Source organism: Danio rerio, chromosome 9, assembly GCF_049306965.1.
Source record: "Danio rerio strain Tuebingen ecotype United States chromosome 9, GRCz12tu, whole genome shotgun sequence".
Taxonomy (NCBI): Eukaryota; Metazoa; Chordata; class Actinopteri; order Cypriniformes; family Danionidae; genus Danio; species Danio rerio.
Genome location: NC_133184.1, coordinates 10,687,975 through 10,975,000, shown reverse-complemented (window position 1 = coordinate 10,975,000; position 287,026 = coordinate 10,687,975). Strand labels below are relative to the sequence as shown.

General features: G+C 34.8%; 5 protein-coding genes and 1 long non-coding RNA gene across 25 annotated transcripts; 2 read left to right on the top strand and 4 right to left on the bottom strand.

The window, feature by feature from the left end:
- Positions 1 to 44,262: 44,262 nt before the first annotated feature.
- On the top strand, positions 44,263 to 68,297 carry si:ch1073-416j23.1. 7 transcript variants are annotated; one of them, XR_012385176.1, is made up of 16 exons: positions 44,263 to 44,369; positions 46,346 to 46,548; positions 49,741 to 49,877; positions 49,967 to 50,039; positions 50,179 to 50,235; positions 52,341 to 52,439; positions 56,775 to 56,916; positions 56,992 to 57,137; positions 59,527 to 59,688; positions 59,769 to 59,864; positions 60,079 to 60,277; positions 62,985 to 63,090; positions 63,173 to 63,305; positions 67,180 to 67,275; positions 67,464 to 67,575; positions 67,979 to 68,297. XR_012385176.1 is itself a non-coding variant. In XM_690285.10 (16 exons), exons 1-16 carry the CDS (start codon positions 44,288 to 44,290, stop codon positions 68,031 to 68,033), a joined length of 1,929 nt encoding a protein of 642 aa, XP_695377.9. In that variant the 5' UTR covers positions 44,263 to 44,287; the 3' UTR covers positions 68,034 to 68,297. The 7 variants fall into 7 exon arrangements, 1 of the variants encoding a protein (XP_695377.9); XR_012385180.1 differs by having other exon boundaries at positions 59,769 to 59,981; XR_012385178.1 differs by having other exon boundaries at positions 59,769 to 59,981; positions 67,149 to 67,275.
- LOC141376075 (uncharacterized) lies at positions 66,414 to 68,582 on the bottom strand. The gene is made up of 2 exons (XR_012385184.1): positions 67,915 to 68,582; positions 66,414 to 67,600 (listed from the first exon to the last, which is right to left on the bottom strand). It is a non-coding gene; the product is annotated as an uncharacterized lncRNA (long non-coding RNA).
- A 1,727-nt stretch (positions 68,583 to 70,309) lies between these two features.
- On the bottom strand, positions 70,310 to 81,011 carry gmppaa (GDP-mannose pyrophosphorylase Aa). 12 transcript variants are annotated; one of them, XM_073911800.1, is made up of 14 exons: positions 80,782 to 80,901; positions 78,718 to 78,914; positions 78,070 to 78,167; positions 77,575 to 77,678; positions 76,262 to 76,454; positions 75,982 to 76,041; positions 75,420 to 75,550; positions 75,259 to 75,273; positions 74,192 to 74,326; positions 73,996 to 74,093; positions 73,848 to 73,894; positions 71,236 to 71,328; positions 70,951 to 71,119; positions 70,310 to 70,875 (listed from the first exon to the last, which is right to left on the bottom strand). In XM_073911800.1, the coding sequence occupies exons 2-14, from the start codon at positions 78,755 to 78,757 to the stop codon at positions 70,775 to 70,777; spliced, it is 1,284 nt and encodes a 427-aa protein (XP_073767901.1). In that variant the 5' UTR covers positions 78,758 to 78,914; positions 80,782 to 80,901; the 3' UTR covers positions 70,310 to 70,774.
- LOC566927 (protein lifeguard 3) lies at positions 80,959 to 90,916 on the top strand. Of its 3 annotated transcripts, none has more exons than XR_012385183.1 (12): positions 80,959 to 81,014; positions 81,886 to 82,142; positions 83,539 to 83,609; positions 83,721 to 83,785; positions 83,893 to 83,946; positions 84,652 to 84,702; positions 84,790 to 84,829; positions 84,908 to 84,945; positions 85,028 to 85,115; positions 86,606 to 86,830; positions 88,141 to 89,224; positions 90,467 to 90,916. XR_012385183.1 is itself a non-coding variant. In XM_073912508.1 (12 exons), the coding sequence occupies exons 2-12, from the start codon at positions 81,896 to 81,898 to the stop codon at positions 90,611 to 90,613; spliced, it is 951 nt and encodes a 316-aa protein (XP_073768609.1). In that variant the 5' UTR covers positions 80,959 to 81,014; positions 81,886 to 81,895; the 3' UTR covers positions 90,614 to 90,916. The 3 variants fall into 3 exon arrangements, 2 of the variants coding, with proteins under 2 accessions (XP_073768609.1, XP_073768610.1); XM_073912508.1 differs by having other exon boundaries at positions 86,606 to 86,701; positions 89,171 to 89,224; XM_073912509.1 differs by having other exon boundaries at positions 80,959 to 81,094; positions 86,606 to 86,701; positions 89,171 to 89,224.
- A 104-nt stretch (positions 90,917 to 91,020) lies between these two features.
- dars1 (aspartyl-tRNA synthetase 1) lies at positions 91,021 to 149,161 on the bottom strand. Its single transcript, NM_001077611.1, is given in 18 exon segments — positions 91,021 to 91,703; positions 94,710 to 94,781; positions 94,940 to 95,051; positions 95,144 to 95,224; positions 96,178 to 96,220; positions 96,303 to 96,449; positions 98,175 to 98,322; positions 101,304 to 101,438; positions 109,355 to 109,466; positions 116,767 to 116,826; positions 119,276 to 119,356; positions 120,540 to 120,642; positions 129,265 to 129,367; positions 137,631 to 137,723; positions 138,385 to 138,442; positions 139,910 to 139,939; positions 143,133 to 143,235; positions 149,103 to 149,161. Coding segments are annotated over 18 exon segments (1,596 nt in total). The 5' UTR covers positions 149,126 to 149,161; the 3' UTR covers positions 91,021 to 91,611.
- Positions 149,162 to 153,563: 4,402 nt separating this feature from the next.
- cxcr4b (chemokine (C-X-C motif), receptor 4b) lies at positions 153,564 to 155,536 on the bottom strand. The gene is given in 2 exon segments (NM_131834.1): positions 153,564 to 155,128; positions 155,483 to 155,536. Coding segments are annotated over 2 exon segments (1,062 nt in total). The 5' UTR covers positions 155,498 to 155,536; the 3' UTR covers positions 153,564 to 154,081.
- Between the last annotated feature and the right edge of the window lie 131,490 nt (positions 155,537 to 287,026).

Below are 287,026 nucleotides of genomic sequence, written 5' to 3'. Positions count from 1 at the left end.
AATCATGTTCAATCAACAATTTTTTTTTGAGTGTACAACACATTTTTCCTGAGCTGCGTCCAAAATTGCATACTTGTGCACTATTCTACGCCATTTTGTAGTATAAATAGTGTCAGTAGTGCATTTACACTAAAAACTAAAATGTTAATGATGAACACTTCATGCGCTCAAAAACTGCAGGTTTGCTCATGTAGCGGAAAGGGTGGAGCTTTTGGGCGCACATGTTGGAGAATTTTATTTATTTTGCATGGTGAAAGCAAAATTCTTACTATTGATTATGATTATATGATTATAGCGCCTCCTGATGGTTACACTCATGGCAGATATTATTTGATAGTTTGGTAATTTAATTTACTGATTTGGCAATCGTCAACAGTCATCAGGGAAACGGTTTGAATTTCCGCTTAGTGAAAAACAGTGCTCCATTTGGGACTACACTACATGCATATACCATGCTGTTTAGTGTGTAAGTGCATAAGTACATAGTGCATGAGTGCATAGTGTATAGTGTGCCATTTGAGATGGTGCTCTGGTTTGTTTTCCCAAGTTTTTGATCCTTGCCTTGTAAGTTTGTTCATCCTTGTCTGCTGCCTGTCTTTCGATCATCTGCCTGTGTTTCTTACTAAGACTCTGGATTGCTTGTATTTGCCCGTGTTGACCATTGCTTTACTGACCTTCCTATTAAAACCTGCATTTGGATCCGCAAGTCTGTTCTCAGCGTCTCCGTCAAAGAAAGTGAGTCAGCATGTTGCATGGATTAACATGTTTCTATTATATATTTACTATAGGTCTCGTTTCAGCATTGATATTGCAATGTGATCATTTGCATTCGTCACATCACAGGGTATACACAATGTTGAGTTTGTATAGTAATTTGTCATTTGCATGTGTTTTTGATGTCTATGATTGCATAATGATTTTAAAAGCATTCAGGTATAAGAAATTGTACCATTTGTGTCCTTAACTACGATTAAGTTTATTGAATTACTTTTATTTTTATCATCCAGTTACTGTACTTGATTACCGTTCGACTCTGGAAATGCAAAACAATTTATTTCAATTGCATCATTTTCTTGATTGTATTTATTGTTATGCATAAAAATACTCGCAACCATGCAAATACAGAAATGCACTGCACATAACACAGACCACAACGAAATGTGTTGGGACCCCAAAAAGTTTATAGATTGTTAGATTTTATGGAGATGCATTCCTACTGAAAAATCATTTAATTTAATCTAACATTGTAAATTCTAACACCTAACATAATTAAACATTAGATCAAACATTATAAATCCATTCCAAATAGAGATATTAAGTATTCAGGTGTATTCATATCACAATATACAGTATATCGGCAAAAAAAAAAAAAAAAAAAAAAATATATATATATATATATATATATATATATATATATATATATATATATATGTATATATATATATATATATATATCGCAATGTTATTTTTTTTCCAATATCTTGCAGCCCCAGTGTTTACAGTGGTTAGTAAATTAGCATTATTTTAACATGGTTAACATTATTACCATTAATTAGAGCCTTGACATGAATTAGCATGCTATGTATCAAACACTGTTAACGTATAAGCTTAAGCATGTTTTAACATTTTCTACAAATTAGCATGTTGTAGATTTGTTACTGGCATGATGAAATAGCATATTGTTAGGATGAAATGGCACTTTATGTGATTATGAATTAATTCATATTATAGTGATATTGATAATTCAGTGTTGTCAAAAAAAGGAATATAATACATTTTAAAATACACAAAAGAGAATAGTTTTTTTTTTATAAATTGTACCGTTTGAGTACATAATCTTTTAAATCTTAAAGTGCACATGAAGTTAAAACTGATCATATTTACTTTGTTAGTGGACAGTTAGTGCTAGTGTTTTACGGTGAACAATTCCTCTGTGCAAGTCCATTCTTTTTTGCTCCTGTAATCTTTAAATCTAAATCTGAAAATGGATCTCCCCCCTGAAATGATGGTCTTTCATTGATGAGACCAATTTGACGGCTTGGGCTTGGGCATAACACTCTTAACCATGCCCTTACAACATTCAGCTTGACATGAATGCAATGCCTGCTGTGCTACATTAAATCAGTTCACCGCAGAAAACAAAACAAACCACACCCTCCGTTTTTCTCCTTCACTATTCAGTTGCCCTCGGAAATACACCACAATATGGAAAGTAAATTGTTTGCAACATCCAGTTCGCACATACTTTAAAACACTGTTTCTTACAAATTCATAATTTTGCCAGCTTGTTGCTTTGATCATATTCCCACACAAACATATGCCCAACAGGCAAAAGTTGGACTGAGATTTACAAATGCATGAGCACAACTACTGTTTCTGTTACAATACTGAAGCATTGACACAATCAGATGTTTGTATTCATTGAAATAATCCTTTAAAAATCCTTCCTTTAAACATCAGCATGTAACCAGAAGTTAAAGTGCACGATTTAAAATGAAACAAAAATGACAGATGCTTTGCTCTTCTCAAATTCCAGCCCTTGTTCTTTGGTTTTTCAACTCTCTATTTTACCAGCCTACAAGACAGGTGGTCCAAAACCTTTAGTGCACCTGAAAAAGAAAGCAACTTCAAACAGAATCGGTTTCATGCTTTGAAGTCTAGTTAGTTCTTTTTGGTTAAAAAAGAGAGAGTGAAAAAAGACAAGAAGTCCTTGTAGTGGTTATATTCTAATTTCACAGTACTTGTGCAAAGAGCATAGAAGATGTCAGATGAACTACCTGCTAAAAAAAAACCTCTCATCCTAATCTATTCTTGTCATAACCCATTTTTCTAAGTTTTGATTCTTCAGTAGAGGGCGGTTTATATGCATATAAGGAGGTTCCTAGACACCTCTTGCAGACAACACTGGCCCGCGGCTACAGGGAGCTGAATGGATTAAAGTTCAAAGGCAAGAGCCAGGGATTACTCACAGATTCAAAGTCTTCAAGGGTGCAGTGTAGCCCCTGAAAACGACAAGATTTCACCATGTCCCAAAGGCGGTGAGCGGCTCGATCATACAAATCCTGCCAGTCAAATCTGCACTTTTTTCGATTCGGCTTTGTGATGTTGAGTTGCGGCATGCTCACGTCAATTTTTGGTTTGATATTCTTTGTGAGGACGGTGTCCAAAGGAAGGCCCCAAATCTTTCCAATGTGCTGAATGTCACGAGTCGTGAGAGCAGACCACCGAAGTGGGTTCACGTTGCACAGTGTAACAGCAGGAAAGTCCAGTTTGCTTCTGGTCTCCTCTTCTATTTGGGTGATGTAGCCATATTGGAAATAAAATGTAACAGAGCTGAAGAAATAGAATAGGAGGAAGCCCACTGATCCTGCGAGGGCCAGCAGCCAGAGAGAGTATCTGATAGAGCCCATGTTTGGCCGGAGGAGGCTCTGGACTCCATGAAGAGATGTTTGTCTTGCTAAAACTCTCAGATTTGAAGTTCGGTAAATTCTGCCAGTTTTTGTAGAGTATGATTGTTGGAGAGTTTCATTAAACGACCTGTATGATACAGCTGCCATTGTAAGAATGTGTCTGTTGGAACAATGGTGGAAACTGGAGGAGCATTGGTTTGTTAGGCTTTTATATATATCAGAAGGGGAGATTACAGTTTAATCTGCCAGTAAATCTAGTTTGAAAACTTGTAAGTGATGCCATCGACAAAAAAATGCATTACATGTACTGATTTCATCAACAATTTCCTCATCAAGACTTATCAGAAGCCAGCAAAAGGGGGAAATGAGTCCAATCTCTTAAAAGTTTACTATGAATTGATGTATCTTGAAAGATTTGTGACTAAAACATATCTAAAGTGAGATATTACCAAATATTTTTTCCAATAAAAAAAAAACACAAAGTACTGCTCAGATATCTTGGCTCACATCCTAATGCTCTTTGTTAAAATACAACATTTCTGATAAGCATTGTTCAATAAATATTCTCTGTTGGCATTGGTGTTTTTTGTTTGCTTGTTTTTACTTTTAATCAAGGAGAAAACTCTTTTTCTAAACATCTTAGTGATTTTTTTTTTTGTAAAAATACCTTTTTTTCACAATTTGAAAAACACTTTACTAATATAAATCTTTTGTATAATTAAAAAGGTTCATGGACGACATAGTGAATGATTCAATTATGCTTTTTAATGCACCCATCATGGAATACACATTTTTAAAAGTCCCAAAAATAACCTAAAAACATCCTCAAAACAGACTATGTGCCTTGAGTGGTTTAATCGAAATATTATCAAGCTATGAGACTAGTTATGTTTGCACAAAAAAAATATAATAATAATATTGACTATTAAACAGTTTCCTTTACATTCAGGAAAATGAAGTGTTCTTTATGCTTGTCTCACTTAGTTGTGCTGTCTGTCTTTACATACATTGTGTATACATCAGAGCACAGTGCTCGTAATCATATGTCCCATACTGACAATAAAGAGATCAAACTGTTAAATATAGTCCTTATTTTTACTTTATGTGTACACAAAAGTATTCTTATATAGCTTCATAATATTCTGATTAAAATACTGACTTAAGATGGGCTGTTTTGAAAGTTTTGCTCTTGGATTTCGTCCAAACTATCTTAATTTGTGTTTGAAAGGTAAACAAAGGTCTCATGGTTTTGGACAGTACTATATGATGGTTAGTAATTATTGACAATTGTTTTTTATATATTTTGGGTAAACTCTCCCTTTAATCAGCTCATAAACAGGATGGCAATGCTAGAGGCCATTCACCCACTTTCAGTAGCATTGTTTCTGGATACTCAATGGCTTTAATGAGGGAAAGAACTAAAATACCATGAAGCACTGCAAATGACAAGCATTTAGAGAAAAAAAATACATTATTTTACATTATTTGTGTTTAATCTATGAAATGGATGAAATTAAAGATCTCTAATCAGTGGAATTTTTAATGCAGCATCATTGGTAATGCATAATTTTACCACTGATTCTGTTATCACATATAAATGTTGTAAGCATTCAATAGAAACACAACAGATGAGCTCAACAAAAGCATATACAATCAATTAATAAACTCAGCACTCACAACTGATCTGTTTTAAAAAATGTATTAAATATTTTTTGAATCGAGAAAAAAAGCTAATTATTTTATTGCCAGAATATCTGGCAAATTGAACTGTAGTTCATCCAGTTTTAAATTCAATGTAACATTTCTTTTTTACAGTAATTACAAAGCTTCAGATGCTTGAATGTAATTAGCTTAGTAACATTTAGCAAAGCACTTTTTCCCCAACAAAGTTTAGCTTCACTGTATCTTAACCAAATTATAAATAACTTGTAGCTTAGCAAGCTTTCCCCTGAAACTGCAAAGTGCCTCTTCACTTGCACAGATATAGATATCTGATACAGAGGCTTACCGATCGATACGGTGACTGACAGGCTTCTTAGAAACACGCTGAGCTCATTTAAGGAGTGAACTACATTGTTTGCATGCAGGATTTTGTGGAACAGTAGCAGTGCCAAGATGTAGAATGCGTAGGCAAGATGATGAGAGCGGGCATCTGATTCAGTTTAGATTCATACTTTTATACATGCACCAATATACATGTTCAGAGCTTTCAGCCCTACGGCAACATCAAACTCGGATGACAATGATTCTTCTTGAAGTCTGAAACTGGGTGCCCTCCAGCCGCCTCCCACACAGGAAGACGGCGAGTGTGATGTCACTCCCACTGGCACAGATTTAAGGACAGCCAGAGAACTACAAGTCTCTCTCTACCTGACACGTGCACACACAAACACACACAAACACAAAACTCTTGTATAGCTATATTTGTGGGGACTTAGACGTAAGTCGTATCATAGACGTAACTGTCTTAATATGGCATAAACATTGTGTTCTTGTTCCTACCCTACCCATAAACATAAACACAATGTCTGCATTTTACATTTTAAAAATACTTAATTCTGTATGATTTATAGGCTGTTTTATCAAAATGTATCTAGAATAAAAAATAAAAAAAAGTACAGGTATTACCGTACTTGTGGGAACATTTCATTTCTGTTTTGCAGGCAATACCAGGTACACACACATACACACTGGGCAAAAAATGCTCTCTATTTGTATTGTTTTATTTTTAATTAAAAAGAAAAATCCTTATAATTAATTCATTACTACTGTCTTTATAGTATACACTCAAAACTGCCCTGATTTTGCCTGAAAAGTTCTTCATTCATCATTGAATCCTTGTTTATACAATTGTATAGCTTAAACCGTCCAGGGCAGTCATTTCGAGCATTGTGAAATTAGTAATTTAATAACTTTAAAATAAAACAGATATTATAGTGCCCTGACTCCCCCAAGATCAGAATTTTCATTAAATATCAAAAATTGCTTGTTTAAAGAACGCCTATGATGAAAATCTATATTGTAAGCTGTTTGGACAGAACTGTCTGTAGGCATAGTGTGTCCGCTATCATATTGTAGTGACATAAACCCAACAAGTTTATTTTTTTAAATTTCCTGACATTAAAATAGGAGCCAAATCCCTGCAATTCTGAGGCCCACCGCAAAGTGACATTGGAGTGTTTTTACCCACCCACTGAATTGATTGACATGCACCAAGTTTCTATAATAACATCTATACACTTCAACAGAACATTTTTTTTTTTTTTGCAAATAAACTGGGATTAAAATATTTGTTATGACTCTTTGTGAGTTTTATAAGTTTAAAAAGTTTTTAAAACAGAGCATATTTATAATAAATACAGTAAAATTGTTATGTAATTGGTGTTAGTAAATGCGTATATGTGTTTGTGTGCTTGTACTGCAAATAGCTTTTGTGTGTGACTCATCATTTCAGAAAAGCTTGAATAAACTACACCACAGATACAGCAAATAAATGTACTTGGTATTTTTGACTAATAAGCTGTATTTCAGCTTCATCCGAGTCTGTCTCTGTCACTGTGCTGTTTATCAGACATAATGCATGATGAGAAGCAGACACGCACATGGAAAGGTGGGTGGGGAGAAGCAGCTCATTTTCATTTAAAGCCACATGTTACAAAAACAGCTACCCTGTACTCAGACAGCAAACTGGACAAATTCTGGAGGCTATAATAAATATTCTGATGGGTATTTAGAGGTGAAACTTTACATACACATTCTGGAGACACCAAAGGCTTATGTTACATCTTGTAAAAAGGTTCAAATAGGTCCTTTAATGTTAATCACCCCATGCACTCGAACAATTGTATTTGTAGAATTTTAGAGGGGAGAGTCGGGAGAGGGAAAGAGGGAAGGGTTTGCATAAAAATTAGAGTTTCATTTCGAGCATGAAATGATTTTCACAGTCAGGGAAGAAAAACAGTGACTGTTTACATGTAATCAGTAATCAAATTATTCGCCAAATTCTTAATTTGTCAACTTTAACTGTAGTTTGGCACTTTCACTTTTATTCAGGAACATGAATGAGATGTTGGATGCGAGGAACTGCTGAAGAGTGTAGTTTTAATGCAATTTTTGATACAGCACAGCGAATAGGAGAGAAAAAAAACTCCACATTTCTTGGTAACATAGGGCTCTATTTTGACGGTCCATGCGCAAAACGTGTCACGACGCGTTTTTGCTAATTTAAGGACGGGAAATCTACCTTGCGCGCAGCGCATGTTCTAAAAGGGTTGAGTTTATTTTCTTAATGAGTTATAGGTGTGTTTTGAGAATAAACCAATTAGAGATCATCTCCCATTACCTTTAAGACCCAGCTGCGTCGCGCCAAGAGCGCATTCGCCATTTACAGGTCGCAAGGTAAGTCTAAGTGGAAAAAAATGAGCATTTCACAAGCAAAGAGTTAACAGTTTTTTAACAAAAAACTGTTAAACAGAGCATCTACTGCGTGAGAATGAGAGATAATGGATCACTTTCACTTTCGCTCTTGGATATGGAAACCTTTACGCGCAGACATCAATTAGTCTATAAATAAATACTTTTGTTTGTTAAGCGCAAATATTCGTTTCAAAACTATTTCTAAATTTAGTTCTAATTTCCTGCGAACGAATAAATGAATAATAATAGCAAAATGTGCTCTAAAACCTGAGTTATATCTTACATGCTGTGCCCCATATGGTCTAAAACCTGACAGGTGGGCAAATCTAAGCTTTTTTTTAATAAAACAAATATAAATATGAATATATTAAATAATACTGCTAATAATAATAACATTATACAAAAGCAAATTGTTATGAATGAACTGAAAAAGCCTCCCGAGATGAAGAAGACATAAAAGCAGTGATTTTTCATATTTATGTAGGCTAGAAAATAATGTTTTGTAATATTTTAATCCTTTATATTTATATTCTATATTTATTTTTATTATATACTATATATATCCTTAATATTTACATTTTTTCATATGTAAAGATATTTACCTATTGCTCTCTTGTGCGTATTAAGCAGTGCGTAAGCGAGGCGCAACTTTGCGCCGGAGTTTAGACCGGGTTAGTTTTGGTCTAATGAAAAATCTATTATAGATTCTCAAAATAGCAACGCGCCAGTGGTCCGCCTCAGAACGCCTTCCTTTTTAGACCAGAACGCCTATGGGCGCACAAATGAGCGCTAATGCATTTGCTATTTATAGAGCGTAGCGCAACGCCTCAAAACGACTCTTGCGCCAAGCTGAAACTACCAAAAGACTACTGCGCCACGCCTTGCGCCACACTGCGCCGGATGTATGATAGGGCCCTTAGATTCACTTGCTATAGGTAGGGTCTGAAAGAGTACTGCTGACGATACTACCTAACTTTGCCTCTAAAAAAAACATGAACAAAAAACACTGATCACACACTTACCAAATCTATAGAGACAGCACAATCAACAACAACTGGAATTGTGTCTTTTTTTTAAAAAAATAAAGACGAGTGGCAAATCTGGACTTCACCATTTCCAGAGGCAAAAAACTTTCGATTAAAAAATGTTTTTTACAGACATATTTTTGTCCTGTGTTAGCAGAGCAATGTAATCCACACACGTGAGTCCAGCTGTGCTTTCATATCGGAGAATTGAAAATAAAACCTTTGTTGCAGCACATTTATAACTGCAAAACTGATGACCCATGTCTCCAAACAATTCTACTTCTTCCATTTGTTTTTATTACGGTTGGCAACACAACTTGAGTGTCTCTCTGCTGTCTGAACACTAACAGGTAAGTCTTCAAAGCTATAATATGCATGATATTAATGAAGTTAACATGCATGATATGCACCTCATACACAATAGAGCACGCTGATTGGTTCGAACCAAGTCTTTCTCTTGAATTAATGCTGAAAGTTCAATGACGTCACGTTGTACCCGCCGGTACAAACATCCAGTCTACACGCTGGAATTCACACAAGAATCTAATCGCCATGATGTAGCTTCAAAAATTATTTTCAAACTAGAAGAATGAGTTTGCTCAAAATAATGCAAAAACAACCATATATTTTTGTGAAAAATATGTGTCCTAATAGTGCTTTTAGCAGTGTGGAACACATATATGACTGTCAACATCTCAAAAAAAGGTGTTTTTTTAATTTTTTATAACCCTTTAAATGTAAAATCCCAGATTTTCACAGAAGCTTTAAATCTCACAGTACAATACATAAATGCTCCAGTTTTTTTTTTTTTTTTTTTGTTTTTTTTTAATGAATGTGAATCATTCTGCACCAATTAGAACAGTGAGTCACAGACGTTTTCTTAGACGGCCTTTTACTTTCATCGGTCATTAGCCTTGGAGTGAGAAAAGGTTTTAAATCTGGCTTTGGAGAGATTTACATTTACATGCTCTTGAAACACAAACAAGTGCATAGCATTTATGTGTCAAATATACCAAAGCATTTGCTTAAAGATAACACAAGTGCCATTGCCAGACAAACAGCAAAAAATCTGTAACAACAATTTAGAGATGAGTGGTGCTGACATGTCTAATGCTCCTTGAAAATACATAAACGTGGATCAAGTAGATAATAAAAGGGGCAAAGTGTGAAATCTGAATGATGGTTTCTATATGCATTACAAGGAATGGAAAAAGTCACTTCAAAGCAGAAAGGTTATTTCAATCAATGATTATGTTGGAGTTTAAAGTAGTATGCATACTACATTTACTTTGCTATATTTGACTATATTAAACCACAATTTGCTAAATTGAACTCTAGAGTGTATTTAATATTGAAGTTTGACATGTATTAAATAGTAACTTTGTCATTACAAACATGTAATTACACATAAAAACATTTGGTGGTTAAAACATATTGTAAAAATAGGCAAAACCAACTGCTTAATCCAGCATTAATTTAGAGACTACACTTATATTTAAATACATACCAAACACTTTCACTATAACTTGTATCAATGTAAACTTAAGTTCACAATAAATCTCTGTACGTTCAATGATTCAGTCATAAAAATACAAATGAACCAATCACAAATCACCTTCAACACTAATTACAACACCTAAACACCACCGGAACATCAATTCAATGACAAGTTTCCAAAGCAGCATGTTGATTGCACTGCACTTACTAAATAAGCATGTTGCTTATTGCTTGTATGCATATGTTAATTAGTATGATTCTAACACAATTAGCATGTAGCTCTGTGCACCTATTGTAATGCTGCTTTGCAACAATACCCTAGTAGCAAAGAATTCTGGCCCAGATTTGGCATAAATCTGGCACAGCAGGCATTCATCCGGCACTGGCATACAGCATGTGGGCCAAACATGGCCCGGGTTTGGCAGAGGTGGCACCGTCTTTAAGGCGGCACACAAGATTTGGGCCATGAAAAACGTAGTATTTGGCCCAGATTTAAAAATGTGATAAGTGGGCCATTTGAGTTTGGCCAGTTTTGACCCACATTTAAAATACACTAAAATCATTTTTGAGTAAAGAAAAAAAATTCTACCAATCAGGTCACTGTGAGAAAAAGCGTGCCCATAGTGTGCCTAAAGCGCATCACTCCATGGGTTTATCAATTTCATTGCAATCGTGACTGTGTTGGAACATATTTGATGAAAGCAGAATTAATGTTTAATCTTTAATTGGCACGATAATTATTGTGTATTGCAAGGGTAATTCTTTTAAGTAGTGATTTGGTTTCATTTTGTAAATGGTTAGTGTTCCATCTAGTGGTGACCTTGAGTTATAGCAAGGTAGATCCTGCTGTTCACTTAAAATCAGGAAGTAAAGTGCTGCAAGCACACGGCAATGACTACGATGATCAACAATCGTCATGTTTTTCTGTAATCTTAACCCTTGCAACAGCATCGCTTTTTCACTCCATACCCAAGACCATTAAACCTGTTGGCAAATGAGTTTCTTGTCTTCAGAGTCGTGTGAGGGAAGGGAGTTTATCTAACTGTCAAAACAATCACTAAGGGACAGTATGTTGAGGACAGTACAGTGAAAAAGCGGCTGCAAGAAGAGAGTACAGCAGCAGTTATGAAGATTCAAGTAAATTGATAAGAGTATCAAGTGCACAATGGAGTCTACACACTCATATAAAACCAGATCGTATGCATCTTGTTCAAGATCGAGCAGCTCTTCTACAAGTGCTGCAGCTGCTATGGCTAGAGCAAAGGCGGAAGCAGCTAAAGCACGTTTGAAGTTTGCAGATGAAGAAGAAAAAATAAAGGTGGAAAAAGCCAAGTTGGAGGCAAAAATTGATAAAATGGCTTTAGAGAGAGAAACTGCTGCAGCTGTAGCTGAAGCAGAAGTTTTAGAAGCAGCAGCTAACACCAGTGTTCATAGTAAACATGAGCCTCAACTGGAAACCACTCCAGCCGATGTTATGCAGCGAACAAGTGAATACATTGAACAGATGAATCTACATGCATCTACAGAATTGGCATCACAACCAGAACCACTCCCTTCCGCAGAGACAGTAAAGCCTCACACAGAATTACTAGTTACAAATTCTGTTCCGGATACACGTCTCAAGACAGAGAGTTGTTCAGACGATGCTGAATTCTATCACATGCAATCAAGGAGAGATTCTGTACAAGCATCACAGTTTACACCAAGAAGGTACCATCTTCATGACCCAACAGATAGCGAAGTACACAGACGGAGGGCACATTTCACACAAAGCCACATACCCCCTGTCTCAACGACAAGTCAAATGCCTCAGAGTGTAAAAGACAAAACAGATATTTCAGACTTCGTCAGATATTTTGCTCGCCGTGAACTTGTTAATACTGGATTAATACAGTTCAATGACCAGCCAGAAAGCTTCAGAGCTTGGCAACGGTTTTTCCAAAATGCAGTAAGTGGCCTGGATTTGACAGCTAGTGAGGAAATGGACTTGTTAGTCAAATGGTTAGGAAAGGAATCAGCTGAACACGCTAAACGCATGAGATCAGTGCACATTAATCAACCACTGAAAGGCCTTGACATGATATGGACTAGACTGGAGGAATGTTATGGTGCACCAGAAGTAATCGAAAGAGCTCTTTTCAGGCGCAAAGTTTTCCAAGAATTTCAAGCAGAGATTACTCAAAGCTTCATGAATTAAGTGATCTTCTCATGGAAATAGAGGCAGCTAAAGCTGATGGATACCTTGCAGGCTTAACATATCTGGACACAGCAAAAGGCATCAATCCCATAATACAAAAGTTGCCATTCAATCTTCAAGAAAAGTGGCTGTCATATGGAGCTGGTTACAAAGAGAGATATGGTGTCTCTTTCCCCCCCTTTGAGGTCTTGGTTGACTTCATAAGTCAGCAAGCAAGAATCATGAATGACCCAGGTTTCAACTTCTTTACTCAAACAGATTCAGTTTACAAAACAGAGAAATCTAGCTGGAAGTCAAACAAATCAAGAGAAGTCTCAGTTAATAAGATGAATGTGTCTACCCCTGTACATTTAGACACAGATAAAGATGAAAGAAAATCTGTGGATGCAGAGAAACTCTGTCCCATTCACAACAAACCTCACTTACTTAGGAACTGTCGTTCCTTCCGTGAGAAACCTTTAGAGGAACGTTATGCATTCCTAAAAGAAAAATGCATCTGTTTCAAATGTTGCATAGCTACTACACACATTGCTAAGAACTGCAAATTTGTTACGAAATGTTCTGAGTGTGGAAGTGAGAAGCATATTTCTGCACTACACCCTGGTCCTGTTCAAAAAGCTCAAGAAACTGTATCCTTACCGCTGCATGGCGGGGAGCAAGTTTCTACCTCACTAGAAGAAGTGGAGGCTCATTGCACTGAGGTTTGCAGAGATGACCATAGCAGTAAGTCATGCTCAAAAATCAGTTTGGCAAAAGTGTATCCCAAAGGTCAACCTGAAAAAGCAATGAAAGTCTATGTGATCCTCGATGAGCAAAGCAACAGGTCATTAGCTCGCTCTGAATTCTTTGATGCTTTCAAAGAAAATACCCCAGCTACTCCCTACACCCTGAGAACTTGTTCTGGAGTGACGGAAATCATTAGTCGAAAAGCATCAGGATATCAAATGCAGTCTTTGGATGGGAAAGTAGTCTTTTCTCTACCAAGTTTGCTTGAATGTAACAACATTCCTGACAATAGGGCAGAAATTCCCACACCAAGTGCTGCTCTCCATCACCCTCATCTGAAGCCTATAGCTTCATTCATACCAGAATCGGAGCCAGACGTTCCCATCATGATGCTTCTGGGCCGTGACATCATCAGAGTTCATAAAGTGCGCAGTCAAGTTAATGGTCCCAATGATGCTCCCTATGCACAGAAACTTGACTTGGGATGGGTGATAGTTGGCAATGTTTGTCTAAATGGCATTCATAAGTCTACAGCTGTGAGTACCTTCTTCACTTACACAAAGGAACAACGTCCTTCTATCTTTGATCCCTGTCCTAATGTTTTCTGTGTAAAAGGGAGGAAAAGTAATGAGCAGAAAAATGATAATGGAATTTGTTCTATGGAACAACTTTTCTGCAATCACGAACAAGATCAATTGGGCAAGGACGTATTCAAGGTTACTTGTGACGACAATAAAGTGGCCCCATCTATCAATGACTTGACATTTCTCCATATTATGGAACAAGGATTGGAGAGAGATGAAAACAATAGCTGGATAGCTCCACTGCCTTTCAAAGTTCCAAGGTGCAGACTCCCCAACAACAGATGTCAAGCCTTGAAAAGGTTGTTAATCTTGAGACGTAATCTAGAGAGAAACCCACAAATGAAACAACACTTTTTCACATTCATGGACAAAATCTTCGATAAAAAATATGCAGAAGAAGCCCCCCTGCTGTTAGAACGAGAAGAATCCTGGTATTTACCACTCTTCGGGGTGTACCACCCTAAAAAACCAGGAAACATAAGAGTGGTTTTTGATTCCAGTGCTCGGTATGAGGATGTTTCATTGAATGATGTTCTATTGTCTGGGCCAGATATGAACAACACGCTTGTCGGTGTGCTCATGCGATTTCGCAAGGAAGCCGTAGCTATAACAGCTGACATTGAACAAATGTTCTACGGTTTCTTAGTGAGAGAAGACGACCGTAACTTCCTAAGGTTTCTGTGGTTTCGTAATAATGACCCATCAGAGGACATTGTAGAGTACAGAATGCGCGTCCATGTATTTGGGAACAGCCCTTCACCTGCTGTTGCCATCTACTGTCTCAGACAGTCTGTTAAGGATGGTGACCCTGATGTAAGAAGCTTTGTGAATCGTGACTTTTATGTAGATGACGGATTGAAGTCACTTCCGACAGAAAAAGCAGCAATAGATCTGCTTAAAAACACGCAGAGAATTCTTGCTGGTTCCAATTTACGGCTTCATAAGATAGCCTCGAACAGCACAGAAGTTCTAAAGGCCTTCCCATCTCAAGATCATGCTAGTGAAATCAAAGACTTGGATCTTGGTTCTGACATGCTTCCGACACAGCGCAGTCTGGGATTGAACTGGAACCTGCGAACGGACACATTTACATTCAAAATCGACACACAAGCAAAACCCTTTACTCGCAGAGGTGTATTATCTACTGTCAATAGCATCTTCGATCCTCTTGGGTTTGTTTCCCCAGTAACAATTCAAGGTAAACTGATCATGAGAGAACTTAATAATCAGAATGATGACTGGGATGCGCCCCTTCCCAAAGAAATGGAGGAAAAGTGGGAAACATGGCGACAATCACTGATTGATTTGAAAAATCTAAACATTCCAAGATGCTACACAAATATATCACCTTCTACAGCCACTCAAAGGGAGTTGTTCATCTTCTCTGATGCTTCAACAAAAGCAATAGCTGCAGTTGCTTACCTTAGATTGACAGATTCGTTTGGAATCAGTCAGCTCGGCTTCGTCATGGGTAAGGCAAAACTCAGCCCAGAACAAACAATTCCTCGTCTTGAGTTGTGTGCTGCAGTTTTGGCAGTGGAACTGGCAGAATTCATTACTTCAGAAATTGACATGCATTTGGATGACATTACTTACTTTACCGATAGTAAGGTGGTGTTAGGATATATACACAACGAATCACAACGTTTCTATGTATATGTCAGCAATAGAGTCCTTCGAATTCGCAAGTCTACTCATCCAAGTCAATGGAAGTATGTGTGCACAACAGAAAATCCAGCAGACATTGCAACAAGGTATGTTACTGCTGCTCATCTTCAAAACACTGATTGGCTTTGTGGACCAAACTTTCTGTTAAACAACCCTTGCACACAAGAAAAGAACGAATTTGAGCTTGTAAATCCTTCTTCTGATGCAGAGCTACGTCCTGAAGTCTCCACACTGAGTACTGCATTGAGGAATAAGAGTCTTGGAGCACAACGATTTTCCAGGTTCTCTACCTGGAAATCTAGCATTCATGGCACAGCACGCCTTCTTCATATATCACAGCAATTCTGTAAAGGTTCTACAACTCAGACATAAGGCTGCAAGGGCTGGCATTACTGTCTTAATGCACCTACAGTAGAGGAACTCTTATGTGCTGAAAAAATTATTATTAAAACAGTGCAACAAGAGACATATGCTCAAGATTATGAGAGTTTGAAAACGGGAAATAAGCTCTCTAAGCAAAGCTCCCTCAAAGCTTTAGACCCTTTCATAGATGTAGATGGTCTGCTAAGAGTGGGAGGTCGATTAACAGAAGCACAGATTGAGGGTGATGTAAAAAATCCCCTTATCATCCCTGGCAAACATCACATTGCGACACTTTTGATTAAACATCATCACGAGAAAGTGCGACACCAGGGGCGACACTATACGGAGGGTGCTGTGCGAGCTGCTGGCTACTGGATAGTGGGTGGAAAGAGGAAGGTTTGCAGTGTCATTCACGAATGCGTTACTTGCCGAAAACTCAGAGCAACACCACAGACTCAAAAAATGTCTGATCTACCAGCAGATCGTGTATCCATGGATCCTCCATTTACAAATGTGGGACTAGACGTCTTCGGCCCATGGGATGTGGTGGCGCGGCGAACAAGAGGTGGCCATGCACAAAGCAAAAGGTGGGCCGTGATATTTACCTGTCAAAGCGTGAGAGCTGTACACATTGAACTTATAGAATCTTTAGATACATCTAGTTTCATTAATGCCTTGCGGCGTTTTCTTGCTATCCGAGGGCCTGTGAAACTCATTCGCTCAGACAGAGGAACAAATTTTGTTGGAGCTTGCAGAGAGCTCAACATCTTGTCTAACATTGACAAAACCTCTGTAGAAAAGTTCCTTTTGGATCAGAGCTGTGTGTGGCAATTTAACCCGGCACATGCTTCTCATATGGGTGGGTCCTGGGAGAGGATGATAGGCCTTGCTAGAAGGATACTAGATGCAATGCTTCAACAGCTTGGACCTTCAGCATTAACACATGAGATGCTCTCCACTCTTATGGCAGAAGTCACTGCAATAATAAATGCAAGGCCGCTCGTTCCAGTGTCGTCTGACCCAAATGATCCATTCATACTAACACCCAGTGCACTCTTAACCCAAAAGGTCACAATTGCTCCAGCCCCAACTTTTGATGTGGATAAAAATCTTCATATCAGACAGTGGCAAAAGGTACAGCACTTGGCACAAACCTTTTGGGATAAATGGAAAAAGCAGTACCTAACTCTTCTACAACCAAGAAGAAAGTGGCCATCCAGTAAACCTGATCTTGAACTAGGAAGCATTGTGCTTTTGAAGGATGAACAACAAAAAAGAAATGAATGGCCAATGGGACTTGTCACTCAAGTTTTTCCAAGCAAAGACAACAAGGTTCGCACGGTAGAAGTCAAGGTCTTTAAAAAGGACGGACCAAAGATGTTCATAAGTCCCATCACAAAAACTATCCTTCTTCTTACACCAGAGAAACTTGACTAAATTTAAGGATCTGTAAATAGTGGCATGTTACCACGCCAGACGGGGAGTGTGTTGGAACATATTTGATCAAAGCAGAATTAATGTTTAATCTTTAATTGGCACGATAATTATTGTGTATTGCAAGGGTAATTCTTTTAAGTAGTGATTTGGTTTCATTTTGTAAATGGTTAGTGTTCCATCTAGTGGTGACCTTGAGTTATAGCAAGGTAGATCCTGCTGTTCACTTAAAATCAGGAAGTAAAGTGCTGCAAGCACACGGCAATGACTACGATGATCAGCAATCGTCATGTTTTTCTGTAATCTTAACCCTTGCAACAGCATCGCTTTTTCACTCCATACCCAAGACCATTAAACCTGTTGGCAAATGAGTTTCTTGTCTTCAGAGTCGTGTGAGGGAAGGGAGTTTATCTAACTGTCAAAACAATCACTAAGGGACAGTATGTTGAGGACAGTACAGTGACACACCAACCTATCTGGCCCAGTTCAGGCCCAGTTATGAGTTATTAACTTGGCTGAGACTTGGCCCAGATATGGTCCATGTTTGGCCCTTGTCTGGAAGCCAGATTTGGTCCAGTCATGTACCGTAATTCACTGCGGCATGTGGGCCAAGCAAAACCTGATTGTGTGGGCCAGAGCTGGGCCAGAGAAATTTTGCTATGTGGGTAATTGTTGTGAAAGTGCTATAAAAGTCATTTGTAATTGTAATTGAACATATGTTTCTGGTATATATATGACATCTGTTTTTTTATCTTTATTTTTTTATTTTTTGCTATATATGTGATGCGTATGTTTCTGGCATATATGGGAAATTTATGTATTTGGCATATATGTGACATATGTTTTTGGACTATTTGTGACATGTATGTTTCTGGCCTACAGTATATATGACATATATGTTTCTGGTATATATGTTTTTGGTATATATGATGTATGTTTCTGGCCTTTATATGACATATTTGTTTCTGGACTATATTTGACATACATGTTTTTGGCATATCTGTGGCATGTATGTTTTTGGTATATAAATGACATGTATGTTTTGGCATATATGTGACATATGTTTCTGGCCTATATGTGACATATATGTTTTTTGCATATTTGTTACATAAGATATTTACATATATGAATGTATGTTTCTGGCATACATGTGACATGTATCTTTCTGGCATATATGTGACAAATGTGTTTCTGGCATGCATGTGACATATGTGTATTTTGGCATATGTTTGACATGTATGTTTCTGGCCTATATGTGACATATATGTTTCTGGCATATATGTGACGTGTGTATTTGACCTATATGTGACATATATCTTTCTGGCATTAATGTGACATGCATGTTTCTGGCATATATGTGACATGCATGTTTTTGGCATATTTGTGACATGCATGTTTCTGCCATATATGTGACATAATTGTTTTTGGCATATATGTGGCACGTATGTTTCTGCCTTATATGTGACATGCGTGTTTTTGGCATATATGGGATATTTATGTTTTTGTCATAAATGTGACGTATGTTTTTGACATATTTGTGGCATATGTGTTTCTGTACTATATGTGACATATATGTTTCTGGCCTATATGTGATATGTATATTTCTGGCATATATGTGACTAATGTGTTTCTGTCATGTATGTGACATATGTGTATTTTGGCATATATTTGACAAATGTGTTTCTGGCATGCATTTGATATATGTGTATTTTGGCATATATTTGACATGTATGTTTCTGGCCTATATGTGACATATATGTTTCTGGCATATATGTGATGTGTGTATTTGACATATATGTTTCTGGCATTAATGTGACATGTTTCTGGCATATATGTGACAGGCATGTTTTTGGCATATTTGTGACATGCATGTTTTTGGCATATATATGGCATGTATGTTTCTGCCATATATGTGACATAATTGTTTTTGGCATATATGTGGCACGTATGTTTCTGCTTTATAAGTGACATGCATGTTTTTGGCATATATGGGATATTTATGTTTTTGTCATAAATGTGACGTATGTTTTTGACATATTTGTGGCATATGTGTTTCTGGCCTATATGTGACATATATGTTTCTGGCCTATATGTGATATGTATATTTCTGGCATATATGTGACTAATGTGTTTCTGTCATGTATGTGACATATGTGTATTTTGGCATATATTTGACATGTATGTTTCTGGCCTATATGTGACATATATGTTTCTGGCATATATGTGACGTGTGTATTTGACATATAAGTTTCTTGCATAAATGTGACATGTTTCTGGCATATTTGTGACATGCGTGTTTTTGGCATATATATATACAGTATGGCATGTATGTTTCTGCCATGACATAATTGTTTTGGCATATATGTGGCACGTATGCTTCTGTCATACATGTGACATGTATGTTTTTGTCATAAATGTGATGTATGTTTTTGACATATATGTGGCATATGTGTTTCTGGCCTATATGTGACATATATGTTTCTGGCATATATGTGACGTGTGTTTTTGACATATATGTTTCTGGCATTAATGTGACATGTCTCTGGCATATATGTGACATGCATGTTTTTGGCATATTTGTGACATGCATGTTTTTGGCATATATGTGGCACGTATGTTTCTGCCATATATGTGACATGTATGTTTTTGTCATAAATGTGACATGTTTTTGACATATATGTGGCATATTTGTTTCTGGCCTATATGTTACATATATGTTTCTGGCCTATATGTGATATGTATATTTCTGGCATATATGTGACAAGTATGTTTCTGGCATATACAGTTGATGTCAGAATTTTTTTTTTTAATTCTAGCCTAAATAAATCAAATGAGACTTTCTCCAGGAGAGAAATTTTTTTAAGATATACTGTGAGAATTGTGTTGCTTTGTTAAACATCATTTAGAAAACATTTAAAAAAGAAAAATAAAATTAAGGAGGGCTAATAATTCTGACTTCAACTGTATGCGACATATGTTTCTTTCCTATATCTGACATGCATGTTTTTTAGCATATGTGTGACATGTATGTTTCTGGCATATATGTGACATAAGATATTTACTATTTTCATGTTTCCAGCATATACAATATGCAATCAGAATTATTCAACCCCCTGAATTATTAGCCCCCTGTTTATTTTCTCCCCAATTTCTCATGTGACATAAATGATACTTACTTGTTTGTGGCATATATGTCTCTGGTATAGATCTGGCATAAGATATTTACATTTATAAACATATGTTTTTGGCATATATGTGACATGTATGTTTTTACTATTGATCTGACATGTACGTTTCTCGCAGTTATGTAAAATGTTTTATACATATATGAACATTTGTTTCTGGCCCACATGTGACATGTATGTTTCTGGCATATATGTGACATGTATGTTTTTGGCATATATGTAACGTGAGTTTTGGCATATAAGAAATATGTATGTTTTTTGGCATAGAGGCCAGAATGATGTTATATATGAGATCAGTATTTTAATACATTTTGAGAAAATTATTACATAAGGAACATTTCATTACAATAATCTTAAAATTATTACATCATTTTGAGTTCTTACATTACATGCAGTTATTACATAGCAATTTGCTACAGTGTGTAAAACACAGTAGTCCGTATATTACTGTTCAATATTTGATGAAATGTGCTTGTTTGTCACAAAGAATATTAGGCGAATTAACAAAATCTGTTTTTAATTCCCTGAACACAACCCGTGAGTTAGATGTTAGAGATCGATTTGATATTAGAAACTTACAAGATAGTTTGGATTGTTTGAAAATTGTAGTAGTTGTACAACATGTGTTTGTTTAAACAAGCATTTTAAACATTTCAATGCGTCAATATAAAGGAGCTATTGCTTCACAATGTCACCTGTTGAGGGTTCATCTTTCAAAATCTTCACAAAGGGAAGTTTTCGTTTACCTTCGGCCATGACGAATCAATCAGACCACAGCAGGCCCAATCTGCTTCCATTTTCACTGCTGTGATTGTTTCTGAATGCTGCAGCTTTCTTACTCTCGGGTGCTAAATCCTCTGACGGTTGTGGGCGCACTTCTCTCCTCTATGATTTGAGGTGAAGTAAACATCTAATGGGAGCCGTGCTGAAGTCAGAATAGCACACATAGTGGAATTGATCCCAATCTTCTCTGTAAGATTGACAACACTGCCAGACTCAGTGGACAAGTCGAGGCAGCAGTTTTTTTGTTTGTTTTTTTTATTGTTGTTGATTTTTAAGCTTGTATGTCTTTTTAAAGTGTTTGGAAGTGTCAAACATGACAACTGCAGTTCAAGTTTGATCTGAGGTTAAAGGGTTACTGACCTTAACAGTAAAAATTAGTTTTAAAAAAACTTGCACGAGCAATTGAACTTTGTATAATATGACATGAAACAACACAGGCTATCATATTATTATATTGTGTTACAATTATCATGGCTCAAGTAGATGATGATAAATATAGATGATATTTATAGATGATATATATATATATATATATATATATATATAGACATATTGTAGAACAAAATAAATATTTCAAATTGTATTCTCACTTATTTTTATGAATCATATGTTTGCATATATTTACATGCTAAAAACGGTTAGCTTAGCACAATATCAAAGTACAATAAACCCACACTACAACATCGAACTAACTAACAATACCAGTAAGAATCAAAAACTAATACAAAACATAAAAGTGTATGTTTACCCTAAGTCCGCTTCACATTTGCTTGCATTACAGTAACTGCTTCAGTGACATGAGTAGCGGGTCACAGACCTTAGAGAGGGCTTTGAGATATGATTGTGTAAAAGTGCCAGCTTTCATCATGCGGCCTGAAAGAAAAAATCAAAGCTGATTCTAATTGCCGCTCCACCAAACCACTTTCATTCTTAGGCAAACTCCAGCTTCGTTGCAGCGGATTCTGCACTGTGGCCAATCCATCGAGATGAATTTCGCTTTCTACTTCCCATACAATCAAATCCAAAAATATACATATAATGGAAAGAAAGGAATGAGGCCAGCGTGGTACTAATATTTGAAAGATCAGAGCATGAGCCCTGCGTAACAGCTCGCAGAAAGAGGAGAACGAATAATGTGAGCCGCATGTTTGAATCAGTGCAGGAATTCAAGGACATTTAATTAGAGCTTTTACACCGTGTGCTAAAGAGCCGTGGATACGGAGTCATTTATACCTGTGTCAAATTCGCAAGAAGCCCTTGTCACGCTGTTGACAGCCCATGACATTATGCCAGTTTCGAATAAAAGCTGTCATGAAAGAATGAATCTTAATTGCTAGCTATAATCTGCTGTCTCGGTTTATGCCAAATTGCTACATTGTTTTCATAATAAACCAGGAGGCCAGGCGGCATGTTCGTTGGAGAACGATAATGATTTTTTAATCTGAGACAATTTGCCAATGTTCCCTTTACACTATACTGTAGTAATTACAATTACCCATAGCAGGGATAAGCACAACTATCATCATATTTAACTCCTTATCTCTCCAGATAAGCTCACAAATCGTGCTCCTGGGGTAATTAGCTGGCGGGATTAATGAAACTCCACTAATTAATAGGCCTTTGTCACTCTTCAGTGACAAATGATGTTTTACCTTTGACAGCACTACGCAGCTGCAGTCCCCAATGTTTGACATGCCAAAACACAGAGGATGGAGAAAAATTGCATATTCAGGGTTTAAGTACAGCATTGCTTCACTTCCAGACTAATAACCACAATGCAGAAATACAACAGAGCTCCAAATCCATCCGGTTATCAAACAAGTATTCAGATATCTTTGTTTTGAAGTGACATGAAACAAAAAATAAAAAATAAAAGAGAAACAAGAGAAAACCAAGATGGACAGAAGACTGATCAATAAAAATGTGTTGTTATTTCAATTAATTTTAACAGTTAAACTTGAAGCTCAAGTTTTGTTTGACTGACTGGGGACAGGTGGGGCTGGGATCCTTTCTCAACCTCCTAGATGCAAGAATGGCCGAAAAGGTTTGGGAAACACTGAATTAGCAGCCTGATCTCACGAGGAAAGGTAACTTTTGTCGGTTTAGTGGCTAATTCAGTTGAAAATGTTACATTTTTAAATTAGGTGTGGCAAAAAAATCCACCCCTAAACCCAACCCTCATTGAGGGATGAGAAAATTGTATAAACTTGTATGAATAAGAACATCCAAATTAGTCACTAAATCAAACAGTTATGAATTGCCATGACATAGCATTGGAATAAGTGGAAGTAACTATACCGAACACAAGCATTTTGTTATATAAAATGTATAACACGTATAATATAAAGCATTTCCCAATGGAATAACTGCAATAACTGAAATAATCAGCATTATGTATATTCAATCCTTAGAGGTGCAGTGTGTAGGTTTGAAACCCAGTGGTTGAACTAGGTATTGCATTCAACGATCAAAACAAACGCAAGTGCAGGTTGCCAGATTGACGACCAACAGGAGTGAATCTGACTCTGGTCTGACAAACGAGTCTAAAGGCTGATTTAAGTCATGTTTTAAATAAAAGCAACACCTTGCGATAGAAGGAATATTTTCTATAGCAAAAGGAGTTTTTGTTCTAACCAACACCTAGAGTTGATTTATTAGAAGTGGCTTCTATTTCTTGCTGAACAACAGAAAACTGACATTGATCACCTCAGATACACCTCATGGGGTTTATTCAGTGTTAAATGCTAATAATTGTAATGGCAATAAATGCAAGACATTTATTGCCATATACTGAAAGCAGCAGCAGATGGTTCACCTAAGATCTTGAAAATAAAATAAACAGTTCGAAATTGAACTTTATTGTGACTAAGTGTAAACCAACTCTTTTCAGCGTACATTTAATAATGTTAACGAGGGTTAAAATGTATTAAATTAATTATAATTCTGTGCTTCTGAATGGCTGTTTTTAAATTTCTGTCGTGTTTCATCGGGTGCAATCAGCGAAACTGCGTATCACTGCATATCTCGTCACATGTTTTTAAGACACACGTGTACAATGTGACCTGCTCACCTAATATTTACATTCTAATATCAATACTATTTTCTAATTAATAATCTCATCTGGAACTCTGAATTTGCATCTCATTTCGGCGTCTGCTACAATCCACCGGAGGTCGCATTTCGGTCACGGACACATGCTTTGAGAGCCTATCTGAATGAATTAATGAAATACAGTTTTCCACCAAGGCAACCCGGCTGCTGAAATATAATTGGATAAACTGGCAGTGGCCAGGTTAATAGAACCAAAACAAAGACAGCATTCCGGCATGGAAAACACATTTTCAAAGCATAATATCTGACTTTAGCATTGTTTTTTTTCAGATAAACAAGAATTTTCACTGAGCATGTTTCTTAAATATCTGCAAAAATATTATGGCATTTTTATGCTTTAGAGCAGCGGTTCTCAAACTGTGGTACGTGTACCCTTAGTGGTATGCGGGCTTACCTTCAGTGGTACACAGAGGAATCACTGAGTAAAAAAAAAAAAGTTACAATTTTAATCATATGATGCGTACGATAACTCCAATATGATCAGCATTGGCTGTTCTCTAAAGTCTACGATAAAAGTGCTGTGCTTAGAATGTTTACTTTAGTGCATTGTGTCCTTAGCTGCTAAAAACCAATCTAATTGAGGCAGAACTAAAGAGGTGTGTGGTGTTTGCAGAGCAGATATGCACTTGAGCAGTGGTCCCCAACCCTCGGGCCACAGACCAGCACTGGTCTATAGATCAATTGGTACTGGGCCGCACAAAATATTATTAATTATTTCAGTTTTATTTATCATCTGAGTCTGAACAATCATTTATTTTGAAAAATATTTTATTTGGAAAAATAACCGTATTCTCTTGTTACATCATGGTCACTTGAGTGCCAAATTTAACCCACAGGCTAGCAAAATGAGTTAGAACTGCAGCATGGTGCGCTTGCATATTCCAGGCGTGCCTAGTTACAAACATCTTAACTTTTCAGAATGCAGCACTACGAGTCACGTGACAAAAACCGACTTCATCAATTCTCTATAAAAAAACCTTCCATAAGAGTGCAGCAATGTTTTGTCAACTTGTCATCATCTGAGAAAAATGGGTTCCCTACCAATTTACATACAAGTTAATGTTTAGATTTTAAAAAGTTTAACAAATATGTAATATGTACATGCAAAATATATTTCAAAATGTATCAAATATTGTATAAATATGAATATGATTCTCGTTTTTGAACTGTGCCGTGCTGTAGTTGCTTAATTTGGCCAACTACGCTGCTTTTTGTCCAATACTGGTCATTATGGTGGTACATGGAGAGGCTATTTTTTTCTAAGGTGGTACTTGGTGAATAAGTTTGAGAACCACGGCTTTAGAAGAACTTACATACAGCACCTAAGCATAACCAACATGTAAAGACTTTTAATTGGCCATGTGGTAATAACTCTTTCTTTTCTGAACTTATATTAAAGCAACAATCAACCTTTTTAAGACTGACTTTGAAATAGCTATGTCCAGTCTTGAAGATAAAAACAAAAAAAAAGTTGACTGTATTTTTAAGAATAATCTAAAGCAGTTTATGCAGCTGGCCCCTGGTTAGTGGTAAACAGCTGTCACTAGTACTCGAGAAAGCTTGCAATGGTGACTCACACCACAAACATCAAAAAAAATAAAAAAAAATAAAAAAATAAAAAAACCTGCAAGGCAAGAAAAGAGAGATGGGATCAAAACCAGCATCAGACCAGAAAACAGCTTTACTGCCACAATTACAGTGCATCCTTGTTTCAGAACATGTGAATCTTTATGTGAATTACACAATTCCATTTACTAAGGATTGTGGTAGTCAGTTTAGTAGTTTGTCATCCAAAAAAAAAAAGCATTTTAACTTTAGCACCTGTGCTGTTCGCATAACAAAAATGTATGTGCATAAGGGAGTAGAATAAACTATTAATTTGACAAGAAATAATTTATACTGAAAACACTTTTACTGAACACATTCCAGTATGTTTATTAAAAAAGGTGATTTTGTTTTAAGAGACCATGTGATGATAAAAATGTGTGTAAATGGACAAACCAGCAGGCTGAGAAGTCTGAAATGTTGTTTTGGCCATTCTAAAACACCTCAACCATTTCAGTTTTGTGGCTAATATATTAATAATGACCTCCAGAACTGTCAAGAGCATCTGCACTCTGAGTCTCATGGCTTCAACCACGACCAGACATTCATAGCGTGTCGGCATTGTCGTCTGAGGTGAAAGTCATTTATTAAATGAAGAAACGATTCACAAAGCTTCTCCTACCGAAGTAAATTCCGTTTTTACTGTTGATATGTGGCACCAGTTAATCAGGAAGTGACGATTTTGTTCGCTTTGACTCGTTGTAGTTTGTGTGTTCTAGAGGCATGGCTTTAGATAGGGGTTTGGAGGTAGAGTGGGATGTGGGCTTTAATGCTACCAGGCTAAAGTTAGCATTTTTAAGATCTCCTATAGTGTCATTAATTCATTCATTGTCAGTAGATCACTTGCTGATGTTAAAGAATTTTACATTAAATATACCAAAATACTCATCTTTGTTTGAAATCTTTGCAGTCAATTCTTGGCAGAATGATGAGTCAAGACTCAAAACTGTTGTGAAAATGATTTTCTCTGTATAACTGTAAAACTAAAGCAACTGTATTGCGCATAGGAAACTGGCATCATATTCCATCAAACAATGCAGCATTGAGAGACCTGTCCTCCATTCAGTGAAGATTTACATTCATCTGAAGCAGTTTCTCTCCCTGTTCGCACTGTATTCTGACTTGCCTCAGTTTTTACATGGTTTGTTTCAAGCTATCAAGACAATTCCTCTCTGGAGAACCATTGCAAAGGAACAACAGGATGGGGTAAGCTTGAATAAAAAAAAATAAAAAAAATAGTCTAATAAAATCTCCAGTGAGATGTACCCGATTCATTTCATGCTTGAAAGTCATTTGACAGTCTAAGTGAACAGTAGCAAAGGGCTGGCTCTGTTTAGGTCGCAAAACACAGGGAACCGTACCATTGTCAAATAACTCAAAACATACAGGGCTTTGCCAAGAATGCCATTATACAGTCTGAGAACAGAACTAGAATTAAAACTTTACCTTTAGGAAACATTAGAGTGATTGTCCGTAATGGAATAGCTTTGCTTTAAAATCATTCACGTCAGTCTAGTCTCTTTTCATCCGCAGTAAAGCTCACTGCTGCATATGCAATTAGATAAGCTAAACTTCAAATGTTGGTCTTTCAATTATTCATCTTTAAGAAATGGGAAAAAAGACAAGTGATGCAGTCTTTTGTGAGACACTTGACAAAAACAATCACCACTGTACACACGAACACTTGCACACAGACAGACCGGCAGATAGATTAAAAATTGAGTCCAGAACTGAGTGAATAGTTACAATAAAAAAAGAATAAACTTTCATGACAAGGCAGATGATGGATAAACTTCACATTTACTCTACGGCTTAAAATGATTGTTTTTAACAGTAATGTTACAGTTTTTCTCAGTCGCTTTGGTGCATTTCTCACAACACTATTTACATTTGCACAACAGTTAATGCATTTCTCAAAACAATTAGTCATTTTTACACATCCTAGCAGCAGTTTCTCATTCCTTTCAGCAAATTGCAAATGCTTTTGGACATGCATCAATTGCTTTCATACAGCTCTCTGCTATTTATAACATTATCATTTGCTTATGACATCTCAGTCAAAATTAACTAAACTTGTAAATGCTGAATAGTCATTCCATATAAAACTAATAGCCCTCATTTCATTACTTGAGTCATTACATACAAAAATGTTGAACTAGTTGTCAAAATCTGTCAAGCTAATTTTATAAAAAAAATGTTTAAATCTTTACTTTACTGAAAATGTCTTCAGTTTCATAAATGATTCACAGACCTGTGTATGTATGTTGGTTCAGTTCCAATATGTTCTGCAATATGTTTATGTTTGTTGTAAATAAGGGTGTATTTATTCTTCTGCACAATGCTGTGAAAAATTTAAATTGTAAAGAGCAAATGCAGAAAAAATGTGAAACACATATTCAGTGTCTTGTACTCAGATACCTCACTAAATGCAGTGATGTCTAACTTTACTGTAGTTTTCAATTGGGTGTAGTAATAGTATATAGTACTATCTTTAGATTTTTTTTAGGAAGTTTCACCAAAATCTGACTTTTTTGCATTGAAAAAATGTACAAAGTAAACTGTCATGATGAAAACATGACAAAGCCATTTGACTATCTTGTTCATAAACAATGGTGTCAGGGCTTTTCATTTTGATGATACTGACACTTTGATTGACATCAATACTTGCTTTTGAGGAATGAACTATCCATTTTTAGCATCTGATGCGCTTTTGCAGGTTATCAACTAGGTTTTGCAGTTTGTACTAATTGTTTTGAGAAATGCATTAACTGTTGTGCAGAAATGCACTGGTGATGTGAGAAACGCACCAAAGCGACTGAGAAAAACTGTAATAGCAAAATATTGATGATATTTATAGAGCTTTGACTTGCATTATGATATGTTGTGTGATCTGTTGTACTAAAATGCTTCTGAGGGCCAGATGAGGTAATTGGGTAAAGTAGTACGAAGTAACAATAATTGTTGGGAACAAAATTAAAGAGCACTGAAAGTAAATACAAAGAATAAGTGGTAAATAATGCTTACATCATTGTGTATTGTTGGTGGTATATTGTTATATATACACACTACCTGACAAAAGTCTTGTCATCGATCCCAGTTGTAAGAGCAACACATAATAACTTGACTTCTAGTTGATCATTTAGAAAAGTGGCAGGAGGTAGATTTTTCTTATGAATCATCTGTTGAACTGCAGTGCATTCCAATCATCACAAATATTGCAGAAGACCTATTGGAACCCGCATGGACCCAAAATTCTCATAGAAATCAGTCAAGTTTGGTGAAGGAAAAATCATGGTTTGGGGTTATATTCAGAATGAGAGCGTATGGGAGATCTGTAGAGTGGATGGCCACATCAACAGCCTGAGGTATCAAGACATGTGTGCAGCCTATTACTTACAAACCAGGACTGGCCAGCCCAGTCGCCAGACATGAACATTATTAAGCATGTCTGGGGTAAGATGAAGGAGGAGGCATTGAAGATGATACCAAAGAATCTTGATGAACTCTTGGAGTCCTGCAAAAACGCTTTCTTTGCCATTCCAGATGATTTTATTAATAAGTTATTTGAGTCATTGCAGAGATAGATGCAGTCATCCAATATTAATTCTTTTTCCACTGCACCATGACTTTATATTCTGTGCTGTACATTATTTCTGTTAAGTGACTAGCAAAGTCAGACCTTACTGTCCTAATTTAATAATTAAAGCATAATCTAGAGGCATTTGCCTTCCATATAAGCCACTTCTGATACCAAATGATTGACTAGAAGTCAAACTATTACTTGTTGTTCGTAAAATTTGGTAGGCAACAAGATGGACGGACGGACGGACGGACGGACGGACGGACGGACGGACGGACGGACAGACGGACAGACAGACAGACAGACAGACAGACAGACAGACAGACAGACAGACAGACAGACAGACAGACAGACAGACAGACAGATAGATAGATAGATAGATAGATAGATAGATAGATACAGACAGATTGCACATTGACTGTCAAATGGACAGAAGGTTGTGTCAGAAGCACACAAAAAAAAATTCATAAAGTTCACATAAAGTTATGTTTTTATATGAATCACTATATTGGATCTGTGAATCAGCATCTTCTAAACATGGCAACTGTATATACTAACACAACTCAACCTCGACCTCTTGGATGGGAATCATTTAAATTCAGGTAATTGTGACGAGTACAGAAAATCAAAACTACAATCTTTGGAGTTTAAAACAGTGTACGTTCAGTTTACATCATTTAAGTTTTTCTTTTCATTCTTGCCTGCTATGAGTTCAAAAAAATTTTCAACAAAGACTCAATTTCCCAAACAAAGCATTGCTATTCTTCTTGGTTTCACCTTTTGTTAATCATCCCTTTAAAAAGGGCTGCATTAAAGCATGATTACAGCAACATTTATAAACCCTCCTTTAGGCCAAATAGCATCCACCGCTTCTACTTTTCCTCATCAAACAAATTCAATGGGAACCTGAAAATACCACCTGAGACTCTGAGGAAACATTTGAGTATTTCTACACTTCTTATATTCTGTCTAGACTAGTCTCGTGTGTACACAAGTCCGTTTACGGAGACTTCACAGCAATCTGCCTCTTCAAAGTAAAGCTCCAGCAGCATTTCTGCCTCATCGAATGCAACTAGTTGCTTTGATATTATCAGAAACTGGAATGTCACTCGAAAGGTCATCCGCTGACATTTGTAATTTCTTAAACAACCGACACAATAAAATGAATCTAAATGTGCAAGAAATAGAACGCAGTCTGAACTCAACTATACTGTTAAATGCTGACATTTCTCGTCGGTGCACTTTCACAAAGAAAAAAAAACAAAAATTTTAACCTCTCTAAGCCCTGCTAAGCCTAATGAGTCAGAGAGACATTAGTCATGGCATCTAGTGATAAGTGATCACAAATGGTCAAGTGCACTTGGAAATTCAATATTTACTTAGTTTTGCTTATGTGCATCCAACGACACCCGGATTTCCAATCAGAAGATAAGGAGATAAAGCATGATCGAATAAAGCACTCAATGAAACAAACCCGATCAGGGAGAAATGGACGGCTCTCTGACCTTTTCAACAGTGTGGGTTGGATCCAATGGCGTGTTTCTGCCTTATCAAAGCACTGAGCAAACATACATAGACGGCGAGGGCTTTCCACTGCAAACAGGGGTTTAATCTAATTCCTCCGTCGAGTTATCAGCTTCTCCTCGGTTTCACTTGTAAACCGAGTTTGGCTTTTAAACTTGCACTTGTAAAATCACACATTCTCTTCCCCCTAGAGAGAAGCGAGTGTGTTTGTTGCGCATTTAAAACCCATCTGATTAATTATTCAAGGGTATTATTTTCAGCATTCTATCTATTTCCTGCATCAGCGGTGCTGATAATGGCTCCCGGTGGAGTTGGGGAAATCAAGCATGCATATTCCTTGTTTACTTCATGCTCACCTCATAAGAACTTCACATATGTCCTGTACCTGCCACAGAAATCAGTGCTCGCATGGGTATTAGAATACATCCAGGGAGCAATTCCACAAACAGGTGATTTGCAAGAATTCGGTGAGGTGTTGTGTATATTACTTTGAGGCTTTTTGTTTTTTTTCTTTTTTTCTTTTGACAGTTTCGCTAAGAGCTTGAGACACAGTTATTTATTTATTTATTTAAATATATCTGAGTCCCCAGAGGTTGTTATTTTTCTTTCCCAAGGTGCATAATTTCAGGCTTTGTCACCGGCTAAGTGCACACTGACACCGTGGAAGTACATTCTGTCTTTTTAAAGTTAACTACTTGCCAGAAAATAGGTGACTCTACTAACACAACTTGCAATTTCAAGAAAAAAAGTTGGTACGTAACAAACAATTAGTGAAAAGTATATATATATGAAAAGTATATATATATTTTTCTCTATTTTTCTAAGTATTGCTATTTTTTCTTTTTCATTCATGAATTTTCCTTTGGCTTAGTCCGTTATTTATCAGGGGTCACCACAGCAGAATGAACCACCAACTATTCCAGCATATGTTTTACACAGTGGAAGCCCTTCCAGCCACATCCCATTACTATAGGAAACACCCATACACTCGTTCACTATGTCCAATTTAGTTTATTCAGTTCACCTATAGCGCATGTCTTTGGACTGTGGGGGAAACCGAAGCACCAGGAGTAAGCCCACACGAATACGGTCTGGGAGAACATGCAAACTCCACACAGAAATGCAAACCTTCTTGCTGTGAGGAAACAGTGCTAACCACTAAGCCAACATGCTGCCTATTTTTTTCTTTTGGAATAGAACTAATGTTGTATTCAAATGTATTTAACAAAGTCTGATATATTATGTCTCATTATAGTTTGCTAACTAAACTAATATGTAATTTAATAAACAACTGCAGCTGCAAATTTTAGTGATATTTCTAAAAATTTAAAATAAAAACAACATTAAACAAAGCATAAATTTTGAATTGGCATATCTGGAATTGTTAGAACATTGTTAAACTAAGACATTTCTGATGGCCTTGAAAAGATTGTTTAAAAAATTTAACAATATTGCAAACAATAAACAAATCAGTTATGCTGCATGTCACCATTTTCAGCAGACACATCATGTTTCTAACTGCCATGAAGTAGCATAATAGTCATTAAGTTTCAATTATTACTGCAAATTATAATAAATGAATAAAATAATGCATTATTTTATCAATATATTTATCAATTATATGTAGTGGTGTAACAGGTCATTTGGTTATAACAAACAGAACTAAGAACCTACAGTTTTATTAAAAATAAAATGAAGAAATAATCGGCTAAATAAAAATAAATTGTAAAATATTCAGTGCTGTGAAAAATTAACTGTTACTACTGTTGCTGATAATAGGTAGAAATCTAACATTTTAATGTTTTATATATAATATAAAAATATATTCATTTTTAGTCTCATTCAATAAATGATTCAGTTATTTACTCATAAAACGTCATGTTTCATTGCTAGATGTGTCATTTTTGAAGAAGTATTCAGTGGCGTATTTTTGATGACTGGTTTTCGCCACCTGATGGATAAGTAATGTAATTGCTGCCTACAACTTTCATTTTTGAGCATATGTCGCATATATTTTAATCTTTACCACAAACATCAGTGGTTTTATCTCAATTATAAACTGTTATTCCAGTACTTTTCCCAGAGATGGGTTGCAGCTGGAAGGGCATCTGCTGCGTAAAACATATGCTGGATGAGATGGCGGTTCATTCCACTGTGGTGACCCCAGATTAGTAAAGGGACTAAGTCGAAAAGAAAATGAATGAATTAATGTAACTAAATCTGTTTTATTTGACTGTTTGTAACTTCATAAATAACTCTAAAGACCAACGATTCAATCACTTTTTTTTCAAGCACAGATATGAATGAAGCAATTCGAAGGATTAATAAACATATGCAAATCACCCTCACTTATAATTTATGTTGCGTGGGTGTTGAGATCCCGATCTTTTAAGGATTAATTGTGCAGATTGCACTGAATACATTAATGCAGGCTAAACAAGTAGTGACAGAAAACAACTTTAAACCCACCACATCCCAAATAACCTACCACGATTTCTTCTGTCATACAGGATGCCTAAATGTTTGCATGCATGTGATTTGAATGATGCAAAATGCGATCTCTCAGTTATGCAATCTTTTAGGATCAACCGTGATCCATTACAACCCTAATTATATGACAAGTCTAATATTAGTATTTTTTGCTTAGCATGACATAATCTTTGTTAACATTAACAACTATTACATTAACAACTTATGAACTATAAGTTGCAGTTACTAAAAAAAATACAAACTAGGAAAATTATGTTGTAGTAACTAGAAAAAAATAAGATATAAGAACTAGAAAAATTAAGCTAAACAAGAAAAGCTATAAGTACAAAAATTATACAAAAAATAAGTTGTAGTAACAAGAAAATTTAAGTTATGAGAACTAAAAAATTAAGCTACAACTGGTAACACTTTACAATTGGCTATATTAGTTAACATTAGTTAATTCATTACTTAACAATGAACAGTAGATCTGTTAAGCACTGCTTAATCTTTGTTAATGTTAACTAGGCATATACTAATTTAAACTTCATTCGGCATTACAAAATTTGTTACCTTAATTAAGTAGTACTTAATACTTAATTACGTAGTAACTAATTAAGTACTTAAGTACTTATTTAAGTAAGTACTTAATTAATTAAGAACATCCACACTTAATTAAGTAGTACTTAATTAAGTACTGGGTAGCATGGTTGCTTAGCAGTTAGCACTGTCACCTCACTGCAAGATGGTCGCTGGTTCGAGTTCTGGCTGGGCAAGTTGGCATTTCTGTGTGGAGTTTGCATGTTTTCACCGTGTTCGCATGGGTTTCCTCCGGGTGATCTGGTTTCCCCCACAGTCCAATGACATGCGGTATAGGTGAATTAAAAAAGCTAAATTGGCCTTAATTTATGTGTGTAAATGTGAGAGTGTATTGTTGTTTCCAAGTAATGGGTTCAGCACGAAGGGCATCCGCTACGTAAAATATAAACTGGATAAGTTGGCAGTTCATTCTGCTGTGGCAACCCCTGATAAATAAAGGGACTAAGCCGAAATTAATTTAATTAAACAAATGTTAGTATTACAGTAGATAATGTTGGAGTAGTGAACACTTTATAATAAGGTTCATAATTCCATTAATAAATGCTTTGTTAGTAACAAATTATGTTAGTAAAGATTTCACAAGTATAACATGCAAGCTGAAGACATGGAGCTGATCCATCATTGTTCATTATTTGATTGTTTTACTAAATTAGCAAACACGTTACTCTATTTGTAATGTTATATTAACAAAGATTTAGTTTTGCTGAATATATGTGGTGTTTATTGCTAAGTCATGTTATCTACTGCTAACAAACATGTAATTTTTAAAAAATTCATACGTTGCATTCTTGCTCTTGGCTGCTAAGACATTCTCAGCCCTGCATTCATATTTTCTCAAGCATGCTTTCGACTTGAAGTCACACTAGTTTCAATGAATCATGAGTGCATTGAGGGAGAGAGATGAGATAGTCAGGTGTACCAGACTGAAAGTTTGGATTTACTGAACTGAAAAACAGTCGAGGGGGATGAAAGCTCATTAATGAAATCACCCCAGAACATGAATTTGCATTCTGGCATAAAGAGGTCAGGGCTCAAGTCAGGATCTGAATACACTTCATTTAATTTGTAAAGCTCTTGCTAAGGGTTGTTTTTTATGATGTACTATACAGGAAAGTTACAAAAGAATGACTTTGGTAAGGACATGAATCAGATGAGATTTGACCCTGCAACTTTTTGGGATGACTACAATGTCTAAACAGCTCTGAAAATTTTAATTAGGGCTGCACGATTCTGGCAAAAAAATGTGAATAACGATTTTTTTTTTTTTTTTTTTTTTTTGCTTAAAATCAAGATCACGATTTTCTCAGGATTCTGTAAATGTAAAATAAAGGTTAATATGATTAGCCTATTATTATTGTTCATTCTCAAACATATGGTAAAACAACAATAAATAATAATAGGCCTTGCTTAAAATGCTAAATTTTGTATAGTCATTATGGTGGACTAGAACAGACTTTCAATATGTCCTGTTTGTTAATTCATGACATCAGAAAAGTAAAATTATGACATCAGAAGGTAAAATTATGAAATCAGAAAATAACTATTCATAAATATAAAGTAGATTTATTATGTTTAACATGTGCCTGCATCTGTTATTGAAAACATTATTAGACCATTTGTTTTCCATGGTAAGATTAGACTTTTGTCATTATCAGATTCCTTCTTGCATTATATTCAACATTATAGGCTAGGCTTGTCATACCTACACAGTAAACATTTATTTTCATCCACAACACTTTGTGTTTGCTATGAAAGAAAAAAAAACATAACTAATGGTTCTTGTAATCATAACTCCAAAATGCGATATGATCATTTGAATGATGTGCGCACAGGTTTCACTTTCACTTTCAGAGTGTGGTTCATGGCTGCTGTCACTGTGAGAAAAAAACACATGCAAATCAAACCTCCAGCATGGCCCTTAAACTGTGCAACAAACTGAACGTTATTTACAAGTTCATTACCTGTTATTCACAGCCTATGCAGGTTGTGTTCACTAAAGTAGGCGTCATGCGTGCATGCGCGTGTTCTCGGTAGTAAACAAACAGCTGGCAGTCAGCTCACGTGTGATTTCGCTGCCATGAATACATTGTAGGAGCCATACATTGTATATTGGCGATTGGCCACAAGGTGTCAGTACGACACTATATAACTGTGGCTTCACTGCATGAAGTGAGACAGGCTGCGTCCGAAACCGCATACTTCCATACTATATAGCATGCTAAAATCAGTATGCGAGCCGAGTAGTATGTCCGAATTCATAGAATTCGAAAATCAGTATGCGAGAAGTACCCGGATGACTTACTACTTCCGGTGAGATTCCAGAGTGCGCATTCCATGCATGCTGCGCTATCCCATGATGCCCCGCGAGCGAATTTATGAATGGAAGTAAAGCGACGCAACTGATGCAGGTAGGTCACGTGACCATGACAAAATGGCGGATTTAGTACGTCCGAATTCCATTCATACTTTTCACATTCATACTGTATAGAACGTACTTTTCTAACGGCCGAGTGGTACGGTTATATTCAAATGCAGTACCTACTGAGTAGTAGGCGGTTTCGGACGCAGCCACAGTGTTGGTAGGAAGCACAAAGTTTTTGACCGTCTTGACTCGTAACTGAACGTAACTCAAGGTAACAGAGAATTGTGCATATAGATTAAGGAAAGTGATTAAGTAATTCTGTTGATTGGAAATTGATTGGAAAATAAAGACGTTTTTATTTGCATCTATTTGCCTACGGACTCTGACTTTACGCAAACAAAACTTGCTTGCTCTACCAACAATAGCGGCAATGGAACGCCGCTACATACATCATTACATGAAGACAGAAATGTAATTTTTGGGTGAATTATACCTTATAAAAACAGTATGTGACGCTTTTAATGCCATTTGAAGGTGTCAATGTTGCTGTGAAGACTTGTTCGACTGCCTTGCTTCTCTCCTGACTTTAAAAATATAATTGGCTGAATCATAGAAAAGCTGAATTAAGATCTTGTGTAGGGTCGACATTGTGATCTTTTTCCGATTAATTGTGCAGCCCTATCTTTAATGTGACGAAATTGGAAACTAATTTGAACAAAATGCAATGAGTTATTAGTGACAATCTGTGTGACGATAGAAATAAATATTTTACCTTATCATGTTTACATTCATGGACCGAACATCTCACAAAAACAGAATAATAATAATTAAATCAAACAAACTCAACCTCTTGCACTCAGATTGAATGCTCCTCTGGGTTTTGACTAAACACTTAGCGTGAGAAATAGCTCATTCGGTGAAATTATGTCGACTAAATAGGGACTAGTATCAAACACATTCATCTCTGCTCCTCAGATTAGCATCTCATCTGCTGAGCAGTGTATATACGGAGCCAAAGGCAATAAGTTTCCTAATGAGCCAATGCACTATAAAGCAAACATTAATATTAGCCAACAGACAATAAATGGCTTTTTTAATGTTTATGTACAGAACTCTAAAAAAAACATTTATTTGCTGTAGAGGCCCAGTCAAATTAAAACGCCTTACATCCCTTTTGAAAAAAGAAACAGGCAGGGAAAAAAAAGGTTTATGAATTAAACAAACTCTAATTCATGACTAATAATTAATTACAAATTAATCTTCACTAAAATATTCACACACACAAAAAAGTAAATACATCAACACGTCCGGGATATCTTATATTTTAAATAATGACTGCAGATAAATATATTAATCAGAGAACAACCACATGCCATGGGTATTTATGAAACAAATTAGTTTTGTTTATAAATGTATGTTTCCCCCAGATTAACGCAACACTCGTTTGCTTAAGCAAATGTGCATTTGCCATCAGGAACTGATTATTTTGAGGGTTTCTTAACAATGCAAACACCCCAGTGGCCTCAGAGAAAAAAATTATTTGGTATTCCACACAGCACACCCGATCACAATTACATTTTTATCAATGTCGCCGTAAGATGGGGCTTTAATTTAGGAGGGAAACTCTCCTAAAACCACAACATTTCTGTGCAGAAATTACTTCAGGATGACAGAAGAGAATAATACTTTTAATATTAATGCAACATATACATAATGCAACCTGAAAAACCTAATATATATGAAAGAAAATATCAATATACATGAATATATGCTTTGATACTGTATACATTTTCAAAAATACTGCATTTTGCAATGTTGTTTTGTTTTTTGTTAGTTGTATGTTTTTTATTTTTAACTTTGTGGTTTAAATTTTGTTGTTTTAAATAATAAACTATGGACAAAAAGTTTAGCCAGGCAGTTATGCTTGTTAAAGGGTTAAACTGCCAGTTTCTAGGTTGCAATCTTGTTAATGAGATAATAAACTGCAGCGAAAAGAGTAAAGCTGTATTATTTACATTTGCATTACCAGAATCAGCCCTCAGTAGTTACCGCCATTGCCCAAAAAAATTACACTAGTTCCCAAATACTGTATATCGCAATAAGACAAGAAAGAGAGCTTAATTCAGTTGTCGCTCGTAGTTTATTGTGTGCAGACAAAGAAAGCACATCTCTGAAAGCTTGTGTACGCTGAATTAAGTTTAGTGAAATCGTCGAAAGAATCGTTTTGGGTTTTTACAGACAAATACACACAGACACCCTTCTTCATTAGTATCCTTATTAAAGGTTCACAAAACCCTTGAGTACTTTTTTTGAGATTGTACCAGAATTGGGTATTTTGAGCATCAGTTAAGACAATGTTAGCACCTGTTAGCTTTAATTGTGGGGAAAACTATTATTATTCATAGCGGTGTTTTCTTATCCTATGAGAAGAGCTTGCTTCTTAATTATTCATGACTGCACGTGCTTTCAGAAGGCAAAGCAGACCTGGCTGCCAGTGCCAAGCTGTGAAATCATACGGTGATGATTGGGTGATGACTGCTCCGTGTTCGCTCCCCTCCTTCTCCCCTGCTCTGCTGGCCACGTCCACTCCCGCCCTTTGCTCGTGGAGCTCCAAGCCCACTGTATAGCATCTTTTGAAAAAGTGGACCTGAACCGAAAGTGGGGGGTGCCATGGCCCTTTAAGAGTACCATAGACAGCTTGGTAATGTAAGCAGTTGAAAAAGAAAGGCATATGTATCAGTATATTGGATCCGTGCATGAACGCAGCTTGCTATATAAGACAGCAAAGTTTATTCAAGCAAAAAAAGTCAAACTAAAATCATTTAATGAATAATAACTCAATTTAAGGATCTCAGTTCAGCTTTCAAATACTAATTAACTGTCACTTAAAATTAAGCATTATACTTTGCCAGTACCAATCAAATCCTAGGTTTTTACCCATTTGCCAACACAAAGGAGCAATTAACTATTAAAAATGCACCATACTTTTGATTGTCTATTTTTTTTTTTTTTTTTTTTTTTTTTTTTTTTTACACTGAACACTTTACTTTCTCACAAGCTGCCTCTTTGGGACAAAAGTTCTCTTATTTATACCTTAAGAAAACAATATAAAATAGTAATGTTAATATTATGACACAGCTATAGCTTTTATTTGAAATGTGCCATAGAATATATTAATATAATAGTTATCTGATATAGAAGGTGCAGTTGAATTACTGAAGTCAGAATAATTAGCCCCTTGCATTATTAGCCCCCCTGTTTATTTGTTTCACACATTTCGGTTTAACGCAGAGAAAAAATTTTCGATACATTTCTAAACATAATAGTTTTAATAACTCATTTCTAATAACTGATTTATTTTATCTTTGCCATGATGACAGTAAATATTATTTCACAAGATATTTTTCAAGACACTTCTATCCAGCTTAAAGTGACATTTAAAGGCTTAACTAGGTTAATAAGGGTTAACTAGGCAGGTCAGGGTAATTAGGCAAGTTATTATAAAACAATGTTTTTTTCTGCAGACAATCGAAAAATTATATAGCTTAAATGGGCTAATAATTTTGACCTTAATATGGATTTTGAAAAATTAAAGTGCTTTGATTCTAGCAGAAATAAAACAAATAAAACTTTCTCCAGAAGAGAAAATATTACCTGACATACTGTAAAAAAAAAAAAAAAAGAAAATGTGTTGCTCCGTTAAACATAATATGGGAAATATTAAAAATAAATAAATAAATAAATAAACAAAGGGGGGCTAAAAATTCTGACTTCAACTGTATGTGTATTAGGTAAGTGCAAACATTCTCTATAAATGACTTTAAATGTCAACGAATCTTAGGAATTGTTCCAAGAATGAAATAGTCTGTTTTTACCTCATTTGGAAGGGTGGTGAATATTAAAGAGCTCTTCACTGACGCTCCTGCTGCCCATGTCAGACACTGATGCTGACTCAGTGTGATGTACTCTGAAATTAATTATGATTCAGTCGTCAAAAAACTTTTTTTTTTACCAAATAGGGTAGATACCTTGTCAATCCTTCAGCTGAAGTGATGGATATAGTCACCTTTAGCTATAGAGTGAGTGAGCTGGTTCAAGCCCGAGCTATATTAGTTGACATTTCTGTGTGGAGTTTGAATGTTCGTGTGGGTTTCCTTGGTGTGCTCCGGTTTCCCCAACAGTCCAAAAACATGCGGTACAGGTAAATTGAATAAACTAAATTGGTTGTAGTGTATGTGTCTGAATGCAAAAGTGTATGGGTGTTTCCAAGTGTTGGGGTTCAGCTGGAAGGGCACCCGCTGCTTAAAACATATGCTGGATAAGTTGGTGGTGCATTCTGCTGTTGCGAGCCCTGATTAATAAAGGGACTAAGCCGAAAAGAAAATGAATGAATGAATATTATAGTGGTGAAAGCAAGATCCAGACAGTTACACAAAATGACAATCATGCAGTTTGGGAACTTATTTCACTCTTATTTTGAACTTTTATTTTTATGATGATTATTTGAAATAATTTTTTTATACTCTTTAAATTGGATTTAAATTTATTTCTGAAAATAAAAAAATATATAAATAATAAAAAGATTTGATTAACACATCAAAATGGAATGTTTCATCTTTGACTTGTGATTAAAACAACCAGACTTTAATCATACTTAGCCAAATTAAATATTAGATAAAATGAAGCAGATAAAGCCTAGCGAATCACTACTGAACCAAAATGTTTGCAAAACATGTTCAATTTATTTCTATGCAAAGGCTGATATGTGAAAGCCAGTCCTAAAGATAGCACTAAAACTCAAATGCAATATTCCACAAACAGTGACCAAGGCCTCAAAAGCCAGTTAAACTTTCAACAAAGAGAAAGACCTGGTGTTGCAAGTCTTTTATTTCCGACAAAATTGAATTCGGTCTCTCCAAACACTGCTGCTCTTGATCTCCTATGCTCAAAGCAGCCATGTTAAAAATGACTGTAATAAGATTTTTTGGGTGCTAAATTAAAGTGACTCCGGCAGCAGCAGAAGCCATTATTTGTGTAATGGAGCATTTGCAGCGGAGACTCGGAGCATGATATCACAGAGAAGCTTATTTTCTTGTGAACAGCGTTGAGTCAAGCAAACACAACAAAGCTCTGCTCAAACACCACCCTAATCACTGCCAAACTTACACACAGACATAAGAGAAAGGTGCAACTACCATGGATGCCCAATGTAAAATGACTTGACTGCCCTCTACTGGCCACAGCGGATCAGGAGCCAGAAAAAAAAAAAAAAAAAAAAAAACTTCAGTTAGCACCATGGTTAGCACAGGAGACTACGTCCCTTCCGGGGTTCCGTAGGAGACTGGTGCTAGGGTTTAGGGTGAGATAAGAGTACAAGGTTGCTATTATAGATTGATCTGTTTTTTTTTTTTTTGTTTTTTTTTTAAATACCTCCTTTAAAATTAAAATCCAGAATCATCATATTTATTGGCTAACATTCTGGTATGAGTGAGTCAATGTCAATGATAAGGGATTTCTTTTTGGTGCAGGGGTAGACTGGGACCCAATTTTGGGCTGGGAAATTCCACACCACCCAGACCATCCTTTGTTAAATAAACTATTGCTGGCTGAAAGTTCGTCAAATGGAGTGAGAATCTTCACAGTATATGTCAGCTATTTTCACTATATTCTGTCTTTAATAAAGAAATGGGAAGGGCTTGTTTTGGGCTTTGTTGTGGATGGTAGTGAAAAAAAAAATCAGATCCTTACTGGGGCAGTGCAAAATAGTTAAATACTTTCTCTTTAATGCTAACATCTCTTGCCTTTTCCATCTCCTCAGTTTCGCTAATATATCCCATCCACCAGGATCATCATCCTCATACACTGAAAGAAGAAAACTGGAAACTAGCTTTACGAATCTTAAACCATTATATTAATAGCAAAAATTGATCCAATCGTTCATCATTCAACATAGCAACAGTGTTACAAATAGGCTGTCTCCAAAGTGACTTACAAATTGTAATTAGATATTTTGTTGACCCAAGATTAAATTTACATACTCTTTACTTTTCCTCAATTGGTTTGAACATAAATTATATATTTCTAAAAACATGCAACCACTGACTTCCATAGTAGGGAAAAAAATACTATAAAGTTTCCAGTTTTCTTCAAAATATCTTTAAACAGGGCAACACAGTGGCTCAGTGGTTAGCATATGTTCTTGCTTTGTGGCCTCACAGCAAGGTCACTGACATTTGTGGAGTTTGCATGTTCACTCCGTGTTTGTGTGGGTTTCCTCCGGGTGCCCCTGTTTCCCCCACAGTCCAAAGACACGTGGAATAAACTAAATTGGCTGTAGTGTATGCGTGCAAATAAGTGTGTATGCTTCCAAGTAGGTGGCTGCAGCTGGAAGGGCATCTGCTGTGTAAAACATGTGCTAAATAAGTTGGCGATTCATTCCGCTGTGGTGACCCCTGATGAATAAAGGCACTAAGTCGAAGTGAATGAAATAAATAAATTAATGAATGAATCTTCAAACAGAAGGTCTAACAGGTTTGGAACAAGTATGGTATTCAGTTTTGGTTTTAAAAATAAAAAATGTTATGTAAAAACATATACATGTGTTCAACACATTCATTCATTCATTCATTCAAAAAAAAAAAAAAAAAAAAAAAACTACACTACAGATGAACAACTGACCTGCAACAGGGTATATGCCGAGATAGTTTTTCCCATACTATTTAACTTCCGGTGACCACCTGTTGTAAGTTTTTTTTTTTTTTTTTCATTTTATACGGTTCCCTTTTACAGCATTGATGTTTTAATGTAATTCAAATACAATTTAAATAGACTTTGGCATTCATTTAGTTGCTCCAGAGTAAAACGAGATAAAAAGCTGTTTACTTTACTCGCACTCACCTGTCAGAATCGGCAGGCTAGCGCAGAAGCTCCATTCAGTATACTGGAGTAAAATAAATGCTCATATTTTAAAGACATGGTGCGGAAAATGTAATGTAATATAATGTAGTGCTTCTTGTACAATCTGAGACCCACTTTATATCGGATATCATTTGGCCAGTTGAGATCGCTGATTAAAAAATAAATAAATAAATATATATATATATATATATATATATATATATATATATATATATATATATATATATATATATATATATGTATATATATATATATATATATATATATATATATATATATATATATATATATATATATATATATATATATATATATCAGACCTTAAACGCGCCAGTTTTGCACTGGCGTACAGTTTACCGGAAACGATTAACCCAGGTTACTGGCAAATTAAAAGTCCTATTAGCATGCTTCGGCATATACCCTACTAAAGCACTGGACAGACTTGAAATTTTTCCACTGCATCTTCGTGAAGCGCTTTCTTTTTACTTGACCTTTCTGCTCCACCCGGCCATTTCTCTTCACCCTCGTGTTTTTAACCATTTAAAAATGCCACACCAACGGGTGGCGCTAAAACAATAGGATCTCCAATGTGTCAAAATAAAATGCGTTAACACGCAATAAACGCGTTTACACGTATTTAACCAGGTCAAGACATAAGATGTAATAGCTTCAACGACCCTCCGCAGTGTTTGATGTATACGTTCCACTCGTCATATACACCGCAGGCTGTCCGAGCTCTACCGGGCCAGCCTCGCCACCTTGCAGTCACGTGACACAATTAAAGCGGCTGCTTTGAGTTTGTCAAGGAAGGATCTTCAGATGACTCGACCATGGGCGATCAGTTTGTGCGAGAAGTGCTTAGCTTATGCTTGCAAAGGCTTGCTATTGAAGAAGCTTCTAACTCTGAGCTCGGTAAGATACCATAGGTCAATGCTCTGCTTATTTACATTTTTGATTGCCACTTATAAACCCTTGACAGGTTGCACAGATGTACATCTGCTTGTACAAAACTGTTTGATGTCTTTCTATGTATGCATGTGTTTAGGCTATGCATGTATGTATAATTCATGGAGGCTGTTTATGCAGGGATATATTGTACTTCGATCCCTCAAGTGTGTTGAAGAGAAATAATCATCATGTAGGTAATCATGAATAAATAATGAATTAATCATCTACATCACTAATACACATTATTTTAACTATGTTTACTTTAACTTTTGATCAGTTTAATATGCCTTAATAATATTTGAACAGAAGGAAATCATAAAGTTGTTAATCGGTGCTGTAGCACATTACAAAATAATGCAAGTTATGTTATATTACTTTTTAGTACTATACTTTACTTTTAGTTTACTTTTAGTAATTTACTTTAATTTCAGTAACGAGTAAAGTAACACATTATTTCACAAAAATAAGTAATAATATTTGAGTTACCTTTTTGAAAATGTAACAAACTTTTTATTATAATTGACTTTTTAAAAAAATAAATTACTGAATTAAAATTAAACTAGTCAAAATTGGAGAGTGTTTATTACTTTGAACGCATTAACGAAAAGGAAAAGGGGATTGTCCTTATGACTCGTGATTTTACTTTAGACAAATAGCACAAAAGTAGTAAACAGATTAAACTTTCAATACTCTGTATATATGGCATGTATATCTCTGGGGTCAAGAAGTTCTCAGATAACATTATTCTAAAATATATTTTATTTGTATTTTTAAATGTAAATACAGGTGTTGGTTATACAGTGTGTTGTTAATTGCAGAACACCTCTATTAAAAAGAGAAAGAAAGAGATCAAGCCTCAGCCAGGTAATGGGCATAGGTTGATTACTGTTTTCAAAGTATACCGTGGTTTGGATAAGTCAAGGTTTTGAAACCACCAAACTTTTCTGTAGTACTGTTCCTAAGGTATGTGTACAATTTTTTTTATTTACATTTTTTAGGACAACAGCATCTCCATCCAAAGATGCCATTTTAAAATGTAAAGGAATCAGTGTTTTTGAAACTTATGAAGACACCAAAAGTCAATGATTCATTTTAATCATTTAGCCTGACATGTTTACTGCTCCAAAATAATTATATATATACACATATGTTACACTGTAGCATTGTTAATTGCAGAGCTCCTCTATTAAAAAAGAAAGAAAAAAAAAAGAAAAAAAAAGTCTCAAAGCCTCAGCCAGGCAATAAAAAGTTATGCATTACTTACCACAATAAATTAGGCAACTATATACGTTTTTCTTGGAGTAACTCAATAATGTAATGCACTACTATCAAAAGTAGCTTTTCCCAACAATGTAGTTGATGTACACGCTGTAAAATTTACTGTAAAAGTATTTGCCAAGATATGACTCAAACCATCAACATCAGCAAATCAGTCATTTCTCTGAACTGCATATCTGCTTTATTATAAATCCAATGCTGTGAACTTCAATAATATGTCTGCCTTTACCAATGTCTTAGGCTGAAGGGAAACAACCTGAATGAATGGCCAGTAAAATATATCATTTATGAAAATTACTACTATTTTTACTTGGATATCAAAAAGTGGGGAAGTCAAGTCAATTTCAGTGTAACATGAGGCGTAATTTAGACATCTTAAAAAAGTGGTGTTTTGTTTAAACAGTACTTTTGAAAACCAGGAATACGTTGTATTCAACCTCTGTGATTTTAAGAAGTAAAAGAGAAGGTGATTATTTTTAAAAGCATTTGTGTTATGACAAAATGTCCACATTTTAACATGAAACTTTCAGTGATGGCTTTATACCTTTGTGCCAGAATTCTAAGCAACTGCAGCTTTTAGAATATGCATGTTCTGCGTCGATAGCTGTTCTTTGATCTATATTGTCATATTGAATTCTCACCAGTTGTCTCTTATCTTCAAGAATTTATTGAGGTGGTGAGAAACTTTGAAGCCGCCAGGAAGAAATGGCTGCATGCAGAGCTGGAGCTGAAGAAACAGAAGGAGCTGCTTGTGAAGTCTGATGTAGCTCGAGCTGCTCTGGAGGTCAAACTCAAACATGCTCGAAACCAGCTGGATGTGGAGATCAAGAAACGCTACAAAGCTGAGGCAGACTATCAATGTCTGGTTCGTGAGAAAACATCTATTCATGTGTTCATTTCATGATCTTGATGATTGACACTGACAATAGTTCTCATCATTTGTGCAGTAGTGTAGAGAGGCCATATTTTTGTATAATGCAGGGCTGTAAATGTCCATAAGTGAAGTTTATTCCTTAACTAATTTCGAGAGGAGCACATGCTTATGATTGAACACGGCTGGCCCTGCATTACTAACGCATGATTCACCAATCAGACAATTCCTAACTTACTATAAAAAACCAGAGTTTCTTACATCAGTTATCTTCGCCTCGAAGAATCCCCCATTCCATTACTACTCCCCCACCTTTCCCTTTTATAGGGTGGCACCGTGGCCCAGTGGTTAGCACTGTTGCCTCACAGCAAGAATGGCACTGGTTCAAATCCTTTACAGGCCAGTTGTCATTTCTGTGCGGAGTTTACATGTTCTCCCCGTGCTCGTGTGGGTTTCCCCGGGTTCTCCCTCAGTCCAAAAACGTGTGTCATAAGTGAATTGATCAATTAAAATTAGCACTATAGTCGAGCTCTTAACCAGCAGTATATCTCTATATAGCAATTTATAATCTGTCATCAGCTCTAAATAAAGGGAGTTCCCAAGATCTACCTGAGCTCAAACTCCCCTATCGCCCTGCAAACAGGAGAGAGCCCCAAGGTTAAGGATCTTATGAGCTCAGGGCTCTCTTCTGGGACAGCATGCCAAACAAGCTTATAATCAATCATCAGCTAAGGCCCCGTTTACACTAGTGCGTTTTAGTTTTAAAACGGCGTTGTAGAATGAAAACGATCCGCGTCCACACTCGCGTTTTACCCAGCGTTTCTGAACAGCTCTCCGTCCCACACCAAAACGCTGAAAACGCACATCACGTGACCACACACACACTCTCGGCAAGCACTCCAGCATTTCTACCCAGATGAGAGCTCTGCTTGTCGGACTGCTTATCACGCATCTCCCGCTGGATCTAATCTCACTATATTTGCTAAACGTGATATTTCATTCATGTTGTTGTCTTTATCTAACGACATAGGCCAATTCCCTGACTTTGGTCATTGGAATCTATTAAGTTACTTGTTCACGGGTAACATGTTTTGGTTAAGCGCAAAGATAAGTTAATGATTAATCCAGGTACATTGACTGATCGCTTGCCTTTATTTCCTACAATGTATAAACTTATTGTATGTTATACTTTTATAATTATCGATTATTAAAACTGATATTCAGCAAAAGAGAGGCTGTTTCGTATTTTCACTGAAATTGAAAGGAGGCAGTTGTTATAGGCTCCGTTTTGTTATAAATATCCACACAGTGAAGATGACGCTCATATATGCAGCACGACGCCTCAACATTTCTGCTGTCTGTTAAGTTTTCTAATATTAAAAAAAGGGGCAGTTCCTTAAATCATGTTTACATTTTAATGTTGAGAAAGTGAAACAACGTAGCCAAGGTGATGTGAATGAAGTTATAAAGTACACTGTTCCCTTTGAAGATTTACGCGTGTCCTCGGTATGTTTTCCATATCAAACTGAGAAGGGGGAGACTGCAGCCTTGATCAAACTTGCGAAGTCTTAACTTACAAGAAGAGGATGCGAGACTGAACTGTGTGTGGGCTACTTAATATTGAGGAAAAGCCCCAATCAGATAGGCGAACGTTTGCAGCCCCGCCTCCGTTTTCAGATGTCTCCGTCTTTCCCCATCCACACTGAGACGGAGCAGCAGCGTTTTAGAATGAAAACGGCCTCTCCGTTTTCGGCGCTCGAGAACTCCGGCGTAGTGTGGACGGATGGCGTAACCGTAGCAAAACTTATGCGTTTTCAAACTAAAACGCACTAGTGTAAACGGGGCCTAAGTGTGAACTCTTAAAAGGGACAATAGTCAACCACACTATTGATTGTTACAATGAATAAATGTTTAATTAGTTTAGAAGGTTTTAAATGTTATAATGCTTTTCCTCAGCTATTTAACAGTCTTTAATGTCAAAGTGACACTGATAATCAATGAAAGATGTGGCTTTTCCCATTCACTTTAATGTTGAATTGGCATTGCCATTTATGACCTGAAGAGTGTGAGTTAAAGTGTAAGTAGCTAAATATGTAGTATTTGAAAAATGTTTTGCAATATAAATATAATGCAAACATTGTTTTTTAAATAAAACTATTTGGAATTGAAGATACTGCATGCATTTTTCCACATAATTAATATAATGCTAAATGTCACATTTATATGCCTTTTTATTCATTATGCACAATTGATTGGTGATTGTTTTTTTTTTTTTTTTTTATTATTTATTTATTTATTTATTTATTTGTTTATTTATTTATGTATTTATTTATTTATTCAATCTTGTCTTGTCTATTTTCCCTTGATTGTTTTTCTTTTTATATACGTTTTGTATTTGTTTTTAGATTGTATTTTTTATATATATATTTCTTTATTTCACAGTATTTTAGTGGCCTGTTTTGCATCATTATTTTTTTCTTTAATATTAATAAATTATGTAAATATGAAACATAATTATACATTTTATGCAAATGCTTTATATTGTATAACAAATTTTCTCCATCTAAAAATAACTGTTTTTATAACTGCACCTTTAAGATTGCAAAATATAATACATTTAATGCATATATTATATTATATTATATTATATTATATTATATTATATTATATTATATTATATTATATTATATTATATTATATTATATTATATTATTTTATATTATATTATATTATGTTATGTTATATAATATTATATTGTATTATTTTATATTATGTTATATTATATTATATTATTATATTTTAGCATAAAATTATTATAGTGATAGCATAAAATAATACTATAATTTAAATACTTTTTAAGAAATATTTTGAAATTTTCGCACAAGAATTGCTAGAACACCTTTATATATCTTATAAAATACAAAAAGTATAGTTCTTTCACATTTAGTAAATTAAGTGTGCTCCTTTTGCTTTTGTACTGTACCTTTAAGACCTTAACCATTTGGTCAACATCATTACATGGCCAGAGCATGAACCTGTTGGCGAAACACAATGCTAAGAGCTTTACTGACTTCATAAATGTGTGCGACCAGGTGTTAATGTGCACAGAGAGTTCATAAAACACAAGAGCTTGAGGATTTATTAATGATACTTAAAGTGTCTGTCTTTCATTAATTCCTCTGACAGGAGCGGCAGATGCAGCTGATATGTGATGTACTGGTGCATGACAGCAAGTCAAATGCCTGTCTGAATGATGAGCAGAGGTCAATGCTGACCAGCTTCAGTCATAAAGGAACCTGTGTCCCGCAACACAGAGGAAAACGGTACTGTGGCTATCATTTCTTCATTTAATCCTCACTTTGCTGGTGCTTTTCTCAGTTTTTAATGTAATTTTTCCTTGTCTTTCCATTAGGTTATCAGTGATAGATGAATCCTCCTTTCTGTCGCACTCTGACATTAGTTATGACAGAACGGATGATGATTTGGTGGAGTATCACTTTCGGTTTCGGATTTTATTCATGATGTAGAATTGTTAGACACACAGGGAAAGTGCATGTGTATGAAAATCACTGACAAGTTCAAATCAATTGGTTGTAGCAATTGTTTCACTGGTGTGATTTATAGGACTTGGACAGCACTGCGTTTGTCAAGCCTCTCAAGTCAAGAGCTCGTGAGAGAAGAGTAGGTGATTCCTGTTTTCTAGATAACAGCTTTCTCAAGGGATCTCAAGGGAGTGTTGGAGGGTCTGTGGAAACGTTTGGAGAATTTCGTTGAACTGATCAAATAAAAGTGAAAATATTTTATTAGGTAAAGGAAACAAATAATGAAGGAAATATTAAATTAAGTAAAATAATTCAATTATAAAATAATAATTAAAAAATATAGATGTAAAAAGAAGGATATGACAAGTGTTTTGTTACTATAACATCTTTAATAAGTTAATCAGGTTTCAAATAATTTGTGATTTCAAATAATTTGTGAATGTTATACAAAGTTTAATTTATTCTTTTAGTCTGTTTTATTGATGTAAGTTGAGATTACTAGAAAAGTTAATTTGATTCAGCAAAAAAAATCAGGGCAGCTTTTTTTATTAGATAAAAAAAAATTAGTTTACAGTTTAGGTACATATGTACAATAAAAAAATATACAAAACTGTAATATGGAAAAGAATATAATGGAATTAAATACAAACATTTGTCATGTATTATTTTAGACTAATTTATAATATTTTTCTTTTTTTCACAGTATATATCTGGTTGTAATGTAAGAAATTAAGATAGATTTTACTATGTGGGTCCATTCTACAAGATTGATCATATGCTGTTTATAAGTTATTGAACATTTAATAAAAATTAAAACCTTAGAATTATAAGGTTCTATCTGCATTGTAAATTATTTTGAGATATTGTGTATGTGTTCTCTTTCATAGATTAAAATGACAGAGACCCTAAATGTACTCTAAGTGTAAATTATTAAAGTTCTCTTAAATTTGCAAATTGGAGTAAAAAAAAAACATGGTAAATGCAGATAGAAGCTTCTAATTCTGAAAAGTCATTTTCCGCTTGAAATTGTTAGGTTCTGTTTGGCAGATCATTTATTGAAGCATTACTTCTCAACAAATACAATATGTATATATATATATATATATATATATATATATATATATATATATATATATATATATATATATATATACTATATTTTTTCATAATTTAAGATGAATATTGTTTTCTTATTTAAATTAAGCATACAGGGCTGTGCGAATTATTTTGTCCAGTGCAGTGTTCATTTTATCCAATTATATTTATATTGGATAAAATTATATATTATATTTATTGAATTATATGCCCCATGAATGAAATTAATTTTTTTTGTTCTTCAATGCTTGATATTAATTAAAGACTTTAAAAGAAAACAGACTATGAGCAAATCAGTTTAATAAATGTTTCACTGTCTATATATACGCAAATAAAAGTATTTCACATTTAATATATTACATTTTTTATTATTCGTTTCTTTTTAACAATGTAAATTTTAACATTTCATCTCAATGTCAAAAAAATGCTTCCAAATCATCACATTAACACACATCTCAATTTTGTGTGGTGCAGCATTATTTAGCCGACTCTGATTTTGTATTTCTGGTCTTTCCCGCTGTCAGTGGAGCAGTCCGGCGAAATGACAAAGAAAGCTGATCCTGATTGGTCCTCGTGCATGCATTTAAAATGCTGATTGGCTCACAGAAAGAACCTTATAGAGCCAGGCTAGAGTTCGACTTTGTAGATAAACTATATTTGTCTTTTAAATAAAAAGTCTTAAAATGTAAACAACTTCACAAAAAACATCCCATAATGTAAGTTGTCATTTAATAAGAAAACAGTATGTGAATGTCTTAATTTTGACAAATATGTTATATAGAACCTTATAATTCTAAGATGACGAATTGTTAATATGTATAAATGTCCTGCTGCTTCCCATATTTGTGTAAATGGAAACATTTCATAATTATTTGTGAACAGGAATGTTTTGTAAATTGATTGGTTTAATTCATCCCTGCTTAAATTCCTAAGGGGTTTGGATTTTTACATCACAGCATTAGCACTCTTTGAAATAAGAAAATGTATGTCTTTATAATACACTGAATTCATATACAAATAGATTTTCTCACCAAAGTTGATCTTTTCATTTCTTTTTTAGATTACTAAAATTATGTTATTCCATTGTGTCTGTTGTAATTATATACGCTTGTTTTTAGTGCATCTCATGATATCGTTGCTTGTTTTCAGCGTTCATCATTGGGCCCAGTTGTTAGTCTGCCAGTGCCAAAACGGGGAAGAATCAGCGGGCGTTCAGGAGATCTGCTGGTTTCTAGACCACTGGAGAAGGTGGGAAGATGTTTTCTATTACTGGTAAATCACTATTTCCCAGTACTGGCTACTGATTGCAGCCTTCATGGCAACTGTAACCACTAATGGGTAATAAAGAAAGCGGTGTAATGGGCTCTATTAATAAAAGATTACATATTTAAGTTTTAACATGATCTCCACGATACATATTAGATATCACTGTGCATCACTTGTAACTTCTGAATTAAGTGACTTGAGTTTTATTTTATTTTTATTTTTTATTTTTTTCTGATTAGATCCTATCCGGTTCTGAAAAGAGTAGAGAAATTCTTCCAAGACAGATGACAGATATAAATATGATTGCTCAAACAAATATACTTGAAAAAAACACTTTCCTTATATTTTTGTCTTTTTTTCTAGTCTAAACATCTAAAATAAAATACTAAATAGCAAAAGCAAAAAAAAAAAGACCTTGCTTTCAGGAATATTAAGTCAAAATTATTATTATTTTTTTTTTTTTTTTTTTTTTTTTTTTTTTTTTTAAACTTGCAAAATAATCTGGCATTTGAGTAAGCAACATAAACTTGTTTTCACTTAGACAATATGTCTATTTTGCTTACCCCTTTTGCAGATTATTTTACTTGGACACATTCCAGAAAAAAACTGGACAAGTGAAAAATGCATTTGGTTGTTGAAACCGCATATATACATTTTATACCACCAAAAAGAATAAAAAAAAAACTATGAGAGGCTGTATGACAGGATTTACAGTGCTAATGCAAACTCAACAGCAACACTACAGATGCCACTTGGGATGTTTAATTTGTTTTTATTTTATTTTATTTTTTTAGTTTCTATTTAATTTTAACTAGTCATTAATTCTTAAGCAATAAAATTAGACTGTAAAATAATATCTGATAGCAGCATTAACAACAGAGATGTGTCATGCACCAGCACTGCCTCTGAATGAAGAAGAATAATGGAAAAATATAGTGTTTCTTTAGTTTACAAAACCACTAAATGTATGTAATGTATAATTTTATATTTTTACATTCTGTATAACTAAAGTAGATGTTTCATTTAGCCTATATTGACATTAATAGTGGAGCCTTGTGCGCTTGTGATGATGTTTGAATTTTATTTGTTTGTTTTTTTAATTTTTTCCTAAATGATGTTTAACGAGGGATTTTTCACAGTATGTCTGATAATATTTGAAGAGTTCAGATACAAAACCCTTTAAATCCATCAGACCTCTTTTCTTGTAAATAAGCATTTTCTATCAGGCTTCTCTGATTGGGTTCAGCAGTGTCATTTTATAGGTAATCATAAGGTGATTGGCTAGTAAATAAAATAACTTTTTTCAAAAAATGTCACTTTAGACAATCATTTTATTCTTAAGAAGGTATAAAATTAATTTAATTAAAATTAATAGATTAATTTTCTTTTGTGTCAAAACCAGCTAAATCCACTTGTGCTTTTTTGTGCGTTTTATATAGCTGTATAATTTAAAAATTATATTTATATTTTAAAAATTAGCTTACATTCGCAAATAAAACACAAGGTAGGCCTACTGGACAAAGTAGGATGTCTCTCAGACACATTTTAGAAGCTGTCATTTGTTTCCTTCTCTCCATACTCATACTCAAGATCTCTTTTTCATTGTTCTGTCTTTTCTTTTAGCAGCAATAATGACGACTGGAAAACTTTGTTTAAAATGAAAATGAACTGTTAATTGACGTTGTTTGCTGTATACTGAAACGGGAGCGAACTCCGAACACACACACACTAACACTGAGTCAGTTGCCAATGGTTAAAGGCGCGCTTTCAGTAGCGCTAAGCATCTTAGGAAAACTGTTCCTAAAGCAAAACGGCATAAAGAAATGCCAAGGTAAATAAATTTACTTTATGACAATGAAACGATAAATAGAGCATTAATTAATCACTCTTGCTGTTATTCATATATATATATATATATATATATATATATATATATATATATATATATATATATATATATATATATATATATATATATATATATATATATATATATATATATATATATATATATATATACACACACACACACACAGTTGAAGTCAGAATTATTAGCCCCCTTCGTTTTTTTTTTTTTTTTTGGTAATATTTTCCAAAAGATATTTAACAGAGCAAAGACATTTTCACAGTATGTCTGATAATATTTTTTCTTCTGGAGAAAGTTTTATTTGTTTTATTTCGGCTAGAATAAAAGCAGTTTTAAAATTTTTATGTACCATTTTAGGGACAAAATTATAACTTGCCTAATTCCCCTAACCTGAGTTAACTTAATTAACCTAGTTAAGCCTTTAAATGTAACTTTAAGCTGTATAGAACTGTCTTTAAAATACTAGTAAAATATTATATACAGACATCATGGTAAAAATAAAATAAATCAGTTATTAGAAATGAGTTATTAAAATTATTATGTTAAGAAATGTGTTGAAAAAATCTTCTCTTCCTTAAACAGAAATTGGGGAAAAAATAAACAAGCTGTCTAATAATTTAGGGGGGCTATATATATATATATATATATATATATATATATATATATATATATATATATATATATATATATATATATATATATATATATATATATATATACATATACATACATACACACACACACACACGTATATATATTTATATACATGTATATTCTCACAGCATCCATTTACGATAAAAGAACAGCATCTTAACTTTGTCTTTCAGGAAACAGAGTTACACTTCCGACTGTACAGTGTTTTCTTTTTCTTATAATGCACAGTTTTGAGGTAAAGGACATTTTCATTTGCCATTCAGTGTCAGTCGGACAGGTTTATGCAACTCATCAAACTCCGTCTTTTAAAATCTAATTCTGAATCACAATAAAACAGGCGTATCAGCATGCTGCTTCATTAAAAACATGATTCGAAATGCGGCTTCTAGTTGGTTCTCTGGACAAAGCAGCTTTTGCTGTTAAATACAAGTGGCGTTTAGAGGTTTTTGCATACAAACTGTTATTTCTGAATGTGCTGACACTGCGTTTTAGGTGATTTGAAGCAAAAATACTTGTTTAACATGTGCTACATGCCTAAAGCATTTGCTCAATGTCATTAGCTCATTTTTGGCGTAAATGGCGTTTAGCAGCTTTTGCATATGAACTCCTGTTTTTTTTTTCTTTTAGAGAGACTTATTTGTTTTATTTCGCGTGGAAAAAAAGCAGTTTTAAATTGTGATTTTTAAATTGAAGGTCAAAACTGTTAGCCCCTTTAAGCTATTTTTTTTTTTCGATAAGACAGAACAAACCATCATTATACAATAACTTGCCTATTTACCCTAACCTGTCTACTTAACCTAATTAACCTAGTTAAGCCTTTAAATGTCACTTTGAGCTGTATAGAAGTGTCTTGAAAAATATCTAGTCAAATATTATTTAGTCATCATGGCAAAGATAAAATAAATCAGTTATCAGAAATGAGTTATTAAAACTTGTGTTTATAAATGTGTTGAAGAAATCTCTCCGTTAAACAGAAATTGGGGGAAAAATAAACAGGGGGGCTAATAATTCTGACTTCAACTGTATATAGAAATTAAATGAATCAGAGTAAGTGAAAATGAGTTATTGAATGAGTTATTTGATGCTTAAGTTGATGTACCCAAATAAATGTGCATTTAGCACAGAACAATTGCTGTTTTTCTGTTAAGCAGACTTATTTATGTGGCCAAATGTAAATGGAACCATTTTCACAAATCGGATAGCTTTGCATTTTGAGAAAATGCATGAAGTGACCAGTTGTGAACAGACCCTTAAAGTCACCATATTTAAAATCTTAATTGATTCTAAATTGGTCATTTACCTCAGAATCAAACGTCCTCTCTTGGCTTGGATATCACTGGGAATTGTAGCACAGTTAGCGAATCATGAGGTTTGTCTCCTGTAACGTACAACCTCCTTCATTATTTTTTTCTTACTTTCTATTAGTTAAGGGATCATATTCCCTCTGTAGGTTAGTCTAGTGTCACTTCTCATCCACTCGTTCCTTCATCAGTCCCCCGTGTTGTCCACACCCACTGAAATTCAGCTCAGATGAGAGCGGCAGTGGACCATGTCCTCTGTGTCTCCCTCCACGGGACTCCTATCATTCCTTCTCAGCTGCCACTGATCACTGAGAGAGAAGCAAAGCAATTTGGCACTTTGAGAAACTACATTTGTCCTTGTTGCCAGGAACGTGGACACAAGTTAGATAACCAATTGTTAATGTCCTCTAAGGGCATTGCATTCCTGCGGAAAGAATGATTGGCTTTAAATGAATTTTTTTTTGTGTGTGTGTGTGTCTGTGTGTTTGTGCTTAGGAAATCGAGACGACGGTTGTGAAGGCGTCTGTCAGTACTCCAGAGACTGGAAGTCAGATTCACATGGTAATAGACATAACCCAGGAGGCTCCAGAACATCCATCCAGAGCTCTCAGAAATGAACATTTTTCCTCTGTTGCTGGTAAATAAGCCTTAGAGGCCCCACTTTTGATGACACAATCTAACCTTCCCAAACTAAGCGGAGTCCTGCGTGCAGAACAAACATCTGTGTGGGCTCACAGTGAAGTCATCCAGGCTGAGACGATGGTTGAAATGGAGGTGAGCGCCGTGGAGCCGGCCGTCCTTCAGGACCTCACGCCCACTGTGGAGAAAACTGTGCAGCATGTGTTCCAGCAGAAAACAGTAGGAAGATCTTCTGCTCCTCTCAATGTGTTGTGAGGTTTTTATGTCTGGCATTAACATCTGTTTTATGAGTCATGAATCAAAACGTGTATTGGACTTTTTTTGAAATACAATGTAATGTAGCATAATATAATGTACCTTACCTAAACTGGTGGTGAATGGAAACTGCAGCAAATATAATTCTGTGCTTAGAAAAAAATATTAAGTAAATATAATAATAAGTAAAATATTAAGATAAAAATCCATGGAAAAAATAAGTGAGATGAAGGGTAAGGGGTTAAGTTGTCAAAATATGATAATATGATAAATTATGGGTTATGTTCAATTTTAAAAATAAAAACCGTAATCTGTTCCTAATTTACAATATAACTATAGAAATTCTCTATTGCATATTATATTTTGTTATATTATATTTTGTTATATTATATTATATTATATTATATTTTGTTATATTATATTATATTATATTTTGTTATATTATATTATATTATATTTTGTTATATTATATTATATTTTGTTATATTATATTATATTATATTATATTATATTATGTTATATTATGTTATATTATGTTATGTTATATTATGTTATGTTATATTATGTTATATTATGTTATGTTATATTATATTATATTATATTAAATTATATTATGTTATTATATTATATTATATTATATTATGTTATTATGTTATGTTATATTATGTTATGTTATATTATGTTATGTTATATTATATTATGTTATATTATATTATGTTATATTAAATTATATTATGTTATATTAAATTATATTATGTTATTATATTATATTATATTATATTATATTATATTATATTATATTATATTATATTATATTATATTATATTATATTATATTATATTATATTATATTATACTATACTTATCGGCCACTTTAGGTACACCTGTCCAACTACTCGTTAAAGCAAATTACTAATCAGCCAATCACATGGCAGCAACTACATGCATGTAGATATGGTCTAGAACAGGGGTCACCAATCTCGATCCTGGAGGGCCGGTGTCCCTGCAGGGTTTAGCTCTAACTTGCCTCAACACACCTGGCTGGATGTTTCAAGTATACCTAGTAGGACCTTGATTAACTTGTTCAGGTGTGTTTGATTAGGGTTGGAGCTAAAATCTGCAGGACACCGGCCCTCCAGGAACAAGTTTGGTGAACCACAGGTCTAGAAGATCTGCTGCAGTTCAAACCAAGCATCAGAATGGGGAATTGGGATTTAAGTGACTTTGAATATGGCATGTTTGTTTTTGCCAGACGGGCTGGTCTAAGTATTTCAGAAACTGCTGACACAGCAGAAGACTACACCAGGTGCCCCTCATGTCAGCTAAGAACAGGGAACTGAGGCTGCAATTCGCACAGTCTCACCAAAAATTGGACAATAGAAGATTGGAAAAATATTGCCTGGTCTTATAAGTCTCCATTTCTACTGCAACGTTCAGAGGGTAGGGTCAGATTTTGCTGTCAACAACATGAAAGCATGGATCCACCCTGCCTTGTATCAACGGTTCAGTCTGGTTGTGGTGGTGGTGTAATGGTGTAGGGGCTATTTTCTTGGCACACTTTGGGCCTATTAGTACCAATTGAGCATCGTGTCAATGCCACAGCCTACAGTGCCTGAGTATTGTTGTTGACCATGTCCATGCCTTCATGATCACAATGTACTCATCTTCTGATGGCTACTTCCAGCAGGAAAACGCACCATGTCATCAAGCGTAAATCATCTCAGACTGGTTTTTTGAACATGACAATGAGTTCACTGTACTCAAATGGCCTCCACAGTCAACAGAACTCAATCCAATAGAGCACCTTTGGGATGTGGTGGAATGGGAGATTTACATCATGGATGTGCAGCCGACAAATCTGCAGCAACAGTGTGATGCTATCATGTCAATATGGACCAAAATCTCTGAGGAATATTTCTAGTACCTTGTTGAATCCATGGAAGGATTAAGGCAGTTCTGAAAGCAAAAGGAGGTCCAACCAGATACTAGTAAGGTGTTTCTAATAAAGTGGCCACTGAGAGTAGATTATGTTATAGCTTACAAAAATCTTTTTTGCCCCTGTATGATATCGATCTCATATTTATATCAAATGATAGAAACCATATCACAAAATGAATTTCACAAGTGCTGCTTTTGTCCCAAAAACAAATATGGTAAGGAATGTATGCAACATTTTAGTAAATAATGTTAATAATAATAATAATTTTTATTTTAGACAAAGTTATTTTGTCAAAAAATACTCTGAATGTTACCATTTGAAAGAAAAGTTGTTAGTTAGAATAAAACAATGCTCTTTTCAAACAGCTATCATAAATGATTTCAATAACAGTTCATTGTTTTACATTTTGTTTCAGGTGATTCGCCCTGAAACATGCATGCCCTGTGGAAAACGCATTCGGTTTGGAAAGCTAGCTGTAAAATGCCGAGACTGTCGAGTGGTGAGCCATCCTGAGTGTAAACACCTGTGTCCAGAGAGGTGCTGTCCTAATGCTCATGGTTCATCACACCCCAATGAGGTAGTCAACCTCCATATGTACACATCCTTGTGTAAAAAAAAATGAAATGGTAAAAGCTTGTGTCTGTTTCTCCTTCACAGGAGACGTTAGAGAGCTTTGCCCCTTCCACACGTCCAAGGATTCCCTCTATCATTGTTCAGTGCGTTCATGAAATTGAGAGACGAGGACTTGAAGAGGTGTTTTTTACCAAATGATACACCAACACAAGGATAGTTTCTCAAACTGAAAGCATAATTACAGTGCTTTTGCAAGGCAGTGCTGTGTAATTGAGCTTAATTTGGAGTTAATAAGGAGTTAAGTCTTTTCTATCCTATTGCAGCACATTACAACATTCAGTGAAAGTGCATATGGGTGATGTGTCTGTTTGTGTGTGTGTGTGTGTGTGTGTAGAAAGGCATTTACAGAGTGCCAGGGGGAGAGCGGCAGGTGAAGGAACTGAGGGAGAAGTATCTTTACGGGAAAGGCCCACTGATGCTTCACAAAGTAGATGAGGTTCATGCTGTCTGCGGGCTCCTCAAAGACTTCCTGAGGAAACTCAGTGAGCCTCTCATCACATTTAAGCTTCACAGAACCTTCATGGAAGCTTCTGGTAAGTTTTTTGTGCTGTTGTGTCTGTTTAATCTATGTGCAAAATACTGTCAGAGGATATTTATTGATGCTCTATAATGAACATGTGAGTGATGAACACGAGTTTGGGGTGTGTGGTGGTAATTTTTGATTTAAGTTTGAATCCACTCTTTGCAGTACCGATTCTTTTCACATAACATACTCAAAAATAAAGGTACAAGCGTTGTTCAATAGGTATGCCTTTGTACTTTTTAGGTACTAATATGCAGTGGTGTAGCAGAAACTGTGTAGGCCCCTCCCAAAAATGAATTCAGGCACCTTACTGAACAATAAAAAAAAACAGCTTGTATTCGAGCACCATGTCATACAGCCTACTAAAGTTTATTTTGCATTAAAATAATTGACTGCTATATATATATATATATATATATATATATATATATATATATATATATATATATATATATATATATATATATATATATATATATAAATATATATATATATATTTTTTTTTTTTTTTTACATATGAGAATAAAATGAAATAATTTTTTTTTTTTTCACATTCAAACCATGAAAAAACTATTCCATAAGCATTTCACAGTGCTTCCCACACATAGACTTTACTTGGACAGGCCGCCCAGATACAGCTGAAGTCAGAAATATTAAAAAAAATATTTCTTTTTTTAAATATTTCCAAAATTATGTTTAACAAAGCAAGGAAATTGTCACAGTATGTCTGATAATATTTTTTTTCTTCTGGAGAAACTTTTTATTTTTTTTATTTCATATTTTATATTTTCATGGTTTTATATAAACTATGAAATATTTTCATATTCCATAGTTTATATTTGTTTTATTTCAGCTAAAATAAAACTTTTTTTTTAAACACCATTTTAAGGACAAAATGATTAGCCCCTTTAAGCTATATTTTTTTCAGTAGTCTACAGAACAAACCATCGTTATACAATAACTTGCCTAATTTCCCTATCCTGCCTAGTTAACCTAATTAACATTGTTAAGTCTTTAAATGTCACCTTAAGCTGTATAGAAATGTCTTGAAAATGATCTAGTCAAATATTATTTACTTTCATCATGACAAAGATAAATAAATCAGTAATTAGAAATGAGTTATTAAAATAACTCATGAACGGGGGGCTACACAAATAAACAGGAGGGCTAATAATTTTGACTTCAACTGTATGTTAACAGTCACCCAACTATATTTAGTTACACTTTTTTTTTTTTTTTTTTGTATCCACCCAATATAAACAAACATTCGTGATCAATTAAGTAATGGAAGAATATTCTTTCATACTTGTTCTCATAATTGTGCGCGGGAACTGTCAACACTCCCACAGTGTCACGTGCTCTGCAGACCCACAGAGACCTGCACCTTATACCCATCAAGCTGGGGTTTCCTTAATCTAATAATGTCTGGGATTTGGTTTTACTTTCGTTTTCTATGCTGTCGTTAATTTTATGTGCACAGCCGCAAGTAAAGTAGTATTAAATAGTGAAAAAGTGAAAATATAAAATGGCTAAACAGTCTTTAATGAGAAGATGTTCATTTTAGGGGTATATGTAAGAAGGGCTTCATTGTAATTTTCACTAAATGTGGTATTTATTTCTTTATATATCATTTTGTTTTATATTGTAGCCTACTACAATACTAAGGTGCACATTTCTACTGCTATTCTTACTTGCGTTGTGCACCTAATGACTCAATATACAGTATGCATTTTTACATGGATGGATGGATAAAAATATCTTTGCTAACTGAGCCAGATAGTAAAACTACCTACACAAATGTTGCACTGGGCAAGGTTCCAACATGACTTTGGTTTTATCCTGCACACAAATTCAGAAGAGCAGGACTTGACTACAATGCTGGATGCAAACTTTTCAGAACAAAAAGAAAAAAAACTGCCAATTATGGTACAGTTGATTTGAACACAGTCTGTCCTGAACATCTTATCCTTACCCCCCTAAAAACTTTTTTTCCCCTGAATCATCATCGAGTCCATCAGGAGACCAATCTTATCCTGACATTAATAGCCTCAATTTGACTTTCAAAATTTGGTATTCCTCGAGCAGCCTGACTAGATTATCCAAAATGGTTGCAATTTTGCAGAGGGTGGCTTCCTTAGCTGGCGTCTGGCATTTGTGTATGCCGGAGGCGTGAGGACGTTTGCTACCCTCATTCATTTAGGGCGGATGGTTATTTCCCATTACTTCTGATATAGTTGACAAGTCCCTGATGACTCGGAAACAATCAATGTCGAACGTTATCTCCCAAACCAGCGCTTGTCTATTCCAGCGTTTTAATTTCAGTCATCGCCTCTGAATGGAGGGTAAGTGGCAGATTTAGGAGCAGTCAGGGTGCTTCTGCTATTATTACGGAGTTTTTTTTTTCTTAGCCCTCATAGATTCAGGATGACTCCAGGGTAAAGTACCTCCCTTTTAAATTATAAATTGGATTGGATGTCATGGGGAGAGCCATATTGTTTAATTTCCTTGGCCAGGAATGCCTGTATAGCATGTAAATGAGAGCAAGTCCTTCATAACGCAGCGCTGCTACAGGTGTTTTTGTACCTGCCTTGTGAAAGTCAAAAAAGTTGCTAAACTGATTAATTCATCCATAATATCTGATTCATTGCCTTTGCGATGCAGCGTAATTGAATCTGATACAGTGGCTGGCTCAAACTAAGTCATTTTTTCACTCTCAGAGATGGCTGATGAAGACAAGAGCGTAGAAACGTTATTAAAGACTATCAGAGAGCTGCCGCAGCCTAACAGAGACACCCTGGCCTTCCTAATGCTGCATTTACAGAGGTAAAATAAACGTATGTTGACAGTTCTGCTCTTTTTATGCTTATTTTAAAGCATGCTGTCTTGTTTGCTTCTGTTTTTTTAGAGTGATGCAGAGTCCATTGTGTCAGATGGATCTGAATAACTTATCTAGAGTGTTTGGACCTACAATCATTGGCCACGCAATGTCAGAACCTTCTCCTATGACCATTATGAGAGACACGAACACACAACCCAGAGTGAGTAGCAAGAAAACTTGATGGTGATTCTTTACATGCGTGCCTGAAGGAAGGAAAGTCTTAATGTGTTTAAGTGCGTTGTCCCATGCTCCGCGTTTCAAGTGGCTCCGTGGTTAGCTCTATCTATTCACAGCAAGAAGATTGCTGGTTGGAGTCTTAGCTGGGTCAGTTGGCATTTCTGTGTGGAGTTTGCATGTTCTCCCTGTGTTCGCATAGGTTTCCACCGGGTGGTCCGATTTTCCCCCACGGTCCAAAGACATGCGGTACAGGTGAATTGAAGAAGCTAAATTAGGCACAGTGCATGTGTGTAAATGTGTTTCCCAGTTCTGGGTTGCAGCTGAAAGTGCATCCGCTGTGTAAAATCATATGCTAAATAAGTTGGTGGTTCATTCCGCTGTCACGGATGAATAAAAGGACTAAGCTGAAGGAGAATCGACATCGACATTGACATAAAACAATACCAAATATGAAGTACCAGATCCGGTAAAACATGAATGTGCCTTTCCTTTCAAATGCTAGCAAAGGGCAGGTGTGTGAGGGATTGATCATGACTGAAGATGAGTGAACATTAATGAGAGAAAGTTCTGGTGATTAATGCAATATTCTACCCTGCAATGGGGGATTCGTTGGTAAATGTGATTTAAAAAATGGTTGCCTTGATATCTTGCTGACAGGAGTTTTTTCTGTGTCCATAGGAACTCATATGTCAGACTCTGTTCCTCTGTCCTGTGGTGTGCCTTAAGGTTCTGTCCTAGGCCCTCTTCTTTTTAATTTATATATGCTCCCTCTCAGCAAGATTTTTAGTAGTTTTAAAGTTATATCTTACCACTGCTATGCAGATGATGTACAATTATATTTTAACCCTGACTGGCTAGACCAGGGGTCACCAAACTTGTTCCTGGAGGGCAGGTGTCCTGCAGATTTTTGCTCCAAACCTAATCAAACACACCTGAACAAGTTAATTAAGCTCTTACTTGGTATACTTGAAACATCCAGGCAGGTGTTGAGGCAAGTTGGAGCTAAACCCTTCAGGGACACCGGGCCTCCAGGACCAGGATTGGTGACCCCTGGGCTGGACAAACTGTCTCTCTTGCAGGATTATTTAGTCTCCATTAACAAATGGATGGCAGACAATTTTCTCCAACTGAACCCTGATAAAACAGAAATGTTAATTTTTGCTCCATATAGCATCACCCCGATGATCAGGCAGGTTTTTTTGGTGGTTTGTCATCTTCAAATTGCAATGATATTAGAAATGTTGTTGTCACCTTTGATCGAGCTCTGTATTTTAATAGTCATGTTAAGTCTGTTGTTCGTACAGGCTTTTTTTCCCCTGAGAAACATTGCAAAAATCAGAGATTTTGTGTCAAAGAAAAAGATGGAGATGCTTTTTCATGCCTTTATCTCTTCTCTATTGGATTATTGTAATGTTCTGTTCACTTGTCTGAACAAATCCTCTAAGGAGCAATTGGAAAGTTGTGCAGAATGCAGCAGCGAGGCTTTTAACCAACACCAGTAGGAGGTCAAACATTACTCCAATGCTTAAGGGACTTCACTGGCTTCCTATCAGTTTTAGAGTAAATTTTAAGAGCTCTGCATGGTCAAGCACCCCTGTATATTCAAGATCTATTAGGCAATTACTCATGTAGCCGGTCTCTGAGGTCTTCTGGCAAACCCTGTTAGCTATTCCCAGAATTTGTCTTAAGACTAAAGGTGACCGGGCCTTCTATGTGGTGGCCCTATGGCTCTGGAACTCTCTCCTGATAGCAATGAGAAATCTGGGATCAGTTGAACTTTTTAAAAAGCATTTAAAGGCACACCTTTTTGGTCTAGCTTTTATTAAACAGCATTAGTGTTTCTGTATTTGGATTTTTAATGAATTTTAATATGTTTTAATATGTTTTCTTTTATTGTCATGGGTTCTTTTAGTTGTTTTATCTTATTGTAAAGCACTTTGTGACTCAATGTCTGGGAAAGGCGCTTTATAAATAGGCAAGGCAAGGCAAGTTTATTTATATAGCACATTTCATACACAGTGGCAATTCAAAGTGCTTTACATAAACAAGTATAAAAGAAACAAGTAAAATAAAAATAAAAAAACATTAAAAATGAGTAAAAAAAACACAAAACAGGTAAAATGTGATATAAAAGAATAAAGAAGAAGAGAAAAACATAATAGTGCAATCTGTCGGACGTAGCACAGTGCTCATTCAGTTAAGGCACAGCTAAACAGATGTGTTTTCAGTCTTGATTTGAATGTGCCTAATGTTGGAGAACATCTGATCATTTCTGGAAGCTGACTCCAGCGGCGAGGGGCATAGTGGCTGAAAGCTGATTCACCCTGCTTTGACTGAACTCTTGGAACTTCTAGTTTATATGATCCTAAAGATCTGAGTGATCTGTTGAGTTTGTATTCAGTCAGCATATCTGTAATGTATTTAGAGATATGCTGACTGAATACAAACCCATAAGTAAATAAGTAAAAGTAAATGAAATAAACTAAACTAAAGTAAGTAAATAAACCTTTACTTACTTTACAGATGTCAATGTGTTTGTGAGCTGGTGATCCTCTGCCGTTTGTTATTGCTATGGCCACCATCAGCTGTTTCGACACGCGTGCAGCAGTCAAGTTTCAAAATAGTTCAGCTTTTGCCACTGTGTGAATTAATACTGAATGTGTGTTGTTGTTTCAAATTATGGTTAAGACTAGAGCAATATGCTAGTGTTAAACTGCATTGCTTTAATGCACTCCTGCATTGGGCTCACACATATACTCTGCACTCTGGCTACTTCAACAATAAGTTGTGGTGGGCGTTTCTCTCTGTTTCGTGCTGAATACAGTCAACCAATCATAACAGACTGGGTCAGCAGACCAATTAGCGCAGATTAGCATATTGGAAAGGAGGGGTTTGTGAACAAATGAATTACTAAATGAATCATATGGGAGTCGTTCGGATAATTAGGTAAAAATAAATGCATATTATTAGACAATGAATGTGTTTTTTTGACCTTGCATGCTTATCAGCCTGTTGTTGGAGACCCCCAAAACCAAAATATGACCTTTTAATGCATAATAAGGGCTTTAAAATGTAACCAATGTGCTGAAAATATGTTTACGAAAATGTTTATTTTACTGTGCATGCTTTTAATTTGAAAGGATATTCAGAAATATTATGGATGTAATGATCCTGACAGTAGTGCATAAGAACAAAACTTTAACTGAATGGAATGTAATGAGTTGATTTGCTGACTGGGGCAGTGATGAAAGTTGAACATTCAGCTGCATTCACATTGTCTTGTAATTACAGTAATTCCAACTAGTGATTCACATCCTCTTACAATTTGTAATTACAACTTCCAATGAGTGAATTTTCTTTGACATAAACCCGCACAAGCACTAAACTACCTGACCGCCCTGATTCATTTCATTTAAAGTTGATAGTGTTGCCAAAGAAATGCATAATTACGTCTGAATGATATTTACAGCTCACCGTAGAACTTCACATTTTGTCATCTCGAAATTATAAGGCAGATGTAAATGGAGCTATTCTTCAACTCTGTGACCAGAAGAAAACACAAGATGTCTCCTTATATCCACATAGCTACTATTAGTCTTCCATATCAGTCGAGCAACCAAATTAGTTGGTGTTTCAATGTATTAAATCCAAATTGATGGATTTAAATTGAAAGCCAGTTATATTTTATTAGAAACTAGCTGAAATAAAGCACTTTCTCTTCAGTTAACATGTATATTAATAACAATGACTTTAGTTTCAGTTAATTGTAATAACCAAGTTAAAGCATTATAACAACAAAGGTGATTTGACTGTCTTCTTTAAACAGGTAGTAGCTCGCTTACTGTCCTTCCCCTCAGATTTCTGGGAAGGTTTTCTTGCTGAGGAAAATGATCCAGTCAACCCTCCTGTGATCGAGACCAACATCGCTAGTGTCTGTCCAAGCACTAGCAGAGGTACATGCATCTATATCCAACATTTGATGAGTTAAACTGAATATATACTGTAAGGGTTAAATTCCTTGCTTGTTTACTGTATATTTAATGCCATTTTAAAGACTGTTATAATCAAACATAACCTCAGTCTTGTTTAATTGTATTTTACGATGTTGCTTTTTCCCCTCAAATCATTTGTGTACTTTTAGATAAGATATTCAAACCTCTGACCTCTCCTGAGCTGAGCAAATACTCTAAAACTACATCCGGCGGCTCAATCAAGGGTCGGATAAAGCACTTTGGTGGAACTTTCAATAACCCGTAAGCTATTATTCCTAATGCAGATCTGGTCACACTTTACAATAAGGTTCGTTAGTTAATGTTAATTAATCCATTTACTAACATGAACAAACAATGAACAATACATTAACTACAGTTTTTATTCATGTTAGTAAATGTTAGGTAATGAAAATACAGCTGTTCATTGTTAGTTCATGTTAACTCATGGTGCATTAACTAATGTTAACAAGCACAGACTTAAATGTTAATAATGCATTAGTAAATGTTCAATTATGATTAATAAATGCTGTACAAGTGTTGTTCATGATTAGTTCATGTAAGTAAATGCATTAACTAATGAACCTTATTGTAAAGTGTTACCGCAAATCTTAATATATCCTAAAGGTTTTCATAACCATTCTTTTATTTATTCTTTTATTTTCAGAAGCAAACCAAGAAATGAACCCGGAAAAAAGAAATTCTTCACATCCCCCAAATGATGCGTTTTTTTTTTTTTTTTTTTTTTTTTGTAACAAAATGTTACACTGGGACAATTTTCACTTCAGCACTTTATATCGTACCTCAGAAAATGTATGAATGCAAGTCTGTCCACAAAAAAGAAAAAAAAAATAATTAAACTTTTTTTCTGTAGAATGTTTCAGTGCATTTGTAAATATAATTATGTATGGGAATGTCCTGCAAACTATCTAAATGTGGCTTAAACACATGGTGAAGAAGTATATTTAATAAAGCAGATGAATTCATGTTCTGTGTAGTAATATATATGTTTATATATTTTTTTAAGAATCCATAAATGGGTGGACAGTGTCTGCAGCAGAGCCCTAAGAAGCGTTCATGTGTACCCCATATTGGTGCCATCAAATAAAATTTACAAAAAGGATTTTATATGCATAGAAAGCTGTTAAATATAAGTGAAAAATAATTATATTTGTGAAGGTTTGAGTGAAAATGTCATTTGAGTGAAATCATTCAGTGAAAAGCTGCGGTCACACTGGACTTGTCTCCTCATAGACTCCATTCATACAAACATGAATGCGTCAGACCGGAAACGCAAGGTCATGCTTTAAGTTTAGCAGGTTGCTCCGGTGCAAAGTTCAAGCTTGGTGAACTCTGACCTGCGAAATCGTGTCACTTGACTTGCGTGAGACCAATCGAGGATCAAACCTTGACCTCTCTGGACAGAAATTTAAAACATGGAGCAAATCGTTCCCTTTTTAAATGTCTAATTATCCCTTTTCGCAGCGCTGTCTGTCTATCTATCTATCTATCTATCTTTAATATTCTACATGGAAAAATGCATACACTCAATGGCCAATTTATAAGGTACACCTTACTAATATCCGTTTGGACCCCCTTTGCATTCAGAACTGCCTTAATCCTTCATGTCATGGATTCAACAAGGTACTGTTAATATTTTCCAGAGATTTTGATCCATATTGACATGATAGCATCTTGCAGTGGATGCAGATTTGTTGGCTGCACATCTATGATGCGAACCTCCCGTTACAAAACATTCCAAAAGTACTCTATTGGATTGAGTTCTGTTGACTGTGGAGGCCATTTGTGTACAGTGAACTCATTGTCAAGTTCAAGAAACCAGTCTGAGATGATTTGTGCTTTATGACATGGTGAATTTTTCTACTATAAGTAGCCATCAGTAGATGGGTATACTGTGATCATAAAGGGATGCACACGGTCAGCAACAATAATCAGGCACTGTAGGCTGTGGCGTTGACACAATGCTTAATTGGTACTAATAGGCCCAAAATGTGTCAAGAAAATATCACCCACACCATTACACCACCACTAGACTGAACCGCTGAAACAAGGCAGGAAGGATCCATGCTTTCATGTTGCTGACGCTAAATTCTGACCCTACCTTCCGAACGTTGCAGCAGAAACAGAGACTCATCAGACCAGCAAATGTTTTTCCAATCTTCTATTGGCAAATTTTGGTGAGCCTGTGTGAATTGTTTCTTGTTTGCTCTTGCTTACAGGAGTGGCACCTGGTGTAGCCAATCCACCTCAAGGTTGGACGTGTTGTGCATTCATAGATGCTCTTCTGCATACCTCAGGTTGTAACAAGTAGTTTTTTTTTTTTTTTTTTTTTGAGTTACGGTTGCCTTTCTATTAGTTTAAACCAGTCTGGCCATTCTCCTCTATCAACAAGGCATTTGCTTCCACTGAACTGCCGCACACTGGATATTTTCTCTTTTTCAGAAAATTCCCTGTAAACCCTAGAGATGGTTTGGGTGAAAATTCCAGTAGATCAGCAGTTTCTGAAATACTCAGAACGTCTTGCACCAACAACCATGCCACGTTCCAAGTCACTGAAATTATCTTTCATCTCCATTCTGATGCTCAGTTTGAACTGCTGCAGATCGTATTGACCATGTCCAAATGTCTACATAGAATTGCTGCCATGTGATTGGCTAATTAAAATTCTCCGATTACGAGCAGTTGGACAGGTGTACCTATAAAAGTGGCCGGTGAGTGTACACAGTTTTATGTAGTGTAAAACTATAAATTATGTAACAATGTAAATATACATAAGCATTCATGGTATACTGTATAAATGAAAAGCTGTGGGAAATTTTATCAGTTGTTAAACTCTTCTTAGAATATTTTTGTCACCTCTGAAAAAATGACGTGAAGTCTTTAGTTAATTTGTCTCAACCGTCAAGGTTAGGTAAAAAATAATTGATGCTCATGTAGCTCTTAAACCATAAATACAGACTGTGATTTCTACAAGGGCAGCAGTGAATCACTTTACTACCCTTTGTGACTTAATCAAAATATAATTTATTGCCGATGTCTAAATCTTGCACTCTGCTCAGCTTTCATACAGGGAGCAGTCACAGAAACATCAATTATTCAAAACAATTACCAACACGGCTGGTCTGCAATTACAAGATTTTACCATTTGTCTTCCCTTTTTTGTGCTACATATATTAATTGCAGAAAAAAATGGTAACAGAGTTCACAAATAGCATTTCATTTTGACATTTCATTGCCCCGAGCCAACAGCAAATAAAACATTTCAAGTCATTTCAAAAACACTTTTCTTATGTTTCTTTTTATCCAGCTTTGGCATCATAACACATCTGGTAAATCCATCTGCACTCTACACATCACCAAACATTTTAACATCTAAACCATAACATTTATTTATTTTTTTTTTGTTTATATCCAAATGCCCAAACTACTCACAATAGTGGAACTACAGTATGATCTGGTTCTTAAAGCTTCTGTTGAGATCTTTGTGCGGCAGGACGATAGAGTTGAGTATGATGACCTCAGACGGGATGTTTACATTACAGCCTGAGAGAGAAAATCACATTAGATGAATCGCTTTCGAATACATAATACATTCATGATGACGTCCCACACAATTACCTAGAATTGTAATGGAAGGAGTTAGCTTTCCATCTCTGAAGAGCGTCTCGCTGTCAATTTTGGCATATGGGTCATTAGGATTGGGGTCACTGGGAGTTCCCTCCACTCTGGCCCATTTGCCAATGGTGCTTTCCCAACCCACAATGCTGTTCAGCACGCAGCTGTGATCCTATAGCACACACCATCAGGTTATATATTGCATATTGCGATGCGAGTCATTGGGTTTAAATGGCAGACAAAAAGCAACATGGAGGAAAAAAAAGAGTGGATGGGGCTTGAACTCACTTGTAAGGTAGCACCATGAAGGATGATAGACTCCCTCACACGAACTCCTGCACCGATCGTTACGCCTGTTCCTATTGACACATTCGGACCTAACTGGGGGAAAAAGTAATAAAAAAAAAACAATCAAGCATTAATAAAATGGACTCAGTTTAGTTAATGTGCCACATAATCTCAACTAAAACATGAAGAGAGGACAGGGCATATAGTAGCTCCTCCCCTTTAAAGAATAGCCAATAGCGTTTTGTTTCATCACAGCTCTGCCAAAGAGAGTGGTGGAGCTCAAGCACATCCAATGAAAAGCAAATTATAAGCATCTTGAAGGGGGAGGGGCATGTCAGATACAAGAGAGCATTTGATTGGTCAAGATTTTATGAAACACTAAAATTTGAGATGATGTGGGGAAAAAACGTTGATCCATTTAGGCCAGGGGTGTCCTGCAAAGTTTAGTTCCAACCACAATCAGACACACCTAGGCTAGCTAATCAAGCTCTTACTAGGCTTTCTAGACTCATCCATGCAGGTTTGTTGAGGCAAGTTGGAGCTAAAATCTGCAGGACACCGGCCCTCCAGGACCAAGTTTGGACACCTCTGATTTAGGCAGAAGTGACGAACTGCAAGCTTTTGATGTTTATGTGAGGTTTATTTCTTCTGAAAACAAATTTTGTCAGTGTTTTGGAGCACACCTGCTTATAGACATCCTTAAAACTAACATATTAGTATGAACATGTCACCCTGATGAAGGCAGTTCTTTGCCGAAACACAGGTTTTTTTTTTAAGATTTAGCCATGTGAATAAAGGCTTTTTAAATTTTCCACATTTTTTGAGTGCCTTGGACTGATTTGTGTTAATATAAAAAACTTTATTTTAATTTCACAGGACCATTAGGTAGTGTATAATATAGCTGAATATTTTGAACTGCCTGAATAAAAAACACATTGTCAGTAATTCCAATCTTACTTTCAGACCCTACACAACCTACACAAGTTTGACACATAATGCCTTTTTTCTTTAATTCCTTAGTGAACGTTGTAAAACAGAGATGCCCAAACCAAGGCCTACCAGACAAAATTGGCAAAAGATAAGCTTTGAAGCTTAGAATGCCGTGCCAGATCACACAAAAAAGGGGACAAATTTGATATCCATTTTGTCATATTAATTAATTTCTCATTTATCTTTTGATGTAAAAAATGCAAAAAACATTATATGTAATTATATTATTTTTATTTAATATAAAGTATATTCAAACTATAAATATATAGTATAAAGTCCCATTCAAAGTATAAAGATTTTGAAAATATGATAAACACTTTACTGCTGAGCTTCTTTTAACATCATCACTCAAGCTGATGACTGTGAACAATGACTGATCTGAATTACATTTTTTTTATACTTCTTTACTTAAATTATTTTAAATTAAATTCATTGTGTATTAACAAATAAAAGCGTTGTATATAAATGTGCCATTATTAATGAAATTGTAAGTGTTCATCATAAAATCTGAATTGCTTCTTATTAATAGTAATTAAGGTGAGTTTTAGGAAATTAGGTAAAACTATATTTCAATTCAAATTAAATCTAATTTACATTTTATTTAATTGGGCGCATCTACAATATTGTCATGCAAAATAATCCATTACTGTTTTTTATAAGTGCAAACAGATAGTTTGCTAGTAATATGCTTTAGTATTGAAGCATATAGTAAGATGGCTAAAGACTTGATAAGCAGATTAATGCAGTGGTCAAATCCTGCTTTTTTCAGCTTCGACTTTTAAAAACGGTCAAACCTATTTTATCAAGAAACAATTTTGAAAAAACAATTCATGCTTTTATTACTTCAAGATTGGACTACTGTAATGCGCTATATTTTGGGATCAGTGAGACAACTCTATCCCGCCTACATCTAGTTTAAAATGCTGCTGCAAGGCTTTTAACCAGCACCAAAAAATATGACCACATCACACCAGTACTGCGCTCTCTGCACTGGTTGCCTGTGCACTATCGTGTAACTTTTAAAATTCTTCTCCTGGTTTTTAAATCTCTAAATGGCTTAGCTAATTCCTACCTGTCAAACCTGTTGACTGAACATCAGCCTGGTCGGTCTCTTCGGTCATCAAACCAGAGACTTTTATTCATTCCAAAGTCGAGGCTGAAATGCAGGGGTGACAGGGCTTTCACAATAGCTGGTCCTACTTTGTGGAATGCTCTGCCCCACTGTATAAGGTCTATATCATTGCTGTCTGTTTTTAAATCTAGGTTGAAAACTTACCTTTTTGATTTGGCATTTTATCAGTGAGAATTGTTTGTTTTTAGCTACAATAACTATTAGTGAGATTTGGTTGTTTTTACCTATATTAGGTATTTGTGAGAATTGTTTGTTTTAGCTATAATTTTATACTTGTTCTTTGTGATTTATTGTTCAGCACATTGGTCAACCTTTGATTGTGTTTAATAGTGCTATATAAATAAAATTGGCATTGACATTATTATTATTTAGCAAGATAATATTCTAGTATATGGTTAATAGTCAATAGTGAATGTGTGTTCTCTTGTCTCAAAATCTCTGAATCTTTTAGCAACAAATATCTGATTAATTATCAGACGGAAACACTCACCACAGCAGTAGGATCAATGTTGGCAGTGGGATGTATGTAAACATTTCCTACAATAAAAGTAAGTAAAAAAAATTAAAAGAGCTGCATGCTGAGCAATTAAAATAAATAACTAAATAAATCAAGTTTAATATTTACACTTAACATTTACCTCTGGTCTTTGCTCCTCCCTCTGTATTAGTAGCTAACCTCTCTGGATGTGTCTTGTGATATTGATTCAGATACAAACGGCTTGCATAAATCGCAGATCTGAAAGTAGAACATAACAATAACTAACATAATACAGCAACTACAAAATGCAGCAACATAATAAGAGCATAACTGAGAGAATTATGTCAAGAACAAACCCAGCAGATTTGATCTGGCTCCAGAATCGGTCTGTTTTGTACACGTAAAGCTTGCCCTGCCCTGCCAGAGCAGTGAAGATGTCCTGCTCCAGACGGATCACCTCTGCTCGATGCCAGCCGTTAGACTGCTCCTCTCTGCAGAACACAAAATAAAAGTCCTCGTTTCACTCTCTGGTCATGTTATTTTCTCCGACACAGAGAACAACATAAAATGAAACTATGATGGACAAACACATAATTAGAGAAATCTAAACAGGTAGAAATTAATTATAAGGATGGACGGTGTTAAAAACAAGATGAAATAGCATTTGCAAAATGTTCTACTTTCAAAATTCATTGCTAGTCATGGGAGTAACAATGTATTTTAAATGTGTTAGTCTTCTTAAATGAGTAGTTCATAATAATAAGTACATTTCTGTAAAACTTTTTATATCCTTCACTTGCTCCAAACCGATCTGAGTTTCTTTCTTTTGTTGAACACAGGAGATGATATTTTGAGGAATGTTGAAAACCAGTAGCAATTGACTTCCATTGTATTTTTTTTTTCTACTATGTATTTAACTAGTTGACAGTTTGCAACATGTTTCAAACAATCTTATTGTGTGTCCAACATAATACATAACACAAAAAAAACATGTTTAATAATGCCAGTATCTGGCAACCCCTGACTTGCATAGTATTATAGCCATCAATGGCAGCCAGTTTCCAACATTCTTCAAAATATCTTCTTTTGGGTTCAACAGAACAAAGAAAGTCATAAAGGTCTGGAACCACTTGGCAGAGAGTAAACGGTAAGCAAATTGAATATTTTTTTAACTTAATTGACCAAAATCTTTTTATTTTGGAAAATTTTTACTTCACTATGGTACATTAGAATGAAGTACTAGAAAAGCAGCATCTTTCCTGAAATGATATTCATGACTAGTTCAAAACTAAAAACCAACCTGTGTGACCACACCGCAACATGCCAATATGAATCTAGTTCAAAGACCACACAAGCAGGTTCAATCACTACAAAACCTACGTCACACTTGTTCCTCTTTCTACATCATCATGTTCAAACTTACCCCTCGTATGAATATCTGATGATGGAACAGGAAACAGAATGATGGCAGACAGGAAAAATTTAAAGGGGAAAAAGAAAAATGAAGAACCAAGGAGGGAAAATATATACAGTATGTATGCATGCACTTCCGCTGGAGAACCTGGCAGGTTTTGTGCCACTCACAACAACATTTCCTGCTGGTTCTTCTGGAAAACTGATCCAATGTGCTGGAAAATCTCCGGAGTAAACAGGTATATTCCACAGTTGATGATGTCGCTCACAAATGTGCCAGGCTTCTCTACATAATGCAAGACCTGGGAGATATGATGAGAGAGTTGTGATCGTATTTGCTTTTAAGGGATAGTTCACCCAAACATGAAATTCCCATAATCATTTATTCTTTCTCCACATGTTTTAAACATTTTTGAATGTTCTTTCTCTATTGTTTTCTCTCAGATGATACTCTGAACAATGCTGGACACCATTGACTCCAATAGAATGTTTTACCTACTATGGAATTCAATGGCTGTTTCCAACATTCTTCAAAATATCTTCTTTTGAGTTCAATCGAAAAAAAGAAACTCCTAAACGTTTCGAACCACATGAGGGACAGTAAATGATGATTAAGTTTTAATTTTGCCTAAACTAAGACTTTAAACTGTAAAAATTACTTTTAAAAAAGTATTATAGATGAAATCCTATGTTTTACTCAAATAAAATGTTAATGTGCAAATGAAAGACTTACCTCATCAGTTTGCTCATTCTCAACAATACAGCCGTAATTCAGGGACTGTTTTCTGTTGGCCTAAAGCATACAATTTAAGTGTGTCCATTAGATTTACAAGCACAACAACATAACAACAAAACATTAAGAATTGATTACAATATCCCAGGAATAAAACAAGCCATAACTAAAAAATCTGGTTTTATAATTGTCGGCCAGCGGAAATCCAGCAGCTGGCTGGTCTTGCGTCATAAAATGTCTATGTTTGGATTCATAAATACAAAATAAAATAACTCCTAACAGTGGTGCCGAGGATGACAAAGCTGTAGGTGTCTCCATGCTCCTTCTGGAAGTCCAGCATCTCTGGTAGAGGAAACTCTGAGCACACGTCAGCATTCATGACAAAAAATGCATCTGGACCTCCAGACAAGATCTGATCTCTGAAATGGTAGATTCCTCCTCCAGTTCCCAGAGCAGCATATTCCTGAAGATATCTGAGGGGGGTTGCAGACAATCAGTGTAAAGCTTATTTAAGGTGAAGAAGCTACAGTTTTTAAATATCAAAATAAATTCTCATCATCGTCATTTGAAGATCATATCGCCTATAAAAGTGTAAACACCATGCATCTCTGGCACACTAGAAACATGGAGAATGGCCAACTGAAATCCGTCAATCAGTGTTCAAGTCAAGCAAAAGTGAGAATTAGGGGTGTGGCTATAGCGGGAGACAGGCAGAAACAGAGGCTGTTTAGCTGGTCTGGAACCATCATGACTGATACTTTAAATTGGTAAAGAAATTCAGATTTGCAGATTCATTCAATGCAAAACTTAAAGGCTTGACAAAATATGCAGAGACAGACCACAAGGATAAACAACAACTGCTTCTACAAGATGAATTTACTGAAATGTTTTGGTTTTAATTAAGACACTAAACTTGCAGAGTTACTTTTTAATATGTTTAAGTTTTTGGTGCACTCTATTGCTCTTTATTGTCAAGTACCATATAAACGGAAAACATAAAGAAGGCTAAACATAATTCTAAAATCTACAAATCTATGCAAAAGGGCATGGTAACTTTGCAAGGTTATTTGAAATCTTATTTATATTTGCATTTCTAATTGGTAATACTAATAGCGCATTAACTATATACAGTACATCACTTTTTTTTTTCCCCAAAACCTTTTCAGTTTTTACACAATAAACACGGCGAGGCAGTGGCACAGTAGGTAGTGCTGTCGCCTCACAGCAAGAAGGTCGCTGGGTTGCTAGTTCGAGCCTCGGCTCAGTTGGCGTTTCTGTGTGGAGTTTGCATGTTCTCCCTGCCTTCGCGTGGGTTTCCTCCGGGTGCTCCGGTTTTCCCCACAGTCCAAAGACATGCGGTACAGGTGAATTGGGCAGGCTAAATTGTCCTTAGTGTTTGAGTGTGTGTGTATTTTTCCCAGAGATGGGTTGCGGCTGGAAGGGCATCTGCTGCGTAAAAACTTGCTGGATAAGTTGGTGGTTCATTCCGCTGTGGCGACCCCAGATTAATAAAGGGACTAAGCCGACAAGAAAATGAATGAATGAATGACACAATAAACACAAGTGAAATATAAATATTATACAGAAACATACCTTATTGATATTTTAAAATCTTGTTGGGCACATGACAAAAATCTGTTTAGTTCTTCATTGGGCTGATAAAACCCAATGAGTAAGATCTCCTTCATATTTGGAAGCTGTTCAAAACAAAAAAAAAACATAGATTATTTAGTACACAAATGCAGACCTTCTCCCATTTTAAAGCAAGTGTGTGTGTGTGTGTGTGTGCGTGTGTGTGTGTTATATATATATATATATATATATATATATATATATATATATATATATATATATATATATATATATATATATATATATATATATATATTGATCTCGATACGAAAGTTTAAAAATTTTAAGGTTTGTCAATGTTTTAGAAATAACAATTAAGTAATAATTCTCATTAGTCATTTGTTTGATCGGATATTTAGCTGAACTCCAGTCATTGGTGTTACACCATCCTTCATAAATTATTACTGATGTGCTAATATATCATATTGTTTTCAAAGTGTAAAATGAGTACTTTACCTTAGAGCAGGCCTCAATGTGATGCTGCAGCATTGGCACTCCGGCCACTGGAAACAGAGGTTTGGGCACTTCAAAAGACAGTGGCCGAAAGCGGGTCCCTGTTTAAATAAATCACAAAATCAGACTCATATATACATAAAAATATTGTTGAACTGAAATACTTGACAAAATACTTTAGTTCCTCTTTTGCATGTCACTTTAGAAGAAAAAAAAAAAACATGAGCTAGACGCATAAATGTAAATGCGTTTTAGGACACATATGATGTCCACTGCCAATTAAGTTTTTTAATAATTATCTTCAAGCAAATGTGCCCAACAAAATTTTAAAATATCAATAAATGTAAGCTTCTTTATTATTTACATCTTGTCAACTACCTAATACGTTACCTTGATGAAGTAAACAAATTGAACTCAGTAGTTATTTTATTGAAAATGCATATTTTTATTGTTTTGAGATATTATGTACACAAATACATTAAAATATTCACTGATTATATACGCTATTAAAATAAACATACACTACACACACAACACAGGTGAAAGTTGTTTACATTTAACATGTTTCTTATTTCTCTGATTATTCCATTCACTCCAAAATTATGATGTCAATCCGAACTGCTGAAAAGAGTCAGACGGATGTTTACTCACCTTTTTGGGGGCCTCCGATAAGAATGACAGCCTTCAGCATGCTTGCTTACTTCTTATAGATATGTATAAGGCAAAACCAACAGGCTGTAAAATGCTGCTGAGTTTGGAGAAACAAGCTGAAATAAGTGTCTGAGATCCTTCAGTGAATCGTTTTGATGCATGTATTTTCTTTCATCCTGGACTTCAAAACGCAAAACCTAAGAAAAGAAGCACTTTACAGCACTAAATACTAGGTTATCAACATGACAGCAGCCTAAACCCAAATAGCTCACACAGTGGCAGTTCCGGAAGTGCCGGGATAAGAAGTTTCATAATAAAAGACCATAATCCTTTCTGTTAGTTAGACAAACGCGTTATTTTTACGTTATTGCACCTACACAAATTATTATCAATTCACTTAATTTAAGCCTAAATAGCATTTCTTCTTGCTTCGAGTGTATGCTTATTATCTTACATAGATATGTTAAAATGACAATACATTAAAAATACACTTTTAACATCATATCTAATGTGAAACAATGTGAAACATTACTTGAAAAAGTACAAATTCATTGATTGTTTAGATTTAAATATCAATATTTAGTGTGCACATTATAGTATTTAGAATATATCACAATACGTTAAATACAAAATTAAATCGTTTGTTTGATGTAAAGCTAAGTTTAATAATTTAAATTACAACAATTTAACAACATACTCAAATATCCACAGTTCTCAGATATTCGTTAATGTTAACAAATCCATGCCGGTAAACAAAACTGCATTTATACTTTTTAAGGTTCAAGTGTTTTCTTGTTTTTGTGATTTAATTAATTATATTCTTGAGCCTTTTATAAAGGTGTATCGTAGTGTTTTGAAACTGTGTCTAGACTGAAATCTGCTAAGCAGAAATGCAGGTCTGGACAAAAAATAGATTAGAATAGCTGCTGCATGAGCACAGCTGTGTCTTATCCATCAGGCAAGACCTCCAGCTCTTTCACATTCTTTATACATTTCAGTTTCTATTCTAGTACCACAAAGAAACAACATCTACAGTGCTGTTATTAAAAGCATTATACTTAATTATGTACAAACAAATGTCTATTGATGCTGTGTCCATGCGAACAGAGAGAAAAGGGGTATTCTCTTGTACATCATATTAACATTTAAAGGCTGTTTCTGACTCCAGGACTCAGATAAGGAGATCTTCTGCAGGCCATTTCAGACTCTTTGCCTTAACGCCAATGCTAAATTATAAAAATGGACAGACGTTACGGTTACACCCATACATTTTATAATCTATAACCCATAGCTAGCACAATGGAAAAGAGTAATGGAAGCTCAATACCCAATTTTGCACCTGAATTTACATGAACAACCCAGACATTACTGAATCAGTTCAAAGACAAAGAATGTCAGGTATTTCATTCACAAATAAACCTGTGAATCAGACTATTTTTATAACATTTTAACATAATATTTGAACATTTATGATAATAATAGTTTAGAACATTTTTAATGAAGCTAGACAGTTGTTAAATATAGGCTTGACACATGCCTGAGTTCAAATGTTCAAATGGAGATAAAAAAAGAAAAATATATGCAAATAATAAAAAAAAAATAATAATAATCTAATGTATTAAATTCTAAATAAAAATACACTTGAACCACACATTCTTCAGTCCAAAATGTACTAACCTAAATTTTAACGTTATTTATTTTTAATATTTATTTTTATTTATAAAAATAATATTTATTATTATTTAATATTTATTTATTTATTTATTTATTTAGATATTTAATTTTCTTTAAATCTTATTAAAAACCTTATTAACAAATGAACGAATTATCCAGTCTGCTTAAAAATAAACTGTGGACCCCAAGTAACGTTAGTTGTCTTAGCGCCGTTTGTATGGTTTCACAGCTAATACTGATTACCATAAACATCTTACACTTTAAGCCATCCTGAAAAGTTTAGAGAAGTTGATATGGTCCGGTGCCAAAGACCCCATATCCATCTTTTCAAGTCAATAAAAAATAAGTTAGATCACTTCCAAAACCAAAACATGTCACATAATCCGGTACCTAATTAGGTAAGATGACTAGACTAGTTCTGGAAACAGATATTGAGCGGAGCCCAGTGAGAACTGAACCTGGAAACTGGAGACGGACTCCTAGTAGCGTTGCTTAGCTCCAGCCAATCAGAGCGCTCCAATGGGCACCTTGCGCCCTCACTGCATCAGCCGCTGCGTCACTGACGTACAGCAGAAAGAGTTCAGTCTGCGAGCGCTCGGTTCATTAGTGCTCTTGTGAACGGGGTAAGAGAAATGTTTATTCATTTATTATGTTGACGATGATGCCACACCAACAAAACAGCTAAGAACAGATTACTTTTGAGGTACTCTTGTCCTAGAAACTTAACTAAAGTGATAAAAGTGGTTTGTTTACGTTATATAACTTTGCTGTCTTCTTGTACTGCGTTTGACCATTGTATTATTCCATAACTTCAGTGTGTACTTGTAAATAAAGAAAATTATTGGCATTAATCAGGCAAATAGGGTAAAAAAGTAGTTATCACAATGTATTTAGCTTTCCTATTGTTTAGAAGAATTGAGAAACAGTAATTATGCAAGAATACAAGAACCATTTTTGATAAGTTCCATTCTAATAATCAAATAATTAAATGAGCTTATACGACTCCAGGTTAAAAATCTAACAACAGATGAAGTGAGGATCAGCATTTTAATCTAACTGTTTTGACAGTGTAATTTTTTTTTTTTTTTTTTTTTTGGGTGATTTTGGGAATCTTTATCACTCCTTGGTGATCTAGAAAAGCTTGTAAACAGGTAGAAAAACAAAAATTGTATAAAATGCATTGTTTGAAGTATAAAAGGTTTCAATCTAGCAAACAATGTAAGAAAAAATCCTTCTTTAAAAACCTGTACACAAGCTGATGATGTAAATATGTATGACTCCATAGAGGAGATAAAAAAAAAACATTTTGAGGAAATATGTATATATTAAACTGATATGACAAAAGACACACCTAAGAGGGTATTTTGGATGTTTTGAAACCCCCAAAATGACCAAAATCTTGACAGGCGCATGACAATGTTTTCACTTGCAGTGTTTTGCTTTATTATGTTATTATAATAATGTGTAAATGTAATAACATGGTTTTGGTTTCAGGAGCATCAAAATGTCAAAATCAGATCCGCCTCCAAGTTATGAGGAGTCCAGACAGCAGTCTTATGGCCCACAGCAGCATGGAACCTATCCATACCCTCCCTACGGATTTCCAGCTCAGCCAGGGGTTTACACAGGGCCGGGACAGGCTGGCATTCACCCACAGCCAGGGCTCTGGCAGGGACCTGGATATCCCTCTACAGCAATGCCATCTATGATGCCGTCATTTATAGCACCAGGGATATTTTCCTCCAACCTCAGTAAGAATCAAGTATTTTTTGTGATTTCTATAGCATTGCCTGGTACTTGTGAACTTCAAAAATACATGCTTTGTTCATTTAATTCAGTTTATTTTCCAGAAGTGTTCTGCACAGTGCAACTTACCTTTTCACTGTTTATTTTTAACCATGGTATTAGTCTGCTTTATAAATAAAATTTTTATCTTTTAATATCTGAAAACAGATTTGCTTAGTTTCTCTGGATTTACTGAATTTATTGGGTGTGAGTTTGAGTAAAATTCTAAAATTTAGTACACTATAAAATTGAGTAACATTTCACTGTAAATTTCAAATATAAATACTATATTATATTATTTACATACTATTAAAACTGATCAGAGTAACAAATGTCTTGCGAATGCAAACCAGGTTTATTTCAAGAATGGATTTATTAACTTTTCTGAAGATTTTCTAAAAATTACTAATTTATTTTGTCTTAAAACATGTCGCCTTTTAGTTACTTTATACAAATATAATACAAAAGTGTTTTCAATTCAGGCTTTTTTTTATAATAAAGATAAAAGAAACATCATCAGTATTTTACACAATAAAGCAAAAGTTACATTTTATTATGAACTCAATATATTTTAAATCCAGATAATTTTCAAGTGGTCTTTAAATGTTTTTCCATTACTATGCATTAAAATGTTTTTTAAGAGTCAAAATACTTTTGCCACCAGTGCTGAAAAGAGTACTGAAAAATCATACTCATGTTAAAGTACCATTACTTGCCCAAAAATATAGTGCGAGTAAAAGTATCTGTTGTAAATATTACTCAAAGTAGGAGTAAACAGGAGCCTTTTTAAAAGTCGCCAAGAGTAGTGAGTATTACGCTGTAAAACGCTTATGTGTTTACATGTAATATGTGCATGTGTGTCAACATAACATTATGTAGTGCATTTAGTTATTGGCCATGAGACAGTCAACATCCATTACCTTCTCATCAGTGACATGCAGTCTATGAAAAGTATCTCGGTCATTGCTTGTAACGGTTTTGGACATCTTCTTGGACACTTTTTTTTGCTTCCAAACAGTGTGCTAAATGTCTTGAGGTAGTTCATTATGATGAGATTTTCTTTCTATGTGTGATTTGATTGGACAGGAATCACAGGACTAATTGTTCTAATACCCATAGACAAGAAAAAATAAAGTAGTGACTGCAGGTTGAAGGCAAGTGGTGGAGTTAAAGTATCAATACTGCGCTAAAATGTACTCAAGGGAAAGTAAAAAAACACAATTTTAAAACTACTCAGTAAATTACAATTTCTAAGAAAAACTGCTTAATTACAGTCATTTGACTATTTGTAATTTGTTACTTTACACCACCGGTAGCCACATGTATGATGTTTACAATCAAATATGATTTTTATTTGTGTAGGAGATGCAGAGGACGTTTCATCAACTGGTGTATGGGAGAGTATGAGTGTTCGACATGCCTTCATTAGAAAGGTATTGAAACTCTATTTTTAAAGAAGAGGCACTACAGAACATACAGTGTATAAAAATCTAGTGTAACAAATAAAATGCAAACAAAGTGATTTGTATGGATGTTTGTTCCAGGTTTATCTTATTTTAGCCGCCCAACTGTTTATCACTTCTTCAATCATTGCAGTGTTTGCGTTTGTGTGAGTACAGTAAATCCATTACAGAGCTTGTAGTGAATGGAATTGAATGCATTACGCTTACTAATGTAATGAGATGTGTGCGTTTGCAAACATTCTGTATCTTACAGTGAGCCTGTACGCCTGTTCGTCATCCAAAATCCTGCACTTTACTGGGCATCATTGTGAGTTACTTTGCGGTCTAAATAAATCACTAAATAAAGTCATATATACTGCACTACATATTACGCTAAAATGTTTGGGGTTAGTATGAAATGTCAGTGTTTTTGAAATCTCGTATGCTCATCAGGCCATTTATTTGTTTGAAAATGCAGTAAAAAGCAATAATGTGGAACATTTCAGTTATTTAAATGATTTGTTTTATGCTTTAATATATTTTAAAATGCATTTATTGCTGTAATGGCAAATCTGACTTTTCATCTTAATTATTGCAGTCACTGATCACTTGCTGAAAACAGTTGTAAAAATTGGCATTCATATAATAAAAATAATTATTAATGGTATTATTATTCATATAATAATTATTATTTTTATTAACTTACTTTTGTTTAATTTGATTTAAAGCATCATTACTATAGCCTTCAGTGTTTTATTATTTATATTAATATATTGATTTGATGAACAAATAAAGATAAAATAAAACAATGATAATGTATAATAATGCATTTATCGGAGTTTAAATATTAAGTAATCTCTTGTAAAATTATAAATACCTTAACCATAACTTTTTTGAGTTTGTTCAACTTCATAAAGTTTGTTGACTTCTTATTGATGCATCCTAAGTATTATCATCTAAATATTATAATACTTACTAACCCCAAACTTTTTATACAGCGTATATTAAAGTAACAGTGAAATATCATCCACAGCCCGATTTATCTGGTTACTTACCTGATGCTGGTTTGCTGTGAAGGACCAAGGTGAGTTCATTATTAATTAAACTGTATTTACTTTAAATTAGTTGTACCAAAACATCTATTCAATAAGACCTCTGTCTGTGCTTTTAGGAGACGACATCCATGGAATCTCATTCTCCTGTTCATTTTTGTAAGTGATGCTTTCATTGAACTATTCTTTCACATCTAGTATGTATTTTAAGTTAACAAGTCTCTCTGTCCTCTGCAGACTCTCACATTATCTTACATGACGGGAACAATATCAAGGTTTGATTAGACTTGCATTATTTTCACACACTGCATGTGGTTGGTTTCAAATCTCACATATTATTTACTCTTTCTTTGACAGTTACTTTGACACCAAAGCAGTGTTTCTGGCCCTGGGGATCACAGCGATTGTGTGTGTGATCGTCACATTTTTCTCCTTTCAGACGAAGGTAAGACCTGCTGCTGCTGAACGCACGCCTCTGGTCCACCACTGAATGCCACTTTGTTGCTTGTGTAAAATAACCCCATTGTATTTGATTACAATGACGGCCTGTCTCTTTTTAAACATTCATGGCTTTCTGGTCAATGTCTCATGCTTCCTTGAGACAACTTTTTTTGTGTGTGTTTGTCCTGCTTTTTGATGGATCAATTTATTTTTGTGCACAATGGAATATTTTCTTTAATAAGTCTTCTTTTATGGTCATTTTCTATTACTAAAGCTACAGTTTGGTTATAGTTATTATAGAAATAACTATACAGTAATAAGCTATAGTTAATTTCATTACTTATTTGTATGTGTTTTAATCTGGGTGTCTCAAAAAACGCATTCATGCAGAATATTTAGTTATTTTTTTAATAGGAATACTTATTTTAAAACAACTCTTTTTGGGTGATTTTAGAGGTGTATGGAGTACCATTTTGTTAAATCAATGCCCCCATAAGTAGCGTAGCAAAAAAATAATGCTTTTCCTGCTAGTTTGAGTTTTGTTTCTAGTCCAAATATCTAAAAATTCCTAAATGAAGCAGTATTGTCTAGAATCTAGATTAAATATTTTCTGGACACATTGACAATCACTTTTTTCATTAAAAAATATGAAATAATTGCATTTTCTTTCTGAATATTGTTGATAACCCTGCATCATAAAGATTAATATGTCATTATGATTTGTTTTGATTAGACAATAATTGGCTGAGATACAACTATTTTAAACTCTGGAAGATTCCAAAAGGTTGCTAATTATTGAGAAAATTACCTTTAAAGTTTTTCAAATGGGGTTCTTAGAAATGCAAGTTACTAATCAAAGTTTAATATATTTACAAAATTTCTTTAAGATGATATTTACTTTCTATTTTATGTAATTAATATTCACAGTATAACTTTGTCTATTCTCACATATACACCAATACAAAATAAATCTGATGTTATGGTCCAGGGACACATTTATGCTGTTTGGCCAATCATAAAATGTAAATTAGGAAAAAAATGAACCCCCATTTTTTCCGGTGGGGTTAATAATGATAAAGATTCTCAGATTTTATGTTCTTATAATTTTCATACAACACTGAAAAAAGTGTTGCATGCAAAACTGTTGCAAACAATTTATTTGTGTTGAATTTAAACAATCAAATTAAGTTGAAAAATGTTCAACTTAATTTGTTTGTTTAAATTCAACACAAATAAATTGTTTACAACCACTTAACGTAAAAAAATTAAGTAAATTCAAGGAATCGTCTTTGAATTATTTTTTTCAGTGAATGATATAATTAGTTAAAACGTACCATCTTTTAGAATAAATACATTAATTACATAATATTCTAAACTTTGATCCAATAATAAGCTGCCAGTCAGAAACTTTAATTGGACCTGTAATTCATCTTAAGTGTAATAAATCCACCTCTCACGCTAGTGTTTTCCTGGTATGTGTGTGTGTTTGGACAGGTGGACTTCACCTCATGTACAGGTCTGCTCTGTGCTCTCTGTGTGGTACTGCTGGTGACTGGCATCATCACTTCTATAGTGCTCTCTTTTCAATATGTAAGTGATTCTGTTTTGATTTACAACTTTACATTTCCACTTTACGTTTCTTTAAAGCAGGCATTCTCAACCAGTGGGCCATGGCCCAATAGTGGGCCACAACGATACTGCAGATGGGCCGCGGTATAGGCTAGCTTAAAATGAACTTAAATATTATACTATAATTATTTGATTTCATTAATAAATATATGGCATTTCATGTTTTCTGTGATTGATTACTTCTTTGGACACAAAACAGCCTTACTGTTATATACAGACTTAACTGTTGTTTAAACTTCCAACCACTGCATACCAGCTAGGACTGCATTCTCAGCTGTATAAAGCAAATCCTCAAGCAAATGTAAAGATAACGATGATTAGAGTTTGTGCGCATCTTATGTTTGCGAATCGTGCTGTATCAGAGTCGCACAAGTTTGCTGATTTACAAACGGTTTGCTCTTTGTTTGAACCCTTTAAAATATGCGTATAGTTGTCCAAATGTCCTGCGAGCGTTTTATAATGGACGTGCGCCCGCACAAAAGGATTAAGCGTGAATCGGTGGTGTTTCAGTAGTGAACGGCTGTTTACTGTTCCTGACAGCGAACTCCAATAATATCTAGCTGCAAACCCAACGACTTTAGATTGACGCGTTTCAACAGATTTAGAGTGTTTTTACTGTATTTTACATTTCTTTGCTTGTTTGTAATGGATATGAATAGTAGATCAATAAATGAATAGTAGTAGTCAGTCCAATTCAAAGCAGAAGTTTTTTTTTTTGTTTTTTTTTGCCATCTCCTGTTGTCCTGTTAGGTTCATATATTGAAGAAAAAGCGCAAACACTCTGCAGTTGTAAAGAATAACTGAAGTAAAGAAATCAAAAGCTTCGGATCTGTGTGTGTTAAAAACAAATATATATATATATATGGATCTAATTTATTTTTTAAAAACACAAACAGATTTAAAGCTCCTGAATTCATTTTCGTTTTTTAAAAAACGCTGTAGATTATCTTTGGACAATCAGTTTTTATTTTTTTTTATGTCAGACAGGTGGGTCTTCTAATATTTTTCAAAAGAGTAAGTGAGCCCCGAAGTGAAAGAGGTTGAGAACCCCTGCTTTAAGTTATAAAGAAGCAAAACAATAAAGGAAATTGTAGATCTAATTCTTTTTGGGAGGTAATCATTTTTGTATTCAATCTGTAAATAGTATTTAAAAATTTGCCCAGAATTTTCATGACCAAAAACCAATTATTGATTTATCTATTTTAATAAGTATCGATATGTTAAACAATCTAAGAGGCCTTTAAATATTGTTTTGGACAATTAGTTTGACAATAAAGCTTATGGTCATGGCTATTCTAACTCAATAAAGTCTTTGGCATATTAGTGGCTTATTTTGAGGAATATAACTGAAATGTGTGACAGGTGGATTGAATTTTTTTTTTTTTTTTTTTTTTTTTAAGGAAGCATTAAGCTCCACACATCAGCATAAATGTCTCAACGGTGTCTGGAGATTCTGTGAAATAATAGGAATGATATTGTACCAATTCTTATAATTTAGCCACTAATTTACTGCATATCTTATAGTTTACATACATTTGAATTTGAATTTATTTTTTATTTAACAGGGACAATGCTCAATAATCAACAGTAAAACTGTAAATAAGCCAGGGTTAGCCACAAGGGCTAATTTTCATCTGTTGCCCCCTGCCAGATTTTAAAAGGCAACTTAAAATAAAAAAACACGTCATTACACATACAAAAACAGTAAAGCTACATATGACAAAAAGAGATAAAAACATGCAAGTAAGAATTTCCTAAAATGTTAGCCAAGAGAATTAAACATGATTACAAACTTGATTTGCTTTTAGCCATTTCTTTAACTTGTATTTAAAAGTAGAATAATTTGTAACACCCCTTAAGTCAATCGGAAGTGTGTTCCAATAATGACTGGCTCTAAATGAGAAGACTGATCGTGCAAAAGTTGTACGTCTAAACTGCACAGCACAGTCTCCCCTGCAGATCGTGTTGCTTGACCGTTATTGTTCTTGTGTGTCACAAACTCACATAATGGAGGTGGAGCATATCCATTTAAAATTTTAAAAATCATACAAGCATCAGCCAAATATTTCATACTATCAAAGCTCAATAAATAATGTTTTTGTATTATATTACAATGATGATACCTAATAGACTTTTGATCAAATACTTTCAGTGCCTGTTTATAAAGTGATTCAACTTATTTTAAAACTGTTTTAGCATGTGACCAACTAGTAAGACAATATGTAATAGGAGAAAAAATCATGGAGTGCATAAAAAGTTTTGCTGCTTCATTAGTCAAGTAAGGTCGTATATGCTTGAAGTATACATAATGTACATGCCTGAATTATACATAAGGCCTCTTACCAACCCAAACCCATGCCCGGATCTCATTTAGTGACTAAATAAGCTGTTATATGATGATAGAGTGTTTATGTTTCATTAATGTCTCAGGTACCCTGGCTGCACATGCTGTATGGAGCTTGTGGAGCAATAGTTTTCACCTTGGTGAGTTTATCAAACATGTCTCAATGTTATTTCTTCAGCTTTCACCAAATTCACTAAAAATCAAAACCAGCTCAACGAAAAACATGGTAACACTTTACAATAAGGTTGTATTAAATAATGTTACTAACACTACCATTAGTAATTGCTGAACTATGATTAATAATCCTGTTTAAGTATTGTTCATAATTAGTTTGTGTTCGTAAATATAACATTAACTAATGAAACCTTATTGTAAAGTGTGACCACCACTTTAGTATTCTACAAAAAAAGGTGTATAGCAAGGAATGTACTGTTTCGAGATATCTAACAGCATGTTAAATATGCAACTTCATTAAATGGAATATAGTTTAAGAACATTATTTGTATCCATTTATACTTAACTAATTGTCAGTATCCCTCTGGTGAGGCACTCGTCAACCCTTATTTTCCTTTCACAAATTTTATTTAGTAATTGTTCCTTGATATGATCTGATTCTTATAAAAATACCTTAAGCTCAATTCTAACAAATACGTTCAATAAAAATAAATAAATTCAATAAACATAACCTTCTTTTGTCTTTGAAGCAGTCATTTAAATGCTTTTATGGAGCTTAAATGCCTCTGCCTTGTGGGTGGAGTCATGTTACAAAGTTTACTGTAAAAGTTTTTTAAACCGTCTGACAGTCTGGATTCCATATAAGTTATGTGAATTAAACTGAGAAAAACCGACAGGAAAATGTACTTGATAGTAGCAAACAAATAAGTAAAATGGTTTGGGTGTCACCCGGTGGCTATTTTTGGTAAAGTGCCTAAACAAGATCTCCTAGAATCTTATCTTATCCTATTTTCTATATAACATTTTAACAGCAAATTTTAAATCAAACTCAATGATTTTGATTTATAACAAGCCATTTCTAACATTTATTTATACAATACAGTACAGTTTAAGTCTTTAAAAAGAGACCAAAGCACTTCTGAATTTCTAGTTTAATCAATTTTGAAATTTTACTTCCAAAATGGTTTGTATATATATATATATATATATATATATATATATATATATATATATATATATATATATATACATACACATATATATATATATTTTTTATTTTTTATTTTTATTTTTTTTTTTTTTACACAAACATGCCCTTTTATGTTAGTGTATATAATCTCCAATGTTTTTTTTAAATATATAGTTTAGTACAATTGAACATTCAGGTCAATTAGGTGAACACTCATTGCTTGCTTGTGTTCTTGTAGTTTCTGGCTTACCACACTCAGCTGCTGATTGGAAACCGGGCGAACAGCATCAGTCCTGAGGAATATGTTTTCGGAGCTCTTTCCCTCTATGTTGATATCGTCCAGATCTTCATCTTCCTCCTTCATATCACAGGGGGCTCAGAGTAAAACATTCCCATTTCAGAGACTGAGCTTTCTTTGAGATTATCTTCACTTCTCCAATCACGTGAATCTCAGATATCGCTGTCAACACTACTGACAGATTTTACAACTATGTTATGTTGTAACGTTTCTCATATTGATTTTCACTTCATTAACAATAAGCACTTTATTTTTATAACTTAATTTGCACTGTGAAAACTTTACTGCAGAATTGTGTGTGTGTACTACAAGAGCTACACTGTGATTTGATAAATATTATTTAGCTTGTAACTTGAAGGTAAATAAAATGACAAACTGTTAGCCAATGTATTTTTACAAAGTGCTTATGATTTCATAAATGTAGGTAAACAGTGTCCATATTTTTGGCAGTCATAAATGCAGTCAAACTTACAGCAGAAAAACACTCAGACAAATAACATTGTTAATTTATTGTGCATGTGCGGTTTAAATTATTTGTTATAATTCTCAAAAAGGAACATATGTCAGTAGAAAAACACTACATGTAAAGTGTGATTTTAATAACGCGTGATCTGAATGTTACCAGTTAAATATTGATTCCCTTCATTGATTTTGGTTGGACAGTTCAACCAAAACATAATCATTTATTCTCCCTCATGTGCTTTTAAACATTTATAATTGTCTTTTTTTTTTTTAACACAAAAGAAGATTTTTAAAGTATGTGACTTCTATAGCAGGAAAAAGAAATGACTATAGCATACTTCAAAATATCTTCTTTTTTGTTCAACAAAAGAAAGACAATTATAAACGTTTAAAAACACATGAGAGAAAAAATGTCAGAATTTTACATTTTAGGTGAACTATCACCTTTAAGTACATTAGTTTAATCTAACATCCTGCTGTGTCTGCTGACAAGTATTATAAAACTGGCTTCATTTTTGTGGGTTAAACATCATGGCACTTCCAGATCCCTGATGGCTGGTGTCCTAGAGGTTCTACTGTTTGAGGCGGATGGCAGATGCGAGACCGATCGGCTGCTTTATTGCTTATGGAGTGAGGCGTTTGGGATCACGAGGGAACATGGAGGTCTGGCGTACATTGTGTAGGCCGAGATAAAGCATGGTCACTCTTTCAAGACCTAAGAGATGAAAAAAAAAACCATACAAGAGGTCGATTTAGTACTGAAATTACTCCAAGTTTCATCGCTTAAAATGGCTCCTTTGTTACTAAAACTTCTATTCTACCAAGTTTCAAAAATGGTTGGTTTGGATTTGAGAAGATTTGTACGGAGACCTGGAAGGGACGTGATGGTGGAGAAAAAAAAAAAAAACTGAGTGATAGGTAAACATATTTTTGAACGTTTTCGCCAAACACTTCACTTCATACATGACAATCCTCCCGTTTCTGCTTGGATTGTTCCGTATTTTACTATTATATCCTAGTATAAGATATTTTCCCATATTTCTCTCATAATTTTAATCTTCAAAGCATGTTGAAATTAATATAAAAATGTCGGCACTCACTTTGTTTTCAATAAAGCTGTGCGTCAATCAGCACCCCTCATATGCAACCTCTGAATCAGTGAATGCATGTATAAGCGCTCTGACAGCATGCATAAAAGGCTTTAAAGCAGGACATCAGCAAAAACAAAAAAAGTAAAAATTAATTGTAATCACTGATTATTCATCGATACAGTTTATGGAAATCAGGTAAGTGTCTGATGTACTGTAAACGTTTGAGCTACTGCCAACAACAGGGCAAGCGACAGAACAAAGGGAATCATTTAAAAAGTTTCCAAAAAATTGATTCTAGCAAGTTTCAAAAATGGTTGGTTTAGATTTGAGGGGATTTGTGATGTCACAGAACCGGTTATATTTGCATAAGACTATCTTTAGAGCAAGACATCAGCAAATAATTGTTTTATTAAACAATAGGCCATGCCTACTGATGTTCAGTTACTTGATCTGAAATAATAATGCCAAGTTAAAAAATAAACAAAAAAAGAAGTCATTGTAACCACTGAGAGGGTCTGCATTGGATACAGTTTACAGAAATCATTTCAATTACTGATGTGCTGTAAATGTTTGAGCTACTGCAGACAACAAGACAACTGGCAGAATAAATGGAATTATTTAGTTTATTTGGAGTTTAATCTTTCCTTGTCAAAAGTTGGTGGTTTATTTTTAATGGCATCACTTTGGATGTGGCCCAGCTCCAGTTTTGAGATTGCGAGTTACATTCCAAGTGTGCCAGATAAAAAGTTGGTGGTTTTAAATACAAAATATGTGTGATCAATTGTTTAGTTATCATTAGTCACTCACTTAATAATGTTGAAAACGCATGTTTTTTTTTCAGTGTGAACCCAGGATGGAGATTAAAGTAATGGAGAAAACACACAGCTCATCATATAAATATACAGTAGTATTTGCTTTGAATGCATGTAATGTTTACAATAATTGCAACAAAGAGGCCATGCTCAAGTGGTGGGAGTTTAAGTGTACAAACTAGGAGTTTAATCGCACAACATTATTTATTAATGTACTCTGTCTGATCTTCTAAAAACAGAAAATATACAGTCCTTAACTGCACCGGTTTCTGGTTGTTTATTTATATACTAAACAGTCTGCATAATAAAACAGAAAAATCCCAATGGGGACACTTTTAAAATTTTATTTTATTTTCTTTCTTTCTTTCTTTCTTTCTTTCTTTCTTTCTTTCTTTCTTTCTTTCTTTCTTTCTTTCTTTCTTTCTTTCTTTCTTTCTTTCTTTCTTTCTTTCTTTCTTTCTTTCTTTCTTTCTTTCTTTCTTTCTTTCTTTCTTTCTTTCTTTCTTTCTTTCTTTCTTTCTTTCTTTCTTTCTTTCCATCTATCCGTCTGTCTGTTGGTCTGTCTGTATATCATCTTATTTCTTACAGTTATTTTATTTATTTATTTTTTATGGTTTAATTATCATCCTTTACAATAGCATTGCTTTAATAGGAGATTTACTTTCCATTTATGTTTAGTTAACTGGTGGACTGGGACCTTCAGCCTGGACAGACTATTGCGCATGGTTTTAGATACATGACAATAGTTATTTTCAAAAAAAAAAAAAAAAAGGTTTGGTTGAACAATAGGTGCATGTATGCAGCTATATTTAGCTTGTTTTTATTTATTTATTTATTTATTTTTCAGATAATTAATTTGTAGCTAAGAATTAATTAGTTATTTGTTTATTTATTTTTTATATTGCCAGAAAAAAAATAGGTAAATCCCTTGTGTTCAGTCCTGACAAGTCATGTGAAATAAAAACTAATTCCAATGCAACACCGTGAAGCCATAACCATATAGGCTAAAATAATCCCTTTCGCTTCTATTCAAGCAGTAATTGATGTTATCAAGTGCAACTGTCTTTGTTTAACAAAGCTATAGCAAATAAAAATCATAAACATGACAAATGTACTTAAAGTTTTTGATAATTGAACACTGCATCATTAGTGATGGTATTTAATCAGACACTTGCACTCAACATTATATGAAAATCAAGCTCAAATCATCTAGACTAAGTCAAGTAAATGAACATGTGTGTTTTGTCTGTCAAAAGAAAGGCTGTTCATGATATATATATATATATATATATATATATATATATATATATATATATATATATATATATATATATATATATATATTATTTTTTTTTTTTTGTAAAGTTTTCTTTTTATCATTTTACAACCTTGATTTAATAAAGGAAAAGAGTTTAATGCTTTTAAAATAACATGCATTGTTAGCTTCTATAGCATAGTTGGTTTAAAATAGTGTGAAAATGCAAATATGTTTATATATGGTCAATATTTTCAACACAAATTTTCACATTTTACCTTCAACAACATTTTAAAACCTATTTGCTTTTCATGACTCTTTATTTAAGTTTTTTTTTTTTTTTTAATTAAAGTAACAATAAATAAGTAAACAATAATTTAAAAATACTACTCTTTTGAAACCATTCCAAAAATAAAATGAACTACAGGACCGTAATAATAATAATAATAATAATAATAATAATAATAATAATAATAGTAATAGCAAAAATAAAATGAACTACAGTACCATATTAAAAAAATAATAATAATAATAGCAAAAATGAAAGATTTAAAATATGTTACCTATGCCACCACCAGCATGAGGAGGAGCTCCATAACGGAACGAGTCAATGTAGGCCTTGATCTTCTCCAGGTCTAAAAAACAAACCCAAAAACCCATTATCTACCAGAAAACCATTCGTATTTAACAAAAGAGGAAGTAATCTACTACGGTTACTCAGCATTTCCATGTGTTAAACATTCTCATCTAGCGAAGCATCATGTTTTAGTAGCTCTGGTGTTGTTGTGTTTACCGATGTTGTGGTGCATTGCTCTTTCAGTTAGCAGCTGAGCATCGTGGATTCTCTGAGCTCCGGACAGGATCTCCTCTCCTCTCATGAACATGTCGTAGGAGTTGGAGTATTTCTGCAGGAACAATGTGTGGGGATTAATATTGACCATATGGATTCAGAATAACAAACTATGTATGTATATGTATCAGGTCTGAAACCACATACCGGATTGTTGGGGTCAGGCATGGTGTAGAAAGGCCTCACAGCCAGTGGATATTTGTCCAGCACATAGAAGTCAGTGTCATACTAGAATAAACATGAAGGGAAGGGGTCATTATTATTGAACCAATTCAGTATTGATAAAAACACTATCTATTTTAATAAATTATCTTGGTATGCATTTTCACTTTTGTTTCAAGAAAAATCAACAATATATCCAATACAATTAAAACCGTTTGGGGTCAATATTACTATTATATATATATATATATATATATATATATATATATATATATATATATATATATATATATATTTTTTTTTTTTTTTTTTTTGTAAATAATAAAATATTAAAAAAAGATGCATAATATTGAATTTCTAAACTTATACTGAGTTATTAAACTTGCAAAAATTCTATTTTAAACAAATGCTGTTCTTTTAAAAACTAATATTCATCAAAAAAAAAAAAAAAGTTTTCCACAAATCATTAGCCAGTAATAACGATTTTAAATATAAAAAAATAAATGCATTAAAAAAATAATAATAATATCAATAATATATATATCTAATTAAATAATAATAATTTAAAACTCCAATAACATTTCATAATGCTAATACTTCTACAGTACTTTCTAATATTTAATAAGTAGTGTTTTTTTTAAAATAGTATAATTTACACTTTATTACATTTTGTAGCATATTACTGATCAATTAAATGCTACATCGACGACTGCTCAAAAAACATAGTGAAAATGTATTATTAAACAAAGGTTTACTTTAAAACCTTAAAAAGTTAAAGGGTACTAACAATAAACACTTTAATAATCTTAAGTTCATCTTAACTGCTGTATTTACCAATGAGCTTCTAAAATCAAGACTAGTATCTGTTGTATCTGTTCATCTGTAGTATCTGTTCATCTGTAATGAAAACTTTTCTCTGATTGGTTAACCATGTCATCCAGCAGTTTTGCTATCCCCCAATCACAACTATTAAGGCAACGACAACACAACATAACATTATCCAATGAGATGTTCTTTACCTTCTCCTTTACAAGACGACCAAGCAGCTTTTCATTGGGTGTGCTGAAAAATTAGAAGAGGAGTTGATTAGAGATCTGTCAGATATGCAAGTGTGTGTCTGAGTGTGACTTTTCGAGAGACTGACCTGAGATCTTCTTCATCTCCCATCTCCACACCAGCAGCTCTCAGCATGGCCAACCCTTCCTTGTACTCCAGCCTCAGCGTGGGCTCCAGAAACTTGAACGGCTCGCTGGGATACTGCTTATTCACCGTCTGGATCTCCGTCTGGAAGCTGGAGACCATTCACAACACAGAGAGCGTAAAAGAGAAGAACTTGACACAACACACATCCACAAATAATACTGAGTGTTTATGTTTTAAACTCTTTTATGATTAGAAATGAGTTACGTTACTTATCAGTGTGGTTTGTGAATGCTGGATTTAAAAACAAATGTATGTATTCCATGTTTAAGTTTTCGTTTTTTTATGTAACATTTACCACATGGTAAAAGACTTGGAATATACAGCCTTAAAAAAAGAGAGGGATATTTTTTTTCTGGATTTTCTTTAAGTTAAACTTTAGCTATTTATTTTTTTTATTAGTTAAGGGTTTGGTACACTAAAAAATGACATTTGTTGCTTGTTTAAAATACATATTCAAAATTAGTTGAAACCACAATTTGTAGGTTATTTGGGGACAGTTTAATGATTTTATGTTCATTCCATTTGAATTTGTAAGGGACTAGATGAAGGAATTATGTGGAACCCTATTTTTATTTTTTATTTTTTACAGAGTAAGTTGCAAATATTTGTTTTATTCCATAAAATCCAGACTGAATTTCCTCCAAACTCAAATAATATTAAATAATTTAAAGCATTTTACCCCCTGGAAAGTAAAAATTTAAAAATATTACAAATATATTACAAAATTACAAAAATATACATTTCAAATCACTTATTGTCACATCATCAGCAGCACTGTGTGTACTATGATAGGTGAAAAGCTTAAATGTCGGCTCCAGTCAGTGCAAAACACAACGACATACTCCAAAAACAAAACAATATACTTCTAGCAATGTTGACAGTAATTACGTATAAGACAATTAATATATGAACTATTTATTTTACGTTATTTTACGTTGAAATATTTGTTATTATTTGCTGTGACTAAAATTTATGGTTATTCGGGCAAATATGAATTTTTTAAACTCTTTTGAACATAAAACATTAATATTGTGTTGGCTATTTTTAGACAATATAAACAACATGGTATGGTTTTATGTAAACAATATGGCTCCTTTCTGTTACTTTTTATATGAAAGACTTGTTACTAAAACACATGAACTACAAATAATATTTCAGTTGGTCTCTTTTTTTCCATACCTATGTAAATGTTTTGAAAAGAATTCTCTTACGTCAGCATGGCTGCATTTATTTGAACAAAACAATGCTGTAGAAATTGTAATATTGCTTTGTAAATATGTTTACAATTTTTATATTGATTAAAAACATTTGGGCTGAGCACAATTAGGAATATCTTTAAAATATACTCTTACATTAACAGATGACTAAAAATGTACAGTAAAATAATAATACAAACATTTCTGAAGTGTTTCACAATGTCTTAATTAAAAACTTTTATCATTTAAACTATTTCAAACTGAGCAAATGTCACTTTTTTCCAGATAAACTGTTTACATATTCAATGTAAAGACACTCCTGGAACATATTTCCATTTTGTGTACCACTTATCACACAATTCAATGAAAAGACTTGAGTTCTAAAATAATAGATGTGTAAAAATCAATAACTACATAAACCCCTGTCCACTAGATGGCAGTGTACACCCTTGCATTTTTAAAACTCGTAGCAGATTTTTTTTCACATCAACTCAGTTTCAAGTAGAATTCATGTGACTTTATTCTCAAATGGTTTAATTCCTAATAAGATGAAATGGAACTTTGCTAATTTTTTATTTTTTTTTTTTTTGAAAACTTGAAAGGATTTAGTCTCTCACCGGTCACGCAGTCCTTTAAAGATCTGAACCATGGTGTCAGTAATGGAGTCGATGACCTCATGGTAATGATAACTGAAGGCCATTTCTATATCCAGACCCACAAACTCAGTGAGGTGGCGATGAGTGTTGGAGTCTTCAGCCCTGAACACTGAAAGAAACACATTGACAAACCACTATATTTACACCAACACTAATATTTTATTTACACCAAGTCCAATACATTGTTAGGCACATTACTGTTTGTAAATATAAACTGACATTTATTTTCCATAAAGCAAAATATGCAATTTACCGGTTTAAAAATATATAATTGTACATAATATAAATTGTAATAAAATATAAATATTACATGAAACACTTTAATAAATTAGGCATGTTGACTTGACAGCTAACTGAAATTAATGTACATAAATGAAGGGAAACTAATAATAATTTAAAAAGTAAAATAGCTAAATACATGTTTTTTTTTTACTAAAATGTCCACAGGACATCAAATAAAAACTAAACTAAAAGAATATTAAAAGCTAATTGAAAATAGTGAATAAAATATTGGAATTTTTAAATAAATTAAAGGCGTACTCACACTATGTACAGTTGCCTCGAACCGTGCCAAAGCACACTTGTCCCCCCTCCCCGCTGCCCCCTGCACTCACAATGCATCTGAGCCAAAACATGCTTACGTCATTGATGATGCGCTGGTCAGTTTAACAGAAGAGTAGTGCTCTCGCTCAGCACAGAGATTTCAAACAAATCAGCCATTTTTGACGCTTATAAACAATCATAAAAGTCCTTGTGAAGCAGGAATTAAAAGGTTTGCTGAAGGTTCAGCTGTCGTGCACATTGTGCCTTTAATAAATTCCAACAGTTTGCGTTCATTGAACAGTAAGAATGATTAATAAATCCATATGAAGCAGTCCCTTAAGTCACATCTTGTCTTCAGTTTTGGGCTCAGGCACGCTTTGCACTCACACTACAACCGTACCGATTCAGAGCACTCACACTTCTCTAACAATCTGGGAAACGCGCCTGGGCACGGTTCGGATAGCATAGTGTGAGTGAGCCCTAAGCTATTGGAATTTTTAAAATGTAAAAATATAAATAGTCACTAAAAACAAATACACCCCCCACACACACACACACACACACACACACACACACACACACACACACACACACACACACACACACACACACACACACACACACACACACACACACACACACACACATATATATATATATATATATATATATATATATATATACAGTTGAAGTCAGAATTATTAGCCCCTCTGAATTACTAGCCCCCTTGTTTATTTTTATCCCCAATTTCTGTTTAACGGAGAGAAGATTTTTTCAACACATTTCTATACATAACAGTTATAATAACTCATTTCTAATAACTGATTTATTTTATCCTTGCCATGATGACAGTTAATAATATTTGACTAGATATTTTCAAGATACTTCTATGCAGCTTAAAGTAGTGGTGGGCAAACTCTGTCCTGGAGGGTCGGTGTCCTGCACAGTTTAGCTCCAACACTAATCAAACACACCTGAACATGCTAATCAGTGTCTTCAAGATCACTAGAAATCTATAAGCAGGTGTGTTTGATTAGAGTTGGAGCTAAACTATGCAGGACACTGGCCTTCCAGGACCGAGTTTGCCCACCCCTGGCTTAAAGTGACATTTAAAGCTTAACTAGGTTAATTAGGCAGGTTAGTGTAATCATGCAAGTTATTGTATAACGATGGTTTGTTCTGTAGCCAATCGAAAAAAATATAGCTTAAAGGTGCAAATAATTTGTCCTTAAAATAGTTTAAAAAAATTAAAACTGCTTTTATTTTAGCCAAAATAAAGCAAATAAGACTTTCTTCAGAAGAAAAAAATATTATCAGACACTGTGAACATTGTCTTGCTCTGTTAAACATTGTTTGAGAAATATTTAAAAAAGAAGTAAAAAAATCAAAGAGGGGTTAATAATTCTGACTTTAACTGTATATATTATTAAAATGATATATATTTTTTTTTTTTGTTTAAATCAAATGCAGATTTTTTTGCAGAGAGGAAAGACAATATTTTTTACACATTTTTGAATTGAGGAATATTTTTGAATAGTAATAACTATACTAGTTAGATTTAATAGCTTCTCTACTAATGTATTTATTCTTTATTGGCATGGTGACAGCACATATTACTAGTATTCAGCTAAAAGAGTCATTAAAAGGTAAATTAGGAAATCTAGGCAACAGTGGTTTGTTTTTTAGCCAATCAAACAAAATTATAATTTCTTTAAGGAGCTAATAATATGGGAAAAAAAATTCCACCTAAACTAAAAGAAAGAAGACTTTTTCCAGAGAAGAAATATGATAAAAATACATCTCAAATAACAAAAAATTGATATAATTCAAATAACTTTAAGCTTCTACAAATAAAGAATAGCACTGCTTAGCTGTTTTAATAATATTTAAATCTATAATATGTGACCATGTTAAAATTTGAGTGTGAAATTGAACACTAAACACTTTTTCCAGTTATATAAAAAAAAGTTAATATTTCTCATCAGTAGAGGTCCCTGATGAGCTGTTTTTCTAAACTCTACAGCCCACGCTACTGAAAGTGAGATAATCTTCCTCTGTTAAACAACTGAATTTCCCGCCAGATGAGCAGCAGATCTGAGCATTTCTCCAGCAGCAGAACATCCTGATCTGCAGACATACTGCACTTCACCCAAAAACATATATATGGGCATCCTTTACTTACCCTCCAATCAAACAAAGAAAAATAGATTAATTTGGAATGCAGTAAACCGGTGGCCACTGACCTGCATAGTATTTTGTTTTTTGGTTTCCAACCTTTTTCAAAATTGCCCATTTAGTCTCAGCAGAAGAAAAAACTGATAAAGCCTTGGAATCAATAGTGTGAGAGTAAACCATCAGTAATAGTAGACCATTCTCTTCCACACACATATACACTAATCCAGACAACAGACATTTTTGGGCCTGTCTCTGACAGTTTTTGGTTGTTCAGTAGTTTTTGTTCTGCGTTTTTAAGATAACGTGAGGATGGGAAGAGCATATTGATGGGGGATAAGGAGATATACTGAGGGTGTATTTGTATGTATTTACCTGGTCCGACACAGAAGACTTTGTCAAAATCAGCACAAATACACATCTGCTTGTAGAGCTGAGGAGATTGAGCCAGATACGCACTGGTCTTGAAGTAGGAGACGGTGAAGACGTTTGCTCCACCTTCACTAGCAGCTGTTTAAAAACACACAAATACACATCTGGAATGTCACGCAATGAATCAACAACGTAAAAATAATGTAACAATTTAATAATATTATTATAACAGCAATATAGTAATGTTATGTACTGATGCATTGATAAACTGATTCACTGTCATGTTTTAAAATATGATGTCCCTTTGATTGTGACTTCACCTGTAAAATTGTATTAATATTTTAAAAATATCTTACAATTTTAAGGCAGAAACGGGCATCTGTTGAAAAGAAAATTTTATGAACTCAGTGTTAAAGTTTTTAAAAATATGTTAGGTTTATCAACACTTTTTCACTGGCCACCTAAACACACACACACACCCACACACACACAAATACTGTGACCATGAGAAATATGGTTTTCATGGTCATCATGAACATAATGTTCTCTATAGGGCACGTACATCTGGGTGTGTGTACCGGATGCCATGCGGTTTTACTGAAAGAACATGATGTTGATGTGTGGCAGATCACACCAAATAGGCGGCAAAGTTTTGAATTTAAAATGCGTCACGTAGACGGATTTGGATTGGCTGGCTGTGTTGCAGAGGAAATGAAAGTAACTGTTTTTCCTTAACAGCGAAAACCACATAAACACAACAGTGGAGCTGCTGAGAGAAAGTGTTGTAACACCCCTGAGACCATCAGTGACGCAAGACCCAGCCTTTAAAATCATTGGTGGCCTAAAAAAGCAGCATATTTAAGTGACGGGTGAAGATGTAGATCAGCATCATTTGAGCATTAAGCCACCATCTACTATGACAGCGCCCTGAAAAACAAGCTATGAATCACGCGTTTAAAAAATTATGTATAATAGAAATACAATTGCAACAAAAAGACAAGATAAAATATTTAACTATTTGTTTAAATTAAGGAAATTATTTTTAACAGATTGATCAAATTAATCTATCATATTCAATTTCATGTCAGTCCAAATTTTTTTTCTTAAAACACACTTTTTTTTCTACCTCAAAGTATAAACAAAAAAAAAACACAAAGTTTAATATAAAGATGTACGTTCATAGTGTGACTTTATATGTTTGAATTTGTATTTTCTATGTTAAAAAATAGACTTTTTTGACCAAATGACTACACGAAAGCCAAAATGTTTTTTTTTTTTTTTATTTGTAAAGTCCTTAATGAAGTACTGTAAAATATTATAACAGTTAACATGTTGTTGTTGTTTTTTTTCTTTACGAATATACTTTAAATCGTTCTCATTCCCATTGGTGCACTGCCTAATGTTTCTGTGAAAAACATGATTTTGTTTTCAGAGTTTGATGAATACAAAGTTGAAAAGAAAAAAAACATTTATTTAAAAAATATATATTTTGTAACAAATCAATGGTTTAGCAACCAAAATTCTTAAGCAATTCAAAATACAATCACTGGCCACTTTATTAGGTACACCTGTCCAACTGCTCGTTAACACAAATTTCTAATCAGCCAATCAATGCATTTAGACATGTAGACATGATTAAGACAATCTGCTGCAGTTCAAACCAAGCATCAGAACGGGGAAAAACGGGGTACTTTAAGTGACTTTGAATGTGACATAGTTGTTAGTGCTAGATGGGCTGGTCTGAGTATTTCAGAAACTGCTGATCTACAGGGATTTTCTTGCACAGCCATTTGTAGTGTTTACAGAGAATGGTCAGAAAAAGAGAAAATGTCCAGTGAGCGGCAGTTCTGTTGGCGCAAATGCCTTGTTGATGCCAGAGGTCAGAAGAGAATGGCCAGACTGGTTTAAGCTAATAGAAAGGCAACAGTAACTGAAATAATCACTCAACACAAGCGAGGTATGTAGAAGAGCATCTCTGAATGCACAACACATCAACCCTTAAGGCAGATGGGCTACAGCAGCAGAAGACCACATCGGGTGCCACTCCTGTCAGCTAAGAACAGGAAACTGAGGCTACAGTTCACACAGGCTCACCAAAAATGGACAATAGAACATTGAAAAACATTGCCTGGTCTGATAAGTCTTAATTTCTGCTGCAACGTTTGAATGTTAGGGTCAGAATTTGATGTCAACAACATGGTGGTGGGGGATATTTTCTTGGCACACTTTGGGTCCATTAGTACCAATGGAGCATTGTGTCAATGTCACAGCCTACCGGAGTATTGTTGCTAACCACATTCACTGCTTTATGACCACGGTATACCCATCTTCTGATGGCTACTTCCAGCACGAGAACATGCCGTGTAATAAAGCGTGAATCATCTCAGACTGATTTCTTGAACCAGACAATGAATTCACTGTACACAAATGGCCTCCACAGTCACCAGACTTCAATTCAATAGAGCACCTTTGGAACGTGGTGGAACGGGAGATTCGCATCATGGATGTGCAGCCAACAAATCTGCAGCAACAGTGTGATGCTATCAGGTCAATAAAGACTAACATTTCTGAGGAATATTTCCAGTACCTTGTCAAATCTATGCCATGAAAGATTAAGGCACTTCTGAAGGCAAAAGGGGGTCCAACCCAATACTGGTAAAGTTTACCTAATAAAGTGGCCGGCAAGCGTATACATTTCATTCTGTGTAACAGAGCACATAAACTTACACAGGATGAAAACAAGTGAGTGAGTGAATGACAACAACTTTCATTTTGAGATGAACTGTACTTTTAAGAGACCGGAATTCAATCAATTCTCCCGGATTTGAGTCAAGTCAACAGAAGCAGTGTGTGAACTCTTCACAGAGACAGCTGTGCTCATGAATTGCAGCAGAAGCGATAGCACTCGGTGTACCCACCATCTCACCAGTGCCAACGTCCCATCCTATCAGTGACTGGAGACGTATCTCCTTAATAAACAACACTTTTTTCCTTCAGCCAGTGTTTTGACAGTGTCGCTGTCTCTATGTTTTTTTTTTTCCTCAGAAAATGAAAAAGTATCAATCCTTGAAATTGAAATTTTTAGAGACTGAAGGTGCCGAGAAGGAACAATAAACTAAGTTGGACAGCGTGAGCAGGAAATCATTCAGCGGAGATAAGACCTGCTCTACTCAGCCCTGCTGTCATGAATACAGATCCTCCAGTGTGAACACTATTCCCCTCGCGTCATTTTTACTCGAGTCGTGATGTAACGAAGGGAGCCACGGATGTCGTCTTACATATTATGACATATATCTGATCCATGATTTAAAAATACTGTTTAACGGATTATGTGAATGTTCGTCTGATTGTTAGAATAGTGTGGGATTTAAAATGATAGATCAGTTGTCAGTTAAGCCTTCTTAGAGAAATCTGTTGGATCACAAAATGAACTATTTGATTTCTGGTTGAGTTGTGTTAGAAGTGTGCTAACATCATTTATTCTGTTGCTGTTACACACATTTTCTTCCAGATATGTTCTGGTTGCCTTTTTCCCTTCCCAATAGGGCTCAAAAACTGATAGATTCAAAGTATTGATCAAATACCTGAATGTACATCTGTCTATAAAGTAGTATGTACAACTAGCCCTGAATGAATTGATAGAATTATATTATGTACCGGTGTGCTTCAGACTCATCCCTTAAACAAAAACATTAGTGAACTGCAGTATTTTTTATTATCTGTGAGACGCATTTTAACTAAACAGTAATATTTATTAATATTTCTCAGTAATATTGATATTTAGCTGAAATAAAAACATAAAATTAATACATAAATCTAATATTTAACCTAAAAAAGATTTTTGTTTTGTTTTAGAGAATAACTGTATAAAAACATGAATATATATATATATATATATATATATATATATATATATATATATATATATATATATATATATATATATATATATATATATATATATAAATATAATAGCAACATCACACTCGTAGCAGTGTGATTTGGCTATACATCGGCACTGACGGGAGGCGTGTGTTGTGCCCCCACCAGTGCCAATATACAGCTATATCGCACTGCTACGAGTGTGATGTTGCGTTTATACAACAGTTTGGCTGCATAATTGTGTATATAAAAACAAACCAAAACATTGAGAGTCTCAAAAGAACCCTTTTGTATGAGGAACTACTTTCTTCCGCGTTGGATTTAAATCATAAGCTGACAGTTTAAGCATCTTTTAAACTTCAGATCTGAAGTGTCCTCTTTTTGCTGGCTGTATGTGGGCGGAGTAATACACAAAGGGTAAAAAGGCTGTACGGGTGCTGATATTACTTAAATATATCATGGCTATCAGCCAATCAGATTCTAGAACCAGACAGAACTGTTGTATGTATGTATGTATGTATGTATGTATGTATGTATGTATGTATGTATGTATACATATATATATATATATATATATATATATATATATATATATATATATATATATATATATATATATATATAGTTTAAATCAAAATTATTAGTCCCCCTTTTATTTTTAATTATTTTAATATTTCCCAAATTATGTTTAACAGAGCAAGGGAAATTTTCAGTTTGTCTGAGATATCTTTTCTTCTGGAGAAAGTCTTATTTGTTTAATTTTGGCCAAAATAAAAGCAATTAAAATTTTTAAACACCATTTAAAGGTCAAAATTATTAGCCCCTTTAAGCTATACAGTTTTTCAATAGTCTACAGAACAAACCATTATTATACAATAACTTGCCTAATTACCCTAACCTGCCTAGTTAACCTAATTAACCCAGTTACGCCTTTAAATGTCACTTTAAGCTGCATAGAAGTGTCTTGAAAAATATCTAGTCAAATATTATTTTCTGTCATCATGGCAAAGATAAAATAAATCAGTTATTAGAAATGAGTTATTAAAACTATTGTTTAGACATATGTTGGGGAAAAAAAATCTTCTCTTCGTTAAACAGAAATTGGGGAAAAATAAAGAAGGGGGCTATTAATTCAGGGGGGCTAATAATTCTGACTTCAATATATATTCAATACATTTATTAATCCATATGACTTGTATTATCAATATTATATAAAAAATAAAATTAGAACAATCTCCATAAGCAATTGTATTAAATGACTGGTCACCCAAAACCAACTCGTTTTTCTGTTATCTTTGTTCCTCATCGGCTGTCCTTCGAAAACCTTTCTTTTTGTTTTAATGAAGCGTCCAAACATTGCTAATTCTCCTATGCCATCCTTTTGTGTGCTAGTCTTTGTGAAACCACCATCATGTTTAGCAGGATGACACATCTTTAAGTGTAACTTTAAGTTACTTGTGTTAAAGTCGCTAATACTTCTTGAAATTGCAGCATGACATAAGAGAGATGTAAACCATGGTTGGCTGGTTCAGTTTAAAATACTTCTAAACTAGCAACTTTCATTTCATTCTCACTGCTCTAAATAGCAGTTGCAAGGAAAAAATGATACGCAGTTTGCATTGTTAAACAAAGCTAGCGGCCAATGGATATAGCTATGTATTTTGTTTAAAAATAATAGTAACTGATCAGTTTAGGAGTTCAATCAACATTGTGTTTACTTGCTATTTTCATACACACATAACTGAGTGTATTTGACAGTTGATAAATAAAAGAATGGCTCCTGTTTGCACAATTAAGGTGCTTTTTTACAGCATGGCTTTTTGGGGGCTTTACACTTAGTTCTGTATCTAGTACTCTTTAATAGCAAAACATGAGGTATACACACTGCTGATAGGGCTGCATGATTCTGGCTTAAATTGAAAATCAAGATTTTGTTTGCTTAAAAATCACGATTTTGTCTTAATTCTGTAGATGTAAAATAAAGGTTAATATGAGTAGGCTGTTATTGTTATTTCTTAAACATATGGTAAAACAACAACCAACAACAATAATAATATTAGGCCTATGTGTCATTATTCCATCTTGCATTATATTAAATATATTATACTTTTTTATAGACTAGAGTAGTTATACTGAACAAGTTAACATTTATTTTCACGCACAACACTTTGTATTCGCTATGAACAAAAAAATATATCAAATGCTTGTCGTAATCTTAAATCTAAATTGCAATGCGATCATTTAAATGATGTGTGCGCTTTAGGTTTCACTTTCACTGCCGAGTGCGCTCATGTCAAGGCTGCCGTCACTTACATACATGCAAATCATACTTCCCGCGTAGCTTCCAAACCATCACTCTATGCAACACTCTTTGTTACTGACTGCCTATGCAGCTCATGTGTTACATTGCAGCTGCAAATACGTCTTTACATTAAGACAGAAATGACATTTTTGCAGCCACTTCTGTATTGTGGGTTCACATGACTAAACCGTTTGTACCACCAAAAAAAACGAGAAATGCAACTGGAATGCCAGCATAGTTTAGAGCTCCAGACGTTTCTCTCACAGGTAGTTGAGGTGCGGATCGAGCCCTGGATTGATCAACCCAGAATGAAAATGATGTCACAGTAGAAGTGGTGCAACTTTTTCCCACAAATTTTAATTGGCTCTAAACTGCAGTGGAAATGTAAACCACGCAAATCTGAACCATACCATGCAGTGGAGTACCATTCATGCACTGAATGCCAAGAGTTTAAAATGACAAGACTATAAAACTCAAGCAGATGTTATTTTGTTGAACGAATACCCAGAACACAAATTTTAAAGAGTCCCTCCCCTTTTTTAAAAATAATCTAATTTGCATATAAAGACACACATTTGCTTCAAATGTTATACAAGACTCATGTCAACTGATTTCTATCCATTTAAGTTCTTAAAAGGATCATAAAACACATCAATGAAGTGGCCTATTCCAAATGAAAAAATCCAAACAGACTTTTACTGTGAAAACTCTTGACATAAAGATGACTAAAGACTAGGGGTGTCACGATTTCGATTTTTAATCGAAAACGATAGAAATTTATGCTCAATTTCGATTATCGAATCAAAAAATAGAATCGTCGATGCTGCCACGCCCCCATGTCACGTCAGCTTGGCTTGCCAAGCGGGAAAAAACAGGCTTGTTGAAGTGCTTGTTAAACTGCAGAAGCAGGAGACCCGTCGACAGACCTTAAACCCTCTCCTCTTTCAATGAAGTCGCCGGTGTGTAAGCATTTTGGATTTCCAGTGAGTTATGTAGACAACGTTTGTATTTTAGACAAAAAAACACAGTTTTACAAGCTCTGCTATGTATGTATTAGGGTTCGTCCGATAGAAAACACCGGCATCGCGATCCTCCGCCCACCCCCGTTGCAAATCCGCTGGCGAAAATTACAAACTCAGGCCCTGTTTACACTGTCTTTGTTTTTAAATGGCATTTTAGAATGACAACGATTTGACATCCACAGTGGCGTGTAGCATTTCTGAGCAGCCCTCCTTCCTCTCTACCTCTGACACACACACACAGACACAGACGCGCGCACACACACAGCCATGGGCTCGAGACCGCGGGTTCAGGCAGTCAGAGGATCAGTAGACTGCTTCAATCTTTCACTCACTTGTACTTAGTTATTTTAGCGAACACCTCAGATACTGTTGGCTGGTTCCTGTTGGTTGTGCGTCTTTTTTACCGACACAGATCACTGCCTATTCACGAGTCCCGCAGAAAGAGTGATTGACAGGTGGTAATTATGTGTGTATCTTGCCTTTATTCATTTACTGTATGATTTGTTTATGGGTAAAACAAAGACCACGCAGGTCAGGTAGTTTAAACGGTAGGCTACAAATAATTAATTGGTCATTAATTAATTAATTATTCATAATCGAAAAATCAAACCGAATCGTGCCTTTAGAATCGAAAATGTAATCGAATCGAGGATTTGGAAGATCGTGACACCCTTACTAAAGACATATAGAAATAATATTTTTTTGTCTGAAATGACTGTTTTAAGTTATCTGGGGGGATGGGGGGCTTGTTTATTTTAACTACATAAAGGTTTGAACTCTGTGAACTTCGACTGAGGTGTGCAGAGAGATGTGAACAAAAGATGAAGTGCACTAGGAGATGTTCATACCAGAGATGATTTTGGGAGTCTGGATCTCCACAAAGCCCTTGTTGATGAGAGTGTCTCTGAAGAGTTGACATACGCCCGACTGCAGCCGGAAGATAGCCTGGCTGGTCGTGGTCTGTGAGAGAAGACACGTGTGTTAGTAAACAAGTTATGTAACCTGTTAGTATGGGTGTGCCATGTGCTGATGTCAGTGCTTCTGTTTTTTCAACCTTCCACTTTGCAGCATATGTTTTGCAGATGAAAACATAAACGCTAGACCTCAGAAGACCTTGTTTTATTGTGTTATAATAAAAATCTCTCTGGCAATGGAATATATTCTCATCGTTTTCTCAGAGATACAAATAAAATAGGTCCTCTTCACAGTACCAAAGGGACACGGCACTTGCGAAATCAATCAAACCTCCTGAATCCTCCGTTCTTGAGCAAAAGAGCTTTCTCAGCAGCCTGAATTTCCTATGAATCAGATGACTCCCTGATGACCCGTGATATGGGACACGTTTCCTTTTATTCTCCCCGCCAAAAACAGAGTTCGCATAAATCCTACAGAAGCAATCGGGTTGAGTATCAATATTTCAGGGCTCTTGTTTATTGAATTTGATTAAGTTAGGACAAACTCGCTTTTACAAGCAGCAATTCATTGCTCGATAGAATAACAAAGATTTCTCTGGAGAATTAAATTAATAAGATCTATCCTGGTTCTGTGTTTGTACTCTCAACCTCATTATAACCACATTAAAAAAAATAAATAATAAAAAAAAAACTCCCTAAGGGGATTTCTGACCTGTAAGTAGCACAGATGTAGCTCTGTCTGAAAAGCAAAGTGAGCTGCAGACTACTGTATATAGGCAGCTAGCTTTTAAGGTATTTACCCCTTAAAATAGAACCTCATAATTAAATAAAACTATCTCTAACACTAACTTTGCAAACAGATCTAAGTATTATATGCATGTGTATTACCTGGGTCTGTTTTAGGCATGGGACAATAACCGTTTTCAAGGTATACCGCGGTTTGGAAAAAACCAGTAGCAATGTTTCTATCAAAAAATGCGAATGATCTTTATGCGCAAAACTGGATTATCGGACAAAAGATGTGCAAATAAAGTCGCGTTTCCATCCAGCGAGTCAAAGAGAACAAAATCATCACGTCCTGATTAAAAGGCACCAAATATCAACAGTAAAAACAGAATATGCTGCGGTAGGAGAAGCTGCGGGAATCTTTTCTTCATTTAATAAATGACTTGCACCTCAGAAGGCAATCCTGACATGCAGTGAATGTGCGGTGGCGTTTGAAGGCATGAGATGTTTAGCACAGACGTTTTAGACCAGGGTGGGGAACGTCCGGCCTCCAGGCCGTATGCGGCCCGCGAGACCATTTGATCTGGCTCCATCTGTCAATTCAAAAATCACCCCTTGGGAAAAAATAAATAAATACATTTCTGTTATAGAAATTGACAGTTGTACACATTTGTTGCTCTGCAAAGCTCAGTTTCACATGAAAAAGCATGTGCTGTAATGTAACGTTTGCAGCTCGAGATGCGCATCATTCATTGATGTACGTTCGAATCATTCATATTTAAATTAACGCAAACAAGACGAGCAAAGCACAAACATCTAACGCCATCTTAATGTGAGCGCTTTATTGGTTAAATACATGCATATTTGTGTCAGAGCGCAGTGTTTAATGATTATTAATATTAACCCTCATTTGTGTAATAAACAAACAAGTTGAGAATCAAAAGACATGTGAAAGAGAAACTATATCAGAGCTCTTAAAGTGACAGTGCGCAATATTCCTGCTGCCACCTGTTTTTATTATTAATCAAACAACAAAATCCCTCACTGCACTTGACCGAAGGACTTTAGTAGCTGCAGTTTTTCTTTCTTACAGTGAAGATGCTTAAAGCACAGTTTGTTTCATATTTTTATTTTATTGTATTTATTTCCCTTTCCTTATTTACGGGGAGGAAAATAACTGTGCATATATACAGTTAAAATCCAATTTATTAACCCTCCTGAAATATTAGCGACCCCTTCCCCCAATTTCTGTTCAATAGATAGATTTATCTTCAACCCATTTTTTAACATAACAAATTTAATTACTCATTTCTAATAACTGATTTCTTTTATCTTTGCTATGATGCAGTACATTTTATTTTACTAGATAATCTTAAAGATACTAGTATTCAACTTAAAGTGACATTCAAAGGCTTAATTAGTGTAATTAGGCAAGTCATTGTTTAACAGTAGTTTTTTTTCTGCAGACAATAAAAAATATATATTGCTTAAGGGGGCTAATAATATTGACCTTAAAATAGGTTACAAAATATTAAAAACTGCTTTTATTCTGGTCGAAATAAATCAAATAAGCCTTTCTCCTGAAGAAAAAAAAAAAGAAATACTGTGAAAAATTCCTCTGTTAAACATCATTTGGGAAATATTTATGTATAAAAAACAAAAAAAGAGGGCGAATAATTTTGACTTCAACTCATAATTGTTTTGAATAACTGTGATTACAATTATGACCAAAATAATCGTAATTATGATTTTTCCCATAATCGAGCAGCCCTATAATTTAGTATGGCCCCTAAACGATGTTACAAAAATGTAAATGGCCCTTGACAGAAAAAAGGTTCCCCACCCCTGCTCTAGACAGTTCTTGAGGTCATTAATAATATAATAACAGACATACTGAAATGATTACGGCATTTTAGAAGCAAAACGACATTTTATATGCTGGTTTGTTCATTCGCACACATTTTTTATCATCACACGATATATCAAAAACCTTTTTTTAATGTGGATACTGGAATTTGTTTGGTAAAAGTGTTTCCATCACAGTTTAGGCACATCTTTTTTTATCGAATAAAAAGTTTATCCTACTCAGTTATGCGCATTTTCAAATTTTTCAAATATATTGGCTGTCCGAAATCGCCTACTACTCAGTAGGTATTCCATTTGAATTTACTACCGATCAAAAAGTACAAACAGTATGAATGTGAGTAGTATGAATGGAGCTCGCACTTCAGATTCTGAATTCGGACATACTACTCGGCTTGCATACTGATTTTAGTGTACTATATAGTATGGAAGTATGATTTCAGACGTATCAACTGTGTTCAAAGTGAAAAAAAGTTTTTGTTTATTTTTTTACCCAGACATTTAAAAAGAATGTACACTCCTGGTAAAAGTCTGATGTCTGTAGGATTTATAAATGTTTTGAAATAAGCTTATCCTGCTCACCAAGTCTGCATTCATTTCATAAAAAAATATATAGTAGATATTGTAAAATTGTGAAATGTTATTGCATTAAAAAATTACTGTTTAAAAGTAGTTTATAAATTAATTTAATAATTTATTCCTGTGATTTTAAAGATGAATTTTCAGCTTTAATACGCCAGTCTTTAGAGTCACATGATCCTTCAAAAATCACTCTGATATTAATTATTATTATTAATATTATTGTTATTAATGGTAATAGTAATAAAAGCAATAATAACTGGATTAATAATTTCATTTGAAACTACAAACAAAAAAGTGTTTATTTAAAACTTGAATATATATTTAACAATTCACTTATTTTTTATTTATTTGTTTTTTACTTTTAATAAATGCTGCCTTGATCAGAAAAAAAAAAAACATTTAACAAATATATATAAAACTGATAACAAACTGCTTGTAAAAATATATTTTAAAGCAATAATCATAATACCGTGAAACGGTGATATTTTTATTCAAGGTTATTATACAGTTAGAATTTTATACTGGCCCATGCCTACTTAGTTTTAGTGTGGTTTGAGTCGAAAAGGGTTGATTTATGACACCATTATTGTGGATTTTAAATCTAATATTTGACAAGCAGTCTTGACAAACAGTATTGGAGTTTCTCGTCGCCAAGCAGATAAGAGTTGTACTTACTGGTAAAGTGTGTTTATCACAGTGGCAGCTACTAAAAATATGTACACTGCAGATCAAAATTAGATTAAAAAAAAAGCAGTTGTTTGAAATATATTCCAGCAAGTCTTTATAGTCACTTTTGATTAGTTTACTGCATCCTCCTTGCTGAATAAAAATATTCACTCAAAAAACCCTAAAACTAATATCATTTCTCATCTGAAGTATTCAATAATATTATTCTCTGTTTGTCACAACGCATTCTGATATTGCCTTTTCAAAATTTGAATGCAATTCTGGTTCAGAATTTGGTCAAAACAAGATATATAAAAAAAAAGCAACACATTTCCTGCATCCCTTTTGTAAAACATTCACATCTAGGGAGACAGCTTAATTTTGATGACCAAGTGAAAGCTACACAAAAAAAAGTTTTTGTTTTTTTTACATAGGAGTTATTGTGTAATATTTTATGACTATAAAAATCAGGCAGTAAATCGTACAGTAAACAGGACAATGACTTCCTCTTATTAATCTGCTAATAAAAATGATAAAGTCAACAAATTAAGATAGGCTGTCTGTATTCTCAATGCAGATCATGATAACCCAGTGCCAGGGACATGCTGGCGGGACATTTAATGACTGGTCTGTGAAGCAAAGCGGTTGTACAGTTAATATGCAAAGCTGTTATCAGTGGAGTGTGTAAACACGTAGGTTTCAGTTGGCGTCTCTCGCTGGGGGTGTGGAGAAGAGGGCTGTGTGCGTCACACTAATGTTCACAAGACCGTAGTGAGAACTGAAAAGGTGCAAAAAAGCCTGTTGTCCTGTGGTTTGACTCCCCCGCTTTGCACTCTCTGATTTCTGCCTTCAGCTTCTGGAAGTTCTCAAAAAAATGAGTCGCTTTCTCGGTACACTGGCAGTCTTATAGCACTGCCTGATTTCCATCTCATTTGGTGTGTATGAAAAAGAAAAAAAAATAAGTTGTTTGTTGTGTGGGTGCATATTAACACTGAGGCTTTGCTTTATGACAGAGTGAAGCCTGCCACTGATGGAAAAGAAAAATTAAAGTGTGAAAGCAGGCCCGGTCTGTTCACACAGACTCGCAATCTCAGAAACAGGTGCTCTCACAAGAGCACACAGAGCCTGAGACCCAAAACCACATCAGGGCTTCAGAAATCTGAGCTATAGACTTTAAAATGAGATTTTTAAAATGTACAGATTTGTTCATGTTTCACAACATCAGAACGTCAAACAGGACAAGACATTCACACAGTCTGATTCCAGCGACGTCCCAGGGACAGTCGAGTCTTTGCTGAGGCCATCTTCCAGCCTTAACCACGGCGAATGAAGCTCTGCACAAGACTTTTGGCCAGCGGAGAAATTAAAATGGTCGTGCCCAACTGAGTCTGGTTCCCTGAAGGTTTTTTTTTTTTTTTTCTTTACTCCCAACAGGTGAAGTTTTTTTTTCCCTCTCCGCTGTCGCCACTGCCTCGCATGGTTCAGGATTGGTAGAGCTACGCATCGATGAATTGGCTCTTCAGTGTTTGAACTATCAGTAATGATTAAATCACACTGAACTGAGCTAAACTGAACTGAACTGAACTTAAACACTAAAACCTGAACCACACTGTTCTAGTTACTATGACCATTTATGTGAAGCTGCTTTGACACAATCTACATTGTAAAAGCGCTATACAAATAAAGCTGAATTGAATTGAATTGAACACTTTTTTTTTTTTTTAAAGACATGAGACTAATGTCAGTGGAACAAAACTGCAATGTTTTAGAGATGAAAACTGCAACTTCTTAGACGGCGAGTCGTGCACAAGACATATGCGAGTGCAGTTAAATGAAAACAACAGTAATGCATTGGAATGGAAATATGTGAATGGCCCCCAAGGAGGCCTAGAGTAACTGAAGAAATCTGTGTGTTTTTTGACTTCACAGGACCACACCGATGTGATGTATGCCACCAAAGAGAGGTGATGATGATAAAAATGTCAGAACAAAAGACGAAACGCTTCATTGTTGTCATAGATTTGACACGCATACACATTTGTTTTGGAGTTTAAATTATGGGACGGTATGAATGCTTGATTTTGGTTGGTGAACATTCTAAGTTACCTTCCTGGATGCGCATTGTAATATAATAACTCATCTAGTTATGCAGCTTATGTTGAACTCTATTCTTGTACACCTGGGTGCTGTTAACCAGAACTCAGGGGATGGGTGCTGGGCTAACCAGAACTTAAAAGAAGGTTTACCCAAAATTCACACACACCTCTTTCTCCTGATATTTTGAAGAATGTTGGAATGCTGGTGCCCACTAACCTGTATGTGTTCTGTCCTACTATGTGTTTTAATGGCTACCAGTATCCAAGATTCTTCAAAATATCCTCTTTTAGCTTCAGCAAAAAGGAAGACAACAAAGTAACAAAGGTCTGGAACCACTTCAGGGTGAGTAAATGGTGATTACTAAGCATGGGCTGGTATAAGTTTTTGACAGTATGATAACCTTGAATATAAATACCACGGTATCATGGTATTGTGATTACTGCTCTAAAATAAGTTATTTTTAAATGTCTGGATAAATATATATATATATATACAAATATTTTTCCCTGTTTTAAAATAATTTATGTAAAAAAAAACATTTATAAATTTTAGTAACAGTAAACTCTTTAAACGTCATTCTAAAATAAATAATTGACTTCTGCTCTCTTCATTAGTTTCAAAAACACAGCTTTCTTTAACCTTACATATACCTTGGGAACGGTATAATAGAACATTTTCGTGGTATTAAAACCTTGACGTTTCCAAATGGCGGTGGACCTTGAAACCGATTATCATCTCATGCCTAGTGAATACATAGAATTTCAGGTGTATCTATCCCTCCCTTAAAAGCAGCTAAGAAGTGTTTTTGTTCAGAAACTTGTTGAAACATCTATGTATTTGACAAACAGTGCATCTTATCCACTTCATCTGTGAAAAAGTACGCAAACCCTGATGAGTGTTACTATGTGAAGCAGATAGGGTCTGACTCCACATCTTTATTGCTCACCTGACTGAACAGAGCAAATCTTGCCAACTGGTTAAATCCAGTCAAAAATAAAGTCAAAAATACCCTTTACATTTACTCAGCTTGTGTAGGGCCAATCACCCATAATCCGAGTCATGGCATGTGACTAATTAGGGGTCATGCTAAACAACCAAATTTGAGGCTGCATCTTTGTTACTAAACAACATTTTACAATGAAAATGCTCCTTTTACAATGGACGTTATACATCCTAAAATGCATAATACATTACCATTCATGATCCATGGGCAAACACATTTTGACAGCATCTGTAAATGCTCTATACCACTTGTAAAATATTCATATGAGTGGAGATTGGCAAATCAGAGAATGATACTTAATAATAGCAACAAAACGTATGTCATAAAATGCACTAGTGTATATGGCACCTGAGTCTATGGCATAGCTGATTCCTCCTAAATAAAAAGAAAGAAACGGAAACGGGCTTACTCTCAGATCAATAACTCTGTTGTCCAGCCTGGTGTCCTGATTGACAGTGGCTCTTCCCTCCTGAAAAAAAAAAGACAAAAGATCATTTATAAATGATAATAAAGGAAATGAACATGCATTTAAAGATTAAAAACTTATTTAAAAGTATTTTTTATTGTTATTTTATTGTATTAACTTTTAAAAAATCTGCCTGCTCCAAAGTTACATCACACCAAAAACATAAATGATCTTCCCTCAGAGCTCAAAACAATTACATATGTTAAACTCGCACTGCCAACTTGCCCAAAGAGAGAGAGAGAGAGAGACCCACAGAGAGACAGAGATTACAGACTGGGGTACATTTTCTGTTGCTTTCGGGATTATCACAATTCATTTCTGCAAATTCAACAGAATGCCAGATAACAAAATTTTACTAACAAAAAGAGTTTGCAACAACAGTCTTTTCTTATTTCTTTTCAATAAGAAAAACATGTGGGAAGCCTGTTTCAACAGAGCTGCAGATAACCATTTAAAAGTCTAGTGTTTGTACCCCCCCCCCCATAATTATTAAATAAATTAATAATTTACCAGAAATAAATAGCGTTTTAGAACATTATTTATTATTTATGCATTCCTCCTTTATTGCCATGCCAGCTTCAAAGCTATCTTTGTGGTGGTTTCACAATGCATTAAAAAAAGGATATAAATAACAAAATGCTAATAAAGATATTTAGGATTCACACCAGATTAAAAAAAAAAAAAAAAAATTCGTAATCAAATCAGTCTATTACTTTAAAAAAAATAATTAAACAGAAAAAGAATCACTGACTATTTTCAATAATATTTTGTCAAAGGTAATGCTTTATTTTAGGTCACAATTAACAGAATTAATAAACTTTTAATTAACACCACTAGTTTAATAAACTAGTGATTGGCTGTTTATTAATAGTAAGGTAGAAATTGGGTTTAGGGTAGGATTAGGGGTGCAGAACAAGATCATACTTTATAACTACTAATAAACAGTTAATATTTTAATAATAGGCAGGTAATAAGCTAGTAGTTAATAGCATTAATTATGATCTAAAGTGTTGTCATATTAATATTTAACAATACAAATGTAGCAGGCGACATAGTGGCGCAGTAGATAGTGCTGTCGCCTCACAGCAAGAAGATCGCTGGTTCAAGCCTCGGCTGGGTCAGTTGGAGCTTCTGAGTGTAGTTTGCATGTTCTCCCTGCGTTCGCGTGGGTTTTCCCCAGGTGCTCCGGTTTCCCCCACAGTCCAAAGACATGCGGTACAGGTGAATTGGGTGGCCTAAATTGTCCATAGTGTATGAGTGTTAGTGTGTGTGGATGTTTCCCAGAGATGGTTTGCGGCTGGAAGATGCTGGATAAGTTGGCGGTTCATTACGCTGTGGCGACCCCGGATAAATAAAGGGACTAAGCTAAAAAGAAAATGAATGAATGAATGGATACAAATGTAGAAGTGGTAGTGCACACATTCGAAACCAAATTCACAATGTTTCATGCAAAGTCTACACCTAGACCTCTGAGCACTAAGAGTTAATTTTCCTTTGAAGCCTCTAGGAGCCAAGACTGATCAACAGGTTAGTCATTGTCAGAGCAGGGAGATAAGACCCAGGCGTAATGAGGCGGCAGACGCTCTGTCTGACTGACACTGTGGAATCCCTACAGAGAACAACACCTGGACTGCCACTACAGATGGTTTTGTCTTGCTGCAACCACACTGTGCTACCATCAGCTTCTGACGTCATGTATAAGGGTAGCATGCAGTATGTATACTGTGTGAAATATGCAAACAGATGACGCCATGTGAGTGATATTACACACAACAATAAAATGCTCTCAATGATAGCTTAATATGGTTTGAAAGTTTTCTGCTGCATAATCCATTTGAAAAAAAAATAATACTACTGGACTGTATGCAGTGCATTATGAAAACAGTAAGCATGTTTTCTGTTCTTAATGGTAAAGGAATAGTCCACCAAAAATAACAACAATCTTGACTTTAATGTATCCTCAAAAATTCATGTAAATTAATTTGGTTTAACTAATTATGTTGTTGTTTTTTTGTTGTTGTTTTTTTTGACTCACCAAGGACCACAGCTAAAAAGAAAAAAATGAATGGCTTAGGTTGAGTAAATCAAGAATGCATGTTCATTTTTGGGTAGATTATTCCATTCTTTTAAAAGAAATACAAAAAATAGAAAGAATTTTTTAAGCACTTTATCGGATGCAGAACCGTTTACAGTAACAATTGACATTGATCTTTTATTATTATTATTATATCTAGTTAGTTAGAAAGTTTAAAATTTTAACCCTGTGAGTAGCACTTTAGGGAGTTCTTCAATGAGAGGCCTATAAACGGTTAACTCAGCTGTCTAACTGAACTTGGACAAGATTATCGTAAAGACAAAGGATCAGTTTAATGTTTTATACTTTCATTTGGCATTTTGTCCCCCGACTCTTCACCCACAGCATTTTAATTTTGTCCCCACTCCGTTTTCTCACCTCATCTCCTTCTCCTTCTGGCCTGACAGCATCTTCCAGCTGAAGGGGGAGTCTGGCCTCAGACTGACTTATCACAAAGATCTGGCACACATGCACAAAAAGCTTAAGTTATGACTTCAACTCTAATGCAAATATCTTTAACAAAATAAGTTATCTAGCAGAATGTATAAGCTGTACCTAGTACCCATCCACTTCCACTGAATGAATTTAAGTACTGGACGAATGCCTGTAAGAGGTGCATAGCTCTGGAAAAGCGTCAAGGGTAATTCTAACTTAGTGGCTTAGTGGGCACATACGTGGAGAGCACATTTTAGCTCTTAAGTGGATATTTAAAATATGATGACATACTGTGTCATTCTGCAGCTGTTTTGCAGCATATGAAATGTCCCAAACACTATTATTAACTGTCCAAAAGTGGCAAAAAACTTTGTTTTTACCCTCTAATTGTCAAAACATGTTAAAAAAAATGATATGTTATATATGGATTAAAAAACAATCAGGAAAACGTGTTTTAGGTCAATTGTGACCACGAGTCCACAGATATGGTCATCATTTTTCTTTAAAAGTACATCATATCAAGAGATGATACTTAGGCTTTTATTCTAATTAGATTACAATAAGACCAAATAGCAAAGAGAAATAAAAAATGCATGTAAAAAAACACCTTGGGCCTTAAGAGGTAAAAGCAACACTGAGACATGCTTTCATGTATACTTCTGTAAAGCAGCTTGCTTTAAACCACTCTTGTATAAAGTGCTTTACAAATAAGCTAGAAGTGACTTGACTAAAATGCAGAGCTAGTAGAGCTCAAATGCTTTCTTAACAGATGTTTTCTAACCGGTGTTATTTTAGTTTAGGATTATTTCGTTATTGAGATCAAAAAGCACACATCTTTACATAGTCATTTAAATGTGACTCTCAGTAGGATACCAACTGTATAAAGGCACCATTGACAAAACGGTGTAAAAAATAAAATAAAATAAATAATTTGGGCTGCAAGTATATTTTATTAAAAGTATATGGCATTAATAGGGATGGTTCACCCAAACAATTAAATATTCTGTAATAATTTGTTTAGCCTTATTCCAAAATGTCTGAGATTTATTTGTTCTGTTGAACACGAAAGAGAATATACCGAAGAAAGCTGAATAAGTAAGATATAAAGAGGATATAATCCATGATGATGAATGCGTACATTTAGCTTTCAATTATTACACTTAACATTTCAACAAAGGGAAAATAGAGATGAATGTGTGATCTCTACCCTCTCCACGTGAAGCTCCACATCCTGCTGAGAACAGCTCTCGATCTTCTGCTCCACCTTCTTCACTACGGCCTCCACATCAATGATGCTCTCCTTTGTGATGCTGTGAATGGATAAAGAAAAAAAAAACATTTGGACAGTTGACAACATGAGAACAGTTAAACAATGCTCTTCAAATATGCTTTTTTCTTTTTAATATTTACATTGACATACAGTTTTATGGGGAGTTTTAGTCACAATATTTCCACTAAACAAATCTAGGGGTTGTAAAAATGTATGGTTTTGTTCAACTTTATTGCTTTAAAATTGATCAGGAAAAAAAATTCAATGATTATTTATTTATTTATTTATTGTTATTATTATTAGTAGTTTAAACCTGAACGAGCAAACAATTAAAAAGCTTATATTCTGTTGAAGATTTATTATCTGGAAAAAAAAAAAAAAAAAAAACAACAACACAGAAAATATAAATTATTTTAATAAATAAAACTAAATCCCCCCTCAGCATTCAGAAACAGAAACTGCAAAGCAGCTTCATGGAAACATGAGATCATACGGTTAGGAAACAGTTTGGTTGAAATCCTATTTTGTTTTAAACCATTTCTCTCTTGAATTGCACACAGTTCTCCTTTACAAAGCACACAAACACACTGCTGTGATGATAGCAAACCACATCATTTTTTATCTGATGAAACCGTATTTTACATTCTTTACACAAAAAATCTAAAGGCCACAGGTTTCTCGCCACCATAGGTACCACAAAATTATATTTGCTTAAAATGAATTTTTCTAAAAATGTCTAATTTGAAGCTCTGTTTGCACCAGAGTCATATGAGTGTTTTTATAACTGGAGATACAATTTCCATAAATATGAAAATAGAAATTCATTACATTAAGTCATTTAGCAGATGCTTTTGTCCAAAGCGACTTATGCCTAGTTCAGACTGCGTGATTTTAGCCCCGATTTTGGCTCGCCGACAGGTTTTGAGAAATCGCCGACAAATGCCTGAAATCACAGGCAAATCTGTGCTCGTGCACGTGAGTGACAATCACACAGTATGAACGATCAAAGACGCGATCTGAGAAAATCGCAGATGAGTCTCCGATGCTTGTGAGATATTTGGCATGCTAAATATCTGGAGCTGTTGGCGATTCAAATCAGGCCGTGTGAATTGAGTTTTGACTGAAAATAACATCAGCGATCGCCTACAGCCAATGAGAGAGCAGCTTTCACTTGTGTGTGCGTGTGTGTATACCTGCTACAGGCCAGCGGGAGGCTGGGGGAGAAGTTAAAAGTGCTCTTTTTCGGTTTATTTGGACCCACGAAATGGAGGAAAAACTAGTGGAGGTTTGACAGGACTCAGGAGCAACCGTGTCTGTTTGATGTTTAATACAGAAAGATATTAGTTTATTATCAACGTTGAGGAGAAATGGCTAATTCCCTTTGAACCCTTTGAGGTATGCAGTGACTCAACAAGAAGAGGCAATACACACAACAAGTGCTAGTTGTTAATAACTTCTTTGTTCTCAGAGAATTTAGTGCTACAATTTTGAGGAAGAGAAAGAGAGAGAGAAAGTGCTTCTATAGTGGATTTCGGTTTATACACCAGGGTTAAGGTGCTCTCAAAAGAGAGAAGTTTATAGTTGTCTTCTTGAAAACACACTCAACTTAAATAAGTCAAAGCTTGACAAACAAGTCACTTCCTTTTATAATTGAAAAAAAAAGAAAAACATTTGTCAACTCTGTTACACAATGTTAATTCTGTTACTCTACCTTGGTAACCACTCTACCACTATCCTGCTACCTGTTTGTGACGTTAAATATATTCCCACCCCCCCCCCCCCACACACACACACAAATAAATATGTGACCCTGGAACACAAAAGTCATAAGGGTCCATTTTTGGAGTTTCTGATCTACAAAATTGCATTGCATAAACAAGCTTTCAACTGATATGTGTGTTATTTAGGATGGAATAATATATGCTGGAGTTGCAAATATTCTAAGGAATCTGAATGGTCGAAAAAATTTAAATATTGACAAAATTGCAATTAAAGTTGTACAAACTAAGTTCTCAACAATGCATGTTATTAATAAAATAAATAGATTTTGATATAACATAAAATTTAGTAAATCTATTCATAAAACTTGAAAATATTTAGTATTACTCTATATTGTAATGATTTTAGCATATAAGAAAACTACATCATTTTGACAATGTATTGTTGGGTTTTTTATCCTCGTTACAATGGCTGCCTGTTAAGTTTCATATTGAATTTAAAATATTGCTTCTTACCTATAAAGAATAATCTAGTTCCTGTTTATCTAACCAACCTTCTGTCTTGCTACAATCCAACCTGTTCTTTAAGATCTCAAAACTCAGCACTTCTAGTTGAACCTAGAATAGCAAAGTAAAGTAAAGGAGGTCGACCCTTTTCATTTATGGCTCCTAAACTCTGCAATAGCCTTCCTGATAATGTCTGAGGCTCAAACACACTCTCCCAATTCAAAACTAGATTAAAGACCTATCTTTTTAGTAAAGCATACTCAGTGCATCACATAGCAGTATGATACATAAATGTGCTCCACACAGGTTTCTGCATGTCGTTTATATACTCTATGAACAGCAGCTACGCTAAGTATTCTCTTTATTCTCCATTTCCACCAAGAAATACTCATCCCGTGAACCTCAGACTATGCAGCACCATTGATTTGATCCAAGACCAGCGACGAAATAATCCCAAGGTTTTCATATCCTGGACCAGGTCCTATCTTGGGCAGATACTGTGGTGGTCATGGAGGAGTAGAGAGCATGAGACTGATTCCTGTGATGCTCCAGGGACAGACAAGTCTTCGCTGAAGTCCAGCTTCCAGCCTCTGGCGCCTTGACTGCAGCTCTGCAAGACGTTTGGCCAGTGGAGAAATTGTTGTGTCCAACTGAACCTGGTTTTTTAATTCTTCACTTTCGCCAATTGGTGAAGTTTTGTCCTCGCCACTGTCGCCACTGGCTTACATGGTTCTGGATCTGTAGAGCTGTGCATCGATGGATTTGCTCTTCAGTGTTTGGACTCTCAGTAGTGATTATTAAACCACACTGAACTGAGCTAAACTGAACTGAACTTAAACACTAAAAACTGAACTGACACCGTTTTAGTTTACTATGATCTTTCATGTGAAGCTGCTTTGACACAATCTACATTGTAAAAGTGCAATACAAATAAAGGTGAATTGAATTGAATTGGTTACTCCTAAAAAAAATGTATCAGTGCAATTTCAGATGAAAGTTTAACTTGTTTTCCTGTTCATTACAATCTACACTGAATGAAGCACTATAACTATGAAGGTTAGATCAAGACTTGACTTGATCAAGTGTTCCTGCAATTTTAAAGTCATGACAAGCTATATTTATTTACTTTACACAAAGTTAAAATTTTTGATCAACCCTTAAAACTAATGTTTAACGCTTGACCCACATTGTCACTATAAACTATCAATCAAGATCCTTCAACTAAATAAACAAACCAAGCCCCTTTGTTGCGACACGAGGACAAGTAATTGATGGCAGAATTTTCATTTTGGGTGACCTATTCCTTTTAGTGAAACAATATTAGATTGGAAAGCCTCATTCTCTCTCTCGAAGGTCAAATGTAAAGACGAGGGCCAACTGTCTGTTTGAGAAGCAGACGGCATAAATTGAGATTGCAACCTTCAGCTCTGGTCATTACAAAGGGAGTAATGAGAGACCAGAGAGAGATGAGAGAATGAGGCGCACAAGTCCCTGCCAGCTGCTGCTCTGGGATCAGCTCCGCTTTCTAACAACCTCCATGCAGACCCCGCTGCTCTTCATAAGTCCTGATTAAGTCTGGTTACTGAACACTAAGCCGGCTGTGATGGGCTCAAGCATTAGTGCTTGTGCATTGAAAGGACATTGGCCTGAAGGGAGAGGTGGCTATAAAGAGAGGATTATACAGAGCGAGTGTGTTTGACCTGCTCTCTGATTGTGCACATATGCTTTATCTCACACCACATTTGATTTTCAAAAACATTTACTAAAGAAGCCGAGCAAGCACTGCTAATAAGTATGACCCAAAGTGTCTGCAGGGTTTTTTTTTAAAAACATTAAACACGTGGAGAATTAAAATGAATACCATAATGGAAAGCATTATGATAATATGTAAGTAATAAAATAAAAACTACCACAAACACGATCACAAACTTGACTGTTAATAATAATATTAATAATAATAATAATATGTCACCTACACAATCACGCACTGCATGATATGCAGTGAAATGCTTACACAAGCACTCTTGACCTTAAAATAATAACAACAATATCAAATATAATAATTATAACAATAAGGATCTAAATTATTGATTAATAGAAGTTATGGCATATAAAATAAAAGCAAATATAAAATATTTAAAGACTTTAGATATAGAGTATGTGGATGTAGAAAATAAAAATAGTAACAATGATGATGATGATGATAATAATAATAACAATACATATTCTATGTAGTTTTGTTTCAAAATAATAATAAAATAAATAATAATGATACAAATGTAAACAATAGACCCTACATTTCAGACTTATTAGTCAAAATTATGAATTATCACATGTACATTAATTTGATTTATGTATATGTGGCCAAATGAATCAATATATTATCTGCATTATATTACTTTTTCATTCGAAATGCATAGAAAGCATATAAAAAATACATATTAAGTGTCTAATTCAGGGGTGTCCAAACTCAGTCCTAGAAGGCCAGTGTCCTGCATAGATTAGCTTCCTTCTACACACTAGCCTGGAAGTTTTAGTATAGCTTGAAAAAGCTTGATTAGCTGGTTCAGGCGTGTTTACATTGGAGTTGGAACTAAAACATGCAGAACACAGAGCCTCCAGTACTGAGTCAAGGCACCCCTGGTCTAACGAATGTTTTAAATGTCTCTGAATACAAAACATACGAACAGGGCTGAAATAATCATCATTCGTTAGTCTTATTTCTTTTAGTTTGGCTGGAATAAAAAAAAAAGACTTGCGTAACTACAGGCTGCCAAATACAGCACTGTTGTCCAATGACTTGCCAAATGAATCTAGTTAAGCCTTTAAATTGCACTTTAAGCTTAATATTAGTATCTCAAATTATTTCTAGGAAAATATCAGAGACTGTCATCTTGATTAAGTCACAACCACTTGTGAACTTAAAATAATAACAACATAAAAAATAATAATAGCAATAAGAATCTAAATTATGAAGGAATGGAAGTTACGCCATAAAAATAAAAGCAATTATAGAATATTTAAAGAGTTTAGATATAAATTATGTGGCTGAAGCAAATAATAATTACAACAACAAAAACAAATCATTATACGTAGTATTTTTTCCACAAATAACAAAAATATAAACAATAAACCTTACATTACAGTCAGACCTTACATTATGATTCAAAATTATGAATTATTACATCTGTATTCATATGATTTATGTATTTATGCCAAAATTATTTATTTTAGTTTGGCTGGAATATAAAAAAAATAAAAAAATAAAGACTCAATGACTTGCCTAATTAATCTACATAGGCCTTTAAATTACACTTTAAGCTAAATACTAGAATCTTGCATTATTTCTAGTAAAAAATTAGGTGCTGTCATCTTGCAAAGACAAAAAACAATTATTAAACATTAATTGTTAAACCTATTATGTTTTTCAAAATTGTTTTCATAAAACATCTCTTCTATAGCTAAAATATATTTTTTAAAGAATTTAATTTTGTAATATTCTTGCATTTAACTGATTATTAATGTTGCAGCAAAGCTTGATTATTGAAAACTGCATGTCCACTGACAAACAGATCATCAGCTAGAGGGAGCTGTGATCCATTGCACATGGTACTCGGATGTTTGAGCTGGACAACTATCATCTGGATCGGAGGCATCATATTTTTAGGAAAAACTGCTTAGTAATAACTTTTTGATATGACATGAAAAGGAGGTGAAATGTTGTAAAGTAGCAGATGAAATTACTGTAGCAATTAGCATTGGCTTAACAACTTGCACAAAACCACTAAACCGCTTCAATAAATACATACAAGGCATTTTAAAATAAAAATAAACCATGAGAAGCTGAGTATTGCAGTAATTCTCCCATTGTGATCAAATAAACCATTAATCTTACTGCAATACATTGTAATTAGCTCCAATAACTGCTTTTAGAAAAATGGTGACCAAAAAACACAAGAATAAATGAATATTTACATTAAATAAAACTATTTTTTTTGCCAAGTAATAAAACCCTTCCAAACTAATTTTAGATTCAGAATTACACATTTTGTAAAATTACTCTTTTATAACTTATATGATTTTTCTTGTCAGGAAAAGCCTTCAAATATTAGCAAGGAATCTATAAGATAATAGAGAGCATTTGATTGGTCAAGATTTGATGAGAAAGTCCATTTAGGCGAAAAGTAACAAACTATAAGCTTTGTTCATATCAGGCTTGAATCATCTACATGCAAAGTTTTTCACTGTTATGGAAAATGCTAGCTTTTAGATATCCTTAAAACAAACAGACTGATACTAACATGCTATAAACTTTAATTTCACAGCACCTTTAAATTATATTATTTGGTGACTTTACTTGCAAACAATTTCAGGTACACATTCAAAAATCAACATTATTTTAAAACATGACATTATCATTTCAGATCATTCTGGTGAATATTAACAGTTCAAAAGCACATCCATCTTAATGACATATTTGGAAAATCAGTTTGGGTGTGATAAGAATGCTGCAACAAAACTCAAACAAACAAACAAAAAAAAACTACATATAATGTGGCAACCAGATTTCATTAACATCCCCTAACTGAATTTCTAACTGAACCGTTTTGTTACTTCACTAAGATTTACGTAACACAAAGAGAGGAACTTTCTCGGCAAAGCACAAAAATCTGCTTCAATGATCTTGCGAGTTTAAGGAAACGCTCATCTTAGATTTGCTGAGGTGAAATCTTTCAGTTAGATAAGAAACAAGCGAAGTGCAGTTATCAAGCAGGAGCCTTTTCAGTAAAGAACAATCGCATTCAACTGTGAGCAATGGGAAACTAAATCCGCCACGTAAGGAACTGGAAAGGAACTCCCCAGACCACAACACCCTTCCTAATTCATGAGCGATAATGCGAATAGAGTTTAGCCTCCATTCAATGCTGCATGAGCAAACAGAGGATGTTAACATGGTCGAGCACAAACCCTCTGACCCTATAAAAGACTTGAAGTGGACTTTTAAACAAGCGGACAAACCTTGTCTGTTATATAGTTTGGAAAGTTTATGAGATTAAATATTTCATGCAGCAAAACAGACATTCACATTTGCATAACAAGTCAATTCACACTTTCTAACTGTCCATGATAGAATAAGTAATAAAACATAAACTAAATTATTATTATTTTAGATATAGACTGCAGTTCTGCACAAGAAGTTTGGCCAGAGGAGAAATGGTCATGCCCAACTGAGCATGGTTTCTCTCAAGGTTTTTTTTCCTTTACTTTCGTCAATTGGTAAAGTTTTGTTCCTCAACCACTGTCGCCACTGGCTTGCTTGGTTTGGGACTTGAGGAGCTGCGCATCGATGGATTTGCTCTTTAGTGTTTGGACTTCCAGCAGCAAAAATTAAACTAACATAAAGCTGAACTTCATCTCTGAAAACTGGACTGCAGTTTCAATTTACTAGAATGTCTATGTTAGGCTGATTTGACACAATCTACATTGTAAAAGCGCTCTAAAAATAAAGATGAATTGAATTTCATTGTAAACTTAATTTGTTTGTAATGTTTTTAAAAGAAATTAACAATTTAACCCTTATCAAAAGACAAATCAAACGCAATTTTCATTGTTAAAAATTATCTTTATTTCAAAATAAATGTTACAAAAATATTAAGGAAAATAACATTATATGAGCCTTAAGATTTTTTGCATGAGGCTGGCAATAATTTGTTCAACAAAACAACATATTAAAATGGATTATGTAACACTGTAGGCTATAGTATTTATGATGATAAAAAAATAAAATAAAATAAAATAAAGTTAATTCACTATATTATTATTATTATTATTATTATTATTATTGTTATTATTATTATCATTATTATTATTAATAATAATAATAATGACAATAATAATAATAATAATAATAATAATAATAATAATAATAATAATAATAATAAATAATAATAATAATAATAATAATAAATATTTATTAATTTAAAAAAACATACTACGAAGTTATTTTAATAAAATTCACTTTATTGTTTTATTGTAATATTGGTCCAACAAAACCAGCCTTTACAAGGGTAAAAGTCTTAAGGTCATCCAGACTAAATTGATAAATATGAAACTAAATGGTACCTAATGTGCCTCAACGTGTTGTGTTTTGGGCTGAAAGGTGGTCCTATTGTCCCACAAACCTCCATTTGACCTCATTCATTCATGCCAGACTTTTAGGTCGACGTGTCTCTCTGATGTATCTCCTGTTTGTTGTTTTAAAGGGAACTACCCATTACCGTGTTGAGAGAAAGCTGTTTCCGACTTTGAAAAAAAATGGAGCTTTTGTTTTGAAGTGAAACTTTATCGATCGCCACTTAACATGTTAAAATGAAAGGAGTCTCCAGGACTTCACTTTTTCCCACAATTGTTTGACAGGAAACGTGGCCTATACTCACTTAGCAGCAAACTTGACCATCTGCTTGCTGGCACGATCTCCCACCGCGAGCAGAGCCTGAACCGTGAACTGCTGGTGACGCAGGACCAAGAAGCACTGCTTCCCTGGAGAAAAAATAAATAAACTGTCAGAAAACATACCTGAGAAAAAAAATACTCGAACAATGCTTGCTGACTATCTAGAATAAAGAGCACACTAATAGGACATAAACTGGTGGTGTAAGCTTTGTTTGTTTGTTTGTAGTTTAAGATATCAATACCAACTAAAGATGTAAATCAATAAGAAACTACAAAAAGGTTTTATAAATGTTATAAATGACCGTTTGAAATAATTCGTTATTCAAAGAAATCTGTATTAATAAAAATAAAAATAAAATGCTTAATGGTTTCTGAAAAAATCATATGTATTTTTTAAAAATAGTATTAATTGATTTCATCACCAATAATAAAATGTTTACTATAATCTCTGAAGGACCATATGGCATTAAAGACTGGAATAATTTAGTTTTGATACAAGAGGAATAAATTATATTTTAAATATACATTGATATAAAAATATTATATTGATATAAATAATTTTTATACATAAATAATTTCACAATATTATTATTTTTATTATTTCAACAATAGCAGCCTTGCTGAGCATAAAAAGCAAGACAACCTACAGTAATAAAATTGTAGAAAAAAAAATCCAACCTAAAATAAAAATAAAGATTTTTTTTTTTTTTTTTTTTTGCTGTTGTAATTTTTAAACTTCATTCATTTCATTTTCTTTTCAGCTTAGTCCCTTTATTAATCTGGGGTCGCATCTTTAAACTTATAAATTAGAAATAAAGGCATAAAAATATTTGTAAAATCATAATAAAAAAATCAACTTTTTTGTAAAGTGATCAAAAAATAATAATATAAAATAAAATGTATAATAAAAATGTTTACTATAATCTCTGAGGGATCATCCAACATTAAGGGCTGGAATAATTTAGTTTTGATACAAAAGTAATTACATTTTGTTGATATAAAAATAATATATTGATATGTGTGTTCTATACATTAATAATATTTCACAATATTAGTTTTTTTAGGATTGTTTTAATTCCACAAAGCAAATGGCAAAAAGCAATTATTTACTATATTAATACAACTTTATTGTAAAAAAAAAATGTAGCATTATATAACTTTAATATTGTATCAATAATAAAGTGCTCACTTTCACCATAAGATCTCTCTGAATTTCTTCAAATGCTATGATCATGTTATCTTTACAGAAACAAGTTAATGTAGATGATATCAGATTACAAAACCAGCACAACAAGTCGAGCTCTTCAACAACACATTTTCCTGAGAACACTATCATATTTTGACTCCATCAAACACACAGAAACCAGCTCTACAACTATGATCCCGGATAGAGATTATTGCAGCACTGGCCATAAAAGCACCAAGTTAACTAGCACCAATCAGTTGTCAACAGACAGCACAAACCTCTTTGAAAGACACAATATACGCAACCCTGTCTTGTCACCAAATTGCTTATCAGACACCTTGAGAGTGAACAAACTGGGATCTGTGTAAACCTGCCACGAAGCAGGTCAAGATCAGAGACCACCCAGACTCTTTGAAGCCTGACAGATAGTCGAGTGCTAGTTAAATAAGCAGAACCCTTCATCCCTGAACAAATCAGGATGTTGTTGTGCTAAAGGACATCCTTCAGCTCGGAGTTCACTGACAGAATGAGGGAAGCTGGAGGTTAAAGGATTCTTGACATGGAAGTTGTCCAGGAAGGAATCTTTGGGAGATACAGTCATAATACATGGTTAATTCATTAGCACACACTTAAAACAGACGGGTAGGTGTGAGACCCTCAGACCTGAAGTGTGTGGGGAAGACAAGGGAAACCCGCAGGGTTTCACTTGGCCTGTGGATTCAACTGTACAGTTTCCATTGTCATTTACTTAAAACAAACACAGCCGCAGAAGGAGTTTATCAGTTCCTTGGTTTCATAAGCCTTCATCCCCTAACAAATCTGACACTAAATAATGTTAATGGGACCAATATCCCTCAGAGACCCCATAACCTGCATTAAATCACAAGTATGGAAAATTACAGCACTTATTTTTTTTAATAATAATAATAGAATTAATTATAATATAATTATAATAAAATTATTATTATTATCATTATTAGCGACAGACAATATTTGGCTTCAAGGTTTACCACAATTTAAAAATCAGTCTAAACTGCCAAAATTTTCTATTATACCATATTTGCGGTATATCTAAGTTGTTTTTTACATGTTGTCAAAGACTTTTTTTTTTTTTTTTAGGGCAACAGTATCTCCAGCATCAAAAGAGCATCCACATCAACAGTTACTGGTCAGCCCACGAGTCTGAAAGCATTTGAAAAACAAATCACTTATGCACCAACATCCAAGCATGCTAAGACTAAATAAAGTGCAGTGGCTTACTTTACATCCAAAAAAAAAGAAAGATATCCAAAGATGTCTTTTAAAGTTAAAAAGAAATCTGTGTTTTTGAAACTAATGAAGACAGCAGAGGCTGACATGTTTACTGTTTCCTAAAATAAAATATATTGTGTTCAATGGGGGAAAAGGTTGTTGTTTTCTTACCCAAACATTTAAAAAGACTTTACTTTAAAGCAATAATCAAAACACTGTGATGCTATGAAACTGTGGTATTATTATCCAAGGTTATCATACCATCAGAATCTTAATTATATTATATTTAGGGATGTAACGATTCACAGTGAGCTGGTTGAAAATCGATTCAAATATGTGATGATTCAAACCATTGGATGAATCGCGATACATTTTTTAAACAGATGGCACTGTGTTTATAGGTGCAAACTTGACATGGTTTCCGCTATATTCGTTCTTCCATGCGCCACCAAAATGCATCCCGCCACGGACACATTCCAGCTTCTCATTTATAACATTGTCGTTGTTGTTTTTTTAATAGCGGGTTATAGTTGCACCTAAACTTAATAGGTAAGTGAATTATAACAGTGTGAACTTTTCTGTAATCGTAGTAGTGCTATGCATTATTTGTTTAACCCTTTGAAGTTACGTACTGACTGACTGACTGACTGACAGGTGCGTGATGCGTGAGGCCAGCAAACACGATGTAGCTTTCAGTAAGGATGAACATAATTTGCATAATTATCCTTTATAAATAAAGATCTGCCTATATGGTTCTGCATATAATGACTTTATCTTTGCTGGAGTATATTACTGTTTCACTTTACTTTAAAGTAAAGTACTTTAATGCCACTCTGTAGGTCTAGTGGCAACATTCATAAATACACCTAAAAAATCTAATATATAGTAGACATACTTGCTACAAAAACGTGCTGAATTGCACTTCAGTAGAGTTTATTTGAGAGCGCACAAGAAGATTTTTGCTTGAGTAGCATATATTTAAGGGGGTGTGCAAGAGGTTTTGTGCACGAGCAGAGGAAAAAAGATATGCATGCTCAAATTGCAAAAGTGCTATCTCGAATTGTAATACAGTGCTCACGACATTTCTCCATTTGTTATTGAAATAACGCAATAAGTGGTATGTAGACTTGTGTAAAATGTCTGCCACAACAGCTGAAAAAAATCCTAGAGGAAACGCTGCTTGATTTACCTGTACATGATTGACGAGCAAGAGGAGGGGCAGCAGAGTAAAATGACAACAGTGAGGTGCGCCAGATAAAACACAAACTGTGTGCAACTACTGCAAAAACACATTTACTTACACTAAAAGAACAATGAATATTATGCACATATACCATCAGCACAACAAAAAAAACACACATCACACACGTCTATAAGCCAAAAAAAACTGTTAATAAGAAAAACAATGCAGACCGGATGATTTGCAGCTCTGCTTGCTCCTACGAGTGTTATGGAAATCACACGGGCGAAAGTGTGAAAATGTTTTTTTTCAGACAGAAAAAGAATGTTATGTTACAGAAGCAGGTATTAGATTATTTGGTAACACTTTACAATAAGGTTCATTAGTTAATGCATTTACTAACATGAACTAATCATGAACAACACATGTACTGCATCTATTAATCATAATTGAACATTTACTAATGCATGATTAACATCCAAGTCCGTGCTTGTTAACATTAGTTAATGCATCATGAGTTAACGAACTAACAATGAACTACTATATTTTCATTAATTAACGTTAACTAACATGAATAAATACTGTAGTAAATGAATTGTTCATTGTTTGTTCATGTTAGTAAATGCAATTTTAACACTAACTAATGAACCTTATTGTAAAGCGTGACCGATTATTTTACCCTTTCCTTTTTAAATTAGTTTATGCATATTTTAATCATTTGCTTCATATTATTGAGTATTTTAAAATGTTTAAAACTATCTCTTCTTAAGTGTATCACACTGATACTTATAGTTATTAATTATACAAGTAATATTAATTCACCTTCATAATCATGTTCAACTCCTGACTCTATCCTACTATATAATTAGTAATTGTAAAATCAGTATTTTATGCTGGTGGCCAGTCCCCCGGATGAGACAGCCTATTGACCACATACACCCTATACACAATGCTTTCTGTTTTAGAAAAGGCTTTTTCCTCTCCATACCAGCCATCTCAGTCCCCAGTGAAAGAGTTTTTTCAGCAGCAGGGGACATTGTAAATGTGCAAAGACCTCAGCTTTGACCAGAAAACATATATATTCTGATATTTTTAAAACAAAATGTAAAATCCTAGTACTGTCACAGATTTAGTTTGTTTATAATAATGAGTCTTATTTAGGTTGTATTATTCTCTTTTTGGGGGAATTTGTTTGTTTTTAAAATAGCAATTTATTTATGGCAGAAAATATATTATTTTGCAAAAAAAAATTATTATATATATTTTTTTCAACTAAAAATATATATATTCTATTATGCATAATTAAATATGGAAATTAAATTGGCTTCTTCATAATCTGTTAAGCCACAATCAAGACAAAAAAATCTATTAATTGTGACTTCTGATTTTTTAAATGTGCATTAAACACAATAAAAAAAAATAAAAAAAATTGGAATAGTACATTAACATCCAGCTTGCTGTGTATTGTGCATGCATTGTATACTACAAAATGCTAAAGCCAAAACGTTGTCAATGATTACAAATAGCATGTCACTTTAAGAAAGTGGAATCCATTTATCTACATTTCACATTTCTATTCAAACTTTGTTAAAATCTCACAGCTTTCATCAGGTTAATTCACTAATTCACTTGTCCTTCTATCTCACATGTATTAATTATATGCATTTATAATTTGTATATTTCATGTATATTTATGCTTGAACTGAAAAGTTAGCTTTGCACAATATTCATAGCAAATGTATTCAGTAACTCACAAGTGGTTTACTTTATCATTAAAGTTGTGTGTCATTCTTGGAAGTACAGTCAAATACTAAACCGAAAGAGAGAGATCATAACTGTTGTTGGCATCACTTCCTGTTCAATCATCAAGAAACTAGAAACAGAAAGTACTGTGATTTCTGGGAAACTACATTCCCATATGTCAAATGCAGTAAAACTGTGCTTTCATTAAATAACTAACCTGTCAAATCATATTTTATTTAATAGAGTGCAATAATACAGACACTTGACATGTGTACTCTTGAACATATTCATTCTCGTCTGTCTACACGTTTTCTCTCCAAAAGGGATGACCAACAAAAAAAGTCTTAGTATTCATTTAAAACAGTCACCGCCATCTTTGATCTCCTTTCACATTGTCATTTTGTGGCTCCTATTTATAGTATTAGTTTTGACATATGCGGGTCAAGCAATGTGAAACGTTAGGCCACAAATAATTAATTTGATATGAATTAATTGATTATTTATAAATAATTAATTCACCGCCACCTTTGACAACAAAGCCATCTTCTATCACAATGTTTCACATCAAACATTGTACGATGTTCGAATTGGTTGACATCGCCTAACCCTAGTTGACAGCAACAAAAACAACTGAAAACACAAGCAACATGCACATGCAAGAAGCACGGTTATATCCCGTGTGTGTTTTGTTTACATTCACTTCTTTTTCCTACTCTCTTCATTGTGTGCATTCTTATTTTACTCTTAGGTTCTTCAATCTCTCCTCTCCATAACCATAATATTTGATATTTTTTACTTAATTTTGTTCTAAATTAGAATAGTTCATGTTTTGTTTCTTCAAATGTAATTAGTTTAGTTTGAGCATCATGTGCTAAAGAATTTGGGTTTACTTCATTATTTTGTCATTAGTAGTAATGTTAAAAGGATTGTTTTTTTTTCTTTTCTTTGCTTTGCCTTGTGCTCCTATTTTTATTTATGCTAAACTTTGTACATTTCTTCCTTTTGTTATTGTTGTTGATTTGTTTATTTCCAAGTATTTTAAATTGAATTAAATAAAAATGTTATTTGACATATTTTTTAACAGTTTGTCCAAAATCAAAGTATTCCATACATCTTGAAATAAAACCATTGAGGATAAAAATACAATAAAGCCCTGGGCTTGTTTCCATTGTGGTCCTCGCTGATAAAAAAATAAATAAATAAATAAGAAAAACTAAGAATGGCTACAAAATACAGTTAATGGATAAAACAAGCAGTACCTCCACATTTTAAAACAGGAACAAAATTATTCACAATACAATAAAATAAACATATAACATAAAAAAACATCATCATCCACCATGCAACCATCTGCATTCAGACCCAGGATTCTAGAAGGAGAGGAACCTTCCTCACTTACAGCATTTATATAAACACGATTAACTTTTTAATGATATAACAAAATGTTATATTTTATGTAAAATTAGGAACAGTCTATCGTATATGTAATAGCATTAAATACTTACTGTTTATTTCTTTGCATTTTAACTTTGTAAACTATAAAATCATGGGTCTCCTCACATTTTGTATCAGGATTATGCAGGTTTTTGTCTTGAGCTCGTGAGCCAACTGACAAAAGCCTTTCTTTTTCCCCTGCTCTGTTGGCCACTCAGCTCACAGCGCTCAACTCCCATCATGAAGCATTTTTTTTATTTTTTTTTTATTCCTAAATAGACTTGAACTGTAAGAGTGGGGTTTCATGGCCCTTTAAGTCTTTTATGTCCTTGATCGATTTTGGTCATTTGTTCCACATGATTGCACTGGTGTATAAAAACATATTTTTCTTTAAATAAACAAATATTAAAATCCCAACCGCTAGTACTATATGAATGCTGTTGCCTCACCATTTGAAAATAGCTCACCAAATAACTAGGAACCACACTAATAAATATTTTACGTATTTTTAAAAAAAACATGCTTTTAGTAACGGTTAAGATACCTAATTTCTTAAAAAACTGTGTAAATGTGTTGTATGATGAATTTTTTTTTTATTATCTTTACTAATTTGAGTAAAGAATGCATAAATTCCTCCTCGATTTTATTTCTTTATTGGTCTGTGTAATATTGTTCGTTGTTGTTGAGGGAAGAAGACAGGGTCGGCGATTCAGGTAAGCAAATGGCTTTATTAATTTTTAAATGCCACCACACATGTAGCAGTGTGTGTGTGTGTGTATATGTATTTTCTCTCTCCCCGGCTGCTACTTCTCTTCTCCTTAAGAAGGCTGTCTCTCCGGCTCAATCACTAGAATAAGCAGGTGTTATTTATTATTTCTGATTGGCCTGCTGATTAGCCGCCGGGCTCTGAGCATGCTCTCCCCCCTCATTGGGTGTTTGATCATGCTTACCTCTCCACAGTCTGTTCCAAACAATATTCATTGGCTTTCTTAAATGTTACAATATCATACTATTAAACATGTAACAAGCTCATACATTACACTCAAACTTAGATAAACTACTTATAGCGCATGAATACTGTGCTGATGACAAATTCACATGCAGAACACTAAAGTATACCTTAAATTAGAGGTCATTTCCTAAATAGTCACCTTTGTTTTGTCAGTGTGTATTCTTGCCCATTAAAAGTGTTGATTTATTTTGACACATAATCACCATGGAGAAACGTTACCCAAAATCCTATTGCAAAAATTCTGAATAATATGACAGCACTTTGCAGTTTGGACCACAGTATTTAGCCATGAAAGGTTCATTTGTCCAAACTAATCACCTGGGTATTGTATGACTTCTGAACTTTCTGCATGAACATGACAGTGTGTCATCCATTGTGACTCTACAATCTGAGGTGAACCATAATGACTTTCCATTAATGCAATAAAACAACCAGCAACACCAAACAAGAAACCTTTACGCTTTGGTAAGAGCAGCTTCCACATGTTGAAACGAATTGAGCAACAGCGGCAGATGAGCTTGTGTAAGAGTGAGGAGGAGTTTACCTTTAGCTCTGCTGGTGTGAATTCTGGCACGCACCCAGATCTGCTGCTCAGCCTTCTCCAGTGTCAGGTCCTGGACACGCACCAACGCCCTGTCTGCCTCCATCCAGAAGAGAGAAAAAGAAAGAAGACATCAAAGACGACAGGCCTCCCCCCTTGTACACAGATCCCCACAAAAGACATTCGCTCGGATTACAAAGCCACCGGGAAGAGAGCTAATAAATATGAAACGTTACAGGGCCCCGTCTGAAAGGTGAGCATCACGTGGATAATTCTCCGATTTGGCAAACGCAGCGTCACCCTGCCTCCGCCGACTCACATTATGACTTTATTATGAGGTAGCAGAGACGGGGCGGTCCCGCTCAGCGCCAGTGAAAGTGCTCAGGGCGTTTGGCTGATCCCGAATCCACCCACATAAGAGCCTGGTCTATCTCTGCCGAGAGGAATGCTGGTGGGAGACCACTTTGTTCTGTAGCAGCGGAGCTTAACAGCCGGACAGTCGGGAGTAAATGTCACCCTAATTCCTCATCCCAGATTTATCTCAAACTGTTACTTAAGATTATTATGTGTGACAGTGAAGGGAGGAACATCAGGGAAACGTCAAGGGAGATCCCAAGAGCTTTAGGTTATATCTTCAGTTCCAAGACGTGCCTAAATTATCATTCTATATTTTGCATAGGAAAGCCTGTCAATCGATATCCGGTGGGAGCGAAATGCCCTCGTAAATGTTCACTTAAAGACTGAGAAGGACACTGACCCAGTTTTTGCTGGGATTGGACCATCGGACAGATCCCATAGCGATCCTTGGCAAAGTCCTGAGAGAAGAAGAGGAGAATATTGATGAAACATTTCAGTGCAAAAAAAGTCTTTGTCAGCATTCATTCACCCTCATGTTGCTCAAAATGCAAAAGACTTCATTTCCAGCGTGTAAAAATAAAAGTGGCCCTGGTTTAACCCTTTATTGGGCACTCATTGGAACATCTGGAGTGTTCTCATGACCTTGAAACTTGTATGACTTAAAAAATATATCATAATCAAGAGTTAAACTGGAATTATGGGTTTTTAGTGACCCAATCACAAGTGCTCAATTAAAATGCATTATCTTTCCACATGTTAATGCTCTTTAAAGATTAAAACTTGAATTTTGGCATTTTCTTTTAGACTGTTGCCTCTGGATAAATTTCAATGGGAGGGAGACCAAATTAAAAGGATGTCAATGACAACTTAATTTTTAATTGTAATCTGTGTGTTTTGGTAAAAAGAAAAGTAATTAAAGTTTGTCATGGTGTGTTTCCTCAAAAGAAGAAGAAATCATTCATGTTTATTTGAACATTTTGAACTACATGAGCACTGAAAAGTCTGAAAACAATGTGATCTATTGTGTTTTTCAACCAAAACTAAAAATGGACAAGCTTAAAATGTTTTAAAGACCTGTTTACGCTTGTATCTACCATCACCTACTTATGAATGATTTACCAAAACTCTGAGTAAAATGGGTCTGATACTGTCTGAATATGTGCTGAAGCTTTTCAAACTTCAATGAAGGATGCAAAAAAAACGCAAAATTGTAAAAACGTCCAGATGAGCAGTACAAATACAGTCACAGTTTTTTTATAAGACATTATTCATTGTTAATCATCAACTCCTATAAAATGCTAATTATGGATCATCAGCAAGTTCAGTGTAATAAACAATCCAATCATTTGAAATAACTAATCTGTACATTCAAAAATAAAAAATAAAATATTTTAAAATAATAACAGCACGGCACAGTGTACAGAACTCAGACTTAAGACTTGTCTTGCTTCTAGTCCAAATATCTAAAAGAAAAAAATCTTAAATCAAGAACCAATTTATAATCAACCAAAAAATATCAGCTAGTTTTCAGAAAATGTAGATAAGACCGTTTTTAATTAAAACAATCAAAATAATCTGCAGAAAAGCCAAAAAATTTATATTTCAAAGTGAAAACTAGATTATTTTGCTTACCCCAATGGCAGATTACTTTAATTATGCTAAGGATATCTTATATCTTATCTTACTTAATTGTAACTTATTTTTACTGAACCCAAGACATTAATTTGTACTTGTTATAGAAATGCTTACTGATATAAAAATTGAGATATTTAGACTAGAAACAAGACAAAAAAAAAAAGCATTTCTGCAGTGTGTAATGGGTTTGAAATGCCAAGAAGGTGAGTACATAAAACAATTTTTACTCTCTTTATGCTAAAACAGTAAGGAGTTGTGATATTCAGAAGGAATAAATGTGCAATACTTACATCTTCCTCAGTTTCCTGCTGCTCTGAGGCCTGAATCAAAGACAGGAACTGATTTCAATAAACTTCAACAGTAGAAGGAAAACAGGCACTCAGTAAGGGCTAACATCAAGATCAAACATACTGATTATATTTTGCACAGACACTGCAAGTTCGCTATAAAATTGGACTACAAATGCTGTCCTTTTTAAAGTAGTGCTAAATTCTAAAGAAATTATTTAAATAAATGTCAAACAAAGTACACATTGTGAACATTTTTTTCTGCTGATGTTTCATAAAATTTGTCAAATATTAAATGGCAATTTTAATAAAATAACTTTACATTTGGGTTTCTTTTTTGTACATTAGACTAAAGTGTTAAAGGGCCATGAAACCCCCTCGTTTCAGCAGTGAGTTTTCACACCTCTACTTTGGATGTCAGAAAAGTGGGCGTGTCCAGCTCTGTTTAGGGGGAGTGTCGGAGGAAGAAAAGCGGCTTGGTATGGGAGTGTCTATTTGGGCGCGCTGAATTTCAGAGTCAAAACACACACCCACAGCGGACAATGTGACTGTGTTTACATGGACATCTGTAGTCGAATTATTTGCCAAATTATTAAATGGTGGACTTTAACTGCAGTTTGGCTCTTTCATTCAGGGAATTCATTAATGTCCCTCCCGACAAACGTGATATTTGATTCGAGGCGCTGCTGTAAGCGTGTATTTTTCATGCAATGTTTGATACCGCACGGCGAATGAGAGAAAAAAAACTCAGCATTTCCCGGAAACTTAGATACACACGGCAGGTAGCGTCAGAAAGCCGCGTGTGTTATTCCGGTCACAAAATCCAACACGAGGTTATAGTTTGGTTGTAACTGTTAGTGCTAACTATTGCACTCAGTGCAATAGTTTGTTTGATACGAATAAAATACGAACTGAATAAACAAAGAGCACTGGTCGCTCACTTACCAAATCTGTAGAGACAGGACAATCACCAGCAACACTCGGTGCAATAGTTTGTTTGATACGAATAAAATTCGAACTGAATAAACAAAGAGCACTGGTCGCTCACTTACCAAATCTGTAGAGACAGGACAATCACCAGCAACTAGAGCCGCGTCTTTATTTAGAGGAGACTTCAAGCGAATCTGGATCTCAGCGTTTGCAGATGAGAACAGCTCTCAGGTAAACAATAATCCTCCTTAGACAGTAAGTTATTGTTGTCGCGCACACTGTTAATCCACACGTGAGTCTGAGCTCTCACAGAGAGAAAATGAAAATGAAACTTAACTGCAGCAAACTATAAAAGCAACACTTCAACGCTTGTTTTGCCAACACAACGTGGCGTCTTTGCCGTCTACACTGTGACAGTAATGAATATTAATGAAGTTGCACAATAGAGCGCGCTGATTGGTTTGAACCAAGCCTTACTCATGCATTAATGCAACACACTGTAAGACGTAATAAGACTCACTCTGGCTCAGACGCCCAGTCTGCACGCTGGAATACAGGCTATTATGTCATGACCGTGACGCAGCTTCAAAAATTCGTTTCAAACAGGAAGTACGAATTTGCTTAAAATAATGCAAAAACAACCAATTTACACTTTTTAGTGAAATATAGGTGTCCTAATAGTGTTTTTAGCAGTGTGGGACACATATACGACTGTCAACAGCTCAAAAATTGTGTTTTGGTGTTTCGTGACCCTTTAACCTTTTTTTCTGAGCAAAAATTTTTCCACTGTGATTAACAGATGTCATTCAGAGTTGCAATATATTATATACCAAACAAAAATCTTGTTAGGTATGCTTAGGACAATAATCATTTGAAGACACATTAAAAGACTCTTTTTGAGGATCCCAATGCAAAAATGAATTACCTGTCATTTTAAATCTTTGACGTTGGCCACTATCCTTAATATCCTCTAGGTTTTACCTCATTTTCTGTCAGATGTTTTAATCATTTAGTAGCGATGAGAATATTTTTTGCTATGCTAGGCGTGACGGTGGCGCCGTGGGAAGCACGATCACCCCACAGCAAGAAGGTCGCTGGTTCGAGCCCCAGCTGGGTCAGTTGGCATTTTGTATGTGGAGTTGGCATGTTCTCCCAATGTTCACATAGGTTTCCTCTGGGTTTTTCCCCACAAGTCCAAAGACATGCAGTACAGGTGAATTGAATAAGCTAAATTTGCTGTGTTGTATGTGTGTGAATGAGAGTGTGTATAGGTGTTTCCCAGTGTTGGGTTGCAGCTGGAAGGGCATCCGCTGCATAAAACATATACTGGATAAGTTGGCGGATCATTCCACTGTGGAGACCCCTGATTAATAAAGGAACTGAGCCAAAAAGAAAATGAACGAATTAATATCTGCTTTGCTGAATGGTGATGGAAAATTATTTCACCCGTATAGTCATGCCATTTCACGGTAATTTGTCAAGTTATTAAAAACATTGAAGAAGACACTTTACTTGCATTTAATATGCTACACACCACTAAAATTACTTTAAAAATTGTATTTAAAGTTGAGATAAAAATGAAATGTTACAGTTTATGCATTTCACTCATTCATAAGTTTTCAATTTACTGTAATTGTTTGGAACGTTTATTATTCTCATATTTTCTATATATTTTACATACATATAATTTTATATATGTCATACATAATTACTTTCCCTGTTTCTAGATTTATTTTTTATTTTTATTAACTTGTTTGTGAACCAACTTCTCAAATAAATTTGAGGAAATAAGTAAAAACAAATACAAACTGTACTACTATCCATCTTTTAGTCTCTAAAGATGCATTATTTGATCAAAAGAGACTAAGGCATTTTTAAAGTTTCCAAAGAATTATATTATTTTCCATTACATTACATTACATTATATTATATTATACCAAACTATTTAGGCAATATGTTTCCAAATACCAGAAATAAGAAATGTTTCTTGAACACCATGATTTCGAAAGCATCATGAAACACTGAAGACTGGCATAACGGTGGCTGAAAATCCTGCTTTGCCACCACAGGCAAAAATATACAAATATGCCAAATCTATGCCTCTGCTTCATTCCCTTCAAATGAAATAAGACCACAAAGAAAACAAAATATGCTATTTCCTTGGTTTGGATGTTTAAAATGTTGGAGAAATATGCACAAATGCCATTCTTTTTGGACACATAAACAGTTTTGTGAGTGCAGGAAATGCGAAACAATAGCAGGCGGGGGATTGATTGGTGGGCATGACTGCACTCACCAGCTTGGCCTGCTTCTCTGCCTTCTTCGCCGCTTTCTCTGCTTCCTTCTGCTGTTTCTTCAGGGCTTTCTTGGACTGGGCCTGCTGCTCCTCCTCGCCGCCTCTGGAACAGGAAGACACCACACAACAAAAACAGCTCTGTCAAACTTCCATCTACCTTTTTCTTCTGTTTCCTTCCGGGAAGCTTTTCTGATAGACTGGGAAAAAGCATTCCAACCCAGTTCACACACACACACACACACATGCACACATACAGGCACAGTGTCCCGCTGGCGTTTAACGTTGCTGTGTCTTTCATCTATTGTTTAAAAAAAAACAACAGAGGCTAATTTAGACTTTCATCAGTGATGTTTGCTTGTTTGTGCTCTCCTGTGGTTTAGACAGTCCAGTTATAGCAGTACAGGAAGAGTGATGTCTGTCTACAGTAACACATGCAAAATCATTCAGACGATACAGCAGAGGTGTGCTGTAATGGTTAAGAGTGGCTAAGAGAATGAGCAGCTGAGCACCTGGAAATGACAGCATTGCTCAATAATAATAATAATAATAAAACATAAGAAATACATTAATATTTGCAGTTAAAGTGGTCTTTGATTAAAACTTAAACTTTTTAAATGTAGTCAGGGTTCAACGCTTAAGGATTTTTTCTACTGGTCTGATCGGGCAAGTGGTTCAGATTTTTACTTGCCCTGCCAAAATTTTCCCTGGCCCCACCAAAAAAAAAAAGGGAAGTTAATAGCTATGTTTTAGCCACATATTTTAAATAATGTGTCAAAAATAAAGTTTGCAAATCTAGAATTTCAATACTTAAAAAAATGTTAATAAAAGTGTTATGCAAACAAAAAGAGCAGTATAGAAAATGTGGAGGTATTTTATTGCGGTTTGAAATTACTTAACAAAAGGGGGGTGACTTGTCAAACTGACGGCAAACTTTGCGAAACATCACTTAATTTTTTTGTTGCGATATTCACACGTAAATGTCGGCTTCCAAGACGTTATAGAAACAGACATTTTCTTTTAGCCTTATAATTTGATGTTGCTGCCATGTTGCTGTTTCTTCGCTGTACTGGTTGTTACCAGGTTACTGAAAAAAATAGCATGCTCAAAACGTCAAATCAGAGAAGAGGAACCAGAAAGCAATACGACATCACAGAGAAGATAACATTTAAAGACTTAAAAGCACAAACTTAAAATGCACGCAATTGAAAAATAGTCGCAGACAAATTAAATGTTAGTGACAAGGCAGCACTGTCCCAATCGGGCCAGTAACGATCCTGTCTACTGTCCCAATCGTCTCTCACGCTGGCCCTGGGCCACCGGGCAGTCCTTATTGTTGAGCCCTGGTAGTTGATGCGTAATAATTGCTTTATGCACATCTTACTGGGGAAAAAAAACAATCGTTCGAGGCATTTTATTCATTATTTTATACCATATTATAATGATCACTGACCAAATCACTGACCAAAACAAAACATTTTTAAAATCAACTTAAAAGACTCCCTACCACTAAAATAACAACAAGAAATAAGCTTACCTATACTACAAAAAAAATTTAAATGTTTAAAGACATGTGTCCTAATAACACAAAAATGCAATCCATTCCTTTGAAATGGCATTGCCCTTAGGCATTAACACCTGAGCCCATGGGTCACCAGATTAGGTCAGACACTTGGTTAACCAAGTCCATTAACCAAGTGAGTCCAACATTTACCAAGACCACCATCCATCCATTATTTGTTAACATGGCAGAGATGGATTACCAACCAGTATTTAAAACAAACACAATCACAGAGAAACACCATCAATATATTAACTGATCACAAGAAACCAATCTAAAGGCAATTCCAATCCTTTGTGATCTCTATTACTATTTTAAACCTTCAGCACACATGCTTTCTGGTTAACAGGACTTTAAATGCATCCAATTCTAATCACTCATTGCTTTTGGACAACTTTAAAATCTGGTCTCATATTAAGGACATTAGATATGGGATAGCAATGAATGACACCATTTAGTTACTAGTGCAATTTTATTTAACAATGTTTATACTATGTTTTAGAAAAATCTCCAACCACGCTACGTTAATGCAAACTTGCTTAACGATTAATCAAAATGAAGCCACAAACAGAATTGTGCAAAGCTGTTATTGTCATACACGTCTTGTCAAGAAAGAACAGTTGTGTGCTCAGTAGTAAATATGCGAAGGCCATGAGCGCTCTTGCATGAAAAAAATACAATCACCCACAAAGAAACCCAGGAAATCCCCAGACCACAGCTTTAATAAAAACAATAAAAAAAGAACCGCTTTCATTGATCCAGTACAAATAATAATCACACAACTAGGCATGGGCCGGTGTAAGTTTCGGATGGTATGATAACAATGGATAAAAATATGATTACTGCACAAAAAAAAGCTCTTTCTAAATGCCAACAACAACTTTTTTACCCCATTGAACACAATATATGCTACTTTAGAAAACACTTAAAATATTTTAGAGCGGTAAACATGTCACGCTCTGCTGTCTTCATTAATTTCAAAAACAGATTTCTTTACAACACATTAAAAATAAAACCTTACATATACCTTTGTAACAGACAATTCTAGTGGTTTTAAAACCTTGACTTTTCCAAACCGCTGCAAACCTCGAAACAGGTTACCATCCCATGCCTACACACGACTATGGAATTATCTGCCAGAATTATTTATTTTATAATAATAGTATTTGCTAATAATCAAGATAATGGTAAAACATATATAGATAAATATGTAAACACACCATAAACCTGTACAGATTGAATACAATGTATTCATTAAAAACTACATTTCCAGTATTGAATTGCTTTGAAGAAAACATGTCATGTTTACGTAGGTTTCTTTCACTGAAGTATTTGACTGTAATTTAAGTACTCAAAAGAAAAAGGATAAATATGTGAAAATGTGTACTATAATATACAAATAATAATGGCAATTGTTATAAACAGCAAAGAAATATTATGCAAGGCATATAAATGTTTTTTTTTTTTTTTTTTTTTTTTTTAATAAAGCTAAACAAACATCTTACATTTGGAACAGATGAAAATTTTCCATAATATTTTAGCAACCAAATACAACAAATTCAGAAACAACACTTTAAAAAGTGACCAAATTCAGAAACAACACTATAAAGTGACCAAATACAACAAATTCAGAAACAACACTATAAAAAGTGACCAAATACAACAAATTCAGAAACAACACTATAAAAAGTGACCAAATACAACAAACAACACTAAAAAAGTGACCAAATACAACAAATTCAGAAACAACACTATAAAAAGTGACCAAATACAACAAACAACACTTAAAATAGTGACCAAATACAACAAATTCAGAAACAACACTATAAAAAGTGACCAAATACAACAAACAACACTAAAAAAAAAGTGACCAAATACAACAAATTCAGAAACAACACTATAATAAAGTCAACTTGAATACTAAAGTCAACTAAAATAAAGTCAACTTGTAGCTTAAGGCAACTAGTTTACTCACTTTTTAAAGTAACTAATCACTTTTATCAGTGAAGGCTTTGTGCAAATGCTGGGCTGTTCATTTTAAAATGACACACTAGTGTAAAAATAACCCTAATCTGAAACCAAAAGGGTAACAGGTGGTCAATATTACCATGAGCAAGACAAGCCTGTGCTTCTCCTCCAGACATTTAACACACTTTATTATTACACTAATTGCAGCACAAACAGAGAAACTAAGAATCAGCTGCATAGTTCTGCTCTTTATCCAAACCCTGATCTACAAAGAACCCCCAAAAACAGTGTAATCTGGGCAGGCGACCATATGGCAGCCCTCAGGCACCAGAGGATCAAGTGCCTGCACACAGAGAGCAAGAGAAGTTTAAACACAATGGATCAGTGATATCTTCCTCTGCAATACCGCTTGCCAACACAAGAACAGAGCCGCCGCGGGCACCACTGAGGCTCAACCGTGCCAAAGTGGGCAATAAACAATCTCAACTCCCCCCTTTGCATTATGCATCGGCACGAATGGACATAAAGGGCCACGGTGAAGGTATGCGTGGCACGGAGTGTTTTTCTGGGGAATTCATGGATGATGGTTCCCCAAAGCATCGCTGCAATTTCTGCTCACAGGAAATTGGAAGCAGTGGGGCAGAGAGAAGAGAATGAGAAGGCTGCCGATAATTAAAGGCCTGTGCCAAGTTTGGGGTTATGTATTTACACAGAAACACAAGGCTCGGGGCAATGCTGGGATATAAATTGAAGGGTGGAGCTTTCGGATGCCCTCTACACCACCGCAGACAGCTGCTGTTATCATGTGACTCATCAGATTGTGGTTTATATATTAAATCATTGTCGGTGCAGTTCATAAAAACTTGCTGTTGGCGGCACATTGTTGTTGTTATTAAAATAGATTGTAATGATGGTAATTTAATGTCTAATAATTAAAGTGAAAAGATTATTGGGTTTGAGTTAGTGACTGCTTTTCTTTTATTTTAATTAAATTTCACTTTCACTTTGTTTTTTGAAACTAAAAATAGGTCCAATGCTGGGTTGGAAAGCTAATTTTTTTGCTCATTTAAGATTAGGCATTTTTAAAAATTTAATTTATATAACTTGTACAATTATATTTTTCTTTATTATATACCAGTTAAAAGTTTGAGGTAAGACATTTAAATGTACCGGGGTATGGAAAAAAATAATAATTATATAAATATAAAGTGCTGAGGATTATTGAGTACACCACATTTTAAAAATGAATATTTGTATACATTTCAAAACAGATTTATTAAACAGACATATTTAATAAAATAATATGTTAGTCACCAACCATATTTAGATATAAAAAGATAATACGATTAAATTCAAGCAAAATATTGCAACTTTCAACTAAAATTTCTTTTTATTTATTCTCTTTATTTTTTTCTCTGTTTAAATTTGTATTTGCTATTTTTCTTTAACATAAACCTGGATGTACTAGTTTTTGGACCGTTATCATAAGTTATTTAGTTAAATAAGCTCCAGAATTGCCTTCAGCATTGTTACAGACTAATCTAATGTATATGCACAAATATATTATTGTAAAGCTTCCTATTAAAATATAAATTTAAAATATAGATTTGTGAGGGGTGTACTTATATATCCTGAGCACTGTATGGATGGACAGACAGACAGACAGACAGACAGATAGACAGATAGACAGATAGATAGATAGATAGATAGATAGATAGATAGATAGATAGATAGATAGATAGATAGATAATGCTTGTGAAGAGTGAAAGTAGAACAATGTTCAAAAATATTTTCTTCAAATACATAATCTTTACACACACACACACACACACATAAATACGTATTATCCATATACATATATCTATCTATCTATACTCTATTTATGTGTTCATTTAATTTTATTCATAGCTTAATGTTACCTAAAGATTATTAATTGCATTTTTCCATTAACATATTACAAATATTTCTTTTCAAATCTTACTCCATCCTTACTTTAGCATTGCTTGTAAAAACAAAACGTTTTAATTTACTAACGTTACATAAAACTCCTTATACTATCCATATGTTTTATTTATGAACTATAATATTATTTATATATGTCCTATTATGTCCTATGTCCTAAATGTCCTATTATCTATCCCACGCCGTAAGGACGTGATAGTCTTATTTGCGTTAGCAAAACAAAATCTCCAACTAAGTTAGTAGGACAAGATACTTCGAAGTGAACACAGTAGCAAAAGATTATCTCGCACGTCTGATTGTCTCTTCAACTCTAACAATAAGCATACACAGTAATGTTGAGCTGTCATCGTTAAAGAGCTGTGAACTGCTGATGCAATTAGCTGCAACTCTATAAGACTATTAGCAAGCAGCAGGACAAGCTAATGAAAGCCCAAACCAGCACTTCTATACATTCGCAGAAAACAACGAGACTGATTTCTCACCCTTGTACATTTTCTTTAGTCATAGTTCGGCTCTGAAGGGATGTGGTGGACAAAAAGCACTAGATATTAAGGTTTCTGTTGTGTTAGTGTGCAGTGACAGCCACAGCAGCGCTGGACATGTGGAAAAGAGGTGGAACTATTTTGCTGTTACACAGTCAAGACTTCCTTAGCAAATCCGTGCAGAACAAGACACCGCGTAAAAGGTTCCTAGTGATTATTTTATCCGCACGCTCTCTGTGTGAAATTTGTACAAATGTAGATTTTACTCAGACACTTGATACATTTCTCAGATCAAAATGAAAATTCTCAAAACTGCCTGTTCAGTCTGTTACTGTAAACTGTATTGTCCCCTTTTTGTTCTGCAGTATAATTGATTTAAAACAAATATCCTACCAAACACTTAATACAAACATTAAGACCCCTAAGTTACCCGTCATATCGCGCGTCCACTTGAAGAGGTAGGGGTGTCCTAATTCTCTTTAGCTTGAAGATGTAGAGCTAAGGGGAAATAGATACCCCTGGAAAGAAGATTTTTCAGGACCACACTCGAAACCAAGGTAAGAAAATTTCCAATACACCAGCTACAACTGCAGGGCAGCACACAGATGTAAAGAGATGCACTCATCAGTATTTTTGTCATCAATACCAATTTTTACAACAAAAAAACTACTTATGTTTAAATAAATTCCTAACTGTGTTCGTGTATTAAAATACAAACGCTAAATTTGGCTATCTATAATCCATAAACTCCTGTATAGTATTCCACAACATTATGTCACTCGATGACACTCAAATACCCTTTCAGAAAAATCTAGTGGCTGGGAATGAGCTTTTTACAGTGTCTGCTATAATATTATTGTGTGTGGCCATGTTGTAAATGTGCATAGTTACAATCTTATTGCCACTTTATATTTTTATGTTAACATAATATATGCCTTCAGGGATTTCCTAAAGATAAATACCAAAAAATAATGCAAATAGAATAGCTACAGCAGTCGCGATCTTCGATCTCATCTGAAACAACAGAACACAATAGCATATGATGACATATGCATGTGCTGTGGTGGTGTTCCAATTCTTAGGGGTAAAATTTGAAGCCCTTCCCCTTCACACTCGGTTTAAAGCGCCAAAGGGAAGGGGAAGGGGTACAAAAATAGAATTAGGATTGGTACAAAAAAATTCTATTGTTTATATCAGGTAACACTTCAGAGTACACTGTTATATTAACAGCACGACTAAGTAATTTGACTGTCTCATCCGTACACAATTACACAATGACACAAAGATTTGTCATTTTGACGGCACTAAGTGACATGTTTATTAACACAGAAATGTAGTTTTGAGAAATGAACTAAGGATTTTGAGCAAGAGACTGCTTTTGCAGGTATTCGATTGATGTTTTGCTATTTGTACACATTATATTGAGAAAGGCATTTACTGTTTTGCAAATTTTAAATGCGATCTGAGTAATGCACCAAAGCTATTGAAAAACTGTAAGATAGCACTGAAGTACAGTTAATTATTTTTTTAAGGCATTGTGTACGGTATAGATTCACACATCACAATAAAACAGGCTCTTGGTGTGACATTTACTTTGGTAAAAAAAAAAATGTAGAAGCTTAGTAATGTTTCACATTTTGGACACCTATTTACATGTAAAATTTTATGTTATAGATTTGTATATCACAGAGATTTGACCGTAACTAAGAGGAGACCTTTGTCCTTTTTATAAAACATAAACAGTTTTAGATAGAATACATTTATTGTAACTGAAAATGTCAGTGAAGGTTCAACTAAAATACAAAATTTGGGAAAAACTGTCCCTTTACCATACAGTTTTCTAACATTTTATTGGATTAAATGTAAACTCTTCATATCTAAACAAGTACACACTATTAGGCTAGGCTATACGAAATCATTGGAAGAATCATCAGGCAATCAATATCCTAAAAGCAGCCTTTGTCTTGAGTTAAAGACCACCAGTTCTGTTTGTTCTATTCAGTGGTTTTATGTAGGGCTATAAAGTCTTTCATTGGTCACAGGAGGTCCTGATTCAGGAAGCTTCCTTCCCCATCCTAATTTTCCAGCCAAAACAATGTAAACATAATAATAAACTAATAGCAAGGAGGAGGAAATACAGTTTAATCAACCGTCTGTGCAAAACCACTTCCTTGGCAGCTTTATGCACATCTACAAACAGGTCAATCACATTTCCGACCAAATTTGGGAAGCAGCTTGCTTTTAAAAAAGTAGATCATTTTACGTTTACAGTTTCAAATTGAGGATGTAAAGCATAGTCAACTTATATTAAAACATTTTCAGTTAATTAATACTTTTTTTTGTATATAGCTTCTCTAATGAATGATTCAAGTGATGTTTTCAAGTAGCTCCTTTCCATTTCTTCCTCATAGTTATTTCGTTCTTTCATTTTTCCTCCCATTTAAACCATCAATTATTAAAAGGATTGGTGTGTCTGGATGCACTTAACATCTGCTTTTAACCTGTAATGTGCTTGGCTGAAGGTTTGTCTGAGTTTTAATAACAGGGTTTTACCAGCTGATTTCCAGAAGCTCCTTTTGGCTGCTCTCTCTTCAAATGGCTGTCTGGAGATGGGAGAGAAGGTCCAGCTGAGCTCAATGGAGTGTTAATGGTGTGGCGTGGCTTTTGAGAACTGCTCTCATGCTAATGACCAAACCATTCCAAAACATTTCCAAATGAACAAAACGCAGCACTGAATGCTCTATTTTCACCGGCCTCTTACTGTGAGGGCAGACAGTGAAAAAATACCATAAAACTTAATGCATGATGCAGGGTGCTTCACACCTCATTGAGCTCTTTAGAAATGATAATTTCAGCCCAGTGTGTTAAACATGAGTCAGGTCATTACAATGGAAACCTTGCGAATATCTATATTCTACCCATATCGTTTCTTCAGGGCTGCTTACCTGCTTCTGTAACTAATTATTCATCGCACTTGTAGACCACATCCTGATGATTGGCATATGTACAATAAAACTGCAGCCAAAAGCGCAGAAGTGCAAGACATTTATTAACAGTAACAGGCTGAGTTATGAAAGATGAAATTTTCCTTTATTCTAAGTTGACATCAGATGCAAAATATAAAATGACTGCTTATTTGTGTTTTTTCCTAACATAATTTGTGAGATATGTATGTAATTTACACCCCACTTTTATTAAAAATATGTTTATACAAGCTTATATATGCTTATAAATACTTGCAAAATACTTTATTGCAGCAATACTTTTGTTTTGTTACTTTGCTGCTGTTTTGCTACTGTCCAGACTACTGTTTTTAAATACAGTAATTTCAAATATATCTCTCATTAACATTGCAGTATCACATTACATTATAAATAAAATTGTTTGTGTATCATGTCTTGAATCCTGCGTTTGGGTGTCATATATTACCAATCAAGCTTTGCATGTTTTCAAAACATTTTTGCATTTTCAACATTTTTCAGCTTTTTATTATTTTTGTTTTATTAAACATATGCCTTCAAAATCTTTTTTGCTTCTTTTTTTACCCTTTTTTTCTTTTTTTAAGCAAAGTGTTGGTTATATGACAATAATCACTATGCTGTTATATTAAAAACAAGATTATTGTTAGTTTTAACAAGAATAAAATGTTTATATTTTTCTGCTAAAAATGTTTTATTTTTCACTATTTCACTTAATTTGTTTTTGATTGTTGTTTTTTCTTACTTGATTTGTTTTTTTTGTTTTGTGACTTTTTTTCATAAAAAAGATGCAAAACCAATTCTGCGTAAAATAAGTTGTTTGTGCACGATTTATAAAGCCCATTTGTGTGTATAGTAAAAGTAAAACACAATAAGTCATTACACTAATGAAACTGAAAGATAAAATATGTTTAGTTGTCTTCTTTAATATTTAATATGTACATTTGTGCAAATTTTTTTTTCAAATTTTAATTTTTCATGAAAATTTTTCACCCTATTTGCATTATTCAGATTTTTTTAACTGCAATACTACAAGAAATTACTATAATACTTTAAATCCTAAGGAAAAAATAACGGCAATATTTTTTTTTCACACTTATTATACATAAATGGGCATTTTGTAGATTTTGTTTAAATTAACTACCATATTAATTTCTTTCATGTTATATGATACAACAACTGAAAACCCAAAGGATGGCCAATTCTGTCTCTTTGTAGGTTGCTGGGTGTCTTGTATCAGCAGTTGCTTAAAACGCTAAAGAACACAGATGTTCTTAAAATTACAGACCCTCTCCTCAACCATTCTGTTCAGTGGGAGATCAGGTGGAGCTTTTGTTTTGGTAACTTGACAGACCTTCACTTCAGCTCTACCAACCCCCACTCACAGATTGGGGCTGTGTTTCTGTATGTGTGTGTGTTTGTGTGTGTGTGTGTGTGAGAATGGCCACTGGAGAGATGTAAGACAACACTAGATCAGACCTCATTAAAAGTGTTGATTTTTAGGTTTTATTATGAAATGGAAGTTAAAATGCGTCAAAAATGTGACAATTAAATTACAAAACTCAACATTTTAAAAGTTTTTACAGTGTGAGCTACCATTTTAATAAATATAAAAAAGCTAAACTGAGTTGGAAAAGCTAAGTGCACACATACACACATTCACAATGGCAAACAATGAACTATGTACAAATAATTTACACTACGCGTTGGGAATCTAACAAAAGACTATGCTAACATTCCTGATAAGACCTTCAGCAAGAATACAGACTTTGTCAAGGCTCAGCCTTTAGGTCTGGCAATAAAAGTACAAACATGTACATAAAAAAATTAAAATATTTTTTAAAGCTGAATAAAAACAAAATAAGTCTTACAAAATAAAAGTCATCAGATCAACACAAAAATACTTTACAATGTACAAAAACTGTAGTAAAGTCCTGTTTTTATAAGCTTAATCATCCATGTGGAAAAGTTTTTTTTTCTTTTTTTGTGTACATGCACACACTAACTCGTCAGTGCACTGGACGACTCTGATTCAGTAGATACAGATGATATAGGCCCCCTTTTCTTGGTCAGCATCTTGTGACTGGATCTACTGCTGATGCTCAGAGCATTACGGGCAGATTTACTGAACCTGACGCCTAGGAAAGCATAAAGGATAGGGTTGAGACAGCAGTGGAAATATGCCAGCGCCTCCGTAAAGAAGATCCATTTCTCCAGACCCTGTTCCAGGAAACAGCTGTGAGATATGACGTTCAGCATAGTCAAAGCGTCCACCAGGATGCCGGCACAGTAAGGCAACCAGCAGATGAAGAAGCAGAGGATGAGGATGACGGTGGTCTTCAGTGCCTTCCTCTTTAGAGTCTGACCCTTGGAGTTCTTGGACAGTTTTGAGATGATGATACAGTAACAGGTCAAAATGATCAAACCAGGCAGCAAAAAGCCAATGATGATGTGCTGGAAGCGGAAAACTGCTTTCCAAATGACATTGGCCTCCTGCGGGTAAGTAAGCTCGCAGATGGTACCCATGCTCGAATTGTGGATTTTTGCAAACACCAGATCAGGAATGGTGAAAAAAGTCGCTGGAAGCCAAACTCCAATGTAGATCACCCTTCCCGCAAGCAATTTCCTTAAGTTTTGGCTGTTTGTGGCACGTACTACTGCAAGATAGCGGTCCAGGCTGATGAATGCCAGGATGAGCACGCTGCTGTACAAATTCAGAGTGTAGATCATGTTGACTGTGACGCACAGAAATCCCCCAAAATGCCACCCGCTGACTGCATCGACCGCCCAAAATGGCAGGGTGAGGACAAACAGGAGGTCTGCGATTGAAAGGTGCAATCTGTATTTGTCTGTCATGTTCTTTGACTTCTTCTGGAAGCCCATCACAAGCACCACAAGTCCATTGCCAATGATTCCTAGGACAAATATAATCCCGTATACTGTAGGGAGGAAGATCTTCTGGAAGTCATTGCTGACTGAGAGGTCGCAAAGTTCTTCTCCATCATAGTCCCCAGAACCGGAGTCAGAGCTGTTGTCTAAAATGATGCTCTGCAGAAAAAAGAAGAAAAAAAATCAGTATTTTGATTAACTTTTATATAAATACCACTTTATTACGATAATACTAACAAAAAATAATAATAATTCAAGAAAACAAAATGCAAAAAAAAAGTAAAATGGTTTTATACAAATACAAGGTTAATAATAAATGACAAAAAATAAATAAATAACTGAAAAAAATATATAGTTATTTTCCAATGCTTCCAAACACGAGCCTGAATGGTAAAACGTGACACCCTAGGGCAAGTAATAAAACATGATACACTTAAACTAGTCTTATTAATAATACTTATCAATGGAATGTCTGATAACACAGCGTTATAAATTAATCACAAGCCAACTTACATCGTAAAATTCCATTTTGTTCTTATAAGTGTGCTCAAAAAGGCGCAATAAGTCTCCACACTTCAGTCAACCGCCCTCCTCTCACAGCAGCATTTAAATAGTCCTCCGTTCCCTGAGACACGCCCAATTTTATTCAGCAGGGCGGGGTCATGATGCAGGCGGCGCTTGTGCGTTGTGGGTGTGTGGGGGGTGATGAGAGAGTAAGCGGCAGCTCTCTGGCATGTCAAAATAAACTGTGTTAAATGCATGCGCTCGAGCGGATTTTACAGAGGAAGCGTAATATCTACATGTTTATTCGGGCTAAATAGCAAAAATAGCCTATGCACAGAAAAAAAACATGGTTTGAAAAACACTATTAAACAATGTTTTGAAGAAATATTTTTAAGACGATTTGCTTTTCTTTACTACATGAAAAAAACGATATAGTAGCCTAATTATAAAAAATAAAACTGTTTTTGAACTATTTTTATAGTAAAGTCTATTTTATTGTAAATCATATAGTATTTCAACTTTGTTAATGAATGCTTCAGCACTGTAGAGAACTGTTCAACTGTAAAAAAACAAAAGAGAAAAAAGAAAAAGGCAGTATATCCTATTTTAGTTTTTACTACAGTAAACTGTAGTGTACCAGTATAGTATACCCTATTGTTGTAGAAAACTACAGCATGTCATTTGTTTATATTCCTGTTTCGTTGTGTTGCTATAGCAACTGCAGAATCAAAACAACAGATCAAAGATTACTACCACAGTTTCCATACCAACTATACAAAAACAACACCAGATCAATTTAAGTGGGCTACATTACTATAGTTTGGTTTGAAAACAATGTATTATTTACTATAGATTGCTATCATCTTAGACAGATAGATAATGAAAAAAGATGATAGATAGATAGATAGATAGATAGATAGATAGATAGATAGATAGATAGATAGATAGATAGATAGATAGATAGATAGATAGATAGATAGATAGATAGATAGATAGATAGATAGATAATGAAAAAAAGATAATAGATATATGATAGATAGATAGATAGATAGATAGATAGATAGATAGATAGATAGATAGATAGATAGATAGATAGATAGATAGATAGATAGATAGATAGATAGATAGATAGATAGATAGATAGATAGATAAATAGAAAATGAAAAAAAGATAATAGATATATGATAGATAGATAGATAGTTAGATAGATAGATAGATAGATAGATAGATAGATAGATAGATAGATAGATAGATAGATAGATAGATAGATAGATAGATAGATAGATAGATAGATAGATAGATAGATAGATAGATAGATAGATAGATAGATAGTTAGATAGACAGACAGACAGACAGACAGACAGACAGACAGACAGACAGACAGACAGACAGACAGATATATAGATAGATAGATAGATAGATAGATAGATAGATAGATAGATAGATAGATAGATAGATAGATAGATAGATAGATAGATAGATAGATAGATAGATAATGAAAAAGGTAGATAAATAGAAGGACGAACAGACAGGCAGACAAACGGAAAGACAGACAGACAATCAGACGGATAGATATCTTTTATATTCAAAGTATTATTTGATGTCAATTTATTTATTTATTTATTTGCTAATTAGCTGTGCAACAAAGGGGATAATGAGCAGTCAGCAGGTCATTATCACAAATTAATTCCCTCAAGGGCAATACAAGCCACTTTGTTGTGTTGAAGTGCTGATCACCCTGCCAGGGTTTATTGTGTGTTAAAGGCTTCACAAGATCCCTCACATATTCATCTGATCATCTGTAGTGGACTTTCTCTCTCAGAAATCCCAGCAGTTTGTTTATTATCGCGTCATGTGAAGAGCAGTGTGAAGGCCGTTACTTGAGGACACATCAGGCTTTGTAGTGTGATTTACTGCATGACGGTTCTCCTCTGGTCCTTCCTGCAATATATTTGATGCTGGGCTCTGATTGTGAGTGATGAAGGAAGAAGGTCACCCAGTCGCCTCCATCATAAGCCTAAACTAACATTTCCTGACAGATCCAAACTCTGCGACTCCTAACGATGATCATATTTCTCTGAAACATGACGCGCTGATTTAAGGGAGTTAATCATTTCATTTGTGAGAGTTTGCCGAATGCGAGTTCAGAGTTGGCTAATATTTTAATTATTTATTAATTCATTTTCTATTGGCTTAGTTATTTTAATAATCTGGGGTCGCCACAGTGAAATGAACCATCAACTCATCTAGCATATGCTTTACGCAGCGGATGCCCTTCCAGCTGCAACCTAGTACTGGGAAACACCCATACACTCTCACATACACTACAGCCAATTTTGGGTGCTTTCACACATAGACTTTTGTTTCAGAACCTGTCTCGTTTGCCCAGTTAGCGCGGTTCGTTTGGCATATGAAATTTCAGCAGTCCCGCTCAGATTCATGCCAAAACAATCGTCTGAGATTGCCTGAATGAGGTGGTCTCGGCTCAAATGAAACAAACTCTGAAGTGGATCAATTGTAGTGAGAAAGCCATACGATTTGAGCACGGTTATATCACAGTGTTTTATGGAAATGTAATACGACCAAATTCCAAACATCCCAAGTCTCCCAGAAGTTACCAGGGGGATTACGCGGGCATCCGGGAGTCTCTGTGCATTTGCGGGAGTGTCAGTGATCGGTAGCAGCTGGAAGGGCGTCCGCTGCTTAATACATATGCTGCATGGATAAGTTGGCGGTTCATTAAGCTGAAAAGAAAATGAATTAATGAAGTGCGATTAGCTTGATAGCCAATGTCAGCTGCTTTTTATTTAGTTAGTGTCATGAAGAAACATGCATCCCTAGTAGCAAAGAATTCTGGCCCAGATTTGGCAAAAAGCTGGCACAGCAGGCATTCAACCAGCACTGGCATACAGCATGTGGGCCAAACATGGCCCGGGTTTGGCAGAGGTGGCACCGTTTTTAAGGCGGCACACAAGATTTGGGCCAGATGAAAAACGTAGTATTTGGCCCAGATTTAAAAATTTGATAAGTGGGCCATGTGAGATTGGCCAGTCTTGACTCACATTTAAAATACACTAAAATCATTTTTGAGTAAAAAACAAAAATTCTACCAATCAGGTCACTTTGAGAAAAAGCGTGCCCTACAGCGCATCACTCTATGGGTTTATCAATTTCATTGCGATCGTGACACACCAACCTATCTGGCCCAGTTCAGGCCCAGTTATGAGTTATTAACTTGGCTGAGACTTGGCCCAGATATGGTCCGTGTTTGGCCCTTGTCTGGAAGCCAGATTTGGTCCAGTCATGTACCGTAATTCACTGCGGCATGTGGGCCAAGCAAAACCTGATTGTGTGGGCCAGAGCTGGGCCAGAGAAATTTTCCTATGTGGGATGGATTTAAAAAAATAAAGCAAATAGGAGAGCTTGAAGTTAAATATAGGATAGAGTTGAAGAGTTCAGGTGCAAAACTTCTAAGTGCTGTCTGAAATTTTCCTGCATTTTTGCCTGGCTCCCCTGTGCATGTTCATTAATTTCACTTGTATGGAAAAGAATAGAGGTATGGCCAGAGCCGGAGTTGGACACCTTTTCAGCAATGGAGTTTTAAACCTTAGACCGGCCACTTCAGTTCACAACTGACTATATTAAAATAACATCATTTTCAAATCAGTACTTTACAGTGAAGATTTATTTGAACAGTTAACACAATGTAATGTTCAGAATCTATTTTCTGTAAGAATTAGTGCTCATAAACATCCAAACCTTGAAATTAAAAATAAATACAAATATTAAGCTACATGTATAAAATAAAGACTGAAAAAAAGAGAGTTCGGCTCTCTTTCAGACTAATCTGTTTCAGGAATTTCAATACAAATGGAAAAAATGTTTTTTTTTTGTTTTTGTTACATTAATATGGATTAATATCTCTTTACAGCCATATCCTGTACAGTTTTGTTGTCTGAGTGGTGGTCATTTCGAACTGAAATCGTCCTGTGGTCCACTACAGTGGACATCCTGTAAAATTAAAATTAAAAACAAAATGTAAAAACTCGTAATTATAGATTTTTTTGTAAACCAAAGGATGTAGGAAATCACACAAAAAAAAGAAGAAAAAAAGATTTATTTTGGTCTCAGGAGGATATGACACCAGCCCGGCCCTCACGGCCAAAATATGGACCGGCCCACAGAGAATTCTCCCGGTCCTCTCTATTAACCTGGATATGGCTCAGTCTTTAGCATTGTTGCCTCACAGCAAGAATGTCACTTGTTTGAGTCCCAGCTGGGCTCGTTGGCATTTCTATGTGGAGTTTGCATGTTCACCCCATGTTCGTGTGGGTTTCCTCTGGGTTTCCCCCACAGTCCAAAGACATGCAGTATAGGTGAATTGGATAAGCTGAATTGTCCATATGTATGAGTGTGTCTGTGAATGAGTGGATATGGGTGTTTCTCAATACTGGGTTGTGGCTGAAATAGTGAGGTGACCTCTTAAATGGAGAGGAAATTAATTAATGAATGGAAAATAATAGGTTATTTTCATAGCCTTTAATGTGAAATAACTGAACATAAACAAAGGAGGCTGAGAGAAATGCATATTTAAAAAAAAATCCAGATCTAACTTGAAGGTTTCTGCATATGAACACTTCAGTTATTAACCAGTTTAATCATGTTTTTGTGGTTTAATTATTCTTAACACACAATCTTCATACATTATTTTAGTATTATTCGGGTTAATATTTATACTAACCATATACTAGGCTAAAACTTTTAGTATTTATCATAAGTATATATTTATACTCAGTCATAATATTGACTGCATGGTGGGAAACAGCATTTAGAACTAATCTGCAATTGAATTGTTTTCAGTTCAAACTGTCACACTACTATTCACAACTGTGGCTGTTAACATATTTACACCTCTTAGATGTGCTAGCAGGAAGCACATAAACACATTACATAATCTGACATTTTAGTCAAAACAATATATGTTTTTGCATTTAATTTCTCATCCAAAGTCAACAATAACACATCCAGAAATAAGAATTATGATTAATTATTACCATGAATAACATGCAATGAGCTGTGACAATAATTGAAAAAATTACTTAATAACAAAATAAACCATTGACCATTTACTGCACTGTGACCTGAAGTGCCCTCAGACAGCATCTGATGCATTTTTTAGTTATCTTTATTTCACACAGATATATAAAGCACACAAAATTGTCAGAATGACTGAATATAATGTTGATTCTGTCATAAATAAGAAAAAAATAGATATCACTATATTGGATCTTAAAGTGATAGTCAGATACAGTGCTGTCCATGAGCTTTGTTTTAATAAAACAATTAAATAAAGATGCTGCTTGTAAATTTGGTGCAATAAATAACTTGTATTTCAGTATTTGGTAAATGTATATTTAATCAGGGCAACACAGTGGCGCAGTGGGTAGTGCTGTCGCCTCACAGCAAGAAGGTCACTGGTTTGAGCCCTGTCTGGGCCAGCAGTATAGTGTGGAGTTTGCATGTTCTCCCCATGTTTGTGTGGGGTTTGCTTCGGTTTCCCCCACAGTCCAAAGACATGCGGTACGGGTGAATTGGCTAAATCGTCTGTAGTGTATGTGTGTATGTCTTTGTCCTCCAAGTTGGGGGTTGAGCGTTGGGCTAACAACCCACCTCATAAAATAGATGTTATGAAACAGCAATGTGGTGCAGCTACATATCAACTTTGATATTAATGACTCTGGGAGTGAGTAAGTAAGTATATTAAATCAGTTTTGAAGATTTTATTGTACTCACAAAATCTGAGTGAAATTGGTTTATATTCTAAAGAAGTTAAAAATAATGGAACACATTTGATTTGTAAGTATTTGTAATTTGAAATAAACCCCCTTTCAGTGATTTTTTTTATTTCTGTTTGTTGTTGTGTCTGAGTCTGAGTAAAGTTCTTGGAGTCAGAGTCACATACAGATGGGATTCCTCCATCCATTGTGTTCCTGTGAAACTTCAACAGCTCGGGCCTCTGGTGAGTAATGGATACGCAGTGAAGGTGACTCGGGACAAATAAGAGTAGATGTAGAAGTGTTCCCTGACGGATGATGACATGAGAGAATTTTTATGCTCTTTTCCTTAAGGATCATGTAACTGTGTCCAATAACAATAAACACTTGATCCTATCTTTTGCAGTTCAGACACTTAAAAGTCTAGAGCTTTCTTTTTGCTCTACTGATCATATAAATCTTTCTTTCTTTCTTTCTTTCTTTCTTTCTTTCTTTCTTTCTTTCTTTCAATAAACTTTTTTTCTTCACAAACTGTAGAAAATAATATAAAAACAAAATTGCTGAAGTATGTTTTATAAGAATTTATTTTTTTCAGTCTTTATACTCTTTATACTTTTTCGGGCAATTCTGCAAATATATGAGTAAAATAGTTTACACAATCTTTTCCAATTTATTATGTAAAATGTTGTTTGCTAAAATAAATACTAGCAATATCTGAATAAAAATGATTCATTTACACAATTTAATATATGCAAAAAAATTATTCTCACTTACAGTTTTAATATTTTTATTTATTTATTTTTTTTGTAAAAAATAAATAAATAATAAACAAAATACTCTTACACCAGCTAGACCTGTAAAATTCACAAGCAATTTTTGAATGAAAATATTTTTATAGTAAAATTATTTTCACCATACTAGGTAAGAATTTTTTGTCTTTAAAGAATGCCTAATAGATGTCTGTAGACGTCTAAACATAGTTGTCTTGACTAAAACAAGGCTAAACTTGGGCTGTTAGCGAAAATCTAGACGTCTAAGAATAGGCCAAAACTACTCGTCAAATAAACAGATCGACTACACATATAAAGTCTGTCTAATCTGTCTATTTGACGACTATGTCTAGTTTGTACTATTTTTAGATGTCTATTAGATTTTTACTCACAGACCTGTTTTAGCTAAGCTGTCTACATTTAGATGTCTATTAAATGTCTATTAAACACATAATTGTTTGCTGGGTAGTTATCTTTGCATTATTTGAAGTTATTAGAAAAAAAAATGAGTGAAATGACACATTTTTTGAACAAAAATATGCAGTATGATGTAATACTTCTACATAGAAAATAATAATAATAATAATAAAAAACATAGCATTACACAAGAAAACTGCCAATTTTTCCTCAAGATTTTTCATAAAACCACTCTCAGAAGTGCATTCAGACTCAAACTCCAGCATGGAAGTTTCAACAGGTTTTGACAGGCCGCTTCAGACTGAATTATTAACCTGGCAATGTCTCTGTGTTTTGTTTTCTTTCAATTATGCGAGTGAGGGTCAGGTCAGGAGGATGTGTTTCGCTAACCAGCGCTAGAATCCCCCCTGTGAAATATAAGATACCCTGTCCTGAGAGCATTAAACACAATTCGTTTGTACCCTGAATACAAAGGATCTGTGCGCTGTTTAGAATTCAAATAAAAAAAGTGTGAAGAGCGGCAAGGGAGTTAAGGAGCAGGGAATAAGCATGGAAATAAGGTAAAAGAATGCAGAGGAGATAAAGAACGAAATGTGTAAAGCCTCCAGAGAGTAAACAATGCTTGTTTTTTTTGCAGCCGCAGCTCATTCGTGGCCGTCAGCAATGCTGCAAAAGGATCACACTCATAATAATATGATGAGGGCTGAAGGATCAGCTCTGGTTTATAAGATAGAGCTTTTTGGCAAATATGCAATGATACATAATTAATCTTAAAATTCAGAGCTAGGGGGTTTCCAGCAATTACAAGCCAACTGTTTGTGTGAAGACTGTGGAGATTTTTTTTCTGCTTTGATCTGACACTGAAAACCCCAAGCTGGCTGATTTACATTTTGTCAACCTGTTTTTTTTTTTTTTTTTTAACATTTAAAAGTCAAATGTAGCTAGTCTAAATTTTGAATACAGAATTAACATTTAAATATCACATGATTACAGTAGCTGCAATTGATTAAAAAATTTTTATAATGGAAAAATGGTTATAACATTAATTAGAGTGACTGAGGTGAGTTTCATGAATAAAACCCTTTTCATTACAGAAGATATATAAATGAAATAAATAAATAAAGGGGCGACGCGGTGGCACAGTAGGTAGTGTTGTCGCCTCACAGCAAGAAGATTGCTGGTTCGAGCCTCGGCTGGGTCAGTTGGCATTTCCGTGTGAAGTTTGCATGTTTTCCCCATGTTCAATGTTCAGGGTTTTCTCCCGGTGCTCCGGTGTACCCCACAGTCCAAACACATTTGAAACAAGTCAATTGGATAGGCTAAATTGTCCATAGTGTATAAGTGTGAATGATTGTGTATGGATATTTCCCAGAGATGGGTTGCAGTTAAGCTGCAAAAAAATAATATATTAATTAATGAATAAATAAATAATTAGATTGAATTTAAATACAATACAGGTGAGATTAAGTAAATTGTTTAATGTGTGGTTTTGTTTTTGTGTTCCAAGTAGCCTAAATGTCTGTTTAAAACCCACCAAAAAGCCACATTTTTGGCTACGCTACAGTCAGTATTACTAATTTACATGTATTTGTAAACCTGGTGTGTTTTAAAGTACATTTCACTTCTAGTCTTTGCATTATCCATCACAATAAAAATAAATTTATGTTCTAATCATTCATGGGCTTTATTTATTTTTATTTTTTTATGTAGGACTGAGAATGCTATGAAATAATAATACTGTATTTACAAAAAGTAAAAAAAAAAAAAAAAAAAAAGACTTGTGAGATTTCTCAATTGGAAGAAAGACAGCAGGAAATAGAAATTTCCAGCAGGGAAATATGTCTCTAAAACTCTCGAAATATCAAATATAAATGTTCACATATAAGCTCTCAGTTGGTGCGCAATCTGATTGGGCCGTAAACATTACTTAACATTACGTAAAACACCTTAAATATCAATGCTTAGTTTGATGATGCCTTTTTGTATTTGTTAATGCAGAAATGCATATTGGATGGCTGTTGCCTAATTCCTTCCAGCATCTCTGTGGTTGTGTTTGTGCATATTTCAGATTCACCCACCTCCCCTCAACAAGAGCAAGTGAAACATAACCAGGGGAAAGACATGATAAGATTTGCCCATTCATGTTCCAGCCGGGAATATTTTTCATCTTTCGTGACTAAATGGTGTGTTGCTCATATATCATAAAGTTTCTCAATTTAGGTGTGTGTCAGGGAAAAAAAAACAGGTCCTACACTCTAAAAATGCTGGTTTGGGTTAATCCTTAAATTTAAATTTATATAAAACTTTAAAGCCAATGGATGGGTTTGTCCATATTTGACCCATATTCGATATTAATTTGAGTTTTAAAAATAAAAACCAACAGTTTTAGAGTGTACACATTTACTAATTATGTGTTTGTGTAAAATGTAAATAATATATATACATATATATATATATATATATATATATATATATATATATATATATATATATATATATATATATATATATATATATATATATTTTTTTTTTTTTTTTTTTATAGAGGTCGGACAGCATTTTACAGAAATATTGTCATTTAGAACATGATGTTTCTCAGATATTGACAACTGTTCAGAAAAGCTAATTTCTTGTCACTAAAAAGGACAAACACTTCTGAAGGTAAAACACTGGAATTGTGATTTCTAAAAATGAATTCTTGAATTCACTGTTTACTCAAAAACAATAACTCATTGGATTAACTCGATTTCCATGCAAAAAAAAAAAAAAAAAAAAATGTTTAGCACCAACTAAAAAAACTATTTACACATGACTATTATGTGTCGCACATTTTGAAATCTCTTGAAGTTACCTGAACTAAAATAAATTTTTAAGCATATTTCATGAGTTACATTTACAGTTGATCGACACTGATCTCAGAACTAATTTAAGGACAGTTTTTGCTCACTGAGCAAAGCAACAAACTGCATTTTAGCTAATTAAGCTGCCAACACCCAAAGCATGGGCGCTTCTGCAAGTTGGTAATCTTAAAACTCAAAGCATTACATGAAGCTCTTCTAAATCTTCAAACTAAAGTGAAGATTAAACACCAGCAAGTCTTTCTCTGAACTTTAAACACCTAAAATTACTTTTATTGTCAACATTTCCCTCTCTTGATGCCATCCCATGTAAACATGTTGGGAACTACAAATCCCCTTACCAGATAGTTGGACTAACACAACTCCTTTATGTTGGCCCATCACCCAAAGCATGGGCGCTTCTGCAAGTTGGTAATCTTAAAACTCAAAGCATTACATGAAGCTCTTCTAAATCTTCAAACTAAAGTGAAGATTAAACACCAGCAAGTCTTTCTCTGAACTTTAAACACCTAAGATTACTTTTATTGTCAACCTTTCCCTCTCTTTATTCAATCCCATGTAAACATGTTGGGAACTACAAATCCCCTTACCAGATAGTTGGACCAACACAACTCCTTTATGTTTGCCCATCTCAAAATGCAGGGACAACGCAAAAAGTTAACATTACAAATTTAAGTGAACTGAACAAAAACAAATAAATTGGCTAAAAAAAATGACATGAATAGTGTTCTTTCAGCTCATTTTAAACAGGTAGTGTGAACAAGATGCAGTAATCAGTTTTTGAGTATATTTGAAAACATGAAACATCTTTTATGCCAAAAAAACAACAACAACAACATATATTCAATTTTAATTAATACATTCAAGAAGCATTTCTTGTTCTAAAATTTCTTCAGATATATCTTTAAATTTAACTCCATGTTAAAGAAAATGATCAGAATATTGTTTTATAGTTGTTTGAAACAAACACTGTAAAATATGTTTCATGTTGTCCCAACCCAAATTGATTACGTTAACTTATTTATTATTATAATAAATAATGATTTACTTATTATAATTACTACTTATTATTTTTTACAAAATTAAGTGGACTGAACATAAAACAATTAAGTTGTCCTGGAAAAAAAAAAAAAACTTAAGAATTGTGTTGCTTTGACTCATTTTAAATGAGTAAACAAGCACCAAAAGTAAGTTCAGAAGCTTAATTTATAAGTAAAAAAATGTTTGATCAAAACAGGCCTAATATTGATGTATTGTGTTATTTAACATCTTGATGGAAGAATGTTTAGACATTTGATAAAAACAAGACAAAATGAAGAAAAGGCAACTTATTTAAAGACATTTATAGATAATAATTACATCCCAAATACATTTAGGAAATGCCTTAATATAATTTTTAATAACAAAGTCTTACGATTGTACAATGGAAATATTTAAAGACAAAGGTTTGCCTTATCTTCGAATGGCACCTTCTTATGCTTCCTATTTGGGTGTGGGGCAGACGTATTGACTTTTTGAAAGCTCTTCCTCTTATAGCATTAGGTCATGGCTTAGCACTTTGAAATTAGAGGAGATGACCATTTATTCACAAGAGAATTCGTTGGGCAGGCCTTAGTTATACCTTAAAAATGTTTAGAGATAGACTCAGAGAAGTAATGAGAACAGTTGAGTCTCTCCATGCACGGTTTGCAATCAGAAATGTTGACTCTCACTTTCGCAGCATGTTGTTTACACGTGAGCTACAGTGAAACCATGTAAAACAGGCAGTCACATGCTGCACCATGCGCTTCGTGTGGGTGCTGATCTGTGGTGTTGACTTGCAACAGGAAGCACTACAGTTTGCATGGAGTGAGAGAGCAAGAACGAAAAGACAAAAAAAATCTGACACATTTTCTGGGCCCACACGTCCTGACAAGACTTCGCAAAATAAAGAAGGGGTAATGAAAAAGGAAAAAATAGGTTGGGTAAAATGAAATTTCAAATGGTGACACTTCCCCTGGGGTGTTGCTTGAAATTTATATTCATCATTGGCTCATAGCCCAAAACAAACCACAGCAGCGACTCTCATAAGCATTTCTTGGATGAAATAAAGTCTGAAGGGAAGGGTGTTCGCTGTTTCTCCATGATAAGTTCCTACCCTCCTTCGCTAACGACTAAATTGTGGTTTGGTGTGCAATAGTGAAGTGAAAAAAGTGACCAATGGGAGAGCAGGGCTAGCTTGTCATGTCAAATTTCAAAACAAAGAGAACTTTCACCTAGATTAGGCCTGCTAGTTAAATGCATTGCTCTCACTACTTTAATAAATGGTTATTGTGTGTTCATTTGCTCACCCTCAGGCCATCTAAAATGTAGATGACTTTTTTTTTTCATCAGTAGGACATTTAAGAAGGTTTTTCTTTAGCTGACAATGTGATCCTTGGTGATTCATAGAATGCAAATCAACCAGGACTTTGATAGTACATTGAGATACACCGAGGTCTTATGATGTGGCTTCTGTACACGCAATCTGAGAAGGAGAAAAACATCTGTGGGTAACTTTGGGTTTCAGATATGGCCTCAAATGGACCAATCAACACAATTCGCAACTTCTTGATTTCAGTGTGCAGTCTCATTTGTATATTTTAGTATGATATGCTCATCCCCTTAGAATGGTTAGGGTTTTGGGCGGGATATGGTGACACTTTTTCTTTTCGGCAGTATGTAAAACAGTTACATTTTTTGTGAGATTAAGCTGGACAGATACACACAAAAATAAGTCATAATGTCAGTCTTGATGTAATTCTTGTTGTGTAATCATAGTTAGTTTTGTCTTAACCTTTTGTCACCTTGGAATTATAGGGGTTCTATCTGTGCTCTGAATGATTTTGAGACATTGAGTTTCAAAGTTTTTGCATTCCATATAGCAAACAGTATGTGTGTAACATTTGGTTTTTAAAAAGTAGTCTTAAAATTGCTTGAAATTTAGAGCTTATTTGGGCCACAACCTTCTATGTGTTTCAGCAAATGGAATGATTTTTGGTAACAAATCTTATTTTGACACATATTTTGGGAAAATGGTTTGGAATTTTTAAAAACAATAGACTAGACAAATTCACTACCCTTTCGTTATGTTGGTGGCTATTTTTACCCTATCGACTTCCCTTATATTGACATTTTTGTTTGCAAAGCCATGACTCTTTATTGTTGGTGGATTTCCCTGTTGGGAAGAGGTAACATTAGTCATTTTGACTGTTTATCATCACTTACGGTGCAAAAAAAGCATAGTATCTGCTATTTATATGGAGTGTAATGTGAGTGAGAGAGAGCTTTTGCACATTTACCCTGATGTGTTTGAGAGCATACTCAGCACATAGTAAACATAGTAAGTGGATTTATGCATACACACAATAATTTGTTGTTATACTCTATAGAACTCCATACAAATGCCATAAACTTTTTTTTTTTTTTTTTTTTGCTCAGGCATTTCTAAAGGGTTAATGGAGAACTGATGATCTACAGTAAAATAAGAAATTTGACCTCTTCCCAACAGGAAAAGCTTACAATAAAGAAATCATGATTATGTGGTGTCAAGGCCTTGCAATCAAAAAATGTTATAATGGAAGTCAATGTGGCAAAAACAGCCACCAACATAACAAAAGGGTCGTCAATTTGAACAGTACACACAAGGATTAACTGAACATAAACAGCTAAAAAAACAGTTGAATGCTCTTTGAAATGAGAGGTTTAGTGGTGAGGTTTGGCAAGTTCCTTTAAAATATTTACATTTTCACACGAATGAAATGGCATGAAATTGTGCAAATTAGCCACTTTTTGACCAATACGGTTACGTTTCTTGTGAGATCAGGCTAGACATATACTTACAAAAATGTGTCTTGATATGTTTTCACATTTAGCTATCTTCTAAATTAACATTTAACAAAGCTTGTCGTCTAATTCATTCATTAATTTTCCTTCTGCTTAGTCCCTTTATTCATCAGGGGTCACTGCAGAGGAATGAACTGCCAACTTATCTAGCAGAATGTTTTTTATTTTACACAGCGGATGCCCTTCTAGCTGCAACCCAGCACTAAGAAATACATTCACACTCACACTCATACACTACAGTCAATTTATTTGATTAAATTCACCTATAGCGCATGTCTTTGGACTGCGCGTGAAACCAGAGCACCTGGAGGAAACCCACGCGAACATGGGGAGAACATGCAAACTCCACACAGAAATGCCAAATGACTCAGCCGGGACTCAAACCAGCAACCTTTTTACTGTGAGGCGACAGTGCTAACCACTGACCCACTATGTCACCTCTGTCATATGATGCTTATCAAAAAAAGGAGAGAATAACAACAACAACAACAAAAATCTGAGAATCGTCCTCTGCTCTTCACTGAATAAATATAGTAACTAAGAATCAATGTACTTTTAATTCATACTGTGAAGAACAATTATGATGAGATTTAATTTTGTTTCCTCTAAATAGACTATAAAATAATGGGATAAATTGTTTAATTTGTAAAAAAAAAAAAAAAAAAAAAATCTGCTGTATTTTATCCTATTGGTTTTGTATTTTTTGTTGTATTACATGACTGTCGTTGGGCAACAGGGTGGCTCAATGGTTAGCTCTGTCAGCTCACAGCAAGGCGGTTGCTGGTTCAAGTCCAGGCTGAGTCAGTTGGCATTTCTATGTGGAGTTTGCATGTTCTCCCTGTGATTGCTTGGGTTTCCTCCAGGTGCTCCGGTATCCCCCACAGTCCAAAGGCATGCGCTATAGGTGAATTGGGTAAGCTAAATTGTCCATATGTGTGTGAATGATTGTGACTGGGTGTTTCCCAGTAATGGGTTGCTGCTGGAAGGGCATCCCCTGTGTAAAATATATGCTGGATAAGTTAGCGGTTCATTCCGCTGTGGCAGCCCCAGATTGATAAAGAAACTAAGACACACAAAAAAAAAAAATAATTGAATGAATGAATGAAAGTGAATGAGAGTATATGAGTGGTTCCCAGTAATGGGTTGCAGCTGGATGAGCTTTCACTGTGTAAAACATATGCTGGATAACATGGCGGTTCATTCCACTGTGGCGACCCCTGATCAATAAAGGTAGTAGAAAAGGAAAATGAATGAATGAATGTTTGTTGAAAGTGAAATTACTCTTTAAAAGATTAGGAGGTTGGAGTTCATTTTAGGGTTTCAATTTCACTTAACACTCAAGACTGTGCTAAATTATTTTTTCCCCTTCATTTCGTCAATTGGGGAAGTTTGTTTCCTAGCACTGTCGCCACTGCCCAATTGATGGATTTGCTCTGTGTGTTTGACATTTCAGCAATGAAATTTAAACCACACTGAAATGAACTGAACTGAAATTCAACTATGAAATCTGGACTTTACTAGAACTTCTAAGCTGCTTTGACACAATCTACATTGTAAAAGCACTATAAAAACATGGATGGAATTGAATTAGCTTACCATTTGCCAAGGCTGTGAATTAAAAGTAATATTGTTGTTTAACTTCTTTATTGTTTCATAAAGCTTCATTGCTTCAAAGCTCCTTAGAGGAGTTGTTTAAGGTCCGCTGCTACAGCAAAGCATGCAGCATCCTGAAGGACTCGTCTCATCCAGCATACCACCTATTTCAAATGTTACCTCCGGGGAGACGATATAGAATTATAAAAACCAAAACAAACAGACTAAAAAATAGTACATATCCAAGGGCTGTTGCAATAATAAATGGACATTAAATTGAGGGTGTTTCTGGCCAAAATTATTTTAATCTTTTTAACTTGTTGTTAGGATATGCACTTGCCACTTTATACACTTGGACATTAAATTGTATGCCTTCCTGGCTCACATTTTATTAACTTTTAAATTTGAAAAGCTGCTTGAAAATGCACTTGCCACTTTATATGCACATCATACCCACTTTTAATATTGTATTGTAACTCTTCATTTGTTTTGATCTTTTTATCTCTTTTTAATTATTGTTGTTGTTTTAGAAAAATAGGACTGCACTGAGGGGAAGGGCAAATATAAATTTCGTTGTATTTTGTACAATGACAATAAAGATTCTGATTCTGATTGTCTCACCAAAAACAGTGAGTATACTATTTATTAATTTTTTGTGACTCTTAAAACGATGACATTTTACAAATTACCAAAGACCAAAGTGTTAACTAAACCCCCCCTTTGATGTTCTAATGAACAAAAACAGTCACCTAAACCTTAGATAGCCTGAAGGTCAGTAAATTAGCTCTACATTTTCATTTAAGGGTGAGCTTGAGCTACCTCTTTAACTTTACAAGTATTGCTTAGTAGACCTTAGCTGCAGCTTCACTCCACCTGCTTTTCTCTCACTGTGAACTAAAATGCTCTCCACAACAATAAAAATCAATCAAAACCTACTTTTTTTGACCGACTTAGCAGCTGTGTTGTTTGGAGATCTACCTGCGCCTGGTCTGCTAGTAGAGCTCATTGTGAATGTTCGGTTTTGATGTGTGACAGAAGGGTTGAGGGGCAGTCACTCTTTCTGCCCCCTTTTAAGTGTCCCCTGCCCTAAATCTGTCCATATGGCCTGAGTGGCTTAAGTAGAGGAGAAAGGGCACATCAAACACATGGCCTGCTCATTTCTGCTCGACTTGACTCAGATAAGAAGGACGCTTTGCCAGATGACAGCTCATAAGAGCTCATGTGTTAGTGAACGGAAGAGTCATAAGCAAAGGGCTTTAATGAGCGTTCAGTGCACTCACAATGCAATTCAGACTTCTTCATTATTTATTAGACCACTGATGCGTGATTAGTCTCGTGTCAAGTCGGATTTGAGAAATAAAATAAAATTATTAAAGAAAGAAAAATATATACAAAATAAATAAAATACTGTATATTCTAATTTTATATATATCTGACACCAGAAAAAAAATGTAGAGTTGCCAGATCTACTCAACAAGGTCAATAAGATGCAGATACATTTTTATTACATATATTAATCCTCTACTTCACAACTTTTACTAAATTCAGTTTCTAAATATTTGAAACTGCATCTAAAATATACGTTTTTGAAATCATAATTCTCAGCTAAAATACTTTTAAACTAAGTATATAAATATTAATGCTAAATTACAAAAATATCCCTTTTTATAATATAATATTTCTGATATCAGAAGATCAGAAAATTGCCTTCCTCAAGATTCTAAATATACTTTATAAAGAAAAATAAATAATATTTATTATAATATAAAAAATAAAATATTTTAAAACATTTTAACATTGTTACTTCTGATTCCTAAATAAATAAATATTGAACTTGCTTAAATATTAAACGTACTTAATGATCTACAATAATTAAATATTTTTATGATTAGAGTTTTTGTTAGTTATATTTGGTATACCTATTTTATAATTAAAATACTTCAAAAGATTTTCATTTAATGTTAGCTATAAAAATGTCAATAAATCCTGAAATCTTAAATATTCTTAAAATATTTTAATAACATTTTCTTAAAAAAATAAATATTATGAATTGTTTAAAATATTTGTATACTCTTTTATAAAAAAAAGCATGCAACTCTTACTGGAAGTTTTTGTAGTTAATTAAAACCTAAAATATATAAAAATACCACACATAATCCCTTCATAAAAGAACCTTTAACTAACTAACACTGATGCGTGATTGGTCTTGTAAATCAGATTTGAGTAATAAAATAAAACAAAACAAAACAAAATAAATAAAAATAATAAAGATTAAAATAAAATATTAATAAAATCATGTAAATTCTAATTATGCATATATCTGAAGCCAGGAGTAAATGTGGAGTTGCCAGATCTACTCAAGTTCAATAATATGCAGAGACATTTTAATTAAATTTAAATGAATGAATTGATTTTTTTTATTAAAGTTCTCTGTATTGGACATGTAGTGAATATTTAAAACTGCATCTAAAAATATAATGTTGTTAAAAATAATTTATTTAAATCATGGTTTTGAGCCAAACTACTTTTAAACAATGTATATAAACATTAATGCTAAAATATCCCTTTTATAATAGAATATTTCTGATATCAAAAGATCACAGAAAACTGCCTTCCTCAAGATACTAAATAGACTTTAAAGATTTATAAAAATATATAAAGAAAAAGAAATATGTCAAAATAGTAAAATATTTGAATACAATGTTAAAACATTCTGTAATACTGTAAGTAACTATTTAATGTTGTTAAGTCTTCAGTAAATAAATATTGAACTTACTTAAATAAATATTAAATGTAAATGGTCTGAAATAATGAAATGAAGTTTAAAATACTTTGAAAATAGCATTTAAAATACTTTGAAACATTTTTGTTTAACCCTCTACTGAAAATAAAAATCTTTAAAAAATCTGAAACATCTCCTCCAGTAGGTTATGCTGACAAATTCACAACCCAAAAACGTTTTTATCTATCTATATATATATATATATATATATATATATATATATATATATATATATATATATATATATATATATATATATAAACCCTAAATATTCTTAAAATCTTTTAATAACATTTTTATAACAAAATAAATATTATGATTTGTTTTAAATATTTGTATACTCTTTCTTGTTAACTGCTGTGCCAACTTTGACATGCAGATATTTCTTAAACACTAGACTGAAACAAAGCCTTCATAATCATCCTGGTCATGGTGGCACATTCTGTCTTCTTTAAGATCTGATTTCTTGAAGGCTGAAAGACGAGACCAGAGCAATGGCCTGCAGCAAGCTGAAAACAAATGGTTATTTTTTGGGCGCTTCTTGTCTGGAGGGGAAAGAAAGAGAGAGAGAGAGAGAGAGAGAGAGAGAGAGAGAGAGAGAGAGAGAGAGAGAGAGAGAGAGACGGTTAAAAAACAAGCACCTGTTAACATGACTTGTTTTTGTTCCTCAATTTCATAGTCTGTAAGCTGTAATGATGGCCCACACAGTGAAACTCTTGGCATAATTACTGTCTTCTGAACTGTCTGAACTTTACCTTCTGACGCCTGACGCCTGTGCAATGCCAAGTGCTCACAGACACATATATGCAAAGATGATACTTACTGCTTAAGGCACAGGCACACAGACTGTTTATGATCAGACAATTTATGATCATTCTTTTCATTAGTTAGCATTCTTCAGCTAACTAAACGACAAGCTAATAAACCAGCTAACTAACTATAAATATAAATGCAGCTAACACACAAACAACCGAAGGGTAACATTTTAGTTTAAATACCAAATTCCACTATTGAAAAGTGGCTTATTAACTGCCTATTATTTAGATATTGGCTGAGTATTAGTAATTAAGCTTATCACTGTTATAAATGATTAGTTGACTTTACTTAAAATAAATGAGTAAACGGCTTGAAATTAAAACAATTAGTTGATTTTACTTAAAATGTGAATGTAAATTAATTATGTGCATAAATATAAAAAATAAGTTCGGTGAACTTAAAGTTCCAAGTTAAAATGGGTTTACACTAAAGTAAAGTCAACTTGTAATTATTAAGGCAACAGGTTTACTAAGTTTTTAAAATAAAATAAATAACAACTTTTTACAGTGAACCTCACTAATTGCTGATAAACTGCAATTAGTACTTTATTCAGCTAAAAGTCATAAAGGGTGTCGATGGGGTCTTAAAAAGTCTTAAATTTCAGTCCTTAAGAAGTGCTAATTGACTAAAACATGGTGGTGTAACTTTTAAAATATTATTTTGAAACTGGTCTTCTTAATTTACTTATGTCCATGTAAAGCTGCCCAATCAGGCTAAAAACATATAAACACAACACACAAACAATCTATATAAAAAAAAGGTGACAAGTGACAATCTTTGACATTTATGTGACATTAATTTAAAAGTTCTCTGTGTTTATAGATATACCTGGTGAGGACACTGACCTGGACAGAATGATGTGCATCAATTTAGTTTATCATAGTTTTTTAAACTTGTCTTTATTTTTACAGAAAGGTTTTGCTAAAAAATAATTTTATATGTATATAACTAGAGTTTGTTTACACACTATTTAATATTTGTGGCTAAGAAAAAAAAAAAGAATTTGTTAGTAGGGCAAGTAAATATCTTTGCCATTGGCCATTTGAAAAAGTTTAAAATTTGACTTGAAACCTGCAGAAACTCTGTCTAAAGGAATGAAAACAAAAACCTAGCTGTTCAGCTTAACTACTAAACCAAACAAACAAATCATCAACTTATTGGTTCACGATAACAAAGTTTATACAGTCAAGCCTGAAATTATAGGAATATATGGGTACAAATAATTTTAGACTTGTCTGTTTTATTATTTGTTAATGTTAGGTAATGCAATTAATTTCATTAATACACATGTACAACACACTTAATACAGTATTTATTCAATACTTGCAAGCTAAATAACTAACTAACTACCTAGAATGTCAGACAACTGTAAAAATAAACTAAATCCAATAAATAAAAGTAATTACCACTTTAATTATTAACAATGCAAAAAAATAAATAAATAAACATCAGGAACATCTGGGGGGTATTCCAGAAAGCTGGGTTAACTTACCATCTGCTAAAACCTAAACTCTCGGTTGATTTACCCAAAACCTGCTTACCGCGAGTATGTTGGTTCCAAAACAGGTGACAAGAGTTAGTTAAATCAACCTCCTGAAGATAACCGCGGGTTAATGCGCGTGCACGGCACACACCTGAAGGCATTTTCAATAGATCGCCGAATTCACGAGTCACCATAGAAAGTCACGGTGAGAAAAAAAAGGGCAACGCACTTTACAGAGGCGAAGCTGGAGGTTTTAAACACAGAGATTACACATCTGCTTCAACGAAGGAAAGAAATATAGAATAAGAAATAGATAAGAAAAGAAAAAATAAATAATAAGAAAGTTTGTTAGTTCATTAAATTACACATGCCACCCTCCATTTTATTGTAATGATAAATTAAAATACTATTTAACATCCTTTTTAAGTATGTTGTGTAACCATTCATGCATTTATTTTTCTTGCCATTAATTTCTTAAGGCCACAATATGTGTATTGACTAATAAGGCTTATAGAAATTGTAATCTTTCTGGAGCTAGAACTCTGTCCAAAGTCATTAAACACAGAAACATTATCATAAAAGGTAATATTTAATTACTGGAGCTCTTTATTTAACACTCTAGAATATTCTTTCTGACATGCAGCTAATAGAAAGAGGCTAGTCTAACTGCTGTGTCCTATAATAAAGGCTTTTCAGTGGTTGAGTTTTTGACTTAAACCACACACTCTGTCACTGTTGTAAGTGATTGTTGTCAGATAGCTTTAGGTTCTTTTTATTTTGCATGCAGACGAAGTTCCTTCTGCCTCAACTAACAAGCAGTGTAAGAATTTTCTGCACTTTTCCATATTTGAATATTACTCTTGGATCACAAAATCTTTTATCTACATATTTAAATTCTAAAGTAGCTGTATAAGGTCCATCTTCAAAGATAAAGTCACATGAGCATCAACTTAAGGTGAGAAATGTATATGAAAAATATGTTACACGTTGAAAGGTGTGTATAAAGCAGTGTACAAAAACAATTTTATTTCAGGAAATGAAGAAATGAACAGACCAAAGTATTTGATTAAACATGTTTTTTTGACTAATTATATATTTTTAGCACTCTTCCATCTGTTTTGTCTGCTTGGGTCACTGAGATTTCCTCTGGGTCAGGCTGCAGGTACGTGTCATCGTATAAGGCAGAAAAGGGTATCTTTTGTCCTCCAGCAAGTAACAATGTAGTGCCCAGTAATGATTCTATTTTATAATACAAATATAATAAAAATAAACATTGTGTAAAGCAACATTTGCTTTATAGTTTTTTTTACTATATTTGTGTTATACACTTGAATCATTACTTCCTGAAAATCAGCCATTTAGCCTCAACATAGTGATGAGGTGGGGTCATCACATATGAGTTGGTAGGTGGAAGCAGCAATAAGTTCACACCAAGATTAAGGATAGAAAATTAAGTTGCACCTGCACACTTATACTTTGGACAAATTTTATATTATCAGTGTCCTTTAGTGACTGATGGAGCTTTAAAATCGGCTGCAATTAATGCACACAATAGCATTTAGAAACCCTGAAAAAAATATTATATTAAAAAATGTAGGTGTGTGTGCGTGAATGTATATATAAGAACGACGTCCTACATCTTAAATTAAAGATATATTTTCCTACAAAAGACAAAGCTGCCACTTATAATATTATACAGAAAAATGTGAGGGTGCAGAAGAAGAGAAAAAACACAAGATCTGTAAGTGAGATTCGAACTTGCTCCGCTGTGCGCTCCTTTGTTCTTTATAGACGCACTATCCACTACGCTATTCCCGTGCTCTAAATTATCTGTGTAATGATACGCAGTAATGTATGACCAAGGAACTGTACAAAAGTGTAAAAAAACAGTTCAGTGCCAGGCATACTGTACAGGTGGTCATGCTGCCACATTGTACAGTTGCCTAAAATGCCCTGACGCAAATACAAAGAGCTGCACTGAATGTTTTTTATGGTAAGCGCAGACCCGCGGTTTGTCACATTTGATTTCAAAAAGGTTTGTTAAATACATTAACATTATAAATTTGGTTATGAAAAAAACTATGCACTTATAACCCTCTCACAACGAAAAAACTTGTATCTGTGTGTCCACATCCATAAATATTCTCATCAAAAGAGCACGCAATGCTCAGTAAACTCTCTGAAACAGACAAACTCTGGAACATAGCAACTTACTCTCTGAACATAACCTGCTCCGGAGCAGGTTATCTTCACAGAGTAAGTTGCTATGGCTACTTAACATACCCAGAAGTTACCTCCGATTTTGGAACCAAAGTTGAGGTTATCCACCTACTTACTCTCAAACTTACCCGTGTATGTCACATAACCTGCTTTCTGGAATAGCCCCCAGGAGTCTAACTGGCTAATTAAGTATCTAACCCAATAACTAGAAAAACAAAAATGAAATAGAAAAATAACCTGCTAACCAACTAGCTAAATAACTATTAACTATCTGTATAAAAAACTAACAAAAACAAAATAATTGAAAAAAAATAAATATATATATATATATATATATATATATATATATATATATATATATATATATATATATATATATATATATATATATACACATACAGTTGAAGTCAGAATTATTAGCCTCCCTGAATTATTAGACCGCTTGTTTATTTTTTCCCCAATTTCCGTTTAAATGAGGAAAGATTTTTTCAGCACATTTCTAATCATAATAGTTTTAATAACTCATTTCTAATAACAGATTTATTTTATCGTTCTGTAGACTATCAAGAAAAAATATAGCTTAAAAGGGCTAATAATTATGTCCCTAAAATGGTGTTTAAAAAATTTAAAACTGCTTTTATTCTAGCCGAAATAAAACAAATAAGACTTTCTCCAGAAGAAAAAAATATTATCAGACATACTATGAAAATTTCCTTGCTCAGTTAAACATCATTTGGAAAATATTTAAAAAAGAGGAAAAAAATTTGAAGGGGGCTAATAATTCTGACTTCAACTGTATGTATATATATATATATATATATATATATATATATATATATATATATATATATATATATATATATATATATATATATATATATATATATAAATTTTACTAATTACAGTTCTTGCTAGCCATTTATAATTACCAACCAACTAAAAAAAAAAATTGCAGAACAACAACAGGAACAAAAGCAACAGCTATGTAGTACTACCAAACCAATTGACTAACTCACTAACTAATTTTAGATTGAAAGATTGATCTTTTTTTTTTTTTTTTTTTTTAAATACATGTATTAATGTCAGCAAAATTGTAAAGTGTTCCCCCTCTTTGGCTAATGCAGACTTTTAAATGCTCAAGTTGACTCAGTGTTTCACACATGGTTCATTATCTGTTAGTCAACACATAACGCTGCTTTCTTGTTTGTATGTTGAAAGTATATCAAAGCGCGAGACTGAAATTCCCATGAGACTTTGTGTTTTCAGAAAGGTAAACACAGGACTCCCTTTTCCCTCGGCTAAAGTTTCCTCCTCCTGGCTCTTTCTGTGGACAGACAGGGAATCATACTCCCACCATTAAGGGCTTTGAATGTAACAGCTTCTAAGTTTATTTTGTATTGCATTTCACGCCACAATTTCCCTTTTTTCCTGTTATGACTCGTTAATTCTGAGATGGGTTCACCGATAAAAGCTGTTGTCGACAGATTGTAGACAGAGAAATTGAGAGGGCTGCTGTGAAGTAGCCAAAATATAATCCTCATTTAAGCAGCTTTCTGTGTTTACTTCACATTTAACACAGTGTCAATTAGGTTTTAACCCTCTTAAAGCCAGTCATAACAAACAGCAGGGTGGTCTTAAAAACATTAGTTTTAATAAACATTCCACCGGTGTTTTTAGTAACTACAAGCTAGCTTACAAGTCAGTGAGCGTGACACATTCAACTGATATATCAGTTTGGAGATTATTATTAGAAAACAATTAATACATGTTTTTAATGTAATTGTCTGGGCGTTTTTGACAGACTCAACAAATACAGACGCACATGTTGATGTCACCGGTCATACTAGGCCATCAGTAGTGAGGTTAAAGAAGGGAGAGGGTCCGTCTGCCACCTTGGAATCCAAAGCCTGAAAATTTATGAACTCTGCTAAGGAGGAGTTGGTGACATTGCTGGCAAAGCTGGCTCCTGTAGAGTGGCGGATCTCTTCATCAATATTCCACTGGATGGGGCTGAGGATTACCTTGAAGGGGACTATGGGTTCAGGGCCGATGTGATCGTCAGGTGAGTGAATTCTTGACAGAGCTTCAGCCTTTCCATTTTTACATCCTGGATGTGAATGAGCAAGGCCTGAATCTTCAGATCTTTTTTACTATTTCTGCGCAGATTCTGCGTAAAGCAAATTAACTTGTGGATTTATGCAGAATGATATTGAGAGTGCAGAAACTTTAACCTACATCATTTTTATGTAATGTTTACAATCAAAATCCAATCAGAACCTCTTGTGTAATAAACAAAACTTGAACAGGTCTCTTATATAATGCATCCACTGAAAGACAGAAAAGAATACTTTACAAATTACTTTACAAATTGTACACAGATTATCTAAATATTTGCATATTATTCAATAATAATATCTGCATCCGACGCATAAAATGTGCACCAGAGTAATTGGTGGTATATTCCACTCTGGCGACCCATGATAAATCTGGGACTAAGCAATAGATATAAAAGGATAGTGAGTGAGTGAGTCAATTAATATAATGAATGATGATTCACATAGATTTTGTACGGTCCTAGTAATGAGCTAGTTGAATTTGGTGAAGAACAGGGCCCCTCCCACCTAATTTTCATGAATGGATGACTCAAATTGGTTGCTGCCCTCAAGCTTGAAATAAATTTTTTTTTTCTAGGAATATTGGTATTAAAAAAAGATGAAATCTGGGCCCTGTCCTTATCCTTTTAACAGTTTAGAGTAGGGCACTTATGATTCATGTACCAATTTACTCTTATTTTTCCACTCCATTTCAAATTTTTTTAAAAGTTTGACCAAGTAAATTTTTTCATATTTATATATTTTTATTCTATCTGGCGCATGTCTACGGAGTCCTGGAAGGGACGTGATAGTAAAAAAAAAGAGTGGAAGAAAAAAACAGTGATAGGAAAATATTTTTGTTTTATTTTTTTGCGTCCCTTGTGTTTTTCCACAAACATTTCCTGTTCTCTTTATACATGTCAACCCTCCCGTTTGTCCCGGGATTCCCATATTTTAAAAAATATATATTTTTCTATCACTCTTTTTTTTTTCGTCCATCCATTTTTTTCCTCCCAATCAGTTTCTTTTCTTCCATCCATTTTTTCCCCACCATCATGTCCCTTCCAGGTCTCCGTACATGTATGTTTTTTTTTTTTTTTCTTGGCTATCATGTGTAAAAAAATATATATATATACAGACGGTGAACAAAATATATGTGTGTATATATATATATATATATATATATATATATATATATATATATATATATATATATATATATATATATATATATATATATATATATATATATATATATATATATATATGTTTTTATATGTTTTTTTTGTGAATAATTATTAAAACTGTTATAAATAAAATATAAAACAAAGAAAAAAAGAAAAAGAAAAAAAAACAGGGCCCATTGAGCCTGATGTGGGATTAGGTGCATGGCCTCATGCAGGCATTGTAGGTTCTTATGGTCTATAATCACAGTGAAAAAAAAACTTGATGGTTAAGAGTTCAAGATTGGAAATTGCAAGTGTTGTAATTCTGCACCAGCAGGAGCAGTTTCTTCAAGACTGGAGACATTGAGAATCACCTGCTGCTGGAAGAGCACGAGTCCTACCCCATGGTGGAAGCGTCAACTTCAGTGAAACAGAGCTTCAAAGAGGCATTGGTGTTCGAGGAAAGTTGAATCTTTGACAAAAGTTTGCAAATCCATGAAAAAGATGCAGTTCCTTCAGTATGGATGTTTGGGGCCGTTCCTGGATGGCTTGGACTTTCCGCTGGCCCATCTGAACTCTGGAAGGACTGATGTTGTATCGAAACTTCATGCAGGAAAATGGAGCTCACATTCCTCCAGCAAAAAAAAGGTGGTGTTTTCAGAGCTTCTGGGGGACCTGTGTGATGTAATAATGTAAAAAATGCAGGTAATGTGAAGTAGTGTAGTTAATGTAATTTAAGTAGATTGAACATAAAACAATCAAGTTTCCCCAAAAATCTCCTGAGTTGTGTTGTTTCAACCCATTTCAAATAAGCAGTTTGAACAAGTAACAACAATAGTTTTATGAGGGTATATGAGGTCAATGTACACAATGACAAGGCACTGGAAACTCCCGAAATACCTCGTTCATGAATGCCTGGATGATGGCTGGGGTGATGAACAGTCCATTAGGCATGACCCGGTCTTCATACTGCCCACAGGGTGTTATTAAAAACAATCTTCTATTCTTCTCCTCTTCTTACTTTCATTATGCATGAAAACATTAAAAAGTGTTGGTTCAACATTTAAAACGCTTTTTAGAAACCACAAATCTTCAATCACGTTAATCATATTTGTATTGTCACATTTGGCTGATATTTCAAAAATATATATGGGTCAGCTATAAATTTAGACTATCATACTGTTTTTTTGTTAACCATGATTATGAGAAAATGTTATTCTGTGTAATAGCTTACATACCACAAAATCTTGTCAGTGGTAATAAGAACAACAATCATATGATTAGACTTTTATTTTGTATTTTCTATTTTTTTATATATATATTTCAGAACAAAATTAAAATACAATTAATATTTTTAAATTGCAAAATTGCCACCATCCTTTAAATACCTAGATTTCATCCGCTTGTAGACAAGTCATTTGCAAATAATCTAAAATATAATATAAACTGTGTCTAATTATAACATAAACATATAGAGTGTATATTACAATCAAATGAAAATAAAACATTATTTCACAATTTGTTTGACATTTTATTTTCACAAAAAGCTTTAACAATTTATTTTGTATTTGATATGCTACATACTAATAAAGACTCACTTTTTAAATGCTATTTTGTGTAGACAAAAGTACTGGACATGAATATCTTGTATTTGACCTGTATATTTAAAAATTTCTTTTCTTTTTTTTTTTTTTTTTAAAGAACGTTTGAATTCCATGCAAATAGTTGCAATTCTACATTTCAGCAGTTTTTAGTAACCACATGTGGGTTAGCACATGTATTGCCACATTCAACTGATCTAATATACACTGAAAAACATCAGTGCTTTCCCTAAAAGACATATGAGGTCTCATGGGAAACTCAGATTTTTTGATATCTCGAACATATTTTGAAAAATAGGTGTCTGTATTTTGTCTTTAAAAGACTATTTGATTTGGACAAGACAATTCCTATTATGTGCTCTGAAAACTATAATTCACATTTTATTTTAGTGTACTCTTTGAACCTTTTGACTCACATGGGGTGCTACATATTTCTCAAAAAGTCTCATTCTTCAGTCCTGACTCACTTGCTGGGCTGTGTTTTGAATTGTGCTTGAATTGCACACGACTGTAAGCCCCTATTGTTCACAGCCAAAGTCACTGGGCGTTTGACAAGGGAAATCTTGTTCAGACCTCTTACTTAGAGCCAAGGAAAGTGCTCTTCACTCTCACTTCAAATCAAATCAATGTCTGATCAATCATGGGCCCTGAGCCTTCAGGGTGGCAGTGGGGATCAATCTGCCATTTTTCAGGGTGTCCACTGACTGCTTATATCTCGGGCTACGGCTGAGGCCTGTCTAATTGAATTAGCAGGGCCACGTCCCTGGGGTGGTTTCCATCTGGTTTTATATGTAACTGACAAGAAGAAGTGACTTGAAGATACATCAACAGATGCAGCTGGTAGTCCAGGAGGGAACTGAACCCTGTAGAGGATGCAAAATGAGACGCTATTTCCTTGGAACGATTTCGCAATGTGTTTTGAAGAAGTCAGATGCATTAAAACCGTTTTAACCCCTGAAGAAATCGTACTTTTAATTGCACGTTTTCAACTGTTGTTTTGAAACAGATGTGATGTGATTTGAAAGTAAATGCACTTCTTGTGCGAGCATTTCTTTTTGGCATTCATGGTTGATGTTAATTAAATCAATGTTATCATTCCAGGTGATGACAACACCTGTGCTTTCAGTTCATTACTCAGACTGAATCACCTATTATTGTCCTCAATGTCAGACAGCAGAAATTATTGCTCAACCAACTCTGAGAGCTTTGTCTTTGCTCTCAGACACCCATATCCTATTTCTCTGCTTTTCATCTGGAGAAGATGGATTATTCGGATTGTTTTCAGGTGGTCCTGAGGCTAAATCATTTTTTCATATTTAACAGGGAAGCCGGTTTTAAAGTGCTAAAGCATTCAAAAAGGACTGTTTAGACTTTTTTTTCTAAAGTGGAGTAGATGATTATAATGAAATTGTAAATTTCAAGGTTTATATCACAGTTTTAAGTGTTTTTATTTTAAAAAAAAGTTTAATCTTCAAGTTCGAAAAATTGCATCCGAATTAAAGATGATATTGGGAAATGGTTGTAAACTTACTTGTGACTTAACATATTAGAATTCTGCCAGTTTTTTATTTTTTTTTATTTTTTTTTATCAGGATTGTGGAAAATAAAGGCAGAAGTGAATCTCACAACTCGCAAATAATACATTTTGAGTCAAATGCTAGAAATGTAAGATTTCTGAAAGAGTTATACTTTATTTCTTACAATTTCAAACTTATGTCTTGCCATTCTGACCTTTTTTGTGAGGAATAAAATTTGAAATGCCATATATAATCTGCAATTTCAAGAAATAAAGTCAGACATAAGCTCAGAAATGCAAAATCCTTCTGTATTAACATCTTGTATGTGCTATTTCCAGTTTAAATCTAACTTACTTGCTATTCCAGGTTTATCATTATTTTTTTTATTTTTTAAATAATAATAAATAATAATAGGCTAATTAAAAAATGTACACATTTAAAATTATTATTCCATTACAAAATCAAGTTCCCGTAATTGTTATAGTACACTAATATGAACAGTGAACACCTTGGAAATAACCTAACTTAAAAAAAACAACAACAACTATCTGTGATTTCAAAGCACAGCTTATTTAATTCTTCATGCACTTCCATATTTGCTTCTAGAACACAGTCAAGGTTAATGATAATGTTTTTTTTATTATTATCATCATTTTTTTATATATATATATATATAAGGCCACTTAGAGTTAGTCCAAAAAATGAAAGTTCTGTTAGTAATTACTTACGCTGATGTTGTTCAAAACCCCTGAGACCATTGTTTGTCTTTGATATTCAGGTGAAATCTGAGAGCTTCCTCATCCTCCAATGACAGCAATGGTCCAGACATGTTTAATGCCAAAAAATATACTTAAATTGGACCGTATGTGATTCAGTTCAATCTGAATTTTATAAAGCTACAAGAATACTTTTGTGCTCACATAAAACAAAACTTTACTTACTTTAATTAATAGTCTCTTCTCTTCAGTGTCAATATGTTGTATATACGTTTATTATTACCCAATTTTATAACATGAAAAATATATTGTAAATGGACCTAAAAAACTTGAAATTCCATAAAAGTTGGGGCAGTTTGTAAAATGCAATAATCAAGAATATTTTATTTTCTGATTGTCTTTAACCTGGGCGACACAGTGGCTCAGTGGTTACCACTGTCACCTCACAGCAAGAAGGTCGCTAGCTTGAATATCAGCAGTCATTCATTCATTCATTTTCTTGTCGGCTTAGTCCCTTCATTAATCCGGGGTCGCCACAGCAGAATTACCGCCAACTTATCCAGCAAGTTTTTACGCAGCGGATACCCTTCCAACCGCAACCTATCTCTGGGAAACATCCACACAAACATTCACACACACACTCCACTACTCCACTCCACAATTTAGCCTACCCAATTCACCTGTACCGCATGTCTTTGGACTGTGGGGGAAACCGGAGCACCCGGAGGAAACCCACACGAAGGCAAGTAGAACATGCAAACTCCACACAGAAACGGCAACTGAGCCGAAGTTCGAACCAGCGACCCAGCGACCTTCTTGCTGTGAGGCGACAGCACTACCTACTGTGCCACTGCCTCGCCAGTATCGGCAGTGTCAGTTGCTATTTCTATGTGTTCCTCCCTGTGTTCCTCTGGTTTCCCCCACAGTCCAAACACATGCTTTATAGGTGAATTGAATAAACCAAATTGGTCATTGTGTATGTGTGTGTATGAGTGTGTATGGATGTTTTTACACAGCATCCGCTGAAGGGCATCTCCTGTGTGAAACATATGCTTGATAAGTTGGAGATTAATTTCGTTGAGGCGATCCCTGACAAATAAAGGGACTAAGCCAAAGGAAAATGAATGAATGAATGAATGAATGAATGAATAAATGTTTTTAACCTGTTTAATTGATTAAAAATACAAAGAAAACATTTCTAACGTTTGCAGTGAGTGATAAATTGTATTCTGAAAATGTGAACACATTTGAATTTCAATGGCTGCAAAATAGTTGAGACAGAGACATGATAACTTGGTGTAATGTCAAATAATCTCATCAACCTGCCTACAAATAACACGACTTTACACTTTTCTTTTGGGTGCATTTGGTACCCCAATCCTTCTCATTCACGTCTGATGAGAACAGATGCGTCCAAATCAGCCTGATCTCTCGAGGAAACATTAGTGTTTTTTGTTTTGTCCATTAAGTGGCTAATTCGTACAAATTCATACAAGTAGAGTTGTACCAAAATGTACAATTTTAAAAAGGAGGCATGGCACCCAACCCTGCCCCTAAACCCAACTGTCATTGGGTGATGGGCAAATCGTACTAAACTGTACAAATTAGATCGTAAAAATTCATATGAATTAGCCACTGAATCAAAAAGTTATGAATTGTCGTGAGATTGCGTTGCACCAACTTACACCCGACTCTGTTCCAATGCATAGTTCACCTGATGAGCATCCATATTAGAGCAAGTAGGTAAGACAAACATTTTTTACCCCATTTGTGATGAAATCACGTCATTAACTGTATTTTTTTAATCGATAAATGGTTCTGCACTACGTTACATGGAGTCGTGTGTTAAAAATGGCAGATTTTGCATTCAAAGTTGTTATTCAAGTGGTCACTTGGTTAACAATTAATCCGTTTTTATCATGTTATGACATAATTGGAAGTTTTTGGATGTATATGTATATATAGGGTGGGAACCGGCCATCCCAACAGCTTTCCCCCCTTATAGTCAAGTTATTTGTATTTTCTATATAGCGCCATTTTACAACTTCTTTTAATACACAGCTAAATAGCTGTATGTAATATCTTATTTACACATGTCATTTCTGTCTCTACATGGTCGAGCAATTACAAATATCAGCTCTCTGAATCGCGAATAGTGGAGTTCCACACAGACACTCTCTGCTGTATGCGAGTGAGAGTGCTCGCCACATCTGATGGGATCAATAGTTTCTTAGAAGTTAATATTTTTATTTTCACAACTGTCATTTAATTCTTGTAAAAAAAAGAACTAATTTGAATAAATCTTTTGTAGTCTCACAGCCTTGTAGTCTTATAGTCTCACAGTATGTCGTCTGACAGCAATAACAACATTGTTTTGATAAGGTTATATTGACATTGCGTGACACACATGGATTTTGGCTGGCTAGGATGTCGTGTCAACCTACAGAAATCAGAAAAATATCAGAATTCTTTAAACGCTTCCTGTGTAGACGATGACAGCACTCGCTCTTCTGCATTTTGCAGCTGGAGTAGCTAATCTGCTCCGTGTCCCATAGTATGAGGCGCCAGAGACAAAAAGTCAAAAAATACTTTTTGACTTTGACAAAAGTCAAGCGGATGCATTTGAGAGACCGAATGAGCGTGAGAGAGACCAAAAGCGTGTGAGGTAGACTGAGTGTGCACGCAAGAAAGACTGAATCGGCAAATGTGCTTGTGTTTGTTTGTGATTTTATAAGCTACAATATTGTATTTTGTGAGTTTTGCATCATCTTTGACTTTTCTAATAAAGTAAATGTCTTATGTAAAGCAGTCCAGGAAAAGTTACTGTAGGCACATTTATATACTTCAATGATTTTGTCCAATACGATGCTGAAAAATTGGAAATAATTGATCAGTTATGATGTGGAAGAAGCCAGAATTAACAGAGAGAGAAATGCATATAATATGAAAATACTGTACAAGAAATGCAAAATCAATTACAGAATCCTTTTCAGCCCATTTTTGTCAATTTAGAGCTTTGTAACATCTGAAAATTGGACACAGGCAATCCGGCAAAAAGTGCACACATGGCAGTCCCATTAGAACACATTTGCAGCCACGTACCACCCTGATTTCCCCCTCTCATTGTCGCAAGTGAATTTTGCACATTCAAGCATCAGTCCCATTTTCCTCAGAGAAAGTAAATCTTCCCACGCAGCCATTTTAGAACTAAAACAGTATCTGTCCTTGCTTCATGACGTCTATTTTCCTCGATATAAGCCAATGACAAGAGCACTCAAGAAAGCAGGTGTTCTAAAAGCACTTACATTAAGAAGTATTTCTCATATAAATGCCTGAGCACCTTCCAGCAGAACTGTTTTTACTGGTGCCATTTAGCTTCAAAAAAAACAAAAAGCCCCACATGCTATAAAAAATGAGGCCGTCTGCTGATGTCTGCAGGGTAATTAGCTCTCTCTTTCACTGCCTACCAAACTTCTGCCATTCAACATGTTACTTCAAACGTTGTTCCAGTAGCTGAACTCTTAGTGAACTTGGCCTGTGTTTTGCTGCTTCTCTTGTTGTTCGAACTTCCCCTAGTTAACCTAGCTTGTTTACGCATGATTAAACCACCGTCTCAATTATTAAGACAACAGCTAATGACAATGACACACTGATGAGTCACATCTTTGCATTTCCCTGTTTGCTGACAGATTGCGTGAGAGAAACCTTTAAAAACAAGAAGTTATGACTTGTTTGTTTCGCCTGTGAACCTCTTGTTAGGTCACAGTCAAGTAGTCAGAAAAAGTTGTTTTGCAGCGTTCTTGCTCTGTGGTCTTTCATGCAGTCTGCGCTCTACGAGTTCACCTCCGTGTCACCTGTAATGGGAGAGGGGTTTATTCATGATCAAGAAAGCCACTTTAAAGCATGACCTCATGCTCTGTGACATTTTTAGACCAACCGATGGAAAACTAAAGAGGCCACAGGGCCATAGGCTCCTTATTGATCACTTACAACCTCTGTTTATAGAGAATGTCTCATGAATAAATACTTAACACCTCTAGACTCTGGTGTGTCAACTGTTTTTATGTAGTGGTGGCTCCAGAAAGTCCTGGCTTACTTAGAGTCTTATGTGACATAAAACTAAGAGAAGAAAAATCCTTTCTATATTGAAACTGTAATATATAATGGGTTCTCAGAAGTGGAAATGTTCACATTTGCGCGTGAAATTTGAGTTCAGTACATGGAAATGACCGTATACCATGAGCCTCATTTCCACATTCTCATCTAAGTCGAGTAAGTATACAATACAGGATAAAAAACAGATTAATCAGAACAAATGGCAAACTGTTATGATGCACATACGATTATTAATTTGCAAGCCTGAGACTGCATTTGATTGTAGCCACATTTCCTAGTGAGACGTATTATATTTCCCTCTCTTGTTTTTAAGTTTATCTATATGGGCTATAAGGTTGACATGGTGGCATAGTGGGTAGCACGTTCGCCTCACAGCAAGAAGGTTGCTAGTTCGAGCTGGGTCAGTTGGCATATCTGTGTGGAATTTGCATATTTTCTGCCCGTGTTGGTGTGGGTTTCTTCCGGGAGCTCCGGTTTCCCCCACAAGTCCAAAGACATTCACTAGGTGAATTGGGTAAGCCAATGACAAAAATCGAGTAAGACAAAAAATTGTCCGTAAAGTGTATGTGTGTGAATGAGAGTGTATGGGTGTTTCCCAGTCCCAGTCATGCTGTGTAAAATAAATGCTGAATAATTTGGTAGATCATTCTGCTGTGGCGACCCCAGATTATTAAAGGGACTAAGCTGAAAAGAAAATTAATTAATGAATGAATAAATGGGCTATAGTGTTTTTCAGCCAATGATGATCTTCTGGTGAAAGCTTTATGGGACTATTTTCAATTTCATAAGATTCCTTTTACAGCATTGGTGTTGTAATGTAATTCAAATATAATCAGTTAAATAAACTTAAGCATCTATTTGGTTGTTAAAGAGTAGACAGAGACGAAAGACCGTTTAAACACAGGCGCCGTCATCAGCAGCAGGCCAGCGCAGAAATTCCATTCAGAATGCTGGGGTAAACTTAATATTCATATTTCACAGACATGGTGCGGAAAAATATAATTTAATGCAGTGCTTCTTGTTTGGTCAGATACCCACTTTAGATCGTATCTCAGCAAGGCAGAGATCGCTGTTAACCGGAAGACATGGGGCGGGCTGACCGAAATTAAAAGTCTAGTTGCATATTGTTATTTGTGTTATTTGCTATCTCTGAAAAGCCTATGGGGAAATCTTTTAGCGATTTTATCGAGGTTTTATGCTAGCAGTCGATTAGCCTACAAGCTGACGTCATAGTTCCTCCACTCCATGGTGGTGTCAAAATGTGTATAGATTAAAAAAAACTGTTCATAATTCAAATGATGTGGCTTGGCACAGTGCTTTTCATCTGGTGTGTGATGGGCTTTAAGGAACTGTTCTCAGCCAGACATCACAACATGTCAGAATGCAAAATGTGGGATATACAAATTATAAATGTATTCAGCACAACACAGAGCGTCTGTAAGAATCAGGTCTGTTAAATGTACCTCTTGTTAGTTTAACATGTATATTGTGTAATTTGCCATGCATGCTTGTAATGAGGCAATAAACACACGTAGACTGCTAAGTATAAGTGTTCATTGCATATTATCCATATCATTCATCTCGTTCTCCTAATTCTTTTTAAGTGGAGGGACACAAATAAACTTTATAAAACTCATCTGTTTATGCAGAAGTTGATGTTAATTCCTGCCTGTGTTTCAAAATAAGTCAACGCTTCAAAATACAACTCTAAATACATCTTTGTCTGCACCCTTTTGTCTAGTATAATTATAATGTAGTCTATATATCACCCACAACACGACTCAGGATTAAAATAGATTACTTTGGTGTCTTTAGTAGCCCATATCTCACTCACTCCTTCGTTACTCAAATAATCCGCTCCACCACTTCATAGATTGTGAGAGAGAGAGAGAGAGAGAGAGAGAGAGAAAGCAGGCTGTAAATTGAGCTGACCCTTCCAAATATGGTCAAAACTGATAGTTATAATGAGTGTATGAAACCATGTCTGTCTAATTTTTAAAACCAATTATAGAAATATCAGAGAACTTTAAACTTATTTAATCAATGCACTCAATTGCATCTTTAATGGAGGCTACAACATATGTAGTCTATTTCTGCATTCTCAGTTCCAACAGCAAAAGCAATATGTTGGCTAAAAGTAATATGTAAAAATGTAAAACAAATGTGTAGAAATCTGTTAACTGTAAGTAAACTAATAACTATTCAGAAAATATTTGAAGACATTTATTAGTCACACACGCACACACACACACACACACACACACACACACACACACATACACACACACACACACACACTTAGCTAGATTTACATTTTTAGAAATGTATGCAACAGATGCATCATCACACTATATATTAAACGATTCCATTCATTTACAAATTGTCTAATGCTCCATCATCTCAGAAATCTGAGGGACAAGACTTGTACCTCTTCCTGTCTCTTGGAGGGGCAGATGGCCTCTTGTGCTGTAGTGGTGGGGGGTTTGAGGACAGGAGGTGTGAAGTGTGGCCTGCTCGCAGTGAATAGCTTCAGCTCAGGCTTGAAGGAGCCACACACAAAGGCAAGCACCCAGAGATTAGTGACATGACACGGCCATTCTGAAAGCACACAAGCGGAGCACGGCGATTGTGCTTTGTCGCTGTAGAAAATGGCAGGGTGACACATCTGGAGCAGAACTGCATTCAGCTCAGGGTTTCAAGGCCTCCCACCGGGCTGCTTTCCACCATTATCTGCTCAACGGGTGGAAAGTCAGTGCACTTTCCAAAAATAGAGTTCAATGTAAGGTCTGAAACTCATAAAAAGTCATTTTTCTGCTTCTTCTTCTTCAAAATGGTCTGTGTCCAGCTATTTAACTCGCAGAACATGTACTGTGTAACTGTTTAGTTCTCTACAATAATTGCAATAGTTTTACCATTATTAGGATTTTAAGCAATAAACAAGTTGTGCAATAAACAACAACAACAGCTTATATTTCTAGGAGTGAGCAATATGTTTACCATCTAGAGTAATGTAAATATTCATGCAAGCATTATCTATAACGTAGCAAAAAAGGTTTTCAGAGTCCAAAAGCAGTTAGAATGCCTTTTTATTTCATTGTGAAATCTGGAAATAGCTTGTTTTAGGGTTTTTATATTAGGTTTTAATAAAATATGAATTAGAGGGTGTGATGGTGGCGCAATGGGTGGAACGATTGTCTCACAGCAAGAAGGTCGCTGGTTTAAGCCTCAGCTGGGTCAGTTGGCATTTCTGTGCGGACTGCGTGTTCTCCCCCTGTTGTCATGGATTTTCTCCAGGTGCTTCGGTTTCCCCCACAAGTCCAAAGACATGTGGTGTTTTCCAGTGATGGGCTGCAGCTGGAAGGGCATTCTATGCGTAAAACATATGCTGGATAAGTTGGTGGTTCATTCCCTCTGTGGCAACCCCCAATAAACAAAAGAAAATGAAAAGAAAATGAAGGAATGAAAATGTGATGTAGTTAAGTAACATAACACATGTAAACAAAACATGTTTAAAACATATATATATATATATATATATATATATATATATATATATATATATATATATATATATATATATATATATATATATATATGTTGAAGGTGAATGTTGTTGCCGTCACTTATTGATCTGAGATCGTTAAATGTAGCTTGTGTGTATGCTACTGCGCTACTTGCCTAATAAAATAGATTTGCTACTGAAAAGCTATTTGATTTAGAAAGTAGCAACACAACCCCCACGCTACTGAGAAATATAGTTAAGCTAGAAGCGTCACTACTTGTAGCAATGCTACTGCCCAATACTGCCGAAGAGCAAGTGTTTCGAAACTCTGCACCGAAGCATAATCCAAAACAACCAGGTTACGTGACTAAAGTGATTCAAAGCATCAATCATCCCAGAAGTGTTTCGAGACCTGGCAAATCTGTACTTGACTGACAGGGTCTCTTATACCTTAGTAGGCCGTGCGTGTGCACATAGTAACAATGCATAAAGTGCAATACATTAAAATGACCACTAGGTGTCATTGTAAAAATGGGTTTTGTTGTGAAGTTTGGATACATTTGCTTTGACTGTTTCAGTGTTTCATGAAGCCTCGATTTGCCCACCACTAGTATTGACCTTATTCTCCGCAGACGAGCGAGCGCTGCCATTTGAATCTTTTTGGCACGAGACTTCCGCTCTCATTCACTTCCATTTATTTTTAGACATTAAAAACTGCTCGTTTCGCTGTTTGATGTTGCAAACTGATATTTCCTTGTTATATTATTCTACTTGGTCTGTATAGTCATGCAAACATTTGTTTGTAGAGCAAGTAGTTTGACCGTTTTTTGCTGTTTATTATTCCTTGTCATTTCTCCCATAGGCGACTGAAACAAAAGTTCTAAGACATTCGCGAAAACAGGCGCACTTCCGCATTTTAGAATAAGGTCAATAGAGTCCCCATCAATATACTGGGGCATTAGGACCCAAACAGACAGCAGGTTGAGTGCCCCCTGCTGGTCTCAATAACACCACTTCCGGCAGCAACCTTGCTTTCCCATGTGATCTCCCAGCCAGGTGCTGACCGGGCACAGCCCTGATTAGCTTCAGTGGGCCTCCATGTTAGTAATAATAATAATAAAAAAGTCTAATTATTTTTCATAATAATTATTATAAATCTGCCCATCTGTCAAGTTTGACACTGTATTTATTTATTTATTTAAAAATATTGTATATGAAGAGTAGTTGTTTTCTGTTTATTAAAATGCAATATACCTTTATTTTTGCTGTTTTTTTTTTTGCTCTTTTGATGTTGCAAATTTAACACAATAAATAGAAAACACCCATTAATTTACAGATTATTGGGTTATTTAATTACATCGGGTTATTTATATTTTACAGTTTATATGTTTTAGTTTGCAATTAAAAGCATAGATTTACTCAAACTGATGTATCAAATCAAAATTGTATTATTAGGTTTCTATAAAACACTGTAAACTGTCACTGTAAGACATCATATCACAAAATTTCTGATATTTAGCTTATTTTAATCTGCTAATCAGGTTTCAAATTTTTTTTCATATAAAGTTCAACTTATTTAATTCAGTTTGAGTTGTGTATGTTGAGATGACAGTAGAGAGCAAGAATTACTGTCTAAATCTCAAGTCTCAAGTCTATAACATATATAAAGTTTCCACAAATGCTTTATCATGCATGGCACAGTTTCACCCATCCATGTTCTCATGTGTCAACAGTTCTTAACATGGCGTGGTTGAGAAGTTAATTATGTAACATCTTGCTCCTGTTTGTATGCTAATTGTTATAGCTGTGCTCAGAGGACAGGTCACATGTTCATTACAGCACTCCAGGGCAAAACAGGGTTCAGAAGTCAAGGCACTTTAGTCATAAATCTCCCAATCTGCCTAGTCCTGTCAGGATTAATGCATCTCATTGGATAACAAAGACTGAGCAGAGTTCGCCCCATTTTTTTGCTATTCACTTCACAAAATGTGTTTGTTTCTTAAAGGGTCACTGAATCCTTCCAAAATAAACAGATCACACTAGCACACACGCGCAGAGATAGAAAACAACATGTGCACTGCCATCTGTGAAGGAAAGCTGATTATAATGTTCATTTGCATGCTTATTACGATGGTTAAATTCGTATTGATGGAAGTTAATTTACATGCTGGGTAAACCATTTCTTTCTTTCTTTCTTTTTTCTTTTTTGCTTCAAGATGTATTCAAGATTCGAAACTTTTAATTACTGAGTCATTCACAATTAATTCTGATGTTGTCTTAAAACTGACTTACTGTCATCATATTTAGCATTTCAGAAGCGTCAATACTGCATATGTGAAAACTGCTGTGAATGTGTATAGAGTATGTAGCAATAATATGCTGTAAGAAAAGAAAACTAAACAAATTATAATGTTTGTTCCAAACATTGAAGAGATTGAAGAGAAAAATATAATTTAATAATCATTTTAATTAATTATAGAAAAATAACTAATACAATGTTTGTTCAAATAAAATTCTAGCAGTTTAAGTCATTTTTACAAAACATTTTGTTGGTTAATTTTTTATTGAAAAAAGTAATTTAACATTTGTAATAATATAAAAAAAATATGTATAATATAATATAATATAATATAATATAATATAATATAATATAATATTATATAATATAATATAATATAATATAATATAATAGTAAGTAGGATATATTAATTTTTTATTAATAATTAAGGAGAAACAGAAACATTAATTTTTTAAAAGGCTGTGAACCCACAGTTAAACATTAAGCATGCTTTCTGGGTTATTAAAGTGACATTGGGGTCTCGCAGACCCCCAAAACAGAGAGCAGAGGTTAAAAGTAATAATCTCATGTATATGACCGTGACCCTGTTAAGATTCACTTTCATTGTAAACCAATATAATAAACAGTCACCAGGTGGCACCCCATACACCTTCATTCAGGATCATTCAATCTTTCCTTCATTCCTTTGATTGAACTTAAATCAAAGCATATGTCAAGCAGCTTTCAGATAGCAGATTTAATCTGTGATCACTCAGTTGACTGCTATTAGAGATGCCATATATCTGTGCTTTAATCAAACTTTGATGAATCACAGTGTTTCATGTGAAGGCTGCTTACTTTTTTTCTCATTTTTTACTTTAAGCTTTTGTATTTTTTCTGCTCTGTGTGTTCAGATGCTCATGATTTGTAAAAAAACATACAGAGCTTACTTGAACCACTGTAACGCTTTGCTGTGAGGTGTAGAGAGATCAGTATTTGCTATTGACTAACTCCAGACAAGTTTTAAAACATGAAACTATTGCTCTAAATCTGTTCTTCGATGAGCCTGTTTACACTTGCAATTAAGATGCAAATTGTTCAACAGTAAGGCAAGTAGAAAAGACATTCTCATTTAAATCAGCTTTTTTTTTTTTTAAATCTGCAGTTATGAGTATTTTTATGATCACTTTAACTAATATTGCAAAATAAGCTGGCTATCCATATAAAAATATATGATATATGACAAAATATGTAAATCACATAATAAACATACAAGGTCATCATATTTGTATTTATAAATTTATATAACACATTTTTTTAAATCACTGCAAAAATTTACAAAAGTTTCTGTGAAATCAAAAGAAAGATTTTCACATGTTAGTACCACATTAGTTTTAAGGATATCTACACTGTTGACATTTTCCTGTAGAATCAATAGTAACATACTGACAGCAGTTTGCCAGTAACTAACTGTAAATCAATTACAGCAAGAATACTGTATTTACTGTATTTGTGGCATCATTAATCTTGCTCTTTATGCATTTACAGTATTATTTATCTTGCATATACGATATACAAATACATAGTAATTTCACAATGCAACTTTAAAATAAAAAAAGCATACTGCAATTCATATTAGTGAAATACTGATTACTGATGCAAAGATTAATGTCAGTTGTACAGCATGCTGCCAAGAATGTATATATGAGCAATATCACACGAGTAACAGTGTGATATGGCTGGTGCCTTAGCGTCCCACCAGTGCTGATATACAGCCATATCACACTGAGTGTGATATTACATTTATACGACAGTTCAATGGCGCAATCGTGCATATAAATAAGAACAGAGAGTCTAAAAACCCCTTTTTATTAGGAACTATTTTTTTCCGCCATTCATTCACATCTGCAGCTGACGTCAAAACAGCAGAAGCCATTACTAATCAACATCACTTTAGAGCTAGTGTTTGAATGATTCTCTATGTCTAAAGTGATGACAAAACAGCTGATTTTGTTCACTTTAAGATCATAAGGCTGAACGTGACATTAAATGCCATCCATCTACAGAGATATCTTCTAATAGTTTTACGGTCTACAGTATTTCTGTTGCAATTGGGATATCACAATAATTAACCCCGAAAAAAGCAACGCAGTCAATATCAGACCGCTGTTGTGTTTGCGATAAGGAAAAACGCTAGTCACATGCAGACTTTGCTTATTTCAATCTGCCAATGCAACACTGATATGCAAGAAAATCGGTCTAAATACAGCACTACAACATACAAAAGTGAGAGATCATCTAACCTGCCAACATGTTTCTGAAAATCCGAGTAACTCAGAGGAAGGGGCAATCGGGGGTGAATAACACTGTAGAGAACCGGGATCATAGGATACAGCGGGTTTTGGGTGGCCGCTAACATCAGGTACTGTACCAAAGTTTGCAACACGAGGTAGTTTACAGACTATACCAAAGAGGGAGGTGAGTGAAATTACGGGAGTTTTTAAGGAAGAAATAAAAAAGGGATGTTTGCGGGAGACTGGTCTAAAATATGGGATAATCCCATGAAAAACGGAAGTGTTGGCAGGTATTGCTTACCAGTTTAATAATGATTTGATCTGCTATAGTTAGAAATCATCCAGTTACAAGCTTCTAAGCGTAATTGCTTATTATGCGGTTCTGTCGCCATCTTGTGGATAGAAAGCTTTAACTGTCTTTGTTATGGCCGTTGACGAGCTCTTTCAGAAATTGTAAATATTTTAAAAGAGGCACTATTCTTGCAAATAAACTGCTTAGTTGCAATCTAAACAACTACATTCTTTACTAAAAAAGCCTCAAAAGTATATTTTGTTGTCTAACATCAGTAATATTTGTCTAACTGTAGTGTCTTTGCTTGTTGCTGGCTGTATGTGGGCTGAGTTATACACAAAGGGTAAAGAGGCTGTATGGGTGCTGATATTACTTAAATACATCATGGCTATCAGACAGATTCGAGAACCAGGCAGAACTGTTGTATAAATATACTCATTTTCTTTATCGGCTTAGTCTATTTATTAATCAGGGGTTGCCACAGCGAAATGAGTCAACTGAAATAGCATATGTTTTTTATGCAGAGGATGCAAGCGGCTGCAACCCAACACATTCACACACATTCCCTACGGCCAATTTAGCTTTAATCAATTCACCTATACCACATGTCTTCTATTGCACATTCTAGAAAAATATTGCTTTGCTTTTATTAAAAAGTAAAAATTAAGTGGGGTTTTTCTTAAAACAAGCTAAATAATCTGTTAGTGGGGTAAAAAGAATATAGAATTATATTTATTCATATAATATAATTACAATAAGATTAAATTATCATTTTGTTATTATTAGCTACATGTGTATTACTAAACATTATTATTTTAAAATGATAATTTAATATTATTAAAATAACTTTGTTTTCTGTCTGAAATAAGATTATTTTACTTACTACACTGGCATATTATTTAGCTTGTTTTAAGGGGGAAAAAAACCCCTTGAGTTTGCCGTATTTCTGAGAAAAAAAATTGCGTTTTTACTTGTCCAGAAAATGCTTTTGGATTTAAACGAAAAGTTAGGACAAAACTGAAACTTCTGTCAACATTTACTCACTCTTTGTTTTTTTTTTTTTCAAACCTGTTTGAGTTTCTTTTTTCTGTTGAACACAAGAATATTTTAAAAATGTGGGAGACCTGTAACCATTGACTTTCAATTAGACTTTTAAAATAAGGTTGTAATGTATTTATTAACAAAACAAAGAATGAACGGTTAATATATTACAGTTTTTATTCATCTCTGTTAATTAGGTTTTTCATTGTTATTTAATGTCAACTCACAGTGTTAACTAATGTCAACAAGATGGACGTAGTGGTTAAAAAAATTCAGCTTTTCTAAAAATATGGTTTTGTGGTTAACAGAAAAAAAAGGAACTCATGCTCATCTGGTTCGTTTTCTGATATGTTTTCATCTTATATTGCAATAACTGATTTTAAAAAAAAGCTCGTTTATATACTGCCATAGACCGTCACTTCAGAGAAGCAAATCGAAGATGGATTAAACAGCAGTTGTAAATGTAAGTTTTACCTGCTTGATCCTTTATCTCCAAAATACATTTTAGTACTACAGTAAAAAAGTGGCTTGGCGGTTTGACGGTCTCGAAGGGGACTGGAGGCTTTTCTGTGTGAAGTCTGCATGTTCTTGCTGTCAGTGGGTTTGTTTTGGGTGCTCGGTTTCCTCCCACAGCCCAAAGACATGCCTGTTAGGTAAATTGAAGTTACTTTAGTTTAAAAAAGGGAGTAAAAAAGTTGATTTTACTTTAAAAAAGTCAGCAAACCCATTGACTTAACTTTTACAATTATGCAAAGAATTTGTTTTTCTAATAATTATAAAGACAATAAATTTATTTTCCTTAAGTAAAGTAAACAAACATTTTAGACCCTGGCTACACCTGTATTTAATGTTGTGCACTACTAATTAGATAAATGAAAAATTACAATCTCAAAGTGTTTTTGACCTATTTACACTTTATTTACACCTATTTAGTGATCTGCTACACAAACTAATCTGCAGGTGTAAAGAGGACTGAAGTTTCGATAGTAAGTGAACAACCTCAAAATGTTTTTGACCCCGTTTGCACCTTCATTTAATGTCTTCCACTTGGGATTGGATACACCAACATATCTTAATACCAGCTGTAAATGGTGCTAATATATCATTGAAATATTTATAGACCACTAGAACAATACATTGTTTTGCTGATGTGTGTTTCAAAGAATGCTCAAATACAGAGAAATAAGCTATTTTAACTAGTGGCATGAACTAATGGCATCAAAAACCCACGATTAGCTTTTATAGAAAACACGAAAGTTATGTTGATATATTTTGTATTTATTTTACTGAATAGAGCAGCGTTATATCAAAACCTTAAAATGTATTTAGCATGACAAAAAAGAGCGCTGCTTCTTCCCCACATGATCATGACTGTAACAGAAGCGATACGCTTTGGCATAATAAAAGCTCTGCTGATTTGATACTGCACACTCGTCTAAATTTCTAATACAATTCCACATTCAGCCACAGCATCATCAAAATATGACTTTGTTTGTTGTGAACACATGCCCTTTAGTGGCAAAACGTACATACTGTGCTTTTGAAGGGATAGTTCACCCAAAGATAAAAAAAAAAAATTCTGTCATAATTTGCTCAGCCATTATGTTTCAAACCTTTAAATTTCTTTCTTGGTCTAGTAGATCTATTGTATGAATTCTTTTCTATCAACACATCTATATGGTATGAGTAGTCTTTCCAATATATGCACCAATGTATTTTTAATCTAATATATTGTGTGTTTTTTGTCTTAATATGTTTAGTCATACATGTTTTAAGAATCCAGAACCAACAGAATTCTACTATGTAATTCAGTGACTCATATTGCAAATGTTCCATTAAAAAAACAAAAAACAAAAAAAAAACAAAAACAAAATTGAGGTAGACCTGAACTGAAGGTAGGGGGTGTCATAACCCTTTAAGAAGTACCAGATTTTCTCAGACTGTTTGCACTAACAGTACACTCTAAAAAATAACTATGAGGTCTGTTACAACTGCACAGTTTAATAAATTGTTGTGACTTAAAAATTCTAAATCGCTGATTAGATTAAACCCTTTAAGTTGTCAGAATAATTTTACTGTTTTCAAAACAGGAAAATATTGATTACTAGATCAACTTTAGTATGTGGCTAATTTAAAGGTAAACCTATCTGTCATTTAGTTTAAAACTATATTTACCTTGAAAGAAATTGGGTTGATTACTCACACTAATGATTTTTCCACACTAATGGAGTTGTTTTGTATTTTTAAGTCCACACACTGATGTGTTTTGTTATTTTTATACTGTTAAATTGGACAGTACATGTTTTTGTTTTGTAAAATAATGAAAATTGTTGTTTAAACCAAAGTTGTTTAAAACAAATAAACAATTACTGTAAAACAAAAATGTTGTTGTTAAATGTATTTCTTACAAGCAAATAAATGAACAGTAAATTTAAGAACAATTTCAGCTACTTAATTTATTTGAGGTTCTAAACTTGAAAACTTGCATGTTATTAAGTGCTTAACACTGGATTTGTTTTCAATAATAATAAAAATAAAAACTAATTAAATTTACTTAATTTTTGAGTACTCGACTTAAATGTAGTTTATGCTGTTTAAAAATGCCTCTGATTAAAGAGGAAATGGTCATTTGGCTAACATAATAAAGCTTGTTGTCTGAACTTTTTGTTAGATGTTGTTGTAACTTGAATATATTGATGTTTTTTTTATTTTTTTGTTTGATCTAAACAATATTTTTTTATAATGTAATATCATTTCTTATATAAATGTGTTTTCTGGATTTCCATATTTGATTTTATCAGGTCTCACACTCGAGTTTTAAAAATTGCACTGGGTGTAGATTTATAGATTGGACTACACACTGCAGGATTTCACAGAATTCACCTAATGTACTGTCTGCTAATGATGATCAGATAAACAAAAATACCTCTTTGTTGGTGTAAACAGTATCACAAAGGTTGTATTCACAACATTGTATTTATTGTCATCCACAAAATGTATTTTAACACAAGGTGTAAGATCATCGATACTAGTGTGGGATGATTGTGGGTTTTTAGTCATGTCTGGTTTTTGGGGTAAGAAGCAACCTGTTGAGTTGTGCCGGCCTCATTTTCCTCTCTCTCACGCCCACTTCTCCTCCAGTCAAGGCTAACAGACTTTCTCCAGTTTCCCTCAGAAGAATAATTGGGCCTCCTCCTTGTTTTATTGTTGCTTTCCAGATCATAAATCAGCAAGAGGGATGGTGGCGGTTCCTCTGCGCTGCTCCGCTCCTGCCCTGCAGCCATGATGGGGAGCTGCTCTCCAGTGACATGCAGTATTCCCATGTGTGCTTAGATATGGATCCCAGAGTAAAGGCTGCCACAGGAAACAAAAGATGGCTTGTATTATTGTGACCGACTGCCCAAAGGCTAATTAGGCAGAAAAAAAGGGAGAGAAAGCCTTCAAATCAATCACGCCGATGCTGCCGCTAAATAATGAATGACAAAATAATGAATTTTTAAAACATTTTTGTTTTCTGTTTTTATTCTGGGGACGAGGAGGAACAACTTGCCTTTGTTGTTGTGGACTTTGATAAAGTGATCTTTTAGGGGGGGTTGAGTTACTAAAGTGGAAAATAGTTTCACATGCAAAGCTGTTTCACATACAAAGATAAAGTGTGATTTGGTCTGCTGATCAAAACCACTTCCTCCTACAAGGTAGAACACATTGTACTTGGTTTGTACTTTTTCTATTTCCTTTTTTTTCATATTAACATAGTCATCATGTCATAACTAGCAAATGATATCTGAGTAGTATCTAGTTCATTTCGAACACATAGGCCTATAAACTTTTTCCAAAACTTCTTTGTGAGGTTTTAATGTACTTCTTCATTCATTTCAGAGGCAGTTGTTGTGTGACTTTAGTGATTTGCATCAATGCACCATGCATAAACATTAGGCCCTGTATAGAAAATTTGCATTAGAACATTTCAGCATACTATGTCCATCTTATGGTCTGTGGCCAAAGTGATAGCATTCAGTAATATAAATGAAGGCAGAAGGACAGGCATTGTTATCATTTGATGTAGGTGCCATCTAGTGGAGAGGCTGATATTTTGTGACTAAGAAGACCAGCTTTCTAAAACCATTAACGATGAATTGTATATTAGGCCAAGTGTTTGGTATTTTATAAACTGTGTTTTTGAAAAAATCCAAGCTACATGAAATATACGAAATATGAAATTTTCCATGTTATCCCAATTAAAATAAGCTAGGTTTTTAAATATTATTGCTGAAAGTTCTGGAACATTTAAAACTCCAGTTTATTCATTCATTAATTTTCCTTTGAATTAGTCTCTTAATTCATCCGAGGTCGCCAATGCGGCATGAACTGCCAACTTATCCAGCATATGTTTTACACATCGGATGCTCTTCCAGCTATAACCCAGTACTGGGAAACATCCATACACACTCATTCACAAACATACACTATAGCCAGTTTAGCTTATTCAGTTCACCTGCAGCACATGTCTTTGGACTGTGGGAGAAACTGAAGTACCTGGAGGAATCCCACGCTAACACATAAAGAACATGCAAACTCCACATAGAAATGCTAACTGACCCAGCCGGGACTTAAAACCAGCGACCTTCTTGCTGTAAGGTGATCGTGCTAGCCACTGCACCACCATGATGCCCACATTAAAAACAGTTTATTCATTCATTCATTCATTTTCCTTCGACTTAGTACCTTTATTCATTAGGGGTCACCACAGCGAAATTAACCACCAACTTATTGAGCCAACTTACGTTTTACACAGCGAATGCCCTTCTAGCTGCAACCCAGTATGGGGAAACATCCATAAACACTCCTTCACACATATACGGACAATTTTATTTACTCAATTTACCTATATTGCATGTCTTTGGACTGTGGGAGAAACTGGACCACCCGGAGGAAAGCCACACAAACACGCGGAGAACATAAAAAAACTCCTCACAAAAATGCCAAGTTACCAACGGACCCAGCCAGGACTCAAACCAGCAACCTTCTTGCTGTGAAGCGACAGTGCTAACTGAGCCACCGTGTCACCCACTCCAGTTTATTTGAACTTTATAAATAGAATGTGATTCAAAACATAACAAAAACAATACATTTTGTGGTTATAAATGTTATTTTAATGTATTTTTTTTCTGAGAAATGTCTTAAAAATGTTAAACTATTCCATTCATAAAACGACTTCTCAGGGTTAGGTAGTTAGGTAATAGCAATGGTATGTGTGGTATGGCTGTGGTAATATTAAGTAAAATTTTGGTTTATCACTGTAGGATTATTGTTTTTACAACATTCTTTACAGATTTAACATTATTTACAACCCTACTATGCTGTGTGATCTTGTTTTATGATCTTCTCTATGTAGTATCCTTGTCATGTTCACCAGCGATCAAACCACCAGAGGTCGCTGGTAAACATTCACATGAATCTGCCGGTAAATGGACTACAAGAACCAGTCATGCTCCAAACACACAACAGGTTCCAGATCCTGACTGATTGCATACACACAGCTGATGCTGCTCAAGTACTGATTACACACACATATATATACAGCTCACTTTGAAACTCTTGCTGAGTCTTGTTCACCTGTATAGTGACATTACAACACGCTATCGCAGTCTTGGTTTCCTGTATTTTTTGTTTGCTGCCTGCCATCCGACCTCTTGCCTGTGTTTATACTACGATTCTGGACTGCTTTTATACATCTGTTTGCACCTTTGTTGCCCTTTTCTTGCCTGGCTACTAAATATACCTGCAAGTGGACCCTCGGTTACAATCCTAATGTTACATACCTATAGTTCTCATATAATTTATAAACTTTAAAAAATGTATAATAATAATACAAAAATCTATATAATTTTTAAACTTCAAAAATGTTACATTAAATTTTAATATACATGCACATACATAAAAACAACCATTTAGATATTAATTGTCTTTTCTATAAAAAAAAAAAAAAATGGAAATATAAAATCCAAGTACAACAAAATGGCATTCAACTTTACAAATTGTGTATCACGCATGGAAGGATCAGCACAAAATAATATAAAAAAATGCAAAAAAAATCTAAATGACAAAAATCATCCAAACTAAAGTAAACTTGAGAGTGAAAAAAAAAAAAACTTAAAAAACTATATAAAACAGGTATCGGCTATGACATGTTATATGATTTTTACTTTCATTTTAGCCGGGCGCCTTTTCCATTCCATCACTCATTCAGCATCCATCAACATGCGTCATACAGGAAAGCTATCGTCTTTCTGGTCGGACCATCCAAAATAATACAAAAAAGACATTTAAAACTAACAAGATTACACGTTTATTATGCATTTTTCAAATTATCTTATCTATATCTTTAATTTGCTTACGCACAATTAGGGCTTCTGGAATATTAAATGACGTTAGGTCCCGATTGAATTCTCTTAGGGTCGGGATCTGGACCGGAGTCCAGACTTTAGGAACGGAAGCCCGCGAAATTTCGCAAGCAAAAATAGTGGTGTATGAAGCAGAGTTTACAGAATACTCTGTAATTAAATTGTTTTCCAGTTCAAAGTTTTTATTTGGGAAATTCCTCGTCGAGTTAATGAAGCACATCAATCCCGTCTTATTTTGAAGACAACTGAGAGTATTGATATGGTGAGTCCTTCCTCTTTGTTCGTTAGTTTAATTGTGAAGGATGATATTCATTTGTGTCAATCAGGAAACACAAACATTAGGTTTACAGCGAGAGATTTATCCTGTAGTCTAAACGTTCTCGAGTGCTCCTAAATCAGAGGAGCAATTACAGCTTGATGTTAAAAAGGTGAACAAACACGAAAACGGCGAAGTCTTAACGCCACAGAGCGCAAATGAAACGATTAGCTCCTCGGCATGAGATGCTCTGCTTGACTGCAGGTGCGTCTCAGTCCTCAGAAAGTCATAAGCCAGTGATGGTATGCTCGGTAATTTAGGAATACAAATTGAACAAGCTGATTTTTGCAAAGAAACACCAGGCAAGGTGAAGGAGCATGGCAGAAAACAGATGTAACAAAACTGAGAGCAATAAAGAAACCTCTCAAAATGGAAATGACTTGCACTAGTCATCCCAGGCAAGCTGCAGTTTAAAACCCACCTGTTCTTCTCATCTCAAATGGCACGATTTATCAGGCAGGATTGGGGGAGAAATGAATGTACTGGAGGTAATTTTCCACCGTATTAGATTTTAAACAAAAGCATGTGAAATTATCCACAGAGACTGCGAAACCGTTTTACCCGCCGTTATGAAAATTAAACATTGTGGGAGGCAGGCTTTTCAGGGGATTGTTCATACATTACCTCTGATATTATGCAATTTGTTTGTCTGTATATTTTTAGGGTAATTTTTATTTCACCTTATCTCAAACACCCCTCTGTTAAATGCCTATAATTGAGACAAAGCTTTCTCATTTGGAGCCGGATCCCTCGAGACGCCTTACAGGAATATAATGACACCTCGCCACCATAATTATTAACATGTGCGAGGAACACTTAGCATTTGGATTAAACCATTGATCTCAATTGGTCCAGGTGGTTTGTCAGGTAAATGGCTTTACACCAATCAAAGCAAATAGTAGATTGTTCCCCCGCTGCTAATGTGTCCGATGGAAATAAGAACCCTTTGTGGTTTGTTTAGTCAAAGCTTACAAAGCACTTCAATTATTGCATTGCTGTTTATATCAGCGCTTGAGATGACAGCCATTTCCTCAGCCGTTGAAATCAAGTAGCTCTTTGTTTCTGTTTACAAACAGCCATGAAGCCACTAAATGGAGAATAAAATGATGAAGATGGGGAAGCACAAGAGGAACATTAATCTGAGTGAGATGGAAAATCCGCTGACAGGTATGTCGACTCGTACTACTATTCTAATAAACAAACCACTCTGTTTCCTGGGTAATGCACTTTCTTGCCTTGCTTTCGGTAAATGGCTTCGACTTTCTCATCTTTGGCCCTGGAAGAGCAGGGGATTAATTTTTATATACAGACATAAAAAACATCTCTGCATTGACAGCGCTCTGGTTAAATATTTCCCTAGGCCATAGTTGAATTGCGAATACTTTTAATAGTGGTGAGGATTGGAGCGGGCAGGTTCGGGGACTGGGAGGTCCCAAGATGCTGTGGCCAAATTGACAGGCCCCGTCTATGTTGGCTCAGTCTTCATTTACAGCAGGATGATCCTTGCCAACCCTGGTGGCAGCCAATTTGCTCTAGGACAGATGAATGTGGAGAGGTATATGGAGGCGGTGTTTTCCCACAATCCCTCTGGTACGTGCCGAGTAGATGCAAGATCTCTGCCACGGATCTGACATCTTATTTACCTCATTGTTTGAGGAAATGTTGACTCAACTGTTTTAACATTAGGACATTTTAAACCAAGCGATGAGCATGAGAGCATGCTTTTTTTTAATCCCAAGAGGCCATTTCAGTTAATTTGAGTAATTTTGAGTATTTGTTTTACTTAAATTTGGTGGAAAACCTCACACTTGGTTTTAAATGCTATGATTAGATATTATTTACTGAATTCAGTTTGTGTTTAAAATCTGAAGGACAAACAACACTTTTAAGTGCTCCCTTAATTTTTAATTAGCTTCTTTTCCCTGTCATTAAAGAGAGGAGTAAACACTGCCCAGGGCAGACTGGTAAAATTGCCAGTTTTTTCATTGCATAGCGCGCTGAGGGAAAGAGCAAAGTTCTAGCATGCAAAGAATATTTTTTTTTGTGAATTGGCAGAGCAGAACAGTTTGCTTTGGGTTCATGGTTTGCTAATAAAGAAATGTAAAAGCTGGTCTCTGACAAGACACTTAGTAAAGATAAATTATGTTCTAATTTGAATGTACCTGTATGTATAGTACAGTTCATAATGAATAATCAGAAATGGAAGTTGGGCTGCACGATTCTGGCTAAAATGAGAATCACAATTTTTTTTTTTGCTTAAAATCAAGCAAATTATAGGTAGCCAATAATGATTTTTTCTCTAACATTCATTCATTCATTCATTCATTCATTCATTCATTCATTCATTCATTTTCTTGTTGGCTTAGTCCCTTTATTAATCCGGGGTCGCCACAGCGGAATGAACAGCCAACTTATCCAGCAAGTTTTTATGCAGCGGATGCCCTTCCAGCCGCAACCCATCTCTGGGAAACATCCACACACAGACACTAATACACTACGGACAATTTAGCCTACCCAATTCACCTGTACCGCATGTCTTTGGACTGTGGGGGAAACTGGAACAACTGGAAGAAACCCACGCGAAGGCAGGGAGAACATGCAAACTCCACACAGAAATGCCAACTGAGCCGAGGTTCGAACCAGCGACTCAAACATATAAAGTAAAACAACAATAATAATATTAGGCCTAGGTGTAGGTCTACCTTTGGTTAAAACGCTACATTTTGTATAGACTTGAGATGGTGGACTTGAATAGACTTTAAATATGGCCTGGTTGTTAATTCACAGTAAAGCGATTAGATCAGAATACAACTATTCATAATTCTGAAGTTGAATTTTTGTGTTTGAGACATATGCTTGTCATTTGTCATTGACAACATTATTAGACCATTTATACACTGGTAAAATAAAACATTTGTCATTGTTAGATTCTCTCTTGCATTATATTCAACATTATATAGGCTAGAGTAGTTATACTGACACTGTTAAACATAATTTAATATTTAATAAACGTTATTTTCATGCACAACACTTTGTGTTGACTATGAAACAGAAAACATATCAAATGCTTGTCGTAATCATAACTCATAATCATCATAATCATAAAGTGCGATATGATCGTTTAAATGATGCCAGTTTCACTTTCAAATTCGTCTCATGACTGCCTTTACTCTGAAAAAAAACCCCACCACACACATGCAAATTCCTGCGCGGCTCTCAAGCGATTGCTTTGTGCAACAAAGTGAAGTTTATTTATAAACTAATTTTGAGAGGATCCCGTGCTTATAATTGCTAGCGGCTGGACCCGCATTATTCAATTTTTATATGCACTAATTAGACGACTAATAAGCTACTACAAATACCCTGGGTCACGTATCACGGCTATCTTCATTTTGAAGAATCCCCTACCTTCACCCCTACTCCTCCTCCTTTCTAGATGAATGACATGGTGGCCCAGTGCTTAGCACTGTTGCCTCACAGCACAGTTCCAGGCTTTGCCAAACCAGCAGACGTTTCTGTGCGGAGTTTGCACGTTCTCCCCATGCTCATGTAGGTTCCCCTGGGTTCCCCTGTACGCTCACATCCTCTCAGTAGTAAACAAACAGCTCGCGGTCAGCTTGTGTGATTTCGCGGCTGCGAATACATCATTACATGAAGTCAGAAATTATATTTGTGGGTGAATTATACTTTATAAATTCAGTATGTGACACGTTTAATGCCATTTGTAGGTGTTCATGTTGCTGTAAAGACATTTGCGTCCGCCCTTATGCTTCCCTTCCTGACCTTGAAAATATAATAGGCTGAATTGTAGAAAGCTAAAGTAAGATCGTGTGTAGGGTTGATTTGAGATTGCAATCTTTTTTCGAATAATTGTCGGCCCTAAATAAAAGATAGGTATTGACCTTATTCTAAAATGCGGAAGTGCGCCGATTGTCTTAGAACCTCTGATTCAGTCGCCCTTGGGAGAAATGACTAGGAATGATAAATGGCAGGAAATGGTCAAACTGCTTGCTCTACAAACAAATATTTGCATAACAATAGAGACCAAGTGGAATAATATTATAAGAAAATATCAAATTGCAACATCAAGCAGCGTAACGAGCAGTTTTTAACGTCAAAAAATGAATGGAAGTGAATGAGACCGGAAGTCTAGAGCCAAAAAGATTCAAATGGCAGCACCCACTCATCGACGGGGAATAAGGTGAAAAGCATATGTGTAGTTTATAGCAAGGAAAGCCTCACCATTTCATTCACAGTGACTTCATATTTAGTTATTTTGAAGATTGATATTCCCACACATCAGTCCACACCATGATTTGATCAGCTGAACTGCACTACCTTTGGTTTATTCATTAAGTAATGAATAATTCAACAAGTAATTTGCTAAATTCAGTGTCACTTTATACTGTCCAGCTAAATATGTTTTTTTAGTGCTGGCAAAATTTTATCATGATTAATCACATCCAAAATAAAAGTTTGTTAATAAAAAAGTTTGTAAATAAAATATCTATTTAAGGAAATAGTTGTGTATGTGTGTGTATCCCACATACATTTATTCATTCATTTTCTTTTTGGCTTAGTCCCTTTATTAATCTGGAATCGCCACAGTGGAATGAACCACCAACTTACATGTTTTATGCAGCAGATGCCCTTTCAGCAGCAACCCGATACTGGAAAACACCCGCACATTCTTGCACACACCCACATACACTATGGTCAATTTAGCTTATTCAATTAACCCATACTTGTCTTTGGACTGTGGGGGAAACTGGAGCACCTGGAGGAAACCCACGCGAACACTGTGAGAACATGCAAATTCCACACAACTGACCCAGCCGAGGCTCGAACCAGCGACCTTCTTGCTGTGAGGTGATTGTGCTACTCATTGCGCCACTGTGCTGCCATCACATATAGATATATTTATATAACACACATGTTATGCCACAAAACCTTTATTTTTTATGTGATTAATTGTGATTAATCTTTGTCCAGCACTAGGTTTTTATGACTGGATTCTGATGCTTTCAACATTGTAGAAATCATAAGAACTGGCTTTTTGTTTTACTTTTGTTGTCTTATTTTGGTTGATATTTATGATTCCAGAGAGGTAATGCACACACAGATATGAATTTGTCTAGGAATTCTGGCCTGAGCTCTCATTTTCAGGGGTTGCATCCCAAGGGAAGACCACAGTGTCCAACTCATTTTCACCTGCACGCGTTATAGCTGCCTGTAACAATTTGAATGTTTCCACACTTGCTGATGAAACCCTCTGTGCTTTGGGCTTTGTTTTCTGTGTTGTTAGATGTCAATCACATAAGCTGATCAGTATTCAGAGTGATATCCCCTTCTCCACTGGGTCTGATTTCTAGCTCCTGAGTCAATTACTTTTCATTTGTCTGGCCTGAATTGCTGAAACCATGTTCAGCTGCGGTTCCTCACAGCTCACGTGCTTTCACTTTGCGGGGAATGCCAATGCAGAGTGGCACATGCAAACAAAGACTGGCATGCATCAGTTCAGCTATTATGTTGCACTTATTTTCTTGATATTTAAAGATAAAAAAATAATAGGACATAATTAAAGTTTAAATTTTAATGTAGGAAAGTCTGCCTATTTTATGTTTTTTTTAAATATTTAAAACTGTGGAAACTTTCTCACAAAAACATGAAGACATAATGTAACGAAAGAATTGCATTCACATGCTTCATTCACTTGTGTGGATATAAGGTCCATCAATTATTTAAAATGAGCTTTAGGAACTGTGGTAATGGTTTAAACAGAAAAAAAAAACATTATCTAATCATATCAAATTCTTTCTATTTCTGGATTTTCTGTATTTGCTTATATTTGGTCAATCATTTAAGGTTTTGATTGTTTTTAATGTTTATGCCTGTGAAGCACTTTATGCAGGAAATGTGGTGTACAAATACAATTATTGTAATTATAAATGAAACAGGGGTGAAGAAGTGGCGCAGTAGGTAGTGCAAGAAGGTTGCTGGTTCGAGCCTCGGCTCAGTGGGCGTTTCTGAGTGGAGTTTGCATGTTCTCCCTGCGTTCATGTGGATTTCCTCCGGGTGCTCCGGTTTCCCCCACAGTCCAAAGACATGCGGTACAGGTAAATTGGGTAGGCTAAATTGTCTGTAGTGTGTGTGTGTGTGTGTGTGTGTGTGTGTGTGTGTGTGTGTGTGTGTGTGTGTGTGGATGTAACCCAGAGATGGGTTGCGGCTGGAAGGGCATCTGCTGCGTAAAAACTTGCTGGATAAGTTGGCGGTTCATTCCGCTGTGGCGACCCCGGATTGATAAAGGGACTAAGCAGACAAGAAAATGAATGAATGAAATGAAACATTTTCTCACCATTTAATGGTTCTAATCTTATTATTTATCATTATTTATTACTATTTATTATGTATTATTTTGAACACAAAACAAGATATTCTGAGTAAGGAAAATTTTGACATCTATATAGGAACAAACACAAAATACTATGAAAGTCAATGGTTGTTTTTTTCAACAATCTTCAGTATATATTTCTTTGTGCTCAACGGAAGAAAGAACTTTAAACAGGTTTGGAACAAATGTAGAATAAGCAAATGATGGCATAGTTTTCATTTTTGGTGAACTATGCCATCTTATGTCACATGGGGTTTTTGTATGAAATTTTCTTTTGTTGAAAGTAGAGATCTTGATTCTCTCATGATTCTGAGGGTTTTTAAACGAGTAATACTTTTTTCCTTACATTTTGATTTTTAATGCATTAAATCTGTTTTTTTATTCAACAGATCTCTTGAATAAATGCTCCAATTGCTCACTTATAAATACTTTGCTTGCTTTGTCATTGGATGAAATTATGTTTTTGAATAGCTCTCTTGAATATGTTAATAACAGCAAACACATTTCAGTGACTATAGTCACCACTTCACACCAACTACTAGCATTGATACAATCAATGCAATATTTCAAGTTATTTCAAAACTTAATTATGCTAACATAAGAATCAGTGTTTATACAGTGCCTATGGTCAATCATCATACCCTGTGAAAATCTTTACCTTTACTGACATTACACGCTGTTTTCAAAAGACCTTCAGTATAAAGTTTTAGAATGCACAAGCTAGGAGGAGACTACAAAAAATCAGGATGTATGACAGATAAAGTAATTATTTCAATGGAATATGAGGGTTTTTCTATAGGCATTGTATTTCGTATAAGCTTCACATTTAGTGCTGCTAAATTCCATGTTTGTAGCACAAATATATTGGAAGTATGATTGTAAAGCTATTTCAAAACTGAAAGTAATTTAATAACCGCTGAATGTTTGCTGTGATTGATTTGACCAAATGGTTAATAGTCATAGGCAAGCCATTGTCAAATAGGCACACTGTTTAGTGGATTTGAATTGAGATTGCACTCTTTTAATGATTGTTTATGTAGTTATGCTACCTAAATGACTTTTTGTTTTGTTTCCTTGACTTCTGGCTAATCAGGAATGTATTTCCTATGTTCGATTGCTTACAGCAAGGTACATAACAGTCCATTCCAGCGAACAGCTTGCGTCACTCTATATCCCTCATGGCCCCGTTGTCATTCACATCAAATTAAATATGCTGTCTACCCTGACTCCATTGTCAGTTGCAGACTTAAAGCCCCTCGACAAGTTCACTTCATCAATTACAGTTAGATTCCAGTCACTCTTCTCCAGGCTATGATCCACAGTATTAGCCCAGGCCTCTATGCTAATAGTCTGTCATATCTTTAAATGGCAGCTATTTGTTAGCCTGCAACGGATTGACTGATGATGTTTACAAATTCAGCAGGTAAGGTCTGAAATTATCTTCTATAAATCATGCAACGCAGCACTTCTGTTGCTCGAGATCATTCGATAAATGCATCTGCCAGCTTGGAGAGCGATTGTCCCTGCCACAGGGAGAGACGCACACAGGCTAGTCAGCTCTCCGTATTCTGAGAGGCCTTATAATTAATTTGGACAGCTTCCAGCAATCTGCTAGTGTCCCAGGCTGCTTCATTTCTTACACGGGAGAGTGACTGATGAGACGTGGCCAGATTGTCACTGCTCGCTGCGAACCGGGAGCTCTGAAAGACGAGGGTTCACTCACCCCCGTGCATCGCTTTGACTCCTGGCCAATTTTGCAAAACTCTGTTCATTTGGAAATGTATGCAAATGGTAGGCAATGGAGCTCTCCTTGAGTCAGTCCTTGTGGAACGTGGTTAAAAGCTGTAAATTATGTTCATCCTCCAGCCTCTTAGACTCTGCTGGAAGAGTGTGAGGCTTTAGTGTTGTGTTGAATTTCTTATTGGATTTAAGTGAGTATACACTACGTCTGTGCTGACTGCTTTGTAATATATAGCGATTCTAGCACAGTTCAGATATGATTAATACAGGACTGTGGGTGTGACGTGCAAGATATTTAATTATTTTTTTCAAATTTGATTTTGAATTGGCATTCATCATATTTGCAGCACATGGATTGATCTTTAATCTGTTTGGTTACAGTTAGAAGAAATGGTGGGCTGATGGATCAATTAGACTCATTGCAATGCGATACGTGACGATTCAATAGCAATTTATAAATGTTCAAAAATGTTTTCAAAGCTAAAAGAGAGTAACACAACCACAATATGTGGACCCAAAATCAAAGTCATAAAAAGTCTGTATGTTGTGTAAGGATTTTAATCTTTTTAACATTTTAACAGAATTGTCTCGTATTCTTAACAAGGCTGCATTTATTTGATCAAAAAGATAGTAAAACAGTGTTATTGTAAGATTACTATCAAAACTATTATTTAAATTTACTAATTAATTATTTTTTTTTCTGGATTCAGTTTTTTTTTCTCTCTTTAAGGGCACACAGTTTACCCCTTTTTCAGATTTAAGATAAGTCTTTTGTGTCCCCAAAATGTGTCTGTAAAGTTTCAGCTCAAGACACCCATCAGATTTTTTATAGCGTTCAGTAGTTTGCATTTTATAGCTCCAAACAGCTTGTTGCTGTTTTTGTGTACTGGGCCTTTAATTCTAGTCCTCCCTGCCCGCCTACATGCCGTAATCTCCGCCCTTGGCTGCCTCAGACAACAGACAGACATGAAGGAAGCAGATCTCACGTAATGTTTGTGAGAAATACTGCAGTAAGAACTTTACCAATTTGTTGTGGAGTTGCAACGATGAGTCACACACAATGCCGTTAGAATGTTCACGCACACATACAGGCACAGACAGTGCACAGACAGTTTATGCACGCAAATGTGACAGGATACAGGTCAATATCTACTGCTGTATGGATATCTCTTATGTTAATGTACAAAATAAGCTTGATTTAATGTCCACAAATCGGGATTGAAGCGTCTTCTCTTATAACTGTTTTGACACACGGCTGTACTGTTAAAGACGGTAAAATCGCAGTAATTAATTACAAACATGCGCTGCTTTCAAAACATTTTAAACTTGTAAAACTCACTCATGATCACATTTGATGATGATCCTAGCAAACTGAATAGATCTTTTATTCCCAGGTGCGGTGCTTTGCGCATGTCATATCTTGTTGATATGATTATACACGTTACTACGGAGACATGTTAATACGCAGCTGTCAGTCACTCGCTACTTTCAAGAAACGACTAAAAACTCAACTATTTAGTCTCCACTACACTTCCTAATCTGTAATTGCCTCTCTGAATATCACACTAACTGTACAAAAAAAAAAAAAAAAAAAAAAAAAAAAATACTAATACTACTAATACTTCCCTTCTTAGACTTTACAGACCTGAAACTTGCTTATAGCACTTATTCATTGTTGCTCTTGGTTGTGTAAATTGCTTCCTTGTCCTCATTTGTAAGTCGCTTTGGATAAAAGTGTCTGCTAAATGACTAAATGTAAATGTAAATGTCAGTCAATATTGGTGGGCGGGGGGACCGCACTCCTACGTCAAGTTGCGGTCAGTCTCAAAATGGCTCCTATTGGTCCACCATTTTTATGCTGTTAGATAAAAAAAAAGGACTGGGTGTGTTTATATCACCCCAATATGATGGTCTATACACTATACCTACACATATATCTGTCCAAACAGCTTGAAAAGTAGATTTTTGTTTTACCATAGGCACCCTTTAATTTATGTGGAATTAATTTTATTGTTTTAATAATCAAAAAAAAAGCATGTCCAGTTATATTCAATCATATTCAGTAAATCAATCAATCAATCAATCAATCAATCAATCAATCAATCAATCAGTCAGTCAGTCAGTCAGTCAATCAATCAATCAATCAATCAATCAATCAATCAATCAACCAACCAACCAACCAATCAATCAATCAATCAGTCAATCAATCAGTCAATCAATCAATCACATGTGTCATACCTACATTTTGAACAATATTCCAATGCTGGTCAGTGGTTACCAATTCTTTTGAGGGTCAAAACAATAAATAGGTAAAATGCTTATGATCCTGACATTGACGAAAGCTACACACTTCTGTTTGCAGAGACAGACAATAATGTTGTAAATAATGTTCTGTTTCTTGCAGAACTTCATAACAGAAACTTAAAAAAAGATTTTAAAATAGGAAAAAAAAAGTCAGGAGTCGCAGGTATTAATTTTACCAGTGTAAGTTTATTTTTTCCATCTGTTGATCACCAGCAATTAAAGTTTAAAAAAAAAAAAACTTTTATATATAATTATATATATACAGTATATAAAACATATTTGGTCCCACTTTATATTAAGTGGCCTTAACTAATATGTACTTACATAGGAATTAACAGTTTGTTGCAATGTACTTTTTGTGTAAATACATGTATTTACTGTGTACTTATGCTTGATTAAATACATGTATGTAACTACATCTGTAATTAACTTTTGTAATTACATTTGTAAATACACTGTTGACCATCCCTTACACCTCAACCCACCCTTAAAACCTACCCATGCCACAAAACCTGTCCATAACCCAACCTCTATCCCAACTCAAAAGCACCACAAGTGTTCTCAAATACATTATAAACACAGTAAGTACATTGTATTTATTTTTTTATTGTAAGTACATAGTAGTTAAGGACATTTAATATAAAGTGGGACCACATATTTTTCTATTATGTTCAATGGAAGAAAAACGTAAATTGACAGCCAATTTAGTGATTTTAGAATATCCAAATAAAGACTTAAGTGGTTGGGATGGTCTTCAGAAGACCATAGAGGATGACAGTAAGTTGTATGCCCACTTTTATGGTGCTTTTGCTTCCTGTTTAAAGCCTCTAATCCTCATGGGGAATAACAGCACAAGAAAAAATCAGCAACCAGTCAAATATTTTAAAATTCATTTTTTTTTTGTTCTGCTGAAGAAATACAGATTTGGAGAAACATGAGGGGGAATACATGATGACAGGATTTTCATTTTTGGCTGAACTCCTCCTTGAAGTAATGTGATGCATTCCCAAAAATACCTTCTTAGCAGCCATGTCCGTGTTTAGCAGCGAAGGGGTTTAAAAGTACCAAAGGAGCTTTTGCTCCAGATTTTTTCATTTACTGAAAGTGTCACACTGTTGACTGCTCAGCTTGTTCGGATTATTATACAAGGCAAACTAGTGAACCTCCACAAGCGCCCCATACCATGTGCATGTTGCCTGGCAACACACTCCAGGATTCCTCAGAAGGTAAAATGATGCACATTAGACATGCAGAAGCAACAGTAGCGAGATAATGAAAATAGGCCTAGTGTACTTGATTCTCTTTTACCCCTTTCTTCTGCAGCAGGTGAACTGCTGAGTGTGCTGGAAAACAGATTTGGATGAAGATTCGCCAAACAAATCGCCACACCTTCAAGGCAGCACAATTAGATTTTTAGATTGAACCAGCAAGGGTGCACGTAATTAGCTGTGTGATTAACAACCATAATTAACATTGCAATTACCTTGATCAGATGTTCCCCTTGGTTAATAAAGTTATCTAAGGCCCTCAACAGAACAAGAGAAATCTAAATTTGAGGCATTAAATTAGTATTTTTTTAATGAAGATAGCAAAAACTGTTCTTATGAAAAATAACACATTTTAATTATGGGACATAAATATAAATAAATATATAGGGACAATTTATTTTATGAGTATAAGCACATAAAAATAGAAGCAGCAACGTTAAAATGACTGGCCTTTTACATATTATCTTTTTTTGTTAACTTTTCTTCCATTCAGGACATTTTTGGAACGGCTAAAATTAAATATTAACTGATTATTTATTCATGGGTGATTTTTGGCAACTACAAGCTAAACTGCATATTCGCTTTACTTTTTAAATGAATATGTATATCAATAAATTAGGTTTTGCATTCTTCAAGATTATCCAGAGTGGTGATTCTGTTTGCTAAACTTCTTCATGCATTTGCTATGTCAGAGTTCACCAAACTTTGCAACTTTGCATTTCTGTTCCCCCATTTTCCAACCCAGGCTTATTTTAAATTACGTACCCCATATACATTTCTGGAGAGAGCAAAATACATCCCAATTTTTTTTTTTTTTTGCAGCTTTTGTTTTTTGCAAATCCACTAGAGGTCGCTGTGTATGTGTTTTTCAGAATTTGAAATTTTCACTTGCTAGTGCCATTTGCGCCTGCTGTTCTCATGTTAATTCATCAGAGGCTGCTGCTGACTGACTTACCGACAGATTCCAACTTCCCTAAACCCTACGAATAGTGTTTTAAAAAGCACCAATTGATCCACCCACCCCCTCCTTAAACCCAACCGACAGTTTTAAAAAGCAATCCAGTAAAAGTAAAGCCCCCTTTTTTTTTTTTACCACGTTTTCAGATTTTACCATATTCTCACCCTGTTATCTACTTGTTTATTTTATTTTTTGTTTTTCTCTTTCCTGCTTTCTGGAACCATTCTTCACTAGACTCAAGCCCTGGGGCCTGTTTCACAAAGGAGGTTAACTAAAAACTCAGAGTATTTTACCCCGGAAATGAGAGAAACTCTGGGTTTTCCGTTTCAAAATGGCAGGTTTGTTAAACTGGAGAAAGCAGGGTAAGTCAAGCCTGTTTCTGAAAGAGAGGTAACTTCAACTCAGAGTCAGTTACTGTGGTAACTTACTCTGTGAACCTAACCTGGTCAGAAGCAGGTTTTATTCTCTAAACTCAGAGTTTCTGTTGGTCTCCTCCCCTTTGTTAAAGACGAAGCTGTATTTCTCGCCTTAGCCTTACGTTTCCACACACCTATTTTAATGATCATTTTTAGGGATGGTTATAAAAACGATTGATAGAAACGTCATGATGCACATAAATTTTTAAAATATGCAAAAAAAAACATGCATAACTGAGTAGGATAAACTTTTATTTGATAGAAAATGTGCGCATAAACTACGTGGGAAACACTTTTACTGAACAAATTACAGTATGTACATTAAAAAAGGTCATGATCAAATGATGATGAAAATGTGTGTAAATGGACAAACCAGCAGGCTGAGCACACTGTAACATCTTAAATATTGTTTTAGTCATTCTAAAATGCCTTAACTGTTTCTGTATTAGTGTATATTATTAATTGCCTACGAACGTCTGGAGCGTGTCAAGAGTCTCCGCGTCTCATGGCTTCAGACGCCCCCACGTGTTTATTGTGTTTCAGCGTTGTCTTTTGACATCGAGGCGCAAGTACATTAATTAAATAAACAATTAATTGACGCAGCTTATTCTACCACAGTAAATTCTGTTTTTACTGTTGATATTTGGCGCCAATTAATCAGGAAGTGATGATTTTTTTCTCTTTGACTCGTTGAATGGAAACTCTGCTTTATTCGCATCTTTTATGCAATATTCCAGTTTTGCACATAAATTTATGTAATATATTTGGATGGAAACATAGCTATTGCCTACATTTTAGTCACACACAGAAGAACTGTACGAGAATGGCTTGTCCTTTTTTAATAAATAATTAAATTAAATTTACCTTCGACATGCACTGTAACTAGATTAATGGGATTATTATTCTTTCTAAAAATTATTTTTAGTACTGCTTACCTTCTAAATGTTATATTAACCTCTATCACTTGATCAATAAAAAAGGCAGACACACAAGTGCACTGTTAAATCATTTAAAACTAATAAATGTGTATAAAAGTTTAGAAAAAAGTATAAACGTCACACATTACATTACTTATTTTATTATACCTAAATATTTAAATACTTAAAGTGAAATTACGCATTAACTTGAGCAGCTGTTTTCCCAATCTAACTGTCTCTTCTTCACTGATGGTTGCTTCTTTTCAAATATATACACTCATATTTGCTATAACTTTGCATGAAAACATCAAGTTCAGCTGGAGAAAGAAATGGTGATCTCTTTTATAAGATATTGCCATAGTCACTGGTAATGTCTGCGCTCCATTGATAATGCCTTTTTAAAGTCAAGGTGCGCGCGCTTAACTCTGAGTTGGTCTACTCGAAGTTGATTGAACCAACTCAGATCAGCTGTTCTGAAACCGACAACTCTGAGTTTTTAATCTCTCGGTAAATCAACTCAGAGTTCAAGTTTAAACTCAGAGTTGTTTGAACCTCCTTACTGAAACAGGCCCCTGTTGTCACGGTCAACTCTGCTCTGCGTCTCAAGTCCGCCAAAGTACATGTCGAGCTACCAGACAAACTGTTAACAGTGGAAAAGCCGCCCTTATGGAGGTAAGCTGTCAGCTGGTAAGTGAGAAAAGGAACTGCGTCATACCACCACATAGCATTTCCTTTAAAGATGAAATGCAGCCATACGTAGCTCTGGCTACATATTTCAAGATCTTCAGACATGTATATAGGGCTATGTTTTCGGAACGTGCCTATGTTGCCATGTTCACTTGCATGTGAATGAATATTATTAAAACAATTGTTTTTATTACAAACAAATTTATTGAAAACAAATTTTAGGTTTTAGGTTCTGTGCTAGCATTTTTTTTAACTACTAAACCAAACAACCCAAAAATGATTAAATGAGCAAAAAAGCTCTTGCCCTCTGCAAGAGTCTGACAAATCACTTTTGGCTGCATGGTAAAGGACGAGCAGGGAATCCATTACTGTGTGTGGCCCCAGTCCTCTGTTGCACTCCAGCAGACATGCAGACACTAGTAAAAAAAATAAAATGCTGCCCGCTGGCCATACTAGCAGCTGCACGTCACATGTAATTTTCAGCTCTGTGCTCACTGATGCAATTAAAACAGAATTAAAATAAAAAATGCACAGTGTGGAAAAGAAATCAACACCCTTACCATCTTGGAAAGAAGGTTTCAGATGGCAATTAAAGTTGGCAAATGTTCAAATATTTTGTGCTCACCTGTCATTAAAATACCAGGCATTTAAAGAGAGGCAAGAGTGAATCAGTGGATTTTAAACAGCATTTTGATAGAGCCATAAATAAACTTGACATATAATTAAACACTTTTGGCTTTATTTTTCTCATTTGAATTTTGTTTCCATATCATATGCTCTGTTTCATATCAAAGCTTGGCTTTATCACAGTAAAAAATAGTAGCAACAAAAAAAAAAGACTTTTCACCTTAGATATTTTTCAAGTTTTGGATCTCCAAGTTTATCTAAGCTAGGAATTCTGTCCGCATTCACATTAAAAAAAAAAAAAAAAAAAAAAAAAAAAAAAAACACTTTACACATCACCTCTGCCAGCCATTGTGGTCTGAATGGCTGGAAGGTGTGCAACTAAATCGTTAAATATACACGTACTACCAGTCAGTTTTGATCACAGTTCTACACAAATGTGCCTCCCTCAAACATTAGTAAAAAACATAGCAAATCAGTGACAGATTCCTTAACTAAAATATGTTCAAATATATATTTTTAGAACAGGTAGCTAACATAAGTTACTAGTATGAGCACACACACACACACAAACACACACACATGTACACACACACACATAAAGTGGTGACTAGGAGGACTAACATATCACAAAAAAAATGTGGTCAAATATTGTTCTACAAAGAGCAAAACTAGTTTAAACTTGTCTAACTTGGCAAATCACCACGGAATAAGCAGGATAATCAATGCCCTGCCGTAAAGAACTTTAAATTAACTTTGTCAAGGCAATCTTTGCATGTAAAAATACTTTATCAAATGTGAAATCGTTTATTATCCCTTAAAATGCTTGAGCCCCCTCCCCCTTGTCTCAGCAGGGTGTTTGTACACCTCTAGTTTGAAAAGTCAGGAAAGTGGGCGAGTCCAGCTTTGTTTAGGTGGAAGTGTTGAGTGGCAAAAGTGGAAAGGGTTTGCATGAAAAGTGGAGTTTCATTAGATGCACTGCAGCTGATTTAGGGAGGGAGATATCCGGAGAGCAGTGGATCTGAGAGCTGAATGGAAGTGGAGGATTTTCAGTCCATAATGTTGTAGTGATATTACTGTAAATATAATTTTTACTAAAGTTTGTCTTTAAAAACTGTAAAAGTACCGCTGATTAGACCAGATTAGAAAAGCTCTCGGGTAAAAAAAATGTTCCTTACAAACATATTTTTGTCAAGTGTTAGCAGACCACTGTAAGGTCCACATGCTAGCTATGCTTTCATGGCAGGGAAATGGAAACAAAACCTTTGTTGCAGCACATTTATATCAAATCAAATCACTTTCATTGTCACATCATCAGCAACATGGACGACCCATATCTCTGAACAATTCTTCTATTAGTTTGAATTACGGTTGGCAACACAACATGGCGTCTCTCTGAACACTGTAACAGGCCAAAGGAGTCTTCGAAGCTATCACACATATAAATGAAGTTTCATCTCAATCACAATAAAGCGCACTGATTGGTTCAAACCAAGTCTTGAGGTACAGACAGAGAATCCCCACAATGGAGGTTACACAATAATCTCGTTGAGTTGATTTATAGTAGCTTCAAAAAACTTTTTTTTTTTTAAACTGGTAGAATGAATCAACGCAAAAACAACAAATTTTCACTTTTTGGTGAAATATATGCCATAATAGTGTTTTTAGCAGTGTGGGACACATATGACTGTCAATGCCTCAAATGCGTTTTAATGTTTCGTGACTCGCAGCTTTGCACAGTTTACCTCCAACCCTAATCAAACAGCTGATCTAGTAGTGTCTGGTAGTTTTGAACATCTTGATTAGTTGAATCAGCTGTTTTTAATTACGGTTGGAGCAAAACTGTGCAGAGCTGTGGCACTCTAAGAATTGAGTTTGAGACCTATGCTTGAATGAAAGAGAGAGAGGGAGATTTTATTTATTTACTTATTTTTATTTACCACTACTACTATTTCCTGTGTTTACTAATTTTAGCAGAATGTCTAAAATAAAAATAAATAAATCAGGTATTAGAAATAAGTTTTTAAAACTATTATGCTTAGAAATGTGCTGAAACAATCTTCCCTCCATTAAACAAAAATTACTTCAACTGTATATATATATATATATATATATATATATATATATATATATATATATATATATATATATATATATATATATATATATATATATATATATATGAGCAATATTACACAAGTTGCAGTGCAATATGGCTGTACATCAGCACTGGTGGGAGCAGTGGAGAGTCCCATCAGCGCTAATATACAGGCATATCGCACTGCTACTCATGTGATATTGCGTTTATACAACAGTTAACGCGAGACACTTATCGCGCAGTAAAAGAATATCGCCTGTAATCTATTTTCAAAGTTGGGTTGGGAGCTGGGTATATTCTACGCAAGCTATGATGACCTTCACCTTGATATTTTAACATGGATGTATAGCTGACCGTTGAGCCGTCTGAAAAAAAAAAAAGTGCCCTTCTGAATCAAATCAGCAGGATGCCCTTCTGGATCATTGACTTACTTCTGACCAGTGGTGGAAAGAGTACTGAAAAATCATACTCAAGTAAAAGTACTGTTAAAATTACTTGCCTAATAATGTTGTGCAAGTAGAGTAAAAGTATCTGTTGTAAATTTTACTCAAAGTATGAGTAAAAAGTAGCCCTTTTAAAAGTACTCATGAGTAGTGAGTAGTGAGTATTACGCTGTGAGAAGCTGCTGCGTTTACATGTAATATGTGGATGTGTGTAAACATACCATTCTGTAGTGCATGTAGTTATTGCCCAGCAGGCACACAACGTCATAGGACGTTAATATTAGGTTAGATTTAGGTTGTAATGTCAAGTGACCAAAATTCAATGTCCAACCAGCATCTAAGGACAACGTTATTTTGATGTCTAATAACAACGTCAAATGACGTTGATATTTGGTTGATTTTAGGTTGTGTTACAAAGTGACCAAAATCCAATGTCAAGCCAACATCTTAAACCAACATCCTATTGACGTCAAATACTGATATTGTTTTTGGATGCCTTCGTGGACACTTTTAATGCTTCCAAACATTTTGCTGCAATTATGAATCGCCCATGTCCTGAGTTTGTTTATTATGATGCTATTTACCTTCACTGAAAAAAGTGTTGCATGCAGAACTGTTGCAAACTATTTATTTGTGTTGAATTTAAACAAACAAATTAAGTTTAATAATGTTCAACTTAATTTGTTTGTTTAAATTCAACAAAAATAAATTGTTTACAACCACTTCACGTAAACAAATTGAGTAAGTCCAAGGAATCATCTCTAAATAATTTTTTCAGTGTATGTGTGATTTGATTGGACAGGAATTACATTTTGTTAATCTCCATAGACAAGAAAAAAGTAGTGACTGCAGGTTGAAGGACAGTTACAGTTACAGAAACAGATACAGCACTAAAACTGTACTCAAGTACGAGTAAAAGTACACATTTTTAAAACTACTCAGTAAATTACAATTCCTGAGAAAAAGTAATTAATTTCAGTAATTTGAGTATTTGTAATTAGTTATTTTACACCACTGCTTCTGACTACGCTTACATGGACATCTGTTATCTAATTATTTGCCTTAATAAACGATATAATTAAGGTGTTCACGTGAAGTGCTTTTATGTAAGGGTTTCGCCGTAATTTTGGCTGACTTTAACTGCAGTTCGCAGTTTCACATTCACTCATGGACATTTCATTCATGCCCCCGTGACAAACTGAGGTATTAGACGCAAAAAAGGAATACGGACTGGTGAGAGTGTTATGGAATTTAATAACGCACGCCAAATGGAAAGAAAACATTTCCGCATTTCGCAATGTGTGTGTTTGTGTGCACAGTCCTGTCCTGACAGCCGTGTGTGTGGATTTTGTCGAAAAATATGGTGAAAAGTCCTACATGGCTGTAATAGTTTGAAAATAGTGTTTACTTCAACAATGCCACTAATATATGTATACTCCATGTCTTAATTCCATTTCTGTTTAGTTCAGTAATGAATTCAGTCGGATTAAGGTGATCAAAAATCTTTCAAGTTTATACCTACAGTTAAAAATTTGTTTAACTAAATAAACAGTTAGTAAACACAAGTACATCTTATTGATGAACAATTTATTTTCATAACTAATTATCAAAGTAGAACAGTTTCTCAAGCAGTTCATAATGCACTTTACATTAATGTTTATATTTGTGTGTGTGTGTTCTTTTTAATGTAAACTACTGTATATAAATGTTTTGGCAATACATGTGTAACATTTGCCATGCCAATAAAGCAATTACTGAATTGAATTGAATTGAATTATATTGAATTGAATTGAGAGAGAGAATTGTGAGATAAACTCTGAATTTTACTCATTTAAATCAGAATCACATTGTATGTCTCACAATTTCAAATTGTAGACTCAAATAAGAAAAGGTCAAAATTGATAATTTAATCTGATTTTATTTTTTCTCCAGAATTTAGAAATTTTTATATTTGCCAGTTTTGAGTTGAAATAAAATTCTATTGTTTTCATATTGTTTTAAGTTGCTCATTATTAATGTTGTCTACAAAAGTACCTGGTAAATGAATAAATGTTTCAGTGTAGCTTTAAAAAACGATGCGTCATTTGCCCTGGATGTGTTTGTGCAGCAGATCTTGTCTGAATTAAAAGCAGCCTTAGGTGTTATTTCACATGATTGAAGTCTTTGCTAATTAATGAACACCAAGATCTAACAACCCAAAAGCCTTTATTCCACACACACACACACAAACACTCACCGTCCCAGCGGGCTTAACTGCTTCTGTTTCTCAGGCCGGTAATTCTCATAGGACAGACAGAAACAGTCTTCAGCCTCACCTAAGAATGGAGGGATGGAAAGAAGGAATGAGTCGGGGACCAGGAGATTTGAGCATCCTATAGATTCGGTCACAGAGGTGTGATGATGGAGGGGGCTGTCAGGATGCTTTCACACAGGGTAAATCACACCTCGATGGAGAAGAGAGACTGCCACCATGCATTAGCTTTGGAATTAACATTTCTCTGCTCCCAACCAGCAGAGTGATTTGGGGAGCTCAATCCTGCACATGGGCCTTCCGAAAAGACACTGAAATTACACAGAGTTAAGAGTTATTTTTAGCAACGTGATGGGAATCTGCGGTGGAGGTGGGAGTCAAGGCTGGTCCCCAAATGTTCGTTATTTACTCTCCAGCATCCAAACGGCAGCAGTGCTTTTATCCTCTCATTATGAAGGAAGTTAGGTTTTTTTTCTTTTTTGATTTGGAGGTTTGTTTTTTTTTTACACAGGGATGGATTTGGTTTTAAGGGATTTAATCGGATTAAAATATCAATACATTCAAAGCCAGACCGCCTACGGTGATATTTATTTATTTATGACTAAAAGAGATTCTTGGAGGCATTTTAGAAAACAAGTAACGTTTGTGCCACTAGATGGCAGAATATCAGCTTGCATTAAAGGAAAGGTCTTGTATTTGCTTGCATGGAGATGGAAGGCGGTGTTCAAAGATCACAAATACTCAATGATGATTTTTTTCTGCAGTCACATTCTTGACATCATACACTGCAACATAAATTTATGAACGGAGTGATACTTTTAGCATACAGGCCCATAGCCAGCCTGGTGGAAAGGGTGGTTCTTTTTTTCTCCAAAACTGGACCTTTTTGCAGTTATTTGCCTCATTTCCTAATTATGGGATTTAAATTCTTAAATTGACATTTTAAGCACAATTTTTTATCTGGATTAGCTTGTCAGATGGTCATAATAACCACACTTTTTGATGTACTAAAAAACATTTGCTAAAGATTTAAAAAAAAAATTTAAAAAAAAAAAATAAAAAAATATATATATATCGTCACCTTACAATTATAAGGTTCTATATGAAATTTTTGTCAAAATTGAGTTATTGACATTCTTATTAATTGAAAATTTATTTACATTCTGAGTTTTTTTATATAAATTGTTTACATTTTAAGGCTTCTTATTAAAAAAAAAAAAAATGTTACACACTGTTAGCTATGGAATACAAACACTTTGAAGCTCAATATCTCAAAATCAGTCAGAACGCAGATAGAACCTTATAATTCCAAGGTGACGAAAAATGCTTATTTTAAAAATACAAGTGTATTAAATCATATATCATTAGAAAAAAAAGGAATCTGTTTAAGTTTTAAATAAAAACTATGTCCCATTGCCATTTATTATGCAACTAACAAACTGGCCAGCACATTCAACTTTCCTCAGTCACAATTTGGCAATTTGAATAATAATAATAATAATAATAATAATAATAATAATAATAATAATAATTATTATTATTATTATTATTATTATAATTATAATTATAATTTCTTATCGGCTTAGTCCCTTTATTAATCCGGGGTCATCACAGCGGAATGAACAGCCAACTTATCCAGCATGTTTTTTACGCAGCGGATAATATTAATAATATTATTATTATTATTAATAATAATAAAAAAAAATAATAATAATGTAGAGCTTTACAATTTTTCTAGCCTCTCTTGAAAAACAATAAAACTACATTTGAAAATTCATGGATAACAACAATAGCCAAAATAGTATTCAAATACATTTTTATAAGGTCTGCTTTTGGTGCTTCATGGTCATTTTTTGTTTCAAGAGTAAGGTCCAAATTTTGAATAAAAGTCACTTGCAAAATGTTTTCTCTATTTAAAAACAATACAGTAGTGAAAGTCAGATTGTAAAATGTAAATATATGGTAGCATTGGCCAAAATTGATTAGCTGAAGTCCTGCCGAAGCGAGAGCCAACAGAGGATTCCACTGGGTCTTAAAGCCTTTTAAAATAGTTATTTTCACTATTTATCTTGTCATAGCAGTCAAAATAGGAAAAAATGAGCTCATGTATGGTACAAAGTCTGGACCTTTGGCCGCGAAGGGTGGGTCTTCCGTACCACCAGAACCCCTGGTATAGAAACATACAAGACAAGCTCAGCTGACAGCATTTGTGATGCAATGTCGCTTACCACATGAAATAATTGTTTCTCAGTTTCTTTACGTGTTTGGGTGAGACTCTCACACCGTACATTCTTCAGAAATAATTCTAGAAAAGATGCATTCTCATTTATTTACTTTTTGAAAGTAATTAAAGACAGGATGACATTTTTGGGTTGACTATCCCTTGCACTGGGCAATAAAACGCGGTCAAATATGCACCTGTCTAATATGCTCTTGGCTCTCATCATGCTGCCAAAATGGTGCTGACCTGCCAAAGCTTTTGCTCTGCAAGACCCTGAAGGTGCCCTATGGTATCTGGCATCAGGATGTCTGCAGCAGATCCCTCAAGTCATGTAGACTGGTGTCATCAGTTTCCTAGGTGATGTAAAAGAAAACCAACTCAATGGACCAGAGGACCTTCTTCCACCCCTCCAAGGTCCAGTTTTTTGACAGGGGTCATCATATACACTCTTATTGGTCTGCTGGGAAATAGCAGAGTGGATTCCACTGTGTTGTGACTCAAGCAACCATTGTTAAAGTTTTGAGTGGCTTGCTCCACAGTAGACCTTCTATATTGGTTCTGACGCTATGGGATAGCCTTGTTGGCCTTGTGCATCGATGAGCATTTTGTGTCCAACACAGTCTGTCCCTGCTTGAATCACTGTTAGATTTTCCCCTCTGCTGTCTGAGAGAAATTATCTATTTCATACATAATCTGACTCAATCATCTTTGCCGTAACAATTTGGCTCTATTTGTTCTTTTTGTTGTCTTTATTGCATACATCTTCCTCACTGTGAATAGCATTGACATGAGATGGTCATCACCTGTTACTGCTCACAAGGTGGGCCTGACAGAATCTCTTTTTTTGATATATTTCGGAGAATTTTTACAAAAATCTGTAGATAGCAAATAAAAGTTTATCACATGTAAGTTTTTACTTTTATTTAGAACCCCACTTATTTGCTAAACAAAGCTACAATAAGAAAATAATATATCTTCTTAAAGAAAGAACATATTACTTTACAAACTCTATTGCATATATCTAAATAATAAATAAAATTAAATATTTGCACATATTCTGTAATACAACTGAAACTAATATCAAAACAGAGTAAATATATTTGAACATTTACATAAGTAAACAAATAGAATAATTGTATAAATGAATGAAAGAATGAATCAATGATGGGATCAAAAATATGCAGAGTTTTCTGTGGATTTATGCATGCTGAGATGCCGTGTGGGCCTACTTATTAGTAAGCTAGTCAACCATTTGTCCAGTAAACTTTTAGTTGAGTAGAGGAGATTAAGATTAAGTTGTTATAAGTTGTTTTCAGTAACCTAGCAAAATGCTCCATTAAGTGTTAAACTAATAGTAAATAAACTATTGAACTTTTTTGTTGACATGAAATTGTCCCAGATTTTGGTAAAAAACCCAAACAAACATACAAATAAACCAAACCCAAAAAAATAAGAAAAAGTATTGTTTAATACCAATGGGATGACACAAAGGTGTACCCACTACTAAAAAAAACACTTTGTATAAAAGGCTTTTTTTTTTTGTTAATGAAAATTTGGAAAATGGAGTCGCATACATTGCTGAGGTCTTTTTTTTTCAACACAGAGTCTAAAGAAGATCTAAAATCTCTAAAAGATCTAAAATCTTGATGATTCTGTGGGTTTCTTTGATGAACTGATCTTTATGTCTTGTTTTCTATTGGATTCAGGTCAGGTAATTGGCTGGACAATTCTAGCAGCTTTCATTCATTCATTCATTTTTTTTTCACCTTAGTCCTTGATTTATAAGGGGTTAACACAGCGGAATGAACTGCCAACTATTTCGTCTTATGTTTTACGCAGTAGATACCCTTCCAGCTGCAACCCAGTACTGGGAAACACCCATACACTCTCTCATTTACACACACAGTCATACACTATGGCCAGTTTAGTTTATTTACTTCACCTATACTGCATGTCTTCGGACTATGGGAGACACCAGAGCACCCGGCGGAAACCCACACAAGCACGGGGAGAACATGCAAACTCCAGACAGAAATGCCAACTGGCCCACCTGGGATTTGAACCAGCAGCCTTCTTGCTGTGAGGCAACAGTGCTAACCACAGAGCCGCAGTGCCCTCTAGCAGCTTCATTTTATTTAGGCAGTTAAGAGATTTTTCTTGGCTGTGTTTGGGATCATTGTTTTTCTGAAATGTCCACCCTGGTTTCATCTTCGTTATATGGTAATGTCGGTTTTTGGACTGAAGCTGGTATTAATAATTTAATCTGACGTCTGATGAGGGTTGTTTTCTACTAAGGCATTTCAGCTGCTTTCTGGGCTTTCCATGTCTTTTTTTACACTTCCCTTTCTTCATGTGTTCAATACTTTTCCCCTGTAATTTTATTTGATTACTAATAACTTTCCCAACTTATTAGTATTGTTTTATTTGTGTGAATGTGAATTATTCGCTTGTTACTGACATCTGATTAGAATTCCAGAATATAAATATTGACATGTTCAGTACTTATTTTACACACTGTATATACACACTCTTTAATTTGAAATGACAGATAAACCTCTCTTTAGTGCTATTCATAGCATGAATTAAACACTAATGAACATGAGGTATACCTCATACAAACTGATATCTTCATGCCTTTTAAACATCCAATAAACAATTACATGAAACATTGTTCATTACAGCAAGCACTACTTAAAAAAATTAAAATAAAAATAAACGTGTTTTTTTTTTTTAAAGTAGTGCTTAGTGTAATGTACCGTGTTTCATGTAATCGCTCATTCACTGTTTAAAAAGCATGAAGATATCAGTTTGCATTATTTTTACCTAAGTTGTGTTTATTGAATCTGTCTCAAACATGTTTTGGCAAGTGTTTGTCATGATCTGACAATAAAGCATAGTTAACTATAATTAACAAACTCTAAAGCAAAAATACCCAGTTAAACTTGATTGATTTGACAATAATTGCAATAATTAACGATACTGACTATGATGAAAAGATTTGTCCCTATCTCCCAGCTCTTTAAACCCAATCAACTGCGTGAAACAACAAACAACAAACAAATAATTAGCACATATCTCTCATCTTGAAGAAAAGCCTAAAACGTTCCTGAAAGTAACTGTCAAGTTTCTTGTCATCAAAGGTAGCTTTGAGCAAATGAGAAGGTGTCCTCTGGATGTCCTAATGTTTCAGTGTGTGTGTTTGTATCAGTTAAAATGTCACAGGAGAACATTACGCACCACCCAAGGGTAGCACGCTTAGTGCCCCTCTGTCAGACCACATTCACCCAGCCGACTCGGACAGGCTCCAAATGCTACTCTCCCGCAAAATACCTCCATTTATTTGATGCTGTCCAACACCGGAAGCAAACAACGTTTTCCTTGTCAACAATTCAGAGCACCTAGTCAGCCTGTCACGCTCCAGAGTGCATCCTTTGGCTATGGCTACACTGACAGCCTTTCACTCTGTCTGGAAAAACTCAAGCTCTTTATAAAAGTGCACACTAGAGTGCTCAAACACAGACAGGAGTGCGATGGATGGCTCCAAAGAACATCCACATTATCCTTACAGAGGAAAAGAAATGGTCAAAGAAAATGATGCAGCTTTCATTATTCAACTTGTGATGTTAGTTATTGGTGTTTTTGTGACTGGCTCCGGGGTGTTATGTTCTTTTTCCTCCTCTTTTCCACATTTTTTACTTCTTCCGTGACTGTTTCAACCCCGGGAGATAAAATATAGGATGCCAGTGGAACAACATTTGTGTTTGCCTGAGTCTCCCTGTGGCTGCTGATATTATCTTTGTGCTGTATTTTTTCATGTGCTGTGGACAGTGGCGTATATAGCTTTCTTTAGGGCAGGTTTCTGAAATCTTTCACATATACGTAAATGAATTTATATGTGTATGTGTGTAACAAATCTCATTTAGTTATGTTCTCTTGGCTACATACGTTGCATGCTGCTCCAAGTAAAAATGGATATTTATAGAGACCAAACAGGATTATGTGTTCTTGAATGCGTGTTTTCTGGTTTAGCTGTAAATGAGCCAGTTCCTGTGTGCGTGTGTGTTTGTGTTGGAGCAGAAAAAGTGGATTGCTGATGTGGATGTAGATGAGAAATAATCCAGCACTAAGGATTCTGGGAAGCAGAGCAGCAGGTGTCCTCCTGTATGCGCACAGTTATCTCTCCTCAGCCGTTCGTAATTTAGGCAAAATAGAAGCTCACCTTACGCTCAGACACATGCAGTCTTTTTGTGAATGCAGCTAAAATGAAGCATCAGTAGGTGTGAGTCACATTTAAAAGCACATATCAAAATCCTTAATGAATCAGAGTTCAGTGGTGGATAGTGAGTTATTTTAATGTTGTTTGTAAATTTTATTAATGCTCTTTTAATAATTTTTGATATATTGAATTAAAAACAATGCTTGCTGGCAGCGTATCACTAACACCTGGCACTTGTGCACTGGCCTAATTTAATTAAACAGACTTTTTTTTTTTTGCATTGTGCTAATGGCAGATTGGAATTTTAGCTGATTTAGTCTGTGACAGCAATGGGCAAGAGCAATATTACAGTTGCAGTTTGTATATTTCTTACAATGTGCCCTAATAACACACGGCACAACAACATTCCAGTAATATGCAATTTGGCTATCTGCACCAAACATGACGTGACATGACATGACAGAAACATTTAAATACCAGCCACTGCATTCTCAAAAAGGCAAAAGCATTTAATCAAATTAATAAATATTAAACTTTAACATTATTAATAGGCTACTAAGTGACTGATGTTGTTGGTTTGTTCTAGGGCTGTGCCATATGGGCAATATTTGATTTTAATCATGATTTTGTCAGACAGACTGAGCCTGTGTTTACAGTGTGAACCTGAAACATATTTAAACTTTAGAAAACAAAAAAAAAAAAACTATTAGATCTTTATCAAAGACCTGTAACATGTATCTAAAACAGACATAAAATCACATAGTAAAGCTGTAACAAATAGTTTCTTGAACAGACCCATGCCAAAACAAATGTGTGTATGTGTGTGTGAGCATGTCGTTGTGACACTGCCTTGAAATAGGCAGTCCAGGCACAAGTCCATTATTGCATACACATATTAGCCCCTTTCACACAGTGGTACCGGTAAATATCCAGAAAATTTCCGAAACAACTTTACCAGTAGATTCAAAAAGATGTTCACACTGTTCACACAGGCAAGGATGCTACGGATATTTTCCGGAAAAGACTGTTCACACTTCCATTCCAAAGTACTGGTAAATTCTAACATCATTAACCAGAAATGACCTCTAAACGTCTGCAATTGTATTTGTAAACATTTGACTACATTACAAACTCTGTGGATGGATAAGTATTGTGAACAACTTGATGAAAACATATGGAGAAACGCTTTCACATGTCAAAATGTACATAATATGTGTGCGTGTGTTGTCGCTCACCGGCTGCTTCAAGTGCACACACGCCGAGCTTGAAGGTAAACAAACAGCCATTTATCAAAAGCATTTTAGCGATTATTTTTTCTACAGTTGGCATTAAGAAGGAATAAAGAAATGTTACCTGACTAACATCTAGCAGCTAAATGTATCTGGAAAAATATTCAAAGGTTTTTATTGCCATAAACGCCGCGGATGTGATTGGCTGGAATTCATGTCTCATGTAACGTTACTACTTCTCTGTCCGGAAAATTGCTGGATCAAATTTACCAGTATTTTCAAAAAGGGTCTGCTCACAGATACAGACCTTTCAGGAAAATTGCCGGTAATTTTCCAGAAAGTTCTGTATGTGTGAAAGGAGCTAATGAGAGTGGCAAGTGCGAGTATTGTCAGGTGCACCCAGATGAAAACTCTCTTTTTTTCAACAAACGTTAAATGTAACTTTTCAGAATAATAACTGACGAATTAGCTTCATACTTTGTATGTAATATACACATTTTGCTTACCTCAGACAAACACATGACACCTGAACACAAAGTGCTTTTTAATTCTCTACATACACACAATTTGTATCAGAACTGCAATGTTTTGTTAGTTGGTTATCCTCTGAGAAAATGATTGAAGGTCACCGAGCAACGCCAAGGGAGCAATCGCACAGCACGTTGAAAATCCTGAAGGAAGTGACGTGCTCACGCTTTTCACACGATTTTAGACAAAATATATGACTGACTTACAAATTACCTGGTTTTGCCTTACATCAGCCTTCCTGTATCCAAAGTAACTTATCCTATACCACAGATGTTGACATTTTTTGGCACCAAGTCCTCCTGTGTTAAATTTATCATCCCTATACGCAGATACGCAAGCTAGTCAGTCTCCTATTCTCGTGTTCTGTTTAAGCGCATTGACTTATGATTGGTTCAAATACATGCAGTAAGGTAATTTAAAAATACAATTTTAGTTAATCGCACAACCATAAATTTGCACTGATGCACACTTCTGACTATCAACAGTCGACTAGTTATTTTATTTTTAATATCTGAGGTAAACTATCAGCTGCTGCTTTCAGTAGCATATCAATAAATGTCATGTAAAATGGTATCTAAACTCACATTGGTAGCATTTAACACTGAATGAAACACATAATCTGTACCTGAGGTGATCATTGTCTTAGTAGTATATGCTATTATTCTGTAGCAATGTTTTGTTAATAGAAATGGTTTCTAAAATAGAAATTTCTTACATCATCTTCACAGATGGTTATGATGAAATCTTAAAAAAAATCAATATTTTCTAGGGTTTTTTAATCTTTTGATCGGATAGGATAGTGAAGGACAGACAGCACAGCATTGGGAGCAATGAGAAGGGAAGGATTGCCACAGGAGCTCAAGTCAGGAATTGAACTTGGGTTGCCATGTGCATTATGGTGCTATTTTGAATGTTATCACTCGACTGAATGGATGTTATCAGTGGTTATCAGCTGATATATAGGGGCCAGTAGGGGCCTTTCTGCGCGTGCTAGAAGGCTCGTGTTAATCAGCTATAGATTACATACAGCTGCTGCCTAAAGTTAACAAGAATTATTTATATTATTTATTAAATTTTACATTAATTGTATTTTATTAATGTCTAACCATACCCCAACCCTAAACCCAACCGTCAACATCATACCAAAACCGATCTGGATCTGAAGTCTTCTCTATTAGTATAGCTTATTAACCATCTGGATGGATGATAACAGCCTTCTGAGCCTACTAGTAGGGGCAGAAGGCCCTTACTGGCCCATATCTACATTATCACCTGATAACCACAGATAACGTCCATTCAATGAAGTGATAACATTCAAAGGAGGTGCTTAACCACTAGGCTATTATAGGCTAGGGTATATTGCGCTGACAAAACAAAACCTCTTTTTAACATGGAAACTACCTTTTATTAAGTGTTGCAATGCTGTTTCATGTGTAGCTAGGAGTAAGCTATCTTCTGTTGCTTTCAATCGCATGTCAATGCGTGTTACATAAAATGATATTTAAGCCTGCATTGGTAGCATTTAACACTGAATAAAGCACAGAATCTTTATTTGAGGTGATCGTGGTTTTAGTAGCATATGCTGTTGTTCTGCCGCAACGCTGGGAATAGAAATGGTTTCTAAAATAGAAATTTCTCATGCCGTTGTCACAGATGGTTAGGACAAAGACTCTTAACATGGCACATTTATCTTTTATCGCATGTTGGTGACACATTGTGTGGTGATGCATTGTGTGTAGTTAGGACACTGTGTTAGTTTCTCGAATGTCACCTTACAGCACAGGTGTCAAACTCAGTTCCAAAAGGGCCGCAGCTCTGCACAGTTTAGTTCCAACCCTAATTAAACACACCTGATCAAACTAATTGAGTCCTTCAGGCTTGTTTGAAACCTACAGGTAAGTGTGTTGGAGCAGGGTTGGAACTAAACTGTGCAGGGCTTCGGCCCTTTTGGAACTGAGTTTGACACCCCTGCCTTACAGTGACAAGAATGTGTGTCATGGATTGATCGCTTCAAACTGTAGTCTTGCGCAAGTCTGTGTTTGGGGTTTATTCATTGTCGTTCAGTCTGACATTATGAAAACTGATAATGGGGATCATGTTTGTACAGTCTGACAAGCTACAGTCGTAAAGGATTATCAAATATGGTACAATGAAAGCCTGGCTTAAAAGTGTGGCAGATTTGTGCTGCAACACTAATCAAACACACTAGAAAGCCAATAAGTGTCTTCAAAATCACTAGAAAGCTACAAACAGGTGTGTTTGATAAGGGTTGGAGCTGAACTGTAAAGGGCACCGGCCCTCCAGGACAAAATTTGCCCATCCCTGTTTAGTAGACCTAGCTGTACATAAAAACAATAGACATCTATCGAATACTGTATCCCAATTTAGGTGTGTGTGTGTGTGTGTGTGTGTGTGTGTGTATGTGTGTGTGAACGAAGGAGCACAAGACAGTGATATTGTAGCTTTGTTTTATCACTACCTTCAAAGCGTTAAAGTGGTGAATCAGCCTCTTCTTATTCAGAGCTGAACTTCAAACAATTCACAAGATGAATGAGGTTACAAAGTTAAACGTTGGCATTGTGTCTGAGTGAATTAAACCTTTTTTTTCTTCAAACCTGTCCTCTCTCTCTCTCTCTCTCTCTCTCTCTCTCTCTCTCTCTCTCTCTTTTTTTTTCTGTAGATGTTTGGGCAAGTGGAAATACACTTAGCAGAGAATATATTTGTTGGTGGAAAGCGGTGTATGCTCCATTAGTCCTACTGGATTGTTGTCAAGGTCCATAATACATTTTTGCCTCTACTTTGCCTTGCCTGTGGGTCATTTAAAAGACTGCTCAAGCGTTGCCTTTTATCGTATTGCTAGACATAGCAGTATTTGGGAGGAAAATAACTTTTGCAGATGGTAAAGGTTCCTAGCTTAGCTCGAGTGATAGTGTCAGCTCTAGTCTTCCATCAGTGAGGGTCATATATGGTTTCAGTTTGTAATGCAGTGTTCCTGTATTGTTTTTAAAGAGTAGAATGTTGATGATGCCTTGGTGATAAAGAATTAAATCCTCCCTGGTTATACTGTATGCAACCCCTCTTTGCTAGTTTGTCTATTTGAGCGATTTCCAATACCTACTCATGGAATGAAGCTATCTTGTTCTCTAAGAGTCCATTATCACTGTAGCCATTGATGGAGATGAATAGCGACAGGACTCTTCTGTGCTTTATACAGCAGGGGAATTTCCTCAGAGGAGATGAGGGGAATGGTGGCTCCGAAAAAAACAATGTGAGGATAAAATAATTGAAGCGATGGACACAAAGCAAGTCTTTATAAAGGAGGAAAGCATTTAAAAAGGTTTTAGAGGTCAGAATGTTCAACATAAGACAAGCTTTTTTTTGCAACTAAGATTGTGTAATTGTCAAATGTTATTGTCATGTGAGGATGCTGGATGGCAAAGTTGAGGATTTTTTACTATAATTTTTAACATAATTTTAACAGCTTTTTGTCTTCAAAATCAATTAGTAGAACATGTTGAATGATTTCATATCGTGTTACAACTTGGAGGAAACTACGATTAAAACAAAAATTTCTCTGTTAAAATTACTTTGTTAAAAAAAGGTTTTTACTGAACGCCAGTTTTATAAATATTTAATTCATTCATTCATTTTCGGCTTAGTCCCTTTATTAATCCGGGGTCACCACAGCAGAATGAACCACCAAGTCCAGTGGTTTTTATCCAGCAAGTTTTTACGCAGCGGATGCCCTTCCAGTCGCAACCCATCTCTGGGAAACATCCACACACATTCGCACACAGACACTCATACACTACGAATAATTTAGCCTACCCAATTCACCTGTACCACATGTCTTTGGACTGTGGGGGAAACTGGAGCACCCGGAGGAAACCCACGCGAAGGCAGGGAGAACATGCAAACTCCACACAGAAACGCCAACTGAGCGGAGGTTCGAACCAACGACCCAGCGACCTTCTTGCTGTGAGGTGACAGCACTACCTACTGCGCCACTGCCTCACCCTTTATAAATATTTATCCCTGTTAATATTGTGACATTTAGTTGTCATTTTTTCATATTTTGACAGTGAAACAGCAGTTTACATGAGGAATTAACTTTCACTTAAGTTTCTACAACTTTCACTCAAGAGTAAAGAATGTCCTTTTAAACCCATGGTAGTTATCAATATGAACTGAAATGAAAACCCAGTCTCACTTTATATTAACTGTCCGTAACTGATATGTGCTTACACTGAAATTAATAATTTGTTAGAATGTGCTTATTGTAACTGTTTTACAATACTTAAAATTGATAAATTACCTGCATGTTATTATATCTGCATTTAATTTATGAAATTACATTTATAATGACACTGTTGGCCATCCCTTAACACCTTAACCCACCCTTAAACTTACCCATACCATCAAATTCATTCCTAAGATTATCTTTATCCCACTTCAAGTGCACCAGAAGTGTTCACCAGTACATTGTGTACAGAGTAAGTACATATTTGACGCAAGTACCTAGTTCTGACCACTTACTAATAAAAATGGTCATTGTGTTTTGCTAAGCCTTATATATCGTTCCAATTTTTCATTCATCACCGTTAATGCATTTTTTAATTTTTTTTTGCTTGGTCTTTATTAGGGTAGTAGTGTAGATTGTTGTGGGGGGAAAAGGGTAATTTAAAGCATAGGTCTGCAACAACAAAAATGTGAATAAAATGACAGGGGGTGTAAATACTTTAGCAACGAACTGTAGCTCATCTGTTTATTTGTTTAGCACCTGAAAAAAAAAATGTGGAGATACTCGGCATGCTTATTCTGCAATGTTTGAGAATCAAGTACAGGTTATGCCCACAAGTGAACTTGTTAATTGAATCTGAGAAGCTACATTTTTACATCGTTCACACTATCACACAGTTTTCTGCACTCATTTCAACTCCAATTATGACTAGCCATATCACACTATTTTAATTAGTATTTTCAGAAGCACAGCTACTTTGGTTGCAATTTGGTAATTAAAAATTCCAAAACGTCAAGGTAACAGCCTTTCTGGAGCATGGTAGTATAAAAAACAGGTCTATCAGGGACCTATTGATAGACCAGGCTTGCAGACTGTCTTATACTTATTTGTGTGAGTGCTACGTGAAGAGAAGAGTGTCAAAGGTTTCTATTTACAGAATGCTTTGCAGTGTTAGGGTTTGAAGCTAATCATGGATGTATTTGTTGGGCATGTGAATGCAGTGGCCCGTCGGAGGAGTTGAATCTGCTCAGTATGCCTGAGTTTGTTCATCATGAGCTTTCAACATCACATGTTCTAGAATTTTACAGTAAATGTTTCTAAATTATACAGTTTTTGCCACAACAGCATTAAAACTATATAATGTACAGCATAATAACATAATGTTTATTAAGTGGTCTTGACTAATATGTACTTGCACTGAATTTCACAATTTGTTCTAATGTACTTATTGTTTAACTACATGTTATTATATAATTCTTATGATTGATTAAATGCCTGCATGTGATTATTACTGTAATTATTTCTCAATTTCGTTTTCCTTTTCTGTCATCCTGCTAACAGCCAGAGTTTTAATGAAATTGAAGAAACAAGAACATTTTACACCAGCATTAATCAAATTACACTAGTTACAAGTGCATATAAGGCACTACATAACCTGACACCTTCTTACATTTCTCATTGCTTATCGAGAAACAACCCTAGCCGTTTGCTATGCTGTTCTAGTGCTGGACTTTTAGAATTTTACTCTGTAAATCTGATGTGACCTGGCGGCACCTCTTTTAGTCACTTTGCTCCAAACATTTTAAAGTGTCTCCCAAATGAAGTTATAGAATCCCCCAGCATTTACGTCACACCTATTTAAAATTGCATATGAATATAACAGTATGTGAAGTGTATGCACTTTATGTATATATGTATATATGTATATAGTATATATGTATATAGGTCTATGCATGTACAGTGTGTGCATGTATATGCATATGTAAGGACAATTGTGTGTGTGATTGTATAAATGTATGCATACATGCATGTAATTGTTTGTTTTTAGTATATTTGTAGTTTATTTGGCTTTATTTGTCCATACAGTTGTTTATTTAGTTATTTTAAAATGCTTGTTTGTTGTTTGTGAAGTGCTTTGAGTTGCATATATGTAGGAAAAGTGCTATACAAAAAAGTGTATTATTTATTATTATTATTATTAATATAAAAAATTAAAGGTCATATTTATAACCGCAAAACCTGTCCCTAACTTTATAAGGTGAAGTAAATTCGATCAAGTCTGGGACTGGACTTTAAAGGCATAATACGAACAAAAATGAAATCATAATTACTACCATTTGCTCCTGACAAGGCACTGAGGTTTTATAAAGGAAAATGATCGCTCAGTGCAAACAAACTGGATAGTTTTTACAACTTTTCGACCTGTTATTCACAACCTGGCAAACTGCTCTAAGCATGTACACAGAAGTATGCACTGCAAAGACTCGTTGCCTAATAATGTATTCACGGAGCCCATATCGCCATATGTGGTAGAAAAACAGTGTGTCAGCTCATGTGTGATTTCGCACCTGTGAATACATCATTATGTGTTGAGATGTTCATATCATAAGCGCTCTATGCATGTCTATGTTTTCAATTCAATTTATGTTTATTTATACTTTTTATAAAGTAGATTGTGTCAAAGCAGCTTAACATAGATAAAGTAAGGTCCAGATTTCAGAGTTGAAGTTCAGTTTAATTCAGTTCAGTGTAGTTCAAGTTTCACTGCTGAAAGTTCAAACACTGAAGTGCAAATCCACCGAAGCGCAGCTTTACAAGTGCCAATCCGAGCAAGCCAGTGGCAACAGTGGCACGGAAAAAAAAAATTCACCAATTGATGAAGTGAAGGGGGAAAAAAAACCTTGAGAGAAACCAGGTTCTGTTGGGCATGAACATTATTATTCTGGCCAAACTTTCTGTGTGGAGCTGCAGTATAGTTGTCAGAGGTTTGAGTATGTTCTTATGATTACCAAAGTGATGGCACCCATGGATCTCCATTATATGAATACCATAGGACTGCGGTTCCAGCTAATAATGTTCTAGAACTTGTGGACGGCTGGATACCATAATTTTAGATTTAGTATACGATAACAGAATGTAATACCTTGGTATTGACTCTAAATAGATACCAAAGGAAACAAATAACCAGCCTTAAAAGTTTCTTTTACAATTGAATTGAAAACTTAAAAATAATAATTTGAATACATTTTTTTTTATGTATTAATACCTGTGTATCAAACTGTAACAAAAATAGTTTGATGAAATTAAGTTAGGTACATATTTAAACACATTATTATTATATGCAGTTTTAATTTATCACCTATCTTTTGAAATTTACTAATCATTTCTGAATCACTGTTAGGTCAGCTTACCTTAAAAATAGGTAGTACATTATTTATCTCTCATAAAATTACGTTTATTAAATTTTTGTATACAATGTATGCCAATCCAGTTTAGAATTCAGTTGAAAGTAATTTTGTATGATTTTAAATCCCTTCATGGCTTGGCCCCTTAGTATATTTCTGAGCAAATTAATATACACCAACCTGTGAGATCTCTTCGCTCTAAGGATCGTCTGTATTTGACAATTTCCCGATCATGCTTAAAATGTCGAGGTGATAGAGCTTTTTCAGTAGCAGCTCCAAGACGCTGGAACAATCTTCCACTCTTCTTTAGAACAGCTCCAACCTTTAAGTCTTTTCAGAGGTCACTGAAAACACACTTATTTTTTTTAGCTTTTAATCATGTGTTGTGAGTTTATGTATTTTGGTTCTGTGTATGTTTGCATGTGTTTTTATGTACAGCACTTTGGTACCCATTGTGGTTTGTTGAAAGTGCTCTAGAAATAAACTTGAGTTGAGTTGAATGTAAAGTACTTTTTTCAGTACCAAACATGAATCCCTAGTTCAACTGAAAAAAGTCACCTACATCTTGGATGACCTTAGGGTGATTAAATCAACAAGACATTTTCATTTTTTGGGTGAACTTACCCCTAAGGCCTTGTCTGTGAAACCGTGATGAGTAGACATCAATATGATCTGAAAACAGTGAATGAAATGGTGCTTTCTACTCCTGCCAAAATTCAGAATGGCTAATGTGACTTAAAGTTTGAGTCAAGTTTGAGCAAAATAAAAAGTATTAATTTAAGTTAAAAATATGTGGAATTAGTTCCTAAATAAGTACAACAAACTCTGAGGATAATGGGCGTTTTAACTAAGTCATTTGGCTTGTCTGTAATATCAGCATGAAAAAGAAAATTTGTATTCACATTATGCACAGCTTATGAATCCAGTAGAGTTACATACAGAAACCAAGCAATAAGTGCTCCTTTTACCAATGAAGCTAAGTACACCCTGTAAAGCTTTGGGAGTGACAGCCGTATTAAAATGCAGGGCTGAGACTAAAATTGTGATGTTTGACATTGTGATAACCATAGCAACAGACAGGTCAAAGAAATCTGACAAGTCAAAATAGATCTGTGCATGAAGTCCTGCAGTGTAAGTGAAAGAGACCTGCCACTTGCCACCTTCACCTGTAATGTGTTCTTTGTTTTTGTTTTATTTGATTAATTTTACTTTTTAATTTAACTTAACTGAACAATATTTGAAGGCTGTTTGTATTAAAGGGCACCTATCCTGCAAAATCAACTTTTAGGAGCTGTTTGGACAACTGTGTGTAGATATAGTGTGTCCACATTAATATCAGAGTGAAATAAACACAACATGTCTCTTTTTTTTATTTTAACCCCCCCCCCCCCCCCCAAAAAAAAAAACAAAATATAAATAAAATAAATAAATAAATAAATAAATAAATAAATTCCAGCAATTTTGAGGCGCAATGTGCCATAATAGTTCACCGATGTTGATTGAAATGCACATATTAACATGTTTCCTTAGTAACACGTATAATCATGTACAACAGACTGGATTTGCAAAAAAACTGGGATGAAAAGATCTGGTCCAACTATCTGTGATCAGCTGCAACTCAATAATATTTAAATAATTTTTAAAACAGCACATGTTAGTAATAAAGACGGTATAATTGTTATGTAATTCATAATTGCTGGAATCACCACAGCCACATAGTGTCAGTACAACTATAAATGAGGACACTTCAATCACACAACAGGGGTTTCGGTTTGTGGATGTTGAATTATGTTTATTTTCTACAGTAGCATAACAGATATCCATACTGAAGTTTATATTAACTTGTAGAACTTGGAGTAAAAAAAAAAAAAAAAACTGTGCAAAGGTAAATGTGTGTGGACTGCAAACTTTGTAATGGAATTTGTGTGTGACTCATCATTGCAGAAAGGCTTGGATACACTTCACAACAAATACATCAAATAGGCATTGGGAAACTTCCTGGTTCAGTCTTACCTGTGTGTTTTTGACTCAGAAACTGGATCTCTGCTTAATCTGTATCTATCTGACATGACCCAGGAGAAACAAACACATATCAAAATATTGGGCGAAAAGAACCAGCTCATTTGCATTTAAAGGTACAGGCTACAAAAAACAGCGACAATTTCCTTACACGCCAAAATTGACATTTTTAGGGTATAACAAATTATCTGATGGGTATTTTGAGCTGAAACTTTACACAACTTTCTGGAGACACTAAAGACTTATATTGCCATGTAAAATGGGTAAATAGGAGCCCCTTAACTTACAATTATTAATTGCATCAATAAAAAATGTCTACTGGGTGGTGCATTCTGCTGTGGCGACCCCTGATTAATGAAGGGGCAAAGCTGAAAAGAAAATGAATGAATGAATAACATTAGTTTGATGCACATTAAAATTAAAATAACACTCAGTAATGAAGGATCACCAAAAAAAAAAAAAAAAAAAAACATGAATTCCAATACACTATATTTCAGTAAAATAATAAAACAAAACCCCATCTCTTTTTAATTTTAATGAACAGTACATAATTATTTTTTAGATTTTCAATATTTTATAAATACATCCAGAACTGCCACTATATTAAAATAACACAGAACATGACCTCCTTATGAGAAGCGAAAGCACATTCCTCATGATTTTGGCTCCTATTCATTTCTAGTCATTCTTAAAGTCCACATAATGTAAATCATTAAATATAAAATTATAAGGGCACCTGTGGCTTTGTGATAACATTCAACATGCACTCTAGTCTGATCGTCTAAACGGATGTATGTGCAAATCTTTTATCCATATAAAAATGGCTGAACATTTTTATTTAAAGTATGTGGCACGGCTAAAATATTTTTGAAAATAAAAGATTAGGAATCTCACATGTACTTTTAAGATGCATCAAGGTGACTGACTTTCCAGTGCAGTTGATTATAAAAATAAAAAAAGAAACATATGAATCAAATGTTAAACATACCACATGGCGAATTGCACTGTTTGATGTAGCTGTGAAAAGTGAATGCAAGGATATTTGCTGCTTTGAGTTCACGATGACCTCTGACCATCGCCTGTGATGCAGCGAGTGAGATCAGTAACTTGGTTGTCATGGAAACAACGCTACAGGACAAGTTCACATCTCTTAAGAGCTCAGTCAGTGAATTCAAGCATCTGCACTTACACATGGATACATAAGCACAATGTGAACTTGTGGTATCTGTATACATTGTCTGTATGTTTCTATATTTAGTAATCAGATAGAATAGCCGTGGGTAGAGCTTGCATCAGCAGCACAACATATGCTATTTGTAGATGCAAGTTTTTTTAATTGCAATTTCCATATGAAAGTATGCTTTGTACAATATTATTATTACAATATTTATATAGAATCAAGCTAAAGAAAAAAAGCTTCACTTATAGTATAACGACATACGCATGACTTTCTAAGAGCACAAAAATATGTCGCTTCCTTATATGTCCTCTAGAGGATTTCAGCCATTAACAAAACATATTGTAAAATTGAAAATTTGCATGGAAATGTATCTTAGTACTCTAGGTTTGATTTTGAAGCATTCACAAGAGAAGCATTGGAGCAAAGTGATTTGAAACTGAAATCACTGTGTTATATTGGTTATGTATGCACAGATATGTTCGAAAAAAACTTGTTCACACACTCATTTACTGACTCACTTATTCACTTACTTAATTATTTACTCACTTTTCATTCACTCATCAACTATTTACTCATTTACTTGCTAAGTTATGTTCACTGACAAATCACTCATCTTTTCTCTTGATCACTTGTGCACTCACTTGCTCACTCACTCATTTGCTCCTGTTTACTCATTTAAATGAAGTTTCACAAACTAATTTCGAGAGGAGCACGTGATATGATTGACTGCAGCTGGCTACTCATCTACACTCATTAGCTAGCCAATCAGATTGATCCAAACCAAGTGTGCCGCAAGCCTGCGTTTGAGTGAAGGTCTCGGCCGTTAGATCGCCCCCTGGGGGCTGGCTGCAGTACAAGTCATAAAGCCCGCCTCCTCCGTGTTAATGAAGGAGACTTGAGCCCAAATAAAAAAAAATATTACACTTGCAATAAAATGTCCCGAAAGATGGTTCTGGTCGATTAAGGCACTGGTTATTGTGCTGAAATAGGTGCAGATCTTCATTTTTTTAAACTGTTTGTTTTTAGCAATAATTTAACGCTGGGCGTGTCATCGTGATTGAGAGCTGTGATTGACAGTTTCTCAAAGCAGCGCGTCTGAGCTTCGGCAGGAGACTGAAGTGTTGTTATTCGGTTTCTGTGTTATTTTACCATGATAAAATGAGTTCAGCAGTAAACTATAGTTTCTGACATACATGATCCTGGTGGAACACTGTTTATTCGCTAAGGTCAGGGCTTTTTTCGGGCTTTATTAGTTTGGTGATACACGCCTAACCACCCAGATAGCAAAACACACTCGGGCTAGATTCTCGCCTGCCGGAGACTTACCCCTCAGAGCTCAGACTGACTACCTCTGCTTGACCTACTCCAGATGCCTGGACTTACTGCCCGATTTCAGCCCGAGTCAATCGAACCAGATGCGGCAGCCGAGCGAGCCGGCGCTGCCGCATGCGAGCCGGAATCAGCCCGCGACGCCGCGAGTAGGTTATGCGCTGCGGTCCGGAGCTGGCGCGATTGAATATATAAAACCCTCATATTTGTTAACGTTATTATATCCATTTGTGTTGATATGACAGCAAACGCTTGCTGAGAAGTTCGGGGGGCGTGGTTGATTTTACATAAAGCGTTTGGTTGGAAGATCGACTCCGCTCATTTTCGCGGCTCCTCCTCTGGCTCCATCAGACAGTCCTTCTGCGCATGTCAAGGCTCCAATTTCAGCAGTTTTTTGCGACAGTTTGTGCTCGTCAAGCAGGCGTTTTGCCCTCAAGGCGTTCAATGGGAAAAGGGGCTGTCGCGTCGTCCATATTTTTTACAGTCATTGATCCAAACTCACTATAAGTAATCTAGCTAAGAACTACTCCCTTATCTTCGTTTTTCTAAGAAACCCCCCATCCACCCCTTTTCCTCCTTTCCTCTTTTGCCGAGGGGAGCTCTTGTAAACACCTGACCTTGTACTCTTCTCACATGCTTTATGGACCTGGCGGGAGCCCTGGGCTCAACTATCTCCGAGCTCAGGGTTCTCTCCCGGGACAGCATGCCAAACCTGCTAACTTGCTAACAAGTTGTCAAACAGTATCTAAGTGTAAACTCTTGAAATGCTCACTCACTCGCCCACTCAGCGACTCACATATCAACTTGCTCACTTATTCACTACTTCCCTCACTCACTCACTCACTCACTCACAAGCAAAGCTAAAACGAATTCCGATGTCATACAGATTTGGGTCTCCACCATAAGCATCTTTCATTTCAAAATATAAAGGAGTTTGCCACTGAAGAACTTCTATTGAAGATCAATGCTGTGGCAGATCTCAGACATTTGCTTTGTGAGTTTGAAATGGCTCTGTAGCAGAATAATCCTGAGCCCTGCTGTGTTGGGTAACAAACTAGGATTTCCTCCAGCAGGGGTGTTTGTCTTCATAGACAACCCAATCTTCTAACCCTTATGCCCCATAGAGCTCAATGTCTCCGGCTTTATGATGCACCTCGAGTTTTTCTTGAGCTCTGTCCAGCCATTTGTTCTGACAGCTCCCTTGTCTTGCCTTTCGCCCGTAGCGACCGTGCTGCTTTCCAGGGGCATACCGTCACACCACTCACTAAATATTTACCTCATGCTGGTTAAATATAGACAGTTCGCAAAACAGCCCATCCACGACAGGCCCCATCAACATGCCGCTGAGAAGAATGATGGATGGCCCTGTCTGAGAATTTATGACTGTCACATGTGAAACAGGAAGGAATCGAGGAAATGACTCCTGACGGAAACAGTGGGAAATGCTAAAATTCCACCACAAATGTCTGATGTGGTCCTGAACGCCTCTTTAGTGTCATATAAATGCCAAAATGATGAGACAGGACCATGGGGTGTTTTTCACAGCAGGTGGGCTTCCTAACAAAACACATTTAACTGTAGGCGACTTTTGTTTGTGGACTCCAATGTAAAGGGCAAAAACATACAGAACTAGATGAATTATGGTTTGGGGAATTATATCTGAATTTCAGTTTAGGATTGTGGGCATTGCATATTTTTACTCTTGTCCTATGCTTATATTCTTAATGCACTTTTGTCCTTGTAATGCAGTACATTCACAAACATCTATTCACTAGCATGTGGGCTGAGTAAATAAAAATAAATTGTAAATAAATTGCAAATAAAATGTGCTGTTAATTTACTTAAGTTTGCTTCGATATTCATTCATTCATTTATTCATTCATTCTTTCATTCATTTTCCTTCCACTTTGTGCCTGATTACCAACTATTTCAGCATATGTTTTACAGCGGATGCCCTTCCAGCCACAACTAAGAACTGAGAAACACCCATACACACTTGCATTCCAACACAAACTCATAACCTTCACCTATTGGATTGTGGGAGAGACCAGAGCACCCGGAGGAAACTCAAACGAACATAGGGAGAACATGCAAACTCCACACAGAAATGCCAACTGACCCAGCTGAGACTCAAACCAGCGACCTTCTTGCTGTGAGGTGACAGTGCTAACCACTGAGCCACTGTGACACACTACACCGATATGGATAATCCATAACATTTTTGATCTGGATGTCAGTAATTGATATATGAAGGCCTATAAATGCAAATACTGATTCTAAATCAAAACAAAATGCAAACAAGTACTGTGGACAACTAACTCTGTTATTACAATATATAATCGTCATCAAATCAATTCAGTTGCTGATATGAAGGATTTAATGCATTTGATATCAACAATTCTTGATATCAACCGAATAATTCCTGATATCAACAACTGAATTATTGACATCAGCAAGTAGCATTCTTGATATCAGCAATTCAGTTGTTGATATCAGGAATTGAATTGTTGATATCAAGAATTCTTATCCTGTAAATAAAATATGAGTCAAAATGGCTGGATAATGGCTTCAATTCTTGATATCATCAATGGAACTACTGATTTTTTTTTTTTTTTTTTTTTCAAGGACTAACCAGGCCCGACCCTGCTTTACTTCCGAGTTCAGATGAGATCGGGCATTTCTTTTTTTTTTTTTTTTTTTTTTTTTTACAGTAAATCATAATAAAACAGACATTAAAAAATCATTTCATATTCAAAAACATTAAAAACGTGGTAGTTTCCAGTTCATTTCTTTAAAAACTTGACATGCTTTGTCCGTCAAAATTTTGTGCAGCTCACTCAAAATGTTCTCATTTTTATGATATACATACAGTTTTTCCACATATCTCTCTATTTTCCTCTCAAAAATTCCCCATACATCCATCACCATTTTCTCTTTTTTTGCCACAATTCTCCTTTCCCACCTTGCATTTTTCATCAGCATTATACATAGGTACAATGGAACTACTGATATCAACAGTTGTCTTACCTGCTTTCTGGAACCGTTCGTTGCCAGACTTAAACCATGTTGTCAACTCTGTCAGCTCTAGGTCACGAGTCCGCAGTCGTACATGTCAAGCTACCAGAAAAACTGGATACAGCAGAAAAGCTGTCTACATGGAGGTAAGAGATCAGCTGGTAACCGTGAAAAGGAACGGCGTCTTACCACCCCATAGCATTTGTTTTTAAAGACAAAATGCTGCCATACGTAGATCTGGCTACCAAATTCACCAGAAATGTATACAGGACTACATTTTCAGAATGAACCTAAGTTGGCATTCTTATATGTCTGTGAGCCATGAATGTATACCGAACACTTCTCAAAGTGTTCTCATATCCAGCTCTCAAATACATGACATTCCGATATAACCTCTGTATTACATTATATAACCACTTCCCTTGTTGTTCTCAGTCGAACAATGTCAGAAACAGTAGCTTTCAAGAGCCAGCTGTCAATGTGTTGTACAAATCCTGACCTTTAGATTAAACCATGTCCCTGGGTTACCCTCTAGCAGAGTGATTACTAAAAGTGATATTTAAAAAAAAAAAAGCCGTTTTCCAAATATTCACAAAGCATAAAGGCATCTAGTCTAAGCATTTGTTTAGATGCATCATTTCTCTCTAAGATTCGGAGACACAATGACCCACCTATCAGGAGACTCTACATTTTAAAGGTTGCATTAAAGGGCAGAGCGTACTGTTACTGGCCAGTCTTTGTGTGTTTGGGGGGAGATGGGGGTTGGTATCGACAGATCCTCTAACTGATGTCTCCAAATCCTCAATGAATAATTCATTTTGTGTGCAGGGGACAAGATCCCTCGGCTGAGCTTTCATCTCCAAGACTCCAGAGTGACCCGTGTCACAGTCCTGCAGAGTTCATTTCTCCTCTGCTCCCAAAGTCAGCCGTGTCACCTCCACACTGAAATGTTCACTTATTAAAGTCTTGGAACTAACGCTGCCTCGTTTCAGGATGACAATGAGTTATTGATATTTTAAGCAGTGTAAACAGCGCTCTCCGTACTGTATGAAGATTGATCTCGCATTAAACGTGATGTGACAACATGACGGCTCTTCATATGCAGCTCACTAATTTCCAGCTAATTCAGCTCATTTGAAATAATAACGTTTTTGCTCCTGGCTGACACTCGTTAATTATTCTAAAAGCTCTGTTTTGAGTTTTCGCTTTCATTATTGACTGGCAGAAAGTGCGGGGTTTACCCATGGAACTTGTAGCGTGTGATCATGGCCTGTCTAAAGTCATGTTTTATTCTCCTTGTAGTTTTTAGTCTGTGCTGATTTTCGACCTTTCACGCTTGGTACATTTGTTTATTTATCTTAACGGCTAGAGAGACTGATGTGCTTGACCTTTCGCTTTGATGAAATGCTATTTGTGCAGCTACAGCTAAAAGCCCCTTTGGAGGTTATCGTGTTTGTATATTGTTGGATAATTGACAGCCATGCAACGAATACGATTGACTTTTGCTGCGGAATTTCACCTTTAGTTTATTGGGATAAATGAGGTGGTTGGGATGTGTGTGTGTCTTTTTTTGATTGAATCTCTAATAGCGCTGTGCTAATGTTGCATAGGGATCGACATTAATGATTGTTAACTTGGCCGTGTCACACATAAACATGAAGAGGCAGCTCTGCATGTTGTGTGACCAAACACCATGGTGCTTAAGGCTTGTTTCATTATATTTAGTATGTGTTGATCAATTTTGTGATTTCATATATGAGTGAACAATAGATTATAGTGATTTTAGAACAGTTAACAGACTAGTTGAGTTGTGTAGAACTAGTGCTATCAATACTCATTTGTGTGTGTGTGTGTGTGTGTGAATGTGTGTGTACTACCGAGTATCTAAAATTTAAAGGTGCCTAATTTGATTCTGGAGATCAAAAAAATTGTATTAAAAACTACAACAAAAATGTATTTTCCAATAGAAGAAGAGTAGGATTACAGCATTATTTATTTTCACAAAGGATCCATTTACACATATTAAACCAGTCACTATTTTCTTTTCTTTTCTTTTCTTTTCTTTTCTTTTTAATTTGAGCTACTTCTACATAAAGGTAGCATTCAGAAAAAAGCAAAACACCACAAAGAAACTCGATACAGAAGAACATAAAAACTTCACTGCCATCTAGTGTTTCAGAAGTGTTATTGCAGAGCGACACAAACAGCTTGCAGAAGTAATTAATGCGCAGCTATGCTCAAGGCATGTACCGTGGGTCACACCGATCACTTGATGCAGAAGTATAAACCAGACTTTAGTTCCTTTATTAATCAGGGGTCGCCAACCGCCAACCGCCAACTTATCCAGCATATTTTTTATGCATCAGCTGCTCTTTTACCTGCAATGGTTTGCAGATGGGTTGCGGCTGAAAGGGCATTCGCTGTGTAAAACATATGCTGGATAAGTTGTTGGTTTATTCCGCTGTGATGACCCCAGATTAATAAAGGGACTAAGACAAAAAGAAAATGAATTTCATTCTACAGTGGAATGAACCGCCAACTTATCCAGCGTTTGTTTTACACAGCAGGTGACCTTCCAGCTGACACCCAGTACTGGGAAACACCCATACACTCTCACATTCACACACATACATTACAGCCAATTTAGTTTTTTCAAGATCACCTATAGCGCATGTCTTTGGACTTGTGGGGGAAACCGGAAACCATGCAAACTTCAATCAGAATTGCCAATTGGCCCAGACAGGACTCGAACCAGTGACCTTCTTGCTGTGAGGCGACAGTGCTAACCACTAAGAACCTATTAGCATACTTCTGCACTTGCTTGACTTAAAGTTTTGTATGTAATGCACACTATATAACAAAAAGTTATGTTTTTAACAAAAACAAGTTTGAGTCATTTAACTCAAGTCCAAGTCAAGTCATCACATTCAAGTCCAAGTCAAATCATCACATTCAAGTCCAAGTCAAGTCAAATCTTTTTTGGATATTTAACAAGCAAGTCTCAAATCCTAAATTTTGCGACTTAAGTCTGACTTGAGTCAAGTCATGTGACTCGGGTCCTCCGTCTCTGCTCATGTTACATGAATGCAATCTCGACTTGTAAAACTGCGCTCACAACATTTTGTCATTGAAATAACGCTGTAGGTAGTTGGAAGACCTGTGGAAAAGGCCTGCCACCACAACTAGACAAAATCTTAAAGGAAACACATATGCTTTGCAATAGTTAATTTAAAATTATTCAAAACTTGTTACAAGTAGTACCAGCCCCCCTTAATTACTCTCAATTAACTGGTAATCAACGTCACTGTAGTCTTCATGCCTACATATAAATACATTTTCCTAAAAATGCAACACATTAACCATTTTAGGTTCTTATTGCGAAGAACAACTTAATAATAATAATAATAATAATATTAATTATATATATATATATATATATATATATATATATATATATATATATATATATATATATATATATATATATTTTTTTTTTTTTTTTTTTTATTTAAGCAATTACTTTACTGTAATAAACTTGGAGTAACCTTTATGTTTAAGGTTTTTTAAACCAGCAGTAAAGACACAATAAATACAGTTTAGCAGATTACTGATGCTGCTTTTACAATATGTCCCTGACTTTGGCTTCAATTTAGTTGACCATCTTTTTGTGTGCAGAACAAAAGAAAAACATACATTTGAAATAACATGAATGTGAGCAAATAAGGATGTACATTTTTTGTGCACTCTTTAAGTTAAGTCCAAATACTTAAAAAAAATCTTAAAGTCAAGTACAATACCTCCCCTATTTTGAATGCAAATTAAATCACCGCTATTTAAAAAAAAAAAAAAAAAAAAAAAACATCCAAGGAAGCACATTACAGATTCACTTAAGACATTAGAAAGCCTCTTATCTTTGAGCCATTAGTTTGCATTGTCTCATGAAGATCTTCGGTTTAGACTATTAATTTATTTTTTGAATGATATTTTGTAGGAGAGCAATGGATCACCTCCATTGGCGTTTCACTGTGGTTCAGCTCGAGTGCTTGGCTCATTCCATGCTTGAGGAGCTCCACTCATGCAGGTGTGAGTAACAGCGACTTGCACATTTACTGCCGCTCCGTGTCTCATCTGGGATTCGATTCATGCGTCTTTGTGATAATCTCATTATATCTCCTCTCGGAGCGTCTGGGGGTAATGTAATGTGGCAGACACGATCACAGACAGGGGGCGTTTGCTGATGCCTCACCACCACCGCTTCACGCCCCCTTGGGAAATTGTAATCAAACTTTTGCCGCTCCTTGGTTTTATTGCCGAATTGTCACAGCTGCATAACACACACGTCCTTGCTTTGATCCAACAGTATAAATACTAATCTGTGTCGTCACCTTTCTAATTGCTATTCACCGGGAATCATAGGGAGGAGGGTATTTACTGCCGGACTGAACATGGCAAGGAGGCAATTATCAAAACAGGACGCTGTCTAAAGGGGCAGTGAACCATATACAATGCAAAGGTCGATTTTGTGTGTTGTGAAGTCACACTGTCGAGGCCGCTGCACGATAACTCATAAATAGGGCTCTTGGGGAGTATTGTCAGGCTTCAGTCAGACCCCAGGCCACTTGTCAGTCTGATAGAGTCCCACCACACACACTCTTGGAGGTGAGGCTGTGATGAATGCTGGGTGTCGAGGCTGTAAAGTTTTATGCGGCGACTCTGATAATGTGATAATGGAGTGTCTGTCACTTATGAGTGCGGCTGCGCCACAACGCTTAGTGTTTCACAATAGCTGACAGGCATGAGGAGATGTCAGTCATTGTGCAAAGACGAGAGATATTTGGGTCTCATCCATACTGTCCTCAGTGGATTTTGTTTTATACTGTAGGTGTGTGCTTGGTGAGAATGTTGACAGTTTTTTTTTTTTTTTTGGTAACACTAGAATAATGTGTTTAGAATAAGTTAATTTATTTACTAAAACTAACATGACAAACAATTAGTATATTCACACTTTAGTATTATAGTAGTAATATATAGTTAACACTTAGATAATGCTCGACTATAAAAGCAGGTTCAGAGAGCCCTGAGCTCAGAGATAGATGAGTCCAAGGTTCCCGTCTGATCAATGAGCATTAGTAGGGATATGAGAACAGGTATTTCTCGAGAGCCCCCCAGTTTGTTATTTACTCACACTTTTAATAGAGTGGTTTTAATTGATTCATTATGTGTTAAATGCTTGTGACTGTTATTACAATTAGCTTTTAATAGGGGGGGGGGGGGGGGGGTATATGACTACTATAGTATATAACTACTATATTTATAGTAATTTTGGAAAGATCTGACAGGGTAGCTAATGATTAGAAATAAGTAGGCCCACACGGAATCTATGTGCGCAGATTTCTGCAAATTTTTAGCCCATCATTAATTCTGTTTATTTACTTGAGTAAATGTGTAAATCTGAATTTATTCAGTTTTTATTTAATTATTTATTACTTTTTATTTCATATATTAAGGTTTTAGTTATGATACTCCACTGGATACTCCCAAAATAATTCTGCAGAAATCTGCAGATTTTACCGAAATTCTCCGCAGAAATAGCAAAAAACCTCCGCAGATTCCGGTTGGCCCTGGCGATAAGGAACAGCTGTATTCCATCATTTCATATGCTTCTTTTAAAATTAGTTTGTGAAGCTTCACTTACAATTAGTATAGTGCAATATATTTATTACAGTATTTATTCAACTTTGTTGGCATTAGTTAATGGTTTTTACTTTTTTATTATTATATATTTTTATTTAGCTTTTTCAATAGTTAACAATACAGAACATCAAAACTAAGCAGCAAACAAATTACATTAAAAAATACACTGTATATAAAATAAATAACTAAAATAAATAAATAAATAAAAAGGGAAGAGATACAGTATAATGCAGTGAAAAAACTATATTGTCAAATCAAATATTGTGGTACTGTTAATATAATTCAAAAATGGATTCCAAATCTTTTTAAATAATTCACCCTTTCCTCTCAATGAATATGTGATCTTCTACAATGGTGTATAGTTGCAAACATCTGAAATCCACAGTCCAATTGGTACATCAATGTCTAATTTCCATTTTAAAGCAATGCATTTTTTTTTTTTTTTTTTTTTTGCTATTGTCAGCAACATTTCAGTAAGTTTAATAGCATAATTATGCTGGAGGTTAGAATTTGTGTAATTGCCAAATATATGTCTGGATCCATTGGAAAATTAATTCCATGAATCTGTGATATGATATTGCATACGTGTACCCACAACACTTTCACTTTAGGGCACAGCCATATAGAATGCAAAAATTTACCTTCTTCTATACCACATCTGAAGCAGAGGGGAGAAATGCTGTTTTTAAATGTGTGTAATCTGGATGGAGTATAATAAAGCTGGAGTAAAAAAATTTAACTGGATTAGTCTAAATCTGGAATTCAAATTGAGGTAACCCCATCTCTACATAGCTGACTCCACAGATCATTTTTAGTGTTATTCCCAAATCACGTTAGTTCATGTTAGTTCATGTTAACCCACAGGGCAATAACTAAAGTTAACAAGCACTGTATGGATTTTAATAATGTTAGAATTAGTGTTGAACTATGATTATCAATAAACGTTTCACAAGATTATTCATACTTAGTTGATGTTAGTAAATGCATAACATATAGTGGGCCATTTTTCTAAAGTGTTACCTGTTTTTTTTTTTTTTTTTTTTTTTTTTTTTTTTTTTTTTTGCTTATTTGTTTTGTTAGTGTTTTCAAAGCAGCTTCATGGAAAGTTATGAGACTAATATTCATATGTCTTCCCATCTAACAAAATTCTCACAGAACATTCTGCAAATGTTAGCAATGGCATGTGTCATTATTAAATATTGTTATTCAAACATTCTATGTAACATTGATAGAAATGCATTCTGACAATATAATGTAGATGGAATGTTCTTAGAAACATTTTAAATAACGTTCAGAGAATACTAAAATAAAATTAAACAGATTTTTTTTTTCTTCAGAATGTCGTTAACATTATAATAACCAAAACATAACATTACTCTTAAAAAAAAAAAAAAAAAAAGATATTTTGAACAATAAAATATATTTTTTTATAACTTGTTATAGAACCTAAAGGAAATGTTAAAGGGACTTCTTTCTTTCTTTCTTTCTTTCTTTCTTTCTTTCTTTCTTTCTTTCTTTCTTTCTTTCTTTCTTTCTTTCTTTCTTTCTTTCTTTCTTTCTTTCTTTAATGAGGTATATAATTTACAAGACCACTTGGAACTGAACTAAAAACAGACAAAATGATCCCTCTCAATGTGACATGCAGTATGCTTGATTCTCATTAAGGTGTGTCATTACTGAGATGATTTAGGAAGATTTGCACGTTTTATAATTGTAGTTCATGAGTCTCTTGTTTTTCTTGAGTATTTAAGGGTTCCACTGTTCTTTGTTAAAATTCTGCACATTCTTTAATATTTCAGCATCTTCTGCATATTTGAATCCTGCAGAATGGAGAAGTGAAACATTGTCATTTTAATTTCAGACAGAGGCAGTCATAAAACAAAACTCATATAAACTGATATAAACAAAATAAACGAGAATGATTTATAAATGAGTCTAAAGTGAACAGAATGTTATTTTCCAGAAGTCAATGATGATTGACATATTTTGAGTTTTTTTTGTTTTTTTATTTATTTATTAACATCATTCATCTGGTGGGGTTGGCAAATAAGCCAGCAGATTTATTGTATTTGCTGTTAAAATTGGAAAGAACTTCACAATAACAACAAAAGTGTGCTTTTGTAAAATAAAGAAAACCAACAGGGAGCATTTTCTGCCTTCTCATTCTCTGTAAATTTCTTTCTGAAACTGATATTTATGAGTAGACATGAATGTTGTGTGTTCTCCAGCTTGCCTGAGTGCTGCCTGTCCTATACAAGCAACTTTTGACAAATTTACAAGCTTAATAACATTCATCTGCTAACTTCACTGTATGGTTTGGTCGATGGACCAAATGGAGAATAGCAATGGGGAACTTTTCAGATTAAGACTGGTCAGGTCACCTGTCAATCAAACTCCTGGTAAAAGGAGTGACCCATTATATCCATATAATAATTAAAAAAAAGGTTTACACCCCCTAGCTCTTAATGTTTTGTGCTTTCTTCTTGCTTCAGTCAATGGTTTCACCTTTGAAATAGCTGATTGTGAGTCCCTCAACTGGACTGATAGATGGATCTTATTCTCTGCTGGAAAATATGCAAACGGTGCTGGAAAACCAAATAATGTTTAGAACTGGTGATTTTCTGTGGACAGTTTAACTGCCCAGGACAAACGAGACTCATAAACTACTATCCCAAAATGTAAAAACAGTCTAGGAAAGTCCAAGTACCAACATTGCATTACAGTATACAGTATTAATAAAGTAAATTCAACTTTTATACCTCTAGTTGTTTGTGTAATATTTACAGCTTTTCATATATAGAGTTTTACAATGCGGTGAGTTAAGTTGTACAGTGTATTAAAAGATGTTGGATTTATTTTTTACTCTTCTTTTTAATGATCGTGATAAGAAAAAAAAATTATATAAACTATTAAAAGCACTATAAGTAACTAAGTTAACCAGCCATGTGTGATGTAAAAATCACAACCTTGCAAACTTTGATTTAAAGCCACCACAAGTAAAAAGACAGCTGATTGGGTATAACTAATGGACGCAGTTTTCATTAGCTAATATGAAATTGTATAATATATTAACCATTTTTTTAACTTTATTGGATTAGTGACAAATTTCCATCACTTAAAGGTTGGCACAAGATAATTTTTGAGTTAATTCCCCTGGAACATAGCAGGCATGTATTACACACACACACACACACACACACACACACACACACACACACACACACACACACACACACACACACACACACACACACACACACACACACACACACACACACACACACACACACACACACACACACACAAAATAAAAAAAAAAAAAAAAAAAAAAAGCAAAACAAAAAAAAAACAGAACTTTATTTTAAAGTTTGGACATATTTGGATTATTGGGAACCTAGTCATTGCCTTATCATGCTAAAATTAATAATATATCTCTATCATTAACTAAAAAAAATAGGCAATGTTTTAGCACTTTTTCTAATCTGTTTTCTTTTTAATAACTATACTAATTTAATAATTATATATATTATATTCTGCAAAATTAACGCTAAAATGAGTGGGGTTCATCCGACAGGTCCATTTGCGATACCACCCTCCCAATGAATATTGATATGACGAAATGACCAAGCATTCAGCCTCAAATATACAATCTCATTGAAGCTCAAAGTGATTTTACAAGAAAGAAGTTAAAGGTCTGAAGTTAAAAGTCTTTGGATGCCAACAATGTTGTTCTGTGTGGTCATGTGCAAAAAATGATGCTCCATGATGGCCAGATTCAACACTATGTAGAGCTAAAAACCTAAATTCTGCCAAGCCAAAGACAAGGAAAGAAGACGGACCTGTACAGGGCCTGGGTAATTAATCTCCAACACGCAAAACGACTGCATTCTGACAGTAAACTACACCTGTACAGCCGGGTATGTGAACTTACACATAAAGGTAAAGTTGGTTTTATATTCGCTCATTTGGACTTTCCCCTTAATAATATAATTTCATAACAGTATTATTTGCAAACTCTAAATAGCGAAATCATATTAGCAGGCAATGATTATTAAAGTACAACATTATTTACAGTCAAATAATCAGTGTTAACGTTGTTTTAAAGTCACACTTGCAGGTTATTTCAGACCGAATATTCAAAGTGCCATGGTAAACAATATAGGGAGTGTGTCACAAGTTGTCAGTGAATGAATGTGTGAATATAAAACCAAGTTTACCTTAATAACTTGCACTTTTACGTTTTCTTCTTAGCATTCAGTGTACGCAGTTTATTTAACCGTATGTAACTGTTTTTGCTGAAATCATTTCTGCAATCAAATACAAGTACTGTGAATGATTTAGCCTAGCGTGAACTTACCTGATATGATTACAAAGCGTTGAGCGTTTCTAATTAGGTCGTCACTTCATTCAGCTCCTTTTAAGCCAAAGATGTCTGCAGTTAGCATTAAAGCAGTGTGGTGTAGGGTAAAAGTTAAGTTTTCTATTTTTAAACTTCAAATTTGGCCTCCTACCGCACAACACGACATCTTTACTATTGCAATCTGTCTTTTTTTGCACCCGTGTGACGTCATGTGTGACGTGGGTTGGTAATTGGTCTATTGTTACACTGTAAAAAATGCAGGGTTCCTCAATGTTGGTAACTTAACACTTTTAACAAATTTATGTGGATTGAACGTAAAAAAAAGTTGTCCCAATGAAATCTCACGAATTGTGTTATTTTAGCTCATTTTAAATAGGTAGTTTGAACAAGCAAAAAAAATAAAGAAAGAAATAAAAAAAATTAATTAAATAAATAAATAGAAATTTGAGTGTATGTCTGTATTACAGTGAAAATCCAATAAGCATAATTATTAAAAAAAAGACAGCTGAAATAACACACTTTAAAACCCAATAAGTTAAGTTAACTCAAACTGTTTGAGGAGACCGAGTGCGACAAACAATTTCAGTTTTAAAACAAAATGGTTTGAGTATTGTAAACTTATATATTGTGTTACATTATATCATTTGTGTTAATATCATTAAACTTTTAGAGTATTAGTAACTTAAACATTTTAAGTTTAGTTATCAAATCACTATTAGTTCAAATAACTTTCTCAAAATAAGTCCAAACAGCTTAATAGCTACTCAAATGGTTTGGTATTCCTACTAGCATTGGAGCTGAGTTAACACAAAAAATAATTTATTAATTCATAACTCATTCGATTTGAGTTCTGCTGAAAATAATCAGTTTATTAGTCACCATAACTCTTTTTCATTGAGTCAAAGTAACTTTCAAAATATGATAAATTAAATTAACTTTTTTAATTTAGTAATTTTCCCTGTCAGGTTTTGCAGTGCAGCATCTGAAGATGTTCTCTCATTGGTAGCCAAATGGAACATGAGTGGGAATAAAAACTAGATGTGACACAGCTAGAAAGATAATTCCACCCACTTTAAACAAAACTAAACTTCTGAAGCTGATCAGTTCTTCATCAATGCAGCCAAGCAAAAATGTCGTGATCCAAGCTGTGTTGGACCATGCCACGCAGTAAAAAACAGCTTATGGTTGTAACTTTCTTCACAAATTTCCCTATTAAATATGATTGATTTAAAAATAAGTTGAATTAATACAAACTTATAATTTAACAACCTTGGAGTTCAGAACAGGTCTCTCTGTATGGATTTAGTAGTTATTTTTTAAAAACTAATGAATGAATGGAATGAATGGAATTTGTTACTTCCAGAAGCTGACTTCTGCTTGATATTCTCTCATACATACAGTAGGAACGGCTCTACTAATTGCTAGACTGTGGTCTTAAGACAGGCAATTTTGGAAAGAGACAGGCCGAACAATTCTTTTTCTGAGTTTGGGGTGAACAATTAGGGCAGAATAACAGCATATTTGCATTCAACAACCCTCAAAAGGCCACAGTCTCAGTTAACAGCACCCAATTACAGGGGGAAAATGTGCCTTTCACTTTTGGAACAGAGCTAGGGCTTTGGGAGTGGTTGAGGATATTAGACATTAGAGATATTAAACCATGATAAAGCTCCTAAATCTGCCATTTTCATCAGCAGCGCATAAGAGAATGGGAGGTGTGAGCAGCATCTGTTCTTAATCAAAAGCTCGGCGGTCTCGCCTGAATGAAATGGCATTACGTAGGCTGCATGATAATGCCGCTGCCCCCTTGCAGCATGGACCGGCTCTCAATCAATAACCGCCACCGCAGTGAGGCATAAGCCCATATTCTCTATGCATCGATTCCTAATGGATTATCATTGCTGATAGTTTACTGCTGGGGATTTAGTGTTTACTCCAGTAACATGTCCCAGTCCCATTTTATTTTTTTCACCCCCTTCGACTCTTTTCGTCTCTCCTTTACAGGGTCTGTCGGTTTTAGTCTCGACTGCTCAGCTGTTTGTGTTTAAAAGGTTGCTGTCCTCTGGGGGCGACGCTATTCCTGTGCATCAGATTTCTCCTCTAAACTGCCTTTCTTTAGCGATCACTGGGGAACCTGGAATTTATCTCTCGGAGATAGAGAGGAAAAGAGAATGAGGAACTGGGCACCAGAGACAAAAAATAGATGCATGCTGTGGTTCAAAGCTTATTCGCGGCATGCCGTCTACGTAGGCAGCTGTCTTCCATGGGAGTGTGGTATAACCGTTAAAATGTTAGTAAGGGGCAAATTTTAAACTCTCAATTCTCAATGGCACAAAAACAGCACTTTGCATGAGAGACATGGCTTGCGATTGATTTCAGATAATTATTGATGTTAGGAAGTTGCTAATGAAAATCATGTGTAATTTAATTATAATGTCAATTATAATGTTTTTTTTTTTTTTAAACTAGTTAAAGGGTACATAAATGCATTTGGAAATTAAATAACTCCATAATTAAATCTGTGTTTACAAACTATTTTTACATTAGCATGTTGCTTAGCAGACAGCATGGCAGTGTAAGCATACAAAATATAAAAAAGCAAACAGTTTGAACTCTAAGCAGTTTTTTATTCATTTTTCTTCAATATCGATGGGAATTGACTTTGCTGTTAACATACTGGTTAGCTAATCGCATGATAATTATGTTTTCATTCATTTAAGCCATGATTTGTATACTCTAAAACCCGATAAGTAGATCCACACCGAATCTGGATGAGCAGAATTCTGCAGAATTTCCACAGATTTTCTGTAGATTTCTGCAGATTTTTAGCCCATCAATAATTCTATTTATTTTCTTGAGTGAATGTGTGTAAATCTATATTTATTCAGTTTTAAATTAATTACAGTAATATTATTGACTAATATGAAAATGTTCATCTGATTTATGTGCAATGAAGTTTGTACAGTAATATTTTCTGTCTTTTAGTAAATATATTAGATGAGAGACTTACTTTGTTTACCAAATAAAGTGAATCTAATTAGATTTGTATTTTAAACATTAAATAAACGTTTAAAATATATTATTTTTATATATTTTATTTTATTATTATGTTTTTAGTTATGATGCTCCCAAAACAATTCCGCAGAAATCCAGAAATCTCAGATTACATCTGGCCCTATCGATATGTTAAGTTAACTCAAACCGTTTAAACAAACCATTTGAGTAATGTAAGCTTATATACAGTTGAGGTCAGAATTTTTTAGCCCCCCTGAATTATTAGCCTCCCTGTTTTTATTTTTCCCCCTATTTCTGTTTAACAGAGAGAAGATTTTTACAGCACATTTCTAAACATAATAGTTTTAAAACTCATCTCTAATAACTGATTTATTTTATCTTTACCATAATGACAGTAAGGTGATGCAGTGTCGCAGTAGGTAGTGCCGTCACCTCACAGCAAGAAGGTTGCTGGTTTGAGCCTCGGCTGGGTCAGTTGGCATTTCTGTGTGGAGTTTGCATGTTCTCCTCGCATGTGCGTGGGTTTCCTCCGGGTGCTCCGGTTACCCCCACAAATCCAAAGACTTGCACTACAGGTGATTGTGAAAGCTAAATTGTCCGTAGTGTATGAGTGTATATGGAGGTTTCCCAGTGATGGGTTGCAGCTGGAAGCGCATCCACTGCGTAAAAACATATGCTGGATAAGTTGGTGGTTCATTACACTGTGGCAACCCCAGATTAATAAAGGGATTAAGCCAAAAAGAAAATGAATGATGATGACAGTAGATAATATTTTACTAGATATTTTTCAAGACACCTCTAAACAGCTTAAAGTGACATTTAAAGATTTAACTAGGCTAATTAGGTTAATTAGGCAGGTTAGGGTAATTATTGTATACCAATGGTTTGTTCTGTTGACAGTCAAAAAAAAAAAATAGATTAAAGGGGCTAATCATTTTAAACTTAAAATGTTTTTTTTTTTTTTTATAAAAAATTAAAACTGTTTTTATTATTGCCAAAATAAAACAAATAAGACTTTCTTCAGAAGAAAAAAATATTATCAGACATACTGTCAAAATTCCTTTGCTCTGTTTAGCATCCTTTGAAAAATATGTGAAAACGAAAAAGAAAAAAAAAATGAAAGGGGGGCTAATAATTCTGATTTCACCTGTATATTAAATCATACACTTAAATGAGTTTATATCACCAAACATTTAGAGTATTGGTAATTTAAACATTTTAAGTTCAGTTATTAAATCTGTATGAGTTCAGTTAACTTAAGCGAATCGAGTCCAAACAACTGTATAGCTCAAATGGTTTGAGGAAACCTAGTGCGGCAAATTGTTTGTTGACTGAACTCAAATTAATCAAGTTAGTCAACTTAAATGTTTTGCCGCAATCGATTTCTTCAAACCATTGTGTAGCTATAGAGTTTGGATTTCATTCAGAAATTGAAATTCGGAAATAGAAATTCATTTTTATTTTATTAAATGAACATGAGCAAAGTAAAACCCAACAGTGAACTTTATCAAATGAAATGAGTGTATAGTTAACTCAAAATTGACTGAAAGTTAATTAAACTCATTTGAAAACAATTTTAAACTCAGTGTTGAAGGTAATGAGTTAATTAAATACCTCATTACTCCAACTTAAATGGAGCAAGTTTACAGTACTCATATAGATTAGTTTTTTTAAGTTTACAGTTTACAGTACTCGGTTGGTTTGAGTTCTCTTCATTTGTTGGGTTTTACTGTGCTCAAATTGCTTTGTTTACTCAAATGAAATAAGCTCACAGTACTCATTAGGATTACTTTTTGAACTTAAATGGTTTGTTGCAATCGGCTTTCTCAAATAGTTCGAATTACCTTAACTTATTGGGTTATACAGTAAATTAAAATCTAACATGTAGACAAGATTAGAGGAAAAAATACAGAAAAGGAGGTATTTTAAGACAAATTCATTTAAATCAAATATTTATTTCAGTCAAGCATTGATTCATTAATTCATTTTCTTGTTGGCTTAGTCCCTTTATTAATCCGGGGTCGCCACAGAAGAATAAAACCGCCAACTTATCCATCAAGTTTTTTAGCGGATGCCCTTCCAGCCGCAACCCATCTCTGGGAAACTACGGACACTTTTACACTACAGACTATTTAGCCTATCCAATTCACCTGTACCACATGTCTCCTCCGGAGCACCCGGAGGAAACCCACGCAAAGGCAGGGAGAACATGAAAACTTCACACAGAAACACCAACTGAGTCGAGGCTCGAACCAGCAACCTTCTTGCTGTGAGGCGAAAGAACTACCTACTGCGCCACTTCCTCGCCCTTCAGTCAAGCATATCAAGTACAAATGAAGCTATCATGTATTAAACAACCGGCCTGTAGATTCAGACCAATTGTAATCAATCAACAAATCAGTGTCATCATTAACTTTTTACAAATTTAAGGAGGTAAGTAAAGGCAGTTTCTTGAAGCAGTTTATGTCAAGGGCATAAGACAGATCAAAAACCCAACACAATCTCACGGCAATTCGTAACTTTTTCATTTAGTGGCTAATTCGTATGAATTTGTACGATCTAATTCGTACAATTCAGTACGATTTGCTTTTCCCCCATTGACGGTTGGGGTTAGGGGTGGGGTTAGGTGCCACGCCTCCTTTTTAAAATCGTATCATTTCGTACGACTGAAATCGTATAAATTCGTACGAATTAGCCACTAAACTGGCAAAAAGTAAAATACTTATGTTTTCTCGTAAGTTCAAAAACCAGAGTTTGTGCAGATCTGATAAAGGCCTTTAAAACATCCTTTACATACTGTACATTATAAATCATAAACATTTTATAGGCATATTCTAAATGACTATTTAACATATTAGGAAACATGTACTGTAAGTACTGCAGATGAGCAAATGCTTTTTAATGTTATCTTCCACTGTGTTGTCATCTCTTTTCAATTTTGCATCACATACAATTCACATCACCTTAATTCTCAAAGAGTCTTAGACTATTAATTCAATGATTTGTTCTCCCTAAACCCTCTTTTCTAAGAGCCCACTCTGCACTGACTTAATGAAGATGGAAGTCAGTGGCTAACAGGTGAAAGAAAGATTATTTTAGCAAAACTACAAGGGAAGGAAAAGCCAGCAAAATTATTTAAAAAGTTGACAACAATTATAAAAACCAAAGTGTTTTAGGGCAGTTCAAAGTAGACGTTAATGGAGAGCTATTGAAGATTATAAACTGGCATTGTGCAAAAGTATTATGGATCTAAATACATCACTTATTGAAGTGAACTTAAGCTGCTGATGGCTCATTTTGGTAGTTCAGAATCAGTTCTTTCTTATAGGAGACAAAAACATTGTTGTGCACTTTTATCATTAAGACTCGGCAGATTCACAAACTGCTTTTAGGCTGCATCTTTTAAAATTTAAAGAATGTTAAAGAGCACTTAAAACTATTATAATTATTATACATTCACTATCAATTCTGTCATACTTTTGGAATACTCTTTGTATCTGGTGCTTTAAATTATCTAAAAATTTCACCGCTCTTTTTATGAGAGAGCAGCAGAGGTGTTCGGAGATGGCTAGAGGAGGAGATGACTCTGTTCTGCAGACTGAACAGCAGCCAACAGGGTGTTTTCTCTAGGCTTTTCAGCCTCCCCGTTGCCCTTTTGTACCCATCACTTCTCGCTAACATTCTCTCATTTGCCTCAGTCCTTGTCCCTCAGTCAGCCATTACAATAGTAATTATGGCCGACAGCTATTTTTTAGTTTCTTTTGTTGATGTGCAAGAACGTTGGTTTGCCCTTTGCTGTGTGAACACGAAATGGTGAGGAAAGTGTGGAGCAAGCAGTAATGGGCTGTACACTTTTTTTTTCTCCCCGCTATCTTCTTTCGTAAGGGGCTGGAGAAAAGCATATTATTTCCAGGCCATTAGCAGGCACTTGTAGCTGTTCTTTGCTCTATAAAGTATTAATGCAGGTGAAGCCGCACTCTGATAGAGCTGAGAGCCATGGATTTGCAGCACTAGTCTGGTTTAGCCTAGATGCGCTCTTTGACTTGAGCACCTGGATTTTTGTTTCTCTGAAGCTGCTGGTGGGAAAATACAGTCCAGCTTGTCATTGCTTTTGTGTTTCTGAAATAAATCCAGCCTAAGAAAAGCCTTGTTGGAAAGATGTAGTCTGAAGTCATTTTTTTTTCTTTCCAAATTGCCAAAAACACACTTGAACATACCTAAAAAGACATTTTGCATCGTGCAGAACCAATGCGTGTTAATTTCGATCACATAACCAACTGCATGTGGATGTCATATACTGACATGGTAGTTGTACTATGTACAACTTGTTTATTAGCTTGATTTTTTTGCAGCTTGAAAATAGACAAACTTGATAATCCATTGAAAGTCTATTGATTTTTCAGAATTTGATTTTGTCAATACTGGTGCTGTAGTAGCAGAGACATTGTCAATAACGTCAGTAGTTATAGCAACAATAATAAAAGATTATTTTTGTTGTTGTTATCAAATAGTTTTTGGCCTTATATGACCTTGTAATTATTTGAATGAATAGAATGTTAATATCTGTCAATTTCTGTCAAAGCATAAACTTTATATTCTATAAAGTAGAAATTATAAAAAAAGCACTGCAATTAAACAGCTATTGCTACAATTATGAAAACAGCACTGTTTTCCAAATCAATTGTTAATTTTAACCTTTACCTTTAAGTGTGGTTTATTTCTAAACAAATTTTGAGAGTAGTACGTGCTTATGATTGATCACAGCTGGTCCCGCTTTAGCTTACACATGATTCACCAATTAAATGATATATTAGTCACTATAAATAGCCAGAGTTTCTTACCTCAGTTATCTTCAGCTTGAAAAATCCGCCCTTCCACCCTTACTCCTCCCTCTTTTTCTAGATAGGGCGGCCCAGTGGTTAGCACTGTTGCCGCACAGCAAGACTGTCACTGGTTCTTACCAGTCACTGTCCTTACCAGGCCAATTAAAATATCTGTGCATATTTTATAGCTCTTTCCATGCTTGTGTGGGTTTTCCCTAAGTTCCCAGGTTTCCTCTCGCAGTCCAAAGACATGTGATATAAGTTAATTGATCAAACCGAATTGGCACCATAGATGAGCTCTTAGTCAGCAATATATGTTTCCATAACAATTTCTAATTTGTCAATAGCCATAAATAAGCAGGGGAGTTCTCGAGACTAGGCGGGGGGATGGCACAGTGGGTAGCGCAGGTTTCAGTCCTGGCTAAGCCAGTTGGCATTTCTGTGTGGAGCTTGCATGTTTTCATTGTGTTCACGTGGGTTTTCTCTGGGTGCTTCGGTTTCCCCCACATTCCAGAGATGTGCAGTATAGGTGAATTGAATAAACTAAATTGGCCATGAATGTGAGAGTGTGTGGGTGTTTCCCAGTACTGGGTTGCAGCTGAAAGGGCATCCACTGCATAAAGCATGTGCTGGATAAAATGGTGGTTTAGTCCACTGTGGCGACCCTTGATAAATGAAGGGACTAAGGAAATTGAATGAATGAATGAGTTTGGTTTTGTTAGGGTTAGGTGGGCATGTTGAACGATGCGCATAAATGAATGAATCCTTCAACTTTATGCAAATGAAGAACACACTTTCTTTTTGAGCGACCGCCTAAAGGAGCACCAGTAGAGCTCCTGTGATCCCTTTACCATTTACTCAGAGGCTGGTTGTATTTTGCATGCTGTAGACCTACACAGATCTGCATTTGCAGCAGGTTGCCACCCAAAGCGCAAGGCAGCTACAAAGTCGCTGCTAGTGTGAATGAGGCATAACATTTTTAGTTGAATCAAATGAACTTTCTACACTGAAAAAAGTGTTGCATGCAGAACTGTTGCAAACAATTTATTTGAGTTAAATTTAAACAAACAAATTAAGTTTAATAATGTTCAACTTAAATTGTTTGTTTGAATTTAACACAAATAAATTGTTTACAATCACTTAACGCAAAAAAAATTAGTAAATCCAAGGAATCATCTTTGAATTTTTTTTTTTTTCAGTGCAGTCATCTCAACTTACATAAGTCCAACCGACTAAAAGTGTTAAGTTTGTAAAATAAATGAACAAAACTCTTGAAACATGATTAACTTCTAACAATGGTAACATAAAACCTTATTTGTCTTGACTATTTGTTGTATGTATATATATATATATATATATATATATATATATATATATATATATATATATATATATATATATATATATATATATATATATATATATATACATACAACAAATAGTCAGTGTATAGTTCACATTAGTTTAGTTTTAATATTTATCTTTTTTTTCACATGAACTGTGCTTGACCAACCTAATCCAAATAAATCAATGTTACATTTTATTTAATCCATGTCACAATCAAATAACATGCTCCTGAATAAATATTTCATTATGAAATTTGTCAGCGCCCAGGCATAATAAGAATTCTAGTCATTGTAGCAGTTGGCCTATTGATGAGTTCTGATGAGGACAGAAACTGGAAGGAGATTGATCCAATCTATTGACTCTACATTTATTAAAAAGCCATTTTGAAAAACATAAGTGATTTCCTTTTCTCATCAGTTAGAATAGATATAACTCAGCATTCCAACAAACTGGAAAAGCTGAAGAATTGATTAAAATCTACTGATTAGTAAAATAAGGAGTAGTAGATTCTTGGTTCCCTGAAGAATAATTAACATCCATCCAACCTTTTATTTCCCGAAAGGTTCTATGAAGTAGAAAGGTAATTTAGATCATTTGAATGATCTTAAAGAAAACTGCTTCTTTTAAACATGATTAACTGGTTCTTCTGTGGCATCATTTATTTCTCTTTTACTTTTAAGAGTGTTGATTTAATTGATTATCAAAATAATTGTTTGCTCCAGCTCTATAATTAACACTTTCGGTTTAGTGTTGTGTAATTAGCACAATTAATCTATTAGTGGCACTCTTTCCCATTTACTTTCTGAATTGATGTGATGAGTACAACAACTGAAAAACCGTTCCCAGATCCATGCTAATGTATTCTGGATTTTAGCTTCACTGATTGTGTTTTCACTTTGAACGCTTGGTGAAATGTGCCATAAGCAAAGTTCTGTTGTTTTGCAGAAATGTTGTCACAAATACATTTTCTTAGTGTTGGCTAAATTATTACTGAAACTTGAGATTTAGATAATATACACTTAAAAACATGATGTTTGCTTTTTGTTAAAAGTACTTATTTAAAATGAGCTGGAACAACAAATTCTTGAGGTCTTTTGTGGACAGCAGAATTGTACATTGAATCCACTTAAATTTGTATAAACTATTAACTTAACTATTAAAACTATTAACTTAATTGCTTCATGTTGTGCTAAGATAAATCGGTTGTGTGGAACCTAGCATTTTTAAGTTAAAGACTATTAGCCCTATTTTTTTGTTACTATTTTAAAAATATTTATTTAACAAGTGTTTTTTTTTAAAAACATTCCTATTATATTTGGAGAAAAGCTTATATATATATATATATATATATATAATATATATATATTATACACTACCTGACAAACGTCTTGTTGATCCCAGTTGTCGATCCCAAGATTAGTTGATCATTAGGAAAAGTGGCAGAAGAAAGATTTTTTATTTTATTTATTTATTTATTTTTTATTTATTTATTTTTTTTTTTTTTGATGAATCATCTGTTTAACTGCATCACAATCATCACAAATACTTCAGCAGACCTAATGGAACATGCATATACTCAAGATTCTCACAGAAATAAGTCAAGTTTGGTGAAGGAAAAATCATATTTTTGGGTTACATTTAGTATGGGGGCATGCGAGAGATCTGCAGAATGGATGGCAACATCAACAGCCTGAGGTGTCAAGACATTTGTGCTGCCAATCACATTACAAACCACAGGAGAGGACAAATTCTTCAGCAGGATAGCGCTCCTTCTCATACTTCAGCCTCCACATTGCTTCAGGATTGGCCAGTCCAGTTACCAGACATGACATTATTGAGCATGTCTAAAGCAAGGCATTGGGTATGAATGCAAAGAATCTTGATGAACTTTGAGAGTCCTGCAAGAACGCTTTCTTTGCCATTCCAGATGACTTTATTAATCAGTTATTTGAATCATTCAGATTTATGGATGCAGTCCTCCAAGCTCATGGGAGTCATACACAATATTAATTATTTTTTCTACTGCACTATGACTTTATATTCTATACTGTACATTATTTCTGTTCAGTGACAAGACTTTTGTCTAAGCAAAGTCGGACCTTAATGTCCTAATTAAACAATTCAAAATCAAGACATGATAATATTTTATTGTGGTAAAATAAGTGTAATCTTGAGGCCTTTGCCTTTCATATAAGCCACTTCTGATACCAAATGATCAACTGTAAGTCAAGTTATTATTTGTTGTTCCTAAAACTTAGAACATATTATAAATGATAAAAAACAAAAACATTTATATATTATAAAAAAGCAAAAACTACTGTAAGGTTAATATTATTATCCCCTTATGAAATGGTTATTCTTTGACTGGCTACAGAACAAACCACTGTTATCTAATGACTTGCCTAATTAGCTTAATTAAATTAAATTAACTAACTTGCATTGTTAACTTAATTAACCCAGTTAGGCCTTTAAATAGCTCTTTAAGCTAGTATCTTGCTAAATAACTTGTAAATATTATGTACTGTCATAATGGCAAAGACAAAAAACATTAATGTATTTAAAATGATTTATGCACTGTCATTTTTAAAAATGCATTAATAAATCAAATCTTCATTAAACAGCACTTATTTCTAATAATAAAAAAGAAAGAATATGTCTCAGGAGGGCTAATGGTTTTGTCTTCGACTGTATCTTCACTCAGTGAAAGTCTATCCATGTCAATTACAAAGGTCTGCCATCACTTCTTATAAAATGAAACTCATTCTGACAGCAGAAACCCTGTATTGTTTTGGTTACAGAAACACACGTCTAATGCTGCTCAGAACTAGTTGTGTCTGGTAAAGAAAAGAACATTGCAATTTTCTCCAGGCTAATTACCGTGACGCCTCTTCATTCTCCTATTGATAACAAGACAAGCTTTTTTTTTTTCTTTGTAAACTTGTGTCAACACTGGGTTCATGGTATGTTGCTTCTTCTCAATCCCCGACTGCAAAATCAATCTAGAGTCTCAGATAAGTAAAAACTGTTGATTGCTGTAATTATCATTCTTTGCCCTTGGCGAGATGCAAACACTTTAAAAATGCCTTTATTTAAAAGTGACAGAAATGCTTTTTACATGTTTTGAAAAAAAAAAAAAAGATTTTTAATTGTATTTGTTTCCAAATATGGCAAGTAATTTAAAACATACTCAAGGGCATGCTATTTTCTTCCTCTCGCTCTTTCACGTAAATCAAGGAACAGGTAAAATAAAGCTGATGCGTGAGTTTTATTGATACGTGAAGCAGAGCTGAATAGCCTCAGACTTGACGTTGTTGTCAAGACTTTCTCTAAATTCAGTGGCCAATAATGACCTTAGCCTTTTTACTCAGCCCTGTAGATACTTGATATTGAATTTCTGAACAGTTTTGCTTTTTTTCCTCCCATCTCTGCACTACATGCCAAATGTTTTCACTTTGTAGTGTGTGAAAAGCAACCTGCAGCCAGAAAGAAACAATAGCACAGTTTAGGTGTGCTGACGGCTGATTTGCTGGTGTCAGTCATCTCTATTATTACATGATTTCTGTGTTGAGTGTCATAATTGTTTGTTAGGAGCGTGTGTTATTTATGAGTGAGCGAAGGATAATTGGTGTTAGAGTTTAGTGTTGTACAGTTCATTGAATCCACATCATGGTCGACCTGCGTCTGCCAGCCAATGAGTGATGAGCTAGCAGATACTGTAATTCGCGTTCGCTGAGGCTTGTCGTTCCCATCATGCTAGGTGGCGTGATTAAAATCCAGGCTTCTTTCACTAATTAATACCACTTTGTCATATAGACAGCTCTGTCTTGCATTTTCTGATTTATTTATATATTTATTTTTCATGTTATTTTTTGATCATTTATGGCATTGCTTTTGGAATCAGATGACTTAAGACCTGATTAATGAATGACTCAAGATGACTTAGACCTGACTTTTACACTGGAATTACACAAATTTGGTTGAACCATGCTGGTCTGTAATACTTACTAATTTATAAAAGTCCATTATTATATCTTTAGGACATTTTGGGCTTTGCTATGTAATATATACAATATTTTATGGAGGTAAAAGAATGACAGAAATACATTTTAATCAATAAATTACAGATTGGAAACCGTGTCTTCCATTAATTTAATTTCCTTTGGCCTAGTCCCTTATCAGGGGTCACGGAGGAACTGCCAACTATTCCGCCATATGTTTTACGCAGCACATACTTGTTCAGCCACAACCCAGTATTGGGAGACACCCATACACTCTCACATTCACACATACACACACACACACACACACACACACACACACAAACACACACACAAACACACGCACACACACTATGGTCAATTTAGTTAGTCCAATTCATAGTGTATGTCTTTGGACTATGGGGGAAACCGGTGCACCTGGAGGAAACCCATGCAAACAGAGAGAGAACAGACAAACTCCACACAGAAATGCCAACTGACCCAATCAGGATTTAAACCAGCAACCTTCATTCTGTGAGGTGAAAGTGCTAACCACTGAGCCACTGTGCCACCCGATACAGTGTCTTAATGAACAATTTAGTCTATTTTAATTTTTCAGTTTCTTTCTTTATTATTTAGTAGTAAAAAATATCAAGTTAAACAAGGACTTAAAATGTATTTCATACCTTATGGTTGCTTATTCAAAATCTAAACTAAAGAGGTCTATTGTATCCATGTCCATGATGATGAATATTTGGTATTTCTGAGCATTTTTGTTTTGGTTTGTAATGATTGATAAAATATGACAATCAAAAATAGATTAGGATTTTTATTTTTACTATGCCTTAATAAGATCTAACATTTAGTTGAGCTAATGAGATCTAAAGTACTTAAAAAAGCAATTAGTTACTTTACTTGAAATGAGCAAACGTGTTACCTTAAATGCAACAAGTTGAAATTACTTAAAAAAAATAGTTAAGCTGGTGTTACTTGGAACTTTTAAGTTAAGACATATTTTTTATAATTACACACATAGTTTATTTACGTAATACTTTTAAAGGTTCAACTTTTTAAATAATAATAATTTTAAAGGTTTAACTGGAGTATTTTTTTTTTTTTAGATTTTGACAGACAACGTTAGCACCTGTCAGCTTTAAACTGCGGAAAACTGGATAATTTAGAGCTTTTGTCTGCTTATTTCATTTTACGGGTTTAAATGCATTTTTTTGGCAGGATCGAAATCGGTGACGTATTCCTGAATCTGCTAGTGGAGTGATGATAAATCGGTTTCTCATTATTATTCATAGCGGAGTTTTCTTATCCTATGAGAAGACCCTGCTTTTTAATTATTCATGAGAGCATGTGCTTTCTGAGGGCAAAGCAGACCTGCCAAGGTGTGAGACCCAATGACTGGGTGAGGCCGCGCATTACAAGCAGTATTTAGCCGTTCATGAAAGGTCGTAATGTTATGTGCTTGTTTCCAGGATTCACAGGGTTTGTTGCATGTTATTCCCCGCAAAGATATCAAGGCCATTAGAGCAAAGCAATTGGTTAGCAGCAAACATTTTTTTTGTCGGTAGAGCTGTTCGAGAATTGAAAGATGGTGGACTTTGTTTTTTATTCATGATCTTTTATCATTTGAGTTTGTTACCATTCAGACACATCACCTATATCTGTGCTGCTGTGTTTTTAAAATTCTCCCGATTACCGGCAGGGCTAATGGTTGGATAAAAATAGAGACCTGCTGCACTGCTATCCACTATGTCGGCATTCAGGTCCGGGGATTGAGGAGGAGAGAAGTCCTCCTCATATAGTGTTGATATAAACATTGTTATGACAATAAAACAAATTGTGGTTATGTGTATATGTGTCACACAAGCAGCGATCGCTCTCCAGAGATCGCTGGTTCTCACACGAACTTCAGGACTACACTTTCGCATTTCCCAGGACTACATTTTCATACATGCACTGCTCCCAGACACCCATGCTTACACATCTAGCTTGATTGCACTCACCAGCTGCACCTTGTCAGAGACTGTTATCACACCACTTATAAGCCACTCATGAACCCTTCCAGTTTGCCGAGTCTTGTTTGCTTTATTGTGACATTACAACGCGTTTCCCTGTCTTGTTTCTCCGAGTTAGACCCTAGCCTTGTATTCCCTGTTCTCCTGTTTAGCCGCCTGCCTTTTGACATGTTGCCTGTTAATACGACTACGATTTTGGATTTGCCTGCACATACCTGTTTGTACCTGATTTGACCACTGCTTGCCTGACGCTGAATAAACCTGCATATTGGATCTTACCTCCAGTTGTCTTTGTCACTCCCCCCGGTCGTTACAATATGAAATTACAAATAATAAATGTAGCAGAACATTATACTACTGACTGTTTTTTTTTTTTTTTTTTTTTTTTTTGCATTTTTAACTTTGTAAATTATAAAATCATGCATCTCCTCACAATTTGTGTCTCATTTTATGAGCCAACAGACCATGCTCACTCCTCCCTGTGTTCAAAGTGCTCAAAGCCCATCTCGGAGCATTCTTAAAAAAAAATTCTTAGGAAGACTTGAACCGAAAGAGGGGGTTTCATGGTCCTTTAAGGCAACAGGTTTACTCACTTTTAAAAAAAAAAATAAAGTCAATCAATTGGTTTTTTACATCATACTAACAAACTTATTTAATAATTTAAATATTTTTAAATGCAGATCAACTTTTATAAGGTTAATACCTTAAATCTTATTGAACCAATAATGCACATAAATATATCTAAGCATTTTATAGTTAGATCCATGAATTGGATGATTTAATTGGAGCTCCCTCTGTTGTGCATCCATATGTTGAATCTCCTGTGTTTGAAGATGTTCCTCTTGGTGAGTTTGTCCCTCCAGGGCCATTGTACATCATTCTACAATCTAGTTTACGACGGAGGGATTCATATCTCAGTTTTCGCAAGAATCATACAGATAACTCACGTCAGCCTTCCTCAGCTCTCCGTGCGAGCCAAGTGCAGGCACAGCACATTAACCATATTTACTGCCGACAATTTCCAAAGGAAATTGCCTCCGCAAAGGGAAAAGGGCATTTAGAAAATCCAAACTCGAGATTTCAATCAAGATATGTCAGTCTAAAATATACTTTCTCTTTGTACACGCTGTTGTCTTTGTTTCCGTCTGTGAACTGTGACACTTTACAGGGTATTTCATTGTGCGGACAAAGACGCAAATTGCTCGCCGTCATATGTGGATTTGGGAAGAATAATAGGTTTTTAATGTGAACAGCAAATGAGAAGTCGTGCAGGCCATCTGTCACCATGGAGAAAACAATCTTGCCATAACATGTTACATTAAACAAGATCATGTTACATCATGAAGCACTTTTTGTTCTGATGTGAGAGGAAATTTGAGGACTAATTAGAGTCCCTTCAAAGAAACGGATTAGAAGCTAATTTGTTTCAGCGCTTAGTGACACTTTGCATGTGTTTCTTTTTGAACATGCAGTCTCAAATCCCTCTGAGCGCTGATTACTGTGCTGTTTTGAGTGGTGTTCTCCATCATGCACTGTTCTTTGCTTGCATGGATGCTCTGGTTCTTCAGATCTTTTGCCAGTCTTCATCTCTGAGATAAGCCTTCCAGCTCAGGCTTTTAGTGTGACTTTTAACTTAACTCTTCAGCGTTTTTCAAAGGAGAAATATTCTACACTGTCGTGGTGTTTTATTTGTTTTGTTGAAGCCCAATTATAGTGCTGGCCAAGGTGTATAGCATGGAATTTATGTAAAGATTTTTTTTCAGCCTTTAGCAGACAGTTTCGGCTTCTGTAACTTTAAAATAGTTTGCATGGAAGTCTATGCTGATTAGAATCTTGCACATTTCTGCAGTATTTTCACACATATCTGGACTGAACTACAACTAGCTATTGTGAAAACATGCTATTGTTCAAACTAAATATTGTATCGGGTTTTAATGCATAGATCATTCATTCATTCATTTATTCATTCATTCATTTTCAGCCTCTTTTCTGGGGCTGGGTTGCGGGGGACTCAGACTTCCTCCAGATCCTTGAGGGGGATCCTGAGGCGTTCCCAGGCCAGCCATGAGACATAAGCTGCGTCTCAAATGGCACACTATAAACTATGCCCTCATGCACTATGTACTTATGCAATTACACACTCAACAGCATATAATATGTATGTAGTGTCGTCCCAAATGGAGCACTAATGTTTTTTTACTAAGCGGAAATTCAAACAGTTTCCCTGATGACGTTTGACGGTCATCTGCCAAATCAGTGAAATAAATGACCAAACTATCAAATAATACCTGCCATGAGTATAACCGCAATTACCATTGGGAGGTGCTATAATCACTCTCGTAGGAGAATTTTGCTTTTCACCATCCAAAACAAATAAAGTTATCAAATATGTGTGTCCGATAGCTCTGCCCCTTCTGCTACGCGAGCAAATCGTTGGGTGCATCATTACACACTTCATTTTACCGACTGAATGAGTGCATCATCCGGGTAATTAAAGTGATCTTATTATTTTTAGAGTTTTCAGTGTATACTACAAAATGGCGTAGAAATAGTGCATAAGTATGCGATTTGGGACGCAGCTATAGTCCCTCCAGCATGCTCTGGGTCTTCCCCGAGGCCTTTTTCCGGTGGTACATGCCAGGAACTCCACCCTAGGTAGGCGTCCAGGAGGCATCCAAAACAGATGCCCAAGCTACATCAGCTGACTTCTCTCGATGTGGAGGAGCAGCGGCTCTACTCCGAGCTCCTCCCGGGTGTCAGAGCTCCTCTCCCTATAAATAAGAGTGCACCCTGCCACTCTTCCAAAGAAACTCATTTCGGCCCCTTGTATCCAAGATTTTGTCCTTTCAGTCATGACCAAAAACTCATGATTATAGGTGGGAGTAGGAAAGTAGATTGACCGGTAAATCGAAAGCTTTGCCTTTCAGCTCAGCTCCTTCTTTACCACAATGGACCTGTACATCAACCACATTACGGTTGCCGCTGCACCAATCCGCCTGTCATTCCATCCTTCCCTCACTCGTGAACAAAACCCTGAAAATCTTAAACTCCTTCACCTGGGGTAAGGACTTTCCTCCAACCTGGAGATGGCAAACCACCTTTTTCCAGAGGAGCACCATGGCCTCAGACTTGGAGGTGCTGATTCTCATCCCAGCCGAGCCACACTCGGCAGCAAATTGCCCTAGTGCATGCTGAAGGTCCTTGCTTAATGAAGCCAACAGAACAACATTGTCTGCAAACAACAGAGATATAATCTGTGGTTCCCGAACCGGACCCCCTCCAGCCCTAGGCTGCGCCTTGAAATTCTGTCCATAAAAAATATGAATAGAATTGGTGACAAGGGGCAGCCCTGCTGGAGTCCAACATGAACTGTAAACAAATCTGACTTTTTGCCGGAAATGCAAACTAGACTCCTACTCTGTTCATACAGGGACAAGACGGCCCTCAACATATCGCCTCTGACCCCATACTCCCAGAGCAACCTCCACAGAATGCCAGGAGGGACACGATCGAATGCCTTTTCCAAGTCCATAGAACACATGTGGACTGGTTGGGCATACTCCCATGAACTCTCGAGCACCCTGGTGAGGGTATGGAGCTGGTCCAGTGTACCACAGCCCAGACAAAAACTGCATTGTTCCTCCTTAATCCTAGGTTCAACTATTGGCCAGATCCTCCTCTCCAGTTCCCTGGCATAGACTTTCCCTGGGAGGCTGAGGAGTGTGATCCCCCTTTAGTTGGAGCACACCCTACGGTCCCCCTTCTTAAAAATGGGAACCACCACCCCAGTTGCCCAGTCCAGAGGTACTGTCCCCGACCTCGATGCGATGTTGTAAAGATGTGTCAGCCACGACTGCCCCACAACATCCAGAGACCTAAGATACACAGGGTGAATCTCATCCACCTCCGCTGCTTTGCCACTGTAGAGCTTGCGCACTACCTCAGGGACCTCAGCTTGGGTGATGGGTGAGTCTACCTCTGCATCCCCAGTCCCTGCTTCCTCAATGAAAGACATGTTGGTGGGGTTCCTCAAAGTATTCCTTCCACCGCCTGACCACATCCTAACTTGAGGTCAACAGCTCCCCACTTCCACTGTAAACCGGGTTCGATGTGGAGCTTATTTCGCCTCCTGAGGCGCCGACATGGTCTCCCACGGGCTGCAGCACGCTTGGCCTGTTCCCAGAGGACCATTTCTTTTTTTTTTTTTTTTTTTCATTAGTCCCTTTTTTAATCTGCGGTTGCCACATCTAAATGAACCAATAACGTATCCAGCATATGCCCTTCGAGCCGCAATCACTGACAAACACCATACACTCCAGGAATGTTTACCGGTCGGATCAGGCCAGTGCTGCCTTGTCACTAAAATTTAATTTGGTTGCGACTGTTTATCAGTTGCGTGCAGATTCAGTCTTGGGGTGCTTTCACACCTAGACATTGGTCTTGGAACCTGTCTTGATTGCACAGTTAGCACAGTTCATTTTGCATATGTGAATCCGGCAAATCGTGCTCAGATCCACGCTGAAATTAACTCTGGAGCTGAACGATTGTAGTGAGAAAGCAATAAAATCAATACAATCCAACAAACTAATGAACCAGGCTAAATCACAGTATATATATCAGAATTCAGAACTCAGTCAGAATTATTAGCCAGCCTTTGATTTCTTTTTCTTTTTTAAAATATTTCCTAGATAATGTTTAACAGAGCAAGGGAATTTTCACAGTACATCTGATAATATATATATATATTTTTTCTTCTGGTGAAAGTCTTATTTTATGTTTAGAAATGTGTTTAGAATTTTCTCTCTGCTAAACAGAAATTATATATATATATATATATATATATATATATATATATATATATATATATATATATATATATATATATATATATATATATATATATATATAAATGTAGTTATATACAATTGTATTTTTATTAAAGAAAAGTTGTGCTGTGCAAAAAGTGTATGTACACAACTATTTTTGGCTTTTGACACATTATTTAAAATATATGGGTAAGAAATAGCTATTAACTTTTTTTTTTTTGTTTTTTGGTGGAGCCAGTGAAAATTTTGGGAGGGCAAGTAAAAATCTGAAGCGCTGGGCAAATCCTCTGAACCACAGTAGAAAAAATCCTCAGCGTTGAACCACACACTTTCGTTCATTTAAACACTACAGCTAATTTAGCCTACCCAATTTACCTATAGCGCAAGTCTTTGGACTGTGGTGGAAACCAGAGGTAAGCCGCGCAAATATGGAGAGAACATGCAAACTCCACACAGAATTGCTAACTGACCCAGCTGAGGCTCGAACCAAAACAAGCTAGTATTATTGTAAAATTAAACAATATAATCATACAGTAAAATCAACACGTGCTATGTGAAATAAAGCAACCTGACATATTGTAGCTCACTGTAGCATTAAACTACATTCTTTTAATTTCAAATAAGAACTACACTCCTCATACATCAAACTACATGTCAAACTAGTTGTTGTGTTGTTATGTATCTTGAAATGTTTTAATAGAATAATCAAATAATAATATAATATATAATAATAATATAATAATACTAGTATTATTGTAAATTGAAAAATCAAACAATAAAGACAATATAAATAAAACCGTAACCTAAAATATACTATTGGTCAGTTTATTTAGTTTTATTTTATTTTATTTTATTTTATTCTATTTTAAGATGAATCCACCATGACGGAGAGTGAAAACTAACTGTGTCGGGCATTCTAAAATGTTGTAAAAGGTTAATTAAATAAATGAATTGTTTAGTAAAACACAGTTACACAACTTGCTGGGTCAGGTTATCCCAACATGTATTCTATTGTTACAATCACCAGCGATCAGGCTACTGCGAATTACTGGAGAACTACAAATCTGCCACCAAATGGACTACAAATACTGTTATGCACCTCACACACACCTGTTCCAGTTTTCCCTGATCCCTGAAGCTGATTTCTATAAATACACCTCACTCACTCACACTAGTTGCTGAGTCGTGTTGTTGTGACCACTATGAAGCGTTTCTCCTTGTCATGCTTGTTGCTTTGCTTTGTTTATTAATTTTGATGTTAGCCGCTTGAACCGACCTCTTGTCTGTTTTTGACTTCTCTTTTGGATTACATAATACTGTTTTTTCCTGCGCTTATTTTTCTTTTTACTGCACCCTCATCAAGATAGACAGCAAATAAAGCAACATACACAATTAGGGAACATTTACTTTTGGATAATCTTGTTTCTTTCGATGAAATAGTATGAAAAAGGCGAGTGCAGGGCTCCGTCCACTGATTGTTTTGGACACCGGAGGAAGTGACTGTTATCTGATTGTTGACCGCTGACCCCAACAGACAGATCAGAAATGGAGTTAGCAGAGAAACGGCACTCCTGCTTCGTCACAAGTGAATGGGGGATTTCTGCTGAGCTGGCCCAACTTCTCTCCGCCATTGATTAAACAATATTTCTCCTCGCTCGATGTGAAGGGAAGGAAATATATTCGTTCATTCAGCGTGAGGCGAACACCCCCGTCCCTCACTTGAGGTATAAAATGATGTGTTATTTTAATTTACAAGGCCAAGCTCATTTCTCCCCTTCAGTCTATTTAACATCCAGGATGCCTGTTGGAAATCCTAGAACCGAATTGACTTGCAATTAGATGGATTCCAAGTTCATGTATTTGTCATGTATCATTTTTTTAATTAATCCGCAAGAGGCTGATGTTCAAAAGCACAGGAGCCGGCATGAAAAAAGCACAATATGAGAGTAAATTGCTCATTGTACATTCTGATCTTTCCTTTGTCCACGAAAAATGCATGCAAGCAATCAAGCGAAGATTCTTTTCTGCGAAATGAAGAGAAAAATGTCAGATTTACAGTGCGGTCTCAGACCTTTTCACATTCTTCGAGAAATTGCTGTCAATGACACAATGCTGTATCCTGCTTTCATCTGTTTTTTTTTTTTTAGTTATTTATTTATTTTTCTGGATTGAATGCTGAAATTTAATAAGCCCACATTATTAAAGCTCTGGTGCTGGGATATATTTCACTATTTTTATCAAGTACGCTTTTATTTGGCTGTGAAATGCATTGAGCTCTGGCACTGGATAGTTTCACCCCTGCATATCCCACTGAGCTATTGGTTTTCATTCAGTTATGAATTGCAAAGAGGGATTGCAAACCACCAACCTCACGCTCTATGAAATATTGCGTCTCGATATTGATATATAAAATACAGCTGAAAACAAAATGATTAGTTCTCCTGTGAAATTGGAATTCAAGTGCTGTTATAATTGAGAGAAAAGACTTTGTTTAAAATAGTTTTAATTACAAATTTATTATACCTAATTTATTTTGTTTTTGGCATGCAATATGCTAGAATTCAACGTCTATTTCTAGGAATGCACCGATATGGATTTTTTTTTTTTGTCTGATATCAATAACCAATACCTTGTATTGTTATGATACAATAATTTAGAAGTCAATAACCAATATACTATAGCTGATAAATATAAATATTTCAAAATGTGATATTTTTATTCAGTCAACAACTAATTTAATTTTTAAAAAACTTCATAAGATCAGATTTATGAACTGAGTAGCTTACTCAAAGCAAAAAAGCAATAATTTCAAAATTGGAAGGTGATTTTATAGAAATATATTCACAATTTCACATAATTCAGCATGCTAAAAAATAAATAATTTCCTTTTCTTTGCATAGCAAATTAACATGCAACTTGACTGCTGCATAAAAATAAAAGGTTAAATAAGGAAATGGAATTTAATTAACAAACAAGAAAAACAAATATATATTTTTTTAAATAAAATGAAAATGAAAGAACTAAGCAGCTCAAAAGTGTTACAGTAATATACATATGTACAAATATGTAATGTCTGAAAAAGCATTTTGAGAGGTGTTTTGGCATTTCAGAGCCACCGTACAAGCGAATGCATAATGCAGGCAGTTCTGTACAATTACGCAATCTATCAGCTTAAAGATATTGGCTTAATTTTAACATCGGACCGATAACGATAACTTTTAAAATAGCATTTATCGGCCAATAATGATATGGCCTGGCTGATATATTGAGCATCCCTACTTATTATTAAAATATTCAAAAGCTTATTAGGTCAATTAGTTAGATACATTAATTTATTTAAGTTTATAATGAACTTGGTTAATTGTTTATTTATAAATTTATATATTCATATATTTATGTTTTTTTCTTTGCTTTAGTTTGTTTTCTTATTTCTAGTTGATTGTGTCTCACATAATAACTCGTTTTATGTACATTTATGCACAGTAACACTAGATTTGAAATGAAGCATTTTTAGCACTTTTTTAACAGTGGTTTTAGCCAGTGTAACATGGGCAGATATTTGCCAGTGTAACCGGCTTACAGCTCGTGTCAGAAGCAAAAACTCATAACCATATCTGACAGAATAATTCCTCCCTTTAGCAATCATAGACACCATAGACAGTAGAGATTGATTTTACTTAAGTTCAAGCCTGCATCTGATGATGAAGTGTTAGTTGAACTGATCAACGCAAATCTCCATCATAAGGAAGGATCAAAATAGGAGGCACAATCTGTTTAGTTTTAATCTAGAGGCCAGTCCTGGCTCATCATTTCTCACAATAAAAGTTCTTTATCTGTTTATTGTCTCATAATAACCATGAGATACCTTGCTATTAAGTTATTCAGTCTTATTAGTATTAGTCTATTTGTTTGTGTTGTTGTTTATTGAGGTCCCCTTTTGCTCCCAATTTTGTTTCCCATTGTAGTAGGTACTCAAAAATGTTAGATATACAATGTTAGATATAAAATAAAGCCACACTTATGGGGTAAAATGCAATGATTGATTTAAAAGTGGGTTATTTATTGTGAGATAAGCTGATTTGGAAATTTAAAGATAAGCTGTTTTCTAGAAAGAAACTTTAATATTTTCCAGTGAAAATCTATTATCAGTGAATAAATGTATCAACGCTACACTGTATTTACCATTCCAAATTCATTTTAAGTTAATCTCTGTAAAAACATATCTGCTAATTAACAGTTTGTGTATTTTAAGATTCACGGGTGTTTTTTCTGTTCATTTAATACATTGCGTTTGATCTCTGTCTACTTTTGAAAGTTCTATTCTTTTTAACTGTTACATATGGGTCGGGACAATGGAGATAAGGATTCATGTGAAGTTTAATAATCAAGAGTACTCAGGCAGGCAAAGGTCAAACAGGTACAAAGTGGAGCATGAGAGTAATCCAAAGAAAGTGGTCAAAATAACGGGCAAATGTTCATGACAGAATAACAGCATGGACAATAAAACAAACAAGGGTCCAAAAACACAGGAAGGCAAGACAAGGAAAACACTTTGTAATGCTAACCGCAAACAGGACTCAGCAAAGTTTATGTGAAAATATTATGTACTGTATGTATATTTCAGGTAATCAATGAAGATGAGTTTCAGCTTTATGTGTGTGTATGTGTGTGTGTGTGTGTGTGTGTGTGTGTGTGTGTGTGTGTGTGTGTGTGTGTGTGTGTGTGTGTGTGTGTGTGTGTGTGTGTGTCTGAATGCCTGTCAGCTGTGGCAGGAGTGATTGGAGCAATTCTGGGATTAGTAGTTCAGTTTATTGGCAGAATTGTAGCTCTCTAGCAATCTACACCTGCTAGATCACTGGTGGTCATAACATTATTTCATTATTTTAGACAGCGATTTCGATTCGACCCTATACACACGATCTTAATTCAGCTTTTCTACGATTCAGCCAATTATATTTATTCATGGTCAGGAAAGAAGCATAAATGCAATCACACAAGTCTTTTCATTGTTTTATATACATTCCTCAGCAGGACACCTCCAAATGGTGTTAAAAGTGTCACATACTGTTTGTTGCAAACTGAACTCAAAGTGACAGAAGCCATATATATGTATATATATATATATATATATATATATATATATATATATATATATATATATATATATATATATATATATATATATATATATATATATGTATATATATATATATATATATATATATATATATATATATATAATTTTTTTTTAACAAAAATGTAACTTTAGACAATTTGCTGTTTTTTAACAAGGTAGTTTTTTTTGCATCAAAACCAGCTAAATCCATCTCTGCTTTTTTTTTTTTGCAAAAACCTCTCAATTCACCTATTTGCACAAGACAGTGTAATTAGTTGAAAATGAAGATGCCATAAGAAATAATTTTATTAAACCTAAATCACATACACAAACCCCCTGATATAAAAATACATGAATCTGTCAAGTAAGTGGCGGTTCATTCCACTGTGATAAACCAGGGACAAAGCAGAAGGAAAATTAATGACTGAAATCTGTAAAGTAAGTGCATTATCAATAGCATTAAAACTGACATTAATTAAATCTTAACAATCTGAGATTTAGATTTAATTGAAGTAGAGCAATGTAATCACTGCAAGCGAAGCTTGGTATATTCAAACCATGTGAAACATCAATATTTGTGCATTGTCCATTAATATAAAAGCTTATCAGATCTATAGGTATAATGAAGTAATACAAATAATGTATAGTTTTATACATTATATTTATCTTTTTAAAAATAGCTTAAATTAGCTAATTAAACACAATGTAGGTCTACTGGACAAGGGGATGCCTCTCAGACAATCTCAGAAAGGTCATGGTCCCGTGTTTACCCTCATATCATCCACGTGGGATAAAAGAATGGCATCTTAACTCTGTCTTTCATGAAGAGCAGTTGCTGTTTAATGTATAGTAAATCAGACTCATTCAAAGTAGCGCCGCTGTGCAAAAACACGTTATGAAAGCATGCTACACTTCAAACTTTACATTGTGTTTTCTTTTTCTTATAACGCGCAGAGTTTTGAGGTAAGGGACATTTTCATTTGCCATTCACTCACTAATCCAGTTCATTAAACTTTAAAAACCTAAATTGAAGACGGAATAAAACATTCTCCTCATAAAAAGCCAGCATATCAGAGTGCTGCTACATTGAAAACATATGATTTGATTCGCTCCTGATTGGTTCTCAGGATATATTGGTTTTTGCTGTCAAAGGCAAGTGGCGTTTAGATACTTAAACTGTTATTTATGAATGTTCTGACGCTGCGATTTAGATTTTTAGATTTAGATTAGCAAATGTACTTGTTGATGGTGTACTTTGTGCCTAAAGCATTCTCTCAATGTCATCATCTCATTTTTGGCGGAAGTGACGTTGAGCAACTTTTGCATCTGAACTCTTCATATAATGTTGAATGTAATGCAGGAGGGAATCTGATTATGACAATTGTTTCATTTTACCAGTGTAAACAAAGTCTAATAATTTTCTCAATGACAAGCATATGTCTCAAACATAATAATTCAACTTTAGAATTATGAATATTTATATTCTGATGTCATCACTTTACTGTGAATTAACAACCCGGACGTATTTAAAGTCATTACGAATGTACACAAAATGTGTATAATTAAGTCATTCATTCATTTATTCATTTTCTTTTCGGCTCAGTCCCTTCAATAATTCAAGGTTGCCACAGCAGAATGAACCGCCAACTTATCCAGCACATGTTTTACACAGTGGATGCATTTCCAGCTACAACCCTACACTGGGAAACATCCATACACACTCATTCACACACATACACTACGGACAATTTACAGACAATTCTGTACACTACTTCAAGCTAATAAAAATGTGAATAAAAGTAATAAAAAAAAAAAACTTGAATGATAAAATAAACAGTTCATTTAAAGGTTTCTTTTACTTTGCTTGTTTTTGAGCACTTTTTAGTCAATACATCAAGTGAAAAAAGCTAGCCAGACTGGTAGACCACATTAAACAAGCTAATTAAGACCAGCCAACCATCTCAGGCTACTTAGGTGTTTTTGTTTTTTTTTTTCCTTAGTAAGTCTTTTTCCTAGATGTATTAAATGATCTATTCAGTATGTATGTTCTTTAATACTAATGTGTTTAATGTATGATTATAAATATACTTTGCTTTTGTTTTAAGTGTGCTCACAGGGATTTAAGGGCACCATTGTACCACCCACACACAGATCTTTTAAAGCCTGCCCCATATTACACTCCTGCTGACCCACTTAAGGTGTTTAACAAACTGTAAGACTCATCGCTAGTGCTGTTTGCAGCCATCATGATAATCCATCTGGACGTTGGAATAAAAAGGCAGTTTACAAATTGAATCATTATATGGGACTGTAATGATGTTTTAAAGTTGACCCCTTAAAAGACAAATGAATGACAGAACAAGATCCTTTTCCATAATTACCACTGTTTTGAAGAATCCAACCAGGAGGCACACCTGTCTAGCTTGCAAGCTTGTCTGTGAAAAGCACTTGGTGAAACAGAATATATTTAAATCAAAGGAATGCTGAACAGGCCATATCCTTTAGAGTGTTTCCTTTAAATATGTATTTACTTTTTTCATTCAGGTCCTATAATGAAAAGAGTTCAGCGATGTGATTTGGTCAAATATATTGGGATGAAAGATGGAAAATCCTTTCTTCTCTGTTAAAAGGAAAGACTCATTCTACACTAGTGACGCTTTAAGTCTTGAAAATATTGGGCTGAATGAGACTGTCTTGCATTTGAAGTATCCTGTCTCCTCTTTTTCAGGGCAGGTTTCATCCTCTGCTGAATCTAAGAGATCGATTTCAAAGCAAAGCTATGAAAATGCTAATGCAGTGAAACCTACAGGAGACGAATCCTTAAAAATCAGTCCAAAAAGCTGTCAGCTAAATCTAAGACAAATAGAAAAATGAAACTTAGGATTGACTATGTAAAGTCAAAATGTGATTTGACTTAATCCAACTACTTGATTTCCTTAGCTCCACATGAAATCCTTTCATAAATGTTTCATTGATTTGATTTAAGCACGGCTCTCAAACCAAGCATCCTCAAATGCACTTCAAATGATGCAACTTGGAATTGTTTGTTATTTTGGGGAAGTTCGCAAAAAGCAGGTTTTGAATTTGAGCACCTTTTCTCCTGAAGCTGCGTATATTGCGGATGTGCCTTTGCAGGAGCTTTCATCATTATATGCTAAATAAATTCATTATTTTTCAGTTGCGAGCCTTATTTAAG

Coding starts and splice junctions, on each gene's coding strand:
- si:ch1073-416j23.1 (XM_690285.10), top strand. CDS start 44,288: ATGGGCGATCAGTTTGTGCGAGAAGTGCTTAGCTTATGCTTGCAAAGG. Junction 49,878..49,966: donor CCGCAACACAGAGGAAAACG/GTACTGTGGCTA, acceptor TCTTTCCATTAG/GTTATCAGTGATAGATGAAT. Junction 56,917..56,991: donor ACATTTTTCCTCTGTTGCTG/GTAAATAAGCCT, acceptor TCCTGCGTGCAG/AACAAACATCTGTGTGGGCT.
- gmppaa (XM_073911800.1), bottom strand. CDS start 78,757: ATGCTGAAGGCTGTCATTCTTATCGGAGGCCCCCAAAAAG. Junction 75,551..75,981: donor AGAATGAGCAAACTGATGAG/GTAAGTCTTTCA, acceptor CATATCTCCCAG/GTCTTGCATTATGTAGAGAA. Junction 74,094..74,191: donor AGCCAGATCAAATCTGCTGG/GTTTGTTCTTGA, acceptor TTCTACTTTCAG/ATCTGCGATTTATGCAAGCC.
- LOC566927 (XM_073912508.1), top strand. CDS start 81,896: ATGTCAAAATCAGATCCGCCTCCAAGTTATGAGGAGTCCAGACAGCAG. Junction 83,947..84,651: donor GCACTTTACTGGGCATCATT/GTGAGTTACTTT, acceptor TATCATCCACAG/CCCGATTTATCTGGTTACTT. Junction 84,830..84,907: donor TCATTCTCCTGTTCATTTTT/GTAAGTGATGCT, acceptor TGTCCTCTGCAG/ACTCTCACATTATCTTACAT.